At 43.0% G+C, this 288,358-nt stretch overlaps 1 protein-coding gene across 1 annotated transcript; it reads left to right on the top strand.

Annotated features, from left to right (window-relative positions):
- The first annotated feature begins 48,557 nt into the window (after positions 1-48,557).
- CYRIA (CYFIP related Rac1 interactor A) lies at positions 48,558-156,235 on the top strand. Its single transcript, XM_061210593.1, has 12 exons — positions 48,558-48,637; positions 97,720-97,871; positions 129,190-129,269; positions 141,007-141,128; positions 142,221-142,326; positions 144,144-144,280; positions 144,755-144,832; positions 144,997-145,113; positions 145,204-145,283; positions 146,693-146,819; positions 150,936-151,006; positions 153,057-156,235. The coding sequence occupies exons 3-12, from the start codon at positions 129,200-129,202 to the stop codon at positions 153,118-153,120; spliced, it is 972 nt and encodes a 323-aa protein (XP_061066576.1). The 5' UTR covers positions 48,558-48,637; positions 97,720-97,871; positions 129,190-129,199; the 3' UTR covers positions 153,121-156,235.
- Positions 156,236-288,358: the final 132,123 nt, after the last annotated feature.

Genomic DNA, 288,358 nt, shown 5'->3' with positions numbered 1-288,358 from the left:
TTGTATACGCATATTTTTGAGATCCCACATATAAGTGATGTCATATAGTATTTGTCTTGCTCTGACTTATTTACTTAGTATAATATTCTCTAGATCCATCCACATTGCTGCAAATGGCCATATTTCATTCTTTTTATGGCCGAGTAATATTGCATTGTGTGTGTGTATGTATGTATGTATGTGTGTGTGTATGTACACACATATATATGCATGTATATACACCATACCTTCTTTATCTATTCATATGTTGATGGGCATTTGAGTTGCTTCCATGTCTTGGCTATTGTAAATAGTGCTGCTATGAACATTGGGGTGCATGTATCTTTGGGAATTAGAGTTTTCACTTTTTCCAGATATATGCCCAGGGGTGGGACTGCTGGAGTTTCTCTGACTACTCTTGCTCTGGACGCTCCTGCTTACTGATCTATTCAGTGATGGATGAAGACTGTCTATGGCTCAACCCCTGAGACACCCTAACAATTAGGGGTGCTGCCCCCTCCCACTGAGAGCTCCCCAGCACAGAACAAGACAGCAAAGGAGTTTGTGGAACTCCCAACCCACTAAGTAAGCCCCGTCTCAGACGTCACCCGCTCTGGAAAGCTTCGTTTGACTCCAGGAGAGGTGAGCCATTTTACAAATAAAATTGTATTTCCGAGCCAGCTTCCAGAAAACAGAACCGGGGGTGGAGGCCAATCCACCTCCCAGCTTTGCCGTGAGACAAGGTGACATGCAGCCTGGGGACCCATGGTCACTGCCAGGTCTGCACTTGAGCCTGTCTGATAAACTCTGTCAATATTCTCTCTGTTCGACCTTCCCAAGGTCACATTCCAACCTCATTGAGATGGTGCCAACAGATTGGCAAACTCAGTAGGCTTGGTTTAGAGCCGTTCCCAGATTCTGGCTCTATCTTCTTCCAGAGCCTTCTCCACGTCAGGTTCCCACGCCTCTCCTCACTCATTTCCTCCCCACCACTGGCACATCCAGCTCCAGGAAGGACTACATCTCTGACCTGGGCCCCAAAGTGAAGGTCAGACACCCTTCCTCACCCCACTTCAAAAATGTTCTCCACGTCTGCGCTATCCTTGAAAAATGCTGTCATCTGCTGAAGGGGAATTCTGGTATCAACCAGCAGGGATTTCATGGCAAAAGCCAGAGAGTCTTTCTGGAGATCCTGAGATTGCCCCAGGACAGAGCAAGCCCTCCTCCTCCCACCCATCGACCTGGAAGGTGGCCCCAGCGAGTGGCCGGATTGCACCGACTTACAGTCTAGCCGGATTAGAGAGCCGGACCACTCGATCGGAAAATATGAAGCGCCGGCTGTGGGCGAGGATGGACCCCTGGGCGAGAAAAGACCTTTCACATCAGGCCCTCTGCGTGACCTCTGGAACTTGGGAGAAATCTGTCCAATGACAGAACTCTTTGGGGGCCGGGGGTCATGCTCCATGGCTTAGTTAATCAAGAGTCTGAATTCAGGGGCTCAGACAGAGTCCAAGTGAACTCGCCGCAGGGTGACCGCTGACCCTCTGCGGAGAATGGAGCCCCTGTTCCAGAGCAGGCCCCAGCCTCTCAGCATCTGCCCTCTGAATCCCTCGCTGCCCTGGCAGGGCCCTCCCCCGTGAGAGGTCCCAGAGGGCACAGGAGGCCTCAAACCTGCCGAACCCAGAGTCATTCTTCCTTGGGTGGAAGCTCTTCTCTTGTGTCAGGCCAGCTTCCCAAGATCATAGATGCTCTGAGCACAGAAACAGAGCGAAGCCAGGGCTGGACGCTGTCATTTCTATCCCATTTTTGTATGGCGGTCAGGGCTGCTAGGAAACACAGAGTTCCCAGCCTGAGAAAGCAACACAGAAAGGAGCCTTAGTAGATGTTGGTGAGAAACACACACACAAAAGCACACACAGGCACGCCTGCATGCACACACACACTGAGGCAATATCCAGAGCACGATCTCTGGAGGAAGGGGGCAGAGAAGACAGCAGCGTTTAAAGATCTAGGGCAGCCAGTGCGGAAAAAAACCAAACATACTTCAGGAGAGCCCACCTTAAGAGGACAGGGAAGTATGTTGTAGAGAAAATCAATTTCACAGCCCCTTCCTGACTGTTCTGTGGTGTGTCACCCAGATCCCCCCGAAGAGCTGAGTCGCTCATTCCCCTGGCATCTGTTCATCAGAACAGATGGCTCTGAGCTGAGTTCCTCTTCTTGAATCCCTGAATGGCACTCCCTTAAAGGGAGCCACTTTGTCCAAGGTCACACCCTTCCTAGAGGCAGCCCACCTCCAGTGACGGTCGATATCAGGGCTCCTTTCTTCTATTTAAAACAACTCGAGGACCATCCCAGATCCAGAGCTGCCTGTGGCATCAGCTGAGGCCTTTACTGCAAGCACAGTGCACTACAACCTCTCCCTTTGCCCGGTCCTACTTCCTTCATTCCTCTCAGGTATTGATCCAGAGGAGACTCTCCAATCAGCTTCCTGCACGACAAGCTCAGACCCTGGGAACCCAACCCTAGACACCAAGCCAGGCTGGAGCTCAATGGGGAGGACGCCTCAGCCCCGAGTAACTCCTAACCTGTGGGGCAGGCAGTCTCGTGAAATGTGAACCACGTTTAGGTCGGGGAGACCTGGATTTGAACCTTCAGATCCTGTTTTGCCACTCACTAGCCTCCTCTGGGAGCCTCAATTTCTCCATCTTTATTTTATTTTACTTTTTTAAAATTGAAATATAGTTGACTTACAATATTATATTAGTTTCAGGTGTACAACAAAGTGATTTGATTCTTTTCTAGATTAGGCACCATACAAATTTATTATATTATTGACTCTATTCCCTGTGCTGTTACATCCCTGTGACTTATTTATTTTATAGCTGAAAGATTGTACTTCTTAATCCCCTTCACCTATCTTGACTCTCCCCTCCACCTCCCACCCCTCTGACAACCACTAGTTTGTTCCCTATATCTATGAATCTGTTTTGTTGTATTTGTTCATTTGTTTTGTTTTTTTAGATTCCACGTATAAGTGAAATCATACAGTATTTGTTTTTCTCTGACTTATTTCACTTAGCATAATACCCTCTAGGTCCTTCCATGTTGTGGCTAATGGTAAGATTTCATTCTTTTTTACGGTGGAGTAATATTCCATTGTATATGTGTACCACGTCTCTTCTTTATCCATTCATCTGGTTCTAGTAACCCATCTCACGTGGGGTACGTGACGATCACACAGAGTAAGCACTGGCCCAAGTGCCTTGGGAGCTGTAAAGTACTGCACAATGATGCCGTTAAACTCGAAGTGGTCCAGGAACTCACAGGGCAGCCCAGGAGGTGTTCAAACAGCCTGGAGTCTTTTGGGAAAAGAGGGATCAGAGTGAGTGTTAGGGTTCTCCAGAGAAACAGAACCAATAGGATAGATATATATAGATAGATAGGGAGATTTATTATGAGGAATTGGCTATGAGATGTCCCACTACCTGCCGTCTGCAAGCTGGAGCCCCAGGAAGCTGGAGGTGTAACTCCAGTCCGAGCCTCAAGGCCTGAGAACCAGGAGACCCAAATGTATAAATCCCAGTCCAAGGGTAAGAGAAGACTGATGTCCCAGCTCAGCGGTCAGGCAGGAAGGAAAGGGGTGAGTTTCTCCCCACCCGCCGCCTTGCATTCTATTCAGGCTTGGGGAGGACAATCTGCTTTACTGAGTCCACTGATTCCAATGCTAATCTCGTTCAGAAATGCGCTCCCAGGCACACCCAGAAATAATGTTTAATCTGGAAACCCCGTGGCCCAATCAAGGTGACACATAATATTAACCGTCACATGGAGGCTTCACAGAGGAGGGGGGTTTGAAAGATCCTGAACTAGGAGATCTGGGTCCCCTACCAGCTCACCCCTGAGGCCCGTGGCCGGGGCATGTCTTCCTTCTGGGCTGTTCTCCTTTCTCTGTCAAAATAAATATGAAGGGATCATCTCTGCCTAATTCTGTAACTGATGCAAGTGGAAATAATGAGCTTTTTTCTGTTGCCTAGAACGCTCAAAAATACTACTTTGATGACAGTTGGGATACCACCAATCTTCCTAAGTGAGTTCCATAACTATAAACACACAATGTGCAATGAATTAGACTATCTCCTAAGCCCAATTGGCCAGGGACGTGCCATCTTGAACTACACCAGCAGGAGCACACATCTAATTAGGGAAGAGGAGGGCCTACCAAAAGGGACACAGGGAACAGGGCAGAAGACAGGAAAGAAAAGACAGGACCCTCTACAGCTTGATGCGTATGACCTTGGAGATTGTTCAAGGGCTTCACTGAGCCCCAGAGCTGCCGCCAGAGCATCCATGAGCAGAGAATTTTGCCACTGCACTGCTCAAAGCACACCAGCCAAGCCAGCATTTCTTCATCTCTGTTTGGCATGATTCTTCCATTGGCTGAACCCGTGACCTCACAGATTCCAAGTCTGGCTTGCTCATGCCCTCAGTGAATATTTCTTGAATGAATAAATAAGTGATGCCTCATCTTCAGCTGCTCCCTTCCTCTTACACAACAACAAACGTACAGAAACCACGCATGCTTACATTTACTAACACCACATATGAACTAAAGACACACCAAATGAACACACAGACCTCCATACATGCCCACAGACCCTCGTCCATAAGGTCACAGACACAGATTCTTGAACTTCGAGACATAAATACACGTACACACAGGACCACCCACGTTCATATTAAGACACACAGGCACACAGAGATACTTACATACACTCACATTTCCACTTTTGAGCTCTCTGATCCAGTCCATGATTTATCCATGGATTTAACCAAGTGTGACCCAATGACTGGGTGAGTCGCAATGGCAAATTGCAATGTAATCAATCATGTAATCACTTATTCCAGCACGCAACAGATAAACAAGATCGAAGAGCAGCTGGTCATGGCAATGGCAGGCAAAAGTCTGAGAAACTAGTGCTAGAGGAGCTTCAACTATTAAAGTAAGACTGGCAAAGCCCTCTGTTACTCAGGCTTTTTTGTTGCTTTGCTTTTGGTGGAAAAGGAGAATTTCTTGTTCGTCCACATATATAAACCATTCCACACATGTCCATCTTTGAATTGCTCAGCAAGCAATACAAGCCAAGTGTTAACTACAGAAGGTGGAGGGGGAGCGGGCAGTCTTCAGAGAGACACATCTTGTCCATCTCCATTTCCACTCCTATAAAGGAAACATTGGCCCAAGTCAGCATCACCAATCTTATATTCTAAACATCATGAAGGGTAGCAAATTGTAAGAGCATGCCTTCAAACTGACATCCCTCTTACCTTTTTAAAAATAAATTTGAAATATTATATGTTAGCACAACTTTACAAGGGAGGAATTATCAAATTAATGGTTGCCTCAGTTTTATAGAAGACACTGGCTTGGAGATGGTGGGTAAGAGCCCTCAATAGTTCAGAAGAAGCAAAAACACATTTTTACTTTTCTGTTGAAATTTGACACCTAAGCTCTTTCCACATTGATGTACACTTTCCCCCATACTTAGACCATTTATAATAAGAGAGACAGTTAAATGTGACTTAAAAGGAAGTCAACAAGAAAAGTTAATGCTCTAAACTAATTTCAGTTTGGACCATACTGATTCATGCTAGTGACAGGAAATTAGAATCTTGCTGGGCTGGCAAGGGACTTGGAGGCCTCAGACACATGAATTGGTCACGCTGAATTCTGTCATCAGATTACGGGTGTATCAGTGGTGCTTCATTTACATTAAATGAAAAGGAGTCCAAAAATACACACTGTTGCTAAGGTTACATCTTGCTGGATGCAAATGAAGATGTGTTCCTTCAGACCAGTTAAAAATATCTTGGCACTAGCTAATCTTCCCATTGGCATAAAGGGAATTATCAGTAGTCTATTGAACTAAGAGGTTAGGTTTACCTTACTCAGCATTAGGGGTCTAGAAAGAACATTATTTCTGATTGATATTTTTAGAACTTGCAGAAACTACTCTTTTTTATTCATTCAAGTCTGATTTTAATAGGTTTTTTTTTTAGAATATAAATATCACCCAATCACAGGACCTACCATTGCAAATATGTAGATATTTCCCCAAGTTCTGAAAGAGCCATCTGCATTGATATTTTTGGAATCTGGGAGGAAATGAGAACGAGGAAGCATAAGGATTGCAGTCCAGTGGGATCGGTAGAGAAGGAAAGCATAATTTTCACCTTGTCGAGTATTTTATGTACATTATTTCCCTTAATTCTCAAGACCACCCTGCAAGCAAGTATTACTGTTTCTTCTTTGGGGAAACTATGGCTCAGAGACATTCAGCCACTCTGTAGTAAGTAGAGGGGCTGAGAGTTAGAATTAACTCTGAACCCATGATCTTTTCTCTATATCATTCTGCTTCTATTACTAAAGATAAATTATCAAAGAAAAATTTTAAACCTAAATAGGACACATGAAGCCAGAAAAGCAGTTGAAGTTTTGACATTTGAGAAGAAAACGCATTGTTCAAAACTGAAGTGGTTTTGACATTTTAACCCCAATTCATAGCTTTTCCTGAATGTGCTCCAGATGCTTACCGTGAAGCAAGGATCAATGCTTCTGCTTTCTCCACCTCTGGACATAGCCCACCCCCTAAAAAAACACTGAGTGTCACTAGTTATCAAATCCAAAAATGTCAAAGTCAGAGGGAACTCGGAAGTCAACCCACACCTGCTTCACGAGGCATGAATCTCCGGTAACACATCGTGGAAGGGAGGTCATCCAGCCATTGGCATGAGATCCTGAATATAGATGGTAATTCACATTTAGTGAATGCTTACTCGCTATCGAGCACAAGGCAATCTTCTAAGTACTTTACCCATTTTAATTTGTGTGATGCTTATAACAACCCTGCGAGATTGGTGCTACTCCCCCCGTTTTGCAAATGAGGAAAATGACACAAAGAAAGGTTATGTAGCTTGTCCAAGTTCACATAGCTTCTAAGTGGTAGAAATGGAATTAAATCCCATACAATATGCCTCAAGAAACTGAATTCTTAACCTCTGCACTTTACTTCCCCAAAGTAGCTCCCCACTTCACAAAATAGCCCCTGCCATTGTGATCATAGAAAGGTATTACCTACATGGGTGATATTTCCTGTTTGCTTTAGAATTCTTTGAGATCTGGAAAACTGGCCAGGTATGGGAAGAGGAAGCCAAAGGAAGGAGAAAAGAAAAGGATGAGAGAGAAATGATATCTTAGAAAATCTTGGGTGCAAAAGACCATGGGGGTAATCGTCAACTCTTTCTAGGGCTGTCGTAGGGGAAAGGGGACCAAGCTAATAATTACTTCAATGTATTGGGCATATGTCTCAGGCTAGGTGTGTGATGTGCATTGTCATCAAACTCCACCACAACCCTGCAAAGTAGTTGTCACTCTCTGCATTCCAGGGATGAGGAAAATGAAGCTCACAGGGGCCAGGTCAGTTGTCCATGCTCACACAGCTCAACAATGGTGGTCTGGTCTCAGGCTTCAAACAAGAGTAGGGTAACTATGAAATGCCTTGTGTTCCTATAATGAAACGCTTTAAAAATTTCCTTTGACTTTTTTGGTGTGTTGTCCAGAATGAAGATCGGAGACCAATGTGTGAGTAATATGGAGTCAGACTTCATGTTAGTCGTGAGAAAGAATTTCTACAGCTATTGTAACTTCCTTCTGAAAACCTCACCACACATCTCACTTCTCTTCCTGTTTCCTTGATGTTTCTTTTCCAGTCTGTTTTCCTGGTTCTTCTCCCTGCTCTTTATGTCCTCTAAGCATTAGAACGCCCTGTGCTCTCTCAGAGGTATATTTGTTCCTTTAGCCACATTTCCCTCCTGTTTAATCCCTCGTCCTCTCATGGTTTTGTGTATCTAATACCTAAAAGTTGACTCACACATTTATATCACCAGCCTTGACTGCTGAGCTCACTTCTCCAATGGTATATTCAACATCTTCACTTAAATGACTAATAAACAGTTAAAATATAATGAATGAATAAATAATAAGTCCTGTGATTCTCCTCTTCCGCCAAAACACCCTGTCATTCAATCCTAGTCCTCCCCAGACACCACTCTTTCCATCTGAGTCAATGTCACCACAATCCACCCAGTGGCCCTAATCCAAAACCTGCACATGTCCCTGGATTTCACTCTTTCCCTTGGTCCCCACATCTGATCTATCAGCAAGTCTTAATGGTTCCATCCTTGAAAGACATCTTGAATCTCTCCACTCTTCTTCATTTAAGCTACTACCACCCTGGCCCAAGCCATGACCATGAGTTGCCCAGATAACTTCAAAGGCTCATAATTGTTCTCTTTCCACTCTTGTTCTTCAGAGAAAACAGAGGGATTTTTCTAAAATGTAAATCAAATAATGTCATTCCATTAAAAAAAAAAAAATCTCCAGGGACTTTCAACTGAATTTAGAATAAGATCTAAACTTCTTACCTTATCTCAAGATTTCTCCCTTGCTTTTCTTTCTAACCCGATTTTGTACCACTTTCAATGTCACCCGCCATTCTCCCTCACACTGACTTCTGTTTCTTCCTAGAGCACTCCAAGTGCTTTTCGTTGCTGTCCTTCTGTCTGCAAAGCCCTTCCCCCTTCCTTTCACATCTTTTCTTATGTCTTAGGTCTCAAGCCAAATGCCCCCTTTAAGACAAGCATGTCTTCATCACTCAACCTAAAGGAGTATTCTCTGTAACATTCCATTATATTATCTATTTTGCTTCTCTCATAATATTTATCAAAATCTAAAACTATATTTTTACTTGTTTAATATTCATTACTGCTACATAATGAATATGGACTGAATGTTTATCCCTTCAAAATTCATATGTTGAAGCCCTAATACCCAAGGTGATGGTATTTGGAGATGGTGTCTTTGGGATACAACATAGTTTAGATGAAGTTATGAAGGTGGAGCCCCCATGATTAGTGGTGCCCTTATAAGAAGAAAAACAGACTTGAGAGCTCTTTCTCTCACCAAGAGCGTGTACTGAGGAAAGGCCATGTGAGCACATAGCAAGAAGGCCAGAAAGTAGGTTTTCATGAGACACTGCATCTGTTGGCACCTTGATCTTGGACCAGCCTCCAGAATTATGAGAAATAAAAGTCTATTGTTTAAACCACTCAGTCTCTGGTATTTTCTCATGACAGCCTGAACTGCCTAAGACAAGTATCCATCTCCTCCTCCAGAATGAAGTCTCCCTAAGTTCAATTCTCTTGCTGTTGTCTGCACCATAGTATTCTAAGCCTTGCCCCAGAATCCTTCACTGTATGGCACATAGAACTTGTTCAATAAATATTTGTTTAATGAACAAATGAATCACGAGCACTATATCTTTGGAACTGTTTAAAGTTCCAAAGTTTCCTGGATCATATGAATTCTATGAGTCTATTAGCCTGTAATTCAATTCACTATCTGTGTATCTTCACATGAGAAAATCAGAATAAGAGGATCTTGTTCATTGGCTCTCAATACTGCTCCAGGAAAGGCTATAACAGTTATCCACAGCTACTATAGTTGGTGACAAATTACCCCAAAACTTAATGGCACCAAACAATCATTTATTATGATCACTGGTTTTATAAGGTCAAGAATGTGGACCTATCCCAGCAGAGCTTTTCTCTGCTCAATGAGGCTGGGATGTTGGCTGAAAGACTCAAAGGCTGGGGACTGCAGTCATCTGAAGGCTTGGTCACTCACATGTCTGGAGGTTGATACTGGCTGTTGGTTGGGGGCCTCAGCTCCTCTTAATCTGGAAGAGTTTCGTCTTCCTAACAGTGTGGTCACTGGGTTCTCAGGATGAAGGTGCTGAGAGAGAGCAAGAGAAAGAGAAAGTTTGAAGGCCTGTTTCCTTTTCTGAGCTAGTCTCAGAAGTTGCACAATGTCACTTTGACCATATTCTAGTCAGTAGAGGTGGCCACAAAGTCCTGGCCAGATTCCAGAGGAGGAAAAACAGATTCTGCTTCTTGATGGGAGGGGCAAGGTTCTGGAAGAGCATCTGGGAAATGTCTACCCCAGGAGATTTCAGATGATTCCAGCCTTCTGCCCAGATATAATGGAATAGGAACAAGCTGTCCCTATTGTGCACTTAACGAATTCCTGACCCTCAGAATCAGTGAGCTTAATTAACTTGGTGGTGTTGTCAGCTGCCGAGTGTTGTGGCAATTTTTTAAACAGCATTAGTAACTAGAACAGTGAACTGAACTATGTCCTCCCAAAATCATATGCTGAGGTCCTAACACCCCCGTACCTCAGAATAGAATTGTATTTATTGATAGGGTTTTTAAAGAGATAATTAAGTTAAATGATGCCTTTAGGTTGGGCCCTAACCAATACCACTGGAGTCCTTATAGGAATAGGAGATTTAGACACAGACATGTGAGCACAGAGGAAAGGCCATGGAGACGTCCGTCACCATCAGCAAGCAAGGAGATCTGCCTTGGAAGAAACCAGCCCTACTGACACCTTGATCTTGGACTTCTGGCCTCCAGACCCGTGAGAAAATAAATTTCTGTTATTTAAGCTCCCCAGTCTGTGGTATTTGTTATGTCAGCCCTAGCAAACTAATACAAACAGTATCACAGAAAAAAACATAATTACCCAAAAAATGTATATGTTCTTTGAAGCATTTTTTGCCAGAGTTGACATTTGGAAACGGACTTAATTTTTCCTCAAAAGGGAATTATTTACATAAACCGTGGGTGATACATCTATATTATGGAATAAAAGTAACATGTAAAAATATTTAGATGTATCGATTTGTATTAACATGAAAAAAATCAATTTATTAAATCATAAAAGCAAGTTACAAAAGATTACATATAATATAACCACATTATACGGTTTATTTTTTCATTTGGATTTTGGCTTTTTTTTTTTTAATTGAGGTAGAGTTGCTTTACAATGTTGTGTTAGTTTCTGCTGTACAGCGAAGTGAATCAGCTATATGTATACATATATCCCTCTTTCTTGGATTTCCTTCCCATTTAGGTCACCACAGAGCATTGAGTCGAGTCCCCTATGCTATACCACAAGTTCTCATTAGTTATCTATTTTATACATAGTAATGTATATATATCAATCCCAATCTCCCAATTCATTCCCCCCCCACCTTGCCCTCCTTGGTGTCCATACATTTGTTCTCTACGTCATATGCATATGTTTTTAATATGAACATATCTGTGTATGGATATGTAAATGCACAGCAGAAGTTCTGGAAGGATACCACAAAGAGTTAACTGTGGTTACCACTGGGGAATGGAGTGAGTTGTATATATTTATGAGTGTGTGTTGGCCCTTTAACTTTTAACTCTGTACACTTCTATATTGTGGAAATTTTTACATTGGCTATGCATTCCTGTACTAATAATGTAAAAAAAATGATTTCTTAATTTACTCACTAAATCTTAATTAACTCTTGATGCCAATTTCCTGTTCCTTCTGGCTTAGCCTGTTCTGTACTGCCCTGCGGTGTGCTCTGATGCAGCCTTTAACACCCCTCAGCTATGTGGGAAGCACAGCTCAGGTCTTATAAGTCTTAGTATGAGTAAAAATGCTGGGACAGCAGAAATATGATGGAAATTTCATTCGTGAACTGCATTACCGTGACCAAGATTGTTAGGTTTGGAAACGTCCATGTTTCTGCTTGGGAACAAGGGGTGTAAGTTTGCTGCAGTGGCTTGAATAGTTGTTTCCATCTTGGATGCCGCTCAAGACAAAGAAAAGAGAAAGATAGTCTTGAAAAATTAATTCTCTGAATTTGAAAAATATATATATTTACCAAGTGCCTACTCTATGCCTGGCCTTATATTAGAAAATGGACATACACAAGCCCATTTAAGGCTGATAACACCATGCAAAAGCAGTATTATTGTTCCTATTTTACAAAAGAAGAACTGGCACTAAGATAATTTGCTTAACTGGAAGGATTCTGAGATCCTTTGACGAAGCACCGTATTCTCATAGGAGACAGAAGAAAGTAAAAAGTATGCTACTCTCTTCATTTTCCCTGGTACTAATTCATATCTTCTACTTTATGCCTAATTCTCCCCAAAGTGCAACTGATGAAGCAAGTGAGAAGTGGCTTTGAGGTCCCATCCAAATCTTTCTTCCATGAAGATTTCCAGGCATTCCTTCCTGTCACCACACTCAAGAGCCTCACTCTCTTGGCACTGGTACAGGAGAGGGAGGGACCGGGAGGGAGTCAGTAGAGGGAAATCCAGGGATGCTCACTTCCCAGAGAATGTCAGCTGGAGCAGATGTCAGAAACAGAACAGTTTGCTTCAGACCAAGAACAAAAGAAGCTGGAATGAAGTTCAAAGTTTAGGGGAGGATGGGGAGAAGAGTCAGAAGTAAGAATATTGGTGCATTGACTATATTTTCTTATTTTCTGTATTCTGGATGCTCTGGCATCTGGTGACTCACTGAGTGGAGAGAAATTCTATCCCCCATCCTCCCAGGGCTAGCTAATTCTTTGAGAGAGCAAAAGACGTATCTGGAAGTGCATCTTTCCTGTGCAAACTCACCAATCCAGAGTCCACACTCCCAACCACCTCCTCTATCTGGCTCCTACATTCCAGGGGGCAATATCCCTCTGCCCTACTCATCCTAAGATCAGGTCCTAGACAACTAGGGACAGTCTCTATGACCCAGAAGCTGCTGAAATTATTCAAACTAGTCAATTCTATGTCTGCTTACCCTGCCTTACCTTGCCTTTCCTTCAGAAACCACAGTAAAGGCTCTGACCCATGTTTCTCCCCTTGCTCCTTCTGCATCCTGACTGACCCTGGTGCTGCCCCCTGTGGTCCTGCATGGCAGGCCATGCCTCCTGTTTCTAGGGAACTTGGAATAAAAACATCTTCCTTCATGACAGTCATTTCTGTGTCCATGTGTCTTACCATACCTGATTAAAACCAAAGCCAGGGTTTATTTTAAAATAGTTTGTCAGGACAGAAAATAAATATCAAGATGTTTAAGCCACATGGGACGGTGAGGCATGGCCTGTAATTGCTCCACTCTGCCACCGAGCAGTACCGTTTGTCACTCAGGGCGCTAAGACTCTCTCCCCCTTCCCTTGATCAAAATTGCTTTAGAAGTCAGCATCTCCTCTCTGATCTTGATAGACTGTACTAGGAATGTGGAAACTTTTGTCCCCTGAGAGATCATCTGGAGACCTTAGTCTAGAATATACAGGTGATCTGGAAAACCCTGAACCCATACCCCAAGGGCACAACCAATATGAACACAAGGGAGCTGCTGCTTTTAACTTGGTCTCCTTGCAAGGTGAGGGGGTCATAGTGAGGGTTAGCTTTTCTTTCTCTGGGTGCGTGGTGAGAAGAGGAGGTGACTGAGACACAAAGAGAGAAGTCCAAAGAGTCTTTCCGGTTGCTATGTTCCTTATCAGGCTTCCAAAGTAAAATCTAAATGCTCCAGAAGGCACTCTCTTTTCTTCTCTTTCAGAACAACCATACTTAGATGTTGGTCCCTTGGGACCTGTAGTTCTTTGGCCTCTCTTTTCTCAGGTTCCCCATCTATATGATGAGATTGATAAATATGTTGATCTCTTGGGTCATCTCCAGTTGGAAAAGCCCATGAAGTTCAGCTAAAGCCTTTCAAGACAGGCTAAGCAAGCCTTGAGTGTATCAGGGTATTAACTAGAATGAGGGTCCCAGTTGGACCAAGTTCTAATTTTATTGCAGATGCCAGTTACCTTAATGGTGCATGACTGCTGTGCATGTGGGCATACACATACACACACAAACACACATATACATATGAGAAAGGAAAAGCCTGATTTACTTATTGATTCTGGTTTCTCTGCATTAATACTTCAGAGTTCAGACAACTCTTCCTGGGTTGTAGACCATCCAGATGGCTCCCCAGACCCTGATTAGACCCGCTAATTACTAGTAAGACATGCCCCTCATCCTAAGTAATGCAGGAAGCACATGAATATTCCATAGGGAACAAAGACTTTGGGCCCAGGATATTCTAACCCACACAGGTACAAAATGCATTTTAGAAGGAGAGGCTAAGTGAAGAAAAACTCCTTTTATTCCTTCAATTTATGGATTTTTTCTTGGAACATTTGATTTTAAATATCCAGAACCAAACAAAATCACCATTAATTTTCACTTCAAAGGCCTTTTCTATGAGCTGTAATGGGACTTCGGAAAGCATTGATGGTTGTGAGTTTGCTTTTATTCCTTTTAATGCTGTGCATTTGATGTGCTAGATGCACTAAGTACCTAAAAAGCTATAAATTGAATTGAGAACAATTTCATTATCTTGTTCAGGGACTGCGCTATCCATTAGTTCATTCACCCATTGCAAAATAAGCAATAAACATATTTTACAAATGGGATAAATATATTTTTTTAAATAACATTTATTAATTCATACTCCTGACATTCAGGCAAGATAATCAGCCCCATCATATTCCCATGCTTTTCCCAACATAAGGAAGAAAAAAGAAAGAATTCATACATGCAGTTTTGTGAATCATACTTCAATAAACTGGAAGAAAGGAAAAGAAAAAAGGAAAGAATTCAAATTTTCACAGCTGTGAGTAAGACAATAAGTCAAACTAACTTCCTATGAATATTTGTATTGGATATATGACTCAGAAACAAAGATTTGAATACCTGCGGAAAAACTGAAAAGATATGGTTATGTGTTTCCAGGGGATGTGGCCTCATAAAGCCCAGAGCCATACAAACTGTCCTGCCTGTGGACTGAGGCTAACAATATTCTAACAGCGGACAGGAAGCAGGATGACTTAACCAGGGAAGAGACAGAGGCAGAGTTGCCACAGAGAAGTTAAAGCTCTCAGGCTACGAAGGATACTATCATGAGGCCCTAAGAAACACTTTTTAGAAGATGTGGAAAGTCCTGAGTTGGGAAACTTGTAAGAAGTGACTTGGTTTTGGTTAGTCCCACAGGTCTGTGCATGACTGCCTTCACAAATCAATCCACGGCAGGAGCCCACCAAAAGGAGCCCTAATGAAAAACCACATGAAGAAACTGCCCTGTGATGTAATCTGAGGTTGCAGCAAACAAGGGAATGTATTAAAGAGGAGGCTTTACTCAAGACTGTTTAAAATGTCCTCAGAGACAAATTGAGGGAAAGAAAATACAAACCAAGAACAGGATGGAATGAAAACATAATGGGCAAATTTCAAAAGGAAAATATGGATTCTTGAAAAGAACAATAAAGGGATGAAAGTCAGAGGGGGAAGGAAACTCAATGAATTGGCTTAATAATCGATTAACCAAAGCCAAGAGAGAAAATCGTCCAGAATGCAGAACAGAGGTGGAAAATAGGTAATAGAATCTAAGGAAATGGAAGCTAAAATATGAAATTCCAACATGCACAGGACAGGTGTTCAAAGGATTGCCCCATGTTTACTATCTTGAACAAGCTGTAACCAATTTTGGTGTCAAGGTGGTAACTGCCTCATAAAATGTGTTGGTCAGTTTTACTTCTTTTTATATTCCCTGGGATATTTTCTATAAATTAGGGGTTATTTGTTCCTTGTTCCTTGACAGTTGGTAAATTGTCTATCTTTAGCTAAATGGGCATGGAAAATATAGGGAATTGTAGGTGGTTGGGCATTTCAACTATAAATTAAAGTTATTTGATGGTAATTGTATAGGGTTTTCATTTCTTCTTTTCTTGGTGTGTTTTTTGAGATATAATTAACATATAACATGATATTAGTTGCAATACACAATGATTCGACATTTGTATATACAGATGCCCCTCAAGATCCTTGGAGGATTGGTTCCAGTACCGCCACAGATACCAAAATCCACAGATGTTCCAAGTTCATTATGTAAAATGGCATAGTATTTGCAAATGAGCTACACACATATCCTTCCTTATACTTTTTCATCTCTAGGTTACTTATAATACCTAATACAATGTAAATGCTATGTAAATAGCTGCAAATACAATGTAAATGTCATATAAATAGTTACTGACATGCAGCAAATTCAAGTTTTGCTTTTTGGAACTTTCGAGAATTTGTTTTTAATATTTCGACACACAGTTGGTTGAATCTATGAATACAGAGGGCCAACTGTATTGTGAAGTGATCACTACTGTAAGTCTAGTTGACATCCATCATGGTACATAGTCACAAAAATTTTTTTCTTATGATGAAAACTTTCAAGATCTCTTAGCAACTTTCAAATATACAATGCAGTATTATTAACTATAGTCATCATGCAGTACATTTTATCCCCATGACATTTATTTTATAACTGTAAGTTTATACCTTTTAATTCCCTTTATTTCTTCTTGAGTCAATATTTATATTTTGCTTTAAAATTATTTATTTTGGTTACTAGCATAAAATTAATATATTTTTAATGTGCATTTGATAAAATTGCGTACTCATTAATGATATTTTTGCAATGTGAGTAATCAGCCTTCGTCTTATAAAGGCATTCAACTAAAATACACTAGCAAGCAACCCATTTAATACAGAAATATAGAACAATTTCCCTAGAGGGTGGGAATGAGACACGAATGCCTACAATTGCCAATTTATTTAACATTGTTGGAGTTCCTGGCCAATACTTCTAAGCAAGAAAAAGAAATAAACAATAAAAAGTTTGAAAAAGTAAAATAAAACTTTTATTATTTGCAGCTTATGAGAATGTGTAGATAAAGAACAGTCAAAAGAATCTACATACAAACTAATAGAATCAGTAAATTATTAAATTATTTTAGCTAGTTAGGTCTCTGGATAGCTCAATAAACAAAACTTTTATTTTCATATATCAACAACAAAAAATTTGCAAATGAATTCCATTATAAGAACATGAAAAAAATATTAAATACTCAAGGATTTAAGAGGATCTTCCTTATCTGTAGGGGATATGTCCCCAGTGGATGCCTAAATGGACGATAATACTGGACTCTCTATATGATGTTTTTTCTGTATATACATACCTATGATAAAGTTTAACTTATAAATTAGTCACAGTAATAGATTAACAATAGCTAATAATAAAATACAACAATTATAGCAGTATACTGTAATAAAAGTATGTAAATGTGCTCTCTCTCAAAATATTTTATTGTACAAATTTAATGCCTTTTCCATCTTCACTAAGCACTTATCACACACTGTGGCCTTAATTTTGCAGGTTGAGGTGTGACAGCAAAACTAGCATCAATTTCTTTTTCCTTCTTCACAGTTTCAAGGATATAAGATTTGTTCTTACCAGATCTCAGGAACCTCAGCGTACAATTGTTTCCTTTTTTTATTAAACAAAGCTTTCACGTTTGCACTTAAAGGAAGAACTTTACAGCTTCTCTCTGGCATATGTGAATCAGAAGCCTCACTACTCTTGCACTTTGCGGCCATTAAGTAAACTAAGGGTTCCTTGAACACAAACACTGTGATAGTGTGACAGTCGATTTGACAACTAAGACGACTACTAAGTGAATAACAGGTGGGACAGAGCAGGAGGGCATGAGATTTCATCACGCTACTCAGAAAGGCACACACTTTAGAACTTACGAATTGTTTATTTCTTGAATTTTTCATTTAATATTTTCAGACTGTGGTTCACCATAGGTAAAGGAAACCATGGAAAGCAAAACCAGGGTAAAGGGGGACTACTGTGTCTAACAAGCGATATATAAACACTCTATACAGAAATTTGCAAAACATTATTGAGATAAATGAAAGAAGACATTAATAAAGGGATATAGTATATCATGAACTGGAAGACCCAATATTATAAAGATGCCAATTATCCCCAGTTTGATATTAAGATTCATTGCAAACAAAATCATAATACCAGCAGATTTTTTTTGGTTTCCTTTCTTCGTATTATTTTTTTGAGAAAACTGATGAACTGATACTAAAATTAAAATGGAAATGCAAAGGACCAAAAATAGCCATAATGATCAGGAAGAATAAAACGCAACTGGAGAATTGCACCGCCAGATATCAAGACTTATTAGAAAGTTGCTATAATTAAGAGTGTATGGAATTGGCTTAGGAACAGACAAAGAAGTTAGTGGAGCATAACAGAGGGTTCAGGAACAGATTCAAATATATATGGAAAATTTATTTATGATCAAGTGGCTCTGCAAAGTCATGGGAAAAGGACAGCCTTTTCAATTATTTTTTTCTAGTTCAAATTGACTTTCATATTGGAAATCATGAATCTTGACCCTTATTTTGTATCATATACATCATACACAAACATCAGATTAATTGTTTATCTAAATGTGAAAGATAAAACAACACGGTTTTTAAATGATAACATATACCAAATGATACATATACTTAGGGATGTAATTCAGCAAAAAGAAAAGGTCAGAAGAAAAGCAACAGAGATTTAAGAAGTTGTTAGAAGTATACTAGTAAGTCTAAATTTTATTGATGGTAAATAGTAAAGCATAGATTAAAGATAAAATGTATATAAAATTGGACACTATTAACACATTTTTAAGTAATTCATGATTAAAAAAATTAAAATGGAAATTACTTAATATTTATAAATGAACAGAACATTCTACACCTTAAAATTGGGAGATGTAGTTAAAGAGGTACTTAGAAATATGAAGCCAGATGTATTAATTAGAAAACAAGAAAAATTGAAAACAAATGAGAAAGGGCAAAATAACAATACTGAAAAAACAAAGCAAAAAGAACTTTAAATAATGAACAAATAAAATACTAATAGAAAACAAGTACATAAAATATTGGGAATTGTTATTCTTTTCAAAGGTTTTCTTTTCAGAAGCCTAATAAAATATGAAAAATGCATCAAGCAAAAAATAAAATTGAAGGCTAAAGATAATATTACAAGTAATGGAGGCATATTGTAGATATTGCAGAGATTTTTAATTATAGGAGAGCAGGAATAACTACCAATAAATTTGAACGCATATAAAATGAAATAATTTTTAGAAAAATATAAGTGATAAAAAGAGACTCAGTAAGGATATTGTCAAGATCACTGTGCATTTTTAAAAATACTATTGATTTTGGTTTTCTGTTATTGTATTTGCGAATTTTACACCTATAACTTAGAAGTGAAAGAGGTCTATGGTTTCCTGTCTTGGTATTATCTCTGTCAGGTTTTCTTTTTAAAAAATCAGGATTATAACAGCTACATAAATTATTAAAAGACTTTCAGCATTCATCTCAATAGTTTTTGAGTGTTTATTTTAATCTTCCTAAATAACCTGATGCCCATTCAGGTTGGAGAAGCATTGCCATCTACAGAGTGACCTCTTCCCATTCCCTCTACACAAACCTTCTCCAGCCCAGCCCCCGGTAACTTCAAAATCCCACAAGTTAAATGGATATGTCTTTTCAACCATTTTATTCCCCTTGCTTATTGGAATTGAATAAAACTGAATATTATTATCAGATATTTTATTAATTACATTTTACAATATATTTCATGCTCTACACATTTTGCTTTTTTCTAAGAGAAGAAACAGGAAGATGCTGATTAAATAAAGTTCTAGGCCTGGGGCTCTTTGTAGACAAATCTGATTACCAGGTTGTGTGGATATTGATTTCCATTAAGTCCCAGGCATTTTCCTTTTCTTTTTAAACTCTTCTTATTTTAAAAACTTTCAAACATTTACAGAGGTAGACACAATAGTATATCTAATGCTTACAAATCCATTATCCAGCTTCAACATTAATCAGGTCGTAGCCAATCTTGTTTCATCTACATACACTCTCTCCTATTCTTCCTCCCCATAATATTTTGTATGTAAATTTTAATTATTTATTTTTAAACATTTTTCCAGCTTTATTTATATGTGATTGAAATATAATGTTATTAAAGTACACAATATGATGATTTGAGATATATATTGTGAAAGGGGTAGCACAATAAGGTTAGTTAACACATTCATCACCTCACATAATTCTGATTTTCTTGTGTGTGGTGAGACCTTTTAAGATCTACCCTCTTAGCAACTTTCAAGTATATAACACTGTATTGTTAACTGTAGCCACTTTGCTGTTCATTATCACCACAAGTAATTCATTTTATAACTGGCAGTTTGTATCCTTTGACCAACACCTCCCCAATTCCCTCACCCCCCCCCCCAGCCCCTGAGGGCCACTATTCAACTCTCTGTTTCTGTGAATACAGCCTTTTCAAATTCCACATGCAAATGAGATTATGCAGTATTTGTCTTTCATTGCCTGATATTTAACTTAGCATAATTCCCTCCAAGTCCATCTATATTGTTACAAATGGCAGGATTTCCTTCTTTTTACGGCTGAAAAATATTACATTGAATATATGTATACACCACATTTTCTTTATTAATTCATCCATACATGGACACTTAGGTTGTTTCCATGTCTTGGCTATTGTGAGTAATGTGAATAATGCTGCCGTGAATATGAGAGTGCAGATATCTATTTGAAATAGTGATTTCATTTCCTTTGGATATATACTCAGAAGTGGGATTGCTGGATCCTAAAAATCATATGGAACCACAAAAGACCCCAAATAGCCAAAGCAATTCTGAGAAAGAGAAACAAAGATGGAGGCATCACATTTTCCAATGTCAAACCATATTACAAAGCTATAGTAATAAAAGCAGTATGCTTTGGCATTAAAAACAGACACATAGACAAATGGAACAGCACTGAGAACCCAGAAATAAACCAATGCATTTACAGTCAACTAATATCTTACAAGGGAAGCAAAAATACTCAATGAGGAAAGGATAAATGGTGTTGGCAAAACTGGATATTCACACGCAAAGAGTAAAGGTGTACCGCTATCTCACACTACTCACAAAAATAAACTAGAAATTGATTAAAAACTTAAATGTAAGACCTGAAACTATAAAAGTCCTAGAAGAAAACATAGGGAAAAACCTCCTTGATATTAGTCTTGGCAACAATTCTCTTGGATATGACACCAGAAGCTCAATCAACAAAAGCAAAAATAAACAAGTGGACTATGTTAAACTAAAAATGTCTGCACAGCAAAATAAACTATCAACAAAATTAAAAGGCAACCTCTGGAGTAGGAAAAAATATTTGCAAACTATCTATCTGATAAAGGGTTAATATTCAAAATATGTAAGAAATTCATACAACTCAATAGCAAAAACACAAACAACGCAATTCGAAAATGAGAAAAGGACCTGAATAGACATTTTTCCAAAGAAGACATAAAAAAGGCGAACTGGTAAATGAAAAGATGCTCAACCTCACTAATCATCAGGAAAGTGCAAATAAAAGCCACAGTGACTTATCACCTCACACCTGTTTGAATGGCTATTATCAAAAAGACAAGAGATAAATGTTGGTGAGGATGTGGAGAAAAGGGAGGTGTGGTGGGAATGTAAATGGTTGCAGTCACTATGGAAAACAGTATGGAGGTTCCTCAAAAAATTAAAAAAGAACTGCCAGGCATTTTCAAAAGTGAGTTTGTCAGGTGAAAACCCATGCAAAGCCTAAGTCAGAAGGAAACTGTGGATGCAGAGCCCCACCCTTAGTAAAGCTGTTGCTTTTTGCAACACTCAGATGACTCCATGAGAAAGTGATAGTGGCAGGTGGCCATCAGGAGTCCCCAAATAGTCTTCCAGAAGGAAAGACCCAGTGTGAGCATTTTCCACACTGGATCCAGCATCCATCAGTAACAGAAATGTGAGTTTTGTCCCTTTGCTAAAATGACCACATTGGCCTCTGTTTATAGACAACAGTGATGCCTCACATTGGTCTAGTGGACACATTGACAGAACAAAGGACACCCAAGAAAGAAATGACGTAAGAAAATAAAATCAGAACAAGTTTTCTCTGGCAGACACTATTTGTGCTCCACCCAGATCCCCTCAGGTCCTTGAACTGTTTGGGGGTATCTATTTCTCCCTCTTTCTTTGCTTTATAAGGTCTCACCTGAGACTCTCCTTGAGCTTCTGGAGCTGCTTTGCCTGAAATCACACAAGTCATAGGACCTCGGGGTTTACATTCTCCCTCATCCCTTTCCACGCCTCAACTCCCTGAGGCCTGGAGCCAAGTGACTGGTGTGAGAGTATGAGATACCACAAAACTCAAGGGAGATCAACTTGGAGGCATAATTTACACCCCAGATCCCCCCTGTGGAATCAGGCTGAGGCTGGAGCTTGGCTTGTAATTTCGTCTTGCTTGGGTTCTTCCTCCTTCCTCTTTCCTGTTCTGCTTCTGTCATCCCCTTACTGGTTTTTCCTGGTAATATATTCTACATAAATCATTTGCATAAATTTTCCTCTCACAGTCTGTTTCTGGGGGACTCAGGCTAGGAAAGTTCCCCAAAGAAGCTTACAATTGTATAAAAATGGATATGAATACAATAGTGTTAACTCATATCCAGTCCACTGATAGTAATGGGCATCTATTAAGTGAAAGCCCCGTGCTCTGCATTACAGAGATGCAGTGCTGACTCAACATCCCCTCAAGGAACTTTTAGGGTAGTGAAGAGCACAGGACAGGAACACAGATCATTACACCATAAAACACCAAGTAGGATTCCAGGGTCTTGATGGCCTGGATATGCCGCATCCTTCCACAACCCCATTTCCCTTTCCAATTTCCCACTGATGTGAATCGGCTGGGGAATAAGATAAAAACTATATAACAACAATGGAAAATAGTGGAGGTTCATACCACAGGCTTGAAGCTACAGATGAGAGTGGAGGAGAGCAGCCATTTGCCACAAGAAAGGTCAAGTCCTCCTAGACAGTATGTAAATGGAGTCAATTCCACACCCATCCCTCTTAGCTTCTCACCAGGATCACGATGTCTCATGGATAATTTTCCAGTATAGGAAACAAGGACAGAAGAGGAATAAAGTCCTGTGTCAGAACTCACCAAGACAAGGGTCTTCTCACACAGCTTTAAACACACACGCACAGACAGCCAGGGATGCATCATGGCTTTGATTGACAGGATGGACACGGAGAAGAATCTCTTTACAGAAGGAACTGCAGGATTTCCTCCACAGTCTCTGTGGGGGCCCATCTTCATTGTTGACATCTAACAAGCTTGACCTCCTTCTGTGAAGATGATTAGCTAGAGAAATATCACTGGGTGTATGACAATTTTCCGGCAGTTAATATAGGTAACCAAGCTGAACACTCAGAGCAAATGGGACACAGGGAGACAGAATCTCTGGCAAGAAAAGGAGAACACATTTAAAAAACAGAACTGAATAAGCAGAACCCCTCCTTTGTGTTCTGAAGGCTCAAGTTTTCATCTTGCTTGGGTTGAAGGTACTAAATATTCTGCTTCATTCTTGTCATTCATGGAGAAATACAGTTTTGTTTTTTAAGGTAAAACAATCATAAGAAGGCATGAAATAGGATTCATCAATTCCAAATCAATATAGTAAAAGCCATAAAGGAAATAATAAGAAAGCACAATCACTGCAACACTATTTACAATAGCCAAGACGTGGAAGCAACCTAAATGAATGGATGAATGGATAAAGAGGTGGTATGTGTATACAATGGAATATTACTTGGCCATAAAAAAGAATGAAATAATGCCATTTGCAGCAACATGAATGGACCTAGAGGTTATCATATTAACTGAAGTAAGCCAGACAGAGACAAATATCATATGACATCACTTATATGTGGAATCTAAACAAAAATTATACAAATGAACTTATATACAAAACAGAAATAGACCCAGAGACATAAAAAACAAATTTATGGTTACCAAAGGGGAAAGGGGGCATGATAAATTAGGAGTTTGGGATTAACATATACACACTACTATATACAAAACAGATAACCAACAAGGACCTACTGTCTAGCACAGGGAACTATATTCAATATTTTGTAATGACCTATAAGAGAAAAGAATCTGAAAAAGAATATACATGTGATACGTATAAACAAATCACTTTGCTGTACACCTGAAACTAACACAACATTGTAGATCAACTATACTTCAATTTTTTTAAAAAAAGAAAGAAAACACAATCAACAGAAATCTTAAAATAACACAGCAAGAATGAGGTCAGTGTATCCATTATCCATAATAAAAGTGAATGTGTTATGAAAATGAAATGTATCACAAATTTAAAATAAAACAACAGATTAGATTATACCAGAAAAATGCAAACAAAATGCACATTATAGTGGCCACATTATCATAATGAAGTGGAATTCAAAGTAAAAAGCAGTAAGTTGGGACATTACAGATTCCTGAAATACATATTTCAAAATGAATGTAGAATGCTTATGAACTCTCAGATTTTTTAACAAAGGCCTCTCAGAATTTGCTGTAATAAGGAGGCAATAAACAATAACATAAGACTAAAGTGTACATCAAGCAAGCTTAATTACATAATCATTTTTTCTACTGTACACAGAATATTGATCATGTAAAACTCAGCCAAAAAAGAGTTCCCTAAATAGAGATCTATAGGCCATAGTCACTAATAAAATAGGAAATTACCAGCAAAAAAAATAACAAACTTAAATTTAAAAAAATTAAAACATCACTCTTTTAAATAACTTCTGTTTCTATGGGAAAATCAAATTTGACATAAAAATTATTAGTAAATTCATAATTAACTACAATAAAAACACAGCATAGCAAAACCTATAATTTATATAGCTAAAGGAAATCCCTCATTTTAAAGGTCTTTCAATATTAACTAAGAATGACTGAGAATAAATGAAATAAGCATCAAGCTCAAAAAGTTAAGTGAAGGAAAACAAAAACTAAGGATAAATTCATAAAGATAACATTATATTGAGAATTAGAAAACAACAAAAATTGTATTTAGAAATGTTTTAAAAAGCAGAATTGATAGAAGAAACCAATAAAATGACAATTTTCTAAAAAATTATATCAGAGATAGAAAGAGAGACGGCAGAATTAAAAAGCAACAAAAAGCAGAACTTTAAAGGATATTTTAAAAGTACAAGACAATTGTATGTATAGTGGATGCTGATAAATTTGAAAGTCTCCTTGATTTTAATGAAAAACAAAATCTGAATGAACCAATAACTGAAAAACACTTAAAACTCGGTCACTTAAAACTGGTCCCATAAAATGACACTAGTGTAAAATATTTTAAAAAACAGACCTTTAAGGATTAAATAATTCATATGTTATTACATTTTTTTAGAGCACAGAAAGAGATGGAACATTTCCTGATTATTTTTATAGTTGAATACTAATATCAAAATGTTATAAGGCACTCAAAATAAAATTACAGACCTAATAAATTTGAAAAATGTATGTATCTAAATAAATTACATATTAGCAAACCAAATCCTACATTTCATGATTGAAAAACAAGACTGCGCTTTGAGGTTATGTTTATTTTAAATTCCATATAAACATTTGAATCCACTTGTCAGGTATCATTTTTTAAAAATCTTGTCAGGATTCTAAATAGGGCTTCATTTAATTTATAAATTGACCTGTGGCAAAGTCAAAGTGATTTTTTAAAATAATGTTAGGTCTATTCTATTCAGGTGTTCTTTTTATATCCTTCGGTATCCTTTTCTAATTTACTTCGCATAGGCTATCCATATTTTTGTTAGAATTTTCCCCAGGTATTTTTATTCATTTTCATAGCTATAGAAAGTGCTTGTTTTTCCCTTATGATTCTCAAGTAATAGTTACTATTATTGGAATTTATTGAGATTTTTATGTTGGTCTTGAGTTCAGTCACCTAACAAAATTTGCTGTTCTTGTATGTTAGTTTTATCATCTCAATCATTTAATGGCCTGCAAATATCTATTTTTGTTTTCTAATATTTATTCCTCTTATTATTTGATTTCATTGAGTGAATTGTGTAACTACATAGATTCACTTTATGGGAGTCAGGATGTTTCCTTCTATTTTTAGCTTACTGAGGAGAGCATGTGTGCTTGTGTGTGTGTGTGTGTGTGTGTGTGTGTGTGTGTGTGATCAAAAATGTCTCTGGCTCCTCTTAAAATAATCCCCGTGGCTCTTGTCCTTCTATGTGCTAAATAGTGAATTTCATTGTTTTCCTGACGGGGAACCGTTATTATATAGCAAGGGTATGAAAGGAGAGGCCTTAGTTATCATAATGCATTACTCTTTTAATTCACTGTAAAATTCAATTTTGTAAGTGTGCTGTTTCTGAGTTCTGAATATATTTGTGAGATTGCCCAAGATGAGTGAATGTGTGTGTATATGTGTGCAAGTGTGTGTGTGAGTGTGTGTGTGTGCCCAAGATGAGTGAATGTGTGTGTATATGTGTGCAAGTGTGTGTGTGTGAATGTGTGTGTGTGGACTAGCCTAGTTCAGGTTTTAGTATCAGGATATCATTAAACTGGCTGTGAAGTGTCCATCTTTTCCTGCTCCAGAACAGTTAGTACAACACAAGGAATTACTTCATTTATAAAAGCAACCTGGATAGGACTCTTTTATAGGGTGAGATCTTGGCTACTTTTTCCATTTCTCTCATGTTAATAGACAGGTGTGTGAACTTTTATTGATTCAATTTTGCTAAATTGTATGTTACTAGGAAAATTACCCATGTTTTCTAGTTTTTCCGTTTCCACTGAAACAAATTAGTATTATTATATCATTTCAATCATTCTCATTTTCTAATATCCACATGTTCCTTTCCATTTTTTCCTTTTTTGTTGTTGTTGTTTTTTTGGATTAATTTGTCAGTGATTTTCTATTTTATTGATGTTTTCAAAGAACCATCACTTCATTTAATCATTCATCTTTTCATCACTTTTTTCTAATGTCCATATTTTTGCTTCTATATTTGTTAAAATATTCTTCTATTTTATTTTTATTTGTTTTAATGTTTTTTCTTACTTTCCTTAACTGTATGCATACTTCTTTTATTCTAAATATTTCCTTTTTCTCTTATATGAAAGTAAGATTATAATTTTCCTGTGACTACTACTAAACCAACATTCTACAGTTTTAAAATGTAATACACTCAAATTTTAGAATAGATATTTTTATTTTCTCTTTAATTCAAAACATTTAAAATCTATTAAGTAGCTTTTTTTAATTGAAATATAACATACAAAAAAATGCACAAAAAGTAAATTAAATTAAAATTTAAATTTTTTTAAATTTAAAATTAATGTATTTTTAGTGTAAGCCAACCTTTTGATGTATCTTCTAATTTTATTACATTATAGCCAGAGAATGAGATCTAAAGGAATGTTTTTTTATATATTTTATTAAGATTTTCTTCTAGATATAATACATTGTCAATTTTTGTTTTATATTCTTGAAAAAAAGTGTGTTCTTCCTCTTTACTGGTATAGTTTCACATAAGTTACATGTAAATACATAGAATACAAATATATGTAATATATCATACACACGTGTCCCATCATATCATGTATCAGATCCTAGTTAATTATTCTCCATCGTTCCCAAATTTGTTCAGGTCAGAGCACAGATCACACAGAAATTTGTTTGGATGGCACCTTTGGAAAATGAACAAAGCTGCCTGAAATCGGAGGTAATTGATTGGAGGCTGTGTCTGCCTCGGGTCCCACCAGGCTACTCCATGGCCACGGGGATCAGTATCTCAGCACTTCAGTGACCCATCTGCAGCCGACACTGTGGGTAGGCTTGGGAAGCTGGCTCTCAATCTTTTTTTATGGTTTACTTAATCTGCTAATTTCAGAACAATGGGTATTAAAATGTCCTACATGAATGTGGATTTCCCTTAAAATTTGTCAGTTTTTCTCCTAATATTTTGAAGCAAGATTGTTAGAGGGCTAAAAATCCATGGTTCGTAACTACTTAAGGATTATAATTTTATTAAATATTTTATCTCTCTGTTGTCTTGCTTAGAAATCTTCACTTTGAATTCTCTCTTGCCTAAAATTAACATTTCTATTTTGGCATTTGTACCACAACCATGTGCCTGTTATAGATAAAAGAGTCACTTTACATGGAAGCAACCTAAGTGTCCATCGACAGATGAATGGATAAAGAAGATGTGTCACATATATAAAATGGAATATTACTCAGACATAAAAAGAAATGAAATTGAGTTATTTGTAGTGAGGTGGATGGAACTAGAGTCTGTCATACAGAGTGAAGTAAGTCAGAAAGAAAAAAACAGATACCGTATGCTAACACATATATATGGAATCTAAAAAAAAAACAAAAAAAAAGAAATGGTTCTGACAAACCTAGGGGCAGGACAGGAATAAAGATGCAGATGTAGAGAATGGACTTGAGGACACGGGGAGGGGGAAGGGTAAGCTGGGACGAAGTGAGAGAGTAGCATGGACATATATATACACTACCACATGTAAAATAGATAGCTAGTGGGAAGCAGCCACATAGCACAGGAAGATCAGCTTGGTGCTTTGTGATCACCTAGAGGTGTGGGGTAGGGAGGGTGGGAGAGAGACACAAGAGGGAGGAGATATGGGGATATATGTATATGTATAGATGATTCACTTTGTTATAAGGCAGAAACTAACACAACATTGTAAAGCAATTATACTCCAATAAAGACGTTAAATAAAAAATTTAAAAAAAGAGTCACTTTAAGTTTTGCCTTTTATGTTTCTTTCCGTTTTAGGTGTGCTGCTTGAAAGCAGCACAGAGTTGGCACCTGATCTAAGGATCTTTTCCTTTCATATTCATTGAAATTACGTCTGCTAGAATTATTTTTCTACTCATATTTTCTATTTAGTGTCTCTTTTTATTTCTCTGTCCTATTTTTATTTTAATCAGTTGAGTTTCCCTTGTTCATTTTGTTTCCTAGTATATTTTTTTTTTGTAGTTGACTTACAATATTACATTAGTTTCAGGTGTACAACATAGTGATTCAATACTTTTATAGAGTACACACCATACAAAGTTATTATAAAATGTTGATTATATTCCCTGTGCTGTATACCCTGTGACTTATTTATTTTGTAACTAGTAGTTTACATCTCTTAATCCCCTCCACCCATTTTGCCCCTCCCCTCCCCTCTGACCATGAATTTATTCTTTGTATCTGTGAGTCTGTTTCTGTTTTGTTATATTTGTTCATTTGTTTTGTTTATCTCGTATTTTAATATTTGTACTTCCTATTTAACTTTTGATAATGAAAACTCTTATATCATTGCCCTTCAGATCAACCTCTGAGCCTGTTGGTATCCATATCCTTTACCTTAACAGTATAAAAACCTTGGTAAAGTTTCATTCCCCTCCTCTCTCTAACCATAACTTTCTTCTATCTTAAGATCCATATTGGTGCTAAAATATTTTTAAATTATGCAAAAACAATCACTTCAACTATAAGTTTTATTGGTTGCTGATGTTTGTGTGGTGTAGTTTTGTTTGTCGTAGGTTATTTATTTATTGCAAGGTCACTTTTTAAAACCTTTTTAAACCTTTTTAAAACTCTTTCTTGCATTTATTACTTATTTTGCCAGAATCTATGCTGAAAGGTTCTCTGAGTGGTAAATTTTATGAGTCCTTGCATTGCCCCAAACATCTTTACTTTGTCCTCTCATTTGAATTTTAGTTTGAATCAGTTCTACGATTCCAGTTTTAAAATAATTTTTTATCTTGTAACTTTGAAGCACTGTGTTGTGTTGTTTTTTGCATCCAACTTTGCCAAGGAGAAGTTAGGTGATTATCTAATCTTCAAGCCCCTGAAGATATCCTGATTACTATTTTTCTATCTTTGGAAACTTTGAAGAATTTCTCTTTTCTTTTAGTCTGAGCTTTTACCAGCATGGGTCTGGATGTCCATCACTATTTATTTATTTATTTATTTATTTATTTATTTATTTATTTATTTATTTATTTATTTATAAATTCATCCCAAGCAGCACCTTTTGGGTCTTCAGATTTAAAGATTCTATCCCTCTTTAACTTCTATAGAGTAAGAATGACGCTGCTAACGTAGCCCAGACAGGGTGACCTGTCTCTTGGACATTCCTGCTGTCAGTGGCCTGGAGAGGGGTTTGTTTCTTAGGCTGGGACCCAGTGCAACTCTGAGGACCAGAATAATGCCAGGGACCTCAGCCCTCCCAATGTCAGAGACCGCAGTCATTTCCCCCGCATGCCCAGGCTCTGTCCCACGCAGAGGAGCATGAAGTGGGGCGGGGGGGGGGTGTCCCCAAAAGATGGAGCAGCTTTGATCCAAGACATTGAATAATGCCTCAAGAGACAATTTAAATTTTAAGAGCAGACTGAGCTTTACACCAGACTGAAATTTCGGTCTGGCTAGTTTTTGTTTTGTTCTATAAAGTGTGTGTATATATGCATGTGTTCGGCATGTGTGTGGGTGTGGTTTCTTTTATTCTAGCTAACCAGCATGTAAAGATTTGGGAGCAAGGCCATTTAGTTATCCACAAATTAAAAAGAAATACAATTTTCTCTGCAAATCCAAGTTGCTGTGAGAGTTAAACTTGTGACCTCCTCCTACAGTAGTCTTTCAATAAATTGTACTGAGGAGAAAGATGAGTAGGAAGAAGAGGAAAATGGGATAAATCTCAGGAAATTACTTAACCTGACATTTTTTTTTAACATCTTTATTGGAGTATGATTGCTTTACAATGGTGTGTTAGTTTCTGCTGTATAACAAAGTGAATCAGCTATATGTATACATATATCCCCATATCCCCTCCCTCTTGTGTCTCCCTCCCACCGTCCCTATCCCACCCCTCTAGGGGGTCTCAAAGCACCAAGCTGATCTCCCTGTGCTATGTGGCTGCTTCCCACTAGCTATCTATTTTACATTCGGTAGTGTATATATGTCCATGCCACTCTCTCACTTCTTCCCAACTTACCCTTCCCCCTCCCCTTGTCCTCAAATCCATTCTTTACGTCTGTGTCTTTATTCCTGTCCTGCCCCTAGGTTCTTCAGAACCTTTTTTTTTTTTTTAGATTCCATATATATGTGTAAGCATACAGTATCTGTTTTTCTCTTTCTGACTTACTTCACTCTGTATGACAGACTCTAGGTCCATCCACCTCACTACAAATAACTCAATTTCATTTCTTTTTATGGCTGAGTAATATTCCATTGTATAGATGTACCACATCTTCTTTATCCATTCCTCTGTCAATGGACACTTAGGTTGCTTCCATGTCCTGACTATTGTCAATAGAGCTGCAATGAACATTGTGGTACATGACTCTTTTTGAATTATGGTTTTCTCAGGGTATATGCCCAGTAGTGGGATTGCTGGGTCGTATGGTAGTTCTAATTTTAGTTTTTTAAGGAACCTCCATACTGTTCTCCGTAGTGGCTGTATCAATTTACATTCCCACCAACAGTGCAAGAGGGTTCCCTTTTCTCCACACCCTCTCCAGCATTTATTGTTTGTAGATTTTTTGATGATGGCCATTCTGACTGGTGTGAGGTGATACCTCACTGTAGTTTTGATTTGCATTTCTCTAATGATTAGTGATGTTGAGCATCCTTTCATGTGTTTGTTGGCAATCTGTATATCTTCTTTGGAGAACTGTCTATTTAGGTCTTCTGCCCATTTTTGGATTGGATTGTTTGTTTTTTTGATATTGAGCTGCATGAGCTGTTTGTATATTTTGGAGATTAATCCTTTGTCAGCTGCTTCATTTGCAAATGTTTTCTCCCATTCTGAGGGTTGTCTTTTGGTCTTGTTTATGGTTTCCTTTGCTGTGCAAAAGCTTTTAAGTTTCATTAGGTCCCATTTGTGTATTTTTTTTTTATTTCCATTTCTCTAGGAAGTGGGTCAAAAAGTATCTTGCTGTGATTTATGTCATAGAGTGTTCTGATGTTTTCCTCTAAGAGTCTTATAGTGTCTGGCCTTACATTTAGGTCTCTAATCCATTTTGAGTTTATTTTTGTATACGTTAACCTGACATTTAACTGACTCCCTGATCTGTCCCAACCTACCTTCAAGTATTACTTCTCATTTCTTCCTTTAATAGGCCCAGTCCCTTTCCAAGGATAATTTTTTCCAAAATTAGAGCCTCTCAGAAGATGTAGCACAGCTTCCTAATTAAAAAATGGCTCTTTTATTTGAAGCAGAGGTCTAACCTCCTCCTCCCATCTGTCCTAATGCCTCTCTCCAGCCCATTTTTCTTCCCCCCTTTGTTCTGAGTTCTTAGACTGAGTATCGAGGGCTGAGCCTCAGTGGACACAGTGAATGTGAATTGAAAGTGGAGATGTGGAGAAACTGGGGCATCAGCCTGGCCAAGACATGAGATCAGATAAGAACCAGCAGGCAGAAACAACGAGAAGGGTCTCTATACAAGTGGCACAAAATGGCCTTTGTGTAGGACCATCATTGCTGGGAGTTGAGGAAGTAGCCCCAACCAGGCCATTTTCAGGAATTCCAGAACATCTCATCAGTGGCCTCTGGCCTTGTTTGCTGGTCAGCTTTCTCTGTTGGCAGCTGTCAGGCTCCAGGCTCGCACGGACTTGGCTGGTGGGCAGCACTCAACACAGTGCCTACGAAGCAGGAAGAAATCTGGTTATAAAGCAAGTGTCTTTATGAAAACAATTCAAGAAACCTCCAAAGCTCCATCGAGTGGTGGCTGCTGTGTGCCTCGCTGTCCTGGGAGAATCAGCTGCAAGGGGGTTTCATGGGAAGGCACTTGTGCCAGTGGGACTGTGTGTGGCTGGGCTGGAGTGTGAATATGCATAAGCACAGATCAGAATAAACGCAAGGACATGGGTGCCACTGTGGAAACAGAAAATTCCTACCCAGAAATGAGTTTCCATGAACTCTCTTCTCAAGTATTATTACTATTATTATTATTATTAAGGTGAGCCTACCTGGGCTAATACTTTGCTCAAACCACCCCCTCTGTCTCTTTCCTCTGTGCCCCCATAGAACCCTTTTCATTCCTCTCCTGCGTCTGTGTTATTTTGTCACGAGGATGACAAGGCAATTCTTGAGATTCCTAAATATTAATGTGGTTGCTTTAACACAGTTATTTGGAAAACTATCGAGATTTATTTTCCTTACCAAGTAAAAACAGAACATTTTCACCCAATCCCCAGTTTCATGTCTCCCAGATGACTACCCATCCTTGAGCCTCCAGGGAAAATCTGAGGGTTGGCATTGGGATCAAGGCACAGATTTTAAGGCCTCCAGGTTTACAGGACAAATTAAATTGGCTGCATTGACATATCCTGCTTCCGTCTTCAGTTTGGGCCTGTTCTTGACTGCCTGTGTTCCAGCTCTGAGTACACGGCTCTATTTCCTTAGAGGGCTGGGCTCTACGTGTTACGACTGGGTGGGCTGTGTCTCTGCCCTCCCAGTGACGCCCTGAACAGCTTTCACAGGCAAAGATGCATGAAATAGAGTCATAAACCAAAGGTTCCATCCCACCGCCCAGTGAACTTGGCAGGGACAGAAGCACTCGTTCATCTTCCCTGGGATGTGTTCGCCCACGTGGAGTCTCTCCTCCCATTCCAGGAATGGCCCTGTCATCCTCTCCTTTCCCCTCTACATGCGAACTCTCAGCCAGTTGGCTCTGGCCTTCCATCAGAGCCTCAGCGGCACCCACCTTCCTCCGTCCGTCATCCCTGCTAGCTCAGGCCGCTGCAACCTTCTCTCAGGTACCTTTGGCCCCGCGGATATTCATGTTGCTGCCAGCAGTGCATTTCCAGACCTGCGCTCAAGCTCAGGATGACCCAACTCCTCTCCCGGCCAGGTCTCCCCACTCTCTCTGACGCTTCCTAGAACCCAGAGAATCTCAATGACAGAAGGAGCTGACCCAGTGTAGAAATTACCTCCCCGCAACAAGCAGCCTTGCCAGGTGGCCAAGCAGCCTGCCTGAATGTGTCCAGTGAAAGCGAAATCCCTGCTACACTAACTATTCCTCTGCAATTTGTGCTACTCTAGCAGAAAGTTCTCCCTCAAAATCAAAGAGAAATAAAAAGGACCTTGAAAATTCCTGGAACACGCATCTATTGTGGTACATGCGTGAAACAGGGCCAGAACGCTACAATGAGCTGCCCGATCACTCAGCCAGCTGGTGCAATTTCAGGGCTGGAACAGCTACACTGCCTTCCAGGCACTGAGTGTGTCCCTCGGGCCTGCCGAGCTCCGCCTCCTTCTAATGTCACCTAGCCATACTGCTGTCCTCTGAGGCCACAAGGAACCCAGCTTCCTTCCCTCCCTGGCAGACCTTGCACAACTGTTCTTTATGGAAATTATCGTCATGGGTTCCTAGCGCCTTCCCTTCCCCAGGATCAGCACCCCATGGTTGATCCCTAAGTTGACACCAGCCCCACCCAGGCTTTTACTCATGCCTTCACTCAACTTGGATTCCTGTTTTCACTGGTTCATAGACTGCCCTTCTTTTCAGATACGTTTTCCAGTACCTCCCTCTGGAAGTTGCACCTGGCGGCCCACCTTCTCCAATTCCTGCTTTATTCTGCAGCTATTCGGTAATGTCAGCCAGAAATCCTTCTACTGTTGTCATTGTCTTGACTATGTCACTTCTGGTTTATTGTTTTTCTTGAATATACAGGTCTTCTGGGAGGCAGGGACTCATGTTGTATTGCTTATGTGTAAAGAAACCGGATGTGACTTTTTCATCAATAATTGTTGTCCAGCTTCTGAATTTTGTCCAACTTCACGTGAGGAAAGTGAAGCCCAGGGAGGCTGGGTAATTCCTAAGCTCTCTCAGCTGAGTGATATCAAAATGGATTACAACCCAGTTCTACTGACTCTCATTCCAGTGTTTTTTCCAACACATCCTTTTGGCCTACACTGAATTTCAACATACCAGGTCTTTATATAAATGATTTACCTGTTCAGGTACCTGAATGTCCTTCAGGTAACATGATCATCCCCCTTTAATAACATCAATAAGTTCTTACATCATCATTAATTGAGCCTTTGTTTATTTCCAGCCTCTGTAAAGAACTCTGCACAGATGGTCACTTAATAACTGCTTTTTTGATGACAATAGTGATTTTTGCCAAAAGTCTTCATTTAGGATAAGTGTGCAATTCTAGGGAACAAGGCTACAGTTCCTACTCATATTCCCACATTTACTATAAGCAACTTCAAAATAGTTCTACAGTTGGAGAAATGCCCCTGTATTGCAATTTAAGCTTTCTCCAGTCAGTTCTCTGCAACCACACTCAAATTTTCAATTCCCCAAATAGAAAAATGAACTGAATAGACATTAACAAAGTAATCTCTCCACTTCTTTGAAAATTGCAAACTCGTTGAATTTTTCTCTTATGGTTGATAATAGCCATGAAGAAACCAATCATAATTCCTTCTCCTCAGACTCTGAAATACATCATTTGGAGAATCTTTCCTTATTGGCAAATAAAATGAGGAGAAAAATCATATTAGAGACTAATGAACTCACATGGCATTATTTTCATTACTCAGTAACCTCAGCGTATGGATAATTTTCTTTAAACAAATATTTTAAATGTGAACTGAAGGACACATTTCCTTAAAATCCTGAAGACATCTTGCTAGAGTGATAACTCTTTTCTTTTGGAGTTTATGAATTTGGGGACAGAAAAAGTCTTTTTTTATTTTTAGGTATCTTTAGCTTCCATTACATATGTTAGCTAAAGCTTTAAGCCCAGGGACTGACCCAGATTGAGAAAAAGAGGACACGTGTTCTAAAGGCATGAACATCTGGGACAACAAATGTGGCTGCAGCTCAAAGTGGAGGCATCACGTCTTCTTGTGGGGATGGACAGAGGGCTTCACAGGGGGCTAAGCACACACTACAGGAGGAGGTGTCTACTGGGAGTCAAATTCGCCACCATGCACAGCAGGCATTAGCTGAACGGGTCCTGGAGAGTCAGGTGTGGTCTTCAGTGACTTCGGAAGCCAAAGGAAAGCTGCAGTGGAAGGCTTAGTTGTAGCACCAGGCAGGGCTGACTTTTGGCTAAATAGGTGGCATGATTTGAGAGTCAAGAATAAGCCAGCTTCAGATCAGTGTTTCCAGTGCCCCTACTGGCTGTCCAGCTGACCACAGCAGAGCCTTCCTTAAGGATCTGCTCACAGGTTTGTGTGTTCCTTTCAGAATATATATGTCTCTCATCCTCTGAAAAGTAAGGCAGGCTGAGCTGAAGTGGGAGACACTCCCCTTACTCAAAACACAATAGAAATGTTAGATTTAAGATGGAAAAATAAATTACCTAGCAACTGTAAATTCATAGCCTGAGACCAAAAAAGGAAAATTCCAAATTCTGAAAAAATTAAGAAAGAAACCTCAAAATTGGTAAGTGATAGTTAAAGCTGAACAGTGTTATAGGGAAATTGGAGCCTCTTATAGGCCTTAACATTTGGCACTAGAGATTAATGCCCACACAGAGAGGGAAATTCAGCCAGCAACCCCATGTGGGTGGGCAGCTGGCATTGAGTGACGTGAATTGATTCTGCAGCCATTAGCATTGCCGTTTGTAAGAAAATCACTGCCCACCTAACCCAAGAAAGAGGTAATAAAGCTTCCCATTCACCTAGGCCAGTGGGTGGAAATAGACACACGTGCAAGTAATCAGACACAAGAGGGGTCCAAATTTAAGCCACCTGATTAGTTCAGGACCCAAAAGAAATGTTAACATAAACATTAGTCCAGTTCACTTAAATCCATAAAGTCCCAGCAAATGCAGCTGAGAAACTGTCACCTAAAGCAAGTCACATGGTTTTCCTATGGAAAATATCCTCACCGACAAGAAGATCATAGCCAAAATCGTAAACCATATGAGAAAATGAATAACCAGGAAGAAGAGGCAAGAGGAACAACAAATTATCCTAGAGATAATGGGACAATTTTTAAGACTATAAAATAAGTATTTTAAATCTTTGCAGAAATAGAGAAGTAAATAGAAATCACACTGTAAAGAAAAAGTCAATATGAGAAAAGAAAAATAAATTCTAGAAATATAAGCCAATGAAAAAACTCATGACACCCCAAACATGGAGACTATGAATTATTTTCAGGTACACAAGAACTGTTTCCAAAAATTGACTATGTATTAGGACACAAGTGAAAATGTGTTGTTTGACCAAAATGCAAGTAAAAACTAAAATAAACAAATATATATGTGTAAACACACACACACACACACACACACATTAAAAATTCAAAGGTGGAGACTTCCAGTTTACAGTTCAATATGTAAAGAATTTGAAAGTCTTCACTCCCATCCTCACAACAACAACAGCAAAAATGGACAAATTGAAAATCAACCTTTCATAGATCCATCAGAGAATTGAGGTCACTGGGCCTGAAAATTGGAGAGACAGGCAGATGCAGAGAATCACAGCTTACTAGAAGCTGAAGTCACATGTGGAGCCTGGTAGGAACACTTAAAAAGTTATTGACTAGCTGATGGAGGCTAAGTGAGGACTTGCTCAAGAGAGAAAAACTGCTAGAGACCTAGCCTTACACAGACACCCTCACTTACAGGAGTAAGATTTAATTACAGGATTATAGAATATTTCCTCTTCGCCAGCATCTTATCACAGCATCAACAAGGCTATTGTATAATAGCCAGAGATTATAGCCAAAAGAACTGCAAGCCTCAGACCCTATTTAAGAAGGAATCTCTAAGGAAACCCAAAGATAACAGGAGAGACAAAACAAGGATTCTAGAAGAAATTTTAGCCTATGATATCAAAGCTACAGAAAACGATAACACAGTCTAACTTCTAGCCAGATAAATATAAAACCTCACATCTCAGTTCCTTTCACCTGACACATCATGTAGGCTTTCAACAACAAATTTTACAAGAAATTCTAAAAAAGTGAAATACATATAAAACACACACACACAAACCAAACAAACAAAACGCTGTGGAAGAGACAAAGCAAGTGTCAGAGTCAGACTCAGACGTGGCAGAGATTTTGGAATTATCAGACCAGGAATTTAAATTACTATGATTAATATACTAAAGATTCTAATGGAAAAAATGGACAACGTACAAGAATAGATGGGAAACTCTAAGAAATAATTTTTAAAATGCTAAACATTAAAAACACTGTCAAAGAAATGAAGAATGCTCTTGATGGAATCATCAGTAGACTGGACATGGCTGAGGAAAGAATCAGCGAGCTTGAAGATATGTTGATAGAAACTTCCCAAACTGAAAATCTTCCAAGCTAAAAAATACACTCCAAATGCTTTTAAAAGAAAACTAAATTTAGTACCTAATACCAAAGTAAGATCTACATTGTATAATGTTAATGTTATTCACATATCACAATTGCTGGCATATAACTAAAGCGGCAGTTAGAAGATAATTTGTACTGTTAAATCCGTTCACTCAGAAATTTAAAAATACAGAATAAAAGTGAGTTGAGTTTTCTTTTCAAGAAACTAGAAAAAAAACAGAAACAGAATACACTCCCCAAAAGTAGAAGATGAGAAATGATAAAGATGAGAGTTAGATTAATTGAAAACGGAACATAGGGGTCATAAAGTATGACTAGCTCAACTCAATATCTGAGGCATAAATGAAAAAAACAAACAGATGTAGAACATTCATTCATGATAATCAGTAAAATCAAAATCTTGCATTCTAAAAAACCTAACAAAATATTTAACCCCCTACCATGACTGATTAAGACAAAAGAAAGAAAATGAATTACAGTTGACTCTTGAACAACATGGGTTTGAACTGCATGGGTCAATTTATACATGGATTTTTTGAATAAATATGTACTACATATGGTTGGGTGAACCCATAGATGCAGAACCATGGATAAAGACAGCTAACCATAAATTTATATGTGGATTTTTGACTGCTCGGGGATGGAAGGGGGTGATGTCAGTGCCCCACCCCCATGTTGTTCAAGGGTCAACTGTATATCAAGTATTTTTAGATTTTATCCATATGTTGTAGTTTGCCAACCCTTGGTCTATATAGAAAAGCCAAACAGAAAGACAAAGACTTAGAAATAATAAAGAATTTCATCGGGATATATATTCAAAAGTCCAAACTTTTGCATAGCAAAAGAGACAAGTCCAAACATAGCCAAGAAATTTCTTTAAAATCAGGAGAAAACGGGCACATTATTTATCAGATATCAAGGTGTATTATAAAAATAGATTAATCACAACAGTGTAGTGTGTAAAAAGAGTTAAGTGTGAACTTGATCCATGTAAGGAGAGGTATTGGAAAACAAAGCAGAAAGAACATTGTTGAGACCAGTGGCTTTTCCTGTAAGAAAATAATTAGATTCCCTTCTCACATCATTCTCCCAAATATATTTCATACATATCAAAGATGTAAACAAAAGTGAAAAACTACATTTAACACTATTAGATGAAAATATTAGAAAACATCTCTCTGCTCTTTAGTTGGAAAAAGCTTTCTTAAAGAAGAAACCAAAAAAACAGATATCATAAAAGAATAAAAGTTAACAGCTTCAAAATTAAGTCCTTCTATGTGATAAAAGACACCACAAACAAAGTTGAGGCAAGTCACAGATTAAATGAAGAAATTAGTAATACATATAATAGGCAAAGGATTAGTATTCAGAATATAATTTTTAACTCTTACAAATCGATAACAAAATAATAGCTGAACTATGAATTTATAAGTTATAAATGGCACAATAGATAAAATTGCAAAGGATATGAACAGCTATTTTACAGAAGAGAAAACCTGAAAAAATCAGTAAACATGTGAAAAGAGCCTGTCTCAGTAATCAAGAAAATGTCCATGAAAACGATAAAATTACATTTCACAAATAAAAACATACCAGAAAGTTTGACGATAGAAAAGTTGGGAAATATGTGGAGATGTAAGCACACTTTTACATTGGTCCTCTGAGTAATAAAATAATAGAACCATTTTGAAGAAGAATTAGTCACTATTGGGTAAAACTCCACTGGTACATAGTCTATAGAATTATGTAGCTATCATGATGGATAGTTTTAATAATCCACACAATTGAGTGAATAAAACTAAGAACCAGAATACCATTTGATAGCATTTATGGAAACTTTAAAATCATACAGTATAATACAATATAGTAAGTATACATCCTTATTTAGAAAATTTAGAAAGTGTGAGTGGAAAGATTCCCAACAACTTTATGAAAACGTTTTCTCTGGATAGGGAGGAAGGGGAATTGGGCTGGAAGATGTATCAGATGGGCTAGGTAAGGTAATGCTGTAGTAATAAACAACTCCAAAATCTCAGTGGCTTAAACAACAAGGATGTATTTACAACTCCATCATGTGTCCATCATGCATCAGTGCTAGTGGCGGGATAGCTTCTCAATGTCCTTCTTACTCCAGGACCCAGGATGATGAGCATCGTATTTTGCAACAAGAGGATGAAAGTTGCTGAAAGGTCTCACACTGGTAATTAAGTCTTCCAACCCAGTAGTGACATGTCTGCCCACCAACCACTGGCCAGAACGGATGATATGGTCCTACCAAGGAGGAAGAGTGTAATCCTCCCAGTGGCCAGAAGGAGAGAACCAGAGTGATTTAGCATTAGAAATTTCTACCACCCTTGGAAGCGTAAGAATTTCCAGTTGATCATTAATATCCTACTATTTAATAGAAAAAAAAAATGAAGTGCTAATAACAAAATAATATTCTGGGTGATGGGAACATGGATATTTGTTACATTATTCTTTGTATATGTATTCCTTAGAATGGAGTAAGCACCTCTCCATCATTACTCTGTAGTGTAATGTGCTTGGATCAGGACAAAAGACAGGAAAGAGGAAATGGATGCATGCTAAAATTAAACTTTAATGAAAAATTCCTGTTCTCTTTCAACAACTGGTATAAGCTCCTTAGAATATCAGAAAATCTCTCTGTAATGACCACCATCTAAATCTACTGTCTCATTCCCCAATCTACTGTCAAACCAAAGTATTCATAATGTCCCAAATCAACATCCCGATACATTTGTTATTTCTAATTTTCCCTTTTCCTCCCCTGGATCAGTCCTACATAGGAAAAAATACAATTTTTCCTGAAAGCCCTCTCACAGACTAGGTTAAATGCCTGTCCCTAAGTTCCTTAACTTGCTTCTCATACCATAAGGCAATTTTGTAGGTGTTTTCATGTCTGTTTCCCCTCTGGGCAGTGAGTTCACAAGAGCATCCTTCCTTGTATCCCTAGCACCTATCAGAGTGTCTGACGTATAGTAAGTGCTAAATAAATCCTTAAATATGTGAAAATATAAAATTTGTTCCAAACTCCAATGATGTTTGGTAGGATAAAAATAAGGGCCAAAGAAAACCTGACGACCTGCAGGAAATCAGCATCAAATTACCATGCATGCCCCTTTGGCAATAAACAAAAGTAAAATATTCTGCTGTGCTGTTGCTGCATGAGATAATGATGTTTCATGTAGCTTTTTGCACAGTCTTTTCACATCTGTCGTTTCATTTGATTCTCTCAAAATTCCTCCCGGGTAGGCAGGGCAGGCGTTTATTATCCATGGTGAACAAATAAAAACATTGAAAGAAGAGAAGTTTACTCACCTGCCCCAAATCCTACAACAAATAAAGTAGAACTGTTCCTAGAACCTAGGATTTAGGACACGAAGCTCTTCCTACCAGATCACTCTGTCTGTTTACAATGGCAGTTTCAGAGTCTTGTCTCCAGAATCGGCCTGGGTCTTTCACTAGATAGACTCATCCCTCTTAGGGACAAGATCCAATGCAGGCCAGTAAAATAGTCTGGGGATTTATGAGAAACTGGATAATCTATATACAGAAGCCTAGCGTCCTAGATATACGACATGGTGAAAACTTTAGCGCTTAAATCAGAATTTGGGTGAAGATTTGTTCAGCATCAGGGAGAGAAGCCAGACTGGAACCAGCACACCATGTTTTAAATCATACTTCTTCCATCCATTTCCCATATGAACTTGGGAAATCACCTTTCCTTCCTGGGCCTCCGTTTCTCTAAGACCCCTTCTGCTCTGAGATTCTTTGAAGACCCTAAAATATCTAAATGTTATAAAAGGTAAAGTTCCTTTTATTCTAAAACTAAAAAACAAATTAAATAGATTCATGAATGCCTGGGTATATATGAAATGTGGAAATCAGAAAACCAATTGCATTCATGTGTAACGACATAAAAATCACCATATTTTAAAAACTCTTCCATTTCCTCTCCCATTAGCAGATGGGAAGCAGTTTGATGGAGTTTATCGGATGATGCAGCGGCCATCTGAGCAGTCACACCACATGAGTGACACTATTGAGGCAGGTAAAATATGCAAGAGCCCAAGACTCTCCCCAAGAAATCGCTGCATCTCTACCGGGGTCATAATGGGCATGCTTGTGAGTTAGTCCTCAGCTCTAAAAATAGACTGTGTAAATAATGTCTTATAATGATGATGACTATTATTTATAGCTTGCCCCAGCCTCCCAGGCAAATGTCCAGGGAAGAACAAAAAAGATGCTTAGTATAATGAAGACAAAGAAAATATAGAGGTGTTGGCATATGAGGAAAGGCAGTGTTTTAACATCAGAAGCTGAGAACTATTTTTTGGATTTGATCAACGATCACTAATGTGGGTTTTAAGATCCCACAGCTAGAATAGCAGATTGTAGGGGTTTTGATTTATTCACAATAAAGCACCCCAAAATTGATTTTTCTATGAAAAGGTCCTGTATTGTTGGACCTCTTCCTATCTTGAGTACACTTTTATACTTTACTTTTCCAGAAGTAACTTGAAAGGCCAGTTTTTCTAATCTCTGGATCTTAAGGGATTCCGTTTAACTCAGATCAACTCAAGAGATACTTATTATTAAGTGTACACTAAATTTCAAGCACTGAAAACACAGACATTTTATTATATATGTAATGTATACACACACATATACATATATATTAATATATGAGATATATTATATATATAATTCATAAATTCCAGGAAGCAGAATTGAAATGCTGTGAGATAAAGTGAGTTAGAGGGCCTGGGTATGCTGAGGATCTGAGTCCAGAAAAGACTTCATTACAAGGTGATATTTCTCCCACCTGGAAGGATAATTTGGAGCTCATCCATTTGACAAGGGAGAGTGGGACGTTCCAGGAAATATCAGTATGAAGGAAGAGAGGAGCAAAATAATACTTTAAGAGTGGAAAGAAATGTGGCAGAAAGAACAAGCAAGGACAGATTATAAGTGACCATATGAGTTCTCCAAAGAATGTAAGACTTTGTCCTGGGGTGATGGGGAACCACCGGGGGGTGTGAATAAGGGGGCTGCCATGATCATATATGTCTCTTAGGAAGATCGCTGGACGGTGAACTGGATGAGCTGAATATGAAGGCAGAGGGACCAATCAGAATGCTGTCAAAATAACTCAGGCAAGAGCTGATAAGGGGTTGATCTGGGCAATGGTTCAAGGGAGGGTAAAAAAAGAAGATAAGTATGAGATCTAAATATATCAAGGTTCCTGCTAGCGTCACTATTCTAAGGCATTTCTCAAGTGATTAGAGAGTCAAAAGGCAAACACAATAGGATGAAAACCATTAAAATGGCCATTTATGTGATTGTCATAATGGGCATTTAAACATAAAACATTCATATATTGCTATCAGGGCTTGTAAAGAAACTCTGTAGGGTCAACCATTCTGTCTGGTGGGAATTTTAACATGGTTCTAGTACCCAGCTGTGTTTTTAGCTCCCTACCTCTGACACAATCTCTGATAGCAAGAGAGAGAATCCTGGTCTATGTCTGAATCAACCTGTCTACTTGCTCACTGATATATTTCCTGCAAAGAAAAGAAACTATTTGTAAAGAAAAGGGAAATCTGGTTGTCCAAGGAATTCAAGGCTTGGTCCTAAACTGTAATCCACGACACCTATGTTTTATTTTCATGGCTGTGGCCAGGACTCAGTTGATGCCTTGAACAAGTTCCATCAAGCCTTAATTTCCCTGGCTATAAAATGAGTATGGTCAGAAGTGACCCCTACCTAACTGTCTGTGATGCTGCACAGATGACTAGGCTATGCCTATAAAATGCTCTCAGCCTTTGCTCAAAGGCCCTCTTACACGTGTCATTACTTTGTTGGTGGTGATTTTGGAGATGGTGTGAGCTTTGCAGGGTGAGGTTGAGTCCCCTAGACGGGCTGGCTCACTTGGTCAAAGGTGCCAAAAGTTGATACAATCAGCAATTTCTGGATTTACCTGGTCAGTTAAAGATAGAGATCAACTGACCTATGGAAGAGTATCAAAGGGTTTGGACTTAGAAGAGAATGGAAGTCATATATTCTTGCAAATCAGAGAGAGAAGTAAGAGAGAATGAAAGCAGAAATAAGTTTATAATGCAAATAATTAAAATCACTTTTAAAATTTGCTAGCTGGGTTAACCAGGCACTGTGCTAGGTACTCATTCACTGTCTGCACATTCATTATCTCACTCATGTTTCTATCTGGCACCCAGTAGACACTCAGTAAGTATCAGTTGCATAAACAATCCTTTATGGTAAGTCCTATCATCCTCCCCATGTTATATATGTGAGAAACAAGGAAGAGGGAAGTTCTGCCCAAAGTCATGGTGCCATAAGTGGAGGAGAAGAGTGCAGATTTAAACCTGACCTCACTGCAAAACTCCTGCATGGCCCTCATGCCTCCCTGCCTCCAGGTGCCCATTTTCTTTCCCTATTATCACTCTGTACTTCATCTCTGTGCTCCCTTTCAGTTTCTGAACTATGTAATTTTTCTCCATTCTTGACCATCACTGGACACTATTTTTCCAGACCCTGAGAATTTATTGTTCCTTCTTATTTTGGGCGGGATGGGTGGATGGTGTTGTTTATAACATTTTACCGATCTTAGAAGTCAATATCTGTATCATCCAAATATGCCACACATGAGGGATCCACTTAATTTGGAATGTTCCTTACATTTGAAGGCAGGACTATTCTCAAGTAACTGACAGGAACCTAATCAGGTCCTTGACATTCATATGGGAGAAGACTCGAGACATTTTGCTGCTTTATTAATATAAGTTTATAAATGGTTGGGAAAATCTCTAAAGAAATGGATTGAATGTTTCATTCATTCAATTGGCATTTATTATGGATCAATTTTTTTATGTATCAGGAGCTCTTTGAGGTGATGGAAAGATACAAAGACCAATAAGACAGAGATTCTGGATGCAGAGTTTATAGTCTAGTCTGGAGACACATACAGCCTACGTTCATTATTTGTGGATTCTGTATTTGTGAATTTCCCTACTTGCTGACCTCAAAATCACTACTCTTGGTACTTCTGTGTCACTTGTCAACATGCACCAAGCAGCAAAAGTTTGAGTCACCAAAGAGCATACTCCTAGCTGAGGTTGACTAAGGCAAAGTTCTGCCTTCTTATTTCAGCTCTCATACTGTAAACAAGTGCTCTTTTTGTGGTCTACGTAGTACCATGTTTTTCACATTTTTGTGCTTTTTGTTGGTGATTTCACTGTCTAAGATGGTCCCCAAGCATAGTGCTCAAGTGCTGTCTAGTGTTCCTAAGTGTGAGGCTGCGATGTGCCTTACAGAGAAAATATGTGTGTTAGACAAGCTTCATTCAAGCATGAGTTACAGTGTTGTTGGCTGTGAGTTCAATGAATGAATCAACAGTATATATTAAATAGATGTTTTTAAGCAGAAACACACATAAAACAAGGTTATATACCAATGAGTTGATGAAAATGTTATCACCAGAAGCTCACAGGAACCTAACCTTGAATTTCCCCTAGGAGCAATGGTTCAGTATTTGCTAGGTCAGAGTTTGTAGTGACTTCATAGAACATAGTTACTGGGAATAACAAAAATCAACCACATATAAATTTATCAGATCCACACAGCTTTATGAGTGATATGATAAAGGTATGAATGCAATACCATGAAAGCCCACAAGAAAGAACATTTGACTTGGCCTTGGAGAGTTGAAGGAGGCATTATAGAGGGGTTGCTTTAGAACCAGGATTGTAAAACTGAATAGAAACTCAGTGAATGAACCAGGACGGAAGGTCATTTAAGGCAGAGGAGAACCATGTGCAAAGAAAGGGAGGTCTGAAAGAGCCTGACACACTCAGTGATTTAAAAAGTGATGAATTCAACTGTGTTAAGTCATAGGCTCCAATTCAGCCACAGGCAAGGATTTTCAGCCATTACCAGGTTTCTCTACATAGTTTGGGCTGTGATTTTTTGCAACAAGGAAGTGTGCAGTGTGTCAGCCATGAAAATTGGCTCAATATTCATAATCAAATCTATTATGCTCCCTCTGAAGTCTGGGCCATGTTTCCGTAGAAACCCTTAGTTGCATAAAGGAACCCTGGCCTGTAATTGGCAAGAAAACCCACCACCTTTGGAAGCCATTATAGTAATGCCAGAGGGAAAGCACTATATAATTCCTGGGGAACCAAGTGAAGTGGGAGGGCAAAATAAAGACTCCTTCCCGCGGAGTAGCAAGCAGAGAGCACTGTGGGGGTTCAGCCTTCACTCCAAGTCCTCATCTAGGAATCAACCCACCAACCACCAAGTTTGAAATGAGCACTTACTGTATGGCCAGCATTATTCAAGGCACTAGGAGGCAACACACACACACACACACACACACACACGCACACAACTATTCTTTCTTTCACAGCTACAAAGAGTTGACATCAGCCCTCACATCAACCTTCTGAGGTAAGTTTTATTATTCTAATTTTAGAGATGAGAAAACTGAAACTCTAAAGGCCTAAGTAACTTGGGTTCACACAGCTAGTGAGTGATAGAATCAGAATTTATGCTCAGCTTTGACTCCAAATAAAATGGGGGTTTTATCTGTGTCTCAGATAAGGTCCTTGTCATCAAGAAACTTGCATATGTGATGAATTGAGGAGTAAGTGGCTCAGATTGTCAACTTTATAGGAATTCAGAAGAAAGAAGTGTGAGCCTATAGTCCACCACTGTCCTGAAGGCATCATTAGCATTGGAACCAGCGGTCTTTAATAGCTGGAGATGGAGGAGGGAGACATCCGAGGTACGTATATATTTATACACATGAGCAAAGGTTCAGAAGCAGAAATGTCTTTCGAAGGAAGAAGAGGAGCTATGCTGAGAAAGGGAAATCTAATTTGTCCAGAGATTTAGAAGGAATGTTCCACCTGTCCTAGGATGGATCTCAGTGGATGGAGAGGAGCCCTGGATGGGATCAGCCCTTGTTGTTTTGTCTCCAGAGGGGATGCCCATCATTTGCAACCTTATTGTTCATTCAATAAATATTATTGTGTACCAGTTTGTGCCAAGCAGCATTCTCAGCACGGCAGATGCTTCAGAGAATGTGTTTCCAAATGTGAAGGAACGGAACCTGGTGCATGGAGGGCGGCGCTCAGCCCCTGGTTCATGATGGTAGTTCTCTCCTGATCATTCTCACTGCTGCCTCCTTTTCTTCCTCCAGCCCCCTGTCAGTCTTTTTATTTGTGGCTCCAGTCAAGGCTGCCCGGTCCCCGGGAGCTCCCAGGATCAAGTGCAGCCTTCTCAGGCTGCTGTTCAGGGGCTCTACTCTCAGCCTCACTTTGTCCAGCCCTTGGTACCGTGACCACACCGGACCTCTTCCCACCTGAGCGTCTCCTTTGTCCCTCTACCTGGAGTGCCCTTGACCCCATTTCCTGCCTACTGAAGTCTAATCAGAGTCTGGAGGAGGCTGGGATGGCATCAAGTCCTGCATGGGGACCCTGGAGCTCAGAAAGTAAAAGGACTTGGCCAAGGTCTCCTGAAGCTTTCTGCACTCCAGGACCTGGGCGCCTTATGTCGCAACCCACACATTCCTGCAGCAACTGACACAGCCCCCAGCATATGGCTTGGCCCATTGTAGGGGTTTGATAAAGTTTCATGATTGACTGGGAAAGGAAGCAGGAGAGGCCTGGGCCTGCAGAAGGGCCCCCTCAACAGGAGCTCTGACTCACAACCTGTTTGGCACTGCGCAGCCCTCTCTGGTTTCCTGAATCTCTCTCTCTAATGGCAGATGTTTTAAAACAATGATCATGACAATGACATTGTAATCCCCTACTTTCCCTTGCATCATAGAATTTTTTCAAGTGTTTTTGCAGACTTGCTCTTAAGGGTAGTTACATTTTTTGGACTAAGTATTTGCAAAAACTTTTTTTGGTGGTCCCATCAGATAACGGCGGCCCCCAGGGCTGGAAATCTGTTAATAGTATGTGCGGGGAGGACAGGGCAGAAAGCTGGGATCAGGAGCAGACTAATTAAGGAGTGGGGTGGAGGTTGGGATGGTCGACTGGGTGCATGAGCAGTAATTTGAGGGCGGGTGTGCGTCCAGAGATGGATCAAAGGGCCTTTCTCCTGTCTTTTTTTTTTTTAGAGGCATAGTGGGTACGGAGGGATTCCGTGTGTAGAAGCAGCAGGGGCACATCCGGGCTTCCTCCTGGAGGGCAAAGCCAGCGGCCAAGGCCTAGAAAAAGACAGGGGTTTCTGCGTGCGTAGATGGTCAGCACGAGGGATCTGGCGCGGGTCTGGGGACCCTGCCTGGTGACGGCAGGGGTGGGGCTCCCCGGGGGCTGGGGCGGGGCGGCCGCAGCGGGCGGGGCTGGAGGCGGGGCGGGGCGAGGCGGGGCGGGGCGGGGCGGGGCTCCGGGGCCGTCTCGCAGGCTGCGGCGGCCGCGGGAGAGGCGTCCACAGCGGCGGCGGCTGGGGCAGCGGCGGACCGGCGGCCGAGCAGGGCGGCGGCGGCTCGGGGTGAGCGGGGCGCGGGCCCGGCGGGGGCGCGGCGGGGAGCGCGGCCGGGGGCCTGCAGGGAAGCGGGCTCGGGAGGCGCCCGGCGAGCACTGCCATCCTTCCCCAGCTCCGGACGCAGCCTTCGGGGGAGGGCGGGAGGGAGAGCCGAGGACCCAGTCTCTTCGCCCTTCTGCAGCGATCGCCGTCCAGATGTCCGACTAGGCGCCCCACTGCCCCTTCTCCCGAGGACAGCTCCCTGCTTGTGTTCCAGGTCACCTCCCTCGCCCCTCAACCACTCAACCTCCTCCCCCAACCCCCAACGCCAGGTATCTTCAGCTCCAAAGCCATTCTTCCAGAAGACCCCCCGACTCTGCTTCCCCATGCCCACCACCAGAGGCCCGGCTCCCCAGCACTCTGTACAGCCCCAGAGGCAGAGATGACCCCCGTCCCTAGGGCCTGCACACCTGGACTCTTCTGCTGCCACCTGCCAGGGACTCTTCTTAGCCAGCCAGCCAGCTGCTGTGCCCCGGACCCAGGCCTCCTTGCCGTCACTCTCCTCCATCTCAGAATCCCAGACTGAAGAAAGGGACTTTAGGGATCCTGAGCTTTGGGAACAATTTGACCCACTTCCCAAAAGGCTGATTCTGGGCCAGCCAGGCTATTTGGTGGAGACACCTGTCTTGCCTGCCGTCGTCGAAGGACCGGCAGGTCTCTGGCAAAACGGGCCAGCGGGTCCCTGGGTCCTCCTCCAAGCTGCCCTGACTTGCTGACCAGTGCCCCCAGAGACCAGGACCAAGAGCTTTGTCATTTAAGACCTCCAAAGCTCTTTGCCGACCCCACCCCCAGTTCCCCAGAATCCCGCCCCTGCTGTGTGGGAGTGCAGGGTCCAGCACTGATGGGCCACCATCCTGGCCCTGGCCTCCCCTCCCATGCCCTTGTTTCCCGGCTGCCTGCTCCCCGGGGAACCCAGGGTAGAGTAGTGGAGCTGGGATTCAGGGCCTCGGTCTTCCCCCCCAGCCCTTTGGCCTTCCTTCCTTTCCCTGTTAGAAACTTTTCCCCTCTTTCGCTGGTCACCATCACTCTGGTTGGGCCTGGGCCATCTGCACAGCGCTGTGTCCCCAGGGCACAGAAAGCTGGGCTGGGACCACGAAGGGCTGGGACGTGTGCTGGGCCAGCATGAGGAGGGTGGCTGCTAGCCAGGTCAGGCTGGGTGCCTGGGCCCGGGGGCCAGAGCTTTAGGGTGGGTCGTTGGCTTTCACTGAGCCCCGAAGGGGGTCCGAGGGCTTGCTTTGCTGTGAAGAGAGGGGGCAGAGCAGGGGCTGTTTTTCCTGCCTGCTTCTGACTGTCTTGTGTTGCTATGGTGACAGTTTTGCCTCTCTTCCTTCTTCTGACTCTTCTGGAAGCTGGTTTTTATTGGTCTGTTGTTCTGTCTTTTATGGCTCTAATTTCTCCTTTCTATTTGCTCTGAAATAAACAGTCATAAACATGGGCGCTGGGCCCAGGCTGGGGGCTGGCAGAACTTCACCTCTTCCTGGCCCCAGGCTCCTGTGAGAGGAGAGTAGGGGAAAGAGGTGGGGACAGACCTGGCCACACTCCCTCCTGGCCCCAGCTCTGGGAGGGCGGCAGAGGCATCACAGTCTCAGGCACACAGCGGGTAGCACGCTGCCTCGGTGCTAATAATAGACCCAAGTGTGATGGAGAAGCCCGCTAATGTTATTTCCTTTCATCTTCAAGGCAGCTCTGCGGGGTAGGGGCCGTCCCCACTTTGCAGATGACAAAACTAAGGTCAGAGTGAGCTGTTTCCCTCAGGCCACTCTGCTTTTAGCACATAGTCGGCGCTGAGATTTTGTTGAATGGGTGGAAAAGTGATGGAGCTGGTGCGCAAAAGCCCAGCTCGCTGCCTGGCCACCCCGAGGGCTTCCGGGTCCTGCTCCCAGAGGACCAACAGAGCCCCCTAAACCCATGTGCTGGGATACTCATTGAAGGGTTTTCCCCAGTTTCCCCGCTGGACTCCCACGGAGGCCACTGCCAGAGAGCGGCCTGTCAGGTCCCTCGTGCACCCTTGACCCTGCTGTTGGGGACTCAAGTTGGGAGGAGAGTCAAGGCACTTGTGACTTCCTGTTTATGCTCAGCACCCAGAAGCGTTCAGTTTGCTTTTACTCTCAGGGCTTAGATGCAGCCGGGTGAGTCAGGGACACCGAGAGCCCAGGAGACCTTCCCAAGTCAGCCCTGGGCGAGGAGTTCAGAGCTGTCCGGCCCTGGGTCACGGACGGTCAGCTGTCCGCGACACTCTCCAGAGAAGCTGCCCCCCTTTTCCCTTTTATATTTTTCCCTTCACCACACACTCTTTTCTTTCCCATCCCTCCCCTTTCTCCCTTCACATTGCCAGTGCGCTAGACCTGTTTGTAATGAGCTGGAAAAGCACCATGGTAGCATGAAAAAACCTGGGAGTCAACAGCCTCATTGTCAAATTCCAGCCCTGGGGCAGTCAGTTCACTCACACGGGCCTCAGTTTCAACCTTTCAAATGGGGTTGATAGCATCTGTCCGAATGGTTACATTTGCTTGTTTTTGTAGGATGGAATGGAGTAGCTTACAGGGATTGCTTTACAAAGTTGAAAGCCTGAAGGGCCCATAATGTTCTCCTCCTGTTGGGAGGTCTCAGTGTTAAAGAGACCCCAAACCACTGCCCAGAGATCAAGAACTGACTTAGGAATAATTAAGCTGTAAAATCTCAGGAGTAGAGGCATTCTGTAGTCATCTTGTCCAGAGTTGATGCTGAATCAATCCATTTCTTCATTTATGCGCCTTCCATTAACTGAGCATCTACTCTGTACCAAATACACTTTGGGGAACTGGGGATTTAAAAAACATGAACACTATTCCTGTTTTCAAAGAATGTAGTCTGGGGGTAAAGGCAGTCATGAAAAGAGATCCTTATGATACCATCGAAGAAGTGGTGTGATCAGGGAAAAGGCAGGGAGATGTGGAGCCCAGAGATGGTGACTTGACTAGCCACCCGCCCCTTTATGGTTGAATCAGGCAGCCTGTGCTTTGAGGCTGAAATACAGCTCTCTTAGCACCGCCCACCTGGCAAGCCCTCGGTCAGGCCCTCGCAGCGATGGGTGATGACTCCCGAGCCCATCACTCAGCTCTGTGAACAGTGTCGGGAGAGAAGCATGTGGCAGGAGCCAGCCCTGCCTTCATTGCTGAGTCTTTTCTTTTTTTTTTAATTTATTGGCTGCGTCGGGTCTTCGTTGCTGCGCGCGGGCTTTCTCTAGTTGCAGCGAGCGGGGGCTGCTCTTCGTTGCGGTGCGCGGGCTTCTCATGGCGGTGGCTTCTCTGGTTGCAGAGCACGGGCTCTAGGCGCGCGGGCGTCAGTAGTTGTGGCGCGCGGGCTCTAGAGCGCAGGCTCAGTAGTTGTGGCGCGCGGGCTTAGTTGCTCCGTGGCACGTGGGATCTTCCCGGACCAGAGCTCGTACCCGTGTCGCCTGCATTAGCAGGTGGGTTCCCATCCACTGCGCCACCAGGGAAGTCCCCTTGCTGAGTCTTGACTCATCCACTCATAGTAGCCTCTAGCTCCTATTTCATCTTGGTCAAAATCCTTTTGCAAAGGCTACATGAATTACCTGACAAGGCAGCATGGTGATTGGGAAGAAAGCGGACTTTGGGAACCAGCCATGAGCTCAAACTCTACTACTACTGTGTCCTAAGTGTGGGATCCTGAGGGAGTATCTAACCTCTCTGAGCCTCAGTTCTTGTATCTGTAAAATGGCAATAATGAGACTTGCCTTCTAGGAAGTGAATGATCTTATGTATTTATAGGGTCTGGCATGGTGCCCACCTCACACTTGCTGTTATTCAGTTATATTGATTAGAAAAGAGTTCTCAGTTACTGGGCCTCTGCGTCCTCTTAGAACCATGGTGGGGAGCTCTTTGGACTAATTCTGGCCTTCAGAGATCCATTCATTATCTGGGACGGTTAAAAATTGCCCACGCTCAGGTTCTAAGCACTGCTGGTTAATCTTTGAGTTATCTCTCACCAGATAAACAATGTTCTACAACATGGTGATACTGCAAATCAGCAACACTTTGATTTCCTCGAAGGGGAACAGATTTGAAATGGCAACAAACACCCTGAGTTTCAAAAACATGTTACTCTAAGAATACTTTAATTTGATGTAGTCCCACTTGCTTATTTTTGCTTTTGTTTCCTTTGTTTTTGGTGTCAAATCCAAAAAAATCATTGCCAAGACCGACATCAAGGAGATTACCACCTATGTTTTCTTCTAGAAGTTTTATGGTTTTAGGTCTTGGATTCAATCTATTTTTTGAGTTACTTTTTGTGTATGGTGTAAGATAGTGGCCCAGTTTGGTTCTTTGGCACGTGGCTGTCGTTTTCCCAACACCATTTATTGAAGAGAGTGACCTTTCCCCATTGCATGTTCTGGCTCCTCTGTCAGACAATACTTCAAAATGAATGCTTCGCATTTTTTATTCTGGGCATGTTTAGCTTCCTGTTATTTTTTTTTAAATTACCCTATCTATGGATAGACATTTTCTCAAATCATCACTGCAACTCTGTGACATTAGTATTATTATGCCCTTTTGACAGTAAAGGAAACTGGGGAAGGTCCCTTGCACAGAGTCCGGCAGCTAGTAAGTGGCAGGGCCAGAATTTAAAACTGGGCCCGACTTGCTCTTCGTGCTAGCGTACACAGCCTTGTCATCTCCTTGGCTGGCATGTCAGTGACTTAAAATAATTGTGTTTGGAGTATGCAAGCAGATTTTAATGGGGGTGGAACCGGTCAGGGCTGTAACTCGGACCCATAGTAAATATTTAGAGACTTTATTAGGGTTTTGTTCTCAGCACAGCATGAACGAGGCTTTCAGCAGTTGGCTGAGGCTTCATTCCTAGAAGTGGTGAAGAGGAGTTTGGCATGTCCGAGTTCAGAAAAAATGTTTGGTGATGCTCAAAGTAGCTTCCTTTGCCCAAGAATGGGTTGCTAGTTTGTCGCTGAAATAAATTCAATTGATTTTAGAACCGAACGTATGAACGGAAAGCATGACAGGTGCACCCCAAGGATCTAGGAACGGAAGCAAGAAGGTCAGAAAATGTGGGTCAGTGGCCCTACAGATGCAGGGGTTGTTGGGATTCCGTCTGTCAGTGTAAGTCATGTCTAGGAAGATGGAGGTAGAAAAGCGATTACAGAATGGCTCACTCCTAGCCTTTCCTGGGTAATTTAGAAGCTGAATTTCCCTGGTCTGAGAGCCCCATTGTCCTGAAAACGGTGCCATGTTTGCCAGCAACATGCTTACCTGGTCCAGCTTAGCTCTGCAGACAGATCCGTTTCTATTTGCAATTATCTCAGGGCCTGAGTCTGGTGTCCGCTTATTTAATGACTTCACTTTCTAATAAAAATTCTGTATGGCATAGATAATTAAATCTTTAAAATGAAACTGGGGATATGGGGATATATGTATAGGTATAGCTGATTCACTTTGTTATATAGCAGAAACTAACACAACATTGTAATGCAATTATACTCCACTAAAGAGGTTAAAAAAAAAAAAATGAAACTGGGGAAATGGGATGCCCCCAAAGAGTTGAATTGCAGTTTTATGATGGGTCAAGTATAAAAATGAGATCATTCACTCATTTGCCGAGCAAATGTGTACGGGACAGGCTCTTGCCTTGTGCTGCGCTAGATGGAACACAGTGATCGAGATGGCTTTGTCCCTGGCCTCAGGTAGCTCTCACTCCAGGCGGGAAACACACACCTTAAATGGAGCTTGGAGAGTGTCAGAGAGAGTGCGGAGGGCGGGGAGGAAGGGGGGAAGTCATTGTTTCACCTCTTATGGCAACACCGCCCCCTCCCTGCCCGTGGGTGTTGTCTGTGGTGCACCTGAATCGCACCTGACACGTTGCAGGGAGAGGAAGCCTGAAAGAGAAAAGTACAAGCCTGGACGGCGAACAACCCGGCTCTGCTCTCAGCCCCGTCCTCACTGCCTGCGTGGAGGAGGAGGAGCAGACACGGTAGTCCCCCCACCGCCGCGGTTTCACGCACCCACGGTAAAACTTCGGTCTGAAAATATGAAGTGGAAAATTCCAAAAATAAACAACTCGTCAGTTTTAAATTGTGCACCGTTCTGAGGAGCGTGATGAAATCGAGCACCTTCCCGCTCCGTGCCCCCTGGGATGTGCATCATCCTTTTGTCCAGCGTATCCCTCCTGTGAGTCCCTTAGCACCCATCTTGGTTATCAGATAGACTGTGGCGGTATCACATTGCTTGGGTTCAAGGAACCCTTATTTTACTTAATAATGGGCAAGAGTGGTGACGCTGGCAATTCGGATGCGCCGGAGAGAAGCTGTAAAGTGCTTCCTTTCAGTGAAAAGGTGAAAATTCTCAACTTAATAAAGAAAGAAAAAAAATCTTTGCTGAGGTTGGTAAGATCTAGAGTAAGAAATTCGTGCTAATTTTGCTGTCACACCTCATACGGCAAAAGTCACGGCTACATAAGGAATGTTTAGTTAAGATGGAAAAGGCATTAAATTTATACAATAAGATATTTAGAGAGGCCACATTTACATAACTTCTATTACAGCGTATTGTTATAACGGGTCTATTTTTTATTAGTTACTGGTGTTATCTCTGACTGTGACTAATTTATAAGTTAAACTTTATCATAGGCATGTGTGTATAGGAAAAACCATAGTATATGTAAGGTTCAGTACTATCTGTAGTTTCCACTGGCGGTCTTGGAACATATCCCCTGAGGATAAGAGGAGACCACCGTACTTCACTTTCACTGTAGGTAATATGGGAAGGTTGGATTTGGTGACTTAGAAGGGTGCTTCCAACACCTAGCCGATGATTCTAATAAACCCTTGGGCTTCTGTCCCAAAGTGACAGGTGAAGAAGCAAAACCTGGCAGCCTTAGTCAGCAAGGTTTCAGAGACAGAGCTGGGATGGGGAGAGAGCCGAGGGTGTTTTCAAAGAACAGAGAAACCTTGCGCCCCCTCGTAGAAAGGGAGCCAAGTCTGATTGAGCATCCAGATAAATAGTTGAAAGTCAAGGCTGTTGACGAAAGGGAGAGCCAGGAGGGATGCAGGAGCTCAGCAGCAGTGGGAAGGACCGTCACCAGCTCACTCCCATGTTCCAGGGTCTCCACCGCCTGGGATGTGGAGGGCTGACCTCAGAGACGCTTTGGTCACTGCAGAATGCCCTTCTGTTTTAAGTTAATGTCTGTTTTAAAAAATCATTTGGTTTGATGATTTCCGGGTTTTAGAATAAATTAAAATGCATAATCGTTTTAGGACCGTGAGGAACAGTGCCAAACACACAACTATCTCAACACACCGTCAAGCTCTCTCATTCCCAGTGGCATCCAAACTCAGGCTCTTCCAGTAGCAACGGTGAGGCCGGATGCCTGGCACCTGGAGTGGAGAGACAGAGAAAACCCGCTCGAAGCGGCCTGGGCTTTCGCAAGTTATGCCATCTCTTTGAGTCTTGTGTTTCCTTGTGTAGAATGTGGGTGGCAGCAAAACCTTCTGAATAATGAAGATTTAATATCCACTTTTAGCAAATCCCCTAAAGAGCTTTAGAAACATATTCTGTGGATGGGGAAACTGAGGTCCACAGGTGTTAAGAAACTTGCATAATGTCACATCATTAGGAAGGTTGCACAGCTGGCACCTGAAACCATGTCTGTGTGCTTTCAAAGCGTGGTCTCTCCTTACCACCCACCCTAGGAAGGAGGATGGCAACTCTTTGAGATCCAGAGAGGTGAAATGTGCACCTAGAAGTTCCGTGAGAACATCCCAGGGCTGCAGGGTGAGTGTGCATCTGAAGCCCACAGACCTGGGTGGAATCCTGGCTTTTCCCTTGGGCAGATGTCTTAGGCTTACTGAGTGTTCAAATTTTTGAACTGAAGTTAATAATATTTGTGGTCCAGGAATATTTCAAAGAATACAGGCATACCTCGTTTTACTGCACTTCCCAGATATTGCGTTTTTTTACACATTGAAAGTGTGTGGCAAGCCTTGGTCGATCAGGTCTGAGCCATTTTTCCAACAGAATTTGCTCACTTCATGTCTCCGTGTCACATTTTGGTAGTTGTGGCAATATTTCAAGCTTTTTCATTTTTATTATATTTGTTTTGGTCATCTGTGATCCATGATCTTTGATGTGACTACTGTAACTTGCTGAAGGCTCAGATGATGGTTAACATTTTTTAGCAATAAAATCTAAATTAAAAAAAATTAAGGTATGTACATTTTTAGACACAATGCTCTTGCACACTTAATAGTCTACAGTTTAGTGTAAACATAACTTTTATATGCACTGGGAAACCAATTCATGTGACTCGCTTTATTGCGGTGATCTGAAAACGAACCCACATTATCTCCGAGGTGTGCCTGTAAATGAATTAAACATTGTCAGTCTCCCTTTTTGCCTGATCTTTTAAGAAAATGTGTTTGAAAAGTTCTCGATCTACTTCCTTGAGGCTCCTTTTTATTTGTTGTTTTAAGTTGGAAACAACAGGGAACTTCTTTCTCTGACAGACGCATTCTGGAATTGCCCCGACAAAGCCCCCCCAAATCCACTCTTCTGGACCTATATTTCTAGCTCGTAAGCCTTCATTTTAAACTTGAAATGAACCTGGCTGTGTTGCTTACTGGAGTGTAATGAGGATAAGAATTCCAGTCGGCATCCAGCATTGCACCTACTGTATGATCAGTCTCCCATCCTGTCTTTCCTATATTTTGTAAATGCACGTGTATTTTTTTCCCCCTGAACTGATGAGGTTTGAAATCTGCGCCCTTGAGTACCTTCAGAAGTAATCAATGGAGCCGTAAGCTATTTTCTGACATTCCCTTATTTTCAAGTCCAAAATCCAAAATGCTCTGAAAATGCAGTTTGTTTGTTTTTTTTCATAACTCATTTGGAGGCAAAAGCTGGCCTGATGGTACATGAGACTATTTTTAGTTTTTATTTATCCCACTCAGGATGAACAAGTTTTTCATCAGAAGGATGAGTGCTCCAGACCCTGCTGGGGTTACATATAACATGCTATCTGTACTATATTACCTTTCTAAAATCTGAAAAATTCTGAATTTGGAAGCACATCTGAGCAAGGGGTTTCAAAGAAGCATTTGTGAATCTCCCTTTCTAAAAGCCCAAAGGAACTCACAGCACTCCTGGGATTGGGGCGTTGGGGAGGCACCAGAGGGACCCCCCCAGTGTCTACCTGATACCAAATGCTGGGGTGACATGGTTCATCGTGTACTCATCAAAAGCCTTCATGGCCAGTTTTCTATTTCCTCAATTTAAATAATAGGAAGTAAATTAAATGAGCAGGCTTGGCACGAAAACAAAACAAAAACAACAATAAGAAAACCTTTTAAAAGCATGGGTTCCAAAGTTTCACTGGGACAACGTATTTTTTTAAAAATTCCATAGAACTAAAAATAAGCTGGGAATTTTTGATCTAGCGTGGCTTATAATCAAGTTTCACAACTGGCCTTTGGGGGGAAGGTAGAAGGGAAGTTTTAAATCCTACTCATCATTTTAGCCTTGTGAGGAGGAAGCAGGGCTTGGAGAGCGAGCATGAGGAAGTAAAAAGGCCCGAGTAGGCGTGAGAAGGTCTTGGTTCTTATCTTGGGTCTGTTCTTGACTTGTTGAGTGATTTGGGCATGCTGCCTCCCTCCTCTGGGCTCTAGGAACTCTGTTTTGAAGTCATTTAGTTCTTTCTCTCTCTCTCTGTCTCTGAGAGTCTAGGAGTAGAGGCTGGGGCCCCCAAAGCGAGTGAAAAGCACTGAGCTGCCCCCCTGGCTGCATTCTCGCAGCTTCCATCCATCTGGCCTCCAGCCAGACCGGAGGGAGGTGAACAGCTTCCGCGTGCTCTTCGTTGGTCTCCCCCAGGTCTTTCCTTTATCCTGCTCTCGCAGCACGACCCTCTGACACTGTAGGTTGGTTTGTGTGGGATTCACTATGGCCCCAGCACCTCCCCTGATGCCCAGGGAGGGCTCGCGGGATGTTTAACCAAGCACTGCAGGTGAAACTGCCCTGCTGGTGATGGCCAGCGCCGAGGGTTGCCCTGGGGCTGTGGTCAAGGCCATGCTAGGCACTGCTGAGGGGGTGTTGGGAAGGAGAGTGGGAGTTCCCAGTTGCAGAGCACAGGACCAGTGCAAGTTCTGCCCAGGGAGATGGAATAGGTCCCCGCCATGGCCTGTGTGGGCGAGGGGTTGGCATGTAGCGCATTTAGGTAAAGGGCGTTGGGGACCCACCTACCTCCCTCTCATTCTCTCCCTTCCTCCCTTCCTTCCCCCTTTCCTTCCTTCCTTCCTTCGTTCCTTCCTCCCTCCTGCCCTCCCTCCCCCCCCCCCTTTCTTTCTTTCTCTTTGGAATTTACTCTTAACGTATCATAATTCTGACTTTTGCCGGGTTGAAAGTTTCTGGAGAATCTAACGAGGTTTAAAAAGTTGGTGATTCTCTCTCTCTCAGAGCCCCTGCCCTGCCCACCCAGGAGATGCTCACTTAGCAGTAACTCATGATAGGAACCGGGTCCCTGACCTTGGACGGGGGTTTCCACGGTGGAGAAGTGATCTTGACGTTTAGGATCCTGAGGTCCTTCAGTTCGCACAGACTGTGGGATCCTCCGGGCAGCGGTAAATCTGGTTGACACCAGGGCCGCACTGAGAGGAGGGCACCTCTGGGGGTGGCTGGTCCTTATAAATTAGTGAGGCTTGGACTCCTGTGGGTGAGCGTGTGAGTGTGGGTGTATGCCTGCTGTGTGGGTGCGTGAGCGTGCACGGTGTGTCGGTGTGTGTGTGAGTGTGAGCAGGTGTGAGTGCGTGGATTCAGGGGTCCTTTCAGATCCTGGGAGGCGCTACCAAGGCCCGGGTCTGGCGTTGTCTGGTCGAGGCTCCCCGCAGCCCGACCCCCGGCCTTTGTGTAGCTCCAAGTGGAACTGACCACCTAGCGGCTCCCGCGGGGCTGAAGGCCCTTTAATCTTTCAGAGACCAGTGACCACCGACAAAGGCAATTCAGAGGTTAACTGGCAGGAAACAACTAAATTATGTTTTCTTAGGGAGAAATATCTAATCCTTCTGCTTTGGAAACCCAGAACCCTGTCAAAGCTGATTTTATACATATTTGAAAAGACACAAGTCATTTGAGCCTAAGACTTTAAAAGTAAAGATAAACAAGAGAAAAGCCTAATATGGGTTTTAAAAAATAAAGGACTAGGGATACGGTCAGTTGCATTTGCATTTGACAACCGGGTGGGGGAAGGTAGGAAAGGATGATGAAAGCGGAAAGGAATGGAAGGAGAAAGAGAAACACAGAAGAGAAACCGTTTGAGCTGCCTTCGCCCTGTGACAGGCGCGGGGCCCGTCTCCTGGTCTGGACCCTTCCAGGCCAAACCCAGGCCGGGCTTAGCAGAGTCGGGAGGCTGGAGGGGAGGGAGGAGGCGGGATAGAAGAAGGGCGTTGAGGATCCTTGCACAGTTTGCTTGCTAAGCTCCCGAGCATCAAGGAGACCTCTGGGGTGGTGGGCAGCACACTGTCCAGGGAGTCCCCTGGGAGCTGAGGCCTCTCGCTGACCCACCTAACCTTCTGTAATCCTGTCTCTCTCTGCGCCGCAGTTTCCTGGCCTGCGGTTGCTGTGGCCGAGAACTCTCTTGTCCGTGTGTGCAAATGGGGGGCTTCCTCCCACGTGACTGGGGGCGAGTGTGCAAGTTCCTGCTGGTGGGGATGAAATGCTCTGTGCGTCTCCCCTATTGTTTCCTCCTTTCAAACCACCTGTGTGTGAAGGCCCCTTTCACGCTGTCCACTCGGTAATCCGCTAGTAAGGCTGTGGGTTGTGCAGATATATCTGTTCCACCTCAAATTCAGGAAATGATTTGAGTAGCTCCTATCAGCTAAAATAGCAACAGTGTGCTGGCTATTAAGTAGTATATGCGCTTGAGTTATTTTTTTCTACATAGTTATTTACAGGTTACCCAATACCAACATGACCCCTAATTTTTCAGAGTATACCACATTTTAAGTTATGTTCATGACAATGAATTGTGATCTTCAGCATGCCTTTAATACCTATCAGTTCTCTTTTGCTAGTCTGTTTGTATACATCCCTCACCCCACAGACAACCTTGCAAGGAAGATATATTCTTTCTCTTTTGCAGATAAAGACTGAAGCTAAGACAGTTTTAAAAACTTGCTTTAAGGACATAGGGTTGAAAATGGGGCACCAGGATTTTGAGTCAAGTCTGTCTGGCTCTCAAAGCCCTACACTTTCCCACACCACATAGTTCACACTGCTTCCAGGCCACAGTTTTATTTTTTTTAGGAAAATCAAATCTTTTTTTTTCCTGCCATGGTTCTACTTAAGCCTCAGAAAATGCAATCATAGCTGGAGATCTTTGCCTCCTTCCAGCATGGAGTCCTATGGTTCTCCCCCCCATAATGTAAACTTCATGCAAATAATATATTCCATATAACAAACTTTTGCCATGCACTCCTCAAGTGCCAGACACTGTTCTAGAAACTTACATGTTTCATTTAATGGGAGATGTTGTGGACTTTATTTTATAGAGGTCAAAACTAAGTCTCAGAGAGATGTAATTGTTTACCTGAAGACAGACAGCACATGGAAGGTTGTGGCTTGCTTTGTGAATTAACAACTCAGAGTATGGTTCTTTCGGGGGCTTGGGATTTTGCCTTTGGCTGAGGACTGAAGCACCCCTTGTTGAATCATGAAATAGAGTCCAACTGACCCACCCAGCTCTCAGCCTCATTGTCTCTGTCTGCTGCGGTCAGAACCCGATCTGGTGGTTGTGGAGAAAGGCATGGTTCCTCTTGTCTTTTCCCATCTTGCATCAGCCTGTACCATCCTTGGCTTATGTGAGCTGGCCCCAACTCCTGTTCTAGTTCCATGGCTCATCACAGACTTACCAATGTTATGCATTAGCTTCATATTACAGAAGAGACCGCGGTAATGTGATTTACCCAGGATCACACACGAACTATGCATGCTCTTTCCAAGATGCTCTTTCCTTACCCAGACAGATTCTCTGAGATTTACTTCTGGTGTTACATTCTCCTGGAAACCTCCCCCAACTCCCCATCAGATTCATCCATCCATCCATCCATTCATTCTTCCATCCATCCATCATCCAGCCACTTATTCAACAAATATTTATTGAGCACCCACAGTGAGTCAGGCACTTCTCTGGGTCAGTATCTGGAGAGTCAGCAGTGAACCAAACAGACAAACCCCCTGCCCCCATGGAGTTTATAATCTATCAGGGAAAGATGGACCAGAGACATATAAGCAAGTAAAATGGAGATGATGTTAGACAGTCACATGTTGATGAAGGAAGATGAAGCAGAGATGGGTGTACAGAGTGAGGGGTGTGGGGACGGAGTCTGGGGGGAAAGAGTTGCTATTTTAGGTTGGGTGGTCAGGGAAGTCCTCAGAGAGGATGACAGTGGGGGGAAGGCCTGCAGGGAGTGAGAGGGTGAACCACACAGCTCGCTGGGGGAAACGTGTTCCAGGCGGGGAAACGTGTTCCAGGCGGAGAGTCGGCAAGTGCAAAACCTCAAAACCTGGCCCGGGGAGGAGCAGCACGGAGGCCAGGGCTGTGGTTGAGTGGACGAGTGGCAGGTGGGGAGGTCGGGGACACAGCCAAGGGCTGGCCAGTGACTTCAGTGCTCTCCTGCTGCTGCTTCCGACTGAGAACCTTTGCTGTATGTCTGCAACCTCCTTTTCCACTGGTCTGTCCTCACACTGGCCTGTGCACCCTGGAGGGAAGGCCTCGCATACCCTTAGTTTTCACATCCCCAGCACCTCGCGCCAGGCCTGGAGTAGCGGGAGAGTGCAGCATTTATGATAACTCTGCTCCTTTTTTTTTTTTTTTTCAGTTTAAAACTTTTTTTATTGAAGTGTAGTTGATTTGCAATGTTATGTTATTTTCTGCTGTACAGCAAAGTGATTCAGTTATACATATATATATACATTCTTTTTTTAATATATTCTTTTCCATTTTCTTTTTTTTTTAAGCCAAGAATGTTAATGAAAGTTTATTTGCGATTCTTTTGATAACATGGGGAGTTTGAAGGCATGCCACTTCTAAACTCCAATTAGCAAGTTCCTTTTTGGACAGCCTTCAAAGGGTTGCTAGGGAAAGAATGAGGGGCCAGGAGAAAGCTGGAAGTGGAAGCTGTGGCGAACAGGGTGTTAACTGGATCGGGGGGGAAGAGGGCTTCACCCGAAAGCCCGGCATTAGGGGGGCTGCCGGGATCCCTGCTGGGGATCAGTGTTTACAAAGAGTGGCCACAGGCCGGAGCAAGGAGCTCTCGGGAAACCCTCAGAGTGTGTCGGGAGTCCAGCCAGGACTTTCCACTCACCACTTTGCTGACTCAGAGGGACCTGGAAGGCCTTGTCTCTAGAGACCTTTCAGGAAAGAAAAGAGCATTCTCCCTGGTGGGGAGTTTCCCTCGCAGAGCTGAATACTGGTCTCAGAGGACTGGGCTTCTTCTGAGGCAGGGAAAGAGCCTAGGAAATGCAGATCAGCTAAAGCGGGGGCGAGAAGAGGGCTGAGCCGACACGTTTGACCTCCCGTGTGACTCGTCAAGGTCAGGGACCTCCTCTGGCTGTCAGCTCCCGCCTTCATATCTGCTCCCAATCCGAATCCTGCATCCTCAGGACAAATGGAGGCTCACACCTTCTGTCCCAACTCAGAGCAGTTGGTCCAAGTAGCTCAGTAGGGTCGGAGCCCTGGGGGAAGGGGTAGCAGTTCGTGGATCTTGAGGCTGGGAAACATTCTGAAGTCCTTGGGAAGCCATTAGGGCATCTCAACAAGGCAGTGATGAAACTGGGTTCCCAGCCAGAGGTATGTGTGTGTCAAAGTGTGTATGACATAGTTATAAAATGATGGAGCGTCCATTAAGGAGAGATGGGGAGGGAAGTGATTCCTTTTCCACTGGTGTGTCAGGTGATAGGTTGGTTTAAAAATAAAAAAAGGAAAAAGCAAAGATTTGTCTTGCCGTTATTCAACAACTCTCTTTTGACAATGGACTGTGCACAGGCACCGAGCTGGATGCTTGTATAGACACAGCAGATCAACACAGCCCTTATGAAAAACCATACTTCAAAGCACATGGGATAAGATCCCTTGAATGACCTGGCTGCAAATGCATGTTGCAGAGATTTAAAGGTGGGGAAATAAAAAGTCATAGTACCTGATTTTTAAAGGATGGAGAGTTACTTCTGTACCTGCCAATGATCTGTGTAAAGCAAGTGACAGTCTTTCTGGGCCTTCATCTCCTCACCCACCAACGGACTTGATCTTCAGCCCTCCCTCCCAGGGATATTAGAACATAACAAGCTTTGCCAGCAAGTAAAAAGCGCTGTACGAATTACAAGGTGTTACTTACATGGCCGTGAGGGACCTCTGTTAGCAATGTGGTACCGGTGAGAGGTTTCGATGAAGTCTAACATTCATTCACAACTTAATTTTTCTAAACTTTGCTTCTCCTGGTATGTCTCTGACTGCCTGTTTGGGCTTTCTTCCAGCTTTCAGAATTGCTTTTCCTGATTTTTTTATTAGTGTCTGGTTTCTTCAGTTCAGTGCAATGCTTTAAAAATGTACACATGTATGTGTTCACCTAAACACTATGGGGCCGATTTTTTTTTTGGCTGATATTACACTAATGGAAGAAAAAGGCCAGGATAGTTGCTCAGGATATGAAAGGCCTTGGGTGCTGTATGAAAACAGCATCTGTGGGTAAAATAGGAGGAGGGTGTCAGAAGTTGGCCTTGCATGGGTCAGGGTAGGAAACCAGCAGTGTGAATTACCATGAAAAAACACGCAGGGTGCCAGCTCTGTCAGACACCCCCCACAAAAAATAGCTGTTGAAAATTGAGCTTTCTCGTGAAAAGATCAGCTGCTGCAGAATGTAGAATGCTTTCCTTATATGTCAACAAGCTGGGACAGAGCTTTGAGCCAGCCTGAAATGTGTCTAAATAAACGATTAAGGTGACTCACTCATTCGCGTTGAAAGGAGCTTTTTTAAAAAGTGAAAGTAAGAGGGAAAGAAGAGAATAAAGCAGAGGCAAAGAACAATAGGATTTGAATTTAAAACAATAGAAACAAGAAAATTGAATTAGTCACTTATGTCAGATCCTGTGAGCCTCTGTCCTGAATGAATACCTCCCCATAAAGGTTTTAAGGTCAGGGTCTCTTTATGTTTGAATTTCCTGGTGAAATAACACACCATTCCCTGGGCAGGTCCCAGGCCTGTGATGGGCATTCTGGGGATATTTGTCACGTAGCCGCTGCAGAGCTACACCGTCCAGCTCAGGAAGCCTTCCTACAGCCAGGGAACAGCCTCTCAGCCACCGGCAGAAGGTCTGAGGCTAGGAGCCCTGTCAGTTCAACGGAGATGGAAGCCCTGTCCTTCAGTTCTGCATTTATTTTATTAAGTGTCTCAAGTACTTTTGCTACATCATCCCTGATACCAGGAACTGACCCAGAGACCAGTGAAATCTTTATGATTGGCTAGTGTTTGAATTGATCTGTAGTTTGCAAAAAAAAAGGAGAGATTTTTACACTAAAGATGAGCCAGTCTTGTTTTTAATTATAATCAGCTATGATAAAGTACATAGTTTTGTTCCCATGGCTTTCATCTCTTTGCTGTTTGATTCTGGGCCATCACTTAACTGCTCTTAGGTCTTTGGGACCTTAGTCATGGAATGGATGTGATTCCTTCTTTGCTGACCTCAACATAATATCTGTGAATATGAAATGACTTAATATGGCATCAGGTGGTGTATTAGTCAGTTTTGCCACAGTAAGAAATAACCCCCAAATTTCAGTGGTTGGTAGCAATGAGCCTCTCACTTATGTCACATGTCAGGGGCTGCTGGTTGGCTTCGTGGTACTGCCCCACATTTCTTATTCTGAGACCTGGGCTGAAGGGGCAGCTGCTTCTTGGAAAGTGTCCTCCTCATGACAGGGAAGAGAGTGACCGAGGTGGCAGAAACTTGAGATGCTTCTTGAAACTTCTGCTTTATTCTACTCACATTCCATTTGCTAAACAGGGCCAATGGCCAAGTCCTATATCAATTGTGACCGCCTGCCACGGGAGGGGAGGTGGTACGTACAAGTCACATGGCAGCCAGAAAGGCTGTATATTCTTGTTACCACCCATACACTGTAAACCTGTTAAACAGGATGTGGATGTTATGCTCTTAGTAAAATAATATTTGATGGCCTAGTAGGAACTGAGCTCATGTCTGATGTTGATATTTAAGTCAACTAGACTACACTGCACCAGCCAACATTCAATTACATTCGAACGTAGCTTCTCCAGGATGGAAGAAATTTGGGGTCATTTACCTACGCTAGGGGTAAAACCTAGCAGTGTACCTGGCAAATAGTAGGTATTGGGTACATACTAGCTGTTCTGAATAACTCCATGAGGTCACAGCTGCTCCAGTACTCTGGGAGCCCAAGAGTCAAATACAATTAAGGTTTCCAGTCTATTTAAGATGAGAACATTTGGCAAAGCATGTATTTTAACTGTATGCTAGATAAACAGGTTTATCAATTTAGTTCTTAAATTCAAATATAATCACATTTCTGAAGCCTTTTTGCCCCTCACACTGGAACTCATATCATGACATCAGAGAACTCTCAGGGTGCAAACGTAACTCAAGGTCCCCAGTATTGTCGATGATCCCTGTCCTTGTGAGGGACAGTAATAACCGCACTTTTGACTGTTGTTGTGTCTCTCGTTGGAGCTTTCCAAAACATTTATTTTGTTGTTGTTATTGTACCCTCCTTGTCTTGCTGGGAGCAATGGTAGTCTCTTAAATTTGAAGAAACAAAAACCAAGGCACGAAGATGTGAGTGCAGTGCCAAAGGCCAAGCAGGAGGTGTGGACCACCACTCCTCCCCTTCGCAGCTGTGTGACCTTGAGCTAGTTACTCAGCCTCTCTGTGCCTCGTTGTTCACATCTGCAAAATACGGATGGTAATAACTCCATCTTCCTCCTGGAGGTGCTGTGACGATTTAATGGGGCGATGCCTGTGGAGCGTTCGGAGCCACGCTTGGCACATAGTGGGTGCTCAGTGCACTCAGGATCCGTTTTCGTTTTTAGCTCTGGGCACAGGAGGGAGAGCGGCAAGCAAAGAGCAGCCGTCTGCTCCTGGGGCACCGTCCTCCGTGTCACTGGTCTTTGAGAAGGGAGAGCACAGGTAGCGGGGAGGCCTTGGATTGACGCCGGGGTGTGGGACTCCAGGGACGGTGAGAAGGAAGGGACATGGCCGCGCTCCTGTCCTGACGTGGTGCAGAGAGTGCGAGAGTGTTCAGGGCCCTCGCCCCTGCTGTACCTGAGCCTGGGTGGTCAGGGGCCCACTGGGCTTCCTGGTGGGCAGGACTTCTCGTCAGTTCCGGTCAGGGGCCTCAACCTGCTGCGGTGGTGACTCAGGCAGGAACTTCCCAAAGCAATGCTCACTGGAGGCACAAGGGACATTCATAGGGACGTTTGTCCGGGGCCCCTGATCGTGTCTCGCTGACGCCGTGCCGGGCCAGCCTGTCGAAGGCATGGGGCCTCTATGCGTGAAATGCAGCTCAAGAAACACACTGCGAGCCAATCGCAGGCAAGAGGGGACCCACCGGACCCCAGGGGGCGGTTAAAACACAGGTGACCGCCACACACAGCAGGAGGCGCTTCTCACGCGTGTAACATCCTCTGGGGGTCCTGGCAAGCCATCATCGTCTATTTTTCCCCTCAGACCTCGAGAAGGCAACTTCTGAGAGGCCAGTGTAAACTGCATTTTTAACTTGCAAATAATAAAATGTCGTTTTGCTTTTTATTCTGTAATTGAAATTTACCTTTTCTCTAACGTCTTTAATGTAAATAATTTCATCCTGAGCGTCCAGGAATTTCAAAATCCACTTCAGCATCTAACCCTTTCGTCACCAGCATTAACAGACTTTCGCAAGACGAAACAGCTCATTTAGAATGCTGTGTTTTAGTAATAACGGGGAAAATATAGGCCTTATTGACATCTTAATCATTTTCCTTTCTGCGGGCGTTAGTGGGGGAAGACGTTCTGTGTGCAGCTCCGATATCTGTCATTCAAGTTAAAGGACATGGATTTTCGGTTTCCCACCTGCGTGGTCTCCCTTACTCTTCCTAGAAAGCACACCTTATTACTTATGCCCATTTTATGGAAGAGGAAACTAAGGCTCAGGGCCTCATAGGAGCACTTGGCTCAGGTTATAATAGCTGGTAAATGGAGCGGCCAGGACTTGAACCCAGGTGTGTCTGACTCAGAGCGTGTGTTTTTGGCACCACATAGGATAGTGGTCAGTTGTGTGATGATTGGACCAAGCTTTCTGAGGGCACATTATCTCCCTAGCTGCTTAGGCCAAGGAGGGTGAGGATGTGAGTTTATGAAAACCTTTCCAGTGTGGCTCCAAGTGCTTGTGTGAGGGTGGTCCTCGTGGTCAGGAGAGGTGGTCCCCTCCCTGTACAGAGGCCCTCTCCACCCAGCCGTGGAGAGCGAGGAGAGCTAAGGGTTAAGCCAGCTGGGGCTCCCCGGTGGGTGAGTTCCTCCCATCCATACCCTGTCATCAGCTTCTATCCAAGACTGAACGTCTTGCTTTTGTACTTCTGCACGTGTGCAGTGGCAGCGGGGCTGTGATGACTGAGCCTGACTCCTTCATTCCCTCATTCCATTCTGTCAACAGACATTTATTGAGCACCTACTATGTTGCTGGACTGAACAATACAAAGGCCCTGCTGTTAGCTTTTATGCATGCATACACACACACACACACACACACACACACACTGTTAGGCGGTGGTGAGAGTTATGAGGAGAAGTAAATCCGGGGAAAGCGGGTAGAGAGTGAAGAGGCTCATGTTGATATGGGTGGTTCAGAGAAGGCAGTCTGATTAGCAGACGCCTGAGAGAAGTGGGAGGGGAGGCACGTCCACATCTGCAGGAAGAACGTGGATTGTAGAGGCAGAAGAAAGGGAAAGGGGGGCCACCCCGAGGTGAGAGTGTGCTTTGCCTAATCAGAGAAAAGGGGGCCTGCGGTCTGTCTGGGAGAATAAGTGAAGCGGGCAGCGGGGAGGGGCGCGGTGGAGGCCAGACTGCATCCGTAGGGCCTTGTAGGATGATGGGTTTTTAACGGGAGACAGGAAGCTGACATTTACTGAACACCCATTGTGCACTAAGCTCTGAGCTGCCTCTAAGCTTTATAATAACTTGACAAGAGTATCTGTACTGGTGTTACAGGTGAGAAAACTGAGATGCTTACTTATCTGCAGTCAGGCAGCTCACAAATGTCAAAACCAGCATTTAGACAAGGTCTTTTGGATTTCAGAGCACTTCCCAGACCTACTTCAAATTTAGACATTTGTTAATTTAGTATTTGAATATATGTGTTCATGTCTCTGCTTCATATCAACTGTGATGACACAGGAAGGCTCAATGTCTACTCACTAATTTACATTAATACATTTAATAACTATGAAACATCTTTTTGGAAGGGAAATTGTACCAGATGTGATTTCACTTCTTGAGCAAATTAGCATCCCCTGTTACCTGGTATGTGTTAGTGTGAGTTCTCCAGAAAAACAGGACTAATAGACGTATATTATATATAAATATATAATATATATCTCCAAGAAGTCCGAGACCTGCAGTCTAAAGGCTGGAGCCCCAGAAGAGCCGATGGTATAGTTTTAGTCTGAGTCCAAAGGCCTGAGAACCAGGGGAGTTGATGATTCAAGTCAGAAGGCAGGAGAAAAGCAATGTAGCAGCTCAAAGACAGACAGAGAGTGAATTCTCCTCTACTCAGCCTCCTGCTCTATCCAGGCCTTTAATAGATTGGATGAGGCCCACCCACATTGGAGAGGGCAATCTGCTTTACTCAGCCTACGGATTCAGATGTTAATCTCATCCAGAAACGTCCTCAGAGACACACCCAGAATCATGTTTAACCAAATATTTGGGCATCCTGTCATCCAGCACGCTGACACACAATATTAACCATCACAGAGACCATTTTTAAAAATATAAAACCAATTAAAGAAAACGGAACATTACAATGAGGAGGCTTCAACACTTTATGGGCCTTCTTTGGTCTTGCAGGGAGGTCAGAGCTCACCTGCCAGGGCTATGCCCAGAGCCATAGCTCCCCTTGCGTAGACCAACTTGGCTTCTGCTTTTAGCCAATTCAAAACCTCTCCATTTTCAGGGCCATACTCAAGCTCTGCTTGATAGGTTGACCAAACAAGCAGGATTCTTTGACATCATCTAGACAAGGGATTTTCAAAATGTTCTGTTTCATAGCCACATGGGAAATGGTAATATTTGTACAGCACACAGAAGAAATAGATGAAGCTGCTTGTGGCCCCAGGGGCGTGGCCTGGCCAACCTGACCCCATCAGCTGTCCCTAGACTAAGGACATAAATTAGCACGTGTTTGCCACATGGTTGGATCTGTTTTACAGATGGGAATACTGGCACCCAGGAAGGGAGAAACCAGAGCTCCCCGGTTACTACTTGAGACCTTCTTGCACACTAGTGACTGTACTCCATGGCCTGCCTTGCCATTTCAGTCACTCCAGATTTCTGAATTATCCATCAGCCATTTGTTACGAATTGTCAGGGACAGCTGACTTGTGTGTGTGTGTGTATGTGTATATACACGACTTCTTCCCAACTGGGTTATTAATTATCTAGGGACAGGGTTTTTGTCATGTTCTCCTTCTTTTCTTACACCCTCCAAATAACCAAACATAACGGCTTGGACTTTTCTATGTATTAAAGTATAAATAAACCATCCTCCATCCTTATCCTTTAAAATAAACTGTGCCATCCTCTTCCATCGAGTATCCGTTCCTTCAGAAAGCATTCCCGAATGTCCCTGGCTGTAAATAATCTCTGCCTTCTCTGACCCTCCAGAGCATTTTCTTTGTGATGTCGTAGAGCTTTCACTAGTTTCTCTCTCGCGTTAGAGTTGTCGTTGCGTGTATTCCAATCTCCCTTTCCGATAATATGACCACTTTGAAGTCAGAAGTACATGTGGTTCAAGTAACAGAGTAGCATTTACTTAACAGGCATTCAATAACAGGCATTCAATTCAGATTCAGTGTTGCTCGAGGGCCTGTTACATATCAGATGCTGTTGCTAGGTCTGTAAGACAGGAGTTTAAATTTCAGCAGCCATGTGACATGGGAGTGGCGCTTAGCTTCATTTTACTATATGAAGAAACTGAGACTCCAAGAGAGGAGATGCCTGTTTTAAGACTGTTTAAGTTGAAGCCAAGGCCCCTGGGCTCCAAATCCCACACCCTTTGCACCACCCAGGACATGTCCTTGCTCACCTCAGCTAATGTTTGTTGAATAGGTATACAAGCCAAAAAGAGGGAAGTTCATTAGTTTAGAGGCTCATAAATGCCGGGCATAAGGCTTGTGTGATTCTTCTTAGTGGCCGTAAGAGTACCCTCGTATTGGAAAACAAATGAAAAGAATGTTGGTTCTCATGAATGTGTTCCACTCTCCTGCCAGTGGTCCGCAGAACATTTGCAAGTTCAGTTGAAATATGACTTTCAGGTGAAAGAATGATCTGACCCAGGTCTTTCTCCCCTGATTTCTACCACAATGAAAACGGGAATTTATACTTTTTCATTTTGCTGTTAATCAGTTTCCTTGATAATCAGTTTCTTTGATAGATGAGGTGAATCTGATCAGCTGTGACCTCCAGGAGGCTTAGTGGCTCTGTGTGTGTGTGTGTGTGTGTATGTGTGTGTGTGTGTACGGGCAGCAGGGCTGTGAACATCCTGCTTTATTTTTCTGCTCTACTTTCCCCTTATTTCCCATGGCAATCATTGACCCCCTTCCATGTTAAAGACCCCCCAAAGGTAGAAGAAAGCTTGCACAGCAATGCCGGATTCATCTTCCATGTGATTATCTAAGTGTGGTCTCCAAAGAAGTCACTTCTTCAGCCCCATTAATTCCTGACTCTATTCAGAGCCCAGAAGCCCCTAATCATGCTTCTGAGTTTGGTAATGGCAAGTGTCTTCACAAACATCTGCGAAGAAAACATGCCTAGAGGAAGCTTCTGTTGGACAACTGTAGTTAAGCCACAGCATCTGCTGGACAGAGGCATCTTGAATAGCACGAAAAGCCCCATATCCCTGGGGGACATGGCAGGGAGCCCCCGGAGAAGAAATGGTCATCCAAGGCTACAACTCAGTGAGGTCAGTCTTCCAAGGGGCTTACCAATCCTCGTGTGGCCCACTGGTGTGATAATTCCCTTTTTACAGATGCAAACACTGAGGCTTCTGTGACTCAGCCCATCCACTAAAAGGACTCATTGTAGAGTAGAGCCGTTCTGATTCCAGCCATAACCTCCCTGGATGGCAGGGTGGACACCACACCCAAGTGCTTCACACCAGCTCTCTACCCTGGATCAAATCCCAGCAAGAGAGTAGAGATGCTGAGATGCTAGCACAGGGTCAAGAAGATGGATGTACATTAGCGCCCTTTCCCACTTCCAGGTCTGCATGTACAGTAAGTCCCCTACATGCAAAGGAGTTCCATTCTGAGAGCGCTTTCGTAAGTCCAATTTGTTCGTAAGTCCAACAAAGTTAGCCTAGGTACCCAACTCACACAGTCGGCTATATAGTACTGTACTGTAATAGGTTTATAACACTTTTCACACAAATAATACATAAAAAACAAACACACAAAAAAACATTTTTTAAAAAAAGTTTTATTTATTTATTTATTTATTTATGGCTGTGTTGGGTCTTCGTTTCTGTGCGAGGGCTTTCTCTAGTTGCAGCGAGCGGGGGGGCCACTCTTCATTGCAGTGCGCGGGCCTCTCACTATCGTGGCCTCTCTTGTTGCAGAGCGCAGGCTCAGTAATTGTGGCTCATGGGCCTAGTTGCTCCGCGGCATGTGGGATCTTCCCAGACCATGGCTTGAACACGTGTCCCCTGCATTGGCAGACAGATTCTCAACCACTGCGCCACCAGGGAGGCCCCAAGAAAACATTTTTAATCTTACAGTACAGTACCTTGAAAAGTACAGTAGTACCAGCTACATCACTGCTGCTATTATGCTTGTTTCCAGACATCCTGGGCTCGAAATAAAGATACTGTACTCCTGTACTCTATACAGTACTGTACAGTAAAGTACACAAAAGCACAACCACTTGTAGAGGATGTACTTACGTGATTGGACATGTGAACACACATTCGCATCTTTGAAAGTTTGAAACTGGAAGGTTCATATGTAGAGGACTTACTGTAGATGAACTTGACTTCTAGGCACTGAATCCTTCTCGAACGTCTGCTGGAAACCAGGCACTTGGGTAAGGGGCTGGGCAGAAGTGAGGGCTGATGTATTTTCTGCCTTGAGGACAAGTCTCAAGGCGCGTTCCATTCTTTCTCAGAATATATTCTTACATCGTGGAACTGGTCCTGGCAGGAGACAGTCAGAAGGCATTTATTCATGTCTTCACTCATTGAACAAATAATTTTAAAACACTTACTGTGCCTGGGTGGGCACAGAGGGTGTGACAGGGAGCAGGATTGACGTGGGCCTGGCCCTGAACATGGACTTACAGGATGTCTAATTATGGGTGAAAATGGATAGAACCAGGGCTAATGTCTTTGTAATATTTTAGGGGGAAAAAAAAGGTGTGAAATAATGTGTAATGTAAATAAAATTGTACGGGGGGTGTTTCCACACAATTATTTACCAACTTTTGTGTCTTTCATTTCCATTTTGATTGTATGTCTTTTTCACAAAAAAAACATAGCTGTCCATTGAAGTCCCTTGAAAACGTTCTTGGCTGGTACAGACAAGCTGGAAACTGCTCAGGTCCAGCTTCTTTCATGGTTTTGTATCCTGCAGGCAGGCTTTCGCGACGCTGTTGCATCTGAAGAGGTTGAAGAAGGTTCTGTGTATCTCTAGGGCCTTGCTCCTCCAATCCCCCTACCTACAGATGCCTTTCAGCTGTGGTTGCCTTTCTTTGAGGCTAAATGCTACTTATTGTTTAAGCTACAGTTCAGAGGTCATCAGCTAAAGTCATTCGTTCATGCATTTGACAAATATTTGTTGAATGCCTACTTTGTGCCATGCATTGCTCTAGGCACTGGGCATATGAGACATTAGTGAGAAAAAGCAGATAATAAAGTTATTATAACTCAGGCAAAGGTAATAAAATAATGTTTATTGCTTTCTAGTTTATTAGAAGGTCAAAAGAGCATGGGACAAGATGAAGCAGAGTAAGGGGATGCATTTGGATGTGTGCTGGATATATTTTAAGGGTAAGGCCAAAAGAATTTCCTGAAGGATTTGATGTGGGATCTGAAATAAAGAGGAGGCTAAGATGACTCAATATTTTGTGCTAAGAAACTGGGAGGATGGAATTGTCATTAGCTGAGATGAGAAAGACTGTGGATGAAGTAGGATTGGGAGCAGAGACGAGGGAGGAGTTCAGTTTGGGGCCACTCTAAGTTTGAGTTCGGCATCCAAGTGTGGATTCGGAGCAGGCTGTGATTAGTGCAAGCAAGGGAGAGTTCAAAGCTGGAAATAGGCATTTGAGATTTATCAAAATATAGGTGATATTACAGCCATGAAACCGGGTGAGATCACCAAAGATGTAAGTCCTGATAGGGAAGAGAGAGACTGAAGATCTGAGCCCTAAGGAATGCCAATGTCAAGAGTTTTGGAAAAAAAGAAAAGGAACCAGCTAAGGAGACTGGGAGGGAGCAGACATTAACTAGGAGGAAAAATAAGAGACTGTGCTCTCCTAAGACTTTCTAGAAGGGATGAGGACTCAATTGTGCAGAATTGCTGATGGTCTGGTAAAGACGGAGACTGAGAATTAGCCATTGGATTTATCACGATGGAGGTCATTAACATCATCCACCTCTGACCCCAGCCCACCCAGCTTGCCTCCTCTGTATACCTTAGGGTCCTTTAATGATGCGCGTCTACACTGCGCTCATTTGATCTCTAGATAGCTGTGCTCCCACAAAAGAGCCGCATGTCTGCAATCTTGCAGCCTTCCTCACCATGTGTGAGTCACTTATTTAACATAAATGAGCACCTCCTATGTGCCAGGACCGATCGAGATAGGATAAACCTGCTAAGTCAATCGAGCAGTCCTCTGCCCTCATCTTACAGCCTAAGGAGTAAAGCAACACTTACAGAATCTGTTTTCTTCGCAAAAGAATGCGATTGAGATGGTAAAACTATGGGAGGTCAGAGGACAGAGAAATTTTCCCTGGGGGTCAAGTTTGAGACCATGGTGGAAGTAGCCTTTGAATTTGGTCTTGAAGGATGAATAGGATTCAGGAGATGGAATAGAGAGAAAACTATTTTAGACAGAGGGAAATATAAGAGCAAGGGCATGCAGGTGGGACAGCTGGAAAGGTGACACTGAGCTGGAAGGTAGGGTATGGGAAGGAGAAAAAGAAGGTGAGGCTAGAATTTTGGCCGGGACCTACTGAAGAAGGCCTTGAAAATTAGAAGCTGGGCTTTGTTTCTTAGTCGATGGAGAAATCATTAAAGGTTTTTGAGCCATGGAGTGACGCAATGATAGCTGTGCTGCTTCAGGAAGAGTCATCTGGCTGCATGTGCAAAACCATCCAGGAGAAAGATAATAAGCACCGAAATTAGGGCAGCAGCAGTGGAGGAGGGGGGAGGGGGCGATGTGAGACACCACAGAAGCGGAATCCCCAGGACCTAGCGTTGGAGACTGCAGGGTGCATGGATTGTAGCTTGGGCTCTGGGCCCTCCCTAGAGACCATGTAAGCCTCTTCAAGTGCAGTGGCCTAGGCGATTGCTCGTGCTTATCACCTCTACCCCCATCCTCTTCCGAACTGCGAGGGCTCAAGCTCCACCTCATTAATGAAATGAAGCTTGCTTATTTTTGGAACTCTCTTGATTCACACGGTTTCTGCGTTTAAGAAACAAAAGAACTCTGCATTTCAGGACTCTCCACTGCAGGGTGCCCACTTGAAAGAGGTAACTGTGGACATACGAGCAATGCCAGCTCTGGCGAGGCCCCATCCAGGTCACCTCCGACCTCCAGTCTCTGATCTGTTGCATCTGATCTGATCAGTTGCATACAGCGTTTTCAGGAATTGCTGAGCAGAAGCAGTTTTCAAAGCCTCGAGAGGGTGGGACTTCCCTGGCAGTCCAGTGGTTAAGCACTCTGCGCTCCCACTGCAGGGGACAGGCGAGGGTTCGATCCCTGGTCTGGGAACTAAGATCCCCACATACAGTGCGGCGCAACCAAAAATAAATAAATAAAGATTAAAAAAGAAAAGCCTAGAGAGGGTAATCCACAGTGCCACCCTCACCAGCAGTGCCCTAGGAAATGCCAAGTGACCAGATGGGGTCCAGGCAGCCTGCCTGCTCCTTTTCCCCAGAAAATCCAGCCCCGGGAGCATGGCCTTTGCACCAGAGGGTGGAAACCCTCCCTCTGCCCTGCGATTCTTTTAGCATCAGCTCGAGTGCACTGAGACATGGCAGGTAATGGTGCCCAGGGGGGATCATCGCTGAGTTTGATGAGGTTGGAACCCCAGGCTATAGGGGAAGGGCCTGGCCTGCAGCCAGTCCCAGGATCCCAATTCATGTGGCAGCGTAGGGGGAGCAGCCTTTGTGGCGAGGCTGGCTTCCTCCTGAATCTGCCCATAAAAGGATAAAAGTGCTGCTATCTAGTCGGCATTGGGTAGCATTGCTGATGATAAATTTTTTAAAAGTGTGGATTTTTTTCTCCCTTTTTGCAAGGATTGTGTGTGTGTGTGTGTGTGTGTGTGTGTATGTGTGCTCTTTCACACAGTTTGCAGCCTGTCTGTATGTGTTAACAGATGGATTCAGCCTCATCTTTATCTAGTGTTACAGAAGATAAAACTGAAACTGGATGATATGCTGCCTCTTCTATTTAAGAGAAAAAAAAAAAAAAAGCTCTTTTAGGGAAGCCCTTATGGTAGAAAAGAGTCGTCCAAAATGTGGTCTGGCTTTACTCAAAAGGCGAAGCACAGCAGAACCATTTAAAAGTGCTTTTTCTCTTTCTCCCTGCCCCCCACCTGACTTCTCCAAAATATATGATCTCTGTGTCAGAAGTAGGCCAAGATTTAAGGCTATCATGAATTATCTATCAAGAGACATCATTACCCAGGAGTCTTGAACAAATGCCCCATGGTTTAGATTTTATAGACTTTTTTTCCCCCAGTAGCAGCAATTTCTCTTGCTGCATTCTTCCTGAGATGGAAAAAGAAAGTGTTTTACAAAACTCAGGACACGACATTATGCTAATAAAGGTGATTGTGGAACGGTTGGAAACAACTCCCCTCTGAAGGAAACTTTTATCCCCCTACGCACTGGCCCTGGCTCCAGGTACCGGGGCGGGCAGTCTGCTTTGGCTTTGTCTTGCCTGATTTCAGCAGCAGTCAGACATCCCAAGAGCCAGGGCTGATGGAGAGGAGAAACAAATCAACTGGGCAGTTCTCTGCCCACCTTTTATGGCAAGGACTTGCCATTTCATCTGAATAGCAAATATGCTCTACCCACCTATGTATTCTCTAGGATTCAAGCAGGGCTTTGTGAAAATAATTATTTTATCTCAAATTGGGAACATTAACTGGATAAATAAGAAAGGTGGGTGTTTGGTGTTTAGTTTTTTGCCTCCTTATATCTGTCCTGCGAATTGGAAAGTGAGTCCTGAACACAGGCGCCCGGTGCAAGCTGCTTCCTGGATGTGGCATGGGGCAGGGCCTTCCAGACGAGAATACCTACGGCTGCAGGAAGTGATCTCCTCTGCTCTGTGTGCCATGATCTCCTCCCAGTTCATTCTTCTGGGGTGCATATTTTCATATTAGAGTGCCTTGAGAGAAGCCAGCGATCATTCTTCATATAGGCTTCTCATCTTTTTTTAATCTTTAATAAACCTTTTATTAAATATCTCATTCATATAACACTTTTGGGATATGGAGCACATCATGTTTTCCCCATTTTAGAGATAAAATAATTGACAGCTAGGATGGAATAGTATGTATGATCACACACACACACACACACACACACACACACACACAGATATGACATAAGATACAAACCTGACAACATCACCCCGTCCCTGCCAAATAGTGAAAGGTAAACACTGTGATCCAGCTCCCATTTGGAGGATGGATTCGTTTACGAGGCTTTGCTGGCTGCCTGTGGTCCAGCTCAGCCCCGACCTCCAGGTTCAGTCCAGGCTTCCCTCCCACCTGACCCATCATTTTCTCACAGTCCGGCCATACCCAACTAACATAGCTCCTTACATCAGGAATGCCATCACTCCTGTCCATTTTTATTGCCTTGTGACCTCTGCCCTCCTTCCCCACTCTCCTTCTCATACCCCCCGTTGGCCTGGCTAAGTCCTGTGTGGATTCCAGACTTAGCTCAGACATTGACCCCTCCATGAAGCCTTAACCGACCAGATTCCCACCGCGTGGGTGGAGTTAGATGCCCATCGTTGGTACTTCCACCTCAGCCTATGCTTCCCGTTACAGCAACTGCCAAACTGTATTCTAATTGTTGTTTCATGTGTTTATCTTTTCTGGTAGCTCATGAGCTACCAGAAAACACAAGGGAGGTGCCACACTTTATTCTCAGAATCCTCGTCCCCGAAATGGAAGAAATACAGGAAGCTAGTGATAGGCTGCAGGGTGGGCCTCAGTGGGATCCTGCCTCCTTATTGCTGTCTGTCTGGACGCACTGCAAACAAGGGTTCGACCCACCAGGTAGGGTTTTTTAACTGTCCTGTGTGTCATTCAGGTGTGTGGCTGCATTCAGACCCCAAGATGAGGTCACGATGTCCATCTTACTTATCACCTCCACTGACCCAGGCCCTTGACAGCACATCTAGAAATATTGACCATTTTAGTATGAGAAAAAGTCAAGCTTGTCATCCAATAATTCTGGAGATTATTAATAATTATTATTATTAATAATTACAGTAAAATATATATTTATATTATGTATTATTATTATTAAAATATAATAATATATATAAATAATGTAGCAAAATGATTTTGCCATTCCTAAAGAAGTTATCATATTGTTGCTTTCAATATTAGGACTTTATAATGAAAAAGAAAAGAATTTGTTTAAGGCAAGAACGTCAGAATCAAAGGGATTCACTAGCTGCTTGGGCTTCGGCACTTTCTTTACTTCTCTTAGCCTGGGTCCCCTTATCTCCATTGTGGGCAGAATAAGACCCATGTTTCCGGGTCATGGACGTGAAGAATGAATGAGAGATGAGGATGGAAGGGGCCAAGTTCATCCAAGGATGGAGCCAAGTTTTCACCAAGTAGTTACTTTTGAAATTTCTTCCCCTGAAGCTGTCTTACTTCCATCCTGTGGTCCCAGGTCCTACCTGGGTTGTAACTAGCTTATTCCTGAGCTCCAAATAAGCTTTAAGGTTCAGAGTTCAGAGACCTGAACAAAAAAGACCCACTGAGCTCTCAGAAAACGGCACTCGACGAAGAGTCGGTAAGAAACTCCACAGCAGGCCTGGGCAGTCTGCCCCCTCCCCTGGGCCAGGGGCCCGCATCCCTAAAGTGGAGTAGGGGAGGAGAGGCAGGTGCTCAGGTGGCTTCCAGCTCTGGCATCCTGTGAGTCTAATTTGCAGTTGAGTGAGTTGTCGTCATTCATAGACCAGGAGGGGCAAAATTACCCTCATTATTTTGCTCAAGTTCTGGTGCCAGAGAAGCTGCTGGCTTCTGCTACATCTAGAATTAGCTCTGAACCCTTGGGCTTTAACTAAAGGGCTTTGTGAGTCAGATGGTTTATGGTCAGGGAGACACGGAGGGAGGTCCTGTCCTGTCATCTACTCCCTGAGAAATGGACTGCCTCTCCCAATCCAGCGCAGGGCCGAGGGGCTGAGAAGTCTCACGGGGGATCTTCCAGGAAAGGCTTGTGGCGAAGCTTCGCCCCACAGCCCTGCTGACTCCAGGCCCCAGAGGCGTGGGGAGAGTCGGTGGGTGGCGTGTCATCGCTTTTTCCTCGTGAGTGTCTGGGCCGTGCCAACCTGGTCCCCCCATGGTTGCCGCAGCGCCTGGAGTGTTTGTTAACCAACACCATTTCCACTTCGGGTGGTTTGTGCTAAATGCATTTGCAGTCCCAAGTGGTACAGGGAGAAAAGGATTGTCTAAAAAAAAAGTGGTTTCTGAATGTGTGGCAAGCAAGACCGCCTGCTGTGTGTTTTTAACAATTGACTCCGCAGAGAGAGTTTGAAAACCTCACCTTTCAAGATGTTTCAACTCATATTAGAAAGTGACTTAAATAAAATTGCTGTTCTGACTACTGCTGCTGTGATTGCCAGGCTAGTGATTATTTGTCTGACCCGAGTCCCCGGGGCTGGGATTTCACACCATTTCTTCCCATCTCCCTCCCAGAGGAGGTGAAATCCCTCTTGTCAGTTTCTTCTACCTGGAGTCACTGTGAGGGGGAGTGTGCCCACACTGGAGTGTGGATCTGCTAGAGAGAGTACACTGTGGTTCCAGCTACACTCATTGCTTTTCCCACAAACCATTATTGAGCACCTACTGTGTGCCAGGCACTGTGTTAGCACAGGAACTCTGTTGTATCCTTGTGCTGTTGCCCATATCAGTGTTCTGCACCCACTGACCGTCCAGGGTTCCTGCGAATTGACCCAGGTTGCCTTTATTTTTCTCCTGGATGCTGATGTGTTCAGGGAACTTGAACGGGCCACCATGTTTCAATATCTTTGGATCAGGGCTTCTCAACCTTGGCACTGCTGACATTTGGGGCAAAATAAGTCTTCGTTGTGGGGCTTCTCCTGTGCATTGTAGGATGTTTAGCAGCATCCCTGGCCTCTACACGTGGGATGCTAGTAGCACCACACGCACTCCAGTTGTGACAACCAAAAATGTCTGCAGACATTGCCAAATATGTCCTCATAGCTTTACATTTACCAAAATGCCCTTAGGTCCACTGTCCTACTTTATAAAGTTGTGTGTGAGGAAAGCAAGGATTTTTTGCTCCCCTTTTACAGTTAAGGTCATTGAGGGCCAGGAAGGGAAGATACTTGCCCAAGTCAAACAGTGAGTTGGGGGCACAGCTATGGCTACAGTTTAAATCCCCCATCATCCCAACTCAGTGGCTTCTCATGGATCCATTGAGTCGTGGCTGGTAAATGTTTAATAACTGATTCTCTGGGAAAAACGAAAACAAAACAAACCTGACTAGGAGTGTTTGCCAATTTCCATGGTGTAAACATTCCCACATGGCTGGTTTCTAATTACAAGATCTCACTGAATATGAAGTTGGGAAGACATGCGTATAATTGTCTCTGGTGAGCTGGTGCCAGCTGGCTCCAGGCTCCCATTGGTTCCATGCGTGCTTCTGTCCAAATATTCATCTTGCTCTCTTCTGGACCTTGTTCTTCTACCCTTTCCCCCATAAACACACACAATTATTACTAGGAAGTGTGATGGAGGAAGCATTAGCCTGGTCAGGGTTTTTGGTCATGTCTTTGGATAAGTATAGAGCAGTTAGAGTGGGATTTTCTCCCTCTTCTGTTAAATGAACATCCAGTGTCACAATCTTTCCATCTAAGGAGTTGCAGGAGCTCATCAGTAGGGTCGCCTGGACAGAATGAACTCTTAGGAGCTAAGTGCTGTTGTTCGGCATCAGACATGTTGAGTGTAAGGTGCTTAGAGGTACAATGTAGTAATGGCCACTGGGCTAGGGGATATACCATTCTGGAACATCAAAGTCGGATCTTGGCTGGCATTTTAGTCCAGATACGAGCTGTGACTTCTGTAAGCCTCAGTTTCCACAGCTTTGAAAATTTCCTCATCACTGTTGTTGTAAAGAACAAATGAACTGTCTTATGTCTGAGTCTCAGATGCCTACTCTCCCACTTGGTTGGTTGGTGGATTGGCTGACTGCCATAATATTGTAAGCTTATCAAGACTAAGGACTTAGTTGGTCTTGATTTCTTTCACCTTGGCCATGGTTCAATGCCATTTGCTCCTAGCCATCTTCTCTGTGGTCCAGCATTAGACCTGGGAGAACCTGGGACTGTGGGAAGAACCCTCAGCTGAGTTCTTGTTCCACTTTTGGTAGCACCTCATTATATAACCTCAGGAGTACTTCGGTGTGACTTGAGTGTGGGCAGCCTCAGGGGAGGGGCGGGAGTATGCTGTGGCGTTTGGATTTGACCTTAGAAGTGGTGGGAAGTGCTTGCAGAGTTTTAAGCAGGGAAGACACATCATCAGATGTGTTTTAGAGAGCTCTTCCTGCAGAGCATGGGGACAGAGTCCAGGCAGGATGAAGCCAGTTAGGAGGTTGATGTAAGAGTCCAGTCAAAAAGTGATGAAGCAACCCACTGGCACTAAATGCTGAGTGGTGCAGACAGAAAGTGCTATGAGAGTTCAGACAAAAGAGAGATCAGTGTGGACTGGATATCAGAAGAGTATCAGAGGAGACTTCATGGAGGAGGTGAGGCCGCTGCTGCTTGGATGGATCGTAGAAAGGATGGAGGTATATGAAGGGGTAAGTCTAGGCTGCGGAACAGGGCAAGAAAACACAAAGCTGCGGTAAATCACACCGGGCTTAAATTGAGAGCTTATATAAGGATGGTTCTGTTTGTGGAGAGACCTGAACACTAGGCTTAGGAATATGGGTTTTGTTAGATGTTAGTGGGTCTCACAGAGAAAGTGCATTTTATGTAGTCGGTTTCTATGAGGATCTCATCCCAGGCATTTTTCTGTCTGCAGTTCCCACTTCTCTTTTCCCCATCGCAAGGTATAGGGTCCCCAGGACCCTGATGAGGGGTGTGTGTGCATTTGCCCCCTGCATCCCTGTGCCACTGGGAAAGGCAGAATCCCTTTGCATCTTGACGATGAGTGTTGATCAAATGACTACTAATTTGCCTCGCAGCAGGGGGCCCAGGAACCGGAGCAGCTGTGCTATTGTCTGAGGATCCCCAGTGTTTGTCTGCCTGGGCCAGAGTGACCCTCGTCTTGTCATCAGTGCAGATAAGCCGGCTCCCAGCTGTCACCACAGGTAGTTCTCAGTCACTCTTCCCCATGTTGACTGGGCCCCTCTTCTCTTACTGAGAATCATGGAAGGCGCTTGTTTTCTCCCATCGCTGCTTTGGGAAGGTGTGTCTGGCTCTGTCCTGGAAAGTAAAGGCTGGCTAGCCTTGTCGCGTCCGAGAGAAATGAGATTTGTACTTTCTGTGACGTTTTAGAAACCAGAGTTTGCTGGGACGTGGCATGAGCTAAATATCATTCTCTCTGAGGCTCACATGAGGAAACTGAGGCTCAGAGGGGTAAAGTGACTCACCCAAGGTTGCACAGCAGGAATCGGTGGGGTGAGAACTAGAACCTGCTGGATTTGACCTGGGCTGTCTGCAGGAGGGCCTCCACTTGCACGGTGCTTTTAGCAGAGGCCTGGCTTGTCGGAAAATCACTCTCTCAAAGGGTAATATATATCACAGGCTAAGCTCTTCCAGAAACACTCCACTGAAGGGCTGTTCTCGACGTTGAGAGCCCTAAGTTCCAAAGACCATTTCATTCATGATACAGGTGGCGGTGAGTGACGTGCCCCGGGTATGAGGCAGATTTAGGGTCAGAGCAGAAACTGTAGCCCAGATCTCCTGCTTCTTGGCCCCCAGCGCCTCGCCTCCCACCGAGCCTCGTGGCATGAGCAGGGTCTCTAGAACACCCAACACAAGCCACTTAACACCCAGCACAAGCCGATGGCCAGGGGCTGCTGGGAGTTCACAGGTGGTTTGTGGTCCTTGGGTGGTATTTGCCGTGTGAGACCCTCATGGCTTTGGGGTGCATGAGTGCTGCCACTATTTGCACGAGGTGCTGGAGTGCACCAGAGTCGTTGGGAACTTGGACAACAAATCCCTGCAGCCAGACTGCCTCTCAGGCTGTGCTCAGTGCAGTCTGGCCATGGTACCATTTCTTAGTTACTTCCAGGCAGCACTGACCTTGAACTTCCATGACAATCATTGACTCTGACAGCCCAGGTCAGTTTTGTCCCACTTATTTAGGGGGCCAGTTGTATTTGCTGAAGTTCAATTGGGTGCGAGGTACTGCACTGGTCACTTTTAATCTTGGGTGACCCAGATGCCTGAAAGGGAGTGATCGCTCCCATTGTAGAGACGGGGCAGCCAAGGCTCCAAGAAATTACAGTTCAGGACTGTTGGGCACGAGACCCCAGGCTCTTTCCACAGCCCCATCCTCCTACTGACACTTACAAAAGCATCTGATAGACTAGCTTGCTGTCTGACGTCACAAAAAGCATGGGCGCAGGTAAAGTCCGTCATAGCCTGACACCAGCCTATTTCTGCTGTATCTCTGCTGCCTCTTCCTCCCTCCCCAGCCACACTGAGCCGTTCGCTGCCCTCAGGGAAGCTGACTCGTACCAATTCAACCGTCAGTATTTGTCATTTGTGCAGGGCTTCGAGCCTATTACAATAGTTTGTGAAAATCAGTAAGACGTGGGCCCCTCCTCTTAAGGACCTTTCCATCCAATGGCAGAGATAATGCATGAACATAAATAGCTATGGTACTTTAGAAGGAAAGGCTCGTTTGATCTTCGGAGTAGCCCAAAGAGGCTTGCTGGTGCATATGGCTGTAAGTCTGCATTGAGCGGACTTTGCATCTGAAGATCAGAGAGAAGTAGTGAGGGACTAAAGGGCACACAGCCCAGCCAAGGCCAAGTTCAGTGTACACCAAGGTTTCCTTGACCCACCATAAAGCATTCGTGCTACATCAAGGCGTCCAGGCTTGTGTCACCGGTGATGGTCACGCACGCAAACCTGTCAAGTTGTGCCCTTTTCCCTCCAGAAAAGTGACACTTCTGTAGTTGTGATGGTCCCATCACCCTCATCCTCTGTTGCCCCCTGACAGCCTAGGATTGCCTGAGCCCAGGCTCAGTCACTGTCTGTCTGTAGGCTGCTTCCTGCTCCGTTCTGGGCTTTGCACCCTGGGCCCCTCGCATGAGAGGCCACGTGCTGAGGAAGAAGAAACAGGAGTCAGTTGGGAGAAGTATACTCTAGTCCTGGCTTTTCCACCTACTTGCTGCGTAGCGGTGCCTTACCACCCCCAGGTTTCAGGTGTCCCCCGGATAGCATTCATAATAATAATAGTAATAACAATAATAATGACAGCAGTAGTGGGTTGAATAGTGGTCCCCAAAAAGATAAGTCCATGCCCTAACCCCCAACAACCTGTGAATGTGGCCTAATTTGGAAAAAAAAAAGGTCTTCCTCATTACCAAAGACTATCACTGGCAAAAACGTGTATGCAAAACAGGTAAAGAGGCTGGCTGGCTGTGTTAGTGCAGGGTCAGAGCCCTGAGCCCCTTCAGGGGTCTCTGGGCTCCCCAGCATGGCGAAGCTTCCCTGAGCTGTCAGAAAATCGCAGGACCAGAAGTCCTGGGATGTCCCTGATTAAATAAATGCAGGAAACACCTCTTCGGAGAGTGGACTAATGCCTGTTGCTTTCTTGTTAGCATTTCACTTTACTTGTATTGATGTGTGAGTTTGATTCAAGACTGATTTCCTGGTTTCAAAAGAACAGCAGATTCTTTTTCCTCTCGACCAGAGATTCTTAAGAAGGCAGATTCTTAAGAAACGAAAAGCAAGCTTTAAGTGCAGCCTCCATCCTCCCCAGGCCTGTGGGATCAAAGGGGAGTTCCCTGGCCAGAGGGCTACAGCCCCACACCCTCCGGGGGTTGGGGAGGTCAGTGCCTGCTGGGAATGGAGACAGGCCACCTGTCCCAGCCGTGCGCTGCCCCCCCAAGGAAGCGGGGTCTTGCGTGCTGTCAGTGGACGACAGTTTCTCCAGCGGGCTGGGCAGCCCAGCTCACACTGGTTGCCCGTCCCAAGACCTTAGGCCACACGAGATGGGGGAGCCATCAGGCCCTCAGGTTTGGGGGACTGGCTGATTATCAGAACAGCTGCACATTCAGGTTCTGGGTGCAAGGGCACAGGGCACCCAGCAGTCCTTTCAAAATATATTGCCAAACTAGTCACACCCTTGCTTCCCGAATCATAGCATGCCCGCTTTATGATCAGCTTGCATAAGGCCTGCCAGCCCAATGGACTTAGAAGACTTTCTGGTGAGCAGAGAGAGAGTGAATTGTTGCCAAGGAGTGTTTGGGTGGATTGAAAAGCAGGGGATCGTTCAGGAGAGTTTCCCACCGACACAGCGAGACGTAAAAGAACCCACCCTGGGACTGTGGGTTATACCAGGATGACCCTATGTCCTCGTGTGCCTGGGACAGGCCTGGTTTATGCCTGTTGTCCCAGCAGCATTATTAATAGACCCTTTTCACTCTCAGAAGTACCCAGGTTTGAATGATAAATCACGCGGTCACCTTAATTGTATGTAACCATGTATGTGCACTTAGTATAGTTGGAGTGTGGATAATATATTTAAGTTTAAAGACCTGTACCTATGTGCTTTAACAGCTCAAAAGTTGGCTGTGGGTTAGCACCATCAGTCATGGGCAGAGCCTGTCACCATTTCAGGCACATGTGGCTTAGAGGTGACACCATGGGCCAAAATGTCAGACAGCAGTTCAAATCCTTCCTCCTAGCCAACTAGCTTTTTGACCTTTAGGATATTATTTAGCTTGTCTCAACTATAAATTAGGAATAATGTTACGGCCCTCACAGGGTTGATGTTTACTGAGTAACCCATGTAAAGCATCTAGTTCATTTCCTGATGCATGACGGGCTCCAACAAATGGTGGCTGCCATGACGATGACGATGGTGATAACGATGATGATGGCAATGATGTCATGACTATTATTACTGCGGCTCTAGTCTCCCCGTCTGTGAAATGGTGAGGGATGATCCCTGTCCTGCCCTGCTCTCCGGGTCTTTGTGAGGCTGAACTCACCCAGCATCCCCAGAACCGGGTGGCCCTGGGAGTGTGTGCACTCACCGTTTGAGGTGGGGACACTCGGCAGAGCCTTGCTAGCCAGCCTGCCCAGTGGGTCCCACCCTCTGTGACAGGGGAGCTGGGTTCCCGAAACATCATCCCTTCCACCCACCCTGATGACTCTCCCACCTTGGGCCCTCCCTCCATCCCCTCCCCAGCCCACTCCACTTCCACCTCCCACGAGGGGTGCTGTGTCAGCACCAAGGCCAGGAAGTCATTTACTGGTGCTGGCTGACACCGGGGGGCTGCCACCCACAAAGGGCTGGGGACCAGAATCCCGGTCCTGCCTGTTCAGCACCTTTCAATCAATATTTCCCCGCCTGGAGAGTTTCCTCCTTTCCTCTGCCTTTGGGATGAAGGTGTTATCTGTTCCTAGTGCCCTTCCTTTATCCCTGTTTCTTTCCACTAATTGACTGTTCTGCATGCCTCTCCCTTTCTTTCCTTTTTTCTTTTTTTGTAATGCAACTGCTTTGAGATGGAGTATTAACCACATAGTGGTTAAGAGCAGGAATTGGAGCCAGACTGCAGGAATTCAAATCTTGGCTCTGCCACTCAAAAGCCAGATCCCTTGGGCAAGTGCCTCAGTTTCCTCATCTGTAAAAGTGGGCAAGAATAACGCCCATCTATCTAGTGTGGCTGCTGAGAGGTTTCAGGGAGTCACCAGGTGTCCAGCATTAAATGACGCCTGATGCACCACAGGTCCCTAATGAACAGGAGTCATATTTGTTATCTACAAACCTACCCGTTTGGGAGAGACCTTCAAGATGGTGGAGGAGTGAGATGTGGAGATCACCTTCCTCCCCACAAATACATCAGAAATACATCTACATGTGGAACAACTCCTACGGAACACCTACTGAGTGCTGGCAGAAGACTTCAGACTTCCCAAAAGATATATATATTTTTTTCCTTTTTCTCTTTTTGTGAGTGTGAATGTGTATGCTTCTTTGTGTGATTTTGTCTGTATAGCTTCGCTTTTACCATTTGTCCTAGGGTTCTGTCTGTTCCTTTTTTTTTTTTTAGTACAGTTTTTAGTGCTTGTTATCATTGGTGGATTTGTTTTTTGGTTTGGTTGCTCTCTTCTTTCTTTCAATTTTTTTTATTACTTTTTAATTTTTTTATTTTTAATAATTTTAAAAAATTTTTTATTTTAACAACTTAAAATTTTTCTTTTCTTTTCTTTCTCTCTCTCTCTCTCTCTCTCTCTTTCTTTCATTCATTCATTCTTTCTTTTTTTCTCCCTTTTCTTCTGAGCCATGTGGCTGACAGGGTCTTGGTGCTCCGTCCGGGTGTCAGGCCTGTGCCTCTGAGGTGGGAGAGCCGAGTTTAGGACATTGGTCCACCAGAGACCTCCCAGCCCCATGTAATATCAAATGGCGAAAGCTCTCCTGGAGATCTCCATCTCAATGCTAAGACCCAGCTCCACTCAACGACCAGCAAGCGACAGTGCTGGACACCCTATGCCAAACAACTAGCAAGACAGGAACACAACCCCACCCATTAGCAGAGAGGCTGCCTAAAATCATAATAAGGTCACAGACACCCCAAAACACACCATGGGATGGGTCCTGCCCACCAGAAAGACAAGATCCAGCTTCATCCACCAGAACACAGGCACCAGTCCCCTCCACCAGGAAGCCTACACAACCCACTGAACCAACCTTAGCCACTGGGGGCAGACACCAAAAACAATGGGAACTATGAACGTGCAGCCTGCAAAAAGGAGACCCCAAACACAGTAAGTTAAGCAAAATGAGAAGACAGAGAAATACACAGCAGATGAAGGAGCAAGGTAAAAACCCACTAGACCAAACAAATGAAGAGGAAATAGGCAGTCTACCTGAAAAAGAATTGAGAGTAATGATTGTAAAGATGATCCAAAATCTTCGAAATAGAATGGAGAAAATACAAGAAACGTTTAACAAGGACCTAGAAGAAATAAAGAGCAAACAAACAATGATGAACAACACAATAAATGAAATTAAAAGTTCTCTAGAAGGAATCAATAGCAGAAGAACGGATAAGTGACCTGGAAGATAAAATAGTGGAAATAACTACTGCAGAGCAGAATAAAGAAAAAAGAATGAAAAGAACTGAGGACAGTCTTATAGACCTCTGGAACAACATTAAATGCACCAACATTCGAATTATAAGGGTCCCAGAAGACGACTAGAAAAAGAAAGGGACTGAGAAAATATCTGAAGAGATTATAGTTGAAAACTTCCCTAATATGGGAAAGGAAATAGTCAATCAAGTCCAGAAAGCACAGAGAGTCCCATACAGGATAAATCCAAGGAGAAACACGCCAAGACACATATTAATCAAACTATCAAAAATTAAATACAAAGACAAAATATTAAAAGCAGCAAGGGAAAAAAAAACAAATAACATACAAGGGAATCCCCATAAAGTTAACAGCTGATCTTTCAGCAGAAATTCCACAAGCCAGAAGGGAGTGGCAGGACATATTTAAAGTAATGAAAGGGAAAAACCTACAACCAAGATTACTTTACCCAGCAAGGATTTCATTCAGATTCGACAGAGAAATTAAAACCTTTACAGACAAGCAAAAGCTAAGAGAATTCAGCACCACCAAACCAGCTTTACAACAACAGCTAAAGGAAACACAAGAGAAGGAAAAGGCCTACAATAACAAACTCAAAACAATTAAGAAAATGTTAATAGGAACATACATATCGATAATTACCTTAAATGTAAATGGATTAAATGCTCCAACAAAAAGACAAACTACCTGAATGGATACAAAAGAAGACCCATAAATATGCTGTCTACAAGAGACCCATTTCAGACCTAGGGACACATACAGACTGAAAGTGAGGGGATGGAAAAAGATTCCAGGCAAATGGAAATCAGAAGAAAGCTGGAGTAGCAATTCTCCTATCAGACAAAAATAGACTTAAAAATAAAGACTGTTACAAGAGACAAAGAAGGACACTACATAATGATTAAGGGATCAATCCAAGAAGAAGATATAACAATTGTAAATATTTATGCACCCAACAGAGGAGCACCTCAATCCATAAGGCAAATGCTAACAGCCATAAAAGGGGAAATCAACAGTAACACAATTAGAGTAGGGGACTTTAACACCCCGCTTTCACCAATGGATAGATCATCCAAAATGAAAATAAATAAGGAAACACAAGCTTTAAATGATACATTAAACAAGATGGACTTAATTGATATTTATAGGACATTCCATCCAAAAACAACAGAATACACGTTCTTCTCAAGTGCTTATGGAACATTCTCCAGGATAGATCATATCTTGGGTCACAAATCAAGCCTTGGTAAATTTAAGAAAATTGAAATTGTATCAAGTATCTTTTCTGACCATGATGCTATGAGACTAGATATGAATTACAGGAAAAAATCTGTAAAAAATACAAACACGTGGAGGCTAAACAATACACTACTAAATAACCAAGAGATCACTGAAGAAATCAAAGGGGAAATCAAAAAATACCTAGAAACAAATGACAGTGAAAACATAACAACCCAAAACCTATGGGATGCAGCAAAAGCAGTTCTAAGAGGGAAGTTTATAGCAATACAATCCTACCTCAAGAAACAAGAAACATCTCAAATAAACAACCTAACCTTACACCTAAAGCAATTAGAGAAAGAAGAACGAAAAAACCCCAAAGTTAGCAGAAGGAAAGAAATCATAAAGATCGGATCAGAAGTAAATGAAAAAGAAATAAAGGAAATGATAGCAAATATCAATAAAAGTAAAAGGTGGTTCTTTGAGAAGATAGACAAAATTGATAAACTGTTAGCCAGACTCATCGAGAAAAAAAGGGAAAAGACTCAAATCAATAGAATTAGAAATGAAAAAGGAGAAGTAACAACTGACACTGCAGAAATACAAAGGATCATGAGAGATTATTACAAGCAACTGTATGCAAATAAAATGGACAACCAGGGAGAAATGGACAAATTCTTAGAAAAGCACAACCTTCGGAGACTGAACCAGGAAGAAATAGAAAATATAAACAAACCGTTCACAAGCACTGAAATTGAGACTGTGATTAAAAATCTTCCACAAACAAAAGCCCAGGACCAGATGGCTTCACAGGCGAATCCTATCAAACATTTAGAGAAGAGCTAACACCTATCCTTCTCAAACTCTTTCAAAATATAGCAGAGGGGGGAACACTCCCAAACTCATTCTACGAGGTCACCATCACCCTGATACCAAAACCAGACAAAGATGTCTCAAAGAAAGAAAACTACAGGCCAATATCGCTGATGAACATAGATGCAAAAATCCTCAACAAAATACTAGCAAACAGAATCCAACAGCACATTAAAAGCATCATACAGGGCTTCCCTGGTGGCGCAGTGGTTGAGAATCTGCCTGCCAATGCAGGGGACACAGGTTCAAGCCCTGGTCTGGGAAGATCCCACATGCCACGGAGCAACTAGGCCCGTGAGCCACAACTACTGAGCCTGCGCATCTGGAGCCTGTGCTCTGCAACAAGAGAGGCCACGACAGTGAGAGGCCCGTGCACCGTGATGAAGAGTGGCCCCCGCTTGCCACAACTAGAGAAAGCCCACAGAAACGAAGACCCAACACAGCCAAAAAAAGAATGAATGAATGAATTAATTTTTTTTAAAAAAGGGCTCAGTGAGAATCCATTGAGTGAAGGAATTTGGCTTGATTTAAAAAAAAAAAAAACAGGATCATACACCATGATCAAGTGGGTTTATCCCAGGAATGCAAGGATTCTTCAATATACACAAATCTATCAATGTGATAAACCATATTTACAAATTGAAGGAGAAAAACCATATGATCATCTCAATAGATGCAGAGAAAGCTTTCAACAAAATTCAACACCCATGTATGATAAAAACCCTCCAGAAAGTAGGCATAGAGGGAACTTACCTCAACATAATAAAGGCCACATATGACAAACCCACAGCCAACATCGTTCTCAATGGTGAAAAACTGAAACCATTTCCTCTAAGATGAGGAACAAGACAAGGTTGTCCACTCTCACCACTATTATTCAACATAGTTTTGGAAGTTTTAGCCACAGCAGTCAGAGAAGAAAAAGAAATAAAAGGAATCTGAATCAGAAAAGAAGAAGTAAAGCTGTCACTGTTTGCAGATGACATGATACTATACATAGAGAATCCTAAAGATGCTACCAGAAAACTACTAGAGCTAATCAATGAAGTTGGTAAAGTAGCAGGATACAAAATTAATGCACAGAAATCTCTTGCATTCCTATACACTAATGATAAAAAATCTGAAAGAGAAATTAAGGAAACACAACCATTTACCATTGCAACAAAAAGAATAAAATACCTAGGAATAAACCTACCTAAGGAGACAAAAGACCTGTATTCAGAAAACTATAAGATACTGATGAAAGAAATTAAACATGATACAAACAGATGGAGAGATATACCATGTTCTTGGATTGGAAGAATCAACATTGTGAAAATGACTCTACTACCCAAAGCAATCTACAGATTCAATGCAATCCCTATCAAACTACCAGTGGCATTTTTCACAGAACTAGAACAAAAAATTTCATATTTGTATGGAAACACAAAAGACCCCAAATAGCCAAAGCAATCTTGAGAAAGAAAAACGGAGCTGGAGGAATCAGGCTACCAGACTTCAGATTATACTACAAAGCTACAGTAATCAAGACAATATGATACTGGCACAAAAACAGAAATATAGATTAATGGAACAGGTTAGAAAGCCCAGAGATAAACCCACGCACATATGGCCACCTTATTTTTGATAAAGGAGGCAAGACTGTACAATGGAGAAACAGCCTCTTCAATAAGTGGTGCTGGGAAAACTGGACAGCTACATGTGAAAGAATGAAATTAGAACACTCCCTGACACCATACACAAAAATAAACTAAAATGGATTAAAGACCTAAATGTAAGGCCAGACACTATAAAACTCTTAGAGGAGAACATAGGCAGAACAGTCTATGACATAAATCACAGCAAGATCCTTTCTGACCCACCTCCTAGAGAAATGGAAATAAAAACAAAAATAAACAAATTGTACCTAATGAAACTTAAAAGCTTTTGCATAGCAAAGGAAACCATAAACAAGACCAAAAGACAACCCTCAGAATGGGGGAAAATATTTGCAAGTGAAGCAACTGACAGAGGATTAATCTCCAAAATTTACAAGCAACTCATGCAGCTCAATATCAAAAAAACAAACAACCCAATCCAAAAATGGGCAGAAGACCTAAATAGACATTTCTCCAAAGAAGATATACAGATTGCGAACAAACACATGAAAGGATGCTCAACATCCCTAATCATTAGAGAAATGCAAATCAAAACTACAATGAGGTATCACCTCACACTGGTCAGAATAGCCATCATCAAAAAATCTACAAACAATAAATGCTGGAAAGGGTGTGGTGAAAAGGGAACCCTCTTGCACTGTTGGTGGGAATGTAAATTGATACAGCCACTATGGAGAACAGTATGGAGGTTCCTTAAAAAACTAAAAATAGAATTACCATACGACCCAGCAATCCCACTACTGGGCATATACCCTGAGAAAACCATAATTCAAAAAGAGTCATGTACCACAATATTCATTGCAGCTCTATTTACAATAGCCAGGACATGGAAGCAACCTAAGTGTCCATCGACAGGTGAATGGATAAAGAAGATGTGGCACATATATACAATGGAATATTACTCAGCCATAAAAAGAAACGAAATTGAGTTATTTGTAGTGAGGTGGATGGACCTAGAGTCTGTCATACAGAGTGAAGTAAGTCAGAAAGAGAAAAACAAACACCGTATGCTAACACAGATATATGGAATCTAAAAACAAAAAAAGATGGTTCTGAAGAGCCTAAGGGCAGGACAGGAATAAAGATGCAGACGTAGAGAATGGACTTGAGGACACCGGGAGGGGGAAGGGGAAGCTGGGATGAAGTGAGAGAGTGGCATGGACATATATACCCTACCAAATGTAAAATAGCTAGCTAGTGGGAAGCAGCTGCATAGCACTGGGAAATCAGCTCGGTGCTTTGTGACCACCTAGAGGGGTGGGATAGTGAGGGTGGGAGGAGATATGGGGATGTATGTATATGTATAGCTGATTCACTTTGTTATGAAGCAGAAACTAACACATCATTGTAAAGCAATTATACTCTAATAAAGATATTAAAAAACAAACAAACAAACAAAAAACCTACCCGTTTGTAATTCTTCTCGTTGGCCAGGGCTTCTGGTGCTGTGGGAGAGGCCGTACTGAGGTTCCCTGACTCGGGATAGGCTCCGCTGCTGGTTAACTTGGGGCTTGAACAAGCAGGCTCCCACCCGGGCTTTAGATTCCGTGTTTGCTCAGCCTGGAGGGCAGGAGGGTGGTCTTCCAGGCCCTCCAGGCCCCTCACCATCTGTATGCATCGCCTTCTCTCAGTTTGCCCCCTGCCCAGCCCTGTCACTTCCAGAACCATGCAAAAGCGGAAGACACACAGCTGTTGTCAGCCCCTCCTGTGAATGGGGGCGTGGGGGGGGTAAGGGGAGCACAGGAGGTAGCGAAAAGGTCACAGGTCACTGGACTGGAGGTCAGGAGATGCCTGTTCTAGTTTCGGTTCTGTTGTGTGACCCGGGAGAAGTCATTTTATGTCTCTAGATTTCAGCTTCCCCATTTTTTTTTTTTTTTAAGATAGTAGTCATCTTTTCTTTTTTTTTTTTTAATTTATTTATTTTATTTATTTATTTTTGGCTGTGTTGGGTCTTCGTTTCTGTGCAAGGGCTTTCTCTAGTTGTGGCAAGCAGGGCCACTCTTCATCGCGGTGCGCGGGCCTCTCACTATTGCGGCCTCTCTTGTTGCGGAGCACAGGCTCCAGACGTGCAGGCTCAGTAGTTGTGGCTCACGGGCCCAGTTGTTCCGCGGTATGTGGGATCTTCCCAGACCAGGGCTTGAACCCGTGTCCCCTGCATTGGCAGGCGGATTCTCAACCACTGTGCCACCAGGGAAGCCCTTCCCCATTTTTAAAATGTGCTAATGACCCCATGCTTTGTCTGTCTCTTAAAATGACCAAAGAAGACAAGATACTGAAAAGTGTTTTGCTGGCTGCCAGGTGTGCCGAAGTGCCACCTCCTGACAGTCCCAGGTGGTGTCAGTGTCCTTCATGGAGCAGAGTGACGCTGGCAGCAGCTCTGGTCATTCATAACCACTGGCGACAGAAGCGGACTTGTGGATGTCATGTGAGGTTGGGCTGCTGGTGGGGACCTAGATGGGGGTTGTAAGTGTCTTTCCCTGCTCGATCTCTGTCCTCCCTGAGGGACCTCTGGCCTGTGAGTGACTCAGACAGGAAACCACCAGCCATCTCTTCAAAAAGCTTGGAATCCTCTCAAAGATAGGCTTACTTTTTATTGCTCTGTGTTTATTTGGATGGTGGGGGAGTAGTTTAGAGAGTCAAGGACAGATCCCTGGAGCGAGCTCCTCCACGGTAGGGTCTCCGTGATTGAATCAGTAAGATGGGAGGAGGTGGGACCTGGTGAGGGCTGGGTTAGGATCCAAGGTATCTAAATGCTGGTCCGTGGACCAGAGCCAGTTGGTGACATAAAACTCTCCAGAAGCTTGGCCCCTACTCCAGGTTGGGATGGTACGTTTTTCTTTTTAGCTTCTCCAGTTGCACAACCAGTTTGGGGAACCACTGGAGTGGGTGGAATTGGTATCTGAGGGCTTGCCTGTTAGGGGGCTCTGTGTTCCCTGCCCACCTTCTAGTACCCATCGGGAAACTGTAGAGTATTATTAGTATTGGTATTACAGTGTGATTAGATTATTATTAGGGTTGTCTATTTGTGTGGTTGTTCAACTCACCAGGTGACTGCCAGCCTTCATGATGCACATTGGGAGCTGGGGAGCTTTTGTAGTGTCTATAATGAAGTAGAGTGGACAAAATGGTAGGGAAAGATTCTGGAAGTATCTTATTAGAGTCATGGTCTGGAGGAGACCCAGCGTTCTGCTCGCCTGACCCTCTTAGTTTTGTGGTAGAAGAAAGCGGGATTCTTCCTGGCCCAGTGGGGGAATCAAGTCCTAATCAGATACACTGAAAATGGGTTATAATTTTGAGAGCATTTGAGAAGGAAAGCGGTGGGGATGGGATAGCGCCCCTGATGCCTGATCACCTCGAAAGCTTTTCTTGTTTCCAGGTCCTTTTATGACTCATCTGGCCTCAGCTACAACCAAGAGGTGAGAGAGGTGGTCTCACCTGGGGATCCTTCTTTAGAAATTCACCTTTTCCAGTGTCTACAACTCGGGTGCCCCTGGGACACAGCACCTGTGGCAGGCACCCTCTTCATCAGGCTGTGCTCTGATGGGAATTCACAGGCACAACCCCAAGTTCAGAGGAAACAAAACTCCTCTCCGCCACTACCACTGTGACCTGGTTTCCCAAAATGCAGCGCTCAGAAATCACTTTCTCATCAGGCTAAAGTCGCTGTGTTTTCTCTATCATTTCCTTCCCTTCCCCCCAACTTCCTGTTTTCTCTTCCTCTTTCTCCATCCCCACCCCATCTCTCCAGCCCTGTCCCAGAACAGGAACAGAGGCCCAGCGTTGATGATCACGATTTCCTGACGGGCCCTCTGGTTGCCCAGAGCCAGGGCCAGCCTGGCTTCTCTGGGGCACATGAGCCCTGGCCGGCAGCATGCAGGAAGCCAGGGCCTTTAGAGCCTCCTGTCTGAATGAGAATCTAACGAGAATAACCCTTCACGTCCTTACAACATTAACAGCTGCCAAAGAACTTTCTCCTGCCTTCCAGCTAACACACTGGAAAAATAAGACAACTAGTGTTTTGGCCTAATAGCTCTAGTCCGGTTTAGATGGACAAAACATCGATTTGGGAGTTAGATATGAGTTCATGCCTGCACCGAATTTTCACCATGAGTTCTGCACCGAATTTTCTTTATGACTCTTCAGGACATTCTAGTTCTCTCTAGCTCGGTTCCCTAACCCTTTGGAAAAATGGAGTTCCTGGTACCTTTAGCAGAATTTTTGAGGACAAATTAGGAAAATGCAAGATTCACTGGATGTACCTGTTAGATATTATTTGCTTAACAAATGTGAGATCCCTTCTTTGGTTTTGGTTTTTGGCCCCGAGGAGTGGCTGTTCAAATGTTCGGTGTTCAGAAAAATCACATAATAAAACAACAAGGTCCTACTGTGTAGCACAGGGAACTATATTCAATATCCTGTAATAAACCATAATGGAAAAGAATCTGAAAAAGAACATATATGTGTGTGTGTATATGTATAACTGAATCACTTTGCTGTACACCAGAAAGTAATACAACATTGTAAATCAACTAGACTTTAATAAAAATAAAAAAAGAAAAATCACATAATAAATGATACTCATGGGAGGAAAATCCATGTCTGTTCCTGTGTTTTCCTGAAACATGGAGAGAGAGACAGACAGAGAGATAGAGACAGAGACAGGGAGAGACCAGGCGACCTAGAGGCTGGGTGCACATACATCTATCATTAAAAGACCAAGTCCACCCGCTACTGTGCCCACAGGTCCCACTATTCCATAACAATATTTTTCTAATGAGAAAAAGGGAGAACCCTCCCAACCCCATGCCTGAGTTGGACTCTTTTACTCAGTGAGCTCCCAGGGGTAAAACTACAAAACAGCAATGTGGAAAAAAGTGCCACCTCTCGTTTTGAAAATCCATTAAATAAAAGAAAAGACTTCTATTCAGGGTCAGTGACCACTTGTTTGAGAAGTCAGCCCCATCATGTGGCTGCTTTTTAAAAAAATTGCGGAGACCAGAGAGTCAGAGACACATTCTAATCTGGAATCTCATCCCGGGCGGCTAAACCCTTGAATGAAGCTCTTTTCTTCTCTGAGCCTCAGTTTCCTCAACTACAGAAGCATTAGACAAGGTTATTGCGTTTCTTCCGGCCCTAGTAATCTGTGATTCTGGGACTCTCTCTGCTCTCCTTAAAAGAATGTATTACGACGAGAGGAGAAGAGGAAACGGCCTCTCCTAGTAACATGACTTGCATTCCCTTTCTGCAGGTTATCACTCACCAAGGACAGAGAAAGCACAGGACTCTCGGGGACCACAGCCCTGACTTAGGGAGCCAGACTTGTCTTGGCCAAACAGCTGCTCATCTGGTTCGTTCCATCAGCCTGGATTGGTGAATCTGAGTCACAAGGGAGATCTCCAGGTAAGAATCAACTGTCTTTGCTTATAGCCAGCAGCACGGTGATGACCAACATTGTAGTGCAGAGAATCTGCGATATGCAGGCTTACAGGATACCTGGAAGTATTGAGGATGGTCCTTCCACCAGATTTGTCATCTCTGATTGGAAGCCATGCTTCCTAACACCACATACATGTACAAGGAAAAAAAACAAAAAACAAAAAAAACAAGGACATAATGAAGAATTGATGTGCACTTCAAAGTAGCTGTAATTTTGAAGTGCTTAAATGTCCCTGGGTTCTATAACTGCATTCTGAGTGGGAGCTGTTGCTATCTTGAGTCTTTTTAGTGTTTAGGCAGGAAACAGAGTCGCTTGGAACTACGTGCAGGGGGAGAGCAGATTAGAGCTGTTGCTGGAGGTCGCTTTGTCCCTGCGGAATGCATTTGAGGGCTTCTTTCTGGCCATCCAGATTGAGACCAGCAGGGAGAGAAGTAGCCCACCTGGCATGGAATTTAGGTCTCATGCCGGAACTCTGGCTGGCATCTCACTTGCTATAACATTTTTAGAGGTAAATGCAGCTGAATTTAGAGGTAAATTCGGCGCTGCGGTGCACCAGCCTCAGATCACCACTCCCCTTGCCCTCTTCCCTCACCGCCAGCATGTTGGTTTTCTCCCTCTTTCACCTTCTCCCAGTTATGGGCATTTTTCTTCTTATCTGGAAGGAGAGGGCCACACCTACTTGAACTTCATCATTGAGCTTGGACCTGACATGGGCTGACATCCCTCTCCAATGACTCAAGGTCTGCTGATTTCAGCTCCTTGGACTTGGTTGTATTAGCACACCTCCTTTAAGCTGGCCGAGGGCACCCACACATCCAAGGTCAGGAGTCATGAGGGAAGTGACGGTACACTGAGATGATCTCACACGTGTTACTCTTTCAACGGTTGCTGCTGTTACCTTCTGCTGTCCTCTCCTAAAGCTCTTCTTTTGCATTTAGATATCCTGATTTTCCCTCAAAACTAAAACCAGAAGCATTTCATAAAGCTGAGAAGGTAAGACCAGGTGATTTCTCAGGTATTTTCCAATTCTGAGTTCCTGGGATTATTTTATCCCAGACTTGGTCCTTATACCAGATTCTCATTCTTGAGGGGAACAGATTTATCTTGTGCTCCCTTCCTTTCTTCCTCTTATGGTTTCTTTCCCCAGAGGGGTCCCTGAGCTGTAGCGTACTTCAGAGAAAGGAGAAGAGCTTTTGAAATTAGACAGACCTGACTTCAAATCTCAGTTCTGCTGTTTATTGGTTGAGTGATTTTGCCTAGATCGTTGTAAATTCCTGAGCTTCTGTTTCCCCATCCGTAAGATGGGGACAGTCCTCCCTGTGTGGTAGGCTTGTGGTGAGGCTCAAAGGAGACGATAATGCATTAGCATAGTTTCTTGCTTATAGTAAACCTCAAAAAATGTCAGCTTAATCAGAGGTATTTCAGTACAGCTTTGAGCCCTCATTGGGTTGCATTTGAACCTGTGCCTAAAGTCTAGGGACAGATCTTGTCTACACACACAGTTAAGGAAGGTAAGAGCTGTTAATCTTGATTTCAGAGTTCCTCTTCAATAGCAGCCCACCTTCACCTCGCCTTGGCCAGATCACCCTCTGTGGTTCGGCCATTTGAAGGTTTGCCCTGTTACATCCAACCTCAGGTCTCACCACCCTCCCGGCCTGTTGAGTCCATCCTTTGTCCCATCGGATAGTAGCTGAAAACTAACTCACCCCCAGCAGCTTTTTCACTTCAAACCAGCATACTTCCAAGACCCAAAGGAATGTCCTCACAGTTGGAGCCAGCTGATTCGGGAGCAGGTGTCCTGGCCCCTCAGTGAGACAGTTAAGTTTCAAGCACGTGTTCGTCCAGGCCCACAGCACTGGCTTTCTTCCTTGACTGTGGACTGTTAACTCTTGTGGGGCATTCATTTATCCAGCCATCCATGCATTCCACAAATATGTATGGAGCATGTCCTACGCAGCAGGGGTATTCTAGGTGTTAGGGATCCGCACAAAACAAAAAACAAACAAAATTCCTGTTCTCTTCAAACTTACATTCTAGTGGGATCAGGGGAGTGTCAATAAATAAATAAGCATGTATTATACCAGGTAGTATTAAGTGTTATGGAAAAAATAAAGCAAAAATAATGATAATAAAGCCAAGTCAGAGTGAGAGGAAGTTGGGGGAACAGGCATTGCTGTTTTAGGCAGGATACCAGGGAAGGCCCCCCTGATTAGGTGTCATTGGAGCAGGACCCGAACAAAGTGAGGGAGGGAGGCTTGAAGGAAAAAGGGAACAAAGGCTCTCAGGTGGGGATGTGCTTGGGCTTCAAGGAACTGCAAGTGGCCAATAGGATTGGAACAGAAGGAACGAGGGACAATGGAAGGAGGTGAGGACAGAGAGGAGTGGTGCAGGCCTCATGAGCCACCGTGAAGACTTGGGCTTTTATGTTCTGGTTGGCTTTTCCAGAGAATCCTGTACCCTTCCTCCCTCTTTCCCAGAGAGTCTCAAAGGCTTCATCCCTAAAACATCCTGAAATAGAAATACAGATGGATGTTCTTGCCCAGTAGAGTATTTGCCATTCATTCCAAAACCCGTATTGGATACTAGGTACTGACACTCTGGAGGTAAATGAGACTTGGCTGCCCTGTCCTAGGAGCCCGTGGCCCGGCACTGGTTCAAGGCTGCTTGGAGAAGATACATCGATAAATCAGGTCCTAGTGAGCAGTTGTCCTAATTTGGTCATTGTGGTACCAATTTGCTAGAGTAGGGATTTCCCCTGGGACCTCCCACAGGTCACTGGTACCAATTCTCTTGGAATTCATCCACCTAGACTATTGCCAAGTCTGGCCTTCTGGGTTGAGGGAGGACCAATCCATTTAGCAAACATGTGAGTGCCTGTTCTGTGTCAGCGCCAGTGCTAGACACCGGGGAAAAGGATGCTGAGGTTCAGCTCCTGCCCTCAAGTTGTTTATGGTTTCACTAGGAGGCCTGCTAGTGACTAGACAGCACCCCAGTTATCAGTGTTCTGATCAGAGTGGGTGTGAGGGACCAAGAGGTGGGGCACTTGAGGTAGTGAGCTCCCCGTCCTTGGAAGCATGTGAGCAGAGTGAGGGGCAGAGCCGGAGAAGCTTCCTGGGGACACGCTGTCTCCACTCCGTCCTAGAGATGAGGGGTGGTCTGCTAGGTGAATATCGGGGAGGGTGAGAAACTTCAGGGAAGGTCTCCAGGTAGAGGAGAAGCATACATGAGGGCTGCCTCTTGGAGGGACTGTGGCACTGTCACTCTCTGTGGCTGTGCAGGTGAGGTGAGGTGAGTCTGAGAGAGAGGGACTCACTCAGAGACAGAAGCTGGGAGGATTAACCCGGGACCTTGAATGTCGAGCTGAGTGGGTTGAGTCCATTCTGAGGACAGCTCAGAGCTGGTAACAGAGCTTTAAGCAAAGATGGATGGCCTGATAGGGTTGCAGTCTTACAAAGCAAAGGGCCGAATTTTATTTGACCCCCTGTTCTCTAAAGTGCATATTTTATATCTACTCCTTGTAATATTATAAGATAACAGTTTCCTCAGCTGTAAAATGGGTTCATACAGATCAGCCAAATGGGAGGTTGTGAGGGTAGATACATGGCCTTTCCACCCCCAGGGCCCTGAGGAGTGGTAAGTGCTGACAGCACTTCACGTGCATCTTGTTGCACAAATTTCTGGTGAATGGTTAGAACAGGAGCCTTTTTTCTGATGAGAGAAAGTGGCTGGCAATAGTCCATGCTATTCTAGTAGAAATCATGGCATTTAGATCTTGATCTGTTTTTTTCTGGTCAGAAAACAAGTACCCATTTCTGAAACCCTGTCTCTGTTGAACACTAAAATAAGAGTGTTCTCTTTAAAAATGTGCACATTCATTAAACAGATAATACCTGAGCCCTCACCATGCCCCAGACACTGTGCTAGGCCTGGAAGCATCAAGACAAATCAAGCCCAGTCAGCCCCTTGAGGAGTTCCTAAGCTCATGACGAAGACAGAGGAACCAACAGTCATGGGAGCAGGTGGTGGGCAAGAGCCCCGGCATGAACAAAGTGATGTGGGTGCAGAGAGGGAGCATGTCCTCTGCCCAGGCAAGTCAGGGAAGGCTTCCAGCAGGGGCCATGTGAGCTGGGCACTGAAGGATGAGTAGGAGTTGGGATCTGGGAGAGAGTACAGAACACACTCTCATGAACTCAGTTCTCTGTGATGGTGGTGGGGAGGAAATAGCCAGAGGCATCGTCATGCACAGATAATGCCTCAGCTCTGCTTTTAAAAATCCGTTAGTCGCCATCCTCCCACCTCGTTCCCAGCAGTGACTGAAAATAATCAAATTGACTAATTTGAGTTCATCTCTTCTCTGACGCTATGGAGGTGTTAGTGAGCAGAATAGGATAAGGGTTGGGGGGCAAGAAAAGAAGTAGAAAGAGGAGAAGGAGGGATCCATTTCCATCCTCCAGAAACACTGATTGAACAGCATAGCTGTCTGGTGGCAAAATTCAACTTTACAGAGACCTGGGTCTGCTTCTTCGCAGTGAAAACTGCAAGACATTTTTTAAACTGTATCTGTCCTTCTACCTTTCTCTTAGAAAAAATATATATAGGTGTGTGTATATATATATATATATATGTGTGTGTTATGTTTATGCACATTCTCATGTGTATACGTGCATGATATATATGTAAGTGCGTATATACATGTATATGCACATTTATATTATATAGAATTTATTCTAATCCAGCACAGAGCCTGGTGCCCATGACCTCCAGGCACACTTGCTGGTTGGAGATGGATGTGTGGTTTAGAATTGACCTTGCTGACCTGCACACGTCCCCAGATGTGCCAAGGTCTCTAAAGGTCACGGCATTGGATGTTCACAAGCACAGCAGGAGGGAGTCTCAGTGTCGCCTACAGAAGAGACTGCAGCTCAGAGTGACGAAGCATCTTGCCCAAGGCCCACAGCTATTAGGTGGTCAGGATTCAAACCCTCTTCTAACTGTCCCTCTTCCACTGTATATGCTATGCATCACCCGATCTATAAATAGGTGAAGCTTCCGGTAAACCAAGGAGGAGATTCTACAACTAAGACCCGCCCTTGGAAGGGTCCCTCAACTAGGGCTTCAGACTGCAGAGCTGGGAGGAGCCATGGCAACTCAGCGGAGTCAGGGATGCACGTGGCCGGAAATCCTCTGTAGATCCCTCCGGTGCTGGCAGACACTCTACACCTCGGCCTGCAGGGCAGGGAAAAGGGAGGAAAGAAGGAAGGGAGGGAGGGAGGGACAGAATGCCTGGCATCAGGGTTACCTTGGGTTCTGGTCCAGGCCTGGCACTGCCTCACCTTTGCCCTTGGACACCCCTTCCCTTCTCCATCGTCACTAGGAGGGGGTTGGGCTTGATTGTCCAACTTCCATTTCTGAACTTGTCCCCAAGGAGAGTCCTTGAATCCTGCTGACTCCCCACGTAGTGCCGGGGGACCCCAGTGTAGGACTCGAATTCGCATCACCACCAGGAAGCTCTCGAAGGTGAGAAACCAAGGCCCTCACCTCCTCATGGACGGCCGGGCCTCCACCAGCCCTGGAAACAGAACAGCTGAGCCAGTACAGAGTAAAAGGATGGCTCGGCTGTACCTCATCCTCCCAGCCTTCTGCTGGGAGCCCCCGGTGTAGCTGCTGCCCTTGTTCAATCCCCTCTTCCAGCCCTCCGGCCTCCTTGCAGCTCTGCCTTCCAACCCAGAGAAGGGTTGGAAAAGAGGAGAATCAGCTTGCAGTGCTGGGCTTGGCGCTGATGGCGAGCTTCCTTTCTCTCTTGGGGACTTGTAAGCTGCCGGTCCAGAAGTCCCAGGAGGGAGACCGCGCCTGACCTGGAAAGCAGGAAGGAAGCCAGGGGTCAGGAGCCCGCTGCAAACTGGCAGAGAGAAGAGTCCTGCAGAATCGTTCATGTGATCGCAGGCTTGGCCATCAGTGCCCCGCAGGACCCCTTTCCCCACGTGTCAGCTCTTTCTGCCCTGACTCTGCTGCTAGCCAAGGAAGTAGGGCAATGGCCATCTACCAATTTTCTTCAGTTACCATAATGTGGATACAAGGAGCTGGACATGTGATGACATTTGCAAAGGCCCATGTCCCTGGTTTTAAGGGAGGCCACATGGCACGGTGTACATCAGAGTGGGCTTTGGGTGAGATTTGCTTTCACTGGGGTTGTCGTGAGATGCTGTGTCCTGCCGTGGCTAGTAGCACAGACTGCAGCTGGACAGCCCAGGCTGGGACCCTCCTCCGCCACTTGCAGCTGGTGAGCTCAGGCTGACCGGCCATCTCATGCAGCTTGTCCTCATCTGCAGAACAAGAGCCCACAGGATCTGCCGCACGAGGCTGCTCTGATCAGGGATGTGAGTTCATGCACATAAGGGTGCAGAGTGGTACCTGGCCCATAGTCAGGGCTCAATGAGTGTTCGCTGATTTTGTTTTGATCTAAAGCCTCACTTGAATATTCTATTCCGTTTCTGGGCTGTGCTGTGGGTTCAATCGTTTACTGGCTGTTTATTAAGCATCTCCTGGGTGCAGAACTCGTCCTAGATGATGGCGTTTCAAAGCCGGAGTCGGCAACGTGATAAACACAGTGAGACATCACTCCTTCTTTGCCATTGGGACAAGTGAAGCCTTGTAGGAGACCAGAGAGAGTCTGGAGAGTTCCCTGAGCCAGGCGGCTTCTCAGAGGAGCTGGGGGGCCTGGAGTGAAGGGGGTGGCGAGGAGGAGATGGAGGCCTGAGCCGAGGGCTGGACAGGGGGTTGAGAGGATGGAGGAGTTGACTAAGGATGATGAGGGAGGGGTGCCATTCTGCGTGGGAGGCTGCGGGCAGAGCTAAAGAGGGTGGACTTCTTGAGAGTGGTTTTCTGGTGTTGGTGTGGCTGGTAAGCTCTGCTTTAAGCCTTTTTGGTGTGAAGTGCCTGGGGCCAGCAGGTGGAGATCCATCCACTTTGCCCACCTCCGGTGTCAGTGGAGGAAGAGGGCTCAGGATGCGCCAGCAAAGGGACCCCATCGCACAGGATGGAGAAGGCCCCTCTGCTCCCGGCAGAGCAAGCACAGGCCCCGCTGTGTGCGGCCCGAGAGCCCTGGCCGGGCCTCCTCCTTGAAGGGCCTGACAAAGACTTGCTTGTTCTCCCCTGACATCAGACCTCGCCCTCAGGATTTCTCTGTTCTTCTGGGGCAAGATCTCACACAGTGATAATAGAGTGAAAGGGAAGGGAGGAATCAAGTGAAAGCTGTCTCAGGCGTCACCATGCCAACCCGCTCCCCTGGCCGAGGGTAGGAAGAGGGCGCCTGCCGTGTGCGCCCTGCGCATCTTCCAGGTCACAGCCCGGCAGCGACAGCCCTGAGCTTCGGGCATCCTGGTTGGAGCCGAACGGGAGCTGCTCGTGTTGGTTCCGAGAGATGCTAGCCGCCTGGCCAGTGACGGACAAAATATTAGTGAGTCACATTACTTAACTACTGTGTACAGTGGGTGGATTGTTTTCTGTGTGTGTGTGTGTGTGTGTGTGTGTGTTTTAGCTTAAATGAGTATTGCATTTAAACACCTGGGTTTTCTATTTTAACAAAGATTTATAGTGAGTTCTGCCTTGGAAATTTCATAAAAGCTTACTGTTTAGAGGGATCTGTGAGATCACCTGCTCCTGAGTCTGTCTGATCCTTTTTTCAGATGAGTGAACGGAACCCAGGAGAATGGGAGACAGGAGTAAAGCTTTTATAGGCACCCAGGATTCGGATCCTGCGTGACAAGTACTCAGCATAAGACCTGGTCCCTAGTGAGGGCTTACTCAGTGCTATCCCTGCTTACTGTTTGAGCTTTGGTTTGTGCCAGATGGGGGTCAATAAATGAACTCACTCGTAAAACAAAATGAATATGAAACCAGTCCAAGGGGAAGCCCTAGTTTCATTTATCTTAAAACAATCAATCCTAAAACAACCGTTGACTTGTGAGATACAGGAAGAAAAGGGGATTTGACACCGGAACTTCACATCCTTAGTCTAGTGCAATGGTTCTCAAGCTCATGGCCAAGGCCATAGGCTAGTAAGTGAAAGGGGAGCCCGTGTCTCCACCGTCTCTTCAGTGTGTTTCCCACACTCCGTACTCCACTTCGTCAAATGACCTGGGATTACTTTGTTTAGCTGGATTCTCAGCTGGTAGGAACTGCGGAGCAGTCCCAGACCTGGTGCTTGAGTAACAATTTGCTGCCTTCAAGTGGAATTTAGAAATAGCCTAAACAGTACTTGATCTGTCTGGGAGGACTGGGAGCCCTGTAGCAGATGCAGGGCACAGCTTTCAAATTTAGTCATTTGTGGCCACAGACACCAGCCAGGAAACCCTGGCTGCAGGGTAAAGTTTAAACCAGGGTAGCGCATGGTTGAGTCATCAAGAGCACGGCTGGGTTTGAACGAAAATCTGGAGATAAACTTGGTAAGGTGGTTTGTTTGGTTTGATTGTGGTCTTGCTGGATCGATCCAAACAGGGATGTCCCACTGTGACTCTGCTGCCTTCTCTGTGTATGTTGAGTTTCCTGCAGGAGCATCCTCTGTGAAAGCAATTGCTGTACTTCTGCACGCCTCTCTGTCTATAAATACAGGGTGGGGTTACCGATCGCTAACGGAGGATCTCCCGCTCTCCTAATTTACACTTCCAGCGTGTTTCCCAGATCCAAAATATAATTTTAAGTGGACATTTCACCAAAATGAGCTGTCGTAATTCATTTTGATAAGCTTGGATAAGATTTCAGCATTTTCTTTCTTTCTTTTACTCTTTACATTTTGCAACTGGAGTCAAGTTGATTCAGCCACCAGACAGATGTTTCCCTGGGTGGAAAACGTGATTTAAGAAATTAGGGGAAGAGGGCTTCCCTGGTGGCGCAGTGGTTGAGAATCTGCCTGCCAATGCAGGGGACATGGGTTCGAGCCCTGGTCTGGGAAGATCCCACGTGCCGCGGAGCAGCTGGGCCCGTGAGCCACAATTACTGAGCCTGCGCGTCTGGAGCCTGTGCTCCGCAACAAGAGAGGCCGCGATAGTGAGAGGCCCGCGCACCGCGATGAAGAGTGGCCCCCGCTTGCCACAACTAGAGAAAGCCCTTGCACAGAAACGAAGACCCAACACAGCCATAAATAAATAAACAAACAAATACTTAAAAAAAAAAAAAATTAGGGGAAGAGGCAGGGGAAGATGATTACTAAGCCAAATGGCTGAATCTATTAATTTTTCTTTCCCAAATGGCATGGCTCCATTTCCAGCGAAGTGGTCAAGATCAATGCTTTTGAAATGACCTTGAACAGGAATGAAGTGAGTTAGTGTGTTAAGCACTGGGTACCACAGCTGTGAATTTGAACCCTTTTTACTACTAAGAATATATTCAGGGCATTGAAATTGATCCCCCTGCTTTGTCCTTTTTCCAAACTTCTGCTTTTGTACTAAGTACCTACCCTGACCGGGTCTGGCGTTTTTAACGTGAGATGAGCACGCCCCTTAGTGGAGAAAGTACTTAACTGCAAGCTCTTACATTTGCCCAAAGAAAAGCTCTCGGTTTTTACAGAAATATATCGCTTTAGTAACTCTTAAAGCCAAACTACTTGTCTACGTTGGAGGGTTATTGTGAGAATTAAATGAGATAATTTGTGGGCAGCACTGAAAATGGCATTGAGTGCAGGAATGACAATCAGCAGCTGCTATTATCACGCTTACCTGAGAATGAGGATTTGGGAAGCAGGGGGTTGAGTGACGTCATTTTTGGAGTCTTCAGGATTTCAGCTTCAGGGCCCTCTGTGCCCACACTGTTACGTATTAGGAAAGGTGAGTGAAGAGTAGTGGACAGGACTTACCTGGGGCAGGACCCACTGCCCCGAGGCAGAAAGCAGTGACGACCACTTCAGAATACAGGCCTCCCCACCGTGCAGGAATTTGGGTTGAAAAGAGCATCCACACAATGCGATTCCACCTGCACTTGATGAGGAGGCACTGTTCCTTTGCCACGCCTGTCCCTGACCTTGGACTTCTCCCAGCTCAGCCTCCGGACGCTCAGAAGTCTCCCCAGGCCACCCTTTGGGAAAGTGACTCCTAGTGGCGGGAGATGTCTTTTTCAGAAGTTAATGTGGGCATCGTTGAGGCCGTATTTTGCTTTTCTGATGACTCAAGTTTTCTTTCTTTTAATTGTCAAGCATAGGATGAGACCCCTATGAGTCTGTTTCTTCATGTGCCTGAAGCTGGTTACATCTTTATCAAACGAGATGTGAAAGTGGGGAAACGATTTGCCTTCCCTCTCTCCTTTCTTTCTTCCTTGCTTTCTTCTTTCTTTTCTTCCTTCATCCTTTTCTCCCTTTCTTTCATTCCTCCTTCTCTCTCACCTTTTTCCTCCTCTCCCACCAGCCCCTCCTCTTTCCTTCCCTCTTGCTCTAAGCTGATGATTGGCACTCTGACAAGAGGTCCTTGGATATAGATATTGGCATCCACGCCATCTCTTGCCCACTCACTTTTTCATTTATTCGGAAACATATTCCCTGAACAGCCTACTTTGGATTCAAACACAATCCAGTCCCAGTTCTGGTGCTGGGGGTATTCATCCCTTAAGAGGAGAGGCAGGCAGGTAAGCAGGGGTGACAGGACCGTGGGGAGGGGCTGGGAGAGGGCTCCCGGGGCTGTGGGGAGAGGAGCAGAGGGCAGTGCGTCCCCCCAGGACTGGCTCCGGGAGCGCGGCACGCCCCAGGCTGGTGGTGGGTGTACGTTTGCCTGGCAGAGAACCACCTTTATAGTGGGTTTAGAAGCCACCTAGGAAAACCGGTCCCACCACTTCATCATAACCAGGAGACTGGGATCTGCCGACAGGTCTCACGGCCAGGCCTGTGACAGCTGTCCCTCCAGAGGCCTCTCACCTCCACCCACCGAGAGTGTGATCTCAGCCGTGGGGAACCTGGAGTTCCCTTCGTCCCAGCCCCAGGCCTCACTGACAGTTTCTCCCTGGCCTCCCGCCCACTCCACAGCCCCCTTCTGCATGAAACCCTCCCAGATCCTTCTAGCCGCAGGATTCCTCTCCTCTCTTCCCCCCTCTTCCCAGATACCAGTCCTCACTAGAATCTTCCACTCGTTACAGCTGTCTTTAAACATAGCCTCTCACCCTCACTGGATGGTGCAGGCACCGTGTCTTACGTAGCTCTAGTTTCTAAAAAGAGCAAATGTTCATGCGGTTGCTCCTTCGACTATGCACCAACTTTCCTGTACTCTGTTAAGGACTGTGCTGGGTATGGAGGCCGGACCAATGATTAAGACCTGCGTTCAGGAAGCTGAGCAGACACATATGAATATTATAGTGTTGTTAGAAATATATACAGGATACACAGTGTGTATATATTAGGGCCATAAGAAGGAAGAGGCCAGTTCTAACTTCGGAGCTAGTGGCAAGGGAGAGGAGGGGTGTTGGATTTGGGTGGAGGTGGGGATCAGCTGAATCAAATCACACATAAAGTGAAATGTAGGTGGATAGATCACCCGGCAGAGCCAACAGAGTTTTGCCAACTAAACAGAATCTTCAGTGTAATTTCTAGAAATGTTGAAAGAATTTATTACTTATTTCAACTGAATGCTGCCATTTCCTGGGCAAAGTAAGTAGACTTTCAAAGCCTTGGGAGTTAACAGCATCATTTCACCATCTCTTGGAATTGTTTTGAAAGCCAGTGGACATAGCTTTGGTGTTTGCAAATTATCCCCAACCTAGTGCCTTAATGTTACAATTTTATTATTATCGTAACTGCAGTGAGATCTGATTTGGGCTCCGAGGGCTGGGACTGCGGCAGCTTTTCAATTGCTTCTGGAATTCCAAAGGAAAAGAGTCTGAATTAGAGAACGTCATATTAGACCTTTGAATACACCTGATAGATGAAAGCTGGCTGCCCAAGCATTGCCTAATACAGGTACTTTGGGACCCGCTTTATCAAATATATGAAAATTAGTTGTAGTTGGCCTATCTGCGTATTTCATGATGTTTGATGCTTCGGAAGTACAAAAGGGCTTGAGAACAATTTCTCTTTAGTAGTTTAAGTGTTCTACCTGATTTCTGAATTACTGCTTTTTCACAGAGGTAAACTCTGGAGTACTCCCTGATTGTAGCAGTGGCCAATTTTGAGATAGCATGGTGCTGGGAATCTATCACCACCGTCCTTCCCAAATAGCTGGAAATCCAAAGGGCTTCAAGGAACAAGCCAGGGATGCTCTGTGGAAGTGCTGTCAAGGCACAGTTCTGTTTCTTAAATGGAAGTCTCATCCCATTTCTAATTACCTTAGCTCCTGGTGTGGCTTTAGGTTGCCTGAATACATTTCTGGAAATTGTTGGACATTCTCATTGCATTAAAACCTCAGGATGTTGGAACGGAGAGGAGTTTCCCAGGTCATCTAGCCAGTCCTGGTGGGTCACAGATGATAAGGATGAGACTCAGAACGGGGAGAGTGACCTTCCCCAAGGTCTTGTAGCAAATAAGTGGCTGAAAACAGATTAGGACAAGAGACAGTGACTCCCCGTGCATTTGGTGGCATTACAGAGGCCTTACAGTCGTGGTAGCTTCCGTGACCTTCAGGCCCCGGGGTTACACAACAACTGTCTGACCAGCCCAAGGCACCGAGCTGCATTTCTGCCCTGGAGTTTCCTTGCTTCTGCTTTCTGGATTCAAAGTTCCTATATAATCAATCTTCAGTAGATTCTCCTGACCATCTCTCCCTCTACTTTCCCCCCAAAACACACTTTCTATTTTAGAGGTTCATGCTGTTCCTCATTAGGACCAGGCTCACTGACCATGCACTTTCCCATCCCGTGAAATGACTACTTCTCCCCTTTTCTTACCCAAATAAGAGTGTCTGACCAAAATAACAGATGGCCTGAGAGCCTCTCCTCCAATGGGCCTGGAGGAAGAATCTTATGTTTAGATGGAAGAGAAGCTCCAGGGGATCATGGGAGTCATGTTTATGAACAGATGACTTCATTCATTCCACCTGTATGTATGGAGTTCCTACTGTGTGTCAGGCCCTAGTCTGGGATCTGGGGGTATATATGTTAATGGCGATAGAGATTAAAAAGAAAAATAAAGACAGTGAGTGGGGAGTAGGGTGAAGTATGATGTTGGAGAGGGTGGTTAGGTTGGGCTCCACTGAAAAGTAAACCCTGAACAGAGGCCTAAAGAAAAACCATGCAGATATATTGGGGGAAAGCATTCTAGACCTAAGGACTAGCAATGGTCCTGTGGCAGAAACACATGTGATAAGTTCAAGAACGAAGAAAGGGGAGAGGCCAGAAGCAGTGAGTAGCCTAGCGATGGAGGGGAGTTGTACGAGATGAACTACCTTGGGGTAACATCACCTAGGGCCTTGCTGACTGTGGTAAGAATCTTGTATTTTACTCTAAGTGACACAGGAAACCATTGAAGGGATTTAACCAGAGGAGTGACATGCTGAAACTTTTAAAACATCATTAGAGCTGCCAGATAGGTAATTGACTGAGTGATTGGGAACTGGGAAATCTGTTTAGGAAGTGAGTATGATACTCTTGGCAAGAGATGGGATGGCTTGTGGGTTGGTCTAGGGCTCCGAGTATGCCTCCATGTCTGAGAAACGATCAAATTCAAGCTGTATCCTAAAAGGAGAGCTGAAGGGTTTGTTAGCTTAGATATGGGGTGTGAGAGAAAGGAAAGCCGAGGATGACACTGGCGTTTTTAGTCTGAGTGTCTGGAAACACGGAATTGCCGTTTACAGAGAGAAGAAAGGCTGAAGAAGGGGCAGATTCCTAGGAAAAAACCCGAAAACTTTAACTTTGGATATGTGAAGTTTGAGGTGTCTGTTAGAAGTCAAGCAGTCAATGGGATAAATGAGTCTGGAGTTCAAGCGAGGGGATCAAGGTGACAGTTATAAATTTGGAAGTCATCAGCATACATCCTCTAAGATGGTATTTAATAGATATTAATAGTTGTGTCAGAAAGGGGACTCGGGGAGGGGGAAGGGTAAGCTGGGACAAAGTGAGAGAGTGGCATGGACATATATACACTACCAAACGTAAAATAGATAGCTAGTGGGAAGCAGCCACATAGCACAGGGAGATCAGCTTGGTGCTATGTGACCACCTAGAGGGGTGGGATAGGGAGGGTGGGAGGGAGACGCAAGAGGGAGGGGATATGGGGATACATCTATACGTATAGCTGATTCACTTTGTTATACAGCAGAAACTAACACACCATTGTAAAGCAATTATACTCCAATAAAGATGTTAAAAAAAAATACTGCCTGCACTCAAGTCATGTCTGTATATTTCTGTGTGCATCTCTTGTTGATGGTTTTGAGTTTCCATGTATCTTCTTGGCCATATTAGAAATAAAAAGTTAATTTTCAAAAAAAAGAAAGGGGACTCTTCTTCATGGCCAGGAGGACAGAATTAAGACCAGTGAGTGGAACAAGAAAAATAACAATAGTAATCGTGATTATGGTAACTACCATTTATGAATCTGGCTACTTACATATGTTGTGTCATTGTCTCTAAAAACCAGCCTTGAAGAGGTTGAATTCATCTCCGTTTTACTCATATTGAAACTCAGACTCTGGGAGGTTAAGTAAATGTTGTTAAATACGTTGATTGAGACCACCCAGCTAACAAATAGCTAAGCTGTGATCCAAACCCAAGTTCATGTTCTTGTTGCTATGCTAAACATCACAGCTCAGTTTAAGAAGTTCAGTAGGGTGGTCTTTCTTTTACCTCTGAGAAAGACAACTTAGCTGAGAATTTCTGCCAGCTCACCCGCCACCTTCAACCGAGCCTGTCCTGAAGGTCGGGCGTTTCAGATGCTGGGTGAAATACTGCATGTCGGGGCTGCCCTTGCCCACACAGAACACACACTGTAAAGCAAGAGAGAACAATTTGAAAAAAAGAGATGACACAGGAAGATAAAGTCACACATCCGCTCTGAACACTGGCTACAGTTTAAGCCAAGACATTACCCATAGGTGCTGGTTGATTTCCTTTCCTAGTTTCAGAGGGCAGATGACAATCCCCACCCTACTGGAGACAGGTGGAGAAGGGGAATACAGGGATTTATTCCACACTGGCGGAGGGGCAGGCCCCTGGAGGTGTAGCTGTCATCTCCTTCAGGGCTTGCCGCAAACAAATGAGTGCTGGGGGCTCCACCTAGGAAAGCAAGACCTGAGGGGTGACATGGCTCGTCCAAGGACCTGCAGCCAACACATGTTACAGGCTTCCCAGACCCCAAAGCTCAAGCCTGTTGCACCGCTTTCCTTTAGAAGGGGAAGGAGAGAGAAGGCTGGGATGCTGAGAGCGGCTCGGCGTTATCCTCCGCCCATCCCCGCCTGCGGTCTGGAGACGGCCGGCAGAGGGCGCCGCGCCCCTGGCTCTCGCAGCCCGCGGCCCGAAGCCATGTTGAATGAGCAAATGTCTGCAGCCGCCTCCGCGAGATGGAAATGTCTCCCTGGCAGGAAATTCGCGAGGAGCACCGCGGGGTTGTGCAAACAGCCTCACAATGTCCGCTTGTGTGTGTGCACTCGGCTTCGCCCGCGTCGCCCACAATGCTCTGTTTTTTTTGGATAATGGGCCTCTGTGGACCCATAGGGCTTGTCATGCAAAGGGAGTGACCTGTGTTTGTCATAAATGGGCTCTTGTATGATTAATAGCCACGCGAACGCGCCCGCAGTAGCCGCGCAGCACCGGCTTCACCTCTTCGCCGAGGCGGTGGTCTCAGTCGCTTTCTTCCCTCGCTCCAAAGCGGCCGTGCAGAATTTATTGCTAAAAGGGAAATGACTTGTTTGCATTGTGCTTGCAGTTTTTTATATGCGAGACAGGAGGTGCAGAAAACTAGCATTTGTTGCTGGAGGCTGCCTGCATGCCAGATATTATACTAGGTGCTTTCCCTGCATTATTTTATTTACTCAGTAACGACACTGCTGAGGAAGTATTATGATTCGCATTTCACAGACGAGGAAAACTCAAATTCAGAAGAGCAGAAGACTTGCCCAAGGTCTCCGCAGCCTGTGCTGTTGCCACGAAAGAACTCCTTTTCTCCTTCAGCGTGGTCCATGGTCCACACACTTGGAAATGCCTCCCTCATCCTGCCTGGCTGTCCATACACGCAATTAGCGATTTTAAAATAAATGAGGGAGTTCCGTTCTTGGGTGTCAGTGTGTGTATTGTACCTCCTGGAATGATATGCAAAAACATGTGGGTCTGTGCATGGGTGCATTTTTCTAAGAAGGCTGATATTCATCAGATTCTCAAGGTCATCTATGATCATAAAACAACAGAATATCTCTATTTTGGGAAATGTTTCTTTTCTCCAACCTATTTCTCTTCCCAACGACCCTTCCTCTGTTCGGCTTGTTTGCGGTTGACAATCTTACTGTCATTGCTATGCAGTGACTGCTTACCAGATCTTCCATTCCATTCCAGTGGCCATCAGTGAAGAGGCTGCGTGCTGGACCTGTGCTTGGAGCTTGGCTGGGGAGGGGTGGGGGGGTAGTTGAAATGGGTAACATTCTGGAAATGAAGAAGACATAGCCCTTTAAAGAATCCACAGCAAGGAAGAGAGGTTGTTCATTCCACCTGGGGGTCAGGGAGGAGGTTTCTGGGAGGAAGTGCAATCTGATTTGGGCCTTGAAAGATAGGCTATCCAGAGGCAGAGACGAGGGGGAGGGCATTCCAAGCAGAGGGAACGGCATGAGCACAAAAACAGAAGCAAGAACGAGGCCAGAGCTGTTGGCACTGTCCATACTCTGGTGTGACCAAAGTACAGAGTGTTCAGAGGAGCTGAAACTTGAAAGAGAGCTTTGGGTCAGGTTTTAGAATCTGAATACCATGGGAAAAATTACACCCATCTTAATTTGATAGCCAGCTTGGGAAGCGTTTACACTGAAACATGCCTTTTTTCCTTCCACCCAGCAGCTCCACATCGCGCTGGGCCAGGGAGTTGCCTCAGAAAGCAGCTCCCTGCAGGAGAGCCGGCCTCCCGGCACTCAGCACACTCCCACCTCCCACCCCCCCCCGACCCCCCCCACCCCCCACCCCACCCCCGACCCACCCCCCGCCTTTCCTGTCCCAGCTTACAGTGACGGTCTTCAGTGCTTGCTTGGGGGTTCAAGCTAGGGGTTTTATTTTAAAGCGTTACTTTGGTTTGCGATGAAGCGTACTTTGAAATCAAGGCATTTGCTCCTTTCAGACACTGGAGACCAAAGCAAAGCCCCTCCTGCCTCTGAGATTTCAAGGGATGTTTTCCGCCCTTTGGCCGACCTTGACACGTGAGATGTAATGGACCACGCCAACCTCCCTTGGCTTCAAATTCTTTAGGTTTTCAGTATGTGAAATGGCTTTTGGTGGTCTTTTTTGTACTTCTATAATTTTGACATTCCCCCCCCCAAATAAATTTGAACTGGGAAGTAATACACCTAATGCTTTGACACCTCCATCAATTCCAAAGCCTCCTTTGGTGCACAGGTGGACCTCCGTTTAAGAAAACTCAGTGTCTGAAAACCTAGACTTAAAAATCAAGTCAGTCCCTGGCACTGGGGCGGGCCGGGTTCTTCAGGGGGCTTTCGCTTCCCAGAAGTACTCCATCCGCGGGCACCGTGCCTCCTGGTGCCTTCACCTGCGAGGTCATATTTCACCACTTGACAGTGAACTCTGGAGGCAGAGAGACCTCAGGCACAGATGTGCGGAGCAGCTGCCAGGGAGAGCCAGGCAGGGACTGGGGGAAAGCCTTTTTCTTTTTTTCCTCTCTTTTTTTTTTTTAGGTTATCTTGTGAAATAACAGATATAGAAGAGATTTAATTCACCAGCGTTCACTTTACACAGGACATTTCCTGTAACGTGCGCTCAGAGTCTGCTGTGTGATCCGAGGTGCTTGGGGTATCTGGTGTTGGATTGGGGGAGGCGAGAGAGAGCCCAAGATAATGGCTGGAGGTGATGGGGAGAGACTGCGGCCAGGAGAAGGGCTTAGAGAGAAGTCACAGCCAGGGGAGACGTGGAAGGTACCTGGATAGAGTTTGGTGAGACACCAGGTCTAAGGGGGGGCAGCAGGTGCAGAAATCTCGGGGGACACTCAGGTTTCTGGCTCATAATTTAATGGATGTGATGCCTTTCTGTGAACAAGGAAGGAGGAGGACATTTGGGAAGGGCAGAACTTAAGGCTATTAAGATCTTCCCCAAATTGCTATGCTTGCAGGAAATTCACTTAGAGTTCCCGGCCAGGAGTTGAGGAGGGAGGTCCAATTTGGGGCTAGAGTGGGACGGGGAGACAAGGTGTGAAGAACGAACATTGGAGACGGACACTTAAAGGTTAGATGGAGGAAGCGGAGACTTAAGAAGGACCATTCAGAGAGATGAGGAGGCAGCAGGGAGGCCCTTCAGCATCTCGGCGGGGGAGGGCTTGGCCAACAGCACGCAGGGCAAGACTCCTCTGCAGCCCCTCGTTCAGAGCAAGAGGAGCCTGGCTTCTGTCGGTTTAAATACCCGAGAATCAATTCTGGAAAAAGGAGATCTGTAATCCAAGAGAAATGAAAGTCTGTTTAATCTAAATCACTGATGGTCAGAACAGCCCAAACTTTGGGTGACTTCTCCGTGTTCCCTTTCAGGTTCTAGACTGAAGGGAGGCCATCAGAGAGAGGTGGAATAAACAGCTTTCCCAACATTACTCAGTAAGTGGAAGGCATTTCCAAGACTGCTGCCCTGCAGGGGTCACTCTCCCTTTGAAATCGGGCAGAAGTGGCCTGGGTGGGCTGTGACCGTCAGCCCTCCTTCTAGGGAAGGGGCAGGCTTATCAAGGAGTTTCCTCCTCACCGTGTTCTTGATTTCACAAGTGGAAGGGAACAAATTCACTAATGATTTCCCAGCGGTGGGCTGGTCCAGAACAAAGTCCCAGTTTGATTGTTTCCATATTCACTGGTATTGGAAATTGGGGCGGGGGGCACATTGACTTTCATTCCCTAAAAAAGGATCTAATTTGGCTCTCATTTCTTGGAGACTTTTTGCTGCTGTAATATTGATGTTTACGGGGAAATTAGCTATGATGAGGTAATAGTCTATTTTAGAAAACTGAACTCAGATATTGAAAGGACTATTTTAAACCTGCACTTAATCGTTCAGCTCTGTAATGGTCTCTCGGTATTTTTTTGAGAATTCCCATGGATTGCCTTACCACTCGACTCTAGCAGCTTGTATTCCACCGGGAACACCCAGCCCTTTTGAGGGACACCGTGGTATTAATGATGGATGAGGATATTCAAGGCATTTTCCCATTTGAGTGCCATTACTTGTAGTGTTAAAACGTTTTGAAAACACATTTTAGCCATTAACTCATTTTTATTGTCAGATGAAAGTGCTTAATAGACACTCTAGTTTCCCTCCTTCGTCTTGGAATGAAATCATCTGTTGGATTCTTGGCGCGACTTTCGGCAACCGAACAGAGAACCTTATGACTTCATTGCAGAAGCGGCAGCTGGGGCGGGGAATTTCAGCCCAGCCCAACTATCTAAAATCGCTCACCTGGTTTTGCAGATTCAGGCTCCCGGAATTTATAGGCTGAGCTATTTCATTCCATCAATGCATTTCCCCCCCCCAAAAAAAGCAGGTGCTTCTATCATTTAAAGAATGTGCCTTTCCTTTGGTTGAGAAGTATTTTTTTAAGCCACCTATTTTGTATCTGATATATTACAGGCTGATGGTCAACCGGTTTTGCTTATCATTCAAAACAATCAAGGAGTATAAATGAGGTATGATGGGTTGTATGATTACTAGGAGAAAGTGTCTCTGGGTGGTGTGAATACCAGACGTATCAGGGTTGTACCCTCCCATCCAGGGAGCTCGGACAGCTCCCTGGATGGTTCATGGGAGGCAAGCCAGAGGGATCACTTGCTTTTGGGGGACGGTGTGGGGAGCCTGCAAGCCTCTTTCGTCGCTGACAGCAGCTGCCAACCTGGCTGCCATCAGGATTTCTCCAAATCTGAACCTTGTTGATCAGGTTGAAGGGCAGATTGTCTTAATAGCCCTCCTACAATCACATCCAGTCGCCAGAAACACTCCTAAAGCCAGAACTGGACTTCTTTCCTCCACTCTGTTGGGGAAATCTCAGGGCTCCATTGTAGTTAGGAGATCAGACTTATCATAAAACTAAATGAGACAGGTCACAGGGTGCAGCTGGAGGCACCAGCCTCAGAGCAGAGACCAGCAGCTCTGCTCCCAAGCTGGGCCAAGTAACTGACCAGGTTAGTGACTCCTAGACTTTGGAATTTCACAAAACGATAAAATTTCAAAATAAACTTTGTGGACTTAGGATGCAGCTATCACTATCATTTTGTAAAATAAATAAAAAACACTGTAGCATAGAGATGTTTGCATAACTTTAGCAGAAATGCAAGGCTTCATGCCATAGCCTTAATTTCTCATTTTGCCTTGGACTGGTTGATGCTTTGGTACCACTAGACAGAACAATCTTAAGGATTTCTTTGCCAGTACTAACTGGGTACCAGGCCCTGTGCTAAGTGTTGGGAATACAAGGAGGTGTAAAAACAGCCCTGCTCAAGAAGACCTTATATTCAGAGATGGGGGGAAAGTGTGTAATTATGGTCCACACTGTAGGCACTTTGACACAGTAAACACAGCAAGTTAGGTGAGCAAAGAGAAGCCGAGCTTACCCAAGGGAGTGGGTTTTGTTTTATTTGAGGTAGAGTCGAAGAGGAGGGAAGATTTAGGGGGGTCCTTCTGAAGGCCCTGATTTCCAAACTCATACTTGAAAGGGGATTCTGGGGAGGCAATGGCCGAGAGCCAGTGCTTAGAGGTCAGATGGAATTGACTTCCAGACCCAGCTCTGCCACTTGTGGGCTTGAGAAACTTTTAAAATCTCTAAGATTATTTCTTTATCTCTAAAGTTGGGATAGTAAGAGTTCCTACCTCATAAGGTGGTTGTGAAAATTAAAATATGATAATCCATGAAAAGCTCTCATCCCTATGGCCTGCAGATCATTACAAAATGTTAGCTGTCATTATAATTGTAAACAGAAGGAGAAGCATGTGCAAGGGCCCTGAGGCAACAAAGAGCGGGCTGCTTTAGAGAAGTGCAGGGTGTGATGAGTGTAGGGCCCAGGGGTGCGGAGGAAGAGAGGGGACAGAGGAGACGGGCAGGGGCTGGAGGCCAGGTTTTCTGGATCCAGTGCACGCATTGATATGCGTTCCATCCTGCGGGCCCTGGAGAGCCATGGAAGCATACTAAGCAGGGAAGTAACATTGTCAGATTTGTGTTTAGAAAGCTGGAAACGAATGGGCAGGAGACAAAATTGGAATCAGGAGGATCAGCTTGGGGGCTCTTTGCAGGATGCCGGCAAGCTCTGCTGAGGGTCTGAATTAGGATAATCAGGGTAGGGACGGAGAGAAGTGCACACGATGTTATGAACCACCAGTGGGGATATCCTGTTTAACAAGATGTTTAGCATGTTCTAGGGAGACCCTACTACCATGGAGCAGAAACCCTCCACTGGCAGTGATACGTTGCACCTTATGTTGTTTTTTTATTATTATTTAATAAGTCTTTATTGGAGTATAATTGCTTCACAATACCCTGTTAGTTTCTGTTGCACACAAAGCGAATCAGCCATATGCATACACATGTCCCCATGTCCCCTCCCTCTTGAGCCTCCCTCCCATCCTCTCTATCCCATCCCTCTAGGTCATCGCAAAGCTCCTAGCCGATCTCCCTGTGCTATGCTGCTGCTTCCTACCAGCCAACTATTTTACATTCGGTAGTGTGTATATGTCGATGCTACTCTCACTTCGCCTCACCTTCGCCCTCCCGCCCCATGTCATCAAGTCCATTTTCTATGTCTACCTCTTCATTCCTGCCCTGCAACTAGGTTCATCAGTACCATTTTTTTAGATTCCATATATATGCGTTAGCATACGGTATTTGTTTTTCTCTTTCTGACTTACTTCACTCTGTATGACAGACTCTAAGTCCATCCACCTCACTACAAATATCTCAATTTCGTTTCTTTTTATGGCAGAGTAATATTCCATTGTATATATGTGCCACATCTTCTTTATCCATTCATCTGTCGATGGACATTTAGGTTGGTTCCATGTCCTGGCTATTGTAAATAGAGTTGCAATGAACATTGTGGTGCATGTCTCTTTCTAAACTATGGTTTTCTCAGGGTATATGCCCAGTAGTGGGATTGCTAGGAAAACTGGACAGCTACATGTAAAGGAATGAAATTAGAGCACTACCTAACACCATACACAAAAATAGACTCCAAATGGATTAAAGACTTAAATGTAGGACCAGACACTATAAAACTTTTAGAGGAAAACATAGGAAAAACACTCTTTGACATAAACCACAGCAAGATCTTTTTTGACCTACTTCCTAGAGTAACAGAAATAAAAACAAAAATAAACAAATGGGACTTAATTAAACTTAAAAGCTTTTGCACAGCAAAGGAAACCATAAACAAGACCAAAAAACAACCCTCAGAATGGGAGAGAATATTTGCAAATGAAACAACAGACAAAGGATTAATCTCCAAAATATATAAACAGCTCATGGAGCTCAATATCAAAAAAACAAACAATCCAGTTAAAAAATGGGTGGAAGACCTAAATAGACATTTCACCAAGGAAGACATACAGATGGCCAAGAGGCAGATGAAAAGATGCTCAACATCACTAATTATTAGAGAAATGCAAATCAGAACTACTATGAGGTATCACCTCACACCAGTTAGAATGGGCATGATCAGAAAATCTACAAACAACAAGTGCTGGAGAGGGTGTGGAGAAAAGGGAACCCTCTTGCACTGTTGGTGGGAATGTAAATTGATACAGCCACTATGGAGAACAGTATGGAGGGTCCTTAAAAAACTAAAACTAGAACTACCATATGCACCTTATGTTTTTTTTTTAATTTATCTATTTTATTTATTTATTTTTGGCTGCGTTGGTTCTTCGTTGCTGCGCGCGGGCTTTCTCTAGCTGTGGCAAGCGGGGGCTACTCTTCGTTGTGGTGCGCAGGCTTCTCACTGTGGTGGCTTCTCTTGTTGCAGAGCATGGGCTCTAGGCACGCGGGCTTCAGTAGTGTGACACGCAGGCTCAGTAGTTGTGGCTCGCGGGCTCTAGAGCACAGGCTCAGTAGTTGTGGCGCACGGGCTTAGCTGCTCGGCGGCATGTGGGATCTTCCCGGACCAGGGCTCAAACCCGTGTCCCCTGCATTGGCAGGCAGATTCTTAACCACCGTGCCACCAGGGAAGCCCCAACCTTATGTTTTAAAAAAAATGAATTTGTCCCATTTACTTTTTTGTTAATGGACAGAGCAAGAGATTGACAGCCAGGACACCTTCCTTCTGGCTCCTTCTTTGGCCCTAATGTATTTTGGGTCCTTGGGCAAGTGCTTTTTTGTAAATAAGAGCTTTAAAAAGATGACCCCAGTTCTAATATGGAATGTATTCTGAGGACATTTGGGACTTCCATCTGGAAGACCCTGGGAATGACACTTACTATACCTGACCCACATGTTCTGATCTGTAAAATGGGTCCAATATCACCTTCCCTACCTTTGACACATGCTCATGTTGAGGATAAATGAGGCCAGACACATCTTTGACAAAGATGTGATGTTATATAAATATACGTCATTGTTGTATTCATGATTGGTCTGGGGCTTATATGCTAACTATATTGCAGAAAAATATTAGGTTCAACCAGGACTTCTTAATCCCCAAAATATGGAGTTATAGATAAAAAAATCTAAGTCTTTGATTTCTAAAGTCTTTGTACCAGGGATGCTAAACATTTTAGATTCTGAAAGGTATTGCCTCATTCAGAGTGCTAAGAAAACCCATCCCTTCTGGTAAAGGCATTGAGTATTTATCATCTTAGACCTTAAGAAAAATATTAGCAAGTAGAACCATGTAGGGCTGCTGTTCTATTTTTTCTCACTTTCTGTTCTGTATTGATAAAAGGTGGTATTGGCTTAGAAAGTCTCCTTTCCGATAGTTATAGCTACAAAAGAAATTTTCTAAGTGCTTGTTCTCTAATCATGAAAATTGGGCATGGTAATCTTGTTGTACACAGGCAAAGGTCAGAATTCACAATGCCCACACCCTGGGCCTGAGTCCTTTGTTATGTCTTACTTATAGTAAACAAATACATTTCCTCACCAACTATAGCCACATCTTTTCAAAGTCACTTCTAGTTGATTTTATTTGGTTTTACACTCTGGGAATACAACTAATCTTATTATTGTTTTTCTTCCAAACAAGAACCGAGTTCTAAATAGGAAAAAAAAAAAAGTGCATGTGCGTGTCTGTGTCTGTGTGTGTGTGTGTGTGTGTGCGCTCTTTTATCCCCTTCTCTTTTTTGGAACTGAAATGTTAGCAGAGAACGATTTCTTTAGGAGAGTCATCATTTTCTACTGAGCAGCCTCAGAGCCAGCTCCCATGGAAGTGGTTTTGAGCTCAGAGCCAAGAAAGTAGTCATAGAAAATACCGTGCATACGTCCCAAATCGTCACCTCTGGGAGATGAGAGCCTCCCTTGGCAGAGACATGTGGGCAGTCTATTAACACTCCTACAGTGACTAGAGAAACTCCCTCCTTCTAGACAATTTGGAAAAAAATGTGAAAGGATCCATTTCAAAATTGTATTGCTGTACATGAACCTTGAGGAATAAGCCTTCTGTATTGGGAAGGCTTCACCAGTCACCCAACTAGTGTCTTTTGTTCCCTTCTCACTCTAGATCCCCCAGCTGGAGGCGTCCTCTCTGCCAATACAGATTCCCAGGGTCCTTCACGCCTGGGTGGAGTTCACTTCTTCTATGACGCTAATTTTTCTAGAAGATTCCACCCCGCATGGTTTTCTGTCTTCTCTGAATTCCTAGAGAAATATGTCTTTCACTGTACATGCCTTGGGGGACTACTAGTGTAGAGCAGGCCGCTTTGGAATCTAACAGAAACTATAGACTCTCTCCCCAGAGAAAGGAGCATATACATACAATAATACATTATCTAGCACGCACTTTCCACAGACCACGGACTCTCAGAGTCCCCAAACGGGGGCCTCCTAGGGGTCTGGAATCCCAGGTCTCCTCCTATGGGGAAAAGAGCATGGACTTTGAGTTCCTAGATGCTCAAGCTCTATCTTTTATTTTCCTGTAGTCTTCAGAAAGATGCTTAACCAACTAAATTTCTTCTTCTTCCAATACATGAAGAGAATGATAGCTACCTGAAGGATTGCTGTAAGGTTTGAGTGAACTTAAGTGTGTGAAAGCTCCAAGCACAGTGCCAGGCACACAGTGGACCCTCAGTAAAATGTGCATGTTCTTGTCCCTCTCATATGTCATCATCATCTTCTTCATCATCATCATCATCATCACTCTGGTTGGTACTTACTATGTATCAGGTACTACTACTAAGTAAGTAGTAATACTACTACTTTCACATTCAGTTAACATTTTTGAGCCCTTACCACTTATCAGAAGCTTGTTATGTGCTTCCAGGTCGATTACATTCTTAATTTGGACTTGTGCTGTCTCCCTAAATAGCATGTGTGTCACTTGAGCACTGCAGCCATGGCTTCTGTCATTGAAAACCCCACTCCCACAGGCCACAGGTATTCAGGGTATTCAACCAATGATTGACTACTTGCCTCAGGGCAATTATTCAAGGTGGTGTTTTTATTAGAAAACCAAAGGGAAAAGAAGAAACTTCCCATCAAACTGTTACCAGATTCCCTTTAGGGAGGATAGGAGTTTGATTTTTCCTTTTATTTAGATAGATCACTGTCACCAAGAGAGTCAGTGTTGAGGAAGATAAACCAAGTCTCCTGGGACCTGAGTGGGCAGTGATCCTGACCGACCCCCTCTTTTGACTGTTGGAAAATCTGTGTTGCCCCTTTGCCCTTTGGCATTTCATTCCTTTTCAGTAGAGATATTTCATGAGTCCCTTTGGCAGGGTTTTTTTCATTAGATGTTTGTGTTTTCCTTGGACTTTATGCTATATTTATGAAAAGGGGTAAACATAGACACAACCATTTGGTTAAAAATTGCAGTTTTTGATGATTTTTTGAGTATTTATTAAAAGGGTGATCTCCTTACTGCTATTTTCAAAAGCATTTGTTTCTGCTTGGGATTTTCGTGTTGGAAATGGGAATTAACTTATATAGAGTTATCTGAAGACCCCAGCCTCTAACTGTCACACACATATAAATATTGTTCTCTTGAAAATTTAGTTTTCTTTCATAAAGATTTATATTTTTAAAATTAGCTTCTGTATTTAATTTTAATACATTTAAGTTTTCTAATCCCTAAAAAACATATCTTCCTCTTAGATATATTTTGAAGATAAAGTAAGAAAAGGTATCTAAAATACAGTCTTTGACATGTAGGAAAATCTCTTGCAGTGCTAGCTGTTAATACCTTTAAATATTTACCTGATTATAGCTTGACGTTAAAGCAGTTTACATAAAGAGTCATGGATTTTGGGAGACCAAACCTGAAATATCAAGAAACGTGCAACTTATATGATTCTGGGGATGTAATACTTCTTTGATTCCATGAATAACTTAAACCATGAAACGAGTTGTAATGCTGAATAATTATAGCTAATATTTGCGCAGTATTTTATAGTATTTTACACAGCGGTTTTACACTCATTTCAGTAGTCTTTGCAAGAATCTCACGTAGACGAGATTATTATATTATTGTTGTTGTAGGTGAAGAACCGAGACTCAGAGCTACAATGACTTGCTCTAGCATAATGGGGGAGTGAGACGGTGCTTCATATTTGTGCGGCTCTTTCAAACTCTTCTCTAGGAGCTCATCATTTATCACTTACACTATGCATCTTCTGATAATATCAGTAGGCCACATTTTTATTTTAGCCTACTCTGTGCTACAGATCCTCAAGACTGTGTCTTAGTCTTTATCAGTAAGTCCCAACCTGCAATGCTCTGGGAGAACAAGCCCAGCAAATAGCCAAAGCCGTCATGCCAGACGCCCACACACATTCACTTTGGTAGAGAAGGGACAGTCCTGGAGAACCCGGTCATGGAGGAAGACAGGTGTCTCTAAGAGCAAAAGGCCATCCGGAGTGGCCACAGATGGAAAGAGGACCACCTTCCAATGCCAGTCTCCAAAGCATGAAACATCCCAAGTAAGAGCCAGAAAGAATGTTTGCAAGGCCCATCACCTCGTGAGTACTTATCCAACTGGCATCTCCTTCCCTCTGTCTTCATCTGGGAGACCAAATCTCGTGATCTTCCCTTGCTCTGCCCCTACCAGACTCTCCTGGAGGGAGTGAATTCAGATCTCACAACACTCACGGGCACCACTGCAAACTATGTCGTGTCCCAGGGAGGTTTCACTTTAAGATGATCTCTGAAGATGTCAAGGGAGACATTGTGTGTTTGTGTGTGTGTGTGTGTGTGTGTTAAAATAAGCCTAAACTTTATAATATAGACAGCATACTAGTTTTAAATAATAAACAATGCTTTATAAATTATTGCTTGAGCTCCCTTAGGCCTGGAATCCTTCTTAGCATCCTCCTTTATGAATTCTATTCCTAGTATTTTAGTACTTTCACATCTGTATTTTTTGCTGTACTTCTCTCTTCCTTCATATTGGTTCTCCATCTCCTCCTTTATTACTGGGGAGACCTTTCCTATCCCTTGAACTTAATAAGCAGCTTCTTTACCTGTAGAAACTGCCTAGAATCATCACCTGCTGGATTGCCTTATTCTCTCTGACATGAGCTCCCAATCCGTAGTGGAGAGTGGCAAGGAGCTGGCAAGTTCCTTGGGACTGACCCAGCAGCAGGTCACATTAGGAGTGTAGGCATGGAATTACCAGACAGAACATGGAAACCAGAGTCCCCGACTTCCCTAAATACAGTCCTGGACTGCCAACCAGGCTTCTCTCCCCTGCTTTTAGCTGTGAAAACACTGCTGTATCCATGGGAGCTCTAAGACTCTGCTCATCCTCAGGTATAAGTTTAGTCTGCTCTTAGCTGGAGGAGATTTCTCTTTGTCTCAACTCTCTCTTAGCCATGATCACTATTTCATTTTTTTTTTTTTTTAAAAAGCTGTACTTCTCCAGTGTAACCTGTTTGTCTGTATTTTCTGAACACCAAATCTTGAAAGAGACTTTTTTTCCCTTTGCTTTGGCACTCAGAAGCTTAGATCCAAATCGATCCCCAACAAATATGAAGATCTTATTGCCTGGATGACCTGTGGTTCATGTACTACTTGCCTCTCTACCTTCATCTTACTATTCTCCTTTTATTTTCCTCTTCCCCTCACTTTCATTATGTAAGCATTTGCATTTTCTAATAGTGTATAATAACATCTTAAATTCTTTTATTGAACAAGATCAAATATTAAAAAATAATCCTCACAGTGATTAACTAAGTCATCTCACTAGTAACATGGTTCATAGAAATGTATTTTGTATGCACTTAGGAGCTGTTTGAAGATTGGAGAGGCTCTGTCATGAAGAATGTAGCTGGGGGTGTGGTAAAAGCTCTTTGGGTGAGGATCTTCCCAAGTGGAGACCGAGGTCTAATAAAAAATAACCATGGTCTCTACCCAGTGCCCATCTGCGTGATGTTAACTCACTTTGCAGACCTTGAACCAGAATATACTTCCATGAATTCTTGTCCCATTGGAGGGGAGCAATAAGCATCATTTTTTTTTTTTCATGAAGGAGATGAACTATTTCTGTGTTTATTCAAGGAGCTTGTATTGAAATGCATGTTTTCTAGGTTCCATAGGACTGGACTTGACCCCTAATACTACATAATATCCCATAATTATCAATTATTCTTCCAGACAGTTCCTATTTGGGATGTGAAACATCTAGAGTACATCTAGAATATTTCCAGTTAGTTGACCTGGGTTGTTGTTAGAATCATGCTTCAAAATATTGGACTGCATCAGCCAACCAGCTTAAGTAACGTTTTGAACAGATAGAACTCTGCAGCCAGCTAGTATTTGGATGTATTTCCACGTGTGTTTATTTCAGTCTGTTACTAATTTTAAAGGCTTAATGTATTTCCCACCCAGGCACTCTGACAGTAAAATCCTACACAAGTCAGACTTTTAGGAGGAAGCTAAATCCATTCAGGTCTCTTGTGACATGTTAATAGCACAAAGCTAGGGAAATTAAGAATATTTAACTTCCATTAAGGCATTTTATATGAAAGTCAGGGCTGCTACTAAACAGTAGAATCATCCTCCTACAAGAAGTGCCTCCGGGTCTGAGCTGGAATTGTTCATTAAATTGGGAACAGATTATTTCCTAGAGACCCAGGAGGATTTGTGAATGTTGCCCAGTGGCAGGGATGGGCTATACCAGTTCTGAGTTTTAATCTGGCAGAACCTGCCTCATACAGGGCTTTGCTCAAAGATACCTTAAAAGAAAATGTGCATAAAGGCAAGGGAGGAAGAAAATGACAGAAAGAATAGGGACGATCCTTTTGAAAGAGAGAAGCATGGTGTTTGCCTCCTATTGTGTGTCTGTGTGTGTCAAGATGGGCAAGGTCTAAGAGGTATCTATTCCAACCTTCTGCCCAACTCGTTTTTACAATATTTTTCAGGAGTAATATACCATATTTCTAATTAAACACCACCAGTGACAGGAAACACTATTTCACAAGGCAAATCGCCCAATATGCCGACAACCCTAATGGTTAGAAATTTTTTCACGACACTGAATGAAGAGCTTCCTCATTATTTCCTCATTGGTTCTAGTTCTCGTCCCTAGAGCCACATACAACCTACCTCATTCATTTTCCATAGGAGAATTCTAAGTAAGTATTTGAAGGCTGTTAAGATAATTATCATGATGATGATGGTGGTAATTATCATGTAATGTGCCCTGAGCACTTCCTATAAGTACGGTGTTAAACACTTTATATTTTTATTCATTAATATTCATGATTGATGAAATAGATACATTTCAAAAATTCTTTTTACAGATGAAAAAACTGAGACTTAGACAGTAAAGTACCTTGCCTTGGATAACAGAGCTAACAGGAAACAGAGTTAGGATTGCAAACAGCCCTCCCTAAGCAGACTCTTCTAGCTTCACGTTAGTGACTTATACCGTGAATGATGTCTGCAAGTGTATGAGTTATTTTCTCAGAAGGGGGGATTATGGAGACTAGATTATACCACCTTCTGCACTTAAGGGAACTGCTTGCTATGTATTTTCATGCACAACATCATCCTTTTCATATATTCCTCTTTCACCACATCTTTCTTAGAGTGGCATATCTTTTTAAATGCCTGTAGCAACATAAATACTGTCAGAAGCCATGTGGATAGAAAATTGCATCCCTGCAGTTCCCTTTTACTGGTCCAGTGATTTTTCAAGTTGATCCTTCACAAGCTGAGGTGCCTGAATCATGAGTTAGAAAAATACCTTCCAAAGAGCACAGCACCCAGCATCAAATCACAGCTCCGTAAATATGTGTAGAATAAATGAATGGGCAATGGCCTCCTGAAGAAGATGGTTTAATGTCTAGAGCTGAGAGCAGTAGAAATTTTGCTATTTACTTAAATAATAACTACATTTTCCCTATTTTTTCAGGTTGGGATTGCGGATATGTAACCAATTTGTATTTCTCTGTAGACTTGATTCACCCTTGCAAATGCCTCAGGCTGCAATTTCATTGAGAAAACTTTTTGGATGTTATACCTTTTCGTTTCTACACTTCATGAAGTACCTAATTTCGTGACCATTGAAATGTCAAATTGCAAGAGCCTCTGACTTGCCTGGGAAACATGACCTCCTGTGTAGGCTAAGAGGGGTTCCTGGGAGTATAAATCTGTTTTCTAAACTCTTTTCCTCAGGAACTTTAAGAAACTTACCTTTTTGGATAGGTATTTTAATAATGCTCTCTCTGTTCTGCTTGTCCATTGACATGGTATGTTCCCACATCAATGGAACAGAAACAAAGCGAAGCTGAAATATTAGGATTCAGGGGATTAGTGAAGGGGAAAGGGAAGAAATGTGTAGAATATACCTAAACTCTGCCTCCTGTGACTAAAATACCTAATTCTTTGAATAAAAAATAGTTGCTAAGTTATCACTCATCACCTGGTATAAAGATACTTTCTATTGGGTCTTCTGATGTAGTTATAGGGGTTCAGTGGTATTTATACAAGTTATTAAAAAATGTCCAATCTTTTAAGAAGCTTGTTTTTTATACTGCTAATGGTATTTGGTTTTGTGTTGCCTCTCCTAGGTTTGCTGGGATGGGAAACCTGCTCAAAGTCCTTACCAGGGAAATTGAAAACTACCCACACTTTTTCCTGGATTTTGAAAGTAAGTTCCAAAAATTAAAAGATTATGATGAAAACTTTTCACTTTCTTTATAGCTTGTTGATAGGGAAGTTATAAGATAAAGATTGTGTGTGATACTTAAACCACATCCAAATGTCACTCTGCATTTCTCTGAGTCTTCAAAGATCATTTCCTTCTTTCTTTTCATACATTTTTAAAAACACCCCAAAGAATATCTTTTTAATATGCCCAGGCTTTTCTTTGATTTTAGAAGCAATCAGTTATTGTAGGCCTAACATAAATCATCAACATGTATTTTCCTAATAATTTTCAAGATTTTTTATGTCATATTCCAAAGAAAAATAGTATACATAGTAATTGACACAGATTAATATAGAACAAATATCACTAGACGTGAAAGAAAAAGTGATATATACAAGAAATGAGGCTTACAGATTTTGTATTTTTGAGTCATCTCTATCTGTTCTTTTATATTATTTGATAATACAAAACTGTTTCAGGAGTTTAAGATATAACTTTCATTTGAAAGGTTATTTTTCTTTTATCAAAAACTTTAAATTTTTTCCTAAGGCAAAATGGCTCATGAATCATGACTAAATACATACAGAGATTCTTTCTTATCTTGTTTATTTTTTGATTGAATATATTTATAAATGAATGACACATTCATGTTTAATCAACTAGGCTCACATTTCTACACTCACTCTTGTGTTCTCCTCTTTTTGAATTGCAGTTCCACAATGCTAAGCATAGTTAAATGTCCTTTGTCCAGTAGTCATCTGTTACAAACTTTAATCTGCTTTAAACTGTAATATTTCAAGTATTTTATTTATATTAAAAATAAGTTGGAACTTCCTTACATATACATTAAACCTTCTAACAGAGATTTTCTAAGTAAATGCTAGAAGACCCTTCTAAGATACAGCAAACCAAATGATGAAAGCTCCTTGGATGTATCTTTTAAAAATCTTTGGTATGTCTAAAATACCTACTTGAAAAGGAAAAGTGTCCCCAAAGCTCTTGCATTCTGAAAAAGATTTTTACTGTAGATTATATTCAACGAAAGAGATCTCACTTCTGATTTAACTCGGTTTGCTGTTGTTCTTGATATTTGACTGGGTTTGGCTGGATTTGATTGGGTGTGGTTGGTTTTGTTTGGGCTTGGTTGGGTTTAGTTGGATTTGGTTGGGTTTGGTTGGATTTGGTTGGGTTTGGCTGGGTTTGGTTGGGTTTGGTAAGAGGTGCAGCTGGGAACTCAAGAGCCAGATTGATTTGATACTTCAAAAAGAGTGGGCTTTTTTTACTTGTGTGACTTTTGCTACTCCTCTGTAATATACATATCTTTGTTGTTGTTACAGGAAGATTTATTAATAACTTTAAAGAATTGTTACAAAGTAAATTACCTATTATTCCAACACCCTAATTTTACTACTTGCATTTTTAATTGACCCCTTCCACTTCTTTTCGTATGCACTTTACACTGTTTCATTCAGCATGCACAGAGGCCCAAATGGTGGTAAAACACCCCATTCACTCACAACTTCAGGGATATATAAACACCTAGGGGAGTTACATACCTGTTCTTTTTTGGAAGCTCTAAAGTCCACATGCATGTGTACGTGCTTCTCACAACGACTACCAGAGTGACCCCATTTGCCTATTTCGCTGTTCTTGAATTTTGGCTTTCCATGCTTCCACATAGATTAGGGTTGAGTCCTTTGTCAAGTCTAATATCAAAATCCTTTAAAGTGATAAAAGTAAAATCTACAGGAATTTAAAGCAGTAGTTTTCAACTGATGTTCTCTGGAGCAGCAGTGTTCTGAGGCGACATCTCAGGGGATCCCCTTCCCCACCACCATAGCAAAGGGGCCTCACTTCCTCTGCTACAACCCAAGGACTCTGATCTGCTCAGTCTTGTACTTTGGACATTTTCTTAATATGTTATTTACAGGAAGGTCATGGTGGCTGAAGAGAACATTTAAATATCTTGAATTTTGATCACAGCTTATGGTACCAAAATTCCATTTGTAGATATACTATAATTTCTCCAAGAGGGAGAAGTGTGGAATGGATTTCCATGTCTGGTGGCTCACTACTAGGACTAGAACTATAGTATTTAAGGAAAATATAAAACTATAAATTTATAGAAATATATAAAATCTTTTTTTTTTCCCCCTCAATACCAAGAAGAGTAACATTATTTCACTGAGACTGAGAAGATAAATCACAGGGCTGAAGTCACACAGGGAATGACTGGGGAACTGAGATGGGAACACAGATGTCTTTGGCTTTCTTCCTCCCTCTGCTTTGATTCCCTTAAGTGCTCATCACAGACAGCTTCCAGGAAGTGCTACAGCCATCATTCTGTTCCTGATTAGAGAGGGAAGTCTTAATCATCTACAAACTAAGATGTCTCATGAAAAAAAATAAAATTGGTTTCTTGATCCTGCAAATCGTATTTCTTAAAGTTGGCTTTCAAGAAAAAAGGATGATAGACTGGAAGGGTGGGGAAGGTGGGCTGTGGTCATGATTTTTCCTTGAGTATATAGATTTCAGCTCAATACGGTAACAGTATATTGAGAATGGTTATGAGCCTTCGTGTAAACCAGGGTGCCATCAGGGAGACAGAGCTAAACAAGAGCAGCCTTTGCCTAATGACGCCCCAGGCAGGTGTGGAGGACAATACAGGCACACAGTTCAAGACAAAGTAAAATAAGGGGCTTAGGAGAGGCACGGTTTGGCCTGGGAGTAGAGGAAGAAAGCATACATCAAGTTTCAGGAAATGGATGACTACAGAAGGAATTGGAGAAGTCTTCTTGCAAAGGTGGCATTTGGAATGGACTTCAAACAATGAGTGTTTTTTTCTACAGATCTAGAAGACTTTTCCAAAGAGACTAGTTGAAATCCCTGAGGGAAAACTAGAGCAGGCAAGAGCTTGAGGGGATGGGAACTTCAGGTGTGCTTATACTTAAAGGGAGGTTGAGTAGTTAGAGGATCCAGGAGAGAAAGGCCACACTGAGGAGGAACCTCATCTTACTCAGTTGAGATTCCTGATGGCAGGGCTTGGGCCCCACACGGTTTGGCGACCCAGCACTCAGCCCACATTGAGCCTGGACTATTGGACAATGAATGAGCCTGAGTAACAGATGCTGGCCATGTGAAGAAACAGAATAGAACAGGCTAGATCAGGCAGCCAGGAGACACAGACATTCAAGTAGGAGGGAGTGTAAATGGATTCAAATGCTAAGAGTGGTCAAGAAGGATAAAGCTTGAAAAGGGGATGACAGATTGGGCAGTTAACTGCCCAACAGATTCGGGATTTATTACTTTGAGTACAGAGGCTGGATTACAAAAGAGTTAAGGAATAAGAAGTAGAAGGAGGAAGGAAGGCTGAACAGTATACGGCAACAGCTCAAAGGCATTTGGCACCTCTACTTTGAGTGTTGAATATTCTTTTTGAAGTCACTGATGGAATATAATTGAACTGGGTCAAACAGATATAATTAGGTTGGGTCAAAATATAATACAAAATTAGACACATCTGTCCTTAGGTTTTCCAGTTGTGTAGATCTGATTTAAATTTTTTGACCTTTGCAGCGGGTTTTACAGTTTATGGTCACATTTCTACACAATCACTTAACATCTTTTTATTGTTTTTTCATCCCACTACTTTTTTCTTTCCATGAACAGAAGTTTTACATTTTGATGAAGTGTGATTTTATCATTTTTTTCCTTTTTTACTAAGTTCATGCTGTACCTTCTTTAAGAAATCATGACTATTCCACGGTCATAAAGATATCCTACTACATTTCCTTATGAAAGTTTTAGAATTTTAAGCTTTACATTTAGGTCAATGATCAATCCTGAACTAATTTTTGTATATGTTATGAGAGAGGTGTTGGGTTTATTTTTTTTCATGTGATATAAAATTATTCTAGCACAGGGAGATTGCTTTAATGCCCTTATCATAATTTAGTTAACTATAATATGTATCGGGCTACTTCTGGACCTTTTATTCTCTCTCATTGCTTTATTGATCCCTTTCACCAATTAATACCAAAACGTAACAACTAATAAGGCTTAAAGTCAGGAAGAGTAAGTCCTTCCACTTTGTTCTTTCTCAAGATGTTTTGAGTATTCTAGCTCCTTTACTTTTCTAAATAATTTTATTTATCTTTTATAGGCTTTTAATGTCTACAGAAAATCTTGCTGGGTTATTGATTATAATTACATAAAATCTAGGGATCAATTTGGAGAGAATTGACATCTAGGTAATATTGATTCTTCCCACCTATGAATATGGTCTGTCTTTTGCAGTGTTTTATAGTTTTTAGAGGTCCCACATATCTTTTGTTAAATATACCTTTAAGCATGCCATATTTTGACCATAACAGCTTTCTTATGCTTAGTGTTTGCAATGGTATATATTTCCCCATTCTGTCTGCCTTTATCTTTATAGCGTGTTTCTCATAAACAACACATAGTTGGCCCAATTTTTTTCATCCAAGCTGATAATGTCTACCTTTTTATTGGCATGTTTAGCCCATTTACATTTAATTACTGTATGTACATTTAATTACTGTTTGTATTTGAGTGTATCTTGGTGTTGTTTCCATTTGTTCCATTTCTGCTCTTTGTTTCTCAGTGTTTTCCTGCCTTCCGATTAAATCAAATAATTTTTACTATTCTCTTTTGTCTTTTACGTTGACTTTTTAGTTATGCTTCTTGGTGCTTACTTTAGAGATTATTATATACATCTGTAACTTATTGCCATCTGTCTTCAAAATGTATTCTTTACTTCATGAAGAATTTAAGAAACTTATCACAGTACACATCCAATCACCACCCTTCCACCCTTTGTGCTCTTGCTATATGTTTTGCTTCTATGTACATATATTATAAACTCCTCATTACAATGTCTTTTTTTAACTTTAAACTTACAATAGTCTCTTAAACGTGTATGTGTTTGTATTTGTAATCTTAATAGATCTTTTATATTTTCTCACACATTTTCTTATTCCAGTGTTCTCCATTCCTTCTGACATAACTAGGTCTCTTTGGTATTATTTCGCTTCCCCGTGGAAAGGATTTGGAAGGCATCTTGTGCTTATATCATACGTGACTTATTCAGTATCTGGCATAGACCTGGGCATGAAGTATAAGCTTAGGAATTTTGATTTCTTCACTGATGCTAATTCAGTAACTATCTGCAGAACATCCCCTGCATCCTAGCATTAGGAAGGACCAGCAGAAGTGGGGGTGGTGTCTTAGTGGAGCAGAGAGGCATGGGGGGAAAGACATAGAGCACATAAATATAGGAACATTAGAAGAACATGAACTTTTTTTCAAGGAGTATATAACTTTATTGGGGAGATCAGATGCAAACACATTGAAGAGACAGTAGGGCAGGTAGCAAAGAAGTCTGAAATAGGTAGAAAAGAGAGCAAGTGATGGGCTGGCCAAAAGAAGTACAGGTTCTAGGCTGGGCTGAAGATGTGTTTCTTAGAATATAGCAACTGAAAAATGATTTTCTTATAAGAAAAACCAACCTTTATGAGCATAATAGGAATGCCAAAAACAATAATGGTGGTTGATGGGGAAGGAGGTGGGTTAAGAGGGAAATTCTAAAGCTTCCAAACCGCTGTCCTCTCAGAAAGGCTCTGAATATTTTGACCTGTTAGCACTACAGTCTCCTACTCTTTAGAGCAAGGGAGGGGGCGCTGTCAGAGTAGGCAATCATCTGGGCTTTCTTTGTTGACTCAGGCCACTTCCTGCTGCTACTGATCTCTTCTTTCATCTCTCCCTCTCTGGTACCCTCACATCTGCTGAGGTTGTTCACAGGAGGCTAGATAATCTTAGAAGATTAAAGGAGGAAAATAAAGAATGTTTTTGGTCACTTTACAAATGAAACAACACAAACAAAAAGCAAAGGAACAGAACAGACCTGGGAAGGAATTTGTTTATGCCATCGTAGGGATTCATTCACAAAGATTCTTTCAGTTTCTAGCACTTTTGCTTTTTAAGCGCTTTTCATCTGTCAACATCCTCATTACGATCCTACAGGTCATAGACCGCACAGGAACATACAGGGAGGAGACGGGGCTCTTGTTAGCTTCCCTCCCTTTACCAAGAAATAATATGAGACCCAGAGAGATTAATAGGCTTTCCCTGAGGTCTCATGTTTAGTGAGTGGTAAAACTGATGGTAGGATCTGGGTCTCCAAAACTACATCCTTGGAGCTCCCCCTTCCCCCATGACATCACAGGGATCTCACAGCATGTGAATGAAATAAACAAGCCTTCAAGTATCTTAACCCTCCCTGTTCTTTGCAGTCCCTCATCTGATTGTTCCTTGGGAAAGGGCTCCGGCATATGATGACTAATGCTCCTGTACAAATAAATATGTCAACCAGTCACACTTACTTACATCTTCCAATGGACCTTCACAATTTTACGTTGTTTCTGTAAGCAGTTAGTATTGTGCTATAAATGATTTCCATTTTACATCCCCAAATTTTAATATTAGATAGTTATGTTTCTTAGTTTATCCTGAAGGGGCGAGGTGTGGAGAAGTGAGGAAGTGGGTGGGGAAGAAGAGCCGTAGATTTAATTTATGGCTTTGGCAAATTCTTTCTGCTGTACCTTTCTTCTGTGTTTATACAGCAACCAGTGGGGTACAGAGATAGGGATGTATCCTGTTGATGAAATGCCAGGGCTTCCTTCGAAGCCAAAGACATCTCCAAATAAATTGTGTCTTCTTCTCACATTATCTTTGGTTAATTTTGTTTGATTCTCTGTCAGCTTTTCCACACAGTACTGAATAGGTTGTTAGGAAAAGGTGTGTGGGTTCCCGGTGCTTGTAGAGACAGGGCTCGTCCTTGGCTGATTTACAGAGATAAGAACCCTTTGATTTGACAGCCCTGCTCTGGGTTGAACCCTGCTGCCTTGCCCTGGGGTATGTTCACCAAAGATGTTCGTTCCTGACAAACAAAGCCCATGGCCACCTTCCTCTCCATCAGCGGAGATGGAATGCCAAGCATTCTGCTTTCAGTAAATATCACAATCCTCCACTGTGAAGCCTCTTCCTGACCCTGGTGACTCCAAAATGCTGACAGTGAATATCCACTGTCACTAGCAAATTGAGCCAAAGGACGATAAATAGATCCCCTGTAAACAGCACGAATACTGTTTAACTTTCTTAATTGATAAGATGGTACTTTTCCGTTAAAAATTCTAGGCACTTGGAATTCAGCAAGTTCTTGACAATAAATATATGTGTTCAAGGTCACAGTGCACATGATACATTTTCATACTTTCTACAATAGCAAGTCCAGAATAGGGGTCTAAATCATCACCCGGGGAAAAGCCTGGATGGGCTTGTTCCAGGGCTCCTAGAAGTGTTGGTTTCTGAAATTGCCTGTGTAAATCACAGGGGTTTTTAACAGCTTCATCGTTAGACAGGAGCAGCCCAGCTTTCTGTAACCATCCTCCTTAGTTTTGATGAAATAACTGGTGATGATTAGAAATTTAGAATGTGATTCTTAGAAAAAATGTCACCAATTAATTCACTGACTGCAACTGGAAATAACGGCCCATTTCCATCATTAATATTATTGGTGTGCATTTGTGTGTGCGTGTGTGGGTGTATACCTTTGACTAAAGGTCAATCTTTGTGTTAAAAATAGAAAAACAACCTATAATTCATAGTTCCTGTTCACTCAGCAAATGCTTTAGGAGGTTGCTGACAGGTTAAATATAGTAACCTTTTCAATCACTAATTCTTCAAGGTCTTTTTCAAGATGTCTCTCCTTGACATCCGAAGACACAATACATTGTAAAAACATGGTAACCAACTGAATCTGAATCTGGAGAATGCCAAAAGTATAGACCCCAAAGCCTCTCAAAGGACTACTCCAAAATGATAACAGCCTTAGAATTGGGAGAATAAGCATTAAATGCAGTTTTTCACTCATCAAATATTCTATTAATGTGTTAACCACACTGAGGAAACGTTGACGCTGTAGATAAATGATGGAAGATTTAAAAACACAATGTTAATGAAGATGTGAATAGCCAATCTGATTGTAGGTGAATGCATATTACCTTCATGGTAATAGAGAGACATGCAACACTGTTAAAGCCATTTAGAGAGACAAGACAGAAGAGAGGATCTAGAAGCAATAGGATCTTCATTTCTTTTGCTGCTTCCCACAACCCACGTTCTCTGTCACCTGGTCAATTTCCTCATTTATTCACTGAGTCATGACATGTTTAGTGAGTGTCTCCAATGGGTAGGGCATATGGGAGCACTAAGGACAAGAATACAGACCCTGTCTCCAGAGATCTCAGAATTCAAAGACAAGCAGAAAAACCATCACAAAACAATGTGAGAAGTATATTTAAATCATATGTTTCAACTATTCAGCACATTTTTCAACCAGCATCTACTGCGTGCCAGGCACTGTGTTAGGTCCTGGAGATACACTATCAAATGAAACAAATGAGGCCTGAGTCTTACAGGCTAAAAGATCAGATTCTCACTAATTAGTCCTAAGTGTCTGATCATTTAGCTGGGGGATCAAAGTGGGATGAATCATGAACTTAGGGATTTAGGCCAATACCAAATGTCACTTAGGGTTACACAGTCCTTTTCCCATTTGAAAAAAGAAGAAGACAGATTAGGGCTTCTTCCAGTTGGTACTCTCTACCTCAAAAGTTGATGCCACTTGTGATTTGAGTCCCCTGAGACTCTTATTACAGCTGCCTGGCCCAGAGGACAGAGACTGTGCTGCTGGCACCAAGGGCTTAATTATTAGCTGGAAGAAAAGGTGACTTCAGTTCCATGACAGAGGAGAGAGGAAAAAACTAGGGCTTGCAATTAGCCTAACAATTATGGAAGAAAATGAGCCAACGCATTTCTAAGTCAGAATCATTTCCAAAGAAGGAATGATGGCTTGGATTTCTCCCACCCCTCCCCACCCCATCCCTGTTGAATGGGGCCACATGAGAAACATTTCCAATAGGACACTATTATATCTGCCAAAAGAAGTGTTTTCCCAGAGAGGGAGGCTGGGGACTGAGGGTCCTGCTTCACAGATCACTCTGGCTAGCGGGAGGGAGTTACTGCAGGCCGGAAGGGATTCACCATAGCCCCCAACTCTGCCACCTCTGGGAGAGAAGTGGTATCGTCCTCCATGTCACTCATCCAGCTCTTTGTGGTCACGTCAAGGTCAGTGTGAATTTGTATTAGAAAGTGTCACTTCGCCTGGGACGGAGAGATGCTTGCCTATCTGTGGCCAGTACCACTTTTAGGCTACTCTACTGGAAACTGTCTTACTTTTGAAGCACTTAAGAAAGGCCTCTGTTTTTAAAAACTGAGTTTGAAATCTTTCTCCTTTGGTGTTTCAGTAACCATCAAAAGAATGGGGGCTTTTTGTTTTTGTTTTTCCAATGCTCCTCTTCTAGACCACTAAGCTTTAATTCTGTTTTGTTTAAAACTTATCAGGTGGTGACTTGCGAAGATGGAGTCATGTGACAGCCACGATTAGGAGCCTTTTCTGTTCTCCAAGTGCCTTCCTCTCCCATACTTCTTTGTATTTATATTCAAATAGACTTACCTCTTAGAATCTCGGTCCCAGACTCTCTTTTTCTTTTCCTTCTCAAATATAAATCTCTATAGGAAATTGTCTTTGTGTTTAGCTTGTGAGTTTTTGACACATTCATTCCAAAGGGGAAAGGATTTGAGTCAAGAGTGTTTGATTTTTTGTTCTCTAGGATCTTTGCATTTTTGTCATATGTTTTCTTCCCTGACTTTCTTCTCACTTGGGAATTGCCAGCCTTACCCTGGAATTCTGTTCATTGAAATGTGTTCGTCAGTTACAGGCTTCCTAGCTTGTGGGTTTTAGGTTTCCGTTTAAGATGCCATATTGCTTTGAGAAAAGTTTGGGAAAACAGGAAAAGATGAAATATATAGTGTATTGTGACAAACATTTTACCTGAGACAACTTACCAAGTGTTTGCGGGAAGCAGGAGAAGGGTAGCAAAGGATAAAGGAGAAACATGTTTCTTTCTGTCCTCTGCTTCCCAGCCTGGATTCAACAATGTAACCTGGCGGGTCCCTTTCCTCTTTCAAGTCCAGCCGTCCTTTGGCCACATGCCAAGTCTTCCTCCTGCTCTTCATGGATGCCCTCCCCTGGGGCTTCCAGCCATCCAGCTCCGGTCCCAGCCCTTACATGGAGCAGTTTCCGCTTCTCCCAGACCACACTCATCTCTCCCTTCTCTGCACCCTGGTGCACGTGTACTTTAGTCCCTCCTCATCCGCTAGTTGAAATCCGTCTCATTTGTAGAAGGAACAGGTTGCAGGGTTTCTGGGTAATCTCTGAGGGCCTATGATTTCTTTTCTTTTAAAGAGAATTACTCTACACTGGTGAATTTCACCCTTCGTTTCCCAGGTAACTCCACCAATTTCTTAGGCCTTAGCAGGATCTGAGAAATACAATGATCTAAAAATCTCCATGGGCATCACTTGTCGGAGGTCTGGCCTTGCATTAGTATAGGTCCAGCAGACGGTGACTGAAGCAGGAGCAGCCGCATCTGGCCCAGCTTCTACTCTGATACTGAGCCTTTCTGAAGACCCAGTTGGCATGGTCAATGCCTCACTTAAAAATCACCTATTTTGTGGCTTCTGTTTTTTCTAACCCCCACCAAGATTAGTCAAAACTGGGATTTGATCTGGGTAGTGCTAGACTAGGTATGACTCCATCCCACCTTTCATTGGTGAGGTCCGCTGGGAGAATTCAGAGCCTTAGGACTTGGATTTTTGAAAACAGATTTTTAGGAGATGACATCTATCCCCTTTCTCTGTTAGCAGTGCCTTCGTTTTAGATGGATATTAATTTCCTGACTAGCCTGGGCAAGAAACCTATTTTATAGGCATTGTGAGATAAATAAAACCCAATCTTTACCACCATTCAACTTCCACCCAGTAGCCCCCCACAAAATACTCCTGAAGACAAGAGCAAACATTGGCTCCAGGAATGTAAACAAGTAGGAATTCACTGAGGGGCTAAGGGGATGTTTCTGCGGCTGTTTGAATACGTTCTTCATTATTTAAGCTTAACTGTGTTACTTTTTTTTGTGGATAAATTTCATGGTTAATACCAAAGATGAACAGTACAGGAGCCTTTAAAATGAACTCCTGCCACTTCTTGAGTTCATGTTCAAAGACAAACCCCAAGGCATTCTACAGATCATTGTGTTCCGGAAAGATACATTTCTGTCATGGCTCTGAAGGATTCATTATCTAATATTTTAAGCTTTTGTAGTATGGAAATATAAGGGAGACTATTTTCCTAGCTATACTCAGATTCACAGACTTTCAATCATAACAGAAATATTCAATAGCTTCTATTAAAAGTGGACCCCAAAAGATAATGTTTATTCTTCCTATCACCCACTGTACCACTTGGCACGTAGTAGGTATGCAAAAAATGTGACCTATACAAATAAAGGAGTGCCTGCAATGATTCCAACACTCTTTGCTTAATGTGTGTGAAATATTGATGACTATTTTGAACTGAGTAATGGGCAGAATTTCTGTTAGTTTTCCTTTCTTAGCACCTTGTTATGTTAAAGAGTAAATACCAAGCCTGCAGGAGTTAAAATAGGATTGTCTAGCAGGTAGAACTGAATACCGAGCCTCTTCTCAGGCTGTTTATAAACACAAGCCCTCTGTGTCTTTTGGTTTCCCATCTGCTTAGATGCCCAGCCCACAGAAGGAGAGAGGGAAATATGGAACCAGATCAGCGCCGTCCTCCAGGATTCCGAGAGCATCCTCGCAGACCTGCAGGCTTACAAGGGCGCGGGCCCAGAGATCCGAGACGTATGCCAATAATAATACTGAGCTGACAGCACCCTTGGTGGAGAAAGGAAACCCATGCACGCACACACACAGCAAGATTAAGTAATAGCCCTAGTGTTTCCTAGCGTACTAGGAAGAACAAGGAGGGTAATGTGTCCTTAAAAAATGTATGAATGGTCCTTTTTATTCTAGTACGCTGATCTGAGCACACAGTGCTGTAGACTGTGTAAAGTGTTAGCCATTCTCTTCTCCAACATACATTTGATATTGCAGGACTCACATTTAAACAATAATTTGTCAGTATGTTACTTCATATAAGGGAAACATACATATGAAATCTACGAACAACAATTGAAATATGAGTCGTAGTCTGGGTTTATATGAACTTTACAAAAATTTGTAATAATTTTGGCAGGTTCTACTAGTATCACAAACAAGAGTCATAAAAGATCTCGCTTTAAGTAGTCCTTTTGTTTGAAATAGTGTTGTGGAAGCATCAGCACACACAGACATACTGCCAGCACCATTTTCTGAAAAAAAAAACAAAACATAACAACAACAACAACAAAAACACTGCTAGCGTCATAATCCTGAAGCTGCTGAAACCCCGACAAAACAGCATTTCGAAGAAACTAACAGCCTATTCAGAGGTTATTTTTCTACTTAGGGGTCACCGTTTAATTTAGGTAATTTAGGTACCATCACAGACTGGCAGGAATGTAATACATATTATAAAGAAAGGAAAGTATCCACAGAATCTGCACTTCCCAATGAGCACTAGCTCTACTTTAGAAGAATCAAATGGCGATGGAGGAGGACTGAATTGCTTCCAATTAGACATGCATTTTTTTTGCACTGAAGATAAGAGAAACAAGTAAGATGACATGTCTAATTGTCGAGCCATTTACATTATGTTCAAGTGCTAAAATCGCCATCCTAATTGGGCATCTCGGACGGCACTCCGATGAACTGATGTCCATTGAGGAAATACACATTAGCAAAGTACAGCAGGAATCGTATCTTTTTAACTCAAATTCTTTCTCAATCTTAAGTCGTTTTGATGTGGCGCTTACTGCTTCTTTTTAAACAGACAATTCCATAATGTTTTGGCAGGCCATTCAAAATCCCAATGACATTCAGCTTCAAGAAAAAGCTTGGAATGCAGTGTGTCCTTTGGTCGTGAGGCTAAAGAGATTTTATGAGTTTTCTATCAGGCTAGGTGAGTATGTGTTTACGGTTTTCATGTCTTACGTGTGAAATTCTGTTACGGCGTTTGAGAAAGTAGCAGGAAAGGTTCAGGGCGTTGGAAACTACCCCACGTCTGTCGCTGTGCATCGTCAGAGGCCACTCGTACAAAAACACCTGCCGTGTCCATTTCTGTCAATCCACCTCAGAGTTTCTTCCCCTGCATTTATTGGTGCATTTAGAGTGTCTTTACTAGTGGGTGTCCCTTTGGTTTTGTTCTCAGCTAAGTCTGACTCTTAACAGGTTTACCATGTCTGATCACATTTCCGAAGGACAGAGAAAATACAGGTTACCTGCTAACCCAAAAAGAAGTTGGTTGGCTGGAATCATGTGTTAAGTTTAATATAGTAAAACACAAGGAAGACAAACATATTCTATCCTTAAGCTTAAAAAAATCTGTGCAGGCACAGCATGGCTTTGCAGAAGCAAGAGGAAAATCAAGTCTGGTTGACAGTAGGCTCTATGTGACCACCGATATGATACAACCCCTCCCTGAACAGTAAAGCTGTCTGAGGTTTCCCTGGTTAATATAATACATCTAGAACGAGGAAGCGTGTGGTCATGTTTTACTCTACTTCTGCCATAAGTGAGTGCCATATTTTAAGAGTTAAACAGAGAAACTGAAGTACGCTGGGGGAATAATAACCATGACGTTGAGAGAACTTGAAGCTAAGACTCAAAGGAAAGAGTTCAATGAACTGAACCAGTTTTTCAAGAAGAGAGAGCTTCTGAAGACACTCAGGTTGAAGAGGAATCAACTTCTCTGTTTCCTCCAAGTGTGTGTCTAGATCCAATGAACTGAAATCCTAAGGAGCCAACTTGCAGCTCAGCAGACAGGAAAAATCCACCTATCGGAGCAGGCCAAGGTCAAGCGAGCTGCCTCAGAAGACAGTTTGTTCCCACAGACAGAAATTGCTAGCGGTGTCCTTGGAAAGAAACTGTAAAAGGACTCTAGGGATGATAGAGCAGGCGCTGGTGCACTCTTCTGTGAAGAGCCAGATAATAAATATTTTAGGCTTGTGGGCCATCCTATTTTCGTTGCAACCACTCAACCCTGCCATTGTAGCACAAAAGTAGCCATAGTCAATCTCTAGGGGAATGAAAATAAAGCATGGCTGTGTTTTGATAAAACTTTATTTGCAAAAATTGACTGTGGGCCATAGTTTTCCTACCCCTGCTCTAGAGGATTGGTTAAATGACTTGGTGCTAGGAGAAATACATGGAAGGAAAAACTGGAAGGAAGTTTTAGAAACAGAGAAGTGGGAGTAATGAGACTCTTTTCAGGACAATAATGGAGGTAGATATGGCAGTGGGTTTGTAGAAAAATCTTCCTGGGATTTGCTGAGAGTGTAAATGCAGGGAAGAGCTGGAATAGACCAGAAGTCTCTCCCTGCAAAGCAGGCTATTTAACCCATGCATTCAGGGCCACCTCATCTCCTCCTGGATTGTGAATGCTAATCTCATGCACATGATCCAAAATCACCTATTTGTGGTTTTCTAACAGCGTGAGGAATTGGGATGACAGGACATGTGAGGGTCCAGCTGAGCTCTGGGAGACATTTACAAGACTGTGTGGCCATGGGGCTCTTCTCCAGTGGAGGTGGAGCATGGGGGGGTTCCTTTTCCTCCTCACCCACACATGGCACATTTCACACAGTTCTGGGGGAAAAGGTGGAGTGGAAAGACTCAAGCAGGTTATCTCTGAGAATGTCAACTGGGGCTGCAAATTGTGCTTTTTGAGAAGATCTCTGTGGACCACCTCAAATATGTCTGTATCCCTTTGACTTTCAGAAAAAGCTCTTCAGAGTTTATTGGAATCTCTGACCTGTCCGCCCTACACACCAACCCAACACCTGGAGCGGGAGCAGGCCCTGGCAAAGGAGTTTGCGGAAATTCTACATTTCACCCTTCGATTTGATGAGCTAAAGGTTAGGCCGCGTGTGCTTGGACGATTTAACAAATTCCTACTGAGCACCTAGGTGTCCAGGTACTCTGCAGTGCTGTGCGGCGGGGGGAAGAGGGATGAGTGAGCTGTAGCTCCTTCCCTAGAGAGACGTGTCATGTGCTGAGAATTTGAACTCCGTGTGGTCAAAGTGATTTAAGATGGTGGTTTCTACATGGAAATTCAAAATCTGCCAAATGCAACCAGAAAAAAACATTTCAAATGTCTCTTCCTCTTTGGGAACAAGTATACTTTCCCTGAAATCTAGCCTAGGGTAAAACCAGGGCATATTTTTAAATAGTGAAGCTTTGAGTATTTATTTTTAACGGGAAGTTGCTTTGACTCTTGGGTAACAAAGAGAAGTCCTGGTATCTGTGCAGAATCTAGTGTCCGGGCTTCTGATGCATATCCCACACCTGATGCTGAGAGATGACCTGCTTTCCTCCCTTCTGAATTTCAGATGAGGAACCCGGCAATTCAGAATGACTTCAGCTACTACAGAAGGACCATCAGTCGTAACCGCATCAACAACATGCATGTGAGTCCCCGGAGCTCCCAGGTTGACACACCCATGCTCCAGGCATCGGGAGGGGCACGGGGAGAAGACAGAGCCTTTGTCTGTCATTCAATTTCCAGAGGACACTGTTTTGAGATGTTGACCGTCTCTTTATCAACCGCATCCTCTCGTCTTCTTTTCATCAGCTAGACATTGAGAACGAAGTCAACAATGAGATGGCCAACCGAATGTCCCTCTTCTATGCAGAAGCCACGCCGATGCTGAAAACCCTCAGCAACGCCACCATGCACTTTGTCTCCGAAGTAAGCGACGTCGAGCAACGAGGTGCCTTTTGCCCGATTGCATGTAAAAGCTGCTAACAGGGCTAATACCCATTTGTGTCTCCCATTTAGAACAAAACGCTGCCAATAGAGAATACCACAGACTGCCTCAGTACGATGACGAGCGTTTGTAAAGTCATGCTGGAAACTCCGTAAGTTAAATCAGAGGTGTATTCATGGTCAAGAGTTCACCTATCTCTGTGATGATGGTGATGGTGGTGACAACATCTAACATTTGGGTCAGCATGTTAACATTTACTTATATATTAACTGAATTAATTTCATAAAGAATTCTGGGTGAGAGGTGTAGTATCCCCATTTTAGAGCTGAGGAAGATGAGGCCTAAATTGATTAACTGACTTCTTCCCAAAGATTGCATAGCTTGTTAGATGGCAGAATCAAAAGTCAAATCAAAGATGCAGGAGAAGTTGTATAAGGATCAAATGGAAGATTGGGTTAAATGACTGGGTATGTTATAAATATATTGGAGAAAAGATTTGAGAGAAGATTTAGTACCAGGAGTGGAAGTGGTAAGGCTATTGCAAAAATGATAGTGAAGATCTCTTTCTCTCTCTCTCTCTCTCATGCATGCAGCAGTTTCCTTGCACTTAAATTACTTGCTAGATTTAAAAAAATGGTTGAGGTTGTTGAGGATGAGGCAGTATGGTAATGAGAAAACCTACACTCCAATGTCAGGGTTCCACTTATTCCACGTATGTCTGTAGCCCCTTTTGTGCCCATGAACAAGTGGTCTGACCTGCCTGGACCTTGGTTTCCTCATCTGATGAGGTTCCCATAATACCATCTATGATGCAGAGAGTTTGGGAGGGCCAAAGGCATCAAGAGTGCCTTATAAAATTTGATGCTCTGTTCAAATGTAAGATGGTGTTAATTTCAGATAGTTCACTTATATTTAAATTAAGATTTATTCCAAGATGGAAATAGTAATCATCATCATTGTGGGGACAATCCATAATGAAGTAGATGTTAAGAAAGCCTCTAGAATTGGCTTGAATTATCTGAATCATCAGCGACCCTGTCAAGGTAGGTGAACAAAATTCAAACTCCACAAATACTCTCAGCCCAATGAATGGTATGTAATTTCTGGTAGGTACCTTTGCCAGTGTAATTCAATCTGCAGCCTGTATCTTAACAAAGGAAGTTACCCAGACTGGAGACACGGTAGCTGCTCTATAGAAATGAACTTGATTCGTTTTCTCCATAATGAAGCCATTATTCTCTATAATCTAGGACAGCCAGCGAGACCTGCTATAAAATATTCAAGATTGATGGGCAGGGGACTTATGTACACGATGAGCTGCCTCGCTGAGGGCAGAAGAGAATTTACTGCCCTCTAATTTACCTTGTTTTCACAGTGGTCAGATAGATTCAAGGAGAATTACCATCACTGGTTTCTTTAAGAGCTTATTAACCTGGTTCTGCAGGTCTGGAATTGTTCTCCAGGGAGGGTTGGAGGAGGCTGAAGTAGCCATTTGTGGAGCCAGAGATGAACGTGCTCTGTCACGGAGGTAATATCTCTGCCACTTGTCTTCTCTTCCAGGGAGTACAGGAGTAGGTTTACAAGCGAAGAAACGCTGATGTTCTGCATGAGGGTGATGGTGGGGGTCATCATCCTCTACGACCACGTCCACCCCGTGGGAGCTTTCTGCAAGACGTCCAAGATCGATGTAAGAATAGTTACGAACTGTGATTTCCCAATAAGAGCTCATAAATGTCGTCAAAACAGACCTTGCTTCCCTCTCTCCCTCCCCTCCACACCCCCTACCCCCCGGCCCGGGAGTGAACTCTCCCAGATGCGAGCCCCATCGTGGCAGCTCTCCTCGTAGCAAGAAGTCCAGTCCTGTTCATATGCTTGCAACAAACACATCCAACCTCAAAGACACAGCAGGAATGTGGAGGTGCTGATGCCCTCAGCCTGTAGAGGAGCTGAGAGGTAAACAGTCCCTGAGCTGCAAGCTGCCCCTTCAGCTTACCCAGTGTGCCATATAAATATATATTTTTATATGTTATATGTGTCTCATCCTAGATTACAAGGCACTGCGGTCAAATCCCAAACAACGTTCCAACTTCCTCTCCCACCATCCCTGCAGATGGCTCTCCCTGATTCCCATGCCTTTTCTTGTCCTTGGAATATGCCTGAGCCCTTTTCTCTGCCCAGAGTGCCCTCCCTCTTCTCTGATGGGGGGATTCTTTTAAGACGCTCCTCACATGTCACCTCATTTGGAGCACATCTCCTGTGCCCTGCATGGAGCAGAGGCTTGCTTCTCCTCCGGGCCCGGAGCGCCTACCATTTTGGATTTTCTGACTCCCTCATGGCCTCTGAGTTTGTTGACAAGGGCAGAGACCAAGATCTATATACCTAATGTCTGCTTCATTGCCTGGCAGTGTCCTTGGTGCATACAGCACGGCGCTCACTAGGTACTCCATAGAGTTTTTGCTGAATGAATGGATATGGTTGGAAAACAAATGATTGTGGTGTGCAGATGACTTCCTGTTGCTTGTGGGATAAAACAGGTTCCTCTCAGCCCAGTGTTTGCCGGCAGTGGCACCCAGTAGTGTGGCCCTGTATTAATGTAAAGCCTTTTAAGTACAGAATAGGACCTCTTGGTACCAACTTATTCTGACGCGGCTAAGTCGGGGCGTGCACACTCTATGCTTGTTCATCCGTACAGAACAGCATCTCTGATGCTCTAGTTCTGTGCAGACAGAAAGTCCATGTGCCCAGAGGGGCCATGAATCTAAAGATTGTAAGAAAATTTATCAATTAATAATGCAACTTGGATTACTCATTTTGAGGTTTTGGCTCCCTAGCATAGCTAGCCATGGTTCTTCACTATTTTTAATGTAATTATTTCTATTTATCAAGATACTTATACTTATATAAATACTTATATAAATACTTATACTTATATACTTATATAAATACTTATATACTTATATATACTTATATACTTATATAAATACTTATATACTTATATACTTATATAAATACTTATATAAATACTTATAAATATACTTATATAAATACTTATATAAAAATTTTGGGAAAATACAGGAAATCAAAATACAGAAAATTGGGACTTCCCTGGTGCCCCAGTGGTTAAGACTCCATGCTTCTACTGCAGGGGGCGCGGGTTCGATCCCTGGTCAGGGAACTAAGACCCCGCATGCTGCACGGGGCAGCCAAAAAAAACCAAACAAACCCAAAATACAGAAAATTAAATTTATCAGTGGTAACCTCACCATGGACAGATGACCACCGTCAATATGTCACATATATATGTCCCTTCATTTTGTATAGATGTTTGTGTGTATGTGTGTATATACTTAACAGATTAGCACCCTGCCATAATTTCTATTTTAAAACATATTTAATTTGCATAACAGTATATTATGGAAGTTTTTTCATACCAATAAATATTTTTACTGTATTCTTTGTGAGGCTTTAACATTTTTATGCTATAGATTAAGTATAAATAGCTCTATTAATAACCCATGAATATCATTTGAATATGGATTGAATTTATTACCTAGTACTCATAGGACATTCTCATTTACCACAGTCTTTTGTTAACTTGTCACAGAGTCAATAATTAAAAATACACTGGGTACCATTATGTCTTGTAGCCCTAACCTTTAAAAAGCTTGTCCTTGCTTGTCATTTACTGAGTCTTTCTGCTGAGGCTATAAATGTTATATAATATTAGATCTATCCCTACCCAGTCTTGATGAAGTCCATTTGTTCATGTATGTCTCACTAGGAAGGTTTGTTCATAGAAGTTTGTACGTGTCTCTAAGAAAGTTTCAGGTTTACGGAGCACAACATGTATATGATGGGCCATTTTTCTTTGAAGACATAAGGGTTTCTTTCCAGATACCAGTGTGCTTCTAAGCCAGCAGCTTCTTGCACTGTTTTATAAATCCTTATGGTATCAACATCAACTGTGAAAAAGCAAATATTGAAATAGATCCTGTTACCTGCGCTTACAAAGAATGTGTTCTGTAGTCCAAAATGGAAGTACTGAGCTCTAGAAACCCGGATGAGGGAGAAACTCATTCTGCGTAGAGGCAGAGACAGAGGGTGACGTTTCAAGTGTATCTTGAGGATTTTACCAAATGGACAGAGAGAAGGAAGAGTACTCCAGGCGGAGGGAATCATCAGAGCCAAGTCATCGAGGCCCAGAGGGATATGCATCATTTAGAGAACTGATGCTATTCGTGGGTGCCAGGAGAGCAGGCTGGAGTGAGATGGCATTTTCAACTGATTTCCTTAAAATTGTATGGAATGATCCAACACAGAATCACTCCTAAACTGTGGTCCCCAGCCCAAACCTCACCCAGAATTCCAGATCCCCCTCCTTCGGACACCTGAGGCGTGGCCGGCCTCAAATCAAAGGTTATCCTTTCCCCCACAGACCTGCTCCTCCTCCTCCTGGGTTCCTGTCTCAGGTATTTCTCCTTCCTCCAACTCAGTCTCAAGGCCAGAAACCTGGGATTGTCCCTCAGAACCTAGGAACTGTCTTCTTCCCTCTTCACCTTCACGCCTTCTCAATCACCGAGTCCTGTGAACTGGACCTCAGGTGCATCCTCCCGTCTTGCCCTGATCCTCCGTGCCCACTGCCGCTCTCACACCCTCACCCTCAGGGGCTCCCACTGGCCCTCCCGTCTCCAGTCGCGCTTCCTCCCATGCCTTGCAGTATGAATCACGTTACTAGATTGTTTAACACCTATCAAGGGTGTTTTCCACAGGTAAAGACCCCCAACTCCCGAACATGCTGTTAAACCCACATTGAATGTGGCCCTGACTACACCTCTGACTGCATCCTGTTATTCACACTCAAGGCTTTCATCCGCCTGAAATAGAACTCGAAATTCCCAAAGAGTATCCACTGTTCTTTCTGCCTCTTCTCTAATCTATGTCCCTATTTCTCCTTGGGCACTTTTTACAAGAACACATATCACAGGATGATAATGAGCTATTTGTCTCTCTTCTCCCACTAGACTATGAGCTCTTTTGGGAGAGGGACCAAATCTCTTCATTCTGAGCTTGATCCCACCCTGCACCCATGACAGGCATCTCTGATTGACCACGACATTCTTTTTGGATGAGCGTAAACATACCCCCAAATGATTCTCAACCCTGGGCTTCTGGCTGCCCCCATCAATCCAACAGGGTTTATCAGGCCTTTAGGAAAAAACTTTCAACATACAAGAACATTTTTATAAGTGACCTTTATAAAAGAGGCCCTTAGTAGAGTATACCCAAATCAGTGCATGAACATCTGAGCTTAAAATGAGTGATGGTGTTCTTTCCAGAAAGATTCTTCCTTCGCAAAAAAAAAAAAAAAGAAAAAATTTGTTAAGTTGTTGAGTTTACCAGTCAAACAGCTGAAGGAGGAAAAGCATTCTGGGCAGAGAGATGACATAAAATGATCAGGTTTGCAATTCATTCAGTCAGTCTCAACTGAGCACAGGCTAGAGGAGGAGTTCTCCCCTTGGCTCTGGAGTCCAAGACAAGAAAATCAAAGTCTCAGGTCTTTGTCCCCAAAAGTCAGACACATAAAATGTTCGATTGCAGTATAATATGAAAACTGGCACAGAACCTTCTAGAAGCCCAGAGAAACAACTCACTGGCCTGAGGGCGTAGGAAGGTCTGTTGGACATTTCTGAGTTTGATTTCTATGGGAAGAAATACTGTGATAGTATTATGAACAGATGTTGTTATGGACAGATACTATGATGGAATTACTGGGGTATTAACAAAGTCTTGTGCTTTCTTCTAGATGAAAGGCTGTATAAAGGTGTTGAAGGAACAGGCCCCAGACAGTGTGGAGGGGCTGCTGAACGCCCTCAGGTGAGCCTCAGCCCTGTGGGGCAGCCAACCCTTCTGAACCATTGCAAATGTAGATGCTGTTTGGGTCCGAGGGCTAGAACACCAGGCGTAACCCCTTTGCATCTGTTGATACATGTCATCTTCCCAACTGCCTGTTGAGGTCAGCCCCATTTTTATCATCCCCTTTTTACAGATGGAAGAAACTGAAATTTAGAGAAGTCAACTCACTTGGCAAAAGTCACAGAGCAGATGGCTGAGCCAGGATCTAAACCAGGCCTGGGTGACCCCGCAGGTCAAAGGCCTGACTCCCAGCCCCAATGCTTTGTGGTTGGTGGGGACTTGCAGAAGAAGAAGCTTCCCCGGTCTCACTTCCCCCTGCACCTGTGGTTCCCAAACCTGGCTGCACAGGAGAATTATGTGGGTAGCTTTTGAAAACACTGATGCTCAGGGTCCAACCCAGGCCAAATGAGTTCGAATCGCTGGGGTAAGGGCTCAAGCATCCATTCTGTGTTTGTGGGTTTGCTCTGAAGGTCCCTGGGTGAGTCATACGTGCAGCTGCCAACACTGAAAACCCTGCTCTCCCCTGTCTGGATGCCCTTGTAGTTGGCTAGTGCCAACGAGTCATGCCCGAGCACCTGCTCTCTTCCCAAGGACACTTGAACTTAATCCACTTCAGGGGAGGTATTCTTGTTTCTCAGCTGTGACATATCCACAGGAGTTTGTTGAATCATGCCAGTCGGGATTGCAATCTGGAAAGTTCATGGTCCCTGCTGTCTCATTCATCTTTGATTTCCCTCAGTTCCTCTCAACTTCATGCATGTAGTAAATGTTCCATAAGTATAAGTGAAATGGAGCAGTGATCCTCTACGCACGTACAACACATATGTTTCATGCTCTCATTTAATCATCGCAAGTCAGAGTGATAAGATCTATTACCCCATCTAATAAATGAAGAAACTGAGATGCACATGAAATGAATAATTATACACTGAGGCTAATCCTTTTTCATGAAGCTGCTAAGTCATTATTCTTCAGAACAGATGTAGCTTTAACCCAAGAGCCTTCCAGATTCTGTGGATAAACCAAGGTTTTCTCCATTGGTGCCCATTTCACAAAAGGCTGGTCCACACTCAGTAAGAAGACTTTGGCTTCTGTTGTTTGTTTTGCTTTCCAGCATCATTCAATCAAGCAGAGCTTCGAGAGCAGGGCACTGCGGTAGGCTGTGAGTTCCATCCGAATCTCGGCGTTTGGTGTCTCCTGTAGACACTGTGAGGAAGTCAAAGAACACAGGTTTTTGAGGCAGGCAGACCTGGATCCAAATCAGAAATCACAAATTGTTTACAAATCATACATCGTTATATTTGTCATCTAGAATGGGTCTTTTAACGTCTCTAAATCTCAGTTTGCACATCTGTAAAATGGAGGCAATAACCTGTCCTACAAAGAGTTAGTGTGAGTGAAATAAAAACTTCCACGGAGTGCTTGGGATGCGGTCAAGATTTTATTACATGTTACTTCTCTTTTCCTTTCTTTTCATGAACTATTTCTACACCAGTTAATGTGAGGAGACAAATGACACCAGTTTTCTTCAGTATATGGACCTGCCTTCGTGCCCCCTTGTGGTGGCAATGAGGACAGGCATTCCCATAAAAGTAAAAAACCCTAACAGTTTAAGTGTTGGGTAATGTTGTTATAAGCAAACCCATATTTTAATATTTGTGACTCAGCAGGGGTGACCTAGATGGCCAAGATCCTGCACTCAAGCACGTGAAGTCTGCCTCCCTGGAACATGAGATTGCTTGTGTCTCCTCCGTGAAATTATTTGATTAGGTGGAAGATTTGCTTGTTTAATAACTGTAACATAAAACTCCTTTGGAAGGAAGGATCAAATATTAAATCTGAGACTACTCTGGGCATTGAAGTGTGGCTCTTTGTCTAAAGAACCAATGCCAAGTTTGATTTCTAAATATCAGTTATGTCTCCCAAGGTAAAGAAGAGCTGGAGAGTCATGGTTGAAGCTTTCTCAGAGTGCTGTTTGCACACTGACCGCCATCATTTTCTCTCCATCCAGGTTCACTACAAAACACTTGAATGATGAATCGACTTCCAAACAGATTCGAGCAATGCTTCAGTAAAGCTTTGCTCAGTGAAGAGGATCTTTGAACTGACCTCAGAAGATGTATATGTTTACATAATTTAATACAGATTGATGTTAATACTCGTGTATTTACATAACCGTTTCCTTCTTGTCCCTGAAATATATGGACCTTAATTTGTATCCTGACTGACTCAACCCAGCAGAGCATAAATTGACTGGAGAGCCTTATCTTCGATGTCTGAAACGAAAACCCCTTCTCCAAAAGGAAAATTTTAGAGACACTGATCTTTGCTACTGGAGTTCCTCACACCTTTAACAAACAGAAATTCATAATAGCTTGTGGTCATGTTTTAATTCTAGATGGGTAATCTCTCTGGGAAGTATAGTTATAGAAACACGAAGTATTTGATTTCCTGGGTCGGCTCAACTACAAGAAACACAACTGTTATCCTGACAGAGAGAGAGGGATCCCAGAAAAGAAAAATGCACGTGGAGACACAAAGCCAAGTGTTTGGAATTCAGCACACCCCCTCTCTTTCCTCAGACAGCGCAGCACACGTGCAACTTTTTTGTTGCACGTATTTTATTTATCAGCATACTCTCTTCCTGTTTTGATTTATACCCTCTAATGTTCCCTTTCCATTTTGCAAGAGGAAAAGTCAGTGTGTTTGCATCAGTTCATGGGAGAGAAGCAAGAAGAGATAGATGTGCTGTTGTGGATGGGTTGGTGGCTGTGGTGGAATGGGGCACAGGTGGGGAGGAAGGGCACCCAGGCAACTGGACAGTCATCTCTCTGCTTCAGCCCTCTGTCTCCAGGGACAGGGAAATGGAGCTCTGGCTAAAATTGTGGGTAAGGTTGCTAACATTCCAGTTGTCTGTGGAGGACTGGATACACAGCCCCTCCTAATAGGAGCCCTGTCCTCTGGGGACCATCCATGTGGCAGCAGAGACCTAGACACTTAATTAGTTACCAGAAAACTAGAGGAACTTAGAGGGGAGATTTTCGTTTTCTGGTTATCTAATATTTAAATGGCAGCTCCTTCACGACCCAACTGCTAGCTTGTTGCAATGTATAAACTCTGGCTTGAGTACCTGGATTAAGTCCTAGCCCTGTTGATTCACAGAGTGATCTTGGGAAATTCACTTAAGTTCTCTGTGTCTCACTTTCCTCATCTATAAAATGGGCAAATAAAACAGATAATCTCCAATAGTCCTACAAGACTATGAGTCAATAAAAAGACTGACTCTCACCATCCTTCCTTTGTAAGTAGAGTCCGGTAAGCATCACCCCACCTTGCCTTGATGCTTAGCAGTATGACAAGGGTCATTCTGTCTGCAGACAGAGCTTAGAATGGAATCTTGGAAATCTTCTATTCTGGTCTCCAGTGGAAAAATGAGACAGAGGATGAAGTCTAACAGGATCACCCCCATGTAGGACTAGAACCCAGGATGCCTCATTCCTGACTCCATGCCCTTTCTTTTTCACCACGTGGCCTATGCATACATACTATGGGGGTGATACTGGACGTTTGTAAATAAACCCTCAGCCTGAACCATATAATTGCTTGCCTATTTCTGATGGAAGGAAAGAGTTGCCCAGGGAATGGTAATTCCCAAAGTTGGGTTTGGTTATATCAGGGTTTGGTGTCATTCACAATGTCCCAAGGAATGAGCTGTCACACCATTACTTTCCTGACTTTGGTGGCCAGCTGGCATTCCCTTGAGTCCTCCAAGAAGAGGAGAGACATACGTTGGTTTTGTTTATTTTTAACAAAGAAATCCATTCAAGTGACAGAACAGATTACCCAGTCTGTATCTAAATGTCAGTCAACAAGGAGAGGAAAGGCCCTTTTCCTTGGAGCTTTTCAAGCTGAACGAGTACAGCTGCTTGGATGAGGGTTCTCTCATCAGAACAGAAATGCACTAGATGGCTTTCAAGACCTTTCCAAACCTAGGCATTCTAAAACCCTAGAGGAAGCCAGAAATTAGGATAACACTGGGTAAACAAATTCATTAAATATTCAGCTTAAGAAATGTTCTTTTACTTGGCAGCCCCATGTTATCTTTGGGAAACAACTGTCAAGACTAGAAATATAGATGCACTCAATGTTTATCGTCACTGGGTTTACTTTCCTCCCATATCAGGGAAGGAGATTAAGTCTTGGAGAGGGGAAAGGTCTCGCAGAGTAAATAGTTGAGCACGTTTATAATTTTTAATTAGACTTTCTATCAAATGGGACCAAACATATGGGAGAGGCTGCTGGCCTGCCCTGATTTAGCCAAGCCACCTTGTTTCAAAGCCAAGATTCACTAGTACGTGGATTCTCAAAAGCCCAGGACCTGAACTATTGCCTCTGACTATCAGGAGGACGGTTAACTGAATGTCTGTGATCACTAACAGGTGATGGGCCTTGGGTCCACTCCGGAGCTAATGTGGGAGACAAATTCTTTTAACAGACTGTCCGCCAGGCATCAGACATCCTTGAAAAATCACAGCTTTTTGTGCTGCATGCACATGTGTCCACAACCTGTGAGTGGTTCAGGGGAAAGTGCTAGCCACAGTATCCATGTCGATGTTAACTACATTTCATATTTGATGTCTCATAGTTTTCAAATAAAAGTGTTTTCCATTACTCATATTTATTTTGGGGCAAGCAACAAGGTGAAAATTACATTTCTCAGATGCACTGCTACTTTGGCATTATAACTTTGTTCTCGGAAACATTTTATGTGCCACTAGGAATTAGTAAAACAAAGTGACAATGAATGTTTTGAATTGTGGTGACCCATTGGGGCTGGAGTATTAATTAACAACCAGAAAGAAAATCCTGGATACTATCCTTTAACTGTTAGTTAATATCATGCTTCATCGGTGTTTGCTCCTAGTCATCACCATTGTATCAAGTTATTAATGGTAAACTGAGGTTTTTAATACATCATCACATTTTAATAACAGCAATTTCATGCTTTCTCAAAAGAAAAATGAAGCTCACTCAGTCTTGGAATCTAATGGTGCAGTAGACATCAGAAACTTCTCATTCAATCTTGTATCCCAGACAGATAACAGATTTTTCTAGATGTTAATAATAAACATTGGAATTTTATCTTAAAGAAACAAAAACTTTGGAACCCAATTTCCCCACTACATCTATAAAGGCTGTTGCATACACAAAGCTGTTTAAAAGTTGTTGTATATTGTTTGCTGAAGTCCCTGTAATTTTTTTTGCCTGCTTTGCCTCTTTTTGTACAGAAGTTTTGAGTGTGAAATGAAAATTAAAGTTTGGTACATATATTTAAAACTACACCTCTTTTATATGATGTTCAAGGTTAAGTGGGTAATAAGCACATGATCACAGATACTTGCTAAACACCTGCTCTGCGGACCAGGAAATCACACCAACTGCCCTTCACCTCTCTATGCCTCAATTACTTCATATACCCCAAATCTGAAGTACTCAAAATGAACTAGTCTTGGTACCAGCTGTATTTATTCATTTCAGCAAAGACCCCCATTATTTTTTTAAAAAGGCATAAAATATGGAGATATGTGACTGATATCTAGAGTTGCATGATACCTACTTATTCAAGGATGCTAAGAAATAAAAGAGCATTTATTTGCTCTTTTATTTTTTTCTCTTGAGTACAGTAACACTTTATGGATTTGGCAAAATTAGCAAATAGCCTATTCCACAAAAGTACATTTTTCAGGCAACTTAAACGCTAAAGCAATTCTCTTAACTATTAAACACTGAAACTTTTCTAGAGCATTACTTTTAATCCCTGAACCTTTTAAGCTAATCACCTAAGACCTAACTGTGTGTGCTCTCAGTGGGTCAGAGTCCCCAGCAGAGACCTTCCGTGATGCCATATACAAAACACAAAGGGAAATGAATAGGAATGGTAAATTTTCCGTAAATTGACACAGACAAATTATAAACGGACAAAAGCTGGAAAGAGAGAACATGAAAGGAGCCTTTGAGAGAGAGAGAGAGAAGAAGGGGAGAGAGAGACCCTAATTAAATAAGTGATGAGAGTCAAAAGACATGAAAAAGAAATGAGTAAGCATAAGTGTAATTGTCAAGAGGAGCACAGCTGGTGAGGAACTGAATATCCTTCATGCCAACCAGAAATTTGGTTGTTTAATCGGAGTTCTCTTGGAAGGACGGTAAAGAAGAGCTCAGATGGCACATTCCTGAAACCTGGTGAATATTTGCAATCTGTAGTCACACCTGATTTCGTGCTTTAAGTTATCAGTAAGCAGACAGAATTTCTAGATGTTTGCTGTTTGAAAGGTGTGTAGGATAATTAGTCATCACAATGTAAATGACCATTTAAATAATACTGTATAATGTTGATTAATTTATTTAAACTATTCATATTCATTAAGCACGTTAATCTATCCAATACCAAAATCCTGGTCGCTACTAGTTACCTCCACCCTGACTGAGCACATCCTACATGTGCCTCTTACTCAGTAAATAGAAAGGTCTTGGCCATTCTGTATGCTCCAGCTCACAGGTCAAACTCCAAAGAAGGGAATGTTTCTGCCCTGGTCACATCAAGTTCCTGGGACTGTATTTTTATTACTCTAGCTCTTCCCTTGCCTGATGTCCCAGAATTTAGAAAGTGTCTTTTAGGCTGAAAGTTCTTGTAAACTCAAAATAGTCTTTTCTCTATAAGATCTTCCAGTTTTCACTATCAAATTGCACATTTCCAGATTCCTCTTTCTCTCTGCCTGCACTTCCTGTTCATTTAAAATTGTCCTTGTTTGCCCCATAACAGGCTTTTTCTCACGTCAGAAGCTATATTTTATTAACATTCCTAAGCCACCCAAGAGCTAAAGTCTTCAATGTTGTGACTTGAGGACTGGTAGTTCTAGAAGGCTTCTTAAAACCTTGAAGAAGCTTGTCTCTAGAAAATATCAAAAGTACTTGGAGGAGGCTATAAAATTATCTCCCTCCAAATTTCAATAGGTTTGAAAGGATTTTTTTATTCCTTTTGAACGCTATCACTATGGGGAGAAGTTATAAAGGTGGTGGTGTTACGTGTGAATATGGGTGGGGAGGATGAAAGGACAGGGAGCTCTAGGCTGAACCAGGTGAGTATTTACTATCTCCAAAATGTTCCATGGGCATTTCCACTTCCGTGATGCTGTCTTTAACGCACACGCTCTTCCTCACTGTCTATCTGAAGTTTACTTGGGCTTCAAGTAAACTTGATGATCCACTTCCTCCATGAAGCTTTACCTAACTAACCCAGTCCATGCTAATCCTCTCCTTTTGGCTCCTAATGCATTTAATTTATTTGATGTTAAATATAGGCCACTGCACAGTACTTTAAATTATGTGTTTGGTTTGTCCATTAGATGTGTAAGTTCCTGTGGGCAGAAAATGTGACCTACAGAGTGTCAAGCTCAACATAGGCCAGTGGCCAATAGAAGCTGCCTGCAAAGAGAAAATTTCAGCGTCCTGAAACTTGAATGTGCTGAAATGAGACCCTGATACTTATTTCTACAGCTCACAGCCATCCACAGCCACAAACTACCAGCTCCTCTGACTGGTCAACTTTATTCATGGAGGAAACATTTACCTACCTGTCAGGGTATTTTTAACCTCTGTGGACACAGAGTTTGCAGCTTGCAGCAGATCTGCCAGGAGTCCAGTTGAGAAATCAAGCTGTTGTCTTGATCAGAAGTCAGAGTCAGCTAGTTCTGGCAAGGGCAGACATGCTAGTTGGATGAAGTTTTGCTTGGTCTGGTGCTAGGCTGCTACTCCGTCAGAGAGTTGACCTTGAGGCAGAGGCAGAAACGCAAGTGAAGCAATTTCCAATAACTTGACCAATCAATTCAGCACCTTGGACAGCAATCTAGGCCTGTAGCCCTGACCGTCCACTGCCATGTACCCTGGAATCCATAAGTCCTATTCGTTGGTTCAACTTTGTCTCTAGAACTCTGGTTATCAAGGCAATATGTTCCTCATAAAATTAAAGTTTCACGGTAGCTGGAAAAGCATTTTTCTTTGTATTGGGACTTCTGAATATCACATGAGATGGGCAGGAAGCAGTTTTGGAAAGGCCCATATATCATCTTGCGTTTTCATATTCACAATATTTTAAAATTCAAACCAAACTCATAAAAATAAATCTCTCCTCTTCTTTACCCCTATTCCTCCAGCTGATTATTAAGACCTAACAAATATCCTTTTTAAAGAGCTCTCAAAATCTGTCAAATTCTCTGCAGTTCTTTTTGCTTTATTTACTCCAAGCTTTACCATCTCTTCTTTAGAAGGTCACTCAGCCTTTACTTTCTCCCTCCTCTAATCCATTCTGCATACAGCTAACACATCTTTCTGTGACATATGTTTGACAATGTTGTGCCATACTATTGCCTTTAGCAAGTTCCCTGAAGTATAGTCTTGGAGATGTTAATTGGTGTTCCATGAAAAGAAAATCAATTTTCAAGTACTTGTGAAACAGGTTAAACAGATTATTTTATTTACTTATTCTTTTTTCTACTAGAATTTTTTATTCATTGTAAATCTCCACAGGAGGGTAGAGCATGTGATATGTAGCAATTCTCAAATGTATTTGTCTACAGAATTCATATTTCACAGAACATCTATGATTTCTCATGGACATTAGCATTCTGCAGAAACACTGCTTAATCAAACCTAACAACTTAATTTTTCCGTCTCACTTACCTTCTATCAAACATGCATCCCATTTTTCCATGCTATAAAAAACATTCACAGTTTTCTGATATAACATCTATTTTCTTCATATTTATAACATTGCTAATAACACTGTTCCTTCTGCCTGAAATTCTACTTCCCCTAATTTGTCTTGTGAAATCCTGTTCATCCTTTAAGACATTGCTCAAATGGCTCTTCTTCTTTGACTCTTTCCATGCTTTACCCAAGCGAAGTTAGTTACTCTTTCCTGCATGTTACCATGTTCCCATCTCCATTGTACCATTCTCAGATTTAGGTAGTACCAGGGAGACTAGTGGTGAACAGCTGTGCTTAGGTCTCATTTTTTCTCTTGCCCAAATATGTCATAGAAATAGTAATCCACATCTGAGACTTCTTTAAAAGAATCTTTTTTTTTTTCAATCAACTCTGTAATTTAAAAAATAATAATTATGTACCATTTGAAGATCTAAAACTAGTCACTAGTCACTTAAGAAACCATCTCAACTGACATTTTTAGGCAGGTATTCTCAGTAAATAGTGTTGAATTTTTCCATATTTGTGAGGTTTGTTCATGTAGTCTATACATTTCTTTTGATTTAAGTAGTTTGCATTTTCATAGAAAATGGTACATTTTATCCACATTTAAAAATATTTAGCAAAACCTTTTAGAAATTATTCATTATTTTATTATTTTTGCTTTACCTGTGGTTACATCTACTTCCTTAGAATTAACATTTTTGAATTTGTGTTTCTATTTTTTTACCTTGACTAGACAAATACATGATTTATCTGTTCATGTTTGTATATACATGTATGCACACGTGCATGTGTGTGTATGTTGTAAGAAGTAGCTATTGAATAGCAGTTCATGATTTAAGAGAGGGAAGGCACTCAAAGTCCAAACAGCAGCCTAGGTTTTCATTCAGGTCACATAACTTACTAAATGTGTAATCTTGGGCAACTTTATTTGTGCCTCAATTTCATCATCTGTGAAATTATGTTAATTATAAAAATGTGACAAAGGGCCTTGCACCTAGTGACCAATCATTAGTCATATTTATTGTCTATTGTAGTAATTTTTTATCTTCATTATTTCCCACTTTGTTAGTTAAAGTTCCTTATTTTATTTTTTACCTTTCTTATTTCTTATTTTTATAGTGTCTTATGTGGAATATTTAGTGTTTATTTTTTTCCTCTGTTCATGAAAAAACTCTTTTAGGAAATGCGTTTTTCTATGATAATACCTTTAGCTTCACCTCATTATCATTTTTACTAGGTTATCTTATACTCTGAGTGTAATTTTTCTTCCATTTATGCATAATTTAGGAGTAATTTTAAATATCTAAAGAGTTAAGGATTTTGTTGGGTTTTGTACTCCAATTTTTGTCATTAATGTTAGTATTATTGTATCATGATCAGAATGTGTGACCTATACCATTGCTATCATTTTGGAATTAATCAAGGTTTTCTTTGTAGCCTGATATCTTAGTTTGAATTCCCCCCAGAGGCAGAGCCTCATGCTAGGACTTAGTCACAAGTAGTTTATTTAGGAGGTGAACCCAGGGAGCAGGGGCAGGAGGACAGAGAGAAAGAGACAGGGCAGGAGGAGGACCTAATAACAGATGCACTGTTGAGCAAGTTACTTCTGAGGACAAGTAGGGCCCAATCCTTCTGAAAACTCTCTAAGGAACTGCACAGAAACTCCTAAATATCATCTCCTTGAAGACTGGATGCTGGAGCATCCATCCACAGTTTGCCAGTCCCCTGGGCTGCACACGTGAATGGGCTGAGCAACCTTCCTTCATTTCAGAGAAAGCCAGGAAACAGAAAAGTGGAGAGAGATAGTCCAACCTCTGGCAGGCCACTGACAATGCGTATGGGAACTGCCCACTGAAGCTGCCCCTGACATCTTGGATAGGCCTAGGGGATCTGGTGTGGGAACCCATCTTGTATGTTACACACAAAATCATCTCCATCCATTTGTAAAGTGTGCCAATGATAAGGTTTTACTTTTTTAAGGCTCTTTGGGGTATAATTTCCAGCCTTTGCCTCTAAATTTGTATCAAAGAGTAGCTCAGTACTTCACAAGGCAGACAATTCTATTCAGGAATATGAGATCGTATTACCATTACAAAAGACATAGAGATGCAGAGGTGTAGAACCTTCTTATTTATCAGATGGTAAATAATAGCTCATATTTATTTGACTAAGAGTTTCTTTATGTCAAAGTGTAACTTGAAGAGTAAGTAACTCTCATGCAGATTAAGAACATAGAATAGATGCAATCTGAAATGGTTAGCATTAATAATTTACTGGAAGTGTATTTTTTCCTTTTATTACAAATAATAACACAGATTTTATAGAGTAACTTCTTATCTAGATAGAAATATTAACCCTGTAGGAAATTATATTTGTAATACTTTATGGTGGGAGGAGAAAACTTGAATACCTCTTTTTAATTAAGAGACTTGGAATTTTTTCTTTGGTTTCAATATAACTTGTTTTTATACCTTATACTACTTCTGAAAAATCATCCCAAGGGATTTTGGATTGTCCCATGATATGACAAAGTCAGCATAAAATTAATTGTGGCAAGTAAAGTACATACATTTATAAAAACAGAAAGGGGAGCTAAGTAGAGTATATAAAGAACATCTAAAAATATTTAGGACAGATGATGGATTAACACTGCTACTGGTAATTTGGGATCTTATGTAACATAAGATGTTACAGATGGTAGGAATTATGGATATGAAAGGTCTCACTCTGACAGACTTTGCCAGTGTTTTTAATAAATGTCCCCTTCTAGCCTTAGACAGAGTTGGGCTGTTTGAGAAGCAGCCATGCATGGTATGTTGATTTAAACTACCTGTTATTAGCTCATTTTGTAACCTCAGGATAATTAGACTGTACCTGTGGAATTATAGTTTCACATGTACAATTTTTTCAAAGGGGTGTCAAATTAACATCTCTGAATTCTTGTGGTGATAAGTGAAGATCATTGACCCAGGGATAAAAAGTAGGAAGTTCTCTACGAAAATATCCTTTATTTCTTGCCCAGAACGCGGTCCCCCCTTTTTTTTTTTATTTCTCACTTACTGACTTACTTACACTGAGTATAAAACCCATGTGCTAATTGCCAATGATATGGTTATGAAAGTCAGAGAATTCACATTCTATTGGGGGGACATAAATATGATTCAATTCGATAAGTATTATGATAGAGATAAACACAAAGTCACGTGACAGGAAGGATATGGGAAACCTAACCTAGCCTGGTTGGGGGGAAGTCAAGGAGGTTATCTTGGCAAAGGCAGCTGAGCTTTGAAGACCAGAAGAGCTTTGATACCCCGCAGAGGGGCAAGGGATAGAGGGCAACTGTTTCAGATAGAAATAGCATCACGTGCAAAGGCAAGAGGCCATAACACCATCAGGGGCTTTATATGGATGGACAATATGGGTTTTGTTTTTCCTGAAGGTGGGAGATAAAAGATGGGAACCCAATGAGAGGTGAGGCCAAACAAGAAAGTGAAAGGCTATGAGGGTGATAGGAAGATATGGAAAGACTTTAAACTGAAACATGACATGGTCAAATTTCTGCCTTTCAGAGATTATTCTGACTGATGTGTGGGAGGATGACTTGGAAAATATAGACTGAAGAGAGAAAACCAACAATTAGTAGTAAGGGTACAAATAAATATAAATGCTTATGCATTGTACCAGGAGCTAGACCATAAGTTAATTATGCATATTAACCTCTCTACACGATCCCTGCCATTTAATAAATCTCATTTTTACAGAGGAGAAAATTGAGGCACAAAGAAGTAAAGTAAATGCTCCAGGTTCTCAGAGCTGTAAGTGGCAGGTCTGGGATTCTAAACCAGGCAGCCGAGTTCCAGAGTTCATGCTGTCAATCACTGTGCTATAGAAACTTGCCCGATTATGGGTTCTCACTGTGTGTATGTATAGGCAGTGGGTTCAGCACTTAGCATACTTTATCCCAATTACTCTTCACAGCAATAGCTGAAGGTAGGTGATAGTACTATCCCCATTTTACAGATGAGAAAACTGAGGCACAGAGAGGTTGGATAAGTTTCCCAAGGGCACACAGCTAATAAAGGTCAGATGGAAGATTAGGACCCAAGCTGTCTCATTCCAGAGCCTATGCCTTTAATTGCCGTGGTCCTCCCCATCAGCAAGTGATTGCTGGAGTTCCATAGTGGCTCTAACTATTGAAGCAGAAACTTACCTGATATAAAGCCCTCGTGGATGTTAGAAACTGAAGGATTCAGAATGAATTAAAATCAGTCTGCCAAGATTGGAATCTCTTTACTTCTTTTGATGTGACTGGACTTGCTGATTTCCCTGACTAAAATCTTCCTCACTAGATTCTGAGCTTTTTGAAGAAAGGGACCCTAATTTGTTTATCCATATATTCCAGATACATATTAAATAGGAGATAAGCAACTTAATTAATGCAACCCAACCCGAAAATGTTTCGTCGTAGGCGAAGGGGTCTTTGAAAAAAAAAAATGTATGTCTAACCGTTAAGGATGTTACAGGGCAGACTTTTTCACAGGGAGAACATCAGTATTGTACCATCCAGGTGGTAGCTACTAACCACATGTAACTACTTAAATTTAAATTAGGTAAAATTAAGTAAATTTTAAAATTTAGTTCCTCAGTCTTACCAGCCACATTTCAAATGCTCAGTAGCCACATATAAGGACTACTGTAGTGACACAGAGAGAGAGAGCATTTCCATCATGGCAGAAAGTTCTATTGAAGAGGAATTACATGGCCAAAAGTTCTAGGGAAGAGGGCTTGCATGTTCCCCAGTCCTTGAAACATCAGTGTCAAAACCTCCTGGACAATTTTCTGCAAAGCAGTTTTCTGGCTTCTATTTCAGACCTACTGAATCAGAATTTATTTGCAAGGAGCCAAGAACTCTTCATTTTCCATATGCATCTATGTGATTTATTTTAAGAAACACTGATTTAGACCTTTGGATTTCCATATTTTTGCCTAAAAACCCCTTTGTTCAAATAAAAACTTAACTAGAATCCCAGCCGGTAAACAAGCATAAGTCACGCTTGTTGACACGGTGGGGGTGATGGGTCGGGACACCTACCTGGGCAGGTGTGATCTCTGCCTGATCTCTGTGGAGCACTAAAGAACGAAGACACTGAACTTCACACTTTGAAAACTACTGGTTCAGAGGTTATGGAAGCTTCCCAGGAGCTCTATGGTTCTGACTCCCTAAAGAATGGGAATATAGATGATGTGAAGATGGGGTCATCAAGGCCATCTCCCTAGCGCCTGTGATCTATAAACTGGGCCTGGAAACGTGGGCAATATTTTGAACATGGGTGTCTGCACAGCTAATATGTATGAAGGTTTAAAGGTTGAAGTGTCCTGCAGTAAGCCAGGCTCAGTGATAAATCACCATGGTGTGGATGAGAAGTGAGGGATTGGGTCACACTGCTTCCCCATCAGCGTGCATGGCTCTCATCATCTTGTGGGGTTCTTCTCTACATGCTAGCTCTTGCCAGTTGCTATGGCCCTAAGTAAAGTCAAAGTTGGATCTTTGGCCTTGGGGACTCCACAATCTAGGGACCGATATGTTTCAGAGCTAGGGAAGATACAGCTTCATGAGGTGGTGAGGGGATATGAATGGAGGGTTGAGAAATGATGATGTCAGTCCATCTCTGAAGACTAGATCTAGATCCAGGATCGATTTCAGCTCAGGTGGTGTGCATGACTATCACTCAGTCAAAGTAGAGGTGTGATGGGAGGGGAAAGGGAATCCTTAACCAAGTGGATCTGGACACACCAGCTGGTTAACACAGCCCATGTCCTAAGGTCGGAATAATGCCACCTGCTGGGTTCTTGGGGTTGGTCCACCTTTTCACCGGGGCCGATGTTATTGCATTTGAGTGCAGCAAGTCCTGTGCTGGGACTTTTATCAGTTAATGAAGTTTCTAAACTCACTTTGAGATCTGTGAGGAATGAGTGCCATGCAGTCATGGGAGAGACAGGCATCCAATCATCCTCATTCTTTCACCCCATGTTCAATTTAACACAATCACTGGCATCTACACTGAGCAGTTCCCCCAGTGAGGACAGATAATGACTGTAATGCTGCCATTAAAGCAAGATCCTTGTAGATGAAATTGTTTATCCTCAATAAAGTGCAAGTGCTTTTGGTCCCCAGTGTTTCTTCCTCTGAATGAGCCATGGTTGAGCATTGATAATCATCTGTGCATGTAGATATGTTTACTGAGTCTCACGCATTGCCATGGGTCCTTCCGGCTCTGACATTTGACAGCTTGTGTGTTGCAGTAACTATAGTGAGGGTATGGAATGAATGAATGAGCAAAACACAGACAGAATGCTATTCTTCTGAACCATTTTTATTTTCAGGGTTTCATTTGTAAACTACAGAGCAAACCATATTTATTTAACTTAATCTATCAGGATGACACTTCATTAAATTAAGAAATTTTAATTAACTAATGAAGATTTCATTGTCTACTCTTTTTATGTTCACATTAGAGTAGGCCATTTTGATGACAACTTTTATAGCTGCAATTAAATATTTCTAATAGATTTAGTTAAAATTTGCAAATAATAAGGCATATTTCATCTTTATTTTATTATTCATGGCATATCCAATTTAGCCTTGTGGCAGTCACCCAGCTTTCTGTGTCTTCTCTTGTTTCTTTTTACAGGTCTGTGCTTTACTTAAGAGAAAAGCTTGAGATACTGATCAATCAGGGTTGTTAACATCCATGAATTTAACAATGAATCCATGAACAAGGGAAGCCCTCCTTTCCCTGCTGTGGTCTGTGGTCTGGCAACCCCAAGTGACCGCCTCACCTGTGTATCTCACAGCTTGACCAGCATAAATCCAGAGGGCAACAGCTTGGCCTGTGTCCCTGGGTGCTATGCCATTCAGAATGCCTTTTCACAGCACTCCTAGGAAAGGGCCATTCTGCTGATGCCTGCACACCCCAGTGGTGAGGAGCTTATACCTCCAAAGAAACACTGCTCAATTAGCTAGTTGACATTGATTTTTAATGCATTCTTTATATTCAACTAAAATATATCTTGGTTTACCTTACATTCACTTGATTCTGGATCTACTTTTTGGATCTTCATTCATTATTCAAACATTTATTTACTCTCCATTCCATTCCTTTGGAAGGAATGGAATGGGTAGAAACTGAAACCAAACAAAGTGCGTTTACCCCCAGTTCCCAGAGGTCCGGAGACACTGACTAAGCCCTTTCTACATTTCTCTTCTTCCCCCATTTCTTCGGCTCTCCTTCATGCGCCCTGTTGTCCAACTCCTTCACCTCCTGGTCTTTCTCCTTCAGTTTGTGATGGTGACCAACCCACTGGTGAAGGCTAGATCCCTGCCTGTTTTCTGCTGTCTCCAACACAACATGCCTGTATCGGGAACTTCCTTCAATATCAAAGATATAAATCAGATCATCCAAGACAAGAATGGAAGGAGAATCTCCTTGTGGGGAAGGTCAGCTGGACTTTCTGACCCCACCTGCCCCCCTGAGTCACTCTCCCATTGCGCTGGTCCGACTGTCTCCAGCTGGAGAGCTGCTCAGCTTCCAGAGAGAAGATCCAGCATCAGACGGTAGCAGGTCTTAACACACCCCAATCTGGAGCCAGATACAACGCATATCCTCCTCTTTGCCAGGCACCTTGCCCTGGGAGGGTTAGTTCCTTTAGCGGCATTTTTGACTAACCAACCATGACAAATGCTCAGAAGGCTAAAGCAAGACGATACCGTGAACATCAGTGTCCAAAAGGCAGAACAAAGAAAGTCTACTGATTTTTTTTTTTTCCCATGCTGATGATACGTGGGTAACCTCTTCTGAGAGGTCTACTGTATCCTGTCAAAATCCAATTCCTGTGATCGTCAGACATTGGTATGAGTGTTGGCCACACTTCTAGGATAGGAGCAGCATCTCTCCTAAAAAGAGCAGACTTTCCATCCAGCCACCTCAGGAAAGAGGTCTATTCCTCAGACAGGAAACTAGAATCAACAAGGAGGTTAACACGCAGCTGTGGTGATTCCTACTCTTTGGAGCCCGAGCGCTCTTGGATCCAGACACTGATGATAGTAAATGCCCGGATGTATGGGCTCCGGGAGGAAAGTGTAAAGTTCATGCCTAACGTGTTAGGATCTGGAAAGGAGGCATTACAGCCCTGGGCACAGGTTGAAGATGCTGAGCTCATAGGGTGTGCTTTACACATTCGGAGTCAGTGCCCTGTTGGGGCCTTGAGTTGCCCTAAGCATCTGTGGGTTATTTGTTGAGCTCCACAGATCTCATGAGCCCTGGTCTGTGGCCACACTTTCAGTCTTGATCTAACAACCTGCCTCTCGCTCTCACTTACCACTATTCTCCTGGTCTCCTCAAACCTAGGCATCTCCAGCTCCCCAAAAAGCCCTTTCCTTCCTTCCATGGAACAGTCCTCCAGCCTGTAAGAGTTTCTCTTCCCTGAGCACCACAATTCTGACTGTTTATGCTGCTTATTTTCCTGCTGTTTCAAGGTGGCTGCCTTCCTGAGAGATTATTTTTGATTCGTTTTCACATGGATCTATGTGTTTTTTTTCCCCAGCAGAGTCATGGACTTTTGGAGGGTGGAGATGAGACCAGAAATTCTCTGTATCTCTTCACTGTACAAACCCCACCTCTCCTGCCGGCTCACAGCTCCCAAGTAAGCTGTTAGAGCCACCCCTGGATGCATGAGTTAACATGCTACGTGGAACTTCTAGTAGTACCAATGAATTTGGTCCAATCTATTGCTATAGTCTACCCTCCCTGGCTGAACACCCATAAAATCCATTCCTACTCACGTTCCCCAAGTTTCTGCCAATATGGTAGCACAATTTCCATTCTTCTGGGTGTAAGCTGTTTCCACCTGGGCCTTAATATGAACTTATCTCTGGAGCATAAAAAGATATGACTCTAACTATGGGTCTGTTGGCAACAGAGGACGATTGTGGTAGATTTTAAAGAGACTGATCGTCCACTATTAAGTCATCTACCCCAGGTAACATTAAATAATAAGGTTTTCAGGTACAGGAATGTGAGTCTAACTTCAGTGTACAGGAGAACAAGCTAATTTCAGTGCCAAGGGAAATCCAGAGTGATTTGGAGGCTTAAGATTGTCAGTTTCATCTGCGGCCAACCAGATGTTCTCAATTCTAGTTTTAGTCTCCTAATCTTTCCTAATAAGTGTCCTCACTTTCGCATGAGAAACTTGGCAAGACTCTGAATTCAACTGTTATTGTAACTCAGTAACTTGCAAAATAAATTTTTTGTTGATTGTTTCCACAATATCAGCCCTGAAGCTATAAGAAATGAGAACATATTTTAGATCCGTCTTGGAAGCTCTCTGCTCCTTAGTCTGTGATTTGAGCTGACAGTTAAAGGACTAGAGTTTGTCACTTTCTTTCTGTAATTGCTCAAGTGCACTCCGAAGAATCCTCCCACACCACAGTCCCTATTGTCATCATTACTGCCGCAAAGGCCATGGGCTTCCAAGGCATGTCTTCAGTTGGCACTTGATCACATTCAACCACAGGCGACAGCTGAACTATTGGTGATGCCATTGCATGCCATGGATTGCTAGCACCTCATTTCCTATTGGCAAAAAAAATAGCACTACACTCAAATTCAAAGACACAACCAAGCCAATCCCTGAACCCCAACTTTGTGTGTCTGTCTCCTGAGACCATTGCTGATAACAATTCTGTCTCAGTCAAGGTTGAATCAGGAGATAGATGGCATACAGTTATTTGAACAGAAAAAATATAAGGAATTATTAACTATAACAGTTCTAATTAATCTATAAAGGGGTAAAGAGTACTCTAAAGAATTCCCTAAGGTTGATGGAGAGCACCTAAGGAAGAAATAAACTTGGAAGGCAGAGGCCCTCTCCAAGGATGGGGTTCACCTCACTGGGGAAGGTGCCGTTTATACTCTGCTGGATGGCAGGGAAGTTCACTGTGTTACCCCAAGTCAACACTGGTCCATAGACACTAGGCTGAGGCTGGTGAGTAGGGAACTTCAGCTGAAAGTGCCCAAGAGGAAATACTCCGTCTAGGAACAGGTAGGTTGAAACAGATGGGTGGGGACCCACAGCCATGACTGGCAAGCTGGAAACCTACTGTGTGCGGGCCAGGCTGGGAAGCTGGCCACTGGACTGCCTGGGGGACTCAGTGGGGATCTACCCACAGAGCTACCACTGAAAATCAAAGGGAAATTGTCCATAGAGGTACGACCAAAAGTTGCTGGGGGTAAGCACAGGTGAACGTCCCCAAATGTGATGCTGGCAGCAGAATGGCAGGAGCAAGAAGCAGCACACCAGAAGCAAGAGGAGGAGCCCCTTCCTTCTGATGTGTCTCCTGAGTGCCCTGTACTGAGAGAACTAAACGCTGTGTGAACTGGCAAAGAGAAAATATTTACAGGGTCCTTCTCCATTATCACAGAGCAAGCAATGAAAGGTGCTCGGGAGCTGAGAGTGATAAATTGACATTTGGCACAATAACATAAATTATTATGACAGTAATTAATATTTTATATGGTCTTTACATTTTGTTAAGTGATCTTTATATTTATCACCTTATTGCATCCTTCCAATTACTAACTTCACTTAAAGGATAATAGGTTTGAGGTTCAAAGACATTGACTTATCCAGAGTCCCACAGCTAGTAAACAGCAGAGTTCAAATTTGGAGTTCAAATGAGATTTTGGATGCAGCATGAATTCTTCCTACTGAACTTCTTGCCTCCCTCTGGGGGGAGCTGGAAGGAAGGAAGAATCCATTGATAATTTCAGGACACCAATATTTATTGAACATCGACTACATGCCAGGCACTGGGTCAGGTACTGGATATGCAGAGTAGACATCCAGTCTCTGCTGTAATGGGCTCACAGTCTAGAACAGGTTAGCAAACTTCATCTTAAAAGATAAATATAAATAAAAATATTTCAGGTTTTGCAAGGTGAAGAAGCAAAATCAAAGATACTATGTAGGTGCTTACATAGCCATTTACAATGTAAAAATCTTTTTTTTAACTCGTAGGCCTTGTGGGTTGCAATTAAAAGCTTATGACAGTAATAGAGAGTTTGTAGATCCCTGGTCTAAATAAAGAGATAGATTTAAAAAATACATGTATGAGAGCAAAGGGTAAGAAGGGCACAAAGGAAAAGAAATGGTTCTATGAGAGAAGTACGGAGATGTTGGGGGAGATTAATTAAGACTGAAGATCAAGGAAGTTGTATCTGAGGAAAGCTATTTGGACCAGGGTCAGAAGGGTGAAGTGTGGGATGTGGGACATTCTGGGCAGAGGTAACAGCCCCTAGGTGGGGGGAGAACTTGACGCATTCAAGAACTGGTCACACACACACACACACACACACACACACACACACACACCCAGAGGGCGAAAGGGAGAGGAAGGTGGAGATTAAAGAGGAAGTTGGGGGCCAGGTCATCAGATCATCCAAGAATCCAGGGGCTTGTGAAGAGGCAAGCCAGGAGGTAGTCAGGCCTGGGAGCAATAAATCGAAATGAAAGAGGAAGAGGGGAGGGGAGCAAACGCAAGGGCAGAGCCCGATTCAGCAACCACGGTGGGGGGGGGGGGGAGCGGCGGGGCTCTCCTTCAGGAAAGGCCCGCCTCTCGAACTCCCAACCCTCACCAGCACACATTCCTTTCAGGTCTGTACTCAGATGCATGCAAAGAGAATTCAAACCATCTTTCCATGTCATCATTTAATCTGTTGCCCCAGGCCTGAGAGAAAGGGTAGGAAAGTAGCCTGACCATCTCCCCCTCCAGAAGTTGGGGCAGTTCAAGGTCCTGGTAAAGGACATGGAGCAGGAGGCAGGAATCCTGGTCTTTCACCTTTGCATCTGGGCTCTGAGTTAATAGGTCCCAGAGACCAATTGGTTGGAGTCAAGAGCACAGGCTCTGGTGTGGGACGCTCTAGGTTCAAATCAAGCCTCTATCATCCTCCAACAACGTAACCTTGGTCATGTAACTGAACTTCTCTGAGTCTCACTCAGCTCCCTCATCCCCAGGATGGGCATCACTCTGGTATCTAACTGGTGGGATTGCTGTGAGTGGTAAGTGGGTTTTGTGAAGGCTTAGAACGGTGCAGAGCACATAGAAAGCACCTGGTAAATATTTGCTATACTAGCTGGGTCTTCTTTGGCTCTTCCCTAGCTGTATGATACAAACAAGACAGAAATTATTATCCCATTTTACAGTCAGTCAATAGACTGGAGGCACAATAAAGTCAAGTCTCTTGCCTAAGATCACGGGGCAGAGCTGGTCCTCAAGCTCATGCGATCTGAGCTCTGGCCTAAGACCCAACCCCGTTAATACCATACCTCAGTGGAGTTACCTTGGGCAAGTCACTGCCGCCTTGTGGGCCTCAGTTTATCCAATAGTAAGATAAGGGGGACAAAGACTGGTGTGTTATTGCGAAGTTCTCTTCCTGATCTGACCATCGTTATGCCTACAATCCAATCTGGGAGCTTTGCCATTTTGGAAGTAACGGAGGTTCTGCCTGTGCATGGTTCCTGGTCTGCCTGGGGGTGGGAGGTGCCGGGTGCTATCATGCCCAGCCTTCTAAGTATCACTCCTTTCCCAGGCAAGGCCTGTGTCAGCTGCCAGCTGTCATTCTGTGCTCCGAATGTTCCCTTGTCACATAAAATTCTCTTTCTGACACTGTTTCCCTTTAGAAAGAAAGTAAATCATAACTTTTCATTTAAGCATTTCTGCTTCTAGTCAGACCTGCTTTAGCCTGAAGTTGAAAAAGAGTATATTTGGTTGGCTCACATTTCAACTCAGTCTAATAGATATTTGCTTAAGGGGGAAAAAGGTTGAAGAAAAAAGGGAAATGTCAAAACGGAATAATAAAATGGTCTATAAACAGAAGCAGGTTTTCTGCGATACGTTACCCCGATAAACCCGATAATGGTTCCCAAATGCACTGTCCTGGGTTGATGCCAGCCCGGGCGGCGGGGGGTTCTGGGTTATTTTTAATTTTACTGTAGCCAAACCATGACCTCATCCCGAAGGAATTCTCTCCCACCAAAGAGCTGTATCGAGTTATTTGTCGGCCGAAATTCACTTGAATGTGGATTCATCGGAAACATGTGTGACCACAGAAGCAGCCGAGAGGGAAATCTGGGAAGAAGTGGGATTTTCAAGGAAACCCTTCTCTTTGTTTTAATGAAACAAGCTGGTCCTTCTGGGGCCTCAGGCCTTTGATAGTGTGAGCCCCGAGCCTGCTGTTCTCTGCGACTGCTCTGTGCCTTCTGCAGCCCCAGAGCAGACCCCCACCCCCATGTCCCCAGCAGTTCATCACCTACCAGCCTGGCCCTGGGACAGCCACCCCTCACCCCTTGAGAAGCCCTCAGGTCTCGGGCAGGAGCCTTGGCCAATACCCACATAACTTAAAGAGAGTGAGTGCATAATTATGGCCTCGAATAATTATAACAATACCCACCCTTTATCAAACACCTACTAATGGACATTGCACTAAGTGTTTTGCATATATCATCTCTCATCCTCACAACAAATGTAGGAAACATGAGGATTCTCCATTTCATGGATAAAAAAACTGAGGCTTAGAGAGGTTAACTCCCTAAGAGCACCTGCTTGTTCGGTGGCTTAATCAAATTTCCAGCCCAAGCTCATTTTATCTCAAGCTTCTGCTCTAGTTATCATGCTTCTGCAAACAGTTGTCACCAAACATAAGTTTGTGTACCTGACACACAGTGAGGCCAACAAACTGAAATGTCAGAGTCTGGAGCAGAGAAAGGGTTATTGCAGGACCAAGCAAGGAGAAGGGGTGGCTCATGCTCGGAAAAATTCCCCAACTCCCCGATGGTTTTCAGGGAGAAGTTTTTGTAGGCAAAATTTGGGGTGAGGGCTGCAGGATGTGTGACTTCCTTCTGACTAGTTGGTGGTGAGGTAACAGGGTGGTGCTCCAGGGATCTTGTGCTCAACTTGAAGTTGCCATCCTCCACTTAGGTGGGGGGCCTTAGTTCCTGCAGAAGAACTCAAAGGTATTATGTATATTCCCTGAGAAGAAGCCAGGATCCTTCTTTAATCGCTGCACTATAGTTTCTTAATTATTCCTCCTTTGTTTCTGTGTTCCCTCCCTTCCCTGATTAGCAACTGTTTGAATCTGCTCTTTGGAACTCAGGGAAGGTCTAGGAGGCTGAAGCCTTTATCCTGTAATTAAGAAACAGGGGACACGGAAAGGCTTTCGCACCCGGGAGGGCCTCACAGGGTCCTGCTCGGTTTCAAAGTCTTCAAGAGATTTGGAGATTTGGAGTGTGGTGGCAAAGTCTTCAAGAGAAAGATGCCCTCGGATTGGAAGATCAGGGAAGGCTTCCTGTAGGAAGTGGCATTTGAGCTAGGTGTGACAGGTAGTATTTGGAGAAAAAGAGATACATTCTAGACAGGATGAAAGTCACCAAAGAAAGGGGGAAGCATTGGGAAAGCGAACTGAATCCTGGAGGGTGTAAAGAACCTGCTTTGACTCCCAAAAGAGAAGAGGGAGGAGTGAGATGGGAAATGTCCCATGGGGCTGCATCATGGAGGTCACCTGGTTTTCAGATGCCTGGACAGGCTTGACCCTGAAGGATATGGAAAGTCACTGGCAAGTTTTTAAAAGGAAATTGTCATGAGCTGTCATCTAGCAGGGATGGCATGGGAGATTCAGGGAGATCAAAGAAATGACTGGATGGAGGCAGAGATCATGAGATGGAAAAGGAGGAACAAAAAAGAATCTAGAGAATTTAGGATCATTCTGTGGGGGGAAGAGAGAGGGAAAAATCCAAGATGAACATCAGGTCTCTGGTATGAGTGAGTGAGTGGGTCAGGGGGCAGGATCATTTACAAAATAGGAGTGAGTTTGTAGGCAAAACAAATGCATCTTGCTTTTGAACATGTTCAGCCTGAGTTATGTTATTTCTGTCACCCCCAGCTCCCGCGTGGAGGGACTCAGTCACGTCCCTCTCTGTTTCCCCCAGGCTCCTAGCACAAGCCTCAGTGCATAGAATGCCCTCAGGGAAAAGCACTGAAGTGACAGATTGGTCCAATCACCCCCTTCCCTATGGCTGAGCAGACTTGACCCATCAACACAGCTGGGTTTGACCACACTCAACATCCAGATTGGGCAGACAGTAGAAGCACCACGTCAGCAGCTGAAACCAGTCTCTAAATCTAGACAGAACAAGAGGAGCAACTTTCTGAGATGTTACATGGCAGCATTTGGGGTAGGAAAAGATCTGGCATCAGCATAGGAACTTGCCTTTCGCCATTCCCAGCATAGAGATGGACCCTGGCTACCAAGAAGCCATCCTGGCCAAAGATTCCAAAGGACCAGGAAGAAAAGCCTGCTCAGAGCAGATGGGAGATAGAATCATCTGCTTTGGTTTTCAATCAAGTTCGTTTTCCTGTGCAAAGCAACCTTATAGGAAATTGATTATTCGACTGCCTTCTCAGGAATAGAGACTCTGATACTAGGGAGAATGGTTTCCTGCAAGAGCAAAGAACAATAATCTATGTGTCTGGGAGCATCATAATTTTGTCTAGTGTCTTTTAAAACTATCATCATAAATAGTGCATTGTTAATCAACTATACTCCAATATAAAATAAACAGTTAAAAAAATAGTGCGTGTATCATGGAAGGCTTGGAAAACAAAGGAAGGAGCACCCCAGATGCCCCATATCTACCCATGGCAGAGCGGTGCATGTCCAAAAATGTCCTCTGTGCTGAGAGAAAGCCCAAGGGCTTGGCCATGTGTGCCCCCGGGCACTGTCCCTGTCTTCCTATACCTCCCATCTCAGCCATGCAGGGTCCTTCTGTCCCTTCCCCATCATCCCTTCAGGACTTGCTCCCTGGAGAGTGTCTGGAGAAGGTGCCATACTGGAGTGCAAAACATGCTCAGCCCTAAAGTATCCAGGGAGGGGGACGTACATTCCCTTCCATCTGGTCTGTGTCAGGTCCCAGACATAAACAGTGAGAACATGGTGGGGTCGAAAGTATGGCAGAGCTTAGCCTGGTGAGAGGTGGCCGCAGACAGACAAAAGTGGCCAGTGTACTCACAGTTGAGAAGACTTCTCCAGGTGGGTGAGGGCAATTACGCTGCGTCTTAAGTGATGAGTAAATGTTTACCCGGTAAAGAGAGCAAGGGAGGATCTTCTTTCAAAAGTGGTAACACCCCTCTGTTTGATTAGCCCGTGGGTTAAACTGTGCTTTTAAAGTCAGAGAATTTTAAAATTACATGCACATCTCCCCTGTTTGCTGATGAAGACAGCAGTGCCCCTATACCATGACCTCAAATTCTTTTCCTTACTGTCCACTCCAGCCTTGGACAACCCAAAGGTGTTCTCCTCATTCTACAGAGGCAACAACTGAGCTTTGGGCTCAGTTTCATTGCCTTGACAGACTACAACTTCCGAGGTTCCAGCTCACTGATGGCCTCGGGTTTGTCTTTCAGGCGTCCCTCCATGAAGCAGCCACTGGATCCAGATCTGGGACCTTCACGTGGCACTGGGTAGAATTGGGTAGAATTACCTGTGACCTGTCACCCATTCCTCTAGCCTGCCAGTTCCTTCATGGTGGGACTTGTTCATCTCTCTATTGAAAAGATTTAAAAAAAAAAAAAAAAAAAAGCAAAAAGCTGGAGTAAACAAACGTTTGTTGAACTTAAAGTAACTGAACCTTAACAAGGATAAAGAGTGAAACAGCAACAGTCCCCAGCTGGTCTGTGTTCTGTTAGCATGTGAAGAACCCCCAGACATGTGGTCTGGCTTTTGCATATTCCATCCAGATGTTTGGCTTCAGGTAGAAGCAGACGAGGAAATCCTTAATGAAGAGACTAGTGTTTCTGAACATGTCCAAACTCCAGACCGCCCTGCTGTCTCCTGTGCTGAGGCTGCAGGGAACTCAGCGTTCTGAAATAGACTGCACATCAAGGGCACTGAATTGGGATTGCAAGAAAAGAGTGAAGGGGTGGCAGTGCACAGCACCCCCAGACCTACACCCGAGGTGATGGAGGGTGAGCGGGGAGCCACGTGGCTGGAGTGGGTGAGCATGAGGACAGTGGCCAGAGAGCTAAGAGCCTTCCCGGGGCAGGGCAAGATCCAGTGACCTGCCAGGTCATAGTAAGGATTTGGGCTTCCACTCTGAGTGAAATGGTGAGTCACTGTAGAATTCTGAGCAGAGAAGCGACATACGTTAAATTGCATTTTAAATAGAGCATCCTGAAACTAACAACATTATAAGTTAACTATACTTCAATTTTTTAAAATGGTTACAAAAAAAGGGCGCTCTGACTTTTTTTGAGACTGGCCCATGAGGTGGGCAGGAGAAAAGGAGAGGATGGAGAGAGGAGTTAGCAGGCTACCACGGTCAACCAGAGAAGAGGTGGCGTGGCTGGGACCAGGGGAAGTGTGGTGGCAGTGCTGAGGAAGGGTCAGATTCTGGATGTATGTTGCTGTCTACTTCCCAACTGCCTGGCCTCTGACTTCAGGAAAGTGTCTGTCCAAGAATGCTGCCCTCTGCAAGGTATGGTAACATTTTTTATTCTCAATACATGAATGAATGAGTAAACAAACAACAAACAAATGAACCAGATCTGGAGGATCTAAATACTGGTTCTCAGAGAAATCCTTCCAGATATCTCACACTGGCCTTAACCCGCCACCCTGAGGGACATAGACGCTAAAAGAACAGAAGCTGTGAATTACACCCCTACCTGTGGTATGGGACCAGAAGAGCTATTTTTGAAGAGAAAGAAAGAGCTGTTTGATTGGTGGATTTCTTTTTCTTTTCTTTTCTTTTCTTTTTTTTTTTTTTTGATGCTTTTTCCAATTTGTGCTAAAGAAATCACCAGAGAGGATAAAAGTGGGAATGTTGATCCCCCTGGATGGCATTTAAAAGAGAGGCCAGTACCTCTAAGGAATGCAGATGGCAGTGAAGGACCAGGAAGGCTGGCTGACTAGCACAGAAACCACCATTGGTCAGTTTCCTGGAGGAAATGGGCAGGCACAGGGGTCTCACAGGCGAAGGGGGGGGGGGGGGCGGGGAGGGGCTGATCTCAGTAAAGCCCCCCAGGCGAGCTCAGTCTGTCCTGTCCGCTTCCCACACTCAGGTGCATGTGAAGCGGTCTCTCTCCTCCTCCACACAGCTGACTTCTGGCGGTGTGGGTACTTCATCTGGTCCAGAGCATAGAATGGCTCCATCCCCACTCTCTGCTTCAAACCTCACAGCTCCCTGTAAGGCAGGAGTCATTATTTTCATTTTACAAAAGAAATGGAAACCCAGAGTTTCGAAGTGACATATGCATGATCATGATGGTAAACCAAGTTAAAGAGACCCAGCCTGCCTGTCACATTGGAGCCTTCTTTCTTCAAAATTGTCTGGACCTCCTAGCAGGGCTGCAGACTCATCTGGATGAGGGACTCATGAGGGCCCTTGGATGGTTGGATGTGAGTATGATGCAATGGGAAGGTCCAAGTGCTGAACCCCTTAGTCCTTGGGATACCAGGGCCAAACAGTGATTCCCTACCACAGCAGTAGAAAGCGGGTGGCCTGCTTTCTCACCTGCTTCCCTTTCTGAAGACTAGGAGCTTTAGAGACTTTAACAAGCCATTTTGATGACTATATAACTTCTAGAAGAATGGCTCTTAACCTTGGCTACACAATGAGAATCACTAGGACAACTTAAGAAAAAAAGACTAATGTCTGGATTTATTCCTAAAGTTTCTCATTTAATTGGTCTGGGACACTCTAGTGAGGAATTATGGTGAAGAACCATTCCTCTCGTAAGTCATCTTTCAGGATCTACACGCCATGCTGTCTGAGTAAGAGTTAAGATCACTGAGATCCTTAATTATTGCGTGTATTCATTAAACTATTATAAATAATATAATGCTGACATCTAAAACTACAACAGTTCTTCCACTATCTTGGTTTCTTTTGGTAACGTGAATTTGGAGGAAGAAAATTAGCTGATTGAATTAGAATCAGCAGATTGAAAAGAAAGAACAATTTTAAAGCTCTTGATACCTATTGATAAATTGTACCTAGAAAGTGTGTACCAATTTCTGTTCCTTTATTTTTTTATACAAATGCCTATGTCCTGTGTCGAATCATTATGTTGCACACCTAAAACTAACACAATGTTGTATGTCCATTATATATCAATGAAAAAAGAAGAAGAAATGCCTATATCCAATCTCCAAATCACCAGAGCTTTTCAATAATTGAATGGGCTTCCTTGGAAGGTAGTGAGCTTCTTGTTACTGGAGGTGATCAAGTGTATCTAAAGAGCACTTTGCTGAGCGTAACTGATATGCAGCCACTCCGTGGGTTTGGGGAGAAAGTGCAGGACACAGAAAGCATCTCTGCTCTATCCCGCCTGTGGTCCTGGCTAATTATGACCGCAGGGAGATACTAGAGCCACAGGACCGCTTTCAGGCAATCGGTGGGCTGATCTAGGGTGGGAAGGCAGGTTTACAATGTAAAATGCTCACAAATAGCTGGGGCAGGGATGGTGCGCAGGAGACGCTAATGGAACGAAGCTGGAGTCCGTGCCTATGAGAATAGCAACAATCAGGACGAGGTTGATGAAATGGGGAGAGTGATCTTCACCTTCCAAGGGACTTCTCTAGGCTTGCATTGTCTTTCAGGAAGGAGGATCAGCCTATATTTCAGGTGGTTTTACAGTTGACATATATTTAGAGGGGGAAGAAAACCAAGCTGAAATAATTCTAAAATGCGTTGTCCATCTCTTCAAAACAGGGAGCACGAGATGGCAGGAAAAGCAAGGTGTGTGGAGTCAGACAGATCTGGTTTTGAACCAGTGCTCCTCCAAATAGACCCTGTGGACTGTCTACAAGATGCCTGACTTCCCCAAGCCTCAGTAAAATGATGCTCATGATGTCGTTGTCTCTGGGTCTCTGCAATAACTAAAATGTTAATTTGTATGCAAAGCACCTAGTGTAGGACTTGGCACATAGTTTACAATCAATAAGAGGTATCCATTATTACATTATTAATTAAAACATACTTACACCCTTCACTTTACACAGAGGTAATTAAATGGTGCGAATGATGGAGATCATGATAATTATAATAACAAGTATAAGAGCAACCACCTATTAAGGGCTGATGTGCTAGACATTGTATAAATATAACCCCTTATATTTACCTGGCACTTTATAGTTGTCTAAGCAGCTTTACCTTCATCAATAAAAAAGCAAATTCACCAAAGTTTAGAGTATATATTATAAATACAAAGTAGATGGATTACATATTATAAATGAAGAATCAAGAAGCTCTAATGAGGGGCTTCCCTGGTGGCGCAGTGGTTGAGAATCTGCCTGCCAATGCAGGGGACACGGGTTCGAGCCCTGGTCTGGGAAGATCCCACATGCCGCGGAGCAACTAGGCCCGTGAGCCACAATTACTGAGCCTGCGCGTCCGTAGCCTGTGCTCCGCAACAAGAGAGGCCGCGATAATGAGAGGCCCGCGCACCGCGATGAAGAGTGGCCCCCACTTGCCACAACTAGAGAAAGCCCTCACACAGAAACGAAGACCCAACAGAGCCATAAATAAATAAAAATTAAACTTAAAAAAAAAAAAAAGAAGCTCTAATGATTTTTTTGAGGACATTGAGAGATAAATGTTGATTTTAGTAAGAGCAGGTAAACGGAATCCCACTCTAGTTCCTATCATTCAAAGTATTCTTATAGCAAATGCTTCTGTGATATATTTCCATTCCTTCTATATCATCGTTTTAAGCATTTAAGATTATTTGAATTTTTTTGATAAGGCTCACCTATTCATGCTTTAATTCCATCTTTCCAACTTTTGGAATAAGATCTGATGTTGAAGACACTGTCGGAGCTCTCGGCATGTCTGGTTTCTGGGTCCTCCCCCTACGCTCCAGGAAGTTTCCTTACTGACTCCAGACTCCGGCAAATCCCTGGAGCCCGGGCATTTTCATGTCTGTGGTAGGGAGAGACAAAGAGCCTGCTTCCCAGGCCAGGTTCTGTTTACACTTCCTTGATCAGGGATAATGATGTGTTTACAGGAGACATTCTGTCTTCATTAAACTCACTTCTGGACAATCAATAGAGGGAGTAAGATGATGGGCACGTGTCCATCTGCGGCTCACACACCCTGCCTTGCCCAAGAGGGACCAGGGCTCAGCCAAGACTTTCTCATACTGACAACCTACGATCAAGACATCAAACTTTCTACCTGAATTAAGGAAGGATGACCCTTCCCCAAGGAAACATGAATATAGGCTCAATAAATGAATTGTCAATTATTCTTCTCTGATTCCTGATACCCAGCCTGGGACAGGCCCTGCCTAGTGTATTTCATATACAGTTGAATCTGCCTTTCATCCCCATTAAAAAATCATATTTGAAGATGTTTAATAAACAAACTAGTGACATTTCTGTAATTAACTTAGGTGCTTATCTTTGCAGGCTCAATATAAAGAAGCAACCACGAACCTTAATTGCCTGATATGCCTTATAAACTACAAGGTTCGTGCTTTAATTTGAGATTTAGATCAGAACAAGAGGTAAGTCAGAAAGAGAAAGACAAATACCGTATGTTAACACATATATATGGAATCTAAAAAAAAAAAAAATGGTTCTGAAGAACCTAGGGGCAGGACAGCAATAAAGACGCAGACAGATGTAGAGAATGGACTTGAGGACACGGGGAGGGGGAAGGGTAAGCTGGGACGAAGTGAGAGAGTGGCATGGGCATATACACACTACCAAATGTAATATAGATAGCTAGTGGGAAGCAGCCACATAGCACAGGGAGATCAGCTCAATGCTTTGTGACCACCTAGAGGGGTGGGATAGGGAGGGGGGGAGGGAGACGCAAGAGGGAGGAGATATGGGGATATATGTATACATATAGCTGATTCACTTTGTTATAAAGTAGAAACTAACACACCATTGTAAAGCAATTATACTCCAATAAAGATGTGGAAAAAAAAAAGAATTTACACTTGTCTTTCCTTTAAAAAAAAGTGGAATATTTTTAGTTAGCTACATATAACATTTTGAAAGCCTCATGTTTGAAGATACTTTAAAGTGCAAGGTTAAAAAAATTGTGTACAATACAGTTCATTTATGAATAATCATTTGTTCTCATTAACTTCTTTGGTTCACTCTACTTTCTGCAAGCTAAGTATAGTTCTTCCTTCTAATTTGCCTTAAATCTCTTTATTGTCTGGCTAATGCATAAGCCCAACCCTTGTACTGACGAAGGTCTGCAAAACAAATTTTAAAAAAGATGTTTGGAGGGATGGGTGACCTAGCACTGAGTGAGCAACCTGTGGTTGCCCTCAACCCCACCTGGGTATAGTCTCCAGGTAGGTCAGAGTCTAGAAGGCCCCAAAGGTCAATGGCAGCAACTGCAGCCATGGAAAATGTGGTAGCTTTTATTGCTGAGCAACCATCTTAAGTTTGGACCAAAAGGGTTGTCTTACAGGGAATAACTAACATGCCTCTTTTGATCTGGAAATTAACAAAGGCCTGGTCCACTCATCGGCAACCAGGACTAAGAGACTCCTATGTTCAGTGAAACTCAGACAGAACAATGCCAACTGGGGTTCTGTGCCTGCTGGGCCCAAAGCTTTACACCAAAGCTTCCAGAGGAAGGCCCCTTGGGGGTTCGGAACAAACCCCAGGCCTAGATACAGATACTGAAGTTTCAGCACACAGACATGAGCAATGCAACTAGCATCAAGCAGCAAAGGTCAAGAAACAAAGACATTTGTTAGCTTCTGGGAACCGGAAATGACACTCTGGTTCGAAGAATGGTGGCTAAGATCACTCGAGTGGTAAGAAATAGGGTTGGGATTTTCATTTCAGTCTTTATGACACCAACCCTGGGTCCTTTCCCCCTTGCCGCAATCTATAGTCAAAGGCAAGTGGGTAAGGGCAGTGGGGAAAGTTGGGTTCTTGCTGAGCCAGTGCCCAGAAGTCTTGTCTCCTTTGAAATGGTACCAAAATATCACTCTTTTCCCTCCACAAAGAAAGAGTTGGAAAGCAGCCTCACCTGCAAGGTTAACAACCTTCTTAGTGCTTCACTCCCGGCCAGGAGAAGCAACAGGAATGAACACCTCCCTGTTACAAGATCTGAATCCCATTTCTGGCTTCACTACCAGCCAAGTGACCCTGAGCAAGACATTTCACCTACCTGGGGCCCAGCACTTTATTCACAGCTTAGTAAAATTAATTTGTACCCTATGTACTTTTCAGTGATAATATCTTTAAAAGACAATATCTGGAAAGAGTGATGTGAATCAAAGAAGCTCTGTGATTCATGTCATCTCTTTGCTCTAATCCTAGCTCCATCAACACCTCTGTGTGGCCACAGGAAATCATCTCCCCTCCCCAGGCCCCAGTCTTTTAAACTGTATAGTGGATTGAGCGATCCAAGCGCCTGGTGGGGACTCATTTAGCTCTGATAGTTTATGACCCTTAGTCTCTGCTGGGTCTTGGTTTCTTGGCAAGACCCAGCTCATTTTGCCCATTTGCCCCCACAGTGATATGGACATCCTCCAAAGAAGAGATTGGACAAGTTCCCCCATTGGACCTGTCAGTGCACAGAGGCGGAAGGTCCAGGGCCACATCAGATTCACTGGGCTACCTTATTGTGCTGGCGCAGGTCTGACTAAGGGCACCATTTTGGTCTATCTGAACAGCCAGTGTGACGTGATGCCAATCAGAGACCACAGACTTCGCTTGGGGATCAGAGAGAAAAAAGAAGTCTCACTGGTTCCGACGTACTTTTACTAGAGTTTGGGAGGAATAGGGTAGGACAGGAATCTGTCCTGTAAATAGTATTAGCAATAAAAATACCAGATGTCCGATAGGCTGCAAGTGTGAGTCACCTTTGAGATGGCTAAATACCCTCACCAGAAAGAATAATAATGGAAAAAACCCAGGTTTTAGGGACAGGCAGACATGGATTTGAATGCCAGCTCTCCCGCTAGCTATGTGACCTCGTGCAAAACCTTCAGCCTGGCGGCCTTGCAGCTTCCCCGTGTGCCGTGGCAGGGTGTCTGGAGAAGCTGAGCTCATTATTTGTATTTTGTTGCTTATGGTGGTGAGAGGAATGGCAAGTCGTCTCGTTTAGATGGCCCGGCAGATCTTCTCTGCTCAGTCAGTGAAGCAGCTGCCTTTGGTTAGGTAAAAAAATAAGTTGTCATCCACTGCTCCGGGAGGAGAAGGGAGTTATGGGACTTTTTCTGGCCTTGTCTAACAAAGCCGGTGTTTCAAAAACTTTGGTTAGTAAAGTGAATCAATGGGAAAGCACTGTGCAAATTTTCACAAGGACCGAGGAACTTTCTAGAAAGAAAAAGTCTGGGCTCTTAACCCTTCTTTGGAGATTTTCTGTTATTGGATCATCTCTGGAAGAATGAGGTCACACCTACCTCTATCCACTGTCAAGAGGGTAGAGGGGTCCAGATGGACCAGACTCAAGCTAGGTGCCTTGCGAGGAAAAGGCGGGACCTGGCACTGCATGTGGCTGAAGATGGATGGTAGCCCCTACAGACCCGGCTTTGGTGGCCCAGAAAGTGGCATTTCATCACAGTGCCTGAGAGTGTGAGTAGAAACTGTAAAAGCTGTAACATCGCGAGCACTGGGCTGGGGCAGGATGCAGATGGGAAGGGCACCGTAGAGACAGTAGACAGCGACTCATCAGTCTGTCAAGGACCAGTTTTCTGCTGAGGTCCACTATGGTATGGACTTAACTCCAACTCTCTCTCACTGACATTTGGAAGCAGGAATGATCCCCCTGGCCTGACTAAGACCTAAAGGTCCTTGATACGCTGGTGGACAACTGGAGATGGGGTAGGCATTGGCCTTGTGAGGGAAATAGAGACCTTCTCACTAAATTGGGCAAATGGACTTGGGAGATTAACTGGAAAAATGAGAAATATGTGACTGTATCCACTCCTAAACTGATGAAATAGTTCCTCCCAGTCACATGTGTAATGGGGTTAATGAATCTGCCTGGACAGATGTGTTGGGGGACTTTGCCAGTGTGTCATCTGGGTCTGGCAGAGTGCCTGGCACATAGCAGATCCTCAGCCAACATCTGCGGCAAGAAGCCCCTGGAGTGACTATAGGTGGCAGGAAGGGGTAAAGTGCTATCACTTCAATGGTGTTTCTAGAAAACTCCTCTCTGATTGTCAGCATTGTGCTGGGGTAGGAGTGGGGAAGGCAGGGCAGAAAATGAACAGTCCAGGACTTCCAGAGGTCCCAGTGCCTGGAAAACAAGCCGCACACCCAGGCCACGGCTCTGAGAAAGGACACATCACTGTGAGGTACATGTCAGGCTCTTGAGTTGTAAGAGATACACTCTCTGGTCACCTGAAGTGACAGGGATTGTTCAGAGATGACGGGAGTTGGGAAGCCTGTACAAATGACAGGGCCCGGTAGCTGCCAGGGAGGCCTGGGCTACACTGCACATCAGAACAAACCTGCCCTCGCAGGAGAGGCGTCAAAATCCTCGTCATAAGTCCTGCACCTGCTTTTGTCAGCCACAGGCTATAGTCAGGACACCTTTGAGAATAAGGTATACAGGGATGTCAGAGGAGCCAGGCATAGTGGGCTGTGGCCTCAGGAAGACAGGATGGGCTCCAGGAAGCTTTGGGGAGAAGGGTTACCACACAGGCCAGAGAGGTCATGTGGCTTGGCCAAGATCACACAGGAAGTAGCTGGCAGAAGACAAGGAACGAGCAAGAGAAGCTTTCCCGTAGCCGTAGACATCAGGGGAAACCGCCCCCGCGCCCCGCAGTGCAGTAGAGGAGTTCAACGCACACATCTGGGGCTCAAACGCGCCTGGCTTTGATTCTTGGTTCTGCTCCGACCTGCTGTGTCCTTTGGGGTTACCCAACCTCTGAGAGCCTCAGCTTCCCTCCTTGCCTGACAGTGGCTGTTGGGACCATCAAACGCGATCAGGGGAGTGAAATGGCATCACACCTTTAGGCGCGCCCAAAGGGGTGGGCCTGATTATCACCTCTACCCCAATTAGGGGAACTGAGGCCTCGCTGGAGCAGCGAATTGCCCCAGGCGCGCGGTGATCCACGGCTGTCGGCGGAGCGCTCTTCCCCCTTTCCGGGCGCCACCTGTGCCACCCCGATCGCCCCTAGATGGTGCTGGTGCACCGGGCAGCGCGAGGCCGCCCCGCCTGCAGCCAAGCTCAGCTGCTGCCGCAGACGCGCCGGGACAAAGGAAGAAGCGGCGGGGGCGCGGCGACCCGGGGCCCGCAGGGACCCCTGCAATGCGGAGCTCCGGCTTCCTCGGAGAGGGAGGCGCGACTCGAGCCCGGACCGGGCGAGACGGAGAGGGCGGGGCTGGGAGGGGGGTGGGTGGGAAATCGGGGCTGCTCCAGTCCCCCCACCAGCCCCCGCCCGCCTGTCACCCACCCCTGCAGGGAAGCAGGTGAATTGAGCTGGCCAGGGGGTCTTTGGAGAGCAGTGACATGAACCCCTCCTTCATGCAAGGCCCTGGCGGTGGCTGCGTTTTGGAAAGCCCCCCTTCTTGCCACTCGCCATCCCTTCATGCCTCTGGCTGCCACCCCTTCATTGATTATTGAGCCACAGATTCTGGACTGCAAAGGACATGACAGCCATAGGGCCTGGGCACATCCCTTCAACGCCATGAGCTTAAGTCTCCCCATCTGCGAAATGGGGGCACGGATGTCTTTCCCCCAACCCCACCCCCCTTGTTCGATTCTGCAGTCAGCAAACCTTACCCGCTCTCCTGCCCACGCCCACAAGCAGCGCTGAGTTCTGGGACCTCCATGATGAGTGAGACAGCCCTGCCCCAGGAGAGGCCCGCGGATGCGCCAAACAGGGACAGAAGACGCGCCCAGAGCTCTAGAGCTTTGTGCGAGGAGGGACTCTAGGAAGGATAAAGCGGGTGGGAATGCCCGGAAACCGCACGGCAGCTGTGCACCTTGTTATTACCTCTTAAAGGAGGGCCACTGAGCTTGGATTTAAAGCCCCTTTCACAACACATTACTTTAAGGTTATAGGGTTGGTATCTCAGCTCTTCGCTCCATACCACGTATCTCGGGCACAGTGGGGCTGGTTAATGAAACAGCCCCAAGTCAGGCTGGATTTGAACCTCAGGTCTACTCTACTTTCTAACTCGGTGACCTTGAGCAGCCTAGTTCATTTCCCACGACTCCGTTCCCCCATCTGTGAAAGGGGAGCTTTACAAAAGCTATGTTGCTGGAGTACCTGCAGCTTTGTAGTGCTGTAGGTTACATACGGTTATAGTGTGTTTAGCAGCCAGGCTAAATGGTGCAGCGGAGAGACATGGGAGTCAGGAAACATGAATCCTAATCTTGTTGAGGGACCTTGGGGAAGCCTCTTCTCCTAACAATTCAGCTTACCCATCCATTCAAGCTGGACAGAAAGGACCTGGGAACGCCTGGTGGCCTGTGTCCCCTCCACCCCAGCCCCACAGTCTGTTTCTCACCACTACTCTCTTCTAGTCCATAAGGGGATGTATAGTGTGGTGATCAACAGCATGAACTCTGGGACGAAGAGAGAGAGTAGCATGGACTTATATACACTACCAAATGTGAAATGGATAGCTAGTGGGAAGCAGCCTCATAGCACAGGGAGATCAGCTGGGTGCTTTGTGACCACCTAGAGCGGTGGGATAGGGAGGGTGGGAGGGAGACGCAAGAGGGAGGAGATATGGGGATATATGTATGAATATGGCTGATTCACTTTGTTATATAGCAGAAACTAACACACCATTGTAAAGCAATTATACTCCAATAAAGATGTTAAAAAACAATTTTAAAAAACAGCATGAACTCTGGAGCCAGACTGCCTGGGTTTAAATTCCACCTGTACCACGGTCTAGATGTGTGACCTGTTGTGTGACCTTGGGCAAGTGACCTGTGCTTCAGTTTCCTCATCTGTAAAATGGAGATGATGATAATCGTAGTATGAAGTTTCATTAGAGTCAACTAGGTGGTAGTAACAAATATACTCACACTTGCAGTAGCTCAACGTAAAAGTAGTTTATTTCTCACTCACAAAAATAGTCCAGAGAAGTTTCAGATGAGCAGGGAATTCTGCTCCAGTAATTCAGAGGACTCAGGCTAATGGTCGGTTTCCAAAGACCCCATGAGGGGGAGGAACGGGTGGGGGGGCGGAGGCAGGGGCGGGGACCTAAGGAGCTCCATGGCCTGGCCGTGAAGAGGCCCTAGTCCCTTCCACTCACACTCCATTGACCAGCGCTGAGAGGCGTGCCACACCTGACCCAGGGGAGGCTGGGAGTCCAGTCTTAGCTGTTGCCCAGGAAGAAGAGGAGAATGGATCAAAGCCAGCAGTCTCTGTCACAACGACCTATGTTGTAGGGTGTCCTGAGGATGAACTTCGTTTAATATCTGTGAAGCACTTAGAATAGCGCCTGACACCTGGTCAACGCCACATAAATATTTGTGTTATTAATTTTTATTCTGGTCCCTCAGAGAGTTCACTGAAGATACAAACTGGGAAGCACCCCTAATCTTTCCAGCCAGTGCTGCAGTGGATTGTTTAGGAGGCCTCTGGACACCCTCCCTTGTCAGATCCCAGCAAATTCAGGCACATCGTGGTCACGTGAGCTTCTCTGAGAGCTTCCGTTTCTGTGCCAACAGAGAAGCTTCCTGGAAAACAGTTCTTCCCAGAGCTTCTCTAAGTCATTCTGATGCTTCGAGAAGAGTCTCTAGCGGTGCCAACTCTAATCTTCACCTTCATATGCAGACCACAGGGCATGGATATACAGGCACGTCCTTCCCTCCGTGTGCACCAGCTCTCACCTCCCTACCTCTGTCACGATGGTATGAGGCAAGAAGACAGGTACTGGAATCAGAGAGGCCCGTAAACAAAGACCAGCTAATAATGGATCTGCCAAATATTAGTTAAAAGTTATCTAGCATCCTTGCGCCTCAGTTTACTTACCTGTAAAATGGAATCAGATAATAATAATAGCTGTGGAGAGCTATTTAAAGGTGAAAGTTAATGGCTATAAAGCACCAAGCACTAAGTAAGACGTAGAGCATGCTTTTAATAAATAACAGCTACTTTTGATTGATATGTCTTGTGTTAACTCATTGTGGACTCTGCATTTACAGAGCACTTAGTGTATACCCAGGTAAAAGTAAAATAGATTTGTGTCAGTGGGTCGCCAGGAGGCTAGCCTTTTAAAAATGTCCACCGTTTGTTCTCGCGTGGAATCTCACTCCTGGGACACCAAGTTGTCAAGGGAGAGCGCTCCTAGCCTGCTCCCTCTTTCTGAGCTCCACCCCTGGCTCCAAACACATGCCATGTTTCTATCCTGCTGGGAGTCCTCAGTGTCAAAGACTACTGTCAGAAATTTTTATTAGGAGATAAGGAGTGAATGACTATGTTAGGAAGTCAGTAGAAAACATTGTAGATAAAAATGATAGAGTACTTTAATATGATCTAATAACATTATGGAATCTTGATGTAGTCTCCAAGTCACTTAACCAGAGTATCTACTCTGGGCCCAATGCTGTCTGTACCCAATGTCACAAACAGTGACATTTAATACAAACCTCCATTTTCCTGTCAGTCAAGTGATGACCCCAAGAGCCAATAGTATGCTGGTGACTATTTACCAACCAGCTCTCTGAGGGGAAAAGTATATATTAAGAACACATATAATATATATGTTGCATATATATTTGTACATAGTTGATTATAAATTTTACTAATTTAAAGTATGTGTAGTACACAATTCACAAATGATAATAAAATATAAATACATTCTTTATTGTAAATTCCATATAGCCTATTGATTCTCACAGAACACTTCATTGATTTTTGCTGAACTCTCGCATCTGTTGCCAACCTATAATGCTATGGATGAACAATGCATGTAGTTTAGACATGAATGTTAGTTGATATTTTCATTTTAGTTAACAAGGAAGATGAAAGTGAAATAATGAAGGTGTGTGTTGTAATCTCACTTGTCAATGACATGAGCAACTTCTTTGCTGATTCAGATAATTGTTTTTGGAAACTAAAATAGCATTCCTCAATATTTGTATGTTATTAACAATGTAATGGCTACAGACGTGGCACACTTTTAGGTTAAGTTACATTATTAACATTTTATCCATCACTCTCTTATGTCAAGGCAATCAAATTAATAAATCAAGCCCTGATTTGTGATGTTTGCAGATTTCCATGGTGTAAATACGTTCAACCATGACCACTTTCTAGCTACCACGGTAAGCTCATTGAATACGGAATTACAAAAATATTTACACACCATTGTATAGTATTTTCACTGCACAGATATGATGGAACGTAAGTAACCTCAAGAGCATAGATAAAGATAAAATGTAGTAAAATAATTAGGAAGTGATAATTTTGAGTATTTATTACTGTTGTTTTCACTATAATTTATTTAATTGTAAGTTCTATAATTTAATTTTTAATAATGACTGTGTTTAACAACCAACTTGAAAAAATTTTTAAAAATTGAACCATCAGCTTATGAGCTGACTTGAGCACACCACTGTCAAGAATCTAGTGTATTTCCCTCAGAAATTGGGTAAAAAATGTACTTTTTTTAATTGTTCTGTAAAGTATAAGAAAAGAGAGACAGGGGAAATGCGTAGGAGGAAACAGAGTTTATAGAGAGGTTCAGTTTCAACTGAACAGACATTGTTTGTGCCAGCAGAAACTATCAGCGTGGGCACCAAACCTTTTGAAAGTCCTGCCTAAAGTCCATTCTCTGCCCCAATTTTGCTTTTGCCCAGACGTGTATAATAGCTGAGCCTCCACCTGTGGCAGGGTATTCAGCTTTCCCGTTCACCCACATGGGGCGATGGCTGGAAGGCATGGCCAGTTGGGAGAAAGGTGTGCTTTTTCCAAGTCAATTTCCACTCCATGCCCATCTCCTGGCTCCTCCATTCCCCAACCCAGTGCTGAGAGCCAAGGGCCAGGCTGTGGGCATTCTCTCTTCTACGACTGTGCCTCTCTCTATTCAGATAAAGTGAATGGGGCATTCTATTCCCCACACTCCAGGGAAATGGGAATGAGATCATGGGCTCCAGAGAAAAAAGACCTAGTCTAGGATCCCCACCTGGTTTCCCCCTGAGATTCCTCATAGACATCCAGGACCCTAACCTTCTGATTCTGTGTCTCACACTTTAGGGGATGAACTGGAAAGCAATGGAAGAAATATCTCATGGAGGAGTGAAAAAAGACCAAAAAAGGGCCAACTGAGTCCTCCCGCCACCATTGACTTTTCATTGTTAATCAGCCCGCTGGAATCCAGTTTCTCCACCACCAATGTGGAGATGGAAGAGACTTTGAAGAACACTTAGTCCAAAACTCCTGGCCAGTGAGAAAACCCAGACCCATAGAGAGAAAGTCAATTGCTCAAGGTCGTGGTGGAATCAGGACCTCCACCCCAGCCTTTGCAGGTACAGCTCAGAGGTTTTCCCCAATGGCCTCTGAGTCTTCCTCACACACTTGGTGGCAAGAAACTATCTTCAGAGTCAGCAGTTTAAACATCTTGGGATTTTCCTTCTCCTCTGACTCTGTTCCATTTCTTGAGGCTCTGGGCGCGCCCCTGTGACGACCTTCCATCCTATCTGTCCTCCACCTTCCCCTCACTAGACTCTGACCCCTGCAGTGACACGAGCCACGCCCTAGTCATCTCTGCAGCAGAGATGAAAGAGCCAGGCTTAGAATCCACATGCCTGCATTTTAACCCCAGCTCAGCCTAGCTGTGCGGCTTGATCAAGTTGTTTACCCTCTGTCTCTGAGCTCGGATTTCTGTAACTATAGAGTGGGGAGTGGCGATACCTATTTACAGGGACCTTCTGAACATTAAATGCCATGGTGTATGTAGACTTCTTAATACTACGTCTGGCTCCTGGGAGGACAAAACAAATGCAGCTTATCCTGATGCTTGTATCTTTGTATTTCCAGTAAATGCTGCAGAGCCTGGCAGAAAGAGCTCAGCAAAAGGAACTGAACGAATGAAATGATAAGTAATGAAAGCATGTCACTCAACCCCTATCATATTTTCCTTCCCAATGTGCCTTGTGTTTTCTCCTTTGCCGCCCCTGCTGTGACCATCTTTGTTTAGTTCCGTACAATTTCTCACCTGAACTACTACAGACAACTCTTGCCTAGTGTCCCTGTCTTCAGCTTCAGCGAGCCCTGTTCTCATCTACCTCATCTGAGTTAGCCTTCCTACTGCCTAGCTTAAGGTCAGTGTCTGTGTCTCGTACAGCGTCTCGATGATTTCCAAATGCTACATTCAGAAAACACCTGACCAATTAAATTTGCACAATAGATATAACTTTGTAGATGAAATAAACGATATATTTTTTATTCTCTCCTTCTGACCTTTTCCTTCTATCTATCCCTCCAGGTTCTTTCTATTACCACTTATATACCATCTTCAGCATTAATAAAGGTTTAGCAAGTTTATGCTAACAATAGTAATTGTATTTCTGATTCTGTACTAAGCCCTGTACAGACGTTATCTCATTTGATTATTATAGCAACCCTACAAGGTAGGATAGGTGGACAAACTGCCATGTGTGTTTAGTAGGCATGTAAACACTCTTTACAAAGGTTCAGCTAAATGCTGGACAACTGTGGCAAACACCTGCTTCGTTTTATTGGGGGCCCTGAAAACATCCACTAGATTATGGAGAGGTGGGACGGGGATGGACACGAAGGTCTCTTTATGGAGACCCTCTTTATAGTTGAGTGGCCTCCAGCAGGAATGTTCACACTGGGTCTCATTAGCAACTCACAGGTGATGAAATTTACCACCACTCTCCCATTCATTGTTTCAATGAACTGCGAGTTTCTTGAGACTGGAGGACTGGCTGTCTTGGTTATTATTGGACCACAGCAATAGGCACATGGGAGGCCTCAACAACTTTGGCTTTTGCAAATGTAGTAGAAATGAGACAGGTATTTTTATGTCCATTTTATAGATGAAGAAACTGAGCCTCATCTAGGTGAAATCCCACAGCTACAATGAGATCGCAGGTCTCCTGATGTCTACTTGGGTTCTATATAGTTTTTTAAAATGATTGGTCATAGGTCTTTTGGAGAATCTACTGATAATTTTGGAAATCATTTGGAAAAATATGACCTAACTTTGGTTGTAATTCCTGAAGCTTCCTATAGCTTCACAATTCATTCATTCAGCAAACAATTACTGAGTGCTTATATGTGCTAGGGACTGTTCTAAATATTGGGAATAGGATAGTAAAAAACAGGATCTCTGCATGTAAACATTCTGTAGGCTAGGGGATAGAGAAAGACAGTAAAGAGATAAACAAATACATGTACAAAGTATTAGCTGATGATAAGCACCAAGAAGAAAAATGAATCAGCATAAGAGAGACAGAGCATTCCATAGAGGAGATGCTTCACATGAGAGTGGTCTCTGATGCGGTAACATTTGAACAAGATTAGAAAGAAAAAAGGAAACCAATTTTGTGGGTGTCTTGGAGAGAAGAATCCCAGGTAGAAGAAAATGCATGTGCAAAAGGCCTGAGGTAGCAGGGTACTTGGTTGTGTGGAGGTCAGTGTGGCTGGAGTCTAAGTAGCTGGGAGAGTAGAAGGAGACAGCGCCCACATCATACAGGGCCTTGAGGGCCTTTTTAGAGGCAGCACATTTTACTCTGAGTAACATAGAAGCGTACTGGAAGAATTCAAGAAACTGGGCCCCTTCACCCACACCAACACCATCAAGTTATTTGTGACTTGACTATGCAGTAGCCACTAGGTTAGATAATTTCCTTACTCATGTATCAGCACCTTGTTTCTGGATCCAAGTACTTGTGGCCAACTGTCAACAGTCCCCATAATCTGCCATACCTTGAAAGACATTGTCCTAACTTCTACTTTACTGAACTTCCCAATCTCACTTTCTCTTGCCAGGCCTGCCCCAGGGCCTTTGCTTGAATGGTCTCCATCAGCTAGAGCACCTTTTCTTCCTCTTTCCTTATATCCATCCTTCCCTGTCTGTACGGGTTGGCTTAAGTCCCCCTCCTGCCCCCATGTCTTCCAGGCTACCATGATCCCTGACATTTCCTCCTCCACTAAGAACCTGAAACCCTCACAGTCTTGGCCAGTCTGGTCTCTTCACTTCTTTGAGAGTCCAGTCTTTGGCACTTTATTGGACACATGTACGATGCTGAGCACATGATACCATTTAATCAAATCTTGTCGGTTTATGACTATGATAAAGTCCCATTCCTCTGGCATCTTGGTCTTTTCCAGATAACCAAAGTTGAGCCTGTCAAACGCCAAACAAGCAGAGTAAGCTCTTGTCAAGAGACATCTTTCTGAAAAGTATTTGACATTTCCAGAAATTCTGAATTCCCATCTGCCATACAGAATCTGTCATTTCAAAGTCACTCAGCGATGTCATTCTAAAGACCCATTAGCGTCCGGAGCAGTGTCGCAGCTCTGTATCTGGTTTTAGATCTTCCTGTCTCTTCCCTCAGTGTCATGCAATGTCACCAGTTATTCTGCTTAGGGATCATGTATCTATCTCTCCTGAATGCCTTCTATAACCTTTCCTTTTTGGGTTATTGGGTTTCTTTTACTAAGGTCCAGGAAACGAGATCACTAGGAGTCTCCAGAAAACACTATCTGCACACCTACTCCATGCCAGACTCCATCCTCGGGAGTAGGGTAAATAAAATATTACACTGACCTCGACAAGCTCAAACTCTCAACAAGCATAACGATAACACAAAATGGCCAAAGCTGTTATGAAGCTATACACGTGTTAGCGCGACAGCATGGAAGGTAGAACATTAAACTCTGTGGGCAGCAGGAGGCTGTAGTAGCTTCTTAGAGCAGCGAAAATTTGAGCTAAGCTTGAAGAACATATAGGGGTCCATCAGCAAGAATGGACAGGGAAGACAATTTCCGGAAGAGGAAATAGCCCCCTTGAGTCATTGACGGAAAACAAGAATCTAGACTCTGCAAGCCTTTGAAAGAGGGCATGAGAAGCAATGCATATAATCTTTAATGCTGAGGCTTTCTGCCAGCTCATGTGGGTACCCGGGGACTCTTGATGAGTTCAGGATCAAAAGGTCCTGAATGAGTCAGATTGCTGGGAAATGGACCTGTGGATAAATGGAGCCTAATTGTGGCTTGGCATGCTGGCTCCTTGAAAGGACCTTGGCCATCGCTGAGGTAAAGAACAAATTTCCTAACCGCCTGTAAATACAATGGTATTACTAAAATTGTTTAACACTGGCAAGTTGCAAGAAGAAAATAACCTAAGAGAATATTTTATGATATTCTAGAATGTCAGAGTTGGAAGGTCTCTTAGAACCAATCTGTTTTACCCTCCTTGTTGATTATTTGGTGATTAATTGAAGATGGGAATTGCCTAGGAAACTTGCCTAAACTAATACAGCTGTTGGTTGAGCAAGGACCAACCTTCTAGGTCTCCTGAGGCCTGGTCTCCTATGTTTATCCTACTATAAAAATGTGCCTTTTAAATCAGTGCTTGTATTCATTCCTTAATTTAACAAACATTCATTGAGCGTATGGTGCTCAGTGAATATTTGAGTTGACCTAGGGATTGGAAATGGAGACCAGAGTTAAAGACACCATGGTGTCTTTTGCAGGATGAGGCTCTGAGTTGAGCTCCCAGTGGTAGACGGGTGTGCTGTGCCATTCGAACTCTCAGTTGATTCCCCTCTTAAACTGCATCGGACACTTTCAAAGGTGTTATGTAATCAGGCCTCCAGAAATACTTCTTTGCACGCACTAGATGCTGGGTGTATAGTAGTGGACAAACTCACAAAGTCCTCACCTTCATGGAACTTACATTTATTGGGAAGAAACATACATACATTCATACATACATAATACGCATATTTTGAAATCTAATATGTCAGGATATTGGTAAATGCTGTGAAGAAAAATGAATCAGGAAAATGAGAGAGTGATAGGGAGTCTTATTTTAGATAAAATGATCAGGAAAGGCCTCCCTGAGGGCATGTGGACGGACACCTAAGCGAAGTGAGGGGGTGGTTCCTGCAGCTAGGAGGGAGACGAGCATGCCTGGCAGACCTATGGGAAGTGCAAAGGCCCTGAGAAGGGAGGCTGCTTGCTGTGTTTCAAGAACAGTGAGATGTCTGTAGTGTGGCAGAGCAGAATGAACAAGGGTGGGGGGCAGAGAGCTCCAGAAGAGGGCGTCAGATGGGGGATGGGGCCAGGACATAGAGAACCACAGCCCATAACAGAAAAGTAAAGAAGAGAGAAAAAAATGTCTGGACCAGGGAAGCAAAGCTTCTGATTCTAGTATTTTCTCTGCCCCTGACTTCCTGAATGACTCCAGGCTTCTAATTTCTGCTCCTGGGCCTCAAGCATCCTTATCTATATGATGAGGGAATTGGAAGTGATGACTACGGGCCTCTGTGGTCTCTGGACCACATTGCTTATGCATTTCAGATTTACCCATGGGGCCAAGAGTGGCCCACTCGGATGGACACACAGCCTCCAGGGTGCGTTTGTGCCGGAGCTGCAGTGTGGGCTACCCATGCTTCTGAAATTTCTGGTTGTCTCTTTACAAGCAGTTAGAGGTGGCTGAAGTTTCAGGCATTTTCAGACAACAAAATTCTTTGTATCCATAGACCTTTAACAGTTTGAGGGGGACTTGCAATGAATCTCATCTATAAACTGAAGCCATAGGAATGATATGAAATGCAAGCAAACACAACTTATCTTAGTGGGAAGTTATTGTACATCTTCTTTTCTAAGGGATGAAATCACATCTTTTGCAAATTGTGCATCATCCGTGAAGACTTTCTTCTTCTAATGATCGGCTGTCACTCTGTCTTTGTAAAGTGGGTAATGGAATTATTTTTAAAGCTTTTACTTAACAGTGCTCGCTCTTTGTAAAGACCCGCTTGAGGAATGCAAGCATCTTTAGATAGGGAAGTGACAACTGTCTCTGACATTAAATGGATCTCTTTCTTACCTGTCCTGTTAACATGTGAAATATCAAACTTCTCTTCCATATGACAGTGGTTTAGATTTGTGCTATACATCCTGGAGAGCACAGCTGGTGAACACGCTGGGAGGTACATAGAGCCAGATCAGGGTTACGTTTAAAGGCCTTTTAACAGCACTGTCTGAAGAGAAAAATGCTGCCTCTGGAGGTTACAAGTTTCTCATTACTGGAGATGATCAAGAAGAGACCATTAGGCAAGATATTACAGACAGAAAGCCTGTGTCAGTCGGACAGCTGAACAAGCCATCCTCAAAGAGCCCTTCCCACTCTATGATCTTCTCCCCCATTAGCATAATCTTTCCTTAATCTGAATTTTCGAATATACTGGGCAGATCAGAAGATTGTCAATGCCATTTTAATATTTGCCAATAAGATAGGGCCAGCAGGGTTTGAGGACAAAGTTGTGCAGCCAAAGAAATGAGTTTGAAGTTATGTGCAGTGGTTAGAGGGTCCCATCCTCCAAGGGGAGAGAACAGTGTGTGTGTGTATGTGTGTGTGTGTGTGTGTGTGTGTGTGTGTGTGTGTAACTGAACCCATCTGTTCTATTTACCTATGCTGTTTTCTCTGTTTTCTAGGTCTTATTTTCTATTTTTTAAAATAACAGGTTTTAATTGGTGTCAGTAGTTCATACTCATAAACGGTTTCGGATAAGACATTTTAGGTCTTATCCAAGTACAGTATTACTTTGGAATTAAGTAACATAACCCATATTCAACAATTTTCTTTCCTCATGATAAACCAATTAGAAGCCTCTGAGAAAATGCCAAAAACTGTACATAATCCCTTCAAAAGCTTACAGGATTTTTTTAAATAGTTGGGGGTTTCTGGTTCATGATGAAAACCTGAACATACATATTTACCTCCTCTTCTTTCCTGATTTCCACTGAAATAACAGAAAAAATAAACAGCAGAAAATAAAATCATAGAAATGTAGAGAACAAAGATAGGGACTCCAGTATACCAAGAACTTTAACAAATTTCTGAAAGATGACATGTAGATTAAATCAAATGAATAACTCACCCAAAGTTGAGAAAGCGGATGGCCAGAACAGAAGAGGAGAAGGTTGCTGCAGAGGTGGAACTGTTTTAATTAACAAAATTCTAAATAGGTTCCAAATTTGAAGTCTGTAGCTATGGAAAGCCAAAAATTAAGGAGTAGTATCTATGCTATTTAATTTAAAAAAACCCTTCATGAAATATTTGAACTATTCAATCTTTTCTCCCTAAACAGAGCAACTTGCAGCTACTTGGCTTTAGGCAGAGAACACTCCATTCTACAGAAATTGAACACTTGCTGGGGGAAAAGTCTTAGGTGCCAGTGTTAGAGCTGGCCTCAGAGTGGCACCCTTCTTTCTGACAGGCTGGTGGTGGGTAGAAAGCACAGGCAAGGCAGTCTGTTCACCAGATCCAATCTAAACCCTTCCAGTCAACACAAACATGTACACACAGTTCACCATCGGTCTCCTCATTCAGGAGAAAGGCTTGCTGGGCAAACAAGTCAACACTGTAATGGAAGAAACTCATGACAGCTTTTCATACTAGTCAAGCAACTCTTCATTCATAAATGTGAATGGGCACTTGAGATCTGCCCTACATTTGACAGGAGAGAAAAAGAAAGATAAATGAGAATAACTCATCTCCTAAAGAAGAAATGGAATTAATCCAGGGAACAAAAGAGAATGGAAAAGTATAATGATGATTGTTAGAGAGAGTTTAGGTAATATTAAAATTATATTTGAAATGGGAATCATTAAAAGAATGCTTGGAAAGTAAGATAAAATCATTTGAAATCTATTAAAAAATCATGATTGGCCAAAAAATCAATAGAAAGTATGAAAGGTAAAATCAGGGATATCTCTCAGAAAGAAGAAAAAAATTTTAAAGGCAAATGAAAGAGAAAAATTAAAAGATAAGGAAGATCAATTCAGGATATTCATAATCCAACTAACAGATACTCCAGAATAAAAGAAAAGAGAAAATCAAAAAGGAAAATTACCAACTAAATAACAGAATAAAAATTTCCAGAGCTGAAGACCACCAATCCTTAAATTGCAGGGACCACTAAAAGTTAAGAAACAGAATGAGTGAAACACAATCCGCATTTTGATGCACATATCCTTGTGAAAGTTGTTTGTTGAGAAAAGAAGACAGTCTTAGGTGCTTTGAGAGACAGAAAACTGAACAAAAAACCCTGAAAATTTTAAACTGAAAAAAGATGTTCAGATTGTCAACAGACTTGTCATCTGCAACAATAATGCAAATAGAGAATTTCTTAAACATTATGGAATAAAGGCATTTTCACTTATACAAGAGCTCAGAAAGTTACTTTTCTTCCACTATTTCTGGAGGTAAAATACTTGAGGCTATATTGCAGCAATATAGTAAATACGTAGACGTTTAAAAGGAAGACATGAGATTCAAGAAACAGTGAAACTAGTTCAAGAGTAAATGAAAAAAAAAAAAAGAAATCCCAGTCAAACTGTAGAGCAACAGGTTGGGAAAGCAATCAGTCCAAATGAGATTATTAGACAATTAATATGATTGACTAAAAATATGGATATTGTTACAAGATATTGTAAAGAAAGCATATGTTTCTTTGATAATTAAGAAAAAAAAGCAATTAGGAACACCAAGGGAAATATAAAACTATACTACAAATTTAAGAATCAAACATAAAGCAAACTAAAATATGGGATGATTTTGAGTATTTAATGAAGCAAAAAAAAAAGGAATCACCCTGAATATATTGCTTGGATCTCTTTTAATCATACAATAGTGAAAAGGAATTCTACTTTCTTTCTTTGCTGATCCAGACACACTAGTTGGTCTAACAGTATATGATCAAATATTTAAAAGTCTGTTTGTTTCCATGTATAGCACCAACATATAGATAAACAACGAAAGACTTAATCACTATACAGATAGAATGTAACTGTTTTGTAAACTTCAACAGTGTAAAAGTCACTACAGAGCTGCTGTATTGGACCTTGGAAATGAATGAGGGACAGAGAGTGACAATTTCTCATCTTATCACATGATAGAAAAGACTCTGCCAAGAGTTGGTGGAATAAGAAATAAAAGTTTATCATTTAAAATAAGCAAGTGGATAAACAAATGAATAGAATTATAACCATAATATTTAGAATTATGGCACTAACCCCAAGAATGACAGAAATCAGAAAAGGTTAAAAATGATTACCTCTGGGGAATGGACTTGGGGAGAGAATTACCTTTTTCTTCCATAAACTTTCCACACCTTTTCAAAATTTTTTACCATGTACGTGAATTAATTTTGTCCTGCTAATAATTATATTAAAAACTTAAGTAGCCCGTTTCAGGAGGAACATAACATTTATTGAGCCCCTGAGGTATGGGCATGGCACACATCATCTCAGCTTCCTCATCATAAAATGAATACGATGTGGTCATTATCTTCTCCAAGCGTGATTTTCCTTAATGATAAGATGTCGATGATAAGTTGGTCAAACAGTTGATAAGTGTGACTGCAGCTTTGTCATGTATTCTTTCCCCAGCTGTATAGAGTGGGGTTCTCTGCACAGACCAAAGTGCTGAGACTAAAGAACCTTAGATTCTAACCATGCCTCTACTGACACCTTGCTTTATGACTCTGAGCTCCGCACGTTTCACCTTAATTTTCTTCTTTGAAATGAATGACCTGGAATAGAGAGCTATCTAGGACGCTGTACTTTTAAATGTAGTCTGTGTTTCATCCATACCGCCCACCTCTGCTACACACACACGCACACACACACTCACACTCACAGAAAAGTACAGACTTTAGAATTAGACATTAGCTTTATAACTTTGGGCTGGCTACTTAACTTCTGTAAGCCTCTTGCTTCATCTCTAGAGGGAAGTCAATAAATACACTCTGGTTTCTTAATCATTATTTTCATCTTGTTTCTTCTGTCTGGCCAGATGGGGGCGTTGCCTCCCTTGGCTTTGGTCATCCAATAATTGGAAGTTGTACGATGCCTGGCATCTGGAAAGGAGAGGAGAGACTAACTGTTACCACAGGCCCTAATTCAAGAGCAGAATCCCCTCCTGGATAATGGAATTGTAATGTGAACTGTGCATTTAACTCCTTGATCAAGCGCAGAGAAAGACCGTGCTTCCCGGTAATGGATTATTTCATAGTTCAGTGAGGTTAAAATTAAAATAATGCAAAAGAAAAAAAGAGAGAGAGAGAGAGAGAGAGAGAGAGAGAGAGAGAGAGAGAGAAAGAAAGAAAGAAAGAAAGAAAGAAAGAAAGAAAGAAAGAAAAAGAAAGCAAGCAAAGAATGCAGTCCAGGTCTCAAATTGAGGAATGAACCAAAATGGTGATCTTCCCTCACAGATAGAAAATCTTCAGAGATGTTATTCCAGTTGCGCCCAAGGTCCCAGTTTCACCCCTGACCTTGTATGAACAGATCGGTATCAGAACTTCCAGAGCTGTGGTTCATGAAGCTGATACTCCAAAAGAAGTTTCAATAGTTCATGGGACTTTCCTCTTACCCTATGCAGTAGTATCTTTTGCTTATAGACAGAGGGCTTGTATTAGCATTTGAGCCCATGGATCTTCTGAAGTGGAGATGAGCAGAGCTCTTCTACATGAGATCTTTGGAGATGCGGTTGTTTAAAATGTTTGGAATTAAAAAAAAAAAAAAAGATTTGGATTTGTAAAACTTTCTTCGTAACTTCAGGGCAAAATATAAAAATGGTTACTGAATTTCATACCCCTAAGAAACCAGAATTTGAAGGAACCTTTGGCATCATCTAATCACACTGACTCATTTTAAAGGAGGTGACATGATTTGCCCAAGTCCATAAATCCTGTATGGATTGGGAAAGGCCCCAATCCATTCACTTATTCATATATTTATGTCAGCCACACATGTTTATTGAACACCTACTCAGTCCTAGTGATTATGTCAGGCTGTGGGAAAACAAATATGGGTATGCAATAGCCTTCTGCCTTCCATGAGCTTCCAGTTTGGAGGAGAGGCAGATATGTGTCAGTCCCAGGGTAATATAACAAGGTCTAACAGAGACATGGCAGCCAGGTGTTCTGGGGAGCACAGCACAGAACTCTAATTCTTCTGAGGGGCTGGGAAAGACATCACAAAGGACATCTTATTTGAGTAGAGTCTTACAGGATGAGAAAAAGGAAGAGACACATTCCAGGTAGAAGAAACATTACATGTAGGATTTTATAGGTCAAAGCAATTCAGAAGTGTTTTTAGCCTAAGTGGCATCCTGAGGGACGTTAATATCCATGGAGGAGAAGAGGGGTCCTGGACTCCAAATTTTCCAGAATAAAAGCACATCATGTAGAAATGGCAAACTTGGATGTGGGCCAGCGCGGCTTTCCAACTACTTCATCAGGTAGTGAAGAAATCAGAGCACGTCTTGAATGTCATAAGAGGGCATTTCAGGGATCCAGTTTCAAGAAGAGGTCTGCCTACTGCTCTCTGAATCTCTGTCATGGAACCCAAACATTCAAAACCACAATTCCTTAAAGATAAGGGTGAAAAGGTAAATATCCTAGAGGGAAGAAGCCCAGGGCATACGACTCTTCGTAAGAAAGTGTACCAATTAATATATGGAACATTTTAATATTCAACATTTCAAGCAGTAAATTTCTGAAATCTTTCCTTTTCCTAATCCTCAATGGAAGAAATCTTGATTTACAAAGAAAAAGTTCCTGTCTTTAATGTATAAAAAAGACCCCCATCTTTTGTTCCCCTGGAATATTGAAAGGAAAGATCATTATCACTGAGGTATATAATCACAATTCCACGCATAGTTGGGAAGTGGTAGCGTATGGTGATTTAGGGGAGGGTACCTGGAGCCAGACTGCTTTGGTTTAAATGCTGACTTGGCCACTTATTAGTTAGGTGAATTTAAACAAGTTACATAACCTCTCTGTGCTTCAGATATAATAATAATATTTATCTTGTAAAGACTTTGAGGGTCTTTACTTACGAGCTCATTTGTACAAAGCCTGGTACATGGTATTACTCAATATTTTTTTCTAACATTATTATTTTTATTATTAATATTACTGGGGTTTTTTTGTGAAGCACTGCAATGAAGACTGGTCTTTCTTCCCAGGTCTCAGTTATGGTTAAATGGATTGGACAGTCAATGTCCAGAAGATTCTATTCTTTCATCAAGCATTATATTAGAGGACTTGAGGAAAAATAAGACATAGTCTTTGCCTCAAGGAATTTATAATTAGATTAAATGTATTTACTGCTAGTTCTTTCATTCTTTTAAAATAGTATAAACATGAAAAATATGGACCTTAATGCCTTCATTCTGCCTCAAATATTCATTCTCCTTCCTCTATGCTTACCTAAATTCTACCCATTTCTCAGGACTCCACGCAATTGTTAGGTGTATCGATTAGGACCCAGTAAGTAAAGCAAAACCACATAGTAATTTGAACAGAGACAGTCTAATATAAAGAATTATTAACTATAACAGAGGATTGTGGTAGTAAGAGATTGGCTGGTAAAAAGTGAAGAGCACACCAAAGATGAAAGGAAGAGCAAATATAGGAAGCGGACTCTCTGCCTTGGACTGAGATAACACATAAGGCATAGGTTCCCCAGGGCCAAGGTCCAGACCTTACTGTAGAGTCCAGGGTTCACAGCGTGGATGAGAAGTTGCCATGGTGCCATACTAGGGAAACTTGCTGGAAATCTGCCCTCTAAGGAGCCAGGGAAAGCTATTCCTGGGGAGATGTTTCACTAGAGGCACTTTGCTATAAAACCGCCCAAGGCTGGGAGTGCCATGGGATGCCAACCACTCGTGCACCACCGAATCTGTGCATGTTGCAAGAACCTTAGGATGATGTTAAGGAAGCTGCCACGCTTCAAGATTTCAGTGCTGGGGAAGCTGCATGCACACAGAAGCCTGATCACAGGCACTGCAGGAGATGGCTGAGCAAGCACATTGGAACCCAGAAGCAAAGACTTTCTTCCTGCAATGTCTCTCCACTGTTCTGTAATGACAAAGCTTAACAGCCATTTCCTTCGTTAGTTAGCAAAAGAAAAATATTTAAACAGCTCAGCTCCATTATTCCAAGAGTGGGCAAAAAGAGGGAATTTGGAACTAAGAAGCAATTTGATAACTAGCACCGTCCACCTCTTTGACCGTTGAGCTTCCATCTGCGTGCGATTCTTTGTATCAAGCTGATGTCTGTTTGACTGTATTTCCACCAATGTGGTCTTAGGGTTTACCTCTTGGACCATTTAGAACATGTTTTTTACAACATGCAAACCATGATATATAGTCTTCTTATTGAACACAGAAGTGAGTAAGGCTACCAAGCACTTTCCTTAGCGTGGATACTTCTCTGGTACTGAAACATGGTATCATGGTTTGGACTTTGGTTGCCAGGCCACATCGACGGCTCTTACTAAACTTACTTCCCATTAAACTTTGAGTAATGTTGGTTTGTAATCCATGCTGCACCCTTTTGTGTTCTTTATTTAGTTTGTACGTTCATCTAGTCAATCAATTAATATTCATCGAATGGTTATTCTATGATGGGTGAAAAGAGCCACTGCCTCGTACTCCACAGAGCGGCAGCACTGACTGGGCCCTTGGGTCTCTGCCAACCCCTCCTGGGTCTTTTCTAAGCCTCGAAAACCTACCTCCTACCCTCTGTAAGAAATTACATCTTTATCACTATGGGAAGTGAAAAATTTTCCTTTTCTTCCACCTACTTAAGCCTTGAAACTCCTCTGAGTAACTATAAGATACTGTTGTATCCAATTTCAAATCCAATGAGATTTACCCTCACGTGGGAAAAAATGTAAGAGAGGTTGGCATAAATTATAAACGCCTGTGCCAATGCATGCTTTTTCCATTACTACAAAGTATTGTAGAGATTTCTGGGCTTGAGCCAGAGATTTCTCACCCCAAATTCAAAAAATTGACAAAAGGCCCAAGAAGAGGATCTCTAGCACTGGAGCAAATACATTGTTAACACCATTCTCTTGTTGAAGTGGGATTTCAGGAGGGCTGGGAACTGTCCAGAATTCAGGGAAGAGGAGAGGTGGTTCCAGGTAATAGGGCAGGGTGGGAAAGGTCAGAGGGAAGGCAGGTGATGGTTGAGGAAATGGGAATGGGAAGAGATGCAGGCCATGTGGGAGAAAAGGCCTTCATACTCAGTCGAGGTAGACACAAAGTCTAGCATCCAGAGAATGCCTTCAGGGAACCTTATCCCTGTTATTTCTCTACCACTGCCTAATATGTGGACTATGAAAGCGTGTAGGTATTTGCCTGAAGAGCAAAATTCCAGCACTCTGTCTTTTATTTTGTTTTTTTGAAATCCAAACTCTTTATTTTAGGGAGACAGGTGTCTCAACAGCACAAAGAGCGGGACACATTTCCAGGTTTCATGTGGTTGATTCCCAAAGGGTCCAATTCACCTCCTAGACTTGAAGTTCCCAGAGGATGTCATGGGGACACTGCCCATACCAGCGTGAGTCTCATCCCAGGCTTGTCATTTCAGCCATGTCTACAAATTTTCAGTTATTCCCAGTTTCCTGCCCAGCTCTCTGAGATAGGAGTGAACGTTTGTGGTAATTAGAACAGTGTGAAATTTGCACTGTCAGGAAACACAGCTATTTTTTTTTTCCTCTGCCAGCCATCATGCTATTTATAGCAATGTGCTTCACCATTTATTTGCTGGGCAATGACATCAAGAAACAGATATTAAGCAAGGAAGCCAATTTACTCCACAAAAACATCCATTATCTTTATCACCAACAGAGACTGGAAAATAATCAATTAGAATGCTTCACTTGGGAATGACTAATTGAATTGTTAAAAATATACAGTATTGGGGAAGTCATCCTGGGAGCCTGAATATTAATTCACATAACAGGCAAGACCTGTTCTATAGAAAATTTGTACCACTTCATACATCAGGATGATGTTCATCAATGGACTCAAGTTACAAACCAAAATTCTTCTTTCTGAATCTACTGTATTTGAATTTTGTCGTATTCCATAGGAAGTGTCACATTTGTTATGGAACATTCACTTCTATTTTCTAAACCCCCTACCATAGGACTATCATCTCCCAAAAGATAATGCCCATAATCAGCCCAGACTAGGACATCCAGTTACACAGATGCATGTGTGCACACACTCATACACACATATGCACACACTGATACACACATATGCACACACATACGTACACACATACTATTCTCAGCTTTTGAATAGCTATTGAAAAAGGAGATAGCATGTTCTCATACAGAGAACTTGAGGCACACGTAGAATGGTTTAGCCAAAGAGCCAACCCACAGCACAGAATTCTTTTCCATTGTTTATCTATTCATTCTTTTGTTCAATTTACTAAATATGTGTTACATGCCTACGACCATTTAATGCTCTTAGGTTATGCAGATGTGGAAGAGACAGTTCCTGGCCTCAAGGAGTTCACACTTTAGTGAGAAAGACAAGCTGAGAGATCAATCATTACAATACATGTTCACAAATGTTATGATAGGGCTATGTCTAGGTTGCCTTAGGGTCAGAGAGAGCACTTCGCTGACATTTTAGATGAGTCCGGCAGTGAACTTAGTAAAGTCAAAAAGTCTGGAAGAAGGGCATTCCAGTCAGAAGCAGTAGCTGTTTCAAGGGATGGAGGTTTGAAAGAGCCTGACACATTTGGAGAGTATATTATGCGCAAAGTATAGAATTTGAGGCGGAACGTGGAAGAATTGAGGAACCAAGGAAGGGCTTTGCTTGCTGTGCTAAGAGGCTTGATCTTCCTTCTGAAAACAGTGGGAAGCCTCTGAAATATTTGAAGCAGAGAAGTACCTTGATGAAATTGTTTTAGGGAGATCCTTCTGGCACTAGTGCGGTTAATGGAAGGGAGAGAGAGGGCAGGACAGAGAATGGGCAGGGGAGGTGGGAGCGAGACTGGAGAAGGGAAACCAACTAGCGAACGTTTGCAAAAGTATAAGTAAGGAATCACGCGGACCAGAGCTGGGTGACCGGAAGTTGGGAGAAGACATCAAGGTTGGAAAGAGAGAACTGTCAAGCCGCACGGCAAAAGGAGAAGCAGCCACCCGGGTTTCTGGGCTGAGTAAAGAAGCACTCCATAAAGCCATTGGCTGAGATATAGAACAAGAGGAGAAGACATCCTAGGAGCAAAGTTCAGCTTTGAACATGTTGGATTTGCGGCATCTATGGGGCTGTGGATGGTGTGGTGGGTAAAAGCATATCAGAGTCAAACACTAGACCAGCACGAGGAGACGCCTGCATGGCTTTCCTGGAGACTTCGGACAGGATAAAAGGATCATCACTGTCTCCAGACCCTCACTGCCCAGAAAATCCCCTGCTTGGTGGTGAGCGGAGGAAGCAGGGAGGGCGCTCTCCTCCCCCGCCTCCTCCTTAGTTAGACTGAAGATGCTTAGCCTGCAAGAGCTTACCAATCTGCCCCCCTCCTTCCCTGAATCCAGGGTGGGGCTGACTCTCCCCTTCAAACAGCCCGCTTTTAGAATAAAGAGACTCTTGTGAGGAGAACTGTGTAGGTAGACGAAGATACACTGCCTTAGTTACTTTTTATTAATCTTGAAAATTTATTTAGGAGGGTTCTAATTTTAGAACTCCGAGGACTTAGAGAACAACCTTCTCTCTTTCATTTTATTCCAACTCTTATCTTCCTCCTCTTCCTCCCTCAGTAACCAGGGCCATGACCTGCTCTGGGGTGACGTGGAAGATCTCCCGGGCCATCCGTGTCGAAGGTCCTTGGCAGAGATGCATCAGTTTCGGCGGCCTCCCTGCCAAGTACCAGTCTTTTTTTTTTTCTTCCTAAGCAAAATGACCTTCAACAGAAATCACTATTTTATAACGCAGGGCAAGGACAGTCTGTCTGTGTTTTGCATCTGTGCATAGCTGCCCCAGTAACAGAGAAATAAGGTTCTTTTTGCTAAGAGACTGAACTATGTGGGATTGGTCTTGATTTTATTTTGTTAGGGTTTTCCATCTTCCCAAAGCAATGGGAAATACACATCCATTCAAAGATGACTCTGGGTATAGGGTCCCACCATCTCCAATTTCATTGCATGTTTTTTCAGAGAGAGATTTAAAGTTCTCACCCTCTCCCATCAAGAAAGAAGACTTTATAAATGAGAGGGAGAGGTTGGCTCTGAATCCAATTTCAGTGTTTTGTGTTTTTTCTTGAAATTGAGAAGAAGGCAAAGGCAAACATTAACATAGTCATGAAATAAATTAGGCTGAGATGGTGGAATTTGAAGACTCCCCCTCAGATCTCTGCTAAGCAGTCACCTTTGCTCATGACCTTTCCTTTAGATGTATATTTAAAAGCCAAGCTGAGGTAGGAATTTAGGATCATAAAGTGTGTATACCCTTTTGCCCTACCAACTGCAATTCTGGAATAATATCTTTAGGAAACAACTACAAATGTAAGAAAGGCTTTGTGCACAAAGATGTTCATTACATTGTTGTTTATGGTAGCAAAAGGACAATGAGTAAAATATTCCTGGAATACATTGCTGGCAGGAAAATTATGGTACAAAATCAAGCAAAGAAAGCAAGATAAAAAATATTTATTTTCTCTGCAATTTCTGAATTATTGATATTCATTAGGATAAAAGGCTTAAAGGACACAGACCAAAATATGAACAGTTGTTGTTTCAAGCTGGTAGTATTATGAGTTTCAAATCTACAATGGGCAAAAAAAAAAAAAAGAAAAGAAAAAAGGAAATAAAAATACAATGAGAGTTTTTTTCCCAAAGTATGTTAAACATTGGAGAATCAGCATCATGTTTGAAAAGTGATTTATTAAAAATAAAATGTGTGTATTGTGAGGATTGTCAGTTTCTTCTGCTTTCAATGGGGTGGAGACCAGAGGGGTGGAACACATTATAATAGTCCTAGAAATACAGGTGATACTCAGTAAATATACACCTTTTACCCCCAAGCTGAGCCAGGTACTAGGATTTTCAGAGGGAGATGAGGGAATTCAGTGATGACCGACTCATAGTCTAAAATGTTGGACTCTTGGTCAGGAATGCAAATGACCATCATGCAGATGCAACGAGAGAAATGCAACCCGAGTAATTCAAGAGAGTCCATAGTCCACAAGTTTTGATGGATGGAAAAGATTTGGTTTGAAATATAGATGATAAGAAGGAGAGTGTTGAAAAATCATACTCAGCAGGCCAATGCCTGGTGCAGAGCAATGCATGTTTGCTGAACTGCTGACCAGTACTTAGAGCTCTCTTGGGTTTGGCCAGACTGTGGGCATCCAGGATGAGAATTTGTATTCTGTCGGTAATGAGTGCCCACTGAAAGTGTTTGAGCAGAGGCAATAAAAGGTAAGAGCTTTGTTTTAAGAAAACCTAGCTGATTGTAACAATCAGGAGGGAAAGACCAAAGGCAGATGTTGGAGGTGTTGGGGAAGGGGGTGCGGTTCTATCTAGGGCAGTAACAGAAGTAATTATTAGGTCGGTTGTGAGACTCTACAGACAGAATGGCAGGACTAGCGACATGCCTGGGCACAGGGCAAAGGGGAGGAAGGAGTCCAAAATGGTGGTTTGGGTGCCAAACAGTACTGCATAACCTCTCATGCTGAACTTGAGTTACCTGCATGAGCCCCAAATTTCACAACCATCATCTTTCCTGTGAGTCTGGAGTTGATGAGGACACATGGACGCAGGAGGAAAACTTGCAGAACCAGGTCATTGCCAAACAGGTGAGTATCCTCGGGAAATCAACAAGGGGTCTCTTTCAGTTTCAGCCCACACCTGTCTTTCACCTGGGTCCCTGCACGTGCCTCCAGAGCTTTGGCAGAGGGTCTCACGGAGCTCTGATCCTTTTACAAGGCAGCTCGTCCAGACTTGCGGCGCCCGCCTCCTCCTCTCCCGGGCTCCCAGCTTTCGTTCTCAGCTACTCTGACTCTGCCTTTGGAATCCACCACAGCCCACATATATGTAACCTCTGGCCCAGGTGGTCTTTCAAGGCCCAAACAAACCTGGCATCTCCCAGAATAAAATCAATCTTCAACCCTGCAATTGTGCCGTGGACATTTTTAGTGGCCTACCCAGAATCCATTTCTCCCTGCATCCCTGACTTTTATTCAGATATTCACACGTTCTCCATCCACTTCTTCACTTCAGAGAAAGCTGACCACACTCCCAATTCCAGGAATGGGTCTGCTTTGTTAAAGTAATTCTACTGATTGGTTCAGGAATTGCAAGGCTACAGCTTGGTCTGACGAGACCTAAGAGATATTTCCTGGTGCTTCTGCAAAAGTAGAGAGCTGGGGCTCAGGAAAGCTGGTTTTCCTTCTCTCCCTCTCTCTTTCTCTCTCTTTGTCTCTCTCTCAAACACACACACACACACACACTCTTATATTACACACCATGCATTCTCTACCTCTGGAGGCACACACAGTACACACTGTCTTCAAAAGCAGTCTTCCCAAAGCCTGCCCTTGTCCCAGCAAGCTGAACGAGGTCGGATGTGGTGGTCCCCCAAGGCTGGCTCAGGGGTGTACCTGCCAGCAGGTGGAGATGCTCTCGCTGGAGCAGACCGGTCCTAAGCAGCTGAAATGAAGGCAGCCAACCACTGAGCATGTGAGGCTTATGTTCCAGTCGAAGAAGTGCTTTCCTTTACAAAAACAAATGGGATTAATAGTGTGTCACTTCGTAATTAAACTTAGATTCTTAAATAAACAAGTCGGTAAGAATGATGAAAGATTTAGAATGGAAATTAAAATGAGAAATATTTCTGTCAAATTATTTTGACCGCGTGGTTTAATAGGTTATTTTGAGCCCAGTGAAGGAGTTGGAAATAAGACATACAAAGAAATTCCAGTCTCCTGTCTCCAGTTTACTTTCTGGTAAAGGATCCTATTTGTGGGATGCTTTGCAGATGCTGTCTTTATAAATGAACTGAGGAAGCAAGGCAAATAACTTGAAATTCAGGGGGAGGGCTGGCCCCATTGAAGGACTGACTTGCTTTCAAGTTAGTCAAAGAGTGTGAACTAAGATTGCATTGCTGATTTGAGACACTGTAATACAAAGGAAGACACATCACGAGGATCAACAGGCAGATTTGGGACATAACATGACCCCTGCTCCATCTGGTACTAGTAGAATCTGAGCTTAACCTGAGCTTCAACGTCCTCATCTACAAAATATAGCTAACAACTTATACCTTGTGGATTTGCATGAGGATTAATAGAAAGCAATTCAAAACAAAGCACCTAGTATAATATCCTAACGTACAATAGGCACTCAAAATAATAGTTATATTACTATCATTATAATTATTGTGTTATTATTATCTTCATCATTTGCATGTGGAACTCTCCTGAGGTCTGGGTCCTGGCTCCAAAAATGAGCTCCTCCAGCTCTAACCCTCTGGATTTCCCCAGCATCTATAGGCCAGACCACACTCAAGTCACCTTGGGAGTTTTGTATCATTTTTGTGTTGTTCTTCATTGCACTGGGTGTTAGTGCCATCTGCTTTATTATACTGTATCCTACTTAAAGAAAGGGACTCACCATTTTCCGTTTCTCCTGGAGCGCCTGGGAGTGTCAGCCCGTGTGCCTAGTCAAGATTTCAAGTACAGTGTTGTGGGCAGAACTTTGGACTTGAAACCAGAGACCTGGGCTTGATGTTCAATGCTCTTTCTTCCACATCACACTGCATCTCTGGAAGAACATCACCAGTAAGGATGTTTAGAAACCTCAGGGACTGGAGATGTTCAACATAGGCCTTAGGGATCCAGGGAGAAGAGCTCCTTTGGAAATGAGCCCTAGCTGCGGATGATTTTCCCCGCCCCACACTCACCCACATCCCTCACACACACGATGCCCTGATTCTGAGCCCTTGCCCAGTAAGACAATCAGATGTGTTATACTAGAAAATCTAAATTAGATCAAAGGTTCTAGCAGGCAGAGGATGCAGTATGGGAAGGGAAGGTTCAGGAGAAGTAGGGAAGTAAAAGTAAGAGGCCAAGAGGAGCTGAGGGAAGAAGACAGTAGGTGGGCTTCATCCTAAGCCCTTCGAATGGCTCTAACCCACCAAATAGCCGATCACAGGGCACATGGAAAAGCCCAGCCATGTTCCAGTGTACAGCCCTGTCTTTGGCAATCTCCCAGAGAGCCTCCTCCACCTGTTCCTTCCTACTATGGCTTTTGCTCATTTTCACTGTCTCTCCCACACCTTATCTCTGTTATCTGATTCCTCCCATAAGCCTCGGGCCCTCCTTGTCTTGACAGCCCACTTGGACCTTTTCTCCAGTTTAATTATGCACAGATCTCAACTTGCTCACCCCCAAACACCTCCCTTCTGCAACTGTGGTAGGAATGCCCCTGCTACTTGCCTCACCCCATAGGACCATGATGTTTGCTCAGCCCTCCTGACAATGTTGGGGAGTTGTCAGGGGAAAGGTGGAGAGAAAGAGACGGGAGGAGAGAGCAGCTGACTTAATTCAGGTGTCACCTGCATCAGAAGCTCTCTTAGTCTCTTGCCAATTTAGGGATTAGCACTGATACTAGTTTACAATAGTATGTCAAAGTGTTCAAGCTCATGACTTTTTTTTTGAATCCTTGAGATTCCATTTAGTCCTCTTAAGCGAGAGAACATGATAGAAATTATTTCTTACCACTCTTGCTCTTTGCCCAGGTCTTGTGGCCTGACCTATGAAATATTGCAGAGAGACTATCCCGTTTTAAGGGCAGAGGGCCTGATAACCGTCACAAAACAAGTTTGTAAATTCCACAATAATTTGTGAAAAGGCCAGGTGATTGCCAATGCATTTTTGCCAAGACATGCAAAAACTTTTAAAGGGAGATTAAAAGCGCAATTTCAGTTGGTGATGGTAGGCTCAAGCCACGTAAAATGAGGTAGAATCTGGCTGTCACAAAATTGAAAATCCATCACAGCAGATCATGAAGCTACAGTAACTCTTCCCAAGCAACAGGAGGAGGGCTGCCTTGGAGGTTACATTTTTAGCCTGAACAGAACTAGTCTGGTTTGAAAGTGGAGATTTTTCCTAGAAGTTTTATTGACTGTGTTAACATCTACTCTTAGCACTATTTCAACTACTTTTCCACCCACACCTTATTCTCAGTAAGACCTTTATTCTTCTTGCCAACTAAGGAGTTTCAGCCTTGGTGTTTTTCAGACAACAGTTCTCACCGTTGGCAAGAGATGAGGGATTTTTGTATGTATTTCCTCCTTAGCACCAGGCTTGTATCTTAGCTGAGCCCTGATTAGGCCAAAGGAGCCAACTGACTAGGTTTCCTACCTGAGCCATAGAGTATATACTGCATAAGCAAGTTAGATTTTTTTTTAACACTTATTAAAATAAAGCCCAATCCTTAATACAGACATGTTAATGTTTCTTTTATTTTTCCTACCTAATTCTACAAAAGGATTTGTAATGACAAATATTGTTTCATATGCATCATTAAGAGATGTTATAATTTAGAGCAAGGTTTCAGATTTCCATGTGGTGACAAAAATTTATTTATTCATTCATTTGGTCAACAAATTATTATTGAATATGTTCTTTGCCAGGCATTGGAGACACTAGGGTGAAAGTTACACAGTTCCTCAAGGAGCTCAAAGAACATGAACATGAGAGATGAAGAATTTCAAGGCTGGCTGCAATAAGCACCATAACCTAGTCATTCTCCTGTTTATCTTGACAGATTTCCATGGCCATTACCCTGAACAGTGATTTGGCCAAATAAAAGGTAGGAAGTAGTATGGTGATTTAGAGCACCAAGGGCTCTTGGAAATTATCCCTTTCTAATTTACAGAGTAGTTACTGAGGCAGAGAGATGGAGACTGATTTGTCCAAGGTCATAGGTCAAGAACTGGAGGCTGCTGGGCACCTGTTCTGTTTGACTGTGGGGGAGGAATGAGTAAGACTCTCCTTTCCTTGGGTTCTGAGCAAGTGCAAATCTAGGTGAAATAATGTGGTGACATCAAAGCCATCACCATTAGTGTGATCCCAGCTGTTTTCCCTTGAGCATTTTCTGAACCGATGTACTTTCTCTTCCAAGAATGATTTTCCATTGCTGACTTCAAAACAGGACAGACTTCGTTTTCACCTGTTTTTTGTTGCCTTTGGGTTTTGTTTTCTGGTTTTTATGGTGATTCTTTTGTTATTATTTTGTTTATTTCTTTATTCAGTATCAATATTTTGTATAAGGAAGGAGAAATGATATTAAAGGATTAGAACTCTGAACTCAGAAATGAAAATAAGTAAAGGTCTATAGAAAAGTCTTCTGAACTCAGCAGCCTGAACTTCTACCCAGGCTCTATTACCTGACCTATGAAACATCACAGAGAGAGAACATCCCAGTTAAGGGTAGATAACCCAGTGACCACAACAAAACAGGTCTCCAAGTTCCAGAAAAAATTGTGAAAAGGCCAGGTGATGACAGATGCATTTGGTTAAACTTGCAAAAATGAAAAAAGGGAGACTCGATTGCTTCCTATGTTTTCTTCTAACTGGCCCCCAATTCTGTTAGTAAACCAAGACGCCCAAGTTATTTACCAAGCCAGGGCAGATTGCCTGGCCACCTATGTCACTCCAGACAGAATTTTCAAGGTAAATATGCCTTTTATAGAAAGGCAGAGTCTCCTCAGAGGGGAAATATAGAGCAAGTAGGACAACCATATAATTTATCGTTCAAACCAGGACACTTTTGAAAGTGAGAGAGGCACTATTAATAATTACTCCTAGACAATAGGTATTAATTAGAACTTTCCAGGGAGACTGGGATACGTCATGACCGTAGGCATAAGGGAAGGAGCTTTGGATTTGAGGTCAGATTGACCTGAGATGGAGACTGCGCCCCACCCCTCACGGGCTGAGTTGGTATCCCTCTGTGTGAAACACGAGTCATAATACAGCATGCTTTGCAGTGTGTGGCTTGGAATTAGCTGGGTATGGATGTAAAGGACCTGGCACATGGTGGGTTTTCAAGGTAGCCATAGCTAGCATAGCATGGTACGAGGTGGGTATTATTATTACCCAATTAAAACGTTTAGGAAATTGAGACACGAAATGGCTGAGTCATCCAAGGTCACAGAGCTGGTTAGTGGTAGAGCTGAGAAGCACCCCACCCTGGGCAGTGTGGCTTCATCATCTGTGCTCCTAAATTCTACACTAGCTCACCTCCTGATGTATGTGACACGTGTAACATGAATCTATCCATATGTAAGCTAGGCGCTCAGTCAACGAGGTAATGTGATGGGTAGTTTGGGAACGCCTGGAGGTGGAGTGAAGGAGGGGAGGGCTGAGAGCACGTGTTCATGTGATGGTGTGAACTCCCCAGGATCAGGCTGGTGAACTCGGCACATGGCCCCCTTTCTCTTTGCAATGCAAACTTAAATGCCCAGAAGCTCACGTGCTGAGTGACCGTAAAACGTCTCCCATCTCAATGATCAGTTTTCTCGCCTATAAGTGAGGATTTTGGAGGAAAGGACGCCACTATCATGCTTGCCTGTTCTCCACAACAAAGATTTTCCCATTTCCCTTCAGTTCTCAAGTCAACTTCTGGCTGTGCCTCTGAGGTCCTGGAAAACCTAGAAAGGCCCTAAACTGTCCCATCTCCCAGGAGGAGTGGGTTTATCTTCTCCCTAGTCTGCCCCCAGGCGAGACTGGGCATCCTGGGCTGTGTGGGCGAGGAGCAGATTCCCACACACCCACACCTCGGTCAACCGGAGAGATTAACCACCCGTGCTCGAGCTGGCCCTGGCCACATCAGACGGCAGCCTGGGTGGCCTCGTTGTCACTGCAGGCAGAGCCGTCCGCCAGGATTAGCTGCACCAACCGCAATGGCTCTTGCCCAGCTCCTTGTTCCTGTGGGCGCTAGTGCGAGGCGTTCAGCTTTCAGACCTTCCGGCAGCTCCTTAGAATGGAGCTCACTATGAAAAGCAATAAAATCTCCATAAGGGGGAAGAAAATCTGTTCTGGCATCATGTCTGCGCATGCATGTGGATCAGACATCTGAAATATCGTAAGTAGAAAGTCCCAGAGATACTCGAATCCATTTTCTTTCATTCATTCATTCATTCATTCATGTATTCAGCAAACACTTCCTTGACATCTGTGTGCTGGATAAAATGCTAGATGTTACGGATTAAAAGATGACTCAGATATAATCTTAAAAAAAAGAAATAAAACCTCATAGTAAATGGAGGAGCAACCATGAAAATAAGTTATTTTTTTATAAGTCAAGATGCAACAATGATATTCACAGATTACAGGACCCCAGAGGGAAAACAATGATCAAAACCGCTGTTTAGGAAGGATGGGCATGCGGGGGTCATAGATGGTTTCTTAGGGAAAGAGATTCACGACATGGGTCTTAGAGTAGAAGTCAGATGGGTGAAAGGGGCCTGAGAAGAGGTAATACAGGCAGGGAAGAGAAGCATCTGGGCACCATCCGTGTTGAAACGTCTGTGGCATAGAGCATGGAGGAAGGAGGAGCAAGAAATGAGGCTGGAGACATAGGCAAGGGCTAGTCACAGAGGACCTTATAAATCAGACTAATAAGTATGGCCTTCATCTTTATTGGGGGACGGGAAGCCATTGAAGTGTGTTAGGCAAGCAGGTGCAGAGATGTGGGTTATGGAAAGGCTGTTCCGGCAACGTGCCCACACGATGGCTCTGAAGGGGGCTTGGAAGCAGAGACACTAGTGAGGAATTCACATTGTAACCCACTGGAAATGCAGAGACCGAGAAGGAGACACGGCTTTCCTGAGGTCAAACTGTGGGTTTGTGACAGATCAGAGAGATGAAGTCAAACCTCAGCTCCCTGGGCCAATGTGTTTCCAGTTCCGTGATGATGCAGGCCTCAGAGGGAAAGGAAAGTCCTAAGGGACAGAGCATGGGACCAGCTCTAGGTGGGCTCTGCACGCTGGCTCTCTGACACTTTCCCATTCAGCTCAGCATTCGGAGGCTCAACTTCCTCATCTGTGAAGTGGGATCGTTCGCTTGGCCTGCTTACGTCTCAGAACTGGTGTTAAGTATCGGGGAAGAGAGCCGGAAGAGGTTTTATAGAGTGGGATACAGATCTAAGAGACAGGTTTCTTATTTTATTCACAAAATCAGTGTGACACACATAACTGGAAAAAAATACCTTGGAAGCGTGTGTTTTAGAGAAATCCCTCCAGGGATTTGATCACCTAGATTAGGGTATCCCCTTTCTATTGAATTTCTTAATTCTTTGCCTCATGTTTGTCAGCCGTGACAGCCTGGCTGTAATGTAAGCCGTTTCAGTTTTCTGGTATGAGAAAAAGGAAAAGACATTATACTCAATATTATCAAGGACAGACCTCCCTGGAACATATGATGTTTTTTATGTATATATATATATATATATATATATATATATATATATATATATATATATATATATGTGTGTGTGTGTGTATATATATTTATATAAACACAAACACATATGTATATATATGTATATATACACACATTATATTACATTATATACATATTATAACATCTATATAATATAACATATTTTATAACATATATGTATATATACACTTATATATACACACACCTTTATTAACAGTTATCTGCATTATAAAATTTAAAACTCTATGTATTTCAAGTTCTTTAATATGTCAAAAATGTGGTTCCATTTACAGAAGTACAACTGATATATATATTCAACAACAGATCTGCATAAATTAATACATTCTGAAGTTTCCCCTCAATTTTATTTTTTATTTTTTATTATTTATTTATTTATTTATGTTTGGCTGCGTTGGGTCTTCGTTGCTGCACACGGGCTTTTCTCTAGTTGCGGCGAGCGGGGACTACTCTTCGTTGTGGTGCGTGGTCTTCTCATCGCGGTGGCTTCTCCTGTTGCGGAGCACGGGCTGCAGGCACGCGGACCTCAACAGTTGTGGCTCGCGGGCTCTAGAGCACAGGCTCAGTAGTTGTGGCGCGTGGGCCCAGCTGCTCCGCGGCATGTGGGATCTTCCTGGACCAGGGTTCGAACCCGTGTCCCCTTCATTGGCAGGTGGATTCTTAACCACTGTGCCACCAGGGAAGTCCCTTCCCTCAATTTTAAAATGTAGGTTTGCCACCTAACAAAATCAGTAGGAAGCTGCCATCATACTTTCTTCCCCTGGCCTTTTAGAGAAAACTAGTTAGCCCAAGTCCCATACAGCCCTTGACATTGAGCAAAAGTGTCCCTCCATTTGCTCTCCACCTCCCTGGCTCTTTCTGTCTTTTATGTCCTGGCCGATGGTCTCTGTCACTTGTTCCTTTGACTTGGGTGGCCTCTGGGGCTCTCTAGAGTCATGGACTTGCATTTCCCTGGAAGTTTGTTTACACTTCTGGTTTCAGATTAACCCTCTCCTTCTAAAGTGAGAAATAGGCTGCTCTTCCCTTTTGATATCCTGAAGGAGAAGATTGTGACTTCTGTGAATGGCAGTAGGTGTTCTGTTCCGTGTCTGCATAGATGACATGTAACACCAGGCCTACATTTTAGCTGAGTCCACATCCAGCCAAATGAGTCAACCAGGCAGGTTGCATTGGTTCCAACAGTGTTCCCCTTGGCAATACTTTTCTCAGTCAGGCATTGTACCCAGAAGCCCTTGCCTGCCCCTGCAACTGGGTTACAAGTGGGGTGACAAGTGCTTACAATAACCTCCCAGGGCATGAGCATAGACTGACTTCATTAGGTAAACTGTGTGTGTGCACATGTCTGCATGTTCATTTTGGTAAGCAAATCTCTCCGTATATCAACCATTAAGAGTGTCCTAGAATCATACTGTTCATCACTGTCTAATTACTAAGTTTTAGGACATTCTTGTCATGTATAATTATTAGTTGGCTTATTAGATAATTTCCATGATCTACAGTATATTAGCTATTCCCACAATAACTTTGAGTTGTGTTTACAAACAATCTTAGAAGAATGTATCCACAGTGGCAAAATGAAATGTGTTGTTTTCCAAAACTCCAGCTAATCGAATGAGTTGGATGGTAGAAATGCAGACTCTCCCCAGCATGGCCCCAGCCCCAGAAAACTTTAACTTCCACACAAGCTCTCCCCTGAGACAGGCTACTCTCCTCACTTCTCCTTGAACCTGTCTTCGCTCACACAGTCGTTTGCACCAAGAATGCCCTCTGCATTTAAGATCACTATCTAAATCCCAAGTTCTGCTTAGATCTACTGAAGGCAAGAGCTGTGATACAGAACAAGAGGATAAAGGCCATCTGACCTGCCCCTGCCTAGGGTCCCCCTACTCTCCTCGCATGTCTCTATCTGGTCTTCCAAAAGCTTGAAAAAGGCATAGATGAATTGGGCTTTGAACTAGAAAAAAAAAAAAAAAGTAGAATTGGAAAATCTCAGAGGATTTTAAATACAGAAAGCACCTATAATGGTCATTGAGGACAACCTGCTTTCCCCAACCAATAATACTCAGTCCCCTCTACAACATCCCTGCTAATGTCACAACATCTTGGCTGGGCCACACGTTCCAAAAAGGTAGGGAGTGCAGTTCATTTGTCTCTGAACTGCCATTGTCAAGCATAGTGCAAGCATAGACTCGTCACTCAGTAAATGTCATGAATTAACAATTCACTCCTGTTAAGTAAATGCATGAGGAGGTTGGCCAGCCAGCCTCGTGCACACTCAGTGGCTGGGGGCACTCATTCTCATAAGGTAGCCCGCTGACATTTGAATGGCTTTTGCCATCAAAAATTTCTTCCTTACATTGGATGTAAATCTGTCCCAGTGTAACTTCCATCCATCCATCAGCCCTGGCTCTGTCCCAGAGAGGCACACAGAACAAATCTCCTCCTTCTATGCAGGTTTATAGGCAGTGACATGTTCCCTCGAGGCATCTCTTCTCCGTGTTGATTGACCCCAGGTCCTGATTCTGAGTCTTTGCTTGGGCTCCTCTACCTGCAAGTAAAATCTTCCTGCTGGAGTGCATCCCATGGAACTCCCCTCAAGGTCCCTGTGGTTTCAGCATAATAGAGGCTTGTTTTAGAGATTAAAGGGTCTGGGAAAGGGCATATTTGGAGGAGAAATGAGGGTGGACACCTTAATGGGGCAAGTTGATTCTCTCCTGGAAATTTCTCCTCATGGCTCCATGTTTCTGCAGAGAAAGTTATCCTGGTCCATCTACTGTCTTTAAAGTACACCTTGTCCTTCTGTGGTCTTGAATCTTGGTTGACACAAGTGCCATTGTAACTGCTGGGTAAAATGTTAGGGACACAGCACCTGTCATGGTTCTTTACCCTGTACAGTAACAAGCCCTACTGTGCTTTTCCTTTAACTGTTTCAAATTTTTTCTTCTTTTCTTTGCTTACAATCATCAAGGTCTTGAATGCCAGCAAGCCCGGGATTAGTATATTTTTACATTCTTTTAAATTAACTTTCTTCGCCTTTGCTTATAATCATCATGTTTTAAAATATCAACACAAAGTCTTTCAATATCATTTAGACAACCCCTTCCCTTATGAATGGGGAAACTGAGGCCCAGGGAGGAGAAATAACGTGTCTCAAGGTCATATTTCAGCGTGACGGCGGATCCAGGGCTTGGACCAGCTCACCCTCTGCCGAGCCTGTGCACGTAATTGCTTCTGTACCTGCATCAACTCCTAGGGTCCCACATTATTTCCAAGGTCCATCCCAAATGTCGCTTTATCTTTGCAACTTTCCTCAATAACCACAGCCAGAAGTGATGCCCTTGATGGGGACTCAGAGCATAGCACCCATCACAGGGCATCACAACTCTTTCTTGTATGTCTGCTTCCCACACTACAGTGTGAACTTCTCAAGGGCAGGAATCACATCTTATTTATCATCCTTTTCATAGCTAGCACAGTATATGGTGAGCCCTCAGTTCACAGAAAAAGAGCTAGGCAGGAGGAGACTGAGTCAGAGAAAGAAATTCAGGTAGCTGCTCTTCCTACGTGGCCCAAGCCTCCAACTAAAATCATAGATCTTCCACTGCTTTTTTTTACACAGACACTGACACAGAGTTGCTGAACGGAGTCCCAGAGCACAGCTTTCAGCACTGCCTTTTCTGCGTGCATACCCTCGCCAGCCACTAACATTGCACTTGGAGGTGAAACTGCTTAATTCACTCTTAGCATCTCGTAGCAAGATATTGGTGTTGAGTTGAGTTAATACTTTTAACAGCTGGACCTACTTCCAAATGGAAACTTTTTGTCTCTGGAAGAGCCACCTATCTCTGAAAGCAGTAAGAAGAAGCTGGGTAAACCCTGCTCGGAAGTTAGTTTGGCTGCTCCTTGACTTAAGTTCACCTGGGGAAAAACTTGAGGTGCATTTGTTATGACAGCTCACGAGAGTGGCTTTGGCTGCCTGCATTCTGTTTGAATTCCCTGTGCACAGCTGTGAAAAGAGTGCAGCGCCTGGGGAGTTTCTAAAAGGTGTGGTATGGAAGCTGAGGCTGGGCAAATGTGAGACCAGCTCAGGGACCATCCATACTCATCCCTTCCCCCGCCCAGTGCCTCCACCAGCTTTTTGTCACTGTGATGACTGGGAGTGAGAACCAGATCTATGAGCTCCGAATTGGCCAGAAGTTCACAGAACCTCAAAGTCAGAAGATCCTTATAGGTCACTGATTCCACTACCATCCCCCAGCAACTCCCAAATACAAGATTGACATTATTTAAATTATATTGCTCATCAATGATTGTTGAAACCTCCTAATATGGGGGATTCATTACCTTCAGAAGTGGTACCATGTCATTCCTGTTACAGACTCTGAAGGATGTACTTGGACAGGCACAGAGATATGGGAACAGAGACTGGGAACCACGAGGCCTAGGTTTTAGCTCCCACGCCTTCACCACGTGACATTGGAACTCTGTCAATTATAGATCTGAGGCTATACAAAGACTTTAGGTTCAGTAATATTTCACCAGTAAGGATGCCACAAGTAATAAATGCGTAGGCCATTGTATCACGTGACGATTCCATTTAACGCTCTGTCAATTTTGAGTGCTCTCTGTCCTTCTTTGTCTCTCTTTAGGCATTTTCTTTTTGAGCTCTGCAGTGATGTAGTATTATAGAATTGGGGACAGATTGGCTTCAGATAAAAATCTCTATATCATGTAGAAATAAGGTAATCTTTTACATTTATATAGGACTTTAAGGTTTATAAAAGGATTTCACAGTTTTTCTTTGTTTCTTCTTTTGATTCTCACAATGACCCTTGACTGCACCTCCATTTGATGAAAAAGAACACTGAAGCACAGAGAGGAGTGATTTGCTCAATTTCCTGCAATTAAGTGGTGGTAGAGCTTGGACTCAAACCCACGTTCATCTGACTCAAAATCTGAACTGTCTTCCCACGTCACCAGTTACTAGAAGGTTCTGATCTAAGAATCTATGAAAAGGAAGGTCCTCTGCAGGATGGAAAAGCCTAGGTAGGTGAAAGCGCCCACCGAATGAATGAAAATAACTTTTGAGGAAATCAACACTGTGTCTCATGGAAGTTCCAAATTCCAAAGCAGTTCTAAGAATGGTCATCATGAACATTTGTAAATGATTTGCAAAGGACTCTGAGAATCTTTTATACCCATTGGAGTCAGGAGCACATGCATATTCTGTTCTATGAAGAAAGGAAAGCGTTTCAGTCTGTGCTGCCACGAACCAAGGAGTATAGCATACTGAGCTTGAGCTGAATTTGGGGTTGAGAGTATTGGGAGAAATAAAAATGTTATTTTGACTATTAATATGAACATATCTTCATAGATAACTGATTATGGTTGAGACCATGAGAAATAATGGCCAAAGCCTATTTGAAGGACAGTATGCCCTCCATATCTGCGGTTCTGCATCCACGGATTCAACCAACTGCTGATCAAAAATATTCAGAAAAAAAAATTCCGGAAAGTTCCAAAAGCAAAACTTGAATTTGCCACAGGCTGGCAACTATTTACATAGCATTTTACTTTGTATTAGATATTGTAAGTAATCTAGAGATGATTTAAAGTATATGGGAGGATGTGTAGGTTCTAGGCAAAAACTATGCCATTTTATGTAAGGGACTTGAGCATCTGCAGGTTTTGGTATCTGTTGGGGGGAGGTTTCCTGAAACCAATCCCCCATGGATACCAAGGACATCTGTACAGACTTGATGTAGCAAATATCAATTAACTTTTAAAACCCTTTATCTTGTGACTTTGCCTATCGGGCACTGGGCTTGGCAAGAGGACCCCCAGTAGAAAAGGAATTCTTAGCCTCTTTACCTTCTTGTCTCTCTCCCAACCTTCCAAATCTTTATCCAATTGCTGTAGATATTTTAACCATTCATCTTTTAATATCAATTCAGAGACGTCAAAGGAAATAGAATAAAGGCTTACCTTAAAGTGTGGTTGATATTTTCATCCTTTATCGTTAAAAGAAAGAATTTCTTGAGGTCTGTAAAATAATTGAAATGTTTGGCTCTAAGGGACTTGGGTCTGTTTGCCTGAGTCTCAGTGATGCAATGACTTCATTAGTTAAATGGCAGTGGCCCCTTCCTGTAGGCCGGGAACTGGTCCAGACCATGGTTGGCAGGTTCTTAGTGTTCTGAGGACTGTGGTGCTGGGACATCTGGCTTGGGTACCCAGCTAGCCTAATGTTACCCGAGCCTGTGCTGTGTAAACTCTCACTCCTCTGAGTCCATTTGTGTGTGGAGACTCCCAAGATGCAAAACAATTGCATAAGCTGCTACTAGTTAGCTCAATTGGCACATTCAAGTTAGGCATATAAACCAGATTCTTTTTATATTTCGCCAATCTTTCATAGTGTAACAGGACTGTTCCCATGTTAAGAGCTTCAAATAAGTGTTTCCTGGAGTGATTAGCATCCGACTAGACTGTGCTCAGCAATTATTCACAAACACGTTGATGCTTGTGCCTGATGGTGGATAAAGGGAGTTCTGAAGGCACCTCCGTGTCATCCTTCATCACCTCCTTGGAGGAAGAGAGGGACCAGCCATGCTAAGCGGACGCTCCAAGAAGCACTTCTGGGAAGAAGTTTAGGGGCTCTGGAGCTACGGCCTCAATGACTGCAATAGACTATAACTCCTTCCCCTCAAACACACCTGCATGGAATGATCTTCTGGACATGCAAATCTGAAAATCTCCTTCATTTATTTTCCATCTTTTCTTAGGTGGTTCCCCACTACCTAGAGAATGGGCATTGAAGAAAGTGCAAAGTCCTTTTCCTGGCCTGGGCCCCACCTGCTCATCAAATCTCATTTCTCTCCATTGTCACCTTTCCCCTTAAACTCCAGAAAAGACTGATCCCAGTGGGGAGTCAAGGAACCAGGAAGTTCAATGTCTTCAGCAGGAAGACATATCTGACGGCTCGCTGGTCCTCAGGCAACTGTCAGGCAGAATTGCATTGTGGGACATGGATGGGGTTTACTTCTGGGAACCCTACCAGGTTCTCACAGTGAAAAGCCAAGAAAGATCTCCTCTGGCTCTGGCAGGGGGAGGGGAAAACTGATCATTTTTAAATAGCCCAGAGGCTTTCTCTCTAGGGGAAAAACTTCTTTTTTAATTGAGATATAATTGACATAAAATATTGTGTAAGTTTGAGGTGTATAATGTGTTGGTCTGTATATTTCTGCATTGCAACATGATTACTACAGTAGCAAAACTTTACCACAGTCTTATCCCAACTGGGGGAAGGATATTACTCCCACTGCAGCTCCTCTGGCCTTCCTGTGTCACCTAAAGGAAGGAAGCAAGGTAAGCAAATCAAGTCAGCTGGAAAACTCATGTGAACTCCAAGATGCCTGGGAGCCTGAAAGCTTCAGATGAGGACCCGGCAGAGAACTGAACGCACCTGCAGGACCAAACCTGGGCTGACCTGCAGGGGTCAGGATCCCACTGACCTCCAGGTAACCTCAGTCCTTTGTTAATTCCTAACTCAGACCTTTGTCCATCCCACTATGCACTTCACTGAAAAGTAAAGTAGCCCTCTCTGACAGTGGGAGGGGATCCAGTGAGAAGAAATGCCCCCGGCAATAGCCCCTCCCCCAGCAATGCCACTTCCCAGGTGGCTACCAGGAAGCCTGCGATGACCTTCTTGGTTCCCACACTCAAAGACGTCACTGAAGGATTCTTCTCTCACAGTCAGTCTAGGGTTGGGGTCACTAACCGGGGATCCAAGATCTGGAATTATATGTAAACTTGGAGCATATGTATACACATGCAGTTTTCTGAGGTCATAGGATCCATTATATTCTATTCCTGATATTCTCAGATTCCTGAGAGTCTGTTAGCCAAAAAGGAAAGTACCACTAACCAGGAGCCTTAGAACGTGCCCTGAAACGGATGTTCCTGAAGAAAGCTGTTGAAAATAGATAAATCCATCTACTACGTCAGGGAACAGCATCTCTCACACGATGGGATGAAAGTCAGAAATCATAATGGAAACAACCGGTATGTGGGTTACATATAAAATTAGAAGCATCTTCATAGCATATCTATGACCTCCCCCTTGCCTTCCTCCACATCACAACCACCATAAACAAGGTGAAAACACTCATAATCAACTGGAAAACCATTTGCAATACAAATGGCAAACAATATAAATACAAACCTACAAGGAAAAAGCAAATCTCTCAACACCAACAACAGCAATAACAAAACAGGTTAAAAAATTATCAAGTTCATCTATTAAAAAATGCAAATGGCCAGTAAATATGAAAAGCTATTCAGCCTCACAAATAATTAAACTGCAAAAAAATATGTGTATCATTTTTCTTCTAAAGAATTGACAAGGGTTTAAAAGATAAACAAAACTGATATTGATGAGTGTCTAAAGCACTGGTTCTCAACTCTGGCTACACAGTGGAATAACCCAGAGAACTTTATAAAATATTGATGCCAACATCTGCTTCTGACCATGAAGTATTCACAGCTATGGGAATTGTGCTTCCACCATAAACAGTTAGAAAACCAGACAAATACATGAAACAACTGTTTTCAGAAACAGGACAAGCAGAGCAGGCCTGTTATCCCTGAGGGAAGAGAAACAAAGGAGATGAACCCCACAGTTGTGCAGTTTGCTGCCTGGAAGCAGTTTCCAGGACACAGGGAAGAACAGAGAACCCAAACCAAACCAAACTGAGTTGAAGGCAGCCATCAGAGTTCCAGAAAGCAAATTTGCAGGACTAGAATTTGCAGGGCAGAATGCTGAAAAGAGAGCTCTAGAGATTTGCAGAGAGGCCCCCTCAAATCTTTGACTGACTAGTGAGGTCTACATGCATGGGGAAAACTCCATGAGATGAGCAGGTGAGGAGAGAAAGGGGCAACAAAAAGCAGTAGGCGGAACCTTTCTGGGAGCTCATAGGACTGCTAACAATGGGTATAGTCACCCACAAGGTATTGACTTAGTAATGGGACTAAATTAGCTCTAGACTAAAAGTTGCTGTAGGTTTTCCCCACGAAAATTTAGAAGCAATCCTATAGAGGTTCAGACTGGTGCGAAGTAACTGAACTGCATGCAAGAAAAGAAAAAGTTCCCTGCTAGTTAAAGGATTACAACAGAATCCATAACCCAACAGCGTACAATGCACAATGTAGAGCATCCAATAAAAATCAACAGGCAAACAAAGAAGCTGGAAAATATGATCCACCGCCAGCAGAAAAATCAATCAATAGAAACAGACACTAAAATGACAGATATGACGATATCATCAGACAGGACACTGAAACAGCTATTATAAATACACTCTGGTAACTCAATAATGTAAAGGAAAACATGAACATGATGAGAAGTTAAATGGAAGATATAAAAGACCCAAATGGAACGTTAAGTGATGAAAAAATGCATTATCCAACAGAGAAATACACCGAAAGGAACAGGCAGCACATTAGACATGCAGAAGAAATCATCAATGAACGTGGAAGCATAACAATAGAAATGAACCAAAATGACACAGAAAGAAAACAAATTTAACTAATTAATTAATTAATTCAGACCAGTGTCTGTGAAACAATATCAAGTCCCAGGGGAGATGAGACAGCTATGGGGGGAATGATGGCTGAAGAATTTTCCAAATGTGATGAAAACTATAAACACACAGAGCCAAAAAGCTTGATGAATCTAAACAGAAGAAACAAAGAAAACCACCCCAAAGCACAGCATAGTGAAATTTCTGAAAACCAGTGATAAAACTTTTTGTAGCAGATAGGAAAAAAAATCCACAGTAAGCAGAGGAACAAACGAATCACAGCAGATTTATCACAGAAGCTATGCAAAACAGAAGATAATGAGAATTTTTTTTAATAGTGAAAAAAGTGTAAATCTAGAATTTATTGCCAAATGAATTAAAAAAATAAAGATGGAATAAAGACTTCCCAAAGAAAAGCTGAAGGAATCCACTTGCATCAGATGTGTGCTATTAAAAAAAATGTTACAGGAAATTCTTCAGGCAGACAAAAATGATATGAGATAGAAATTTGGATCTGTATAAAGAAATGAAGAGTGCTGGAAATGCTGAATATGTAGGTAAATATAAAAGATATTCTCTTCCTTTTCTTAGCTTTCTTAAAGAGTTGTTTAACATAAAAAGTAATAACTATGTTATAGGCTTATAACACATAAAACTGTATGATAATAGTACAGAGACTAAAGGGGAAATGCAAGTAATTAAAAATAAAACGAATCATAAATAAAGTGAAATCCTAAATTATATACAATTAATGACAAACAAAAAAACTGGTGAAGAGGGAAATAGTCCAAAAACAGATAAATAGAAAGTTGATAACAAGCTAATAGGTTTAAACTTAACTATATCAATAACTATATTAAATGAAATTATTTAACAGTCTAATTAAGATGCAGAGATTATTAGATTGGCTGAAAAAAGTAAGACCCAACAGGTTCAAGGATATGCTTTCCACGAGAAACCCACTATTAATGTAAAGATATAGATACATTAAAAGTAAAGAATAGAAAAAAAAAGAGTAGAAAAAGATATACCCCACAAACGCTAATCCATAGGAAGATGGTGCGTCTATATTGATGTCAAAGTAATTTCAAAATAAAAAATATTATCATAGATAAAGGGGGACTTCCATAAAGATAATAAATTAATCAGGAGGATATAACAGTCCTAAATTTGTGTAAACCAAATAACAGAGCTTCAAAAACTATTAAGCTATAACTGGTAGAACTTCAAGAAGAAATATACAAATCCACAATTATACTTGGATATCTCAACACTTCTCTCTCAATAATTGATAAAATAAATGGAAAAATAAGTAAAAACAGAGCAGAATTGATCCACACCTAAACCAAGTTGACTAAGTTGATGTATATGGAACACATAATTCAAAAGTAGCAGAATACAAATTAAGTTCAAGTGTACATAAAACATCCACCAAGGCACATCATATTCTGGGTCATAAGACAACCTCAAAATATTTAAACAGATAGAAATCATACAACATATGCTTTCTGATCACAGCAGAGTTAGACTAGAATTCAGTAACAAAATCATATCTGGAAAAACCACCCAAATATTTACAAATTTAAAATTTAAAAATAATCTAAATAACTTGTTTAAAAAAAAAAACTGAAACAGAAATTATAAAACATTTTTGTACTAAATGAAAATGAAGAAAACAATGTATCAGTTTTTTGTAGGATGCTGTTAAAGCAATGGTTAGTTAAACCATGGTATATTCAAATGACACAATAATCTGAATTTTTTTAATATTACAATGTTCAGATCTATAATTTTTGGTTGGAAAAATTATCCACGAGATGTTGTTGAGTGAAAAAGTAGATTATGGAAAACAAGTTTCATATTCCATTTATATGACATTTTTATGAGGAGAGTGTATATTTACCATGAATGTATACATTGACGGTCAGCAAAATGTTAAAAAGGTTACTTCTTAGCGGAAGGATTTCAGATCACTTTCTTTTTAATACATATGTGAATTTCATACAACATGCAAGTATAGTTATTGTCAGAAAAAAATATTAAACTATATATCTTAAATGATAAAAAAATGAAAAATCATTCATTGACTTACTCAAGACATCCATCAATTGACCCCAGGGTGCCAGAACTTTGCTAGGCACTGGGGATAAAGACATGAATGGACAGGAGTTTGATTATTTAAGTTCAGATCTCCTCTCTTCCCCTTCCTAGCAATAGTACTGTTAGGGCAGAGCTGCCAGTTCTATATCCCCATTTCCTAATCTGTAAAGGTGGGTAGAATATAAAAGTATATCCCTGAAGCGGTCATTAAAATAGTTAAGGAAGATAATGGGCAAAAGGGCTCTTTCCCTGATGCCTCTTTCCCTGTCTTCTGTCTCCGTTCACAGACAGAGTGACCCCAGCCCAGTTCCAAGGACAAATGGCCACAGTCAGGCAGAGAAGGGTCCCTGTTTTCCCGAGCCGGCCTTAGTTCCTGTGCAGCATGGAAGCTGAGATGAGAGCCAGTGGGCCTATGTGTGTGACTTTGGAATGGATGTTAGTGGTGGACATCCCCGACCATGGGTCTGATGGAGGACATGGCAGAGACTCAGAAAGGTCTGCATGACCAGTGGGGGACACTGGAGGCTCAGGAAGCAAAAAAGCTCACAGAGCCCTGGCCAAGCCAAATTTTAAATTTACCAAATAACAACATTAAAAAAAAAAAAAAAGACTACCAGTAACCATTATCTCGTGAAATAAGGAGTTTCAAAAAAGTCAGACAGATATTACCTTGGAATAAAGAACACTGATTTTAGTAAGTTGAATAAGTTTTAATCAATTTAGCTTTATTTGCCACGTTACCCTTCTTTTGTCTCATTTAGCTATGGACCAATGAAAACATCGCAATATGGACCAGCACTGGTCCCTGGGCCCATGCTTGGGAACCACTGGTGCACACCATCTTGCGAAACCTGAAAGTGATGGAGAGTTTTAAAGGACTTTAAGTAGAAGACTGACAGGGTCAAATTTTCAATTTAGACAGCTCATGCTGGCCTCAATACTCAGGAGGGATTGTGTGTAGGGGATTCAGAGGCAGGGAGGCCAGTTAAGAGGTCCTTTTAATGCCTAAGCGGAAGAAATATCTTGAGTTAAAGAAGACCATTGAGTATTTCTCTAATGAGACAGTTATTTTGACTTTTTTCTCCCTTCCAACTGAAATAAACCCTGCATTTTCTTTTTAAATCACCAATGAAAACCTACGTTAGTTCATTGGTTTCCATATTTTGGGTAATTGCTAGAGGTGCCATGCTTAACTGAGGCTAATATTAGGCAAATGTTTCTATCGATGCTTTCTTTAGGACATTTCTTTGGGCCTCTGCAGGATAATTTAAGGGTTTCCTTGCACTCAACCTTTCAGATTAGTTCTTCAGGGGCTTCCCTGGTGGCGCAGTGTTTGAGAATCTGCCTGCCAATGCAGGGGACACGGGTTCGAGCCCTGGTCTGGGAGGATCCCACATGCCGCGGAGCAACTCGGCCCGTGAGCCACAACTACTGAGCCTGCGCGTCTGGAGCCTGTGCCCCGCAACAAGAGAGGCCGCGATAGTGAGAGGCCCGCGCACCGTGATGAAGAGTGGCCCCCGCTTGCCGCAACTAGAGAAAGCCCTCGCACAGAAACGAAGACCCAACACAGCCAAAAATAAATAAATAAATAAATAATAATTAAAAAAAAAAAAAGATTAGTTCTTCAACCTTCTCTTTATTGGTTGGGAGTTTAGACAAATTGGCATATCTTAAAGGCAGTGTTGCTCTGGCCTATATGTGTCACTATAAATTAAATTTGATTAACGTTGTTGAAAAAATTAATATATTATTATAGTCGGTATTTTGTTAGAATATGGGAATGCATTTTAAGGACATGTTTTCTAAACTAATTTCATCCTCTTCTAAACAAAATGAGTTAAGATTAAAGAAATGTCTTTAGACATGAATTTTTTCCCTTTTATGTGAGTGAGAATTTTGGTACTGAAAATTGAGATTGTCATGAAAAATTAGTTCAGAATAACTTTTACACATGTACCTCAGTTGCTACTTTACATATGAAGTGTAAAAACCACTTACACAGTTACTACCTCATAAATGAAATATAAAAACCACTTGAGTTTTACCAGTTACAAAAGAAAGTGTTTCTGGAAAACAATGAGAAAAATGAATCATCACCATCTCTTACCATTAGCAAAGGAAAAGTGAGGAAGAGCGTTGAAGCAGATAGGATTGTTTTCTGTTTTAAAATTATTCCCTTGGCGATAATTAGTTTAATGGTGCTCAATGATTGAGAAATTAAAAATGGTTCCTCATGTACCTTTGGTTTAATAGACTGGAGATGCCTAATTTTGAAGGAATATCTTTCATTGAATGGATTTAATTTCAACAAACATTTGTAGAATATTTACTATGCACTAGGCAATAAATATTTGCCATGAAGAGGGAGAGAACTAGAGATAAATTCAACACAGTTTCCACTAGCAAGGAATTCACCCTCTAGTGATAGGGCCAAGCATACAACACAACTACATGTAATTACATGTAAGGCAGAACTAACTGAGGACTGTATTTACTAATAACTGTGGATCACAGCTTCCTAGAGACAAAGGCTGTCTCACATTTACAGCACTTTCCAAAGACCTGTGGTGGAGGGGAAGCACAGTCGTTGGCAATGAGTATTAAAAGATTCTGGATTGCAAACTCCATGACAGTAAGGGTTAATTTTTATATATATCTTTATGCTCAGTATCTAGCACAGACCAGGCACGTAGTAAGTGCTCAATAAGACTCTACTAAATTAACGAACTCTAAGTTAGTGAATGAGTAGTAATTAAATGTTGTGAAACACTGGGGAACTCACAATTGAACCTGGCTGAGATAATTCAGGGCAGTGAGGGAAGCCTTTAAGAATCAGGTGGCCAGAAGTGGGAGGTAGGGGGAGAGAGAATTAGATGAAGGTGGTCAGAAGGTATAAACTTCCAGCGATAACATAAATAAGTACTAGGGATGTAATGTACAGCATGATATATATGATTGACATTGCCGTATGTTATATGTTATGTATTGAGAGAGTAAATCCTACGAGTTCTCAACACAAGAAAAAAAATATTTTCCCCCTTTAACTTTGCATCTCTATGAGATGTTGAATGCTCACTAAACTTATTGGAGTAACCATTTCATGACGTAAGTCAAATCATTACGCTGTACACCTTAAATTTATACAGTGCTATATGTCAATTATATCTCAATAAGAAGAAGAAGAAAAAAAAACAATCAGGTGGAATTTGAGGCGGGGCTTAAAGAATACGCCCAGTGCCTATTCCTTGTTTGTTTGCATACTCAAAAGGGACCTCTGAAAAATCAAGGCCTACGAATAGCTAAGTCAGACAGAATGATTTCGTATTCAGCCAGGCTAGATGAAAATCCTGAGAATTACTTCCTAAGCCTAACAATCTGAAGTTGCTTTGTAATCAGATAAAGCCCCTCAAAGGTGGTCTCAGTCTTCCTTTGTTCAGCAGCACCCATCCACCACTGCAGCTAGGCTGGTCTCTTCTCTGCCGCAGAGCTGGGCCATTCTTGATTCTGCCACCAGTCACACGTAGGGCACCCTAAATGCAATTCATTGATGAACAATGGGGAGCTAGAGAAGTTTCTCGATCAGGGGACTGACATGATCTAATCTGCGTTTTAGAACACAATAAAGATAAGTTTCTGTAATGGGATATAAATTTAAGTGCATTAACAATGAGCAAAATAAAAATGACTGAAGTAAAATAGCTTTATTCTTTTTCTTGCATGTAAAAGTCTGAAGTGGTAGATGGTCCCAGAGGCATAGGAAACACAAAGTCACCCAACTACCCAGGCTCCTTCCATTTTGGTGTCCCATCCTCCACTGAGGTGTTGCCTTGGTTTACAGAGTAAAATGTACTCACTACCATCGTGTATACCTTCTTACCCACGGGAGACGAGAAAGAAGAGGTGGAGGGCAAGTGGCATGATGTAGAAGCTACACACACGTCATCTCTTCCTCCCATGTCTCTTTGGACAGAATCCAGTCACATGGCGTACTTCACCATATGAGAAGTGGGGAAATGAGCCTCTAGCTGAACAATCCTGAGCCCAGCTAGAACTTGGGGTTTTGTTACGAAAAGAAGGGACCTGGGGAACATTTATTTGTCTCTAACATAGTCTCCTTCCTTTCCCCTCTGAATTGCTATACACTATATTGTTCCAGCAATGACATGGACCTACTGATATGTGAATACAGAACCAGAGCCTTGCAGATAACGCAATGTGTGTTGGGGGTGTGTGTGTGTGTGTTTGTGTGTGTGTTGGGAGAGTGTGGGGTTGCTATTTTTTAGGTACCCACAGTGTGCCTAGGCCATGATAAGTACTTTACACCTGCTATTAAAATCAATTCTCAAAATAACAATGAAAGGTAGATATTATTATCCCTAATACAGTTGAGGAGTCAAGTTTTGAAAAATAGGTGGTCACAAAATTACTAAGTAAGAGAAACTGGATTTGCACTCAGATATACCGAACTCCAATTTTCCTTCACTACAGCGTTTCCTACTTAAGGTCTTATTCTGGACTGATTGATAAATTTAAGAGTCTTTTTTTTCCTTTCTGGCATCTGCAAGTCAAACTATTTTTTTCCTGATACTTAAGAATTATCCATGACTGCAGGGAAACTCAATCCATACATTGCCTAATTTCTTGTCCTTGAATAACCTGAAATTGAGTATAATATGGTGTTTCATGACTAACCAATATCTGAGAAACTGTGGTAATTTTAGCAAATACTAGATTTCCCATTCCAGGGACCACACAAGGAAAGCCAAGTCTTCTTTTCTGTTTCGTTTTCGGGTTTTGTTTTTTTTTTTTTTTCATCTTCTTTTTCTTTTTTTAAAAAAATCAACTGAGAAAACATTCTGTTTGGTTCCAAATCTCCAACCATCTTTTTGAGTTCTAAAACTCGACAAATGAATTCTGGATGATGCATGAGAATTCCTATTTACATTTCATAAACAGCAATGGATATCCTCCACTGCATCCGACAATGAGGATCCTGATGTATGAAACAGGTCCCCTGATCGCTCTTTCCATGAGGCCAGGATGCAATTTGCTAGCAAATTGGAATCAGAATTGGGTTTTTAAAGAGAACCTTCCCACAGTTATAAACATCCTTAATTTTTACAGCAACACACTGACTTCAAACCGGACTCCTAATTATTGCAGTATTTCCTTTAAAAGCCTGCGTTGTAGATTCGGCAAGGTCCAGACATCTGCTTCAAATCCAGAAATTTCTTTCCTTTCTAAAAAAGGTTGCTCTCCTCCAATTAGCCTCACCAAGCGGCAGGAGAAAGTGGAGCTCTGCGGACGGGGTTTCATGTTTACTGGGCACATTCCAGCCTCACCCGCCTTCTCCCACATGGGACCATAATAACCACTTGGCCTGCTGGACCCAGGACCAAATGGCTTTTGAAGTACAAAACAGATATGTCTTGAGTCTTTTTAAAATATCCTCCTGCAAATCTTGGGTTTATCATAAATAAATGCAATTTCCCTAAGACAACACATTCTTTGACATTTCTATTGGCCGTAAATTTTAAGTACTGGTGGGAGAAAACTTTTGCTGTTGTTGTTGTTGAGGCCTATTTTTACACACTTGAGACCAAAATTCTGGAGGCTGCTTGGCTGGAGTTGGTGGTTAGATGTGGTAACTGTTACCCAAAACCCAGAGGGCCGTGGTAATGATGATTATTTCAACTACTATTTAAACCTCTCTTTCATCCCCCACGACTCCAAAGCTCCCCATGAATGTCCTTCTGTTAAATGCCAATATGATTAAATGACTTATTCTAACTTATGTCTACCTTCTCCAAGAATCTTGTGCTAAAAAATCATAGGTTTGGACTTCATAAAAATGTAGGTTTAGATCACAACTATATTACTTTATATAAATGGCCTTATATGAGACTTTTACCTTCTGGGCTCCGTCAACCTCAGGTCTCATTTTTCCCCATCTGTAAAATGGGGAGTATTGGGAATTTTAAGGATCAATGTGAATCATGTCTCTTTCACCAGTCCATCTCCAAGCTGAGAACCAAATGTTCGCAGATGGGTGGAATACAAGACATCAATTTCTCTTGATAAATTGGGGGAATGAGGCTTGAGTATGGCACATTCGATTAGAGCTGTCCATTGGATGTTTGGAGGTGTGGCTCTGGATCTCAGAGGAGAAACCTGGGCTGGAGAAAAGACCACCCGTGGAAATCATTAGTTTATGTCCTGTAATTGAAGCCATGAGAAAAGATGAGATCACACAGAGGTTGTTCAGACTGAGAAAAGAAAAGGCAAAGATTCAGGTGGGCAGAGAAGAAGGACCTGGGCAGGGACCTGAGTCACAGCCAGGCCAAAAGAACGTACCCCATTATGAACATATTTGGACTGGGATATGTTAGTCAAAAGGAAACCTACCTCCTCTGCTCAGCTTGCTGGTGGCTTTCCTTAGACCCAGGGGCAAGATCAGTAACTCAGCCCAGCTTGGTAGAGGGTGGAGGTCTGGTTTGTGGTACCCCTGTACCCACACATTTCATGCCGTCGTGGATCCTTGCTCCCAATTAGCTTCAACACTACCGAATAATAACTATTCCTAGTCCGTGCTCCCCCCAAAATTCCAATGCAGCAACAACTTTCTTTAAATTGTCCTGTTAGTTTGGATATTGTTATGCACACCAATAATGTCAGTTTCGGGGGTCTCCCAGGAAAAGTCTTTTGTCAAACATGGGTCCCAGTTTTCATTTTAGAAGAGAAGGTCCCCAGAGATAATGTGTATCCTTTCCAACCAGAAATTAAGCTCCTCCAAATAAACCAAGGGAGTTACATTGCAGGAGGTCCAGGATTGCTCTGGCATATCTGAGGCTCCCCCTGGGCAGGGCTACTCCTCACTGTTATGTAGCTCGTGCACTGCTCAACTCTAGGGCTTCCACTTACAATAGAGTTTATGTGATTATCGTCATATAGCATTTAAGCAAAGGGCCTCTCCTAAAGTTGACCAGAGCACAATATACACAACTATACAAAGAAGTCCTAAATCTAACCAAGGTTCTTTTCTCGCTCTCAATACAGCCAACCAGTTACCAGGGCTCAGCCAACATTCCTACCAGCTGCAGACAGCTTATTACCTTTAGAAGACAGACATAGTCTCTCCAGTCCATGGATGAGGCCACAAAGATCTGGTCAGAGGGAAGGAATTATGCAGGGTTCTCCCACCCACTGAGTTATAGCTAGGGCCAAAGAGATCCGTCTTTGGCAGCACCTGGGGCTGACTTTTCAGAGCACTGGTCAATCCTTTGTCCTAGCTAGCAAAGTTTCTGAAAGCCTTACAGTTGAGTCTAAGCCTGAGACTTAGCCAGCTAAGTGGGCTCCCCTTTCACGGCCTTAGCTTCTTCCACCTCTAGCTCCATCTCTCTCCCACGGTCTAGAGTTAATGATAAAAACCAATGTAGAGGAGTGGACTTGCCTCCGAGGGTTGAGTGACTAAGAGGAAGGAAGAAGGAGTACACAAGAGAATCTAAAGAGAGATAGAAGGAGGCAGCTGGGGTCGGAAAACCATCTTAAACACCTTATCCTGGTGATGACCAACGGTTGCACCTAAATCACAGACAGGTTCTCTCTAACTGCCTCCACCCAAATACCTTTTGGGTTTCACAACAAATAGCTTTGCTCTTGGATCCACGGAATGTGGGAAATCTCTGAAATCCATCTCTGAAATCCATTTCTCTTTTATATATGTATCAGTTGATTCCAACAGTGTTTGCTATTCCCACATATATCTGGGGCTCTCTGAACCACTGAGAGAGGGTTGAGGTTAAGTATGGAATACAGGTGTTTATCTTTCAGCCCAGTTGTGAATAAGTGGTAGTGGCTCTCTGGAGTGCTCCTTTGACCGGCATTTAGATGCTTCATCTAGGAGGGCTTGTTTCCAGATTCTAAAACAATGAGCATTTCTCAACCCTTAATGGAACTATGTTGGCAGTAAGCCCGTCATGTTTGGATCCAACAATAGCCCTTACCTGTCTGAGTGTCTTTAAACTTCCCAGTGAGGGGAATGCCATGGCTCATGGGTCTTGGCCTGCAGTGGAGGAAGGAATTTGGCTGAGCTATTGGGGTGCTCAGAACTGTCTCGAGCTGCTGGGGTAGAAAGTGTAATGATAGGACATGGTCCCTGATCCTCAAGGAGCTCTTAGTCTAATGGGAGAGATAGATATGTAAATATATAGCAACAACAGATTGATAACAGCTATGGTACATTATGCTCACAGAAAAGGATGTGTTCAGTTCTTCCTATGGTTACAAAGATAACATGGAACAAAACTTTGTAGGACAAGAAGGATTATGCATTAGAGAAGGACAGGGAAGAGTGCATGGGGCATTTTGAAGAAAGGTCTAGAAACAAGTCAATGGCACAGTGTACAGCTGGAAGGTAGGCACCATGGCAGAGAGCGATGGGAACTCAGGCTTAGGGCCAGACTGTGGAAGGTATGAATTACCCAGTTAGGGAATGAGGAGCTGATGAGGGATATTTCAACAACAGGAGTGATTGGATCACATTTGTGCTTTAGAAACTTTACTCTGTAGAATAGAGATTGAATAGAAGAGGTGAGTCTGGAAGCAGGGAGAAAGGTTGGGAAGCTTTCATGGTACTCTAGACAATAAATGATGGTGGACTGAAGTGAGGTCAGACCAGCAGAGCAGAGGAGGCAACAGACAGAATACTTAGGAGGTAGACTCCAGGGGACCCTTTGATGATCTGCAGATGTGTGGAGATTGGAGACGAGGGAGCAAGAGAAGCCTAGGCTGACTCCAAGAAGAGGATGGACAAGGCATCAATTCTCTGAATGAAGGATAAGAGGAAAGAGGAGCACACTGCAAGGAGAGGAGCGTGAGGTCTGGACCGCACCCCACACCTATCACTCCCTTCTCAGACCCTAAACTGTGGGCAGTCTAGAGAGACTTTGTTGGGAGAATGTGGGAAGCATCCCAGCATTGTCAGACCTTCACTGTGCAGAATAATTCTATCATTAGAAATAGTGTTCTAGATGCAACTTCTCAGGTATTCCAAAATCCTGTAAAAAGAAAAAGGAGGCTAGAACTCTGAAAATTCAAATACATTTATCTAAATAGTGCTACTACTAACAGCTAAATAATTATCGGTAATAATATCTAATGACAATTTAAACGTCTAAACAATGCATTTGTTTATCTAATGCTACTACTACTGCTACAATAATAATATATTTTCTTTTGCATCCTTTTTACCCGTTCCCCAGGGCCAGGCACAAATATAGTGTTTTAATCTTTCCAGTGGTCCTTTGCAATGCTTTCTGGTCACATCTCTCTCCCCCATTAGATTATAGTTGTCTCAAAGCTTTTATGATAATATGCATTTATCGGTTTAAAAACCTTTTTGATTAGGTGCCTGTATATTCATTTGTATATTCACATATACATTTATAGAAATTTATATATTCTTTTCTTAATTAAGACTCATATGTATCTTGTTAATTTGTCGTATGTATTATAAACCACATATCAGATAAAAAATTTAAAGAGGGAAAAAATAGATGTTCTAATAATTTCCCATATTCTTAAAGACCATTTTGTGCAATCTCCGTGGGTGCCTACTACATAGGACCACAAATAAATATTTGTCTAGTTAATTTGTCTAATAGAATTAATACAAAATAATATGCTTATATGGGTAAGTATTCTCTTTTACTATGAAGTAGTTAAGATAGGAGTAGGCTGAGGCAATAGCAAGAAGGTGAGCGAGGTGAACTCTGGGGCCATCCTGGTCTTGCTGCTCTCAGGGTGCATGACTATTTCACTCTAGAAGGACCAGGAAAACACTGACCTGGGAGGGGCAACACGGAGTCCTGGTATGGGGAGCCTCCGTGGACCCGCCTCGATTGGTTGGGAAGAAAGAGGGGCTGGAGGGTCAGCCTCAGGTCACTTTCCCCTTAGTTTGGGAAAAAAGGATATTCTTTCTATTCCACATTATTCCGTCTCCACACCCAAAAGGTCTCCTTGCAAGTGACGGTGTCACCTCAATGTGCAAGTCTCCCCACTTGAAGCTCCAAAATGTGGGCATCTCTGTTTCTTAATCTGAAAACCTTTATACTTTTGGTTTAGAGGAAACTGCAAATTTGTCTGAATTCTATACAAAAACATATGTGGTTTCTATTTTCTTTTGTCGGAGGCCTGGTTCACATATTAAAATAGACAGAAACATTTGGGGGACAGTCTAAGTATATTCCTTTGCATCAGACAGTCGTGGTTTAAATCCTGCTCTGTAACAATCCATGTTATCTTAAGAAATTTGCTTAACTCTTTGAACCCGCTTCTAAAAATAGACAACTACTACTCTCCTGGTGGAGTTTGGTGGGGATTAAATAGGGGAACAAACATAAGCATTTAGGACAGTTCTTTGGCACATAGTAGACATTCGATAATCAACACCCAGAGCTACTCCGAGTCATACTGGCTTCTGCAATGCCACACAAGGCTGTCCCCAGAAAGGGGACTGTCTTACATGTATATGTATAATGTATAATTATGAACCTTGGTAAACATGATTATGTGGGGCAAGGAGAAAGGCTGGAGAGTAGTTTGGGGTGACACTTCCATGCTGAAGTGCAGTTGGGAAACCTTACGAAGGGAGTTCCTGAGGTCACCGCAAGGTGAGGTGCCCGGCAGCCCCTTGATAACCTGACTGCTTTATCAGTGTGGGCTCAGTTTTTCCTTTGGTTAAACTTCCCCTTTACCACACTGAAAAAAGCCATTGTCCTCAGAAAGAAGAGTTATGTGGTGGGGAAACCACTTCTTCAGAGGAGTTGATTGTGGCCAGTTTATTCCTGGGCCCAAAGCAAAGCCAAAGCGTCCCTCTGAAGAAAGCAATCGTTCTCATGAATCATGAATCATGTTTTCAGCAAGTCGAGGGCAGTTGACTGAGGGGAGATGCCTGTTCCCTGCACTACAGGATGCCAAAGCCCATAACTCTTTCTGAGGCCACAGGATCTCTCTGTCTTATGGGGGAAAAACAGGGAGACCAGTGGGGCCTCAGCTCTGTGGTTTGTGGCCTCTGTCTGGAATGCTTACAGTTTGAATCAGCTTAAAGACGGGACTAAAAAACTTCAGGGGGCAGTGGCTCCTCCCATTCTCTCAATTTCATTAATCAACTCAGAGCTTTGGGCAGCAGGGAGAAAGTCTTAATTGCTCTCTTGCCCTTTCATGCTCTGCACTCTGGGAAAAGACTTTGAGTGAAATCCTTGTTCTTTTTGGTGACATTTGCCTGAAGCCTTGTGACTAGAGGTTGCCCTGTATGAACCCAGACCCCTCCTACCTTGTAGTGTTGACCCAGGGCAGAGATTGAGCTGGTTTGAGATTCTGAGTGGAAGTGTGTATTCAGGGCATACAGCATGCCACCACTCCCCTGAAAATGGAACACGACATATCTTAGTGGTTGAGAGTATAATCTTATGATTCAAACAGACCTTGGTTCAATCTCTGGCCCCATCACTCATGGCAGATATTTTGACAAGATACTTCATTTCTCTAACTCCAGGTTTCTTCATTAATAAAGTAGAAACAATATTAAGATCTAGCTGGCTCCTAAAATTCTAATGAGCATTTCATGAAATAAATGGTTGAGAAACAGCACAATTTTTGGCACATAATGAGACTTGGAAAGTGCTGGTTTGTATGTTAATCTTGAGCCCCACACCTGGGGAATACAGTTCAGTCTCACATGCGCAGATAAACTAAATGGGGTCCAGAGGGCAGAGTCCAGACTGGAAGGTTACCCCAGGCTGGTCCCTTGACGAAGAAAAATGGGCTTGTCCAGCTTACGTAAGACTCCAGGAAACCCAAGGACAACCATTTTACCCAACTAACTGAAGAGTTGAATCCACTGAGAGATCCCCACCCTTTCATCAGGAAGTTTTCTCCAACTTTCTGAGCCAAGTATCTCTCATCTGGGATGCGTAGCCCCCGAACTTTTCTCCTCCAGAGGACTGTCTGTGTCACAATCATCTTCATATTTGTAATGTTTGTTTGACTATCCATCAACCCACCTTTCCCAGGCTCTGAATTCTGTGAGTGCAGGAACCAAGTCTTATACATATTTATCCCCTAGCACAGAACCAGAACATAGTAACAACTCAATTGTTGGAGCAAATGTTGAGACATCGAAAGTTATGATCAATTACAATGGGTGAAGTGATATATTTTTTTTCCCACACACACTACCAAGGAATGCTTGGGACACCAGCTGGGTGTCCTACAATTCAACTCAATTCTGACACTATCTACCTGGAGATAGCATCATATCCCACAGATTAGGGGCTCAGTCCTGCAAGATTCCCCCTCCCCAACTTCAGGCACAAGTCCCGACTGTGCTTCTGACCTACCAGCTATGGATTGGAGAATCCCACTACCCCCTCCTTGGGTTTGATTAATTTGCTAGAGCAGCTCACAGAACTCAGAGAAACATTTTACTTACTAGTTTACTGGTTTATTATAAAAGAATATAACTCAGGAGGACATATATAGGTCAATGTATGGGAAAAGGGAACAGAGCTTCCATACCCTCTTCGAATGTTCCACCCTCTGCAAATCCCCATGTGTTCACCAACCCAGAAACTCTCTGAAACCTGTCTTTTGGGGTCTTTATGGAGGCTTCATTACACAGACATTATTGATTAAATCATTGGCCATTGATGATTGAATTCAATCTCCATCTCCTCCCCTCTCCCCAGAGGTCAGAGGGTAAGCCTAAAAGTTCCAGCCCTCCATGTAAGGCTGGTTGCCCTGGCAACCAGTCCCCAACCTTAGGTGCTTCCCACAAGTCACCTCATTAACATAAACCCTCTTGTGTTGGAAAAGGGCTTGTTATGAATAACGACACCTATTTCACCTTTAAGGCTCTGAAACAATTTCAAGAACTGAGGACAAGAGAACAAATATTATACCAAAAGATGTTCTTATCACTCAGGAAATCTCAAAGGTCTTGGAAACTGTGAACCAGGTACTGTGGATGAAGACCAAATATATCAATATAGGAGAAATAGATATTTGGTCATCCGAATGACCAAGTATACATTTCTTATAAATCACAATATTTCAGACACCATCATTTCTGAACATCTCTACTATGAGCTATTCCCTACCAACTCACTCTTTAGACCTATAGATTCATCTTCCTTGAAACAAAAGCCACCTCTTTTCCTTCCTGCCATTCAGAAGGCTTTTTTTCTTCCCATCTCATCCTTCATTTCTGCTCTGCCCCTTTCTGGTTTGAGCAACTAAGGCGAAGGTTCCAGACAAATCAGACAATGGTTTGGGAATGCTATTCTGAGTGCCGCATACTTTCCCTCCCGATGCACTTCTGCTCCTGATCTTTCCACTGCCTGAATTGCTTTCCCATGTTCCGTGTGCACCTGTCCAATTAATATCAATCCTTCAATCTGAGCTCAAGTATCCCTTTTCCCATGAAATCTTCCATGATTGTCAACCAAAGGAAAATCCTTGGATCTTTCGTAGCATGAACCCCTCACCTCTTTTCTCATACATAACATTCTAGCTATGTTAGAGTTACCTGGACACACACTTAAGCATGATATATTGACCATACGTTTTGATTTACTCTCCAGCTGAAATGATAATTAAGGTAAAAAACAAGTATAAATCCACAATGACAAGAGAACGGGAGAAGAAATATTAAGCAAAAAATAGATTTCAACAAACTTAAAAATGGAAATAAAAAGTTGCACAGAGAAGGAAGATTATCTCTCTCTGTCTGTTCTTTTAAGAGCACCAATCCCATTCATGAGGGTTCTGCCCTCATGACCTAATTACCTCCCCCAAAGCCCCACTGTTAAATACTATCATACTGGGGATTAGGGCTTCAGCATACGGATTTGGGGGAGCACAAACATCCAGCTCATAACACATGATATTCTTGGGATTTTAGAAGTGATGTCAATAGACAGTTGATACATTGTATAGAGTCTGGCAAAGATGGAGGAAAGATAAAAAACTGGACAGGTGAGAAAACAGTGCAATTAGTAACACCAGATTTTAAAAATGTGTAAGTAATGGAATATTATCATAGTACATTATTTGGGCCCATAATAAGCAATAGTTACTTAATCATAACAATGTAAAAAGTTATTGCTGATTTTGCTAACATTTTAATAGAGCAGGATTTAGCAAACCTTTTCTTTTTTTAAATTTTATATTGGAGTATAGCGGATTTACAGTGTTGTGTTAGTTTCAGGTGTATGGCAAAGTGATTCAGTTATACATATACATATATCTATTCTTTTTCAAATTCTTTTCCCATACAGGGTATTGAGTAGAGTTCCCTGTGCTGTACAGTAGCAAACTTTTTCTATAAAGGACAAGATATTTTGGGTTTTGTGGGCGGCATACAATCTCTTTAGCATATTTACATTTATAACTCTTTAAAAATGTAAAAGCCATTCTTATTTCAGAGACCATGGAAAAACAAGCTATTGGCTGGATTTGGCCCACAGGTATTAGTGTGGAGACCCCTGACCCCTGGAATAGAGAGAGCAAAACTGTATGGGTAGTTGGGGAGGGGAGGGATAAGGTGATAAATCCTCTCTTGTTAGTAGAGAAATGTAATAGATAATGTTTAAATATGTTCATCAGGGGAAAAAAAATGTTGTATTATTTAAGACAAGACACAGCACTATATCCAAAGAGAAACAACTAAAAGACTTGCAATGATTGCCTATGAGGGCTGAGACCAGGGTGAGGGAAGGGAGGATTGCTATATGTTTTATCACCATAAATATGTTAGCACTATTTGATTTTTGTTGAACTATGAGCATGCCAATTTCAAGTAAAATTAATTAAATAACAGGAAGAATTAGTTCTAGTCTATTCTGGGTTGCCTCCAAAGCACCATTCCATCTTCCTACCACAGACCAGCAATGCGGTTTCATGCTCATCTTAGAATTCTGGTTAGTCTAAGCCAATCTTTGTTAGCACCTCTGACCCCTTCAAGAGCTCAGATCAGGAGCCCAGCCTCACATCCATCACAGGATGGCATTTCACTGACAATCATTACGGGACCAAGGTTGTGCATCTAAGCTGGCCCCATAGAGGTTTTATGGTTGGAGGAGAAGCTTTCTGTCTTTCGCATGGGTGTGGACAAGACAGTGAGTAGCCCCCTTGAGTCCTGGTAATCATTTTAACACAACAAGGGCTTCAAGTTTGAACCAAGGGTGGTTGGTAGGATGGAGGAGAGCTGAGTCCTTGGTGATATGTTTAAGCAGCTGAAAAAACCATACTTGGTACCCACCCAGCTGTTATGTGTCCTCCTCCAAATTTCCTTAAAACCTAACATTGGTCTCTGCATTCACAGTGCCTAGCACTGCTGTTCTGTGATTGTTTTTAAGTAAATGAATGACTATACCTACAAGAACAAAATGGAAAAATGGTAACAATAACTTAGAAGAAAAAAAGATGCAAATTTAAAACAGAATACCGCCCCACTTCTCCCTACCCCCACACCCCAGCATAGGACACACCCAGCTGTTTCCAGCTAAAGTCCCCACTGACTTCGAGTTCAGGTTGGAATACTTGGCCTCTCTCCTTCAGGCCCCAAATCCACTTTGCCTCATGACACAGGCTAAGCAGCCCCAAGCAAATATGAGAAGTCATTTGTCCCTTTTCCAGTCTATAAACTTTATTTCTTGTTGGAGACAGTTTAGAACCAGAAGCATTGAAATAACAAAAAGTGTAGTTCAATCAAGAGCTATTCTTAAAAATAGTCATTCTGGGTCCATTCCTGCTGCTGGTTGCTTCACGGGAGCCTCTGACTCATTTCCTGTTCGTGCCCAGGCTGAGTAAGAAAAATGATTTTTGTTTCATGTTCTCGCCATGTTTTCTCCCATCCGCAAAAGTCTGCCATCTTTTCTATGGTCCATGGCTATGTGAACACCTGGATGAAATAGCTCTTAAAAGAAATTACTCAAAATGGCATTTTGAGTAAAATGTCATTCAAAAGAATGTCTTTTTGTATGGGCCTTTCAACACTGGGCAAGATTTCAGGTAAATAGATAGGACTGTTCTCAGTGGTTGGTTATGCTGACCTGAATGTATAAACTGTTATATTCCAAAGGCAGAGCTCCAAGTAACAAGTTGATGGGAAGAAGCCCTGGGAGGTCCAGGGCCCAGATCTGTGGTCTTGCCCCAGACACTGGGAAAGCTCAAATCTTAGACCAGAAAAGGCTCTCTCCCTGGAGAAATAACTCACCATTCGGTGACTGCAGAGATTTTCAAGGAGCATTTTTTATGAAGAAATCCAGTCTGATATGGGTTCCTGAGGGCAGAGAAGTATAGCTGGAATGTGGCTGGGTAAGGAGAAATGAAAGGACATGTTCTAATTTTACTTTGGAAATATTACTACTAATGACTCATTTTCCAGAGTCCAATTTGGAAAAATTTCATGGCCAACTTATGTTTGTTTCCAAGGTGAACACTGAGCATTATAATAATATTGTTTTGCATGAATACTGGGTATTATGGAGTGAATTGTGTCCCACTCCAAATTCATATATTGAAGCTGTAACACCTTATGACTGTATTTAGAGATAGATTTTAGGAGGTAATTAAGGTTTGATGAGATTATAAGGATGGGGCCATAATCCAAGAGGATTAGTGTCCCTATAAGAAGAAGAAAAGACACCAGGGTTGTGTGCACATGGAAAGGCCATGTGAGGATGCAGCAAGAAGGTGACTCACTGCAAGCCAAGGAGAGAGGCTTCACCAGAAACCAACCCTGCTGACACCTTGATCTTGGATGTCCAGCCTCCAGGACTGTGAGAAAATAAATTTTTGTTATTTAAGCCACCCAGCCTGTGATATGTTGTTATGAAGTCTTAGCTGACTAATACACTGGAGTTCATCACTTACAAAGTTGATTCCTGGACATTATTTCAATCTGTTCCTTATAACAGCCCTGAAAGAAGGATATTATTATTATTATCCCAATTTTACAAATGAGATAGCTGAGCTTAAGGGATCAATACAGAGCTTCTGATAGTAAATGCAGTCTTCTTCCAGAAGAGGACAATGATTAAATGGAACTCAAAAATCTTCCTTTATCATGGCTCCATCCATAAATGGCTTCTCCATTGGTTTACACCAGTATCCAGGCTCTTCACAGAAGAGGTGTCATTTTGATTAAGATACTGTGACTCTAGAAGGCCTCTAGTGCAAATACCTTCCCTAGCAGGGCAAGGACACAAATATACTTGTCCCCCTCCAACAGACAAGCCTATATTAGTTGGTCTACACTCTCCAGACAAGCTGAGCCCATCTTCAAAGCAGAAGCCATGCTGCTACCATCAGTGAAGGGGACTTAAGAAAAAGATGTTAGGGGAAGAATTCAGGAATGGTTCAGGTAGGACAGGCAAAGAAAGAAAATGCCGAGGGCACCAGAGTCAGAGCCACAGGTCCTGACACAGGGAAATGAGCTGTTGACATCCTTCTGCAAAAATGGAAAATTACAGATTTTCTGAAAGTTTGTAAATCAGAAAAATTCTTGGAAAGCACAAGAGTCTGTACAGAGTAGAACTTCAATCATCCTTTAGTAAGGAATGGATAGTCTCTAAAGTGGACCCCCCAAAAGTCTGTGTCTTTTAGAACTAAGATCTTCCAGTAGTTGCTTTGTGGCATTTTGCTAATTTTTCTTTGTTTTGTTTATTTTTCATATATTATTATAAAGAGCAACATATAAACAAGGCACTTTCCTATACCTGATATCATTTGAGCCTCAACAATCTTGTAGCCCATGTGTGATTAACTCCATTTACAGATAAAGAATGGGAGTTCCAAATGGAAAACAAATTCCTCAGCATCTTAAGGTCTGTTAATAGTAGGATCAAATTTTGAACCCAGGTGCCTGATCATTGTCTGGTCCATGTTCTCTCATCTATTCATGCAAAAGTCCTTTAATAATCAAGAGTAATTGCAGGAGATGACTACTCCCATCCTCCTCTGCTCTTAAGACATGACAAACTGCAGTTCCTTTTTAGTGTCCCCATAGCCTTGGAGCAAGTGTCCCCATGTGCCGGACTAGAAGCTGAGCTAAGCTGTACCCAGGATATGCCAGCTGTTTATGGCCAGCCTCTGACTTGTTTGGTCAGTGTTCACACCCTCTCTACTCACTGCTAAATAAATTGCCTGCATCTCTTTAGGCTGGGAGAGCGAGTGGTGAAGCAGGCAGGAGGAGAAAGGCCCCTGTCTTCCCAGGCCAGTGGGAAGGATATGGTCCGACTGGGGTCCACAACGTGGTGATCCCAGCCTTTACGGTCTGGTCCCAGATACTTCATCTCCTCGCTGCCATCCCATACCTTCCTTGTTGCCACACTGAGTAGAACATACTATGAGTGATTCACCTCGCTGCCTGAAGACCAGAAGTGTGAAATGAGTCTTATAGGCTAAAATCAAGGTGTTGGTGGAGCTGTATTCCTTCTGCTGCATCCCTTCTGCCACGTAAAAATAACCTTTGCAGAGGTTTTGGGGATTAGGACGTGGACATCTTTGGGGGAAAATTATTTAGCCTACCACATGGGGCGAAGGGTTAGTTTCATGATAATCTAGGGGAAGAGTGTAGAGTGAGAAGATAAAAGAGGTGACAACTAAGCCCTAAGGTCTTCCAAACCCATAAAGACACATAGAGGAAGAAGAGCCAGCAAGAGGGTCATGGGAGTCGAGTTGATATCTCTCGGGTTTCTTCCTCTCAGAGTTGTCTGGGGCTGCTTTCTGACCACAGCCCTGACTTCCCCCAGGGGCTGGGTTCCTAGCTGCTTGCGCTGCAGAAGCTCACTGCCTAAAGGGAACTCCCCCAAGGACCCCACCACTTTTCTGCCTTGCAGCCAATCTCTTGCCTTGGCTTGTCTTTCTCCCCATCCTCCAGCAGGGCAGGAGACCCGCCCCCATCTAGACTCCCAGCCCACCCATAGAACAACAAGCCTAAACATGCCTCCTGTGCTGACTCCCCAGGCCCTTCAGCCCTGAGTGAATGCTGAGACTCCCCGGCCCAGATTTCCCAACCGGTCACATCTGTTGGTTTTAGAATCCTAGTCCTTTACATTAACATTGAAGTCTTGAGAAAAAAGAGGCATGAAACAGGGACACCTGGAATTATCCTGCCAGCCCTGGAAATACCAGGACTTAAGATAAGTGCCTCTTAGAGTTTTAGAGATGCAAGTTTATCAAAGGAAATCCTGCTTCTTGCTGTGGGGAAGGATGCAGGGAAACCTCTTGCCCAAGAGGTGGTCCAGTCAGGAAATGTCAATAATTTCAAGAGTTGTAGATATATTCCTGGTTAATAGGCCGGCTAGGGTCAATGAGACAAGATTTGGAGATGAGGAATAGTCCTGATCTTTAAGGGAAGGACTAGTCTGCAAAGTGTTCTCGATCTGCAATGAGATGAGCACAGAAACTGAGAGTAAGCATCTAGAAGATTGTATAGTAATTAATATAGTTGTGATCTCAAAGTGTATGATCATTTTCCTAGTAATTTATTTTTATTATATTTTATAAAATCATCAGGTCACAATAGAATTTTTTAAAAATCTGGTCCTTCATCACAGACAATTTGAGAAGCACATGTATAGAGGACTTCCGAGGCCCATCCGCCAGAAGTTGACCCTTGTGTGGAAGGAACACAAAGGTGATTTGTCCTGAGTGTCTGGGGATGGGGGATGGGTAGGAGGAGTTAGTAGGGATTCTGCTAGTTTAATAACCCAAACACTAAGAGTTTCCTTGGCTGGAGTCCAGCTTAAATTTCATTGCATATGGTAACCCTCATCACATGCTTTCTTCAATAGAAAGAAGAAAATAAATGTACCCTCTGAACAGTGTTTCAGAAAGAAGGACCAATCACTGTTACTACTATTTACTGAGTGGCAGGGCCAGAATCTGAATGCTGCCTGCCCCGGGGCCTTTGAACATGTTGCCCCTTCCACCTGGCAAGTGCTTCCTCAACCATGTCCCACTACCATGATGACTTTCATGCTTCCTCTAGAGTGAAGCTCATGCATTTATTCCTCCAGGTGCCTCTCTTGCTTCTCCCCTCCACTCACTCAGGTTCATTGCTCCCTGTGCTTCTCTTGCACAGCAATAATAACAGCATTAACTGTGCAATCAATTGTTTAATTTCTATCTTTCCGAAAAGTGTGAGTTTCCAGGGGGCAAAGCCCTAGTCTACCCTCTTCACTATTTTGTCCTTATGGCCTAGCACTGCTTGGCACACAGTGGGTGTTTAACACATATATAGAGCAAAGGAATAGGTAGACAAACACATGAATGAATGGGTCGATCAATATATACCAGCCTCTTCCGCATAATTAGAAAAATTGTCTCTTTTCCCACGTTTCTGTCTCTTCCACACATAAATCCTGGCTTTGCCAACACTGAAAGAAAACAGTCAACTAATTCCTTCGTACTGTGCTGACACAGAAAACCCGGCATGGCTCGCCGCCCCCTCCAGCCCCATGCTCTCCCCTCTAGAGCGTTTCCCAGATGGTGAGCAACAGTCATGATCATTTGCTATCATAAAGTAAATTTGCAAACCTTTGTAATGTACCAATCCAATTTCCTTTGAAAAACATATACCCAGATAGTCTTTAAATCCTGAACAATGTTTTGTTTCATTTTGCAGATATTTAAGAAATGTGAAGCAGAAACAGTTAATAACAGAAGGACCACAGTGGCCTCTTGTGTAAAGCCCAGAGTGCTGTGCTCGTGTGTGCCTGCATTCACCGCCATTAGTGATAATAGGAGAGAGGTGCATAATGGGTGTTACTGTAAATCTATCCAGAGGATAATATACCCCTTCGTTTAAAATAGCTGATAAAGTATGAATAAAGGCCTCTCATCTTTACCACTTCTCATTTCTATTAAGAAAGAAATCACAGAACATTTTAGGGCTCTAAGCTAATTAACTGTGCATATGGATTTGGAGGGCCGATGCTTTGTGCATAATAGGTTATTCCTGAATCTACATTCAGAGGAGGCTGGAGCTCTGGGTCTGGGAACCCTGGACGTGATTGAACTTCAAGGTGCTGGCTCTGACTGGAAGAGGTTGTCTGCTTACCTCTTGGCAAAGGAGAGAAATTGCTAAGTCAGCGGTAAAGAGGGAAGAATTGAGGACTAAGGCAAACAAGAGAGCTAGAGAAAAAGAGATTAAATCCTTTGAAAGACTTTAAATGTCTGCCGCATTGCCTTCGAAAACTGACCACGTGCTGGACAACCTGGAACTTGCTGATAGCGGTGATCCTGCTGCAAAGCAGACTTCTCAGAGATCCTTGATATGAAAATCTGACGATGTTTAGAAAGCAGAAATGGGCACAAAGAGAGAACAAAGAGTTTTGATTTAATCTAAACATATAGAAGATATATACCCTTTCTACTTGCTATATTGTTTTTTATTTATTATTCACCTAGTTCTTGATGTTAGCCAGACCCTTCTGGCTAATGTTGACATTAACTGATGTTTGGTCTTTAGCTGTGACATATGTAATTAACAAACAAGATAAATATACGGTTTGCCCGTTCTGATAGGAGCGGTGTAATTAAATATTTTTCTGTACATTCCTTCCTTAGGGAGATATTCACAATCAGCAAAAGGATAATTAAAACAACAAACTGATACATTTCCAGAATACAACAAAAGAGGCAATTTCTATGAAAGCTACTAATTCAAAACTAAAGAAATTATTTGATATGAACCCTTAGTAAGCACTCAATGAAGATGTGTTCAATTAAGTTGAACTGAGTTGAAAATTCAAAGAAATCACTCATATTCAATTCAAAGCAGTACTTTTCAGATGTCAGGAAGTTGGAAGCTACGCTTTTATTCACAATTCCCGTGTAGTTTGAGGGAAAAAAAGTATTTGTCTTCTGTTATTTCTTCATCTCCCCTCTGTAATTAGATGAAGCTTATATAGTCTTGTTAAGACAGTCTCTTTTGACTTTTGAAATTACATGAACAGTATAAAGCAGATAGACCCTTTTCAAGAGAGGAATAGGAAAAAAATAAAACCTCACAGAACCTTTGCATTTCCAACAGGGCCATGAGTGACAGAGCCAGCTTCAAGGACAGCAGACACCCTGACCACTCAAGGCGGGAATCATCCAATTTCTAGCATTTAGTGATTTCACTTCCGTGACGTTTCCTTCTCCTCCCCTACCCGAAATCCCCAACCCACTTGTTTTTTTTTTTTTTTTTTAATCATTCCATATGTTCCCTGGAGACTTCTTGATTTTAGGGCAAATGCAGGAAATCTGGAATATTTCCAGCTTGAAGGTGACTTGCTCTACCCCTGCTACATAACTCGGTGGCTTTGCTACTCAGAGTTGGGGTTAAGGGACACGTGACTCCAAGGCATGACTCTAAAAACGCCCATGGAGCAAGAGGGAGACTCATAACACTGCTTTTTCAAAGTGCAGTAAAACACCCAAATGTACCAAGAGCTAGTGGGCCCTTGCACATGACAATTAAACATTAACAGGCCCCAGGGCCCTGGGAGCAGGGCCCAGCAAGCCTTTGAAACCCTGTTTGCCAATTAAACAGCGGCTGACATGAGCGTCAAGGTGGCAGGGATCCAAAGCAGAGATAGGAACTCAACCACTTCAGGGGCATTCATTAGCTCCCCAGACATTCCTGGCGTGGCCTGTTTCTTTACTATTGCCAAATCCACACCCTGCTCGGGAACTCTGGGGCTCTGAGAAAGTTTACTCAGATAAGCTTATTATGGAAATAGCACTTTGTCACCTTTTACGACTCACTCCTTGTTCAATTATCTTTTATCTGTGTAGAGTATTTGCCAGCTCTCTCAAGGTTCCCCGGGATGAAGGCATTGGACTGAAAGCCCCCGCTGGGGCTGCAGTGGGGGAAGGCGAGGTACCACTCTGTGCTTGCCTTTCTGGTCCAGGAATGCCGGCCTCTCTCCAGAGCTTTGCAAACTGCTAGGAGAACACAAGGAAAAGATCCTATGTTTTCTGGTCATGGGGAAACTACCTCCCCTTGAGACAGAGATTTAGGTGCTCTGTGGCCACACAGCCCACAGAAATAGGAATGAAGTGTCATTTTGATGATAATGGTGAACATTGACTGTGTGTCACCAGGGTTGAGTGTTGGGCAGGAAGTTGCACCCTTTCCCCAACATCAGTAAGAGGTGCTCTCTCTCCTCACTTATCCATAGATCTGGAAACAACGCAATTGAGGTTTTTATCGATGAGCTTTAGTCAAATCCCGATGCCCCCCACCCCCGATATTTCCTACTGAGTCATCTGAGTCTATCGTTACTGTGATTGCACTTTGTGTTCTAATGCCTTCAGATTTAGTGCTTTCCAACAATGAAGTCATCTCAGATGCCAGGATACAGGCTGCACTTTTGCTGCTGTGGTGGTTTTGAAATATGCCCACAAATTCTTTGATACCCCTCGCATCAAGGGGTGGAGATTAATTCCCCTCCCTTGGAGAGCAGGCTGAACTAAGTGACTGACCTTTTTTTTTTTTAAAGATTTTTTTTTTGATGTAGACCATTTTAAAAGTCTTTATTGAATTTGTTACAATATTGCTTCTGTTTTATGTCTTGGCTTTTTTTGCCCTGAGGCATGTGGGATCTTAGCTCCCCGACCGGGGATCGAACCCACACCCCTTGCACTAGAAGGTGAAGTCTTAACCGCTGGACCACCAGGGAAGTCCCTGAGTGACTGACTTCTAATGAACCGAATGCGGCGGAAATGATGGCATGTGACTTCTGAGTGTGGGTCATAAAAGACATTGCAGCTGCCATCTTGCTCTTTCCTATCACTTGCTCAGGGTGGAGCCGGGTGCCATGTCATCAGGAGACTCAAAAAGTGCTGTGGAGAGGCCCACATGGTGAGAAACTGACACCTTCCATCAGTGGCCAGCAAAGAACGGAGGCTTCTACCAAAAGTCATTTAACTTTCGCTTAGACACAGATCCCTGCAATCCCAGTCAAGCTGGGCTTTACTTGTCCCAGTCAACAGCATGACTACAACCTCAGCTGGACCAGAACTACTCAGCTGATCTACTCCCGAATTCCTGACCTACAGAAACTGTGAGATAATATGTACTCTTTAAGCCACTATTGGGGAGTAATTAGTTACGCAGCAATGGGTAACTAACAGACCTGCCTCAACTTGTTGCTAAGAAATTGCTAGAAGATCCCAGGGCAGAGAGTCGAAGATCTTGAATTCTGCTATCAGCTTCATCATTGACAGGCTGTGTGACCTTGGAAAATTTACCTACCTGCTCTGGACTTTCGACTCCTCTGGGGAAACTTGCCCTTCTTTCCTCTGTGGGTAGGAGAGTCAGATGAAATATTTTGAGAAATCAAAAATTCTCTGGTATCGTAATTGTCCTTTTATCATGCAGAACTTCAGCATCTCAAAGCAGTCCATCTCCATCCCTTCTCCATGTCATGGTCCCAAACCATGGCAGTGGCAGAGCCCCCTTTCCTTCATTGGATGCCTTGTCTGATTCATGCCTGGGACGACCAAAGCAGTGCCATGTTCATAGCAAAGATTAACTGAGAAGGTACCATATTGACCCCAACTGGGAAGACCATGGTAACCAGACTCTTGGAGAAGAAGATGACCACACAGTTCCCTTCAAGGGACAAAAGATGCAGAGATGCCAACTGGGCTCCATGCTCATCGGAATGGAGGCAAAAGCTGCCCAGTCTCTTAATTCTGATGGTTATTTAGCCTCTTCAATACGACCTGTTTCCATGTTGTCAACTATCCATCATCCAGAACAGCCATCCCACCTTTAGCCATAATATCAGTTATTAAAGACACATCAGCCATAATATCAGTTATTAAAGACACATCAGCATCCAATATGTGCACTCAGGGGTACATGGGACATTCATGTCAAGGTTCTGAGGAATGTTCCAGGCTGAGGATACCAATAGCCCAGGCTCTACCTTCTTCTGGATCTAGCTCCCCTTCACGCCTTCGAGCTTCAGCCAAATTAATTATTACTCCTCAAATGAGCAGCCTCACTTTTGCGCCTGTTTAGACTGTCCTCTCCCTATTCTTATTATAGAAAACAAATCTATGTGCATAACATACTCAGTGGCCTATAGCACAATGTCATTCTGGTCCTTCTTCTTTATACAGGAACCCAAATTATTTTCAGAAAGTCACCCCCTCCCAAACCCACCTCATCCCCAGCTCCAAGAGTAAATCCTAGTTGGTACAAGCCAATCAGGGTAATCTCCCTCTTTGGTAATCTCACTAAACCAAGTGATTGGTTTAGTATCAGACATGTGATACAATTCTGGTCAATGAGCTATATAAGGGAAAATTTGCTGGAGGAATTCTGGAATTGTTTTCCTTGCTCCTAAGAAAGAGGCAGAGAAAAAGAAGGTCTTGTTCTTCCTCTGGGTTTTTTGTCCCGCCTGGATTTTGCTCCTAGAACGGCTGTGTCGTGGTGCTACTATCCAAAGGTCAGAGGTGGACACAGTTGAGAGTAACTACAGAGAAGCAGACCTGGAGCCCTGGTAGCGAGGTGCCATGAGCCTGCTCTTCTGATGCATCTTTATTATATGGGATACTTGTTTTGCTGTCAAAACCAACTTGAGTCAGGATGTCGTGCTCCAGATAAACGAGGCTTCAGGGCCAGGGCAAACTTCACTTCCTCTAAGATGCCTTCATAGATGCGCTCACTCTTCAAGGCTCTTCTCGCCTTAGAGTTTCAGTGCCACTGCTCGGTTGGCAGCTCCTTTGTTTGTCGCTGAACTCACATGGTTCGTGCCATCCTTCAGTGCATTACACCCACACCCACCATCACCATCCACCACACTGAGAGCCCTAAGGAGAGTGCGTAGGTTACCAATGTCTGTGTTTCCCATTTCAGCATCCATCCTGCAAGTGAATATGTTTAATCAAGCCCAGGAGCTTTTGTTGAATCATCCCCTAAGCCAATGGAATCCTTACCAGTTCCGTAACTTAGGAAGGCACATCAGCGATTCCTCACACAGCATGTAACATTTGTTCTAAGGTATTGCCATCTCTGCCTATTTAGAGAAGTAGCTAGCATCAATGACCTCATTATAAATGGGTGAATCTGGTGACAAAGCCACTATTGGTTATTTTTTTCTTAAATCTGTGAATTGGAAATTATGACATCTACCTCAAATGTGGTGAGAACTGAACAAAATAATGCATGCAAACCCCTAACATAGTGCATGGCATATAGTCAGAGATCAATGAATAGCAGGGGTTTTATAGCATGTATGGCCCCTGGATAGGACGCGCTAGGCCAGATCTAGCCAAATCAATTGAAAGGGAGAACCTGTTCAAAGGAATCATACTAAACAATGAACTATCCAGGCTTTTGCTAAGAAAACAGATTAATTGTGGAGAGAGGCTGAAGCTTTTTTAGATGACATGGAAAGCCGACATGTGTCATTGTCCTGGTTCTTTAGAGCTCCAAGTGCAGGCAGAGAGAGGAGGGAGAAAATGTGTTGGTGTTTCTTCCCTTGACTGTGGTTCTTCACAGACTGTGAAGTCCTAGGAGAAAGATAGAGGCCCCCTTCATGTCTGACTCTGCACCGCATTTCTCAGACTGCCTGACCACGCAGGCTCAGAAAAGCCTCCTGAAATACATTGTTGTTGCTCTGATCTGCATTTCCCCTTCACCAGGCCAGTTTGATGTTCCGCGTTTAATCGTTTAGTTTAATAAATTTAGGAATGGTAGATCTCGTAGGAAATTGAAACAAAATGAGAAAGGTTCTGAAATATGCATAAACTTTAGATGTTTCTCTTTAACTATATTACTCCAAATGTTTTACGGGAGTGAATTAGTCACTGCAGGCAGAGAGACGAGAGAGAAAATATATTAGTGTTTCTTCCCATATGGAGTAATATTTAAATACACTGAAGATCCCCAAATATGTGTATGTCCCAGCATACTTCTGAACCAGTTGTTCAAGGGACCACTTGAAAAAAAATCTAAAGAATAAAAAACAATTAAGAACATACTGGACAAAAATATTGGGGGACCCTGTGGAGATAAAGTATGTATTCAATTTATAGAGTCATCACACTTTATAACCAAACTGGGTAACACCTACAGCTGAAAAGGAATATTACAAAACCTTTGTATTAGGGCGTTTCTTACCTTCTATTTGCAAAGAAAAGTGCTGGAGTAAGACTTAAAGTTTATTAAGGATAACAGTTCATGAAAGAGTTCGATGAGTTTGAATCTCTAGTGCAAAATTCAAAAACTTAGAAAATTCACAAATATTTTTTCTTACTTACTTTTCAGCTGTCATGGCTCAAAACAAGACTCCTATGGGAGTCTTTCCTAAGACCATAATGTTAAATCCAACCCCATTTGTTAAATATACCCCTCCTTCCCCGTGGGGTTGTGATGCTCTTTTATTGTGTGCTGCCATCTGCTTTAAGGCCAAAGCTCCTCCTTTCCGTTAAAATGTTAGTTGAGTCTTGCATCAGCATCACATGTTTAATTTTTTTAATGACAGTAGCTTCAGAAGATTTCCTATCTGGAAGCGAAATTCCTCTACATTCTTGTACTTAAAAACAACAGTTTAGGGCTTCCCTGGTGGCGCAGTGGTTGAGAATCTGCCTGCTAATGCAGGGGACACGGGTTCGAGCCCTGGTCTGGGAAGATCCCACATGCCATGGAGCAACTGGGTCCGTGAGCCACAACTACTGAGCCTGCGCGTCTGGAGCCTGTGCTCCCCAATAAGAGAGGCCGCGATAGTGAGAGGCCCGCGCACCGCGATGAAGAGTGGCCCCCGCTTGCCACAACTAGAGAAAGCCCTCGCACAGAAACGAAGACCCAACACAGCCATAAATAAATAAATAAATAAATAAATAAATAAAATTAAAAAAAAAAAAACAACAGTTTAAAACAAACAACAAAAATTTCAATTATTTATCTGTTTATTTGCCAGATGATTTGTCAAATTAGTTTACCAAGATTTTTGAGAGCGTTATGGAATATTGGTATTGTATTCAGTCTATAAATCAGTTTGCAAAGAACTGATATCTTCACGAAATGTACTCTTCCTGTTACGGATGACCATATTTATTTTTTCATTCGCATCTTCTTTTATATCAGTCAGTAACATTTTCAGTTTCATTATTTTTTGGTTCTCACCACATTTCTTATTTAGGTTACTATTGGGTGTTTTATATTATTTTGCTTATGAATACACTAATTTCTTATTATAGCAGGTTTATTGGTGAAATATAGAATTTTCATATAATATTAGATAGTCTGCCTTTTATTGAACTCAATAATTTAAAAGAATTTTCATTGATTATCTTTGGTTTTCTAGGTAAATAATTGTATTGCCAGCAGATGAGAGCACGGTGCCCCTTCCTCTCAATACTTTTCCCCTTAATTCTGCTTCATATGCTATCGTGCTGGTTGAACCTGTCGACTTCCCTCTACCTCCATCACCACCATCACTCTTGTCCAAGCTCACATCAGATCCTATCCTCATGGAGATCATAGCTCCTTAACATGTCTGGTCTACTCCCAGTACTACACCTTGGACTATCTTTTCAACATGAAATGACCACACCACCTCGATCTATCACACTACTTCCCACCTCTCAAACTCCAGCTCCACTGACCTTTGGCCCCTCCTATACTATGTCATTTCCACTCACTCTTCCATGGACTCTTCTCTACTTAGTAAACTCCTAACATTGTTCCACATGTGCTTTGTGCTGACTTTCCCTGGGAAGTCTTTTCTCTGTCAATGTTCAAATTACATACACTCAAAGTATCCATGGAGTTCTCTTTTGTGACATTTACCACCCATACAAGTTTACATATTGCATATAATTATTTAATTAATATCTAGCTATCTCCCTTATAGACTGCAAGCTCCGTGAGGCCAGGTGCCTTATCTGTTTTTGCACACGGTTTCGTCCCCAGTGCTTAGCCCAATACGTGGTACGTCATAAGCCAGGTTGATTAAACATAATGCACAACATCTGTAAAAAAGTTATGTAATAATTGTGATAGAGGGCATTTTTATTCTATTTCTGGTTTTAGAAAGAATGCCCATAGCATTTCATCATTTAGTATGTTTGCAGTAAACGGTTGATTTTTACATTTTCTTTTTCACGTTAAGGAGCTCCTCTTCTGTTCTTAAATCCTCGTTGTCTCTCCACATGGGGGCTCCTTCTCAGGTCTCTTCTCTGTCCCCATTTATGATGCTTTGCTTTGGGTACGTACACCTCCCAGGAGGCGATCTGTTGCTAATCCCCTTCTGCCACTTGTCTTTCATTTTCTGACAATCATAGTCTCTCACCAGATAGTAAATGGAAGCATCTGATGAGGGCAGTGGAGAGCAGCAATGCTGCAAAAAAGGTCATCTTTTTTTGAAATGGGTCACCTGAAAAATGAGCATCAGAAGAATGGCGGAGTAAAACTGTGGTTGTTGACGGTTCAGGCGCTCATGGTCCAGCCCGTGGGGAGACGCCTTGTGGGTCTCCATCTTCTCCCAGGACCGCTGCATTGATCTTCTTCAGGGGCAACATCTGCCAATTAAAAATCATGATTCTCAATGTATCTGCCAAGTGTTGTGGCTGATGGAATTTCTTCTCAGAGTCTCACAGGAGTTCCACTAGCTTTTTTTTTATTGAAGTGTAGTTAATTTACAGTGTTGTGCTAGCATCAGATATACAGCAAAGCCGTTCATATTCATGCATATATCAACATATTTTCTTTTTCAGATTCTTTTCCATTATAGGTTATTACAAGACATTGAATACAGTTCCCTGTGCTATACAGGAGGTCCTTGTTGTTTATCTATTTTATACTCAGTAGTGTGTATATGTTAATCCCAAACTCCTAATTTATCTCCTCTGCCCCTCCCACCCTGCTAATCCCCTCTGGTAACCATCGTGAGTCTATTTCTGTTTTGTAAATAAGTTCATTTATATCTTATTTTAGATTTCACATATAAGTGATATCATATGATATTTGTCTTTCTCTGTCTGACTTACTTCACTTAATATGATAATCTCTATGTCCATCCATGTTGCTGCAAATGGCATTATTTCATTCTTTTTTATGGCTGAGTAGTATTTCATTGTATATAGATACCACATCTTCTTTATCCATTCATTTGTTGATGGACACTTAGGTTGCTTCCATGTCTTGGTTATTGTAAATGGTGCTGCCATGACCACTGTCTTCCTAAGGTGAGATTTTGAGAGCCTATGTGAGGTACTGTTAGGTGACATTTTGAAGCAGAAGTTTTAAAATAATTTCTAGAGCCATGACTGCCCCCCCTTAAGTGGGGGGCAGGGGTGGGACACAGAGATTGCTTCTCAAATAACCAAAAGATGCTTGCCAACGAGTAGGTATTGATGAGGGAAAATGAGAAAGACTGAAATCTCTAGAAACCTGGGACTTGAGTCTGGGAAGGGACGAAAAGCAGGAGACTGACTATGCAACTATTATGCTCTGAGATTCTTCAAATCAGGAAGCAGATGGTAACCGCAAAATCTCTCTTCTCCAGGACTTATCAACATCTCACTTGTGGAAAATAAGTATACAGACTTGGTTGTGAAATTGAGTCCCTATTCCATTAAAACTCTTATCACATCTGACCATTCAAAAGCTGTGCTCCTGGATAGTATCATGTTGGCCCTCATTCTCACCAATCCTGTGAAGAGCGCTTTGGCTTTATAACAGTGGCCAACACCAAGTGATTCTACACTCTTTCTATTACACTTATTGTAAAAACATGATGGTGGATTTGGTTCAGAACAACACAGTGAATTGTTTCCCCAGCAGAAATTTCTCCTTTTCTCATTTCTGGTGCTTTTCCTGAGCAACTGATGTACGTTCATCAGGCGGGATTGAATTCTGTGACTGATCATACTTTCCCCTCCACTGGCTACTGGGAAATTCAGAGTCTAAACTGCAGCTCAGCATAAATGCAGGACTTTAGAATATGCAAGTGGATATTAGCATTTCTATTCTAATTTTGCAAGGTGTATTGTGTTAACAAACATGTACCTTTAATGGTGCTTCATTTTTTATCTTGTTCTATTATTTGCATATTTGTACCACGGAGCTTTTGGAAAGGGGTTGGATATAAGTAATAAATAAGTTAAGAATCATCACACTTGTAGCCCTCCACAGTAGAGCCTCAACTATAACTGGAGCTCAGTCGATGCCCAGAAACAACTTATAAAAAAAGAGAGAGAACTACCAAAAGCACACAGGCTCATGGCTGCCCAGCTTTGCTTAAACGCCCCCAGGGGCATGATGCCTGCTGCTTCCCTGATGCCTGGCTCAGAGATTGAAGATGGCAGTTTATTTGCTGAATGAGTGTGTATAAAGAGTATAGCCCCGTATCTGGTGTTAGTAGTAAGGGCTTGAAACATTCTGAAAACAAGAGCGTGTTCTTCACATCAGACTCAGGTCTGCACAACCAGTCCCTTCAGAAGGAAGGCAACACCCAATTTTCCAGGCTGAACAGATGGGCTGTGCTAGGACTCTAGGTCCAGTAGAGATTTGGCAGTTCTAGCTACAAAATCCTTTTTTAAAGGAAGCATAATCCAAATTTTATCATTCAGCCCTCCATGAAAATAAAACAGGTGGGGAAAGCAATTTTTAGCTACTATTCTCTTGTCTTTGTTTAGCCAGAAGTAAGATAGTGTGTTCCTTTGGCTTTAAGTCATGTTCAAGGTCTCTCTGTGGTGCATGCATCATCCACAGACATTGACCCCTAAGTGCTCGCAAGTAAGAAACCTGCCAAAGAACACCCCTCTCTACCAACTTGGTGGATAAAGCCCATCAGAGTACTGTTATTCGTTCATTGGACCAACATTTGTTGACCACCTACTATACTACCCTCGTGTGCCAGCTCATGTACTCTAAGTTGTAAATACAGATTTATAAACGATTGTCCATATGCTTGTATTTTCCCTCATTTTGTCTTTTGAGACCCTATGGGTTTTAAATGAATCAATTGTAGCTATTAGGACACGTCTGCAAATAGAATCTATGCAGTATGGTACAGAGGGGTTGAAAGCGAGCAGCTTGCCTGGGAGATATATTCTTCTGTTCCAGGGTGTATTCGTCATGAGAACTAGATTCGCTGCTATAATATTAAACCCAAACATGGGTTAGCTCAACACAGCCATAGAATTAAGCCCTAGTAGATATTGGCTCAACAAAGTGAAAAGCTGTTTCTAGCTCACGTAGGCAGTCCTGGGAAAGTGAATAAGTGCATGGGGTTTCTCTCTTTCACTTGGTCATCCTGGGGTCCAGAACTCCTTCCAAATTGTTGCTCTGCCATCCCCAGAGCCTCATCATCATCTGTGTTTAGCCGGCAGAGGGGAGAAAGCAGTAAGGGGCTCAAGCCAGCGGATTGCGGGGGCCAGGCCCAGCAGGGACACACAGCCATTTGCCCACGTTGCCTCAGCTGTCACTCAGGCACATGTTCCCAACTGCAAAGGGGACAGGAAATGGAGTCCAGCTGTGGTCCAGGCAGAGGGGAATAAAGATGTTGATGAACAGCCATCAATCTGTTCACTGAAAGCAAAACTAGTTCTCACGAGTGGAAATGAAGGGAAGACGCATTTGAGCTCAGTAAAAGGCGAACCCGCTTCATTTTAAATGTCTGACAGCACAACACGTTGCAATGTTGTGATCACTCATCAAGTCAAGACGACATGTCCACCATGGCAGGGCTGCTGTGAAGATCATTTCATCCTTGGGTACAGACTGTATTCACAAAATCGAAGGGCCAGCATTGGGCTCATAATGACTCATCGTTTAAAGAGCTTATTTTTTATAAAATATCACTTTATTCAGATCTCCACTCAAATGTTCGCTTCTCATACAGGTTTCCCCTACAGCCTTTCCTGAAAAAGAATCTCCATCACCCTCTGACATCTTACTTGAACTTGTCAGTACCTGAATTTATATTGCGAGCTATGCATGCTTGTTTATGGTCTATTTCTCATTCTGATTCTGGAATGTAAGCTCCTTGAGGGCAGGAACTTTGATTCTGCTGTTAATGCTATTTACCAATGGCTAGGACAGTACCTGGGCACAAATATTTACAAATGTTTGTTGAATGAATAAATAAATCCACGGAAGATAAAAGTGGAAATGTAAAGACTGTAAAAAGTATTAACCTGCAGCCCCTTCTTCCCATAAATTTAAGATCAAAGAGTTAGAAGAACCCAGAGTTCTTTGAATTCAACATCCTCATTCTTTCATTCTTTTGTTTGCACTGTCAGTCCAGACACCGTTTACTAAACACCTACTATGTGCCAGGCCCCTTGTGAAGCACTAGAAATACAAAGATGAATAAAACCGTCCCCTAATCGGGGCAGTAACCGGAAGTGTGTGGGTTTCTCCAGGTCAGAGTAAGTATCACATTTTGTTACCACTTGTTCTTTTTTTTTTTTTTTTTTAATTGGCTGTGCTGCCTGGCTTGCAGGATCTTATTTCCCTGACCAGGGATGGAACCCGTGCCCTGGGCAGTGGAAACATGGAGTCTTAACCACTGGGCTGCCAGGGAATTCCCTTACTGCTCGTTCTTTGTCCGTATTCGTCTTCAGCTATAAGCTCCATGAGCAGAGCAAGCGTGTCTGTTTTGTTGTTAACTGTGTTTTAACACCGTGCTTGCAGTATGTCAGTGTGCAACCCTGCCTTGTGGAAAGATGACAGAAAGAGGAGGGCCAGGCAGGGAACAGTGGAGAAGAAAAGAGGGAGGGGGAGCGGGAGGGAGACACAGCCCTCCCCTCAGGAAGTCCACAAACTAATGATTTCAATTTACGGGTGAGAAGAGTGACTGACAGTGGGCATCACACTTCTTGGTGGCAGAGCTCGGTCTAGACCGTTGTCCCTGTCTCCTGCTTGAACGCATTCATACTTCACAAGGTGACATGAGACATGAACCATTTCACATGCGTGCATGTGCGTGGCTGTGAGTGCACGAGGATAATCACACACCCTAGTGAACACGTTCCCTGCCAAATGATCTTGACTTCTGAACAGAAGTTGCTGTCCTTTATGAAATGAGTGAGGTGACCAACTTGAAATGGCCCCAAATGACATTGAGAGACTTCCCTGTTTCCTCTGTCTCATGGTTGCTATAACAAAGTATCAAAAACCGGGTGGCTTTAAACAACAGACATTTACTTCTCACAGTTTTGGAGGCTGGAAGTCTGAGATCAAGGTGTCAGCAGGTCAGGTTCCATTGAGGACCCTCCTTTGGGTTACAAATGGCCATTTTCTTATCAGATCCTTGTATGACAGAGAGCAGAGAGCTCTGTGGGGTTCCTTTTCTAAGGGCACTAATCCCACTCATGAGTGCTCCACTTTTATGACCTAATTACCTCCCCAAAGCCCCACCTCCTACTACCATTACATTGCGGATTGGGATTTCAACATATGAATGTCTGAGGGACACAGACATTCAGTCCATGACAACAGACATTATCTTCATAGAAATAGGTGTGTGCCTGTGTGGGATTTTACAGTCCTCCTTTAAAACACTGCATTCCTGCGGGTATAGAAGGATGTGCGCCATATGTGGCATCAATGGACTGTGGAAGAATCACAAGACTTGAAATCAGAAAAATTCAGAGCTTGGTTCTGCCACCTGCTAATTACAGAATATTGGTGAAATCACTTTACCTATCAGAGACTACAGTTCCTCATCTGCAAACTAGATCTATAAATACTTCCTCAGTTATTGTAGCTCATGAAGTAATTGATCTGAGAAGGCCTGGAACGTGACAATGAGTCAGTACATATCAGTTGATCTGAGTCAGATGGGGAGACAACACAGATGCGCTTAGGAACCTCAGTACCGCTGTCTGGCCTTGTTCTATGTCTACACCTTTGCACAACACGGCTGGTCACCCCTCAAGGGTAATGACCTTGCTCCGGACCTTCAAACCCTCACAATGCTGAACACATGTTGGGTTTATTATAAAAGTGGCCAGTAAATATTTTTTAGTCGTTTTGGAGTTTACTAATTAAATAATATTTCCAAATGCACATGAGCGATTCACTTACTCTGTTTTTATGCATAATCATGGGAACTACTTTTGACTGGCCTTTAAATTGATAAAAGCATGCACGTGTGTGGTTTCATTTGCTCTTAAGCTCAATCTTGAAAGAGTAAGTACTTTTAACCCCACTGTACAGAAAAGGAAATCAAGGTTCTGAGAGGTTAAGTAATTTGCCCAAACTGGAAGTCTTAACAAGTAATAAAGACATAATTCAGAATTCTTCCTCCTGACTCCAAATCTGTATTTTTTTTCACTCTAGGAGAGCTTTCAAATCCACTCGTAGGTCATGGAACACCGTGAGAGTGCAAGGGAACATTTCCTGGCCAGAAACAACTTACAAATTCCTTCCTCAGGCTTCCAAACATTGTCTGGGAATGAGGTGTCCCTGGGATAAACAGCATAACTTGCCAGCCTCCCTGAGATGGTACATGTTTCAGACCTTTGCATCACGTCTGTAGGACTATCTTCCCCTCTGTTATGTAAAAATAGCCCTTGTGCTCTTTATAGCCAGTGCCACTGCACATGATACTCCCTTATCTGGGACGTGCAGCCCTTTCATGCAGGGAGCCCCACTCAGCCACATGCCCTGTGAACCTCTGACCACTGGTCAGCGGCACAGAAGCCAAAACATCCTGGGCTGTTCCGAGGCTGCCTCTTCCTGACAGTTTCCCAAGTCTATCTCTTGCTGCCAGTGTCTCCTTTTTAAGAGCTGAGAACATTATTAATCATCTGAATCGATCGCTACCTCGTAGTTAATGATTCATTACACGGACAAATATTTGTTGAGTGTCTGTACTGAGCCAGGCTGTGTTCATGGCACATGGGATAAATCAGTGAAAGGAAGAGACGCTAATTCCTCTCCTAGCAGAGCTTCCATCCTAGTAGAGGGAAACGGACAGTCAACAGTATACATAACAAGTGAGCAAAGAATATTGTATATTAGAAAAAGAAAAGTGCTATTAAAAAAAAAAGCAGAGGAAAAAATGCTGGAGGGGGCAATTTGCAATTTTCAATAATTGTAGTTGGAGTAGACCTCAATGAGCCGGTGGTATATGAGCAAAGACGCATATTTAAGGGAAGAGAGCTCTAGGCAGAGGAGACAGCCAGTGCAAGAGTCCTGCGTATCAGGATGGCTGGCATATTCAAGGCATTAAAGAAGAGTGGTGTGGCTAGAACAGAGTTTGAGGGGCGCAGAGGAATAAGAGATGGGGTCAGAGCAGCAGGGCTAAGTTGTGTAGGAACAGGTCACATAGGGTTCTACAGAAATTTTTAAGGACTTTGTTTTACTCTGAGTGAAATAGGGAGTGATTGGAGAGGACTAAGGAAGACTATAATCTGACTGACTGACTACTGACTACTCTCTCAAGAATAGAATGAAGACATGGTAGGGGGGCAAAAGTAGGGGCAGAGAGATGGGTTAGGAAACTAACGGAGTAATCTAGAGGAGATACGATGCCTGGAGTCCAATGAGGAGCAGTGAAGGGGGCAAGTGGTAGAACTGGCACCCTCTCCCAATGGACGGGATAGAAACTATGAAAGAAGGGTCACGGAGGACTCTAAAGTCTGAGGCTTAAGCAACTGGGAGGGTGGTAGTGTCTCAACTCCCGTGGGAGTGGGAGGAGATGTTACTTAAACTTCCATTTTGCTTATGTTGATTTTGAGATGCCGAATTGAGTCAGGCATAGCTGTTGAGTAGATGGTGAAGTACAAGTCTTGAAGACAAGAGAAAGATCTGGGATGAAGAAAAAAATCTGAGATTCTTCGGCATAGAGATTGCATTTCAAGCCATGAGACTAAGAGTATCAAAGGAGTGTGTGAAAAGAGAACAGAAGATGATCAAGGACTGAGCTTGCAATGGTGAGACTGTGAGAGAAGCAAAGGAATCAGAAGAGGCTGAGAGGCAGCAGCAGGTGAAGTAGGAGGGAAGATGTGAAAGCGCCATGTTCCGGAAGTCGAGTGAAGAAAATGAGTTAAAAAGAGGAGACGATTGAATGCATCAAATTCTGCTGGGAGGTCAAGTAAGATGACCACCAAGAACTGACCATTGGTGGCAAACTGGACATCACTGGTGACCTGGACAAGAACAGTTTGGGTGTTAGAATAAGTTTAAGGATGAATGACAGAAGCTGAATTAGAGTTGGCAATGCTTTTGGAAAGTTGCCCTGCAAAGAAGTACACAGAAATGGGCAGTAACTGTTGGGACCAGGAGAAGGTTTTGCTAGGTTTTGTTTTCTAAGATGGGAGGAATAACAGCATGTTTGTATCCTGATGGAATGATCCAGTAGAGGTGCAATATTTTTTTCAGTCGTTTTTATCTTTACATGTAGAGTGATTTAAATTATTATTACTTTGTATTGAAGATATAACATAAGTACAAATATAAATGACTCATAGCCCTGAACTTCCTATTTTTTAATTGAACTATAGTTGATTTCAGTAGAGGTGCAATACTGATGAAGGGAAAATTATTGGAGTGATGTCCTTGAATAGGCAAGAGTGGATGGGATCTAGTGCATAGTGGAGGGCATGGCTTCAGATGGGACACAATAGTTCATCCATAAGAAAAGGTTGCAAAACGGAACTTAGGGCAAATGTAAGGACACTTTTTCTCCACTGGGCTGGATGGTAACTAGTTTTGGATTTGTGGGCCATATGTTTTCTGTTAGAACTACTCAACTCTGCTGATACAGCAGCTACAGTGGCCAGAGACTGTATGTAAATAAGTGGGCGTGGCTATGTTCCAATACAACTTTTTTCCAAATACAGGTGGTTTGGTATGGGCCATATTTGCTGACCCTTGCTCTAGGCTATACTCACGGAACAGTATATTCATATCTGTTCTCTACATCTAAGTTCAAACTGGTGATGAGTTAGAAGATGGAGTTCACACTGAAGTAGCAGGCTTTATAAATTTGGGAGTTGAAATCAATTCAGTGAAGTGTAACATTAACTAGACTGTAGACCCCGACAGCAGGGAATGAAACATATTCACCTCTATTCCCCCACCTTCTAGCCTCGGGCCAGCACCTGGTATGGTAGGTGCTCAGTGGTCTTCACTGATAGAGCAAATGACTAATTCTGATCCTCCCAAACTCATTTTCCCTTTGTTTCTCAGGTAAAATTAAGTCCCCTCTGCTGCCCCTTGAGAGAGCCCGAAGGGGAGATCTAAACAAAATGAAATAATACAGATCCTTTTTGACACTGCATCATTACCTTTTATTGTTGAATAAAAGTGTTGGTTAGGAAGTGGGTGAGAATTTGTGCATGAACTTGTACAAACTCAGTACCACTGGAGACAAAACTGAGAAGAGAGATGTTGGTTATGGCTGGGCAGTGGGACCATCCTTAGGATAAAGATGATGATGACGGTGGTGGTGCTAGTGGTGGTGGTGCTGATGGTGGTGATGATAATGATGCAGGAGAAGGAAGAGGAGGAGTGGCCACCACTGCCCCGGCAGCTCTCCCAGGCATTGCTTCCTTCCCGCTGAGAGGCAGCATCGTTTGGCAGAGCAAGAATCAGGAGGTTTGGATTTGAATTCCAGCCCTGTGTCATATTAGCTGCTCCTCTGTGAACTAATCACTTAGGCTTTCCTGAAAGATCCCAGCTTCCTCCTTAATATTATACAACGGGGAAAAAACAATCCCTGCATACCTAACAGACTCTTGGTGAGGAACAAATTAGCTCATGGGTAAAAATGAAAAACACTACATTTGCCAGAATCACTATTATCGTTAGCATCTTCTCTACGAGACTTTCATCGTGTCCTTTGTAGAATCTCGTTCATCCTCTAGATTTTTATCTTTGAAAAAGAGAAGCTGAACAAAAATGACTATATTAAAATAAAATGGTAGGAATTACTATCAGTTCAGGTTTCACTGTATAGGAGTAAATTATATATCTTATCAGTCCCAGGCTGCCCCAGGCCCTTTTAGCAATTAACGTAAATATCTGCCTCCTAGAGGCTCAGCCCATCCTGACCTTGACGGCTTTTTGGTATTTCTCCCCAAACCCCTCTCAGGCGGAGTCTGGAAATATTCTGCTTCTCCTCTAGCCGATGTCCACTGGGGTGAACTTTATCACCACAGCACCTGCTTTGACCCAAGGCCATAGCCTCCCTATCTCACCCCGTCGTACATCGCTAAGCCATCTACTCACCCAGCCTTCCAACTAGGTGGTGTCACTTCTCAGCAGCTTCTACCTGCAGCTGAATCCCAGCTCTGAGCCTCAGGCTAGTCAGCAGGGGGCCTCTCCCCTAATCAAAGTCCTGACAGCCCCTTCTCCAGAGTCCCTTTCAGGAACACTGATGAAACTTTCTGATCTATATTTAACACAGAAATCCTCACCTGGTGCTGAAAATCCCATGCATCTCTCAGCCCCAAATAGCAGCCCATTGGTACAGCCCCCGGCTAAGGTTCCCCTGCTCTTTGGAGACTACACACTCTTCCTGAAGGGGCCAACCTCATGCCCTGGGTTACTCTATCCAGGAACCTATATCCCAACAGCCTCATTTCATCCCCCTTCCCTCCTGGGAAAACCCACTACGTCATGGGTACAGAGCCAAAGTACCATCTCCTATGTTCCCTATAGCAGAGACACTTCCTACTCAGCAAATATTTCATGTAGTTCCCTACATTTCCCAGATTCCTTTGCAATTAGAATGAGGCCATAGTAACAGCTCTGGTCAGAATGATCAGAAGCAATCATTTATATCACTTCTGGGATGTAGCTGTTTCGAATTCATTTGCTTCTCTGTCTCTGTCTTCCCAGGTTGTAAAAACCTTGAATGTAATGGTCCCAATAGCATGGCCACAAGATGCAAGCTGGATGCCCACCCTCATCTGATGTCACCCGAGTGAGAAATAACCCTTATTGTGTTAAGCCATTACAACTTCAGAGTTCGATTCTCGGGATGGCTAATAATAATTATCCCGCCTGAGCCATTCCCCACCTTAAACTCACTGAGGAACATGTCTCCAAACACTGTCTCCTATCATGTATGTAAATACTTTGAAGAAACGCTCCTTTGTGCAAAAAAAAAAAAAAAATTAGGACATGTTTATGTCTGCTTCTGTGAACAAGAACTACTGAGAGAATACTTTCACATCTTTTATAAATAAAAGTTTCAAACTTCTGGGCTGCAGCTATATCAACAAATGTCACAAATAAAGCTGGATTCTTGATCCTCCAGCATAACATAACACATACTGGGGAGATCTTGTTAAGTTGTTTTTGCAAGGCTAAACACCAATGGCCAAAATACAAATGTCACTTTCTGGAGTCAGATAGGCTCTGTGGAAATAACGATATTGTTGAATCGTTTCATCAACGCCTTGTTTCCTTTGTCCTGGAAAGAGTCCTGTGATATCTCTTCTTTTTGATGTACATCCCCAGCATCTTTGCTGCAGGGAAGGCTCTCACCCTTCCTCAGATCCGCTGATCTAACAAGGGTTGTAAAATGATTCTGGGCAAATGCTAAGTAACAGGATGGAAGGCGGAGGTGATCTTTGCAGCCCCTTGCCAGAACTGACATTTATGGAGACCACATCTCAAAAGCACCTTCAGGAGCCACAGCAAACATTTATTTAGCACCTACTGTGTGTCAGGCACTTCCCTAGGAGGTTTTATCTTAACCCTCATAGCAACTCTACCAACAGGGCATGCTATTGCCATTGTAAGAAAAAGGACACTGAGTCTCAGAGAGGTTTAAACACTGGGACCTGTCACACTCCAAAGCCATGCTTTTTCCATGACATCATGGGCCCCTCATTCAGATGCCTTTGCCACTAGCCAGATGCCTTCAAGACATTTGGCTGTTGGCCAGTCTAAGAAGAGAAGCAGGGCAGGGACGGGAGCTAGCCTCTTGAGCACCTACTAAGTGCCAGGCCGTGTGCTAAGGCTTTTCCCAGCTCATCCTGCTGCCTGACCTTGCGCCTGGGGATCAGATCCCTCAGGCCCCCTTCCAGGTCACACGCGCCTCCTTTATTAATGTGATAGCTGCCACTGAACTTCTTTTTAATGAAATATTTTGGACCACTCAATCAGTTGTTTGGGTTCAATGAGAAATTGATGCCTCTTTATTCAAAGCTCTGTCAGAAGCTTGGAAAACATCACGCTACTTTGAAAAATGAGGGTTTTTTTAAGATTAAGGGGAAAAAAAGCCCCAATGATTTGAGAACTTCTCTGGTTGCCAGTTGGCCCCGCTCCTTCCTGGGGAACCTGGCGCCACAGGCCAATCAGGAGCGACCGTCGCCATAAAAGCACCCCTCTCCCCCTCCGTGGTTGCTTTCAAGAGTGATTAGCTGAGAGGGATTCATAAGCCTTGGTTTTGTGTTGTTTTGTTTTGGAGGGTTTCTTTTTTTTTCTTGCACTTGGAGAATAAGTTAATTATGATTGGTTAAAATTTGTGTGTTTTTGCTTTTATCCCTGAACCACAATTAGAGCTCCTGACAGCCTCCTGGCCCTCAGAAATTCCAGCTGGTATAATAATTGATAACCGTGGTTATGAATAGATTGGACACAAGGCTGTGAAAGAATGCCCAGCCACTTCAGAGGGTCATTTATAGCGTGCTGAAGGGAAAAGAGAATTTCAGGCCTGGAAAGCTTAGAAACAGAACGAGTTTTTATCAGTTTCCTTGACACTGGCAGATCAAAGCCTGGGTTGCACTCTCTGAGGCTTACAGATAATGGGGTGGCCGCTAATTCATTCTGCGGCTGGAGCTGAGGCCTATTCAGAAGGGTAAACCAGGGAGTTTTCATGTTGCTGCTTTGTAGTCTTTATCGTGGTACCAATGCAAGAATCACCTTTTTATTTTAATGAGACATTTGAAAAGTATTTGATTCCCTCTGGCTAGGGGCTCCTTCCCCGGCTGAGACAGTAAAAAAGGGTCGCCCAATGGAGCCTCATTTTCTGAAAGCAATAGTATCTGCATTCCACCCACTCCACCCCCTTGTCAGTTTAATAATTTCAGGCAAGTGAAAGCTGGGCGAGTGGGAAAGGAACAGAATACACTTGCTATTAAATCCGAACCATCTGCACTTGCTTTTTTGCTGAGAATGAGGTTGGCAGCAAAGATGCAAGTTCGAATCCCTACTCCACCGTTCTCTATGGGTGCAACTTTGGGAATAGCTTCGTGTCCTTCCCTGAGCCTCCTCTTCCTCGTCTGTGAGATGGAAATAATAATAACTACCATGCCCCATTGTTAATGATGCTTAATGCTGTACTATATCTAAGTCCTCAGAAATATCTAAAGTAGAGGGATTCGGTAAGCATTCTGCAGTGGGATAAATGAATGGGTTGTCTCCACTGAGCCTCACAAAACTCCGTTAACTGTGTTGAATAGATATTTTTAATAACACAAATGCTTGTTAACCATTGTTATGGGCTGAATTGGGTCCCTCCCTGATTCACATGTTGAAGCCCTAACCCCTGCTACCTCAGATGTGACTGTATTTGGAGATAGGGCCTCTAAAGAGGTAATTAAGTTAAAATAAAGGCATTAGGGTGGACCCTAATCCAATATGATTGGTGTTCTTATAAGAAAAGGAGGTTAGGATGCAAACACACACAGAGGGAAGACCATGTGAAGACACAGGGAGATGATGGCCATCTACAAGCCAAGGAGAGAGGCCTCGGAAGAAACCAACCCTGCCAACACCTTGATCTTGGACTTCCAGCCTCCAGAACTGTGAGAAAATAAAATTCTATTCTTTAAGGAAGCCTGTGGTGCTTTGCTGTGGCAGCCTTAGCAAACTCATACAAGCATTTACTCTGTTATTGTCTTTAGTTTACAAATCCTAACACTGAGATTTTTTTCCCAAGCTTAAGGGACTTTTCTATTTTGGCAGAAAGGACATGAAAATTGCAGGTAGAAGGCTCGGGTTGTTGCCCCAGCTCTGCCACCACCCAGCAGTCTTTGGAGCTAGTGCAGCGTCCTCTCTGAGGCTCAGTTCCCTCGTCTAGAAAATTGTGAGGCTTCATAAAAAGTGTCTTATAAGAGAAATGCTGCTCAAACATTTGTCATTGTCCCCAGGATTTCCCCAGGTGAAATGGGGATGAGGCCAACAGTTCATCACACCTCCCACCTCTAGACCTACGGCTTCTCTTCTCAACACAACTCACAGAACTTAGGACGCACAGCTTGTCACTGCCTGGGAGCAGCTTCAAGTAAGGCCCACCTAGAACTTCTGTCTGTTCCGGTTTCAGGAAAGAGAAAATGCCTAGGAGGATTGTAAAGCCTCTAGGACCCTGGTCATCAATTATTGTTCCTGTACAAGTCAGTGATGGGTCCCACCCCACTCTGGCCAAGGCTGGGCAGCCCGCCGTGCCCCATGAGTGAGTGACCCCTTCTACCTCCAGGAGAAGAATCATCTGGCATCTGATGGTGACAGCATCATCTCTGTGTGGCTGTGATCCAATCAGTCATAAATAGACATGTGTCTGTGCCCCAACAGTTCTGGAATGTTCCACTGAGATGTGGCTCCCAGCAGAATATCAGAACCCAGATGCTGATTCTACAAAATACCTGTCTCAGGAATGAATCCCAGGTCTACCAAAGAATCTCATCCCCCCCCAGGATTCTTGCTCCCGGAAGCCCCCTTTCCCCGCCTCTCTCCACCTCAGACCCAACCACAGGGTTCCCAGTTCTTTGCAGGCCAAGGGCCCTGTCAATCAGTCCAGAGGCCAGCAGGGAGACAAGTGCCCTGTGATTCGGATCAGCCCTGGCTTTCTCCCATCCATAAAATGAGATGTAATCTAAAGGAGAAACAAACCCATAGCCTATGCTTTTTCTTTATCATCCACAGGAGTCTGGCAGTATGCTGTGTGGGAAATCTGCTCTCAGTAAATATTTGTGAGCCAAGTTTAATTTCTCATAAGTTTGCATACACATGTGAAACAGCTTCCCGGCATTTTCGTTTTGATTTGCAGAACTGGTTAAATAAATCAAAACACACAAAGTAGTTTATGAGTGTGGACATACTCCTAATGATTCAGAAGCAAACCTGACCTCATATATAAAGAGCATCACAGAGACCCTGGAAATTTTAATTGTCTGCCCCCAAAATTAGAAACTGATCATCCTGGACCAATGCAACAGACCTCAACCGTACTCTCTGCCTCCAGGCTCCAGTCCATTTTTCCTACTGCTTCCGGGGTGATCATGCAAAAATGTAAATCTGATCACATCATTCTCTCTGCTTAATACCTCTACTTCCCCAAGAGAAAAGCCAAATTCCTTAATGAGGCGTTGCAAATTTCCACAATATGGAGCCAGTCCACATTTCCATTCTTATCTGCTAACTCTCCAAGCTTCTACTTCCTTCCCATGCACATTTCTCCGAAAACGCCTTGCCCTTGACCTCCATGCAGTGGTTCACGTGCTTCCCCTAGCCTGGAGTGCAGTAGCCTACATTGCCTGCCTGTCAAAATCATACTCACGTTCAAGGCTCAGCTCAAATTCCACTTCCCATCTACAATCTATTTTAATCTCGTCAAGAGTTTGCACCTCCTTCTCCACTTGCCTGAATTATTTCATCTACCCTGGCATCAGCCATAATTTGATGGAATCCGGGGAGAAGGTACATGGGGATGGAAATGAAGATGAGGGTGTGATGCAAATGAAACGCTTTCTAGACGGGCTACCTTGTTCCCGGCATGAGTCCTTAAGGACAGTACTTCAATTGAATGTTTTTGTCCCAGAGTTTTGGTCCTGATCTGTTGGGTCCTTAATCTTGAACCTGGAAACTTAGTGACAGAGTCAAATTAACCAAAAGTACGAAAGATGGATGAATAAATTAGAACATTAACGTATCCATTGATAATTGAGAATATCCAGGTGCAGGTGCGAAAGTACTTGAAAACTCTATTTGCAGTACCCCACCCTCTGCCTCATCCTGGAATTCCGGTACTTTAGAATTAAAATTATTTCCACACATGTTGTTTGGTCAGACTATACTCAAGAGAAGTAGAATGACTTGAGGAGGCTATTGCCCCTGAACTTGAAGAGGTAAAAGTATGCCTGTCCTGAGAAGGGCAGCCTCCAGAAGGAATCAATCACTGAAGGCCCAGATGCATACCAGTGTGAGATGGATTCTAATATTTGTCTATCCTAATCTTGCTTTTCTATAACCATGGCCCTTTTTCCTTAATGTATTAATGACATATGAAAGCATAGACAAGTGACAGTGTTGTTGGCCTGGGAACATTCTGCTACCTACTATACATTTATTTACTCACTCTCAGAATTCTAGGTGGCCTTGGTATGAGAGTAGCCTCTGGTACGAGAGTTATTTGTTAGTAGCCTCTGGTACGACAGCTATTTGTTAGTAGTTGATGTCGCCCAACTTGACTGAGAGCACTGTGAAGAAAGGGTTTGTATTCTATTATCTCTGTTCCATTCATCAGTTGGCTCCATGGCTGGCATAAAACATGTGGTAAATAAACTTTTGAATGAATAGATGTCATAATGGATGGATGTGTCTAGGGACGTTTGGATGGATGAGTGGATCGATGAATAGATGGATGAGGGAATAAATGTTACTGGAATCCTGATTCTACCCTTGCTTTAGAAGAGATTCAGTAAGAAAACAAACAAACAAACAAAAAGCTTTGACATACAGCCATGATGGATGTTGGAGAATTTCCCACAGTGATAAAGTGGATGGTTTAGAAAAATCCAGTTAATGCTCTTTGCCACATACCACCTAAAATTACCATGCAATTACAAAATATCAGCTCTCTTAGCTTGGCTGGGGAACAGGGTTTCTTACTGACCCAATAAATTTGTCAGTTGAGAGCGGTTATGAAAGCTGTATTGGAATTACCAGTGTTCAAGGCATCCACACACAAGAAAACATGTAGCCCTAAAATTATACAAAGCATGACTGAATCTGTCTCTGGAAATTCAGAAGGATTTTCTGTCTCTTTTCATGATCTGAAATTTGAATCCAGAAAATCAGCATTTGAATTCTGACTCGGCTACTTAGCTGTGTGACCTCTGGCCCAGCTTTGCCTCTTTGACATCAGTTTCCTCATCTGTCAAGTAAGGATAATCATTTCTGTCCTGCAAAGCTGATGGGGTTAGTTTGAGTAGGGTAACATCCATAATAGCCCATTGTATGTGATAGAGTATTAAAGGAATGACCATTTGTAGTAGACATGTATTGTTCCCCTCCTGGGAAATGCTGCTCTCCCACCCTGAGTGGTCCTTCTCCATCTTCTTACAGATTCATCTTCACTCTCCACCTTGGGCAGACACAGGGATGGACATGTGACCCAAACTGGACCAATCAGTGCCCTTCCCCAGGATTTTAAAACTGAGATGAGAGACAGGCAGACAGACAGATAAACTCATTCCCTTTCTGACAATAACACTGAGTCATGTGAGGCTTAGGAGGACCAGTAGGCATGATGTTAGCAAAATGGAGAAGGCCAGTCTAAGCAGATGGCAGCCCATTCATCAAGAGAGGCCAGGATGAGAGGGGAAGAAAGTGCAGTCTGACTGGGCAGGGCCTGGGTCGCTAGCTTCAGAGGTCCCTGAGGACAGGCCACTGCTTCTCTTTGCCTAAATAGGTGAGACACCATGAGTGTCCGTCCAAGTGAAGTCAAGCTGAGTTCTCTCCCCCTACAAACAAAACATCCTCAGGGAAAGAGGGTCATCCCTATCACTTCATTGTCAGCTACAGGAAGACAGGGACATTTGTAAATTACTTCACTGCTGTGTTCCCTGTGACTGCTCATAGTAGGCACACAATAAACATAGGTTGAATACATCATTATATTATTATGATTATAATACACACTGGTATATAGAAAACTCTAATTATTAGCAAGCAGAATTAGGCAGCTTTTGGAGAAGAGCAATAGCCTCGAAATCTTCCTTTTTCCACATAAAGCACACATATTTTCATAATTTGATACAGTTTCACTTAAAAGCAAATAATTCAGAACGACACTAGCAGGAATGTGGCAGTGGTCCATAATTTTAAACTCAATCTGTCCACAACTGAAGTCGTATATTTACCGAATGCCATGGTAGAAACAGTGGGCATTCAAGGTGGAAGGCCCAGGACTGAAACCTAGCTTTGCATTTGGCAAGTTAAACTCTCAAATCCGCAGTTCCCACATCTGTAAAATGGATTTGCTATTGATTTGATGAGTTTTGTGAAGATTCACTTAGATAACAAACATTAAAAGGCCTAGAACGTTGTAGGTGCTCAAGATAGAAACTCGTTATTTGTCTTCTATGTTAGATGTGTAGATATACGTATATATGCATATATAATGTGTAGTGTATTATCTTAAGTGCCAGTGGGCTGAAATTTCTTCCAAGTGAGTTCTCAGGTATATATTAGATTCTAACCCCCCACCCCACCCTTATCATTGCAAACCAAAAGGAAAATTTCCTCAAGCCACCCAAAACAGACTTTCTTCAGTGCAGTTTGCTTCCCAGAAAACAGCTCCATGGACACACACCCTAAACATCTCAGCCTAGGCTGTGGCTCCCAGAGCCTCCCTGAGGGTCCCCAGCAAAGGTGTCACTCTGAAGTGCCTTTTCATCCCGCAGAGCAGTCGTCTCAGCCACGTCCAGTCCTTGCAATGGCCCCCAGTTGGATCAGGAGAGCAGCTTCCCCAGCCCTCTTCCCTAAAGTGCTGGGAAAATCCTCTGTGAAATTATCAGGGATCTGGCCAGCTTTGAAGAACTGGCGGTTATCTTTATGGCTTCTGCTGGGCTGAGTCGAAGTATAAGAAAGGCCATGACCTACTCTTCTAGGCTCCAGGAGGAGAGAAGAAAAGGAAATGGGCAGGAATTACAGAAAGAGAGATTTTTAAGTCGAATTAACTTCCCAGCCACACTGAGTGGCTTGCCAGTGGTCCTACGGGGTCAAGTGATTCTCACTCCCAGGGTTACAGTACCTAATCATGCTCTGACAAACCACAGCCCTGCTTTGGATCAAATGCATGTGACACAGTTTAGGCCTCTGGCCCTCTGGCATCTTCATTTGAGTTTCTCTCTGGGGTTCCACGCCACCGCCCCTACGTGTGGTTCAGGTTTGCTCGGCACCCAGTATTGCAATCAGGGCAAGTATTTTAGTTTGTGTTTCCCACAGTGGGCTCTCCTAAGACATGGGCACCTGAAACTAATTTGACACCTGGAATAAACACATATTCATATTTTAGAACCACATATACCTGTACATTATGTGCATATTTATCAATGTCTCTATATAAGATTTTGTATTATATTAAATCCGATTGGCATCAGACAGTAAGTTGGCATACAAAGCAAATGGGTAAAACCACTAGCTAAGTCTAGTCCAGCATCTATAGTTGCTAGTATGATTATCAGGTCATAAATAGCTGTGTTATACATATTTATAGATAGATGTATATTATATCTGGTTACATATAAATACTCACACCTCTGTGCATAAACACAGACCTTATGTCTAATTAGAATCTGAAAAGTTACATCTGGTTTAAATTTTGAAATTGATCTAATTGGTGTATTTATTTTTTAAAATTATAAAACAGATCATTATAACGTGAATGTAATCCTTTTAAGAAACAATAAAAGTCTGTGGTGACTTTAATGGAGATAAAATAGCTATTTCCTTCTTAAAATGATATTTTCATTTTTTACAAGTCCTGGAAACCAAATGTCATGTGAATTTCTAAGACTTACTGTTCACCCAAATAAAATAATAGTAATAATAATAATAATAACGGCTACAATTCAACATCTGTTATATGCCAAGAACAATGTTGTCTTTTATGTAAGTATAAAGACATTATATCTTTTTTCTTTTTTTTTAATTTTATTGAAACATAGTTGATTTACATGTTGTGTTGGTTTCAATTGTACAGTAAAGTGATTCAGTTATACATATATATATTCATTCTTTTTTACATTCTCTTCCATTATAGATTATTACAAGATATTGAATACAGTTCCCCGTGCTATACAGTAGGTTTTTGTTGTTTATCTATTTTACATATAGTAGCGTATATATTTTAATCTCAAACTTCTAATTTATCTCTCTCACCCCCTCCCCTTTGGTAACCATAAGTTTGTTTTCTACAACTGTGAGTCTATTTCTGTTTTGTAAATTAGTTCATTTGTATCATCTTTTGAGATTCCACATATAAGTCATATCATATGATATTTGGCTTTCTCTGTCTGACTTACTTCACTTTGTATGATAATCTTTAAGTCCACCCATGTTGCTGAAAGTGGCATTATTTCATTCTTTTTATGGCTGAGTAATATTCCATTGTATAAATATACCACATCTTCTTTATCCACCCATCTGTTGATGGCCACTTAGATTGCTTCCATATCTTGGCTATTGTAATAGTGCTGCTATGAACACTGGGGTGCCTGTACCTTTTCAAATTGTTTTTCTCTGGATATATGCCCAGGAGTGGAATTGCAGGATCATATGGTAGCTCTGTTTTTATTTTTTAAGGAACCTCCACACTGTTCTCCATAGTGGCTGTACCAATTTACATTCCCACCAACAGTGTAGGAGGGTTCATTTTTCTCCACATCCTCTCCAGCATTTATTATTTGTAGACTTTTTGATGATGGCCATTCTGACTGGTGTGAGGTGATACCTCATTGCAGTTTTGATCTGCATTTCTCTAATAATTAGCAATGTTGAGTATATTTTCATGTGCCTTTTGGCCATCTGTATGTCTTCTTTGGAGAAATGCCTTTTTAGATCTTCTGCCCATTTTTCAATTGGGTTGTTTGTTTTTTTAATATTCAGCTGTATGAGCTGTTTGTATATTTTAGAGATTAATCCCTTGTCAGTCGCATCATTGGCAAATATTTTCTCCCATTCTGTACGTTGCCTTTTTATTTTGTTTATGGTTTCTTTTGCTGTGCAAAAGGTTTTAAGTTTAATTAGGTCCCATTTGTTTATTTTTGTTTTTATTTCCATTACTCTAGGAGACAGATCCAAAAAGATATTGCTGAAATTTATGTCAGGGTATTCTGCCTATGTTTTCCTCTAGGAGTTTTATAGTATCTGGTCACATGTAGCTGTCCAGTTTTCCCAGCGCCACTTATTGAAGAGTCTGTCTTTTCTCCATTGTATATTCTTGCCCCCTTTGTCATAGATTAATTGACCATATGTGCATAGGTTTATTTCTGGGCTTTCTATCTTGTTCCATTGATCTATATTTGTATAGATCTATATTTTGTGCCAGTACCATACTGTTTTGATTACTGTAGCTTGGTAGTATAGTCTGAAGTCAGGGCGCCTGATTCCTCCAGCTTTGTTTTTCTTTCTCAAGATTGCTTTGGCTATTCTGGGTCTTTTGTGTTTCCATACAAATTTAAAAATTTTTTGTTCTAGTTCTGTGAAAAATGCAATTGGTAATTTGATAGGAATTGCACTGAATCTGTAGATTGCCTTGGGTAGTATGATCATTTTGACAATGTTGATTCTTCCAATCCAAGAACACAGTATATCTTTCCATTTGTTTGTATCATTTTCAATTTCTTTCATCAGTGAAAGACATTATATCTTTACACCTCACTACGATCATGCCCATTTAGCTACTAGATTTCCCATCTTACAGATTATGAAGTAGGTTCAGGGAAGAACACAGCTGGTCTGCCACGCAGTCAGGATTTGATCCGAGACTTATCTAACACCAGAGCCTTGCGCCCCATCCCCCACCCCACCCCAGTCATAAACTGAAGGCAAAATACTGGCCGCTGTGCCCCTGCTGCCCATCACGGCCTGGTCTGTGTCCCCAAGGCCGTCTGTCTGCCCACAGGAGGACAGCGATAACTGGGGCACATGCCCTCATACTTTCAGGGGCTGCATCAGGTTTGATGTGTTAGGAGCACACTGAACACACTCAGCTTGCGAAACTGCTGATTTCAGTCATTTCGGGAGCAACCCCCAACATCCAGGAAAGCATGAGAATGAGGTGGGAAGAAAATAAAAAGTAATAATTAAATCTTCTTATAGTCATAATACACCTTGTTTAGGAAAATCTTCTTAAATAACAACAACAAAAAAATCCACTAGAACACATTTTCCAAGTGGCCAGATTTTGCTGTGAGACTGAGCTCTATTTTTAGATATCTGCTTTCAACTCTCACCAAAATAAAGAGAGCAAACCTTCTCTGTTGCTAATGGTGTGCACATCTGGATATGAAAGGCTGCTTTCCAAAATTCTACTTCCTCAACTAACTTCCACTCAGAGGTCTCAGTCCCCGCCACAGAAACAGCTGAGGGCGGGAATAGGGGATCTGAAAACAGTCACTGCCCATCTAGGAGCTCTGAGCCACCAGCCTCCAGCTAGCCCATCACGTCCTGTCCCCTCCTTCAATCCTTAGCAAGTCCTCTCCGGAGATCTACTGCCTCCTGCAGGCCAGGCATGACGAGAAATGAAGATAACTGATGGCTGGCCACGGGAGCTCACGATCTTGAGGGAAAGACAGTCACAGAAGTAGATGAATGGGCACTGCTAGAGCATGGTGAGGGCCATCATGATGCTGTGTACTGACTAATGTGGGCTTCCAAGAGACGGCTGCCTACTCAGAGATAAAATGACCCTAAGTAGAATCATCCAGCCCACTGTGAGCCTGTCTACTTGCTGAGGGAAAATGGAGAGAGTCCATGCAGATCCATGGGCTGCCCTCTGGGACTCCGCGTGCAGTCACTAGCTCTGAAGGTCCCAAAATGGAGTGGCCACAACTTCACGGGGTGGAAGACAGCAAGCAAGCTACCCCACTCATCCTGCAAGACTCATCCCAAGGGCAAATTCTTTCAGAATACTTTTTCATAGATGTGACTTCCCTTCCTTGGAACTCCATAGCCCTTTCCTGGCATGTCTCTCCTGTGACAGACGGCATTAACTCCAACTTTCTTGTGGCTCTTCTTTTGCCTGCAGAATTTCCAGCCAGACACTGAAGCAGGAAATGCAATTCAGCTAACCGATTCAGCAGACCTTTACCGCACACATGCGCTGAGCAAGGCGTTGTGGGAAGAGTCGGTTCCATGCTGGGGCAGGCACCTCACCAGCTGCCAGCCCCCGCCCGCACCCTCTGTGCACTCAGAGCCTGGCCTCCCGAACCTGCCCACAATGCCCCGTTTCCCCACCCTTCACCTCACCCCTTACTCAGGGACCCCAACGAATCTGGAAAATGAAAATAGAGTGTCCTGAAAAGACTGTTGGAAAAAGTTATGTCCCTGCGGAAAAAAGAGGAGGCCAGAGGGCTGGACCTGCTCATGCCAGCACAGCCAAGAAGCAGCCATGAAAAGAACAAAGGTAGCAGTGATCGCCTCGCAGCTTTGATGTTCTCAATTACCCTTACCCCCATCCTCTGTTTGTTTTTTCACGTTAGCTGCATTTTACAGATGGGAACTCCGAGGTCCACAACAGGGAGCTTCTTGCTCAAGGTCCCAGAGAAGGGCAGCCGGGGGGCCTGAACAAAGGCCCACCCTGCAGGGCGTGGCCCTCCTCCCTCTCCGGCCTCAGCATCCTCACCCTTCACAGGAGGGGAGTTTGCTTTCCGATCTGGGGTTGCTGCCCTGCTATTCTGTGACCTCCAGGGTCTGGAGAGCTCCTGCTCTGACACCATCTGCCTCTCCTGCTGAGCCCGGCGGGTACAGACCTGCCCTTCTCTCTTCCAGGTCTGGGCCATTCCAGAAATGCTTCTGACGTAAGCTGGCTTGGGGGCTCTATGGGAGTTTACATATCTGTGTGCCAGTAAGTGCCTGTGATGTCTCTATTCATGAGAACCCTGGGGGGAGTGTGCAAATTATCGCGTGTGTCTGTGTATCCACATTTATGTGCACAGTCAGGTGCTGGAGTGTTTCCTCTCTTTGTAACAAATAGTACTGGTGTCTGTGTGTGTGTACATCCTGCGTTGTGCTTGGTGTGTGTAGATGTCTCTGAGATATGTGTACAAATATCTTTGTTGTGCACCAGTGGTGTGTATATGGGTAGATATCCATATGGTATGAGTGTGTGTTATTCTCTGTGGTACGTGAGTGTGTGGATGTCCCTGTGGCATGGGTATATGTGTGTGTAAATGTCTCTGGAGTGTGTGTGGATGGATGGATGGATGAATGAATGTCTCTAAGACACTGTATATGTGTACGTAGATGTTTCTGTGGTGCATGTGTGTAAGTTGTGTGTATCTCTGTGTTGTGTGTGTATCGCTATACTGACTGCATATCTGGTGTGCTGTGTGTGTGTCTCTATGTTGTGTGTGTGTCTGGTGTGGTGTATGTGTGCACGTGTGTGGCTTGTGTGTGTATGCAGGTGCGTGCATCTCTATGGTGTGTACGTGTGTGTGTGTGTATGTGTGTGCGTGTGCTCCCGTGCAGATTACCACTGACCTGGCTTTCCCGTGAGCCACAGCTGACACAGCAAAATGCTGAGAGAGCAGCTCGGGAGGAAGTTACAGGGAGCCGTCCTCACCCGCCCAGGATGGGCAACCTGGTGGCTACCCTGCATTGTGCAGTCGGCAGAGGTTTCCCAGCCCTCGCTCCCCCGCAGCCCAGAGCAAGCCGTCTAGGGGAGCAGGGCCAGGGAGAGCAGAGACATTCCCAGAAAGGGGGTCCTGGTGTCATCCTGAGCCGTCCGTATCTGACAGGGATGCTGGGCTAAGAGGTCTGAAAAGTGAGGTTTGCCCTGCACGATGGAGGAGGGAAAAGCGGTGAAGAAGAGCAGAGGGGGGGAGGCGGGCGCTCCAGGCAGAGCTGGCGCTGGAAGGGTCTGAGGCCGAGGCCCTGGAGGACCCTGCGGTTAGGGCCCCAAGTAGCGAGGGTACGTGAAGGTGTGTGTGCACACACACACGTGGTGTGTGCATGCATGTGGTGGGAGAGTATGTACACCTGCGGGGGGGGTGTTGTGCATACATGTGTGCGTGTATGGTGCGTTATGTGTGCACGTATGGCATGGAGTGTGTGTGTGAGGGTGTGTGCACGTGGTGTGTATCTATGTGCATATATGGGGGGGTGTGTGCGCATACATATCTGTGGCGTGTGTGTGTGGTGTGAGGTGTGTGTATGTATGCATGTATGTTGTGGGGAGTGTGTGTGTGAGGGTGTGTGGTGTGTGCATGTGGTGTGTGTGTGTGTGTGCACACTTACTCAAAGGTCCACACACTCTCAACTCTTTCTCCTACACTTCCAGCTTCCCCAGTGGAGTAAACAGGCACCTTCCGGCAGAGTGGACAGTAGTCAGCCCCTTACCCGCTTCTCCCCAGGGTCCCTCTGCCCAGAAGGTGACCCCCTATGATTCCACAGGCAGCTGGGACGCCTCTGCCCTGTGCTGGGTAGAGCACCAACGCCCGGGGACTGCCAGAAACCACACACTTTCTCCAGGCAGACAGGCCTTTGTTCCAGGCCCCTTACAATGCTTTTATCTGTAGGTTTGCCTTGAACAAAATCCTGTTCAGATGATCTAAATCTGACGATAAACCCAACCTTTCAGATTACAGTTTCAACTCGACTGCCACACCGGGGAGGAGAAAAAGCAGAATTCCTGTGCGTTGCAGAAAACCTCTCTGAATAATCCCTTGAGCCTCCCCACAGGGCTCCAGCCCCCTAATGGATGCTTTGATGACAGCAGATAAAGGCCAAAGGTACTTTTATTCTCTCAGAAACTGCTCCAAATAAACAACCTTGATGATTAAAGCAATAGAAATCCCCGGAAGATTGATGGCTTGGAAAATGCTGCCGAGTGAATGAATAACTTCCCCCTTTATTTCCAAGAGCTAATATTTGTCCACATTTGCTGCCTTTTAGAAAAAAGTGCCACCTTTTTTTGTGCTGAGTGTTGGTCAGAGACAAACAGTCACCATCCAGTTATCACTTGAACTTTAAACCAAGCCCCATCTGTGAGCGACTGAGGCCACTGTCAGCATCCACCTACCAACCAGGCTTAGACCCGGGGTCTGTGCACGGGGGATGCCAGACCTGGGATGGACTTCCAGGGTGGGCCACCCACTGAAACTCCTTTTGAAGGCCTTAAAATGTTCCATCTCATTCTCTGCTGCCCCAGTGTCTCCAGGAACAAGTCCCAAACAGTTTCCAACGACCAGGCTTATTCTGTGTCTAACTAAACCTCCCTTGAAGGCCAAGAAGTAGCCTGTGGCAAGTGATGGTGCCCCTCTGCCCTGGCTGACCTGGGGACAGTGGTTCCCAACCACACGGCCAGGACTCTGCCGAGGACTCCCTTGGTGGATGGACTGAAGGCTTCACGGGCTGTGCCTGGATAGCAGGTGACGTGATCAGCAATCAGGGACTCAGCAAAGAATCTGGTTCATCCAGTGCTGCAAGGAACGTGAGGAGTGGCACACAACTAAGGTACCAAGGGCTGAGTCAGAGCCGCCATCACATACACATGGGCACACAGACCCCTTCCTCCCATACTTGGGTGATAAATATCTTCTCCCGAATCAGCTGTTCAGCCTCCTAAACAATCTCCTTCCCCCATAGATCTTGACTCCCAAATCTCAGGGTTTCTCTCCATCCCAAGTGCAGCCCTTATCCTGAATGACCTCAGCTACAAGGGATCTTCTGTTTCCTTGACCAGCTCATTCCCTGCCACCTTTCCTTCTACCCCAATTCAGCCATCCACTCTCACAAAGTCACCTGGAAACTCACCATTAGCTGGAACTGCGCCAGCTCTGAAACCGTGAATGCAGATGGCCGTCTCTGACCACGATCTGTCTCCTAAATCCTTCCAGCTCTTTCTCGGTGTCTCCCCCTACTTCACCAATCCACTTATCTGGCTTCACTGAGGCCTCTTATTTCTTAGCCCCTTTAATTTGCCCTTACCCGTAAGCTTGTCTGACTTCAGTTGTTCTTTCTTCAGACTCATCTGGAAACATCGAAAGCAGGGATCCAGCCTGCCAGACATAGTCTTGGCACCCATACCCAGGATGCATTGCCTGAGTGAAGAAAATGCAGGTTGCCCTCACTGCCAACTGTAATCTCCCTCCTCATCCAGATCTGAGATGCTACCTGAAATCCTTCCACACTTCTGGCGCCTGGCTCATGCCCATCTCCAGAGCCCATGTTAAATGCCCCTTACTTCCCCTGACTTACCACCTCACAAGCTCGCCCTGGCTATTTGCAAAGGTCACCCATAGTGTCACACACACATTAGAAACCACCTGAAAGAAAATCCTACAATGTCTTGCCAGCTTACCTACCCGATTACCTACCTCTCGAGTCCTTCCAGCCTCCTTCAGGTTCTATTAGAAGATGTTGTGCTCTGTTGGCTGAGGCCAGGCCTTTCAGCCTTATTGCTTCTTTGAATCAGCTCCTGCCAGACTCACCAGGTACTTTTTTGTTGTGTCCATTGGATATGTTTCATCATCTTCTCTTCCTTGAATGTGTTCAAAACTCTTGACCCTCTCACTTCTGTTCCTATATTCCCATGCTCTGCAGTTCCCGGTCTCCAACCTTTGTGATGACCCTTCTCGTGACTCCTCCTCCTTTTGCCCTTGTTTAGACAGCTGTGTTTTGGTGATTCATGTCACCTTTTTGAATATGCTCTTTCTGAGCATTTTCATCTGTTTCGGGGCATCACTGATCATCTTTGTGCTGAAGACTGAAAATATTTGTTTCTAGCTGCAGAGTTTCTCCTGGGAGTTTGGGTACATCGTCCTGCTTGCCTACCCAGCATCTCTGCTTGGATACTCCACAGGCTCTCACATCCTATGGTCAGAACTGAGCTTACAGAATCCCCACCCTAAGCCTGGTTCTCTCCCTGAATTATCCTATCGTCATCTACTGGCTAAAGCCGGTAGCCTGGGCATAAGCCTTGACCTCTTCCTCTCACACACGCGTTGGAGCCAACCAGGCCCCTGTCTCTTGCCTGTGCCACTGTCCTCTTCTGTCCTCTGAGGACCATGAGCGCAATGTCCTCTGAGGACCATTTACCACATCTGAGTCATCTGGGCGCATCCTAGGCTCTCAATAAATGTTGAATTCATGAATGGTAAATCCTTTGAGGCAAGTGTTGTCATCGTGCTACAGATGACAGAGGCTCAGAAAAGTTAAATAATTTAACCAAAGTCATTCAGTGAACAGAGGGAGCCAAAATTTGAACCTGGATCTAAATCCAGAATCCGAGCACTGACATGTTTGCGCTATGTCAGATTTGGGGAGGTGGCGTTTTCCTGTGCCAACATTCTGCCCGCATTTATGGGAAGTTAAAGACTAAGCATAGAAGATATCTGCATTGTGAATTGAACTTGGACAAAAGTTTCACTTAGTCTCTCAGGCTTTGAACTTCCATTTAGTCTCTGTGATGATGTCTGACAGATAGGGTCCAAGGCCCTCCATGTCATTGGGAAGGTTCTCTTGATCACCTTTGCCTGGTGCTGGCTTAGACTCCCTCTCAGCGCCCTCTACTCCAGTCTTTCCGTTCTCTCCAGTTGGCTACGTGCCATCTGCCAGTTGTGACCAGTGTCCCACTCTGCCAAATGTGCTCCATCTCCAACAGAAAGCAGCAGAGCCCAGAGCTTCCCCTTAAACTTACACACACACACACACACACACACACACACACACACGTGCTTTCCTGTTGGAGTCAAGGCTTCTGTGCCCCAGGCTTTACTACAGAGTGAGGAGCTGGCTGAGTCTTTAGTAAGGCCAGCCAGGTTGTGAGCATCTCTGAAGTGCCAGGTCTGCAGCATAGGAAGACTGGTTCCCTGGCTCAGGGCAGGTCTGAGTTCAAGAAAAACGTGAGATTTGTTCACAAGTAGATGGCAACTGAAAGGATGAGAATGTCGGAGGTCACCAGGGGAAGCAGGAAGAATGAGATAAGAAAGGGGCCAAAGATCGACTCCTGGGGAACTGCAATCTTTGGGGAAAGAAGAAGGCAGAGAGGCCTGTGAGTGGTGAGGGGGCAAGAACAGTCAGAGGATGACGGGCACTAGGATAATATGATATCATGAAATTTAAGAGTTTCCCAAAAGACGGGAAAGCTTGATGGTGTCAAATACAATTGGAAGGCCCTGAAATAATAATAAGAGCTACAACAATAATAATGAGGAAGAGGAGAAGGAAGAGGAGGAGAAAGGGAAAGGGAACCATTAATTAAATGCTTATTCTGTGCCAGGCCTTGTATCAAGCAGTTCCTATACACTTATACACTAATTCTTAAAACAACCTTGTGAGATAAATATTAATATCTCTGTTTTACAAGTGAAGGAGGACTGGAAAATATCCACGGGATTTGGCCAAAAGTGTATCACTGGTAACCTTAGTAAAATGAAGTTTGCTGAAGGAAAGTGACTAGAAGCGAGACTGAAATGGGTTGAGTAGTGAATGAGAGGCAGGAATGGAGAGAGAACAGAAAGTTCTTTCTAGAAGTTTGGATGAGAGGGGAAGAAGCAAGATTGCACAGCGAATAGAAGGGGATATAGTACAGAAAAGACTTGAACCTGTTTAGAATCCGAGAAGAGAGAGACAGAAAGATGATTGCAGACACAAACGGGAGTGATGGGAAGTTAACAAACCAATATGGTGGGAAGACACAAGTCAAAGGCTTAGAGGGAGAGAATGTCCTTATATAGTAGAAAAGGGGCCCCATTCTCAGAGACACAGAAAAGGACTTGGAGAGGAGATGGGTGCAGACAAATCTGTGGCTGAGGGATGGGAAGTTGAGGGAGATTGTGACTTACGGTGGCAATTTCCTTAAGGAAGAAATGGAATGAAGAATAGAAATAGAGCAGGAGGGCTTCCCTAGTGGCACAGTGGTTAAGAATCCGCCTGCCAATGCAGGGGATGCGGGTTTGAGCCCTGGTCTGGGAAGGTCCCACATGCTGTGGAGCAACTCAGCCTGTGCGCCACAACTACTGAGCCTGTGCTCTAGAGCCCGCGAGCTACAACTACTGAAGCCCGTGAACCTAGAGCCCGTGCTCCGCAACAAGAGAAGCCACCGCAATGAGAAGCGTGTGCACCGCAACGAAGAGTAGCCCCAGCTCACCGCAACTAGAGAAAGCCCGTGCGCAACAACAAAGACCCAATACAGCCAAAAATAAATAAATAAAACAAATAAATTTATTAAAAAGAAAAAAAAAAGAGCAGGAATATTTTGAGCATGAAAGCCTGGAGTAATATAAGGAGCTTGAGGAGAGAGGTAGGTGTTAAAGTACTCCCTGAGGGGTGGAAGAGGAAGCCACCCCCAAAGTTCAATGATTGGCAGGTGGCTCTTACAGCTCCACC

The sequence above is a fragment of the Eubalaena glacialis genome, chromosome 14 (assembly GCF_028564815.1).
Source record: "Eubalaena glacialis isolate mEubGla1 chromosome 14, mEubGla1.1.hap2.+ XY, whole genome shotgun sequence".
NCBI classification, from domain to species: Eukaryota; Metazoa; Chordata; class Mammalia; order Artiodactyla; family Balaenidae; genus Eubalaena; species Eubalaena glacialis.
This window is presented reverse-complemented; position numbering and strand designations above follow the sequence as displayed.

What these genes read in the sequence shown, in the direction of transcription:
- CYRIA (XM_061210593.1), top strand. Translation starts at nt 129,200, where the DNA reads ATGGGAAACCTGCTCAAAGTCCTTACCAGGGAAATTGAAAACTACCCA. An exon ending in TGAGTTTTCTATCAGGCTAG is followed by an intron (nt 142,327 to 144,143) that starts GTGAGTATGTGT and finishes TTTGACTTTCAG; the next exon opens with AAAAAGCTCTTCAGAGTTTA. An exon ending in GCAAGACGTCCAAGATCGAT is followed by an intron (nt 146,820 to 150,935) that starts GTAAGAATAGTT and finishes GCTTTCTTCTAG; the next exon opens with ATGAAAGGCTGTATAAAGGT.